The sequence below is a fragment of the Mesoplodon densirostris genome, chromosome 16 (assembly GCF_025265405.1).
Source record: "Mesoplodon densirostris isolate mMesDen1 chromosome 16, mMesDen1 primary haplotype, whole genome shotgun sequence".
Classification (NCBI taxonomy): domain Eukaryota; kingdom Metazoa; phylum Chordata; class Mammalia; order Artiodactyla; family Ziphiidae; genus Mesoplodon; species Mesoplodon densirostris.
The window spans coordinates 54,740,960-55,029,317 of NC_082676.1; the positions used below are offsets into that span (position 1 = coordinate 54,740,960).

Consider the following 288,358-nt stretch of genomic DNA (forward strand, 5'->3'; position numbering starts at 1 on the left):
CCTGCGCACCGCAAGGAAGAGTAGTCCCTGCTCGCTGCAACTAGAGAGAAAGCCTGCAGGCAACAAGGAAGACCCAACACAGACATAAATAAATAAAAAAACAAAATAAAAATTACTTTAAAACCCCCCACAAAACTCACAACATTGGGACTTCTCTGGTGGTGCGGTGGTTAAGACTCCGGGCTCCCAGTGCAAGGGGCATAGGTTCACTCCCTGGTCAGGGAACTAGATCCCACGTGCATGCCGCAACTAAGGGTGTGCATGCCACAACTGAGGAGACTGCATACTGCAGCTAAGACCCAAAGCAACCAAATAAATACTAATATTAAAAAGTCATGTTCAGTTATTACCATTCTATTTAAAAAGAAAACAACTTCACAACAGTATTTTTTAAGTATTTATACCAAAACCAGAGTTTATTACAATTTTACATTCCTGGTCTTAATGGAAGCAAACATCAATAATACTATTAAAATATACTTCTTAGTATATCTCATTTTCAGTGGAGATTGTCTTTTTTTACAATCTTTCATGAGCCAGTAATTGTCTTTAACCTTTTTTTTTTTTTTTTGGCTGCACCTCAGGGCTTGTGGGACCTTAGTTCCCCCACCAGGTATCAAACCGGCCCCAACAGTGAAAGCGCCAAGTCCTAACCACTGGACCACCAGGGAATTCCCAAACGACAGGATATTTCTGAGTAAATAATTTTTTAAAAGTTACTCTTTTTATGAAAGAAATGTTTGCTTTACTTACCTGATAGTAAAAAGTAGTTCTTATACAGGAACACAGATCAAAGGCTTTCAGCACAACCAGCAAGTGTGGCTGCTCTTTGATACGAGGTAGGGTCTTGATTGGGTCATTATAAGAATATAGTTTCTCAGAGGAAGATGTTTTCACACCTCAGATTAGTATTTTTTCTTAAGTCAATAACTTAATGAACTTAATTATTCATTTATTGGCTAAGAAGGAATTCATTAACCAGAGGAAACATGAGCAATTACTTGTTAACTGTCCAGTAGCCAACATGATACTAACTGGGTTTAAATTTCAGAAATAATAGATTCCTTTTACACTGATAACGCCTTTTAGCTGGGAGCTATTGGTCTGTCTTTGGTTTTACATACAGTTAATATACCGTGGCAAATGATGTGACATACTTTTTTTTTTTTTTTTTCTTTTTGCGGTATGCGGGCCTCTCACTGTCGTGGCCTCTCCCGTTGCGGAGCACAGGCTCCGGATGCGCAGGCCCAGCGGCCATGGCTCACGGGCCCAGCCGCTCCGCGGCATATGGGATCCTCCCAGATTGGGGCACGAACCCGTATCCCCTGCATCGGCAGGCGGACTCTCAACCACTGCGCCACCAGGGAGGCCCGATGTGACATACTTTAAGCTGCAATTTTTTTATTGCAGTATAGCTGATTTACAATGTTATGTTAATTTCTGCTGTACAGCAAAGTGATTCAGATATATATATATATATATATATATATATATATATATAGGGTTGGCCAAAAAGTTCGTTCAGGTTTTTCCATAGGAATATATATATTCTTTTTTACATTCTTTTCCATTATGGTTTATCACAGGATACTGGATATAGTTCCCTGTGCTATACAGTAGGATCTTCTTGTTTATCCATTCTATATATTAGTTTGCATCTGCTAATCCCAACTCCCAATCCATCCTTCCTCCACTCCCCCCTCCCTTGACAACCACAGTTGTTCTCTATGTCTGTGAGACTGTTTCTGTTTCATAGATAAGTTCATTTGTGTCATATTTTAGATTCCATGTGTAAGTGATATATGGTATTTGTCTTTCTCTTTCTGACCTACTTCATTTAGTACAATAATCTCTTGGTCCATCCATGTTGCTGCAAATGTAAGCTGGATGTCTTAACTCTGCCTACACATTAGAATCACTTGGAGAATTTTTAACAAATGCTTATGCCTGGGCCCCAGCCCCAGAGATTCTATTTAATTGCTCTCGGGTAGGGCCCTTGCATCAGCATATTTTTAAAAAATCTTCCTAGGTGAATCTAACGTGCAACCAAAATTGAAAACTCTTGCTTTAAACATTCCTCAGAGGTCAACTGATAGTTTAGAAGAGTGGAATGAATGACCATCGAGATTTAAAAGTTGAATCTATTTTACTTATTTGATTACTTGTCTTTCCCTGCATTCCAAGCTACATGCTTCATGAGGGCAGGAACTAAGTCTTATTCATCTTGGTATCCCCAAAGCCTAGCATAGAACTTGGCATATAATCTCTTAATGAAGTATTTTTGAATGAAGGAAGAAATAATAGGACTTGGTAGTTGATTGGACATGGGATGATGCAGATAGTGGAGTCAAATATGTATTTATTATTTTACTTGTTTATTGGGCATATAGAACCCTGGAGAGCACTTGGGAAGAAGGAGTGTGTCTTGTGGGCTAACAACCAGGCCTCTGAAAGCATTATCAAGGCCTTGGTGGCTTTCAGATTTGAGGTCCCTCACTCCCGAGTTCATCCTATCAAGTCCTCAAATCTGTAGCTAGTACCAGAAGCTGGGTGCATTTCCATTAGGATTAGAAGTTGGACTTTGGGGTAAAGTATTAAGTGATTAATCAGGAAACTTTTACATTATGAGTAAAAAGAAATCTTGTGAAGAAAAAAAAATCTTAAAGAATGTGCAAATGGTTGTTAGAGGTATCCACTACGGGAAATGGGATTGTTAGGGAGGAATTTAACTTTTTACTCTTATGTACCCATTTATCATTATATAGTGAACTTCTTTGTCTCTTGTTACTATTTTTGGCTTAAAGTCTATTTTGTCTGATTTAAGTGTAGCTATCCCTGCTTTCTTTTAGTTTCCACTTGCATGGAGTGTCTTTTTCCATCCCTTCAGTTTGATCTTTGTGTGTCCTCAAAGCTGAAGTGAACCTCTTGTAGGCAGCATGTAGTTGTGCTGTTTTTCAATCCATTCATCCACTCTGTGTCTTGTGATTGGAGAATTTAGTCCATTTATATTTAACATAATTAATGATAGCTCTGGATTTACTATTGCCATTTTGTTAATTGTTTTCTGGACATTTGGTAGTTCCCTTTTTCCTTTCTCCCTTTCTTGCTGCATTCCTTTTTGAATTGATTATTTTCTATAGTAGTATGCTTTGATTCCCTTCTCTTTATCTTTTGTGAATCTACTGTAGGTTTTTGCTTTGTGTTTACCATGAGGCTTACATATAACATCCTATAGGTATAACCATCTCTTTTACACTGATAACAATTTAACTTCAATCACAGACAAAAACTCTACCTCTCTACTTTCCCCTTTTATCTTTTTGATGTCACAATTTTCGTCTTTTTATTTTGTGTATTCATTAACAAATTATTGTAGTTCTCAGACATTATTTCTTCAAATAAGCTTTCTGCCTCCTTCTCCCTCACTTTTCCTCCTGGAACTCCAATAATTTGAAAAATGTTTCTCTCTCTCTTTTTTTTGATGTAGCCCATAGACCACATAGGCTTTCTTCATTCTTTTCTCTTTGATCTCCTCGAACTGGATAATCTCTAAACTCATCTCTTCTATCGCACAGATCCTTCTGTGTGATCCATCTGCTGTTGCTCTCTATTGCATTTTTCGAATAAATTTATTTATTTATTTTTTATTTTTGGCTGTGTTGGGTCTTTGTTGCTGCGCACGGGCTTTCTCTAGTTGTGGTGAACGGGAGCTACTCTTTGATGTGATGGCCAGGCTTCTCACTGCAGTAGCTTCTCTTGTTGTGGAGCATGGGCTCTAGGCGTGCAGACTTCAGTAGTTGGGGCACATGGGCTCAGTAGTTGTGGCTCGTGGGCTCTAGAGCACAGGCTCAGTAGTTGTGGCACATGGGCTTAGTTGCTCCAAGGCATGTGGGATCTTCCTGGACCAGGGATTGAACCCGTGTCCCCTGCATTGGCAGGTGGATTCTCTTTTTTTTTTTAAATTGGGGTATAGTTGTTTCACAATGTTGTGTTAGTTTCTATTATACAGCGAAGTGGAGCTCCCTGTGCTATACAGCAGTTCTTATTAGTTACCTACTTTATACATGTTAGTGTATATATGTCAAGCCCAATCTCCCAATTCATTCCCCCCTGCCCCCCCGCAGGCAGATTCTTAACAACTGCACCACCAAGGAAGTCCCTTTATTGCATTTTTCATTTCATTCATTGTGTGCTTCAGCTCCAGAGCTTCTGTTTGGTTCTTTTTTGTGATTTCTATCTCTTTGTTAAACCTCTCATTTTATTTGTATATTGTTTTCCAGATTTCATTGAATTGTCCTTCTGTGTTTCCTTGAAGCTCATTGAGTTTCCTTAAAACAGCTATGTGAATTCTTTATTGGGTGAATTGAAGATCTCTATGTCTTTGGGTCTTGATACTGGAAGATTATTTTGATCCTCTGGTGGTGTGATGTTACCTTGATCTTTTATGTTCCTTGGAGTTTTGCTTTGCTATCTTCACATTTGAAGTAGCAGTCTTCTTCTCCAGTCTTTACTAACTGCCTTCTGAAGAGAGATACCTTCTATTGGCCAGGCTAGAGATTCTGAGGCTTTCTCAGACCTTATATGAGTACACATGCTCCATGCTTCTTGCTCCCTCTTGTGGCAGAATTCTTAAGCTTCTGTGCCTTCTCTGGATGCTGCAAAGTTCTGACCGCTTCTCTTTCGTTTTCGCAAAGGTGGTGCTAAAGCTTTAGCACCACTAAGCTTGTGGTCTGTCCCCAGCCCACAGATTCAAGCTGGCTTTCTGTGTGTGTCCACTAGCTATGCATCAAAGTTTGTTCTCGCTGCTGCTGTCAGGAGCACACACAGGGACCTGGCCCCAGAGGGGTGGTGTGGTGTGGGTGAGGCACCTGGGACACTGAGGGTGATAGTGGGCCACTTCGCAAGTAAGACATTCCCAGCGACGTATGGGCGGGCTTCCCGATGGAGTCCCGTTGCAGCTAGTAGGATTTGCATCCCTTTAAAGCCCTCAGAATCCTGTCTCCACTCTCCCGGCCTCTTCCCGCCCTCCAGTCTTGTAGTTCAGGATTCAGTACTGTGGATAGGGCAAGAGAGTGAGCCCCTTGGGCTGCATCCTGCACAACTGGGAAGGCTGGGCACTCACTCATATGCTCTCCCTTTCCCCTTCAGGAGATTAATCGTGGGCCGAGGAGATCTCTCTTGGCACCAAGTTGGGCTGCTTTGGGGGAGGAATGATGTGGGTAAAGTCAAGTGGTTCCTCTTACCCTCTCCATTGGTCCAGACTTGTATTTGTTTGCTCCTTTCATGTCCTAGAACTTTCCCTCTGGAAAGCTGGACTTCAACAAAGGCTCTCTCACCCATGGTTGATTCTAGGGACTCCCAGACCACAGCAGAGAGAATCTGGAGCCAGTTCATGGGCCACTGCAGGGTCTATAGCTGGGACCAAGGTCTGTCTGCCTATTACTTGAGCACAGGTTGGCAAGACGACTCCTGCATCCCTTGGCCTATGGTGCTGGATCCCACAGCTCCCTCAATGGCACCTTTGTCCATGGATGGATGCCAAATTTTTGTTGTTGGTTAGGGTAAGGGACAAAAATGAGGAATGTCTATGCCACTCTGATGCCAACATCACCTTCCCCATTTTAACTACCTTTAAGTCTACAATTCAGTGGCATTAAGTATGTTCACACTGCTGTGCAACCATCACCATTATCCATCTCCAGAACTTTATCTTCCCAAACTGAAAGTCTATACCTATTCAATGGTAACTCTTCATCATCCCCTCCCCATCAGCACCTGGTAATCACTATTCTACTTTCTGTCTCTATGACTTTGGCTATTCTAGGTACCTTTCATTAAAGAGGAATCATACAATATTTGTCCTTTTGTGTCTGTTTTTTTTTTTTTTCAGTTAGCATCCATGTTGTTCAGGGTCCATTGATTTTCTAGCATGTGTCAGAATTTCTTTCTTTTTTAAAAGTTTATTTTTATCTTATTTATTTATTTAAAAAATTTTTTTGGCTGTGTTGGGTCTTCGTTGCTGCACGCAGGCTTTCTCTAGTTGTGGCGAGCAGGGGCTACTCTTCATTGAGGTGTGCAGGCTTCACATTGCAGTCGGTGGCTTCTCTTGTTGCGGAGTACGGGCTCTGGGTGCGCAAGCTTCAGTAGTTGCAGCGTGAGGGCCCTAGAGCACGTGGGCTTCAGTAGTTGCGGTGCATGGGCTCAGTAGTTGTGGCAGGTGGGCTCTAGGGTGCGTGGGCTTCAGTAGTTGTGGTGCACGGGCTTAGTTGCTCTGCAGCATGTGGGATCTTCCTGGACCAGGGCTCAAACCTGTGTCCCCTGCACTGGCAGGAGGACTCTTAACCACTGCACCACCAGGGAAGTCCCTTCATTCCTTTTTATTTTTATTTTTATTTTTTTTGCGGTATGCGGGCCTCTCACTGCTGTGGCCTCTCCCGTTGCGGAGCACAGGCTCCGGATGCACAGGCTCAACAGCCATGGCTCACGGGCCCAGCCGCTCCGCGGCACGTGGGATCCTCCCAGACCGGGGCACGAACCCGCGTCCCCTGCATCGGCAGGTGGACTCTCAACCACTGCGCCACCAGGGAAGCCCCCTTCATTCCTTTTTAAGGCTACAAATATTCCATTGTATAGATATACATTTTGTTTATTCATTCGTCCACTGATGAATATTTGGGCTGTTTCTCCCTTTTGGCTATCCTAGCTTTCTTCTTGGCACTGTTGACATTTGCTCCTTGTTATGGACTGAATTATGTCCTGCCAACATTCATATGTTCAAGCCCTAGTGTGACTTTCTTTGGGGAGAAGGCCCATAAGGATGTAATAAAGATTAAGTAAGGTAATAAGGATGAAGCCTTAAACCAATAGGGCTGATGTCCTTATAAGAAGGGGAAGGGACACCAAAGATTTCTCCCTCCACATGCACAGAGAGGAGTCCGTTTGAGGACACAACCAGAAGGTGGCCACCTACAAGCCAGGAAGAGAATCCTCACCAGAAACCAAGTCTGCCAGCATCTCAGTATGAGATTTCTAGCCTCCAAAACTGCAAAAGTTTCTGTTGTTTAAGCCACTCAGTCTATGGTGTTTTGTTATGGCAGTCCAAGCAGACTAATACAGACTATCCTGGGTAATTCTTTGTTATGGGAGGGCTGTCTTTTATACAGTAGGACATTTTGCAAGCACCTCTGTGCTCTACCTGTGGGTAGATGCCAGTAGGACCTTCCTCTCCGCCCCCAGGTTGTGACAACCAAAAATGACTCTAGACATAGCCAAGTGTTTCCTAGGAAGCAAAACTGTCCCAGTGGATTACCACTGATGTAGAGGAATCGAAACATGTCTATCCGGCCCTGAAAGTCCTGGCTCGGTTGCTTTCCTTTTCATAGTGGGTGGCTGTGAGAGAAGGAAAAATATCCTGTGGGAGAAAGAGGCAAAGAGCTTAGGCTTCAGCCCACATTTCTGTTATCAGGCAATATCAGAATCCTGAGAATGGACAAAAGACATATTCATCCTACCCACGTCGTTTCTGTTTAACGAACAGGGATTATGGTACTGATTTTGTTGATGTTTTCTTGGTCCCACCTAATATGTGCTCTGTAAGTAGCAGAAGCTATTAAAACTGGGTCATCTTTAACTTTTAGCTGATGACTTGGTTGATGTTAAATGGAATAGGAATTTTGCCCTGTTTATTCTAGAGAACACTGATTGTTGGACTTAGGAAAGGGTTAGTAAACTGGCTCTGAAGAATTTCTCCCTAAACCCACCTCTTCTGTTGGTTATTTATTGTATCATTAACATGTGCAGAGAACTTGGAATTATTAAGAAGAATTTTTCCCTCTGCCCCAAACACAATCTAAGAAAAGCTTTTCTGAAAATGGAAATGAACTGAATAGAAGCAAGGTCTTTGTTGCTATAGCTTAAAAACTAAATTTTTTTTCAGATTTAAGACGAATAAATAAAATGGATATATATATATATATATATATATATATATATATATATTTTTTTTGCAGTATGCGGGCCTCTCACTGCTGTGGCCTCTCCCGTTGTGGGGCACAGGCTCTGGACGCGCAGGCTCAGCGGCCATGGCTCACGGGCCCAGCCGCTCTGCGGCATGTGGGATCTTCCAGGACCAGGGCACGAACCTGTGTCCCCTGCATCGGCAGGCAGACTCTCAACAACTGCGCCACCAGGGAAGCCCAATTTCTACTTTTTAAAGTATTTTAAAATGACCATTAAATATTCTTCAAAAACACTCTATGTTAGAATGAATGCATATTCTACCATATGAAAATCTCATAATTTAACTACCTTTTAATTGTTGTATATTTAGGTTGTTTCTAGGGTTTTGCTCTTTGTTAAGGATCAACTTTGTGTATAAATCTTGTTTGGGGAGTTTATTTTCTTAGAGCTATTTCTAGAAATGGGTTGCTGGGTTAAAGGGTGTGCTGGTCTGTATCAGGATTCACTGCTCTATTATTTGTGGTCTCAAAAGCTGGAGCATGTGCATAGATTCACATGCTCCACTGTATGTATCGAGTTATTTTATCTTCTAATCATAGAAGAGCACCCACTTCAGTCAACTAGAAGAAATCATTTTACTCACCAAACATTGTAGCAGCCTTTTGTCACAGACCAACTGAAGGATGAAAACTGAAGATGTAGTTAGACTGAGACCAACAGTAGGACACAGTTAACTGATATGCTTAACTCACCGTTAGCAAGTGAGATGATTTGGCTTCATTCACGTTGTGTCATTTCCCCTCATCTCTCAGCACATTCAATGGAGGCACCTCTGGACCAGACTTATAATTTAGGTTATTTTAAATATGTTAATTAAGGAGAGAGTATGTCATTAGTATATTTGGTGATAGTCTCAATGCTCCAATTATTTAACATATTTAGGAACAAATTATTCTGCATAAATGAGCTTTGCAGATGATTGAGGATAACCAGTTAAAGCAGTAGTTTGGGGTACAAAAGTTCCAATATTGAGAACAGATTTCCTGACTTCTTAATTATAATGGACCCGTCAGTATAAATGAGTTTTCCTCCATGCATAGTGATTGGGCACTCCCTGAAAGCAAAAGTCTTTCTCCCTAAACCAGAAGAGGATCTCAGGCACAAAGCCTTGCAGAGGTGAGACAGACACAGCAGCATCTTAGCATTTGAAGGAGGGCAGTGCAAGGTATGGACTCTTCATCAACCGGATTAATACATTTTTTAAAAATTTATTTATTTTTGGCTGTTTTGGGTCTTCGTTGCTGCGCACGGGCTTTCTCTAGTTGTGGCGAGTGGGGTCTACTCTTCGTTGCGGTATGCGGGCTTCTCATTGCGGTGGCTTCTCTTGTTGCGGAGCACGGGCTCTAGGCGTGCAGGCTTCAGTAGTTGTGGCGCGCAGGCTCAGTAGTTGTGGCTCGTGGGCTCTAGAGCACAGGCTCAGTAGTTGTGGCACACAGGCTTAGTTGCTCCGTGGCATGTGGGATCTTCCCAGACCAGGGATCGAACCAGTGTCCGCTGCATTGGCAGGAGGATTCTTAACCACTGTGCCACCAGGGAAGTCCCTGGATTAATACATTATTGACACTAAATTGCTTTTCTGATTCATAAAAAAAAGTCTTTCTCGGGCTTCCCTGGTGGCGCAGTGGTTGAGAGTCTGCCTGCCAATGCAGGCGACACGGGTTCGTGCCCTAGTCCGGGAAGATCCCACATGCTGTGGAGCAGCTGGGCCCGTGAGCCATGGCCGCTGGGCCTGTGCGTCCGGAGCCTGTGCTCCGCAATGGGTGAGGCCACGGCAGTGAGAGGCCCGCGTACCGCAAAAAAAAAAAAAAAGTCTTTCTCCCTAGATTTATATGGGATATTTTATCCCCTGTTGCCCATGGAGACCTTCAGAAGAAAGAAAATGGTTTTTACCCCATGTTTTGGAGAGTCTGAAACCCATAAGCTGTTTGGACAAGCCTTAATTGGATACCTGTTTTGTGCCAGGCAAGCCGGTGCTGGGCGTTCAAGAGGAGAGACCTAGGTCTTGCCTTGAGGAGCTCACTCCCATGGGGAGAGAGTAACCAAAGAGTGTGGCACACGGATGCCCTGATGCCGCAGGTTTTCATAGGAGGCAGACAGGGGTTTGGCACCATGTAGAAATGAATTTGAGTCTGGCTTCCCCTGCTTCTTGGTTCTTAGCTTCTCTGAGCCTCAGTTTCTTCCTGTGAAAATGGGGACACCAGGGGTCTGAGGCTGTGATAAGATCATGCACCGGATGCCCTTAGCACACTGTAGCAGGTGAGATGTGACATCACCTTAGGTGCCAGTATCTTTAGGAGGGCTTGGCAGTGGGGATGGGGCGGGGTCTAGGGTTCCGCTCTCAGAAGTAGTTATGACTAATTGGGTAGGGCTAGCACCGGGGACAAAGGGGGACAGATGTGTGCCACGACTGTCGTCTCTTTTTGATACTGAGCACCTACTGTGTATACCTCTTCCTGGCCTCACAAGGTCCCTCAGAGGCCTTGTTGCCCTCGACCAGATGAAGAGCCTGAGAAGGGGAGGGAGTGGAGTGGGGGGCTTGCTCAGACACAGCTGCAGCTTCACTCCCCTTTCCCACCACTGGTGCTCTGTCTTTTACCAGAGCTCACTCTGTGACGTTGAGCAAGTCTTTGCCCCCCTCGGGAGAGCTGGTTTCAGGGGAATCAGGGACGCCAGGCTTCCCACATTTAAAGTTTTAAAGAGCGTTCCAGTCCCTCCCCCTCCCCCAAGTCTCCTCCCGTCGGACGCCCACTTGAGCTCTGGGAGCTGCCCGCAGGTAATGATAATACCAACAGAGTACCTCGCATTTGCTCCGCGACCCGACCTGTGCTAAACTCCTTTCCTCCGTAATTCTCCGCAATCCCCAATCCGAGACATCCGGGGCCGAATTCGCCCCGCGGGCGCGGCCCCCTTTCGGTGATCAAGATGCAGAGGTCCCGACGGCCTCCCAGCACCGCCCCACGTGCCGCCCCTGGCGACTCGGCCCGGGGCCGCGCGAGAGACCGGGGGCGGGGCCGCGCGGGGCCTCGGGGAGGGGGTTAGGCCGGACTCGGTGACTACACTGGCCCGCCAGACCGCCCCACTCCTGCCACCCTCCGATGGGTCCACTGCCTTTGTGCCCGCCAGTAGGGCTATCGCTGCTGCTGCTACTGGGACCCGGACTCGGGCTCAGCTCAGGTGAGTGAGGGATGGGCCCCCTCCAAGGACCCAGGAGTTCCTGGGGCTCCTCCAGTCCTCCCCAGGGTGCCAGGAGCCCTGCCTCCCCAGCCCTCCCAGGGGACCCAAGAGCCCTACAGCCCCCAGCCCTCCTTTCTGTGGTCCACCCACACGTTGCTTCCCAGCTTCCTGGGAGCCCTGTCCCCCCACCCCCACCCCGTCCTCCCCTAGAGCCCCTCATTCACCGCTTCCAGGGACCCAGAACTAGCCCAGTCCTCCCCCAGGGCCTCAGTGTCCTCCCCCCAAACCCTCTCCACTCACTGGCACCCTCTCCAGTGACCAGACCTCCTCATCCACCTGGCCTGGTGCCCTGTGAACTTAGCCTTCACTCCACCTGTCCCTGGGGTCTGCAGTAGGACCACCAGGGGGACACGAGAGGCTGAAACGAGCAGGGGAAGAAGGGGCCCAGCCCTACCTGGGCCGGGGAAGAACGCAATGTCCCCTTCTCAACCACCCCTGGACGTCACCCTTGGATAGGTCCCCTTGGCATATTACCCACAGGGACATGTGCGGACGCCACAAGCTCAGAGACACACAGGCACAGAACGCCCCCAGACTCATCTGGGCACTCAGGTGCTGGGCTCACGGACAGGCTCACACACAGACACAGGCAAAGACACCGCGAGGGAAACGCACACACCCACACACCCACACTCAGGGATACCGAGACAGCCCCATATGGACACACATACAGAGAGAAGCACACACACACCCTCAGGCCCACAGGAAGCCTGGACAGCCTTGGCACTCCCAGCAGACGCTGTCGTGGGCAGACACAGCAAACAGCCCCCAGAATGACCTGCCCCACCTAAGCTGGCACGGAGGGAGTGTTTGCCTTGGTTACAAATCCAGTGCTGGGTGTCCACCCATGCCTGGGTTCTCCCTAGGGCTGAGTCCAGGACCCTGAGATGCCAGAGTGTGGGTCAGATCAGGGTGGGGGGACCTCTGGGGACAGCTTTGGGGTGTGGGTTTGGAACTGGGGTCCTGTCAGATGTGCTTATTTCTTTTTCAAGTTTTTATTTTATTTTATTTATTTTTGGCTGTGCCACGTGGCACGCAGGATCTTAGTTCCCCGATCAGGGATGGAACCCACGCCCCTGCAGTGGCAGCTCAGAGTCTTAACCACTGGACCGCCAGGGAAGTCCCCAGATGTGCTTAGACTGGGAGTGTTCCATGGGGCTTGGTGGATCCAGGGGTCAAGGAAGCTTTTCTGAAAGCCCACTGCATGCCAGGGGATCCGGAGCTGCCTGCGGCAGAGATCTGTCCAAGCTGAAGGGTCATGCCCATGAGCAGACAGTGGCACAGCGTGACAGGGGCCCCTGTGGTCACATGGAGGTGAAGCAGATTCTAGAAGGAGGTGATGGGTGAGCTGGGTGAGGATGGGGTGAGGGCACTTGCAGCGCGGGGCGTATGTGACAGGCAGTTTAACTGGAGGAACAGGACATGATGAGTGGGGTCCATGTGGGGCACATGGAGAGAGGGTGCTGGAGCGGGGGGAGGGTCAGCTCCTGCAGGGCCTCTGATCAATGAGGACCCTGAGCTTTACCTGGAGGGGGACGGGAGCCTGGGGAGGTTTCAAGCAGAGGTGAGAGGAGGACAGGTCATCCAGAGAGGAAGGCAAAGCTTTTAACTCTAAACTTGTTTTTACATTTTGTTTCTATTTAACTTATCTCCAGTCCCCTACACGAATATGCTGCTTTTCCCACTGAGAAAAAAACAAAGTTGAGGGAATTCTCTGGTGGTCCAGTGGTTAGGACTCAGAGTTTCCATTACTGGGGGCACCACTTTTATCCCTGATCGGGGAACTAAGATCCTGCAAGCCACGCGGCACAGCCAAAAAAAAAAAAAACAAAAAATTGAATTGAATTTTGGTTTGGACTCTTCAAAAAAGTCAGCATGATAAATTCTTGTTCCAGATAAAAAGACATGAAACAGACATGATGATTAAAGGCAATGCAAAAATCTCCTCTGGATCCTCAGTCCTGGAGCAGTGGGCAGAGAGCAGGCTCCCAGGAATCAGGCCGGCCTGGGCACGAGTTTCTGCTCAGCAGCTCACCAGCTCTGAGACCTAGGATAGGTCCTTTTGCTTCTTGTAGCTTCAGTCTCTCCATCTGTAAATGGGAGAATAGCCACCCACGAGACAAGCAAGTTGACAACAGATGTCACCTATAAATTGCAGAGCACAGTGCCCGGTGCAGGGCGAGGTCCCAGTGATAGCATCTCCTTACTGTGGCTCTGATTGTGTTTTTTTTTTTTTTTTTTTTTGCGGTACGCGGGCCTCTCCCGTTGCGGAGCACAGGCTCCGGACGCGCAGGCTCAGCGGCCATGGCTCACGGGCCCAGCCGCTCCGCGGCATATGGGATCCTCCCAGACCGGGGCACAAACCTGTATCCCCTGCATTGGCAGGCGGACTCTCAACCACTGCGCCACCAGGGAGGCCCCTGATTGTGTTTTTTGACTAAACGCCAGAGTGGACTCATGGCCCTCACCAGAAGAAGGAGTGGCTCTGGGATTCTCTGATGCCCAGCTCACAGCAGGATTGGAGGCCCCTTACCCCAGGCAGTGGACCCCTTGATGCCCCTAAGCTCTGTTACCCTGGCAGGGCTCCCTTCCTCCTTGGGCAAGGAGGAAGGAGCACTGGATTGGGAGTCAGAAGCCCCCAGTCAGGTCAGGTTCTTGTGGGCTGTGTGACTTTAGGGTTGTCCTTCCCACCTGGGCCTCCTCTTTCTTCCATGTGAGATGCAGGGGTTCCAGTCACACCAACTATGTACTGCTATGTGTCACAGCCACATGGGGGATCCAGAAAAATGGCTGGGATGTGGCCACAGGGCCTCCCCATGTGGGAGGAAGCTGTGCCGGGCAGTGAAAATAAGAGATGCAAAGGGCCCTGAGCCAGAGTCTGGAGGGCAGTGGTGGGGGCAGTGGAGACCCAGGGAGAGGGAAGCCCCCGCAGAGGAGCCCACCTTGGTGGCAGGGACCCTGCTCAGCTGACTTCTGAGGTTCAGTGCCCAGCACAGGAAACTGGACAGACATTTGACGCACGACTTGCAATCTGACTCTGTCTGGAGTTGATAAGGGCCAAGGATTGGGGATCACGGCATTCCAGGAAGAGGGAACAGCCTGTGCAAAGGCCCAGAGGTGTGAGTTTTTTCAGATGATGTGGCTCTGTGACCTGTTTTCTCCTTCATGGCTGCCTTGAAGATATTGATAACAATAGTTAGAGCTCATTGTGTGCCGGGTGCTTTACATGCATGATCTCATTCCATTCCTGGGAGTGAGATCCCCTTATTCCCCTGTTTCACAGATGAGGAAACCAAGGCACAGAGAGGTTGAGCTGTCCAAGGTCACACAGCTAGGAATAAGAAGCAGGATTCAAACTGAGACAGTCATCCAGGACCTTTTCAGGCTGGTGCCCTTCCCCAGGGCCAGGGCAGCCCCCACCTGCAGCCTCTAACATTTGTCTCCCCCTACCCACCCCAGCTTCCCAGAGGTCACATGTGCACCGACGTGGGCTCATAGAACTGGCAGGGACTGTGCACTGTGCTGGCACCCGCACCGCCATGGCCTACATGAACTATGGCTGCTACTGTGGCCTGGGTGGCCATGGCCAGCCCAGGGATGCCATTGACTGGTGAGTGCATGCTGGGGCCAGAAGATCCCACCCCCTGGGGTCAGTAAGGAAATATCACCTATGAGGAAATACCCAAAAACGAGGTTGGAGTTTGGACTAGGAAGATCTCAGCACGCAGTACTACTTGCAGGCAGAGGGCCTCCTGGGCAGCACGGCCAGTGAGGCCAAACTGTGGTGCCAGCTGCCCCCCAACCCCGGTCTGGCCATGGAGTGATTGATTATGTTAGCTGAAAAAAATTGCACATCATCGATCAGACTTATTATGCATCAGAACTGTTCTGAGAACCCCTTTGAGTCCTCACAAAACCCCATTTCAGAGATGAGGAAAGTGAGGCACAGAGAGATCAGCTTGCCTGGGCCCACATAGACAGTGAGGGGTGGGGACTGGGATTTGAACCCAGACAGCCTGGCTAGATTCACGCCCCCATCACTGCTCTCTGCTGCTGTGTGAGAAGGGCCTGTTCTGTGCAAGGCTGTGGGCTTGGATCTTGCCATGACTTCCTTTCATTTGCCCTCAGGGCCACGGCCATCCGTGGAGGCGGGTATGATGATGATCCTTGTTTTACAGATGAGGTCCCTGAGGCTTAAAGAGACACAGCCACTCACCATTTCCACTTAGTGCTGGTGGGGGGCAGGGGCGTGGAATGTGACTGTCTTCCGAGCTCGGAGGATGTAGCTGTCACTGACAGGTCTTTATCCATGCCTTGGAGGCTCCTGCTGTGGGCCCTGCCCTCCCTGCCACACTCTGGTTGTCTAGTTCCTGCACATCTTTGCAGGTGCAGCCCAGGCCTCACCTCCTCTAGGAAGCCTTCCGTGCAGCCCAGCTGGGCCTGGCACTTCTCTGGCTACCAGAAGCCCCTCTCCTTACCCCACATCCCAGCACTTCTCGCCACACACGTGGCATCTGGTGGCTTGTCTGCCTCTCCCCGCCAGACTGGGAGCTCCTTGAGGGCAGAGTGGAATCTGGCTGACGTCTCCCTGCCAGACCCTACTGAGGGCTCAGCGCAGGGTGGGGCTGCTGGATGGATGGAAGCAAGAGCAGTGGATGATTGCACGATGGACAAGTTTACAGACATTGGTGGGTGTTTCTCAGGGAATTTGTATGTTATTATTATCATTACTATTGCTTTCGAGGTGCTCTTATGTGGCAGGCTGGACACTGGTGACACCGTGGGGAGCAGGACAGAAATGGCCCTGCCCTCACAGAGGTCTCGGTCAGGGAGGACAGCTGCTAATCAGTCTTCTCCCTAATTAGGGTCTCATCATAAACCTGCCCGGAGGGAAGGAACCTGGGCTTAGGAGAGGGTGTGGTCAGGAGACTGTCAGAGCCTGGCGAGATGTGGGATCTGGATGGCATCCTGGGGGTGGGGGCGGGTACTCGGGCTTAGACCTAGAACAGGAAAAGGGGACATGAAGTTCTCCCAGGCAGGGGGCAGAGTGTGGGCAAAGTCAGGAGGTGGGGAGGCTGTGGCTCGCTCCAGGAACAGAGAAGAGACCACTGTGGCTGGAGCTCGGAGACTCAGAGAGTGAGGCAGGCAGGGGCCAGGCTCGAGGGTGGCAGAGGGATGGCGGCAGCACAGGACACACTGGGGTCGGTGGAATTATCTCCCAGGGTGGGGCTTCTCAGGGAGAAAGCTTGGACCAGAAGATGCTGTCCCCCTGTGGGTCCTCACTCACCCGAAGTCCTGGCACAGGAGGATGGCCAAGAGAGCATCCCTGCCTTCACCCACCCGCCGGTCTGCCTGTCTGCCACCCACAGGTGCTGTCATTCCCACGACTGCTGCTACAAACGTGCCGAGGATGCTGGCTGCAGTCCCAAGATGGAGCGCTATTCCTGGCAGTGTGTCAATCAGCAAATCCTGTGTGGTGAGTTCCCAGCATCAGACCCAGTAGCAACCACTGGCTGGAGCATAGAGGGACTTCCAAGTATAGGCAGGGCCCATCTCTCCCCATCTGCCCCAGTCTCCACCATGCCCTATTGTCTGCCTGACGCTGAGGCCAAATGTCAGTTACTATAGTTCATTTCTCCTGTGCTGTTGATTTTGTTATGGAAAAGGAATATTTCTATCAGACCCAGGAAAACAGAAGGTAGGTCAAAAGGCTGAATGCTTCAAGAAAAATTGGAATGGTGAGCCCATTTATTTGTCAAAATGAAGAGTACACCTGGGTCTGATGTATCCCCTTTGCTTCGCTCGTTAGCACTGCCTGCCCCAGGGGACGTCTGAGTTTGCAAACCCTGGCCTCTGGCCAACAGCTTAGTCCATTATTCAGATTCTGTGACGTTGCCAAGCCCTGATCTCTCAGGGCCTCAGTTTCCTCATTGGTAAACCAGCGGCAGAAATCAAGCCAGCCTATTGTAAGGATGAAGTGACAGTGTCACTGTGCTTCATGCCTAGTAGATGTCATTAATGTCTGGTGAAGGAATGACCCAACACAGAACCTCCGGTGAAGATGACCATGCACTATTTCACTGAGCACAGGATTTGGGGAAGGACAAGAAGACAGTTCTGTGTAATCCTGAACCCCCCAAGAGAAAGTAATTTCTCTTTCAATTTTCTTTTAATCCTTCTAGTTTTGTGAAATTAGGAGAAAGTCTCAGTTCAGTGTTATGTTAGCTGAAACATCCCTGGGTCATTGCTGGTCCTTTTTAACCAAGAGAGTAGGTTTCTGGCTTATAACGTTATTCAAAAACCATTCTATTCCTAAATTTAATTCTGGCCTTAAAAAAATTCTTCATTATCTATCTATCTGTTTATCTATCTCTCTATCTATCTATCTATCATCTATCTTTAACCACAAGCAGCGTGTATTTAATGAGGATAATTATAACGTAATCTGATATCACTGTACATTTTACATGACAGGCCACTTCTTTTTTTAAAAACTATTGTTAACTTGCTCCATATCATTTAATTAATTTATTTGTTTGTTTGTTTGTTTATTTATTTATGGCTGTGTTGGGACTCCATTGCTGTGCTTAGTTGCTCCGCGGTATGTGGGATCTTCCTGGGCCAGGGCTTGAACCCGTGTCCCCTGCATTGGCAGGTGGATTCTTAACCACTGTGCCACCAGGGAAGCCCAGTCTTGGTACTCTTGTTGAAAATCACTTGGCTCTTAGATCAGTGATGTCTCTGAGCCTGTTTCCTTACCTGGAAGATGGGTGTTGCAAAGATGGAAGAAGGTTTATAACGTGATAACCAAATTGGATGGAAGTTGTCACTTTCTTCCCTACCCTCTTCTCCATCCCTCATCCTCATCTGAACCTCTCTCTGACCCCCACTACCTCCACCTGAGAGAACTGAGGATCTGGTGTGATTCTCCACTAAAACCCCAGCTTCTGCAGACTTGTTCTCCTCTAGAGGGAAGGAGGCTATCCTAAGGGTTACGTAGAAAGATGTTCTTAGATAGGCATGGATTCTCAGCTGTATCCTCTGAGTCTGAATTAGGAGTTGGCACAGAGCAAAACTGAATTAATATGGAGACATAACATCAAGGACTGAAAATGCCCCAGACATCATCTCATCCAACCCTCTCACTTAGAATTGGGGAAAATGAAGCCCAGGGAAAGAAGTGACTTGCTTAACATGGTGGTGATAAGCCCACTTCTGGGCATATTCCCTGTCCCCAGACTGCCCCCTTCCACTGTGGGTGGAGACGAGAAGTGGGCCTTGAATGGGAAATGTGTTAAAGACCTTTCTCTTCTTCCTTCAATCTGCATGTTCTGCTTGCCCCTAACCATGTAAAAATGATGTTTGTAAAATATTTCTTGGTGTGTCTGCTGGTGGAGTCTGTGACTGTTTACAGAACTGCCCTCCCTGAACCAAACGAAGAGAACCAAAATATCTATTATGCATTTTTTTTTGCTAAAAATATTCTTATTCTGTTTGGAAACATTCTGAACATAGTTGTTTGCTTAATTACAGGTGTGGCCCATTTTCCATTTATGGGCCTGACTTAAATATATATTTTTAAAATGTTAAGCATATAATAATATTTACTGGCAGGCCTTTATTTTAAACTTAACCCTTGGGAGCTAGGTTTCCTCCTCAGTTTTTATTATTCTTGAATAACATGAAGCTGTTGGGCTCCTGAGGCCATGGAGCAGTGAGACCCAGCCTTGCTTTTGAAAGGATCTTTCTTGCTCAGGGAAAAGGGTGGGAGCACAAAGGAGGCATAGGCATTGGGTCAGCTCTGTGGCCTTGGATAAGTTACTAAATCCCTCTGAGCCTCACTTTCCTCATCTGTAAAATGGGAATAATAAAACTCTGGTGCTGGGTTTGTATAAGAATCAGAAACAATGTATGGCTTTTCTGTATTCTCCCAGAAATTATCATTGAGAATCTACTCTGTGCCAGGCTCCCTGCTAGGTTTTGGGCAAAACAGAGAAGCAAGGCTCTGTGGTCTAAAAAGAGGAGAGCAGTAAATAGCGTCTGTGCCAATTGTTTTTACAAGTGCTGTGTCGGAAGAGAAAGCAGTGAAGTATTATACAAACTACAACATAGATGAACCTTGAAAACATGAAGCTCAGTAAAAAAAAGCCAGACACAAAAGGTCACCCATTGTATGATTCCATGTATATGAAATGTCCAGACTAGGCAAATCCACAGACAGAAGGTATATTTGTGGTTACCAGGGACTCCGGAGAGTGGAACTGGGGAGTGACTTAATAAATATGGGGTTTCTTTTGGGCTGATAAAAATGTTTTGGAACTAGATAGAGGGGATGGTGGCAGAACATTGTGAATGTACTAAATACCACTGACTTGTCACTTTAAAGTGGTAAATTTGTTATGGAAATTTTGCCTCAGTAAAAATGTATCCTCACCCCAGAATGCTCAGGGGTCAGAGAAGGTCTCAGTGACAAGATGCCATTGTAGCAGAGACTTGCGGAATGAAGGAGCCATGGGAAGAGGTGGTGGGAACAGCCAGTGCAAAGGCCCTGAGGTAGGGATGAATGTCTGGGTGGTTTGAGGAGGGTGAGGCTGGAGCAGAGTCACCCAGGGAGAGAGTAGTAGGTGATAATAGAATGATGAGGGCCAGATCCCCCAGGCCGTTGGAGGCTTTCCTTTGAGGGAGATGGAGAGCCAGGGAGGGTTTTGAGCAGAGGAGGGACATGATCCGATCCTCATTTTAACCGTCCTGCATTTTTGGCTGCTGCATGGAACATATGCTGGAGGGAGCAAGGGTGGAAGCCAGTCACCTGTATGAAGCTGTCCCGGGGATCTGGGTGAGAGGTGGCTCGGGCAGGTGGTGGCAGTGGAGATGGTGGAAGGGGGGCTTCTGGACATCTTTGGCTGGAAGGTGGAGCTGGGGGACTTGCTCACGGATGGGGGAGGGAAGGGGAACTGGCTGGAGTGTTCATGCGAGTCACCCTGTCCTCAGACAGCTGTCCTCCGGTTGCAACCCTGGAGCTTCAATGGCTCTTTCCTCCGAAGTCCCTACCCCACCAGGTCACGTTGCTCCGAGGGTGTGCGTGTCTCTGTTGTGCAGCGGCCCATGGAAATTTTACAGGCAGAAGGGCTGGCTCCTGCACCAGCTGGTTCATTTACCAATTTTTACATATTATTTTTATCTATCTGTCTGTCCATCCGTCCATCTATCTGTCCATCCATTCATCCACATGCTTTTTCTGATTCAAACCTAATCCACCTTTGTTGTGAAAAATTAAAACATTCCAGAAACACTGTAATGTAGAAAGTTACACTCCATCCACCAGAGTTAACTAGCTTCTGTTAAGTCTGGCATCTTTTCCTCCAGATTTGTGCATGTGTAAATAAACAAACAATAACAAAAATCAGATCACACTACGTATATTTTATTATTTTTTTCACTTAATGTAGTGTCTTGGACATCTTGGAACATCTAGGTCAGCCTCATTCTTTTAAAGCCAGACAATCACCTATGGCAGAGTGTCTCCATCTTGACACTTTGGACATCTGGGGCTGGACAATTCTCCAGTGAGGGGGCCATCCCGGGCATTGTAGAGTTTAGCGGCGTCCCTGGCCTCTACCAACCAGATGCCAGTAGCACCCCCAATCCCCCACGTGAAAACCAAAGATGTCTCCGCCCACTGCCAAATGCCCCCCGCGGGCCCCAACTGAGAACGGCCAGTGACACGAATGTACTTTATTTTGCAGAGACCATGGCTGTTCCTAAGTCTTTGTGCACTTGTGAGAGGGTTTTGTAGCATGGAGTCCTAGAACTATTGGGTCAAATGGTGTATCTGAGGTGCCCTTAGAATTTATATGTAGAAAGGACTGGAGAGCAGCCTGAAAGGGGGTTAGAGAACTTGTCCTGGAGGGGTATTGACTGGCAAGAGCATTTAAAAAATGTAAATGGTGTTTATTGTAGAGGCTGGGGAGGGGCTAAAGGGAGACCTGGTAGAGATTAGGGAGGAGGAAGGCCACCAAAGTCCCCACAAGCCACCTCCTTTCGGCACTGAGTGGTATAGATATTTTAAGTCTAACAAATACCGTAAACTAAACTTTGAAATAGCTGCCCTTCACATTTGGTTAATTGAGATCGCTTTTTCCACGATGAAAGCACCGTATGGCTCAAAGTAGAAGAGTTTCAAATTACAAAATGTAAAAGTTTGGTGGGAAATAAAACTCCCACTGACACTACCCAGACATCCATTTGATTAACCTTCTGGTGGTGGTGTTGTTGTTTTGTCTTTTTTGAGTGCATAATACATAAAAAACATAGCAGTGTGTTTTGTACCCCTTATTTTCCTCTTAAGTGTAAGCTCTTTTCCATGTCATTAAAACTCTATTAAAAGAATAGATATATGTATAACTGAGTCACTTGCTGTACACCTGAAACTAACAAAATCAACTAACTAAACTAACTAAATCAGCTATACTCCAATATAAAATAAAAATAAAAACTCTATTAAACAATCCTCTGTTACAAACTTGAATTTGTAAGGGTGGGCGAGTGCCCCGAGTTGACACCCTACTCCCTTCCTGCAGACAAGCCAGGAGGCCTGGGGTCGGGCAGAGCTGAGTTGGGGCCCAGTCCCCACACCCCTTCCTGGATTTTTCCTTTGTAAGGTTGGGGTGCCAATGGCACTGCCCTGAGAGGACTGGGTGAGATGGGGACCACAGAGCCAGCCCTTTGCCCGGTACCTGGCTCCGCATAACTGCACAGTTAACGCCAGCTCCCATCATCCTGACTTTTTCTGTTGTTATCCATTTACTGAATTATAACCAAGGCAGTTTTTCTTTTCTGGGCCGCGCCACACCGTGCCGCGTGGCTTGCGATCTTAGTTCCCTGACCAGGGATCAAACCTGGGCCCCGTGCATTGGGAGCGTAGTGTCTTACTCACTGGACCACCAGGGAAGTAAGTCCCTGGGAAGCTTAATAAATGAATTTAAGGGAGAAAGATTTTCCCTCTCAGTCCTTTGTTAATTTTTCCAATTAGGCAAGGAGGAAGTATCAATTGCACGATAGTCTGACTGCTAGAGAGGGTAAACCTCTCTTACACTTGCTTTTTTTTTTAAACCAAAACACTCCAATTTGGGGGCTCACAGCTTTCAGGTGGGCAACAGCATTTAACTAGACTTTGATATTAGGACTTTATCTTCATTGGTTTTTGTTGTTGTTTTTGCTTTCTTTGTTTTTTAGTCAGTTTCTTATATTTGTGGTATAAGATTTTGGTTTTCCATTTATGTCAGTGATAGAATTTATTTAATGCAATTTAATACCATTTAATATAATTAAATCATAATTTATTTAATAATTGACTTACTATTAGAAATAAAGGGGATTTAAAGCTAGCATCTTGAAGCTGCCACGGGTCTGAGTTTGGGAAACCCTGTGTGCAGTCATGCAGATAAACACCTTTAATCAACTCAGCTCATTACAGAGGGTCCCAGGCCCCCTGCCTCCTGCTTGACATCCCCCACCCCTCCCCCACTCATCGCTCCGTCCCTTCCTGGTGCTGCCAAGCTCTCCGAGTGTTGCCCTGAGAGAAGCTGATGAATTTTCTGAGTCTCATGCTTCACCTTGCTAGGATCTCCATGGAACTTGTGCATTTTAAGAGGGGATCTTTAAAGATTAGCTGACAGCTTAAGGAGGTCAGCTGCAGCTCATAAGCACCTGCTATATGCCCTGCATTTTACTGACTTGGTCTCTTTTCATTCTCCCAACAGCCCTTAGAAGTAGGTACTTTTAGTATCCTCATGTGGCCCCTGTGGAAACAGCCTGGGAAGGATGAAGTGATGTGCCCAAAGGAACTATATCCATGGCCGAGCTGGCTACCTCCAAAGTTCATGCTTCACTGTGCCTCTGGAAGAAATTTGGAAAGATTTAATACTGGGTGTTTTTTTCCCCCCCATTTTGTGGATAATTAAAAACCCACAGTCAAAGGCAGATGACATATCCATAGCTTAATAAGATACAACTTGAAGATCACAAAATCTTTCCAACCTAAACGAATGACTCTCTAGCAGTGGAATTCCCGAGGCAGAAGGAGATTTATCTTTGGGTGGCAACCTTTGCATCTCTGTATAAGGTAGGCCCAGGATGGAAGGAAGAGATGGAATATATGATTGTTACCTAAAACAAACTATTTTCTTATACAGTATCATGTCATGTGCATATAATGACATTTTACCTCTTCTTTTCCAATTTGGATACCTTTTATTTCTTTTTCTTGTCTGATTGCTGTGGTTAGGACTTCCAATACTATGTTGAATAGAAGTGGCAAGAGTGGGCATCCTTGTCATGTTCCAGATTTCAGAGGGAAGTTTTTAGCTTTTCACCATTGAGTATTATATTGGCTGAATATAAGCAAACAGCAAACTGTTTTCTTGAAGGAGCATCTGAAAGAGACCTGGAGAGAAAAGGCAGAGAAATGCAGGTAGAACCAACATTGATGGAGTACACACGTAGGGCCAAGCCCCTCCCAGGCACTTTACATAGGCTTTCTCACCCATGCTTCCCAATAAACCTGCAAAGCGGATGGTGCCCCCATCTACATGAAGACTTGGCTCAGAAAGTTTAGGTAAGACCACACAGCTAGGAACTAGCAGAGAAGGCATTCCAAAAAAAAAAAAAAAAAAAAAAGCCTGGATGGTTCCCAGGCACCTACTGCTTATCTAAATGGATTCTTAAATGCACTAGTGTAATACTGATGCAGAAGAGAAGCTAAAAGGGCATATGGACTTTGGACTTCCTCTCTGATAACACTCCCCTGGCAACCTCAATTTCCTTTTCTGTAGAATGGCTGAACATCACCTCCCTCGGGAGTTATGGAGAGAGAGAGAGAGAGAGAGAGAGAGAGATAACGTGGTGAAGTGTCAAAGTGTCACCCAGATGCAATTTATGCCCTTCCTTGTCCCCAGCTTTACTGGCTTCCCTTGCATTTATCTTCAAGTCTCTGCAAGTCCCTGCTCTAACCTCAGTTTTCCCACTTCTTCCAGGACCAGTGGAGGACAAATGCCAAGAACTCATGTGCAAGTGTGACCTGGAGATTGCTTACTGTTTAGCCAAAACTGAGTACAACTTAAAGTACCTCCTTTACCCCCGCTTCTTGTGTGGGAAGGACTCACCCAAGTGTGACTGACTAGCCTGACTTGAAATGTCTTTTTTGCACAAGGAAATAAAAACTTCTTTTTGCGGATCAACAGCCTTATTCAGTTCTTTGCAGGAGGAAGCTGGGGCCAGTTGTTAAAGCTGAAACCCTCGTGTTTGCTTTCACTCCTGTCCCGGAACTTGGGGCTGGAGCCAGTTTGGTTTCCAGCTTGATTAATGTCAAAAGTCCCATGCCTATTTTATAAAACCACAACTGTATTTATGACTGTATTAGGTTTGGTACCATTTGAGGTTCAACCTTTATGAAAAGAGCTGAGGCTTGCCTTCTAACCTGCTCCCGAGGGCAGGTAGTCAAAAGTGAGCAAACACCTACCATGCGCTTGGCCTTGCTTTCGATTCTGGGCTGAAGCAATAAACAAAATGGCCACATGATGGCCCAACCTTGTGAAGTTCAAGTCTAGTAGTTGTTAGCTCGAGTCTTCTGCCCTATCCCACTCCACCTTTAACAGTTAAAATTTATTTCCTGATTACGAAAGTAGTACCTATGCATTGCTTAAAAAAAAAAAAAGGAAAATTGAGAAATATAGAAAGGAGAGAACACCCCACTCCAGTTCACAGTCCACAATAACCACTTTTAGTATCTTAGTGTGCTGCCCATTGGTCTTGTCTATAATGTGTTAAAAATGTAATTGAGACTCTATACTATATGATTTCATACTGTATGATTTTTTCCATTTCTCCATGTCTTTAAAAAAAACCTTTGGAAACTTCATTTCCAAATGTATTAGATACATTTCCAGCTGTATTAGATACTATTTTATAGACTGCTACCTTTTGGACCTTGGTGATATTTCCTATTTTTATTACTGATGTGATGAGGATGCTTGTGAATAAATCTTTGCCCCCTCCCACCTTTTTATTATTCCTTAACTGAGATTTGCAGAAATGGAATTCTTGCATTAAAGGGTCTGAATATTTTAAGTAGACTCCCCATTTTGACACACCAAGCCAAGAGGGTCTGAGGGCGGAGAGGCAGCCGGTGGCCCTGGCTCTGATACGCCTGTCCCTACCGCAGGCCATAGGAGGGAGAGCCCAGCTCAGCCTGTTTGCTCTCCGCCAGGACTGCTTCGCGATCCCCCCAGACAGAGCACGTGTGGGTATTACTCATCTTTGAAGCATGATTTGGGGAGTGGGTGGGGACGGTGTGGGGGGAGGCCAAGGTGGGGGCGGGTGGGGAGTGCTGGACTGGGAGCCTGGCCTGGGCCCAGCTCCACCAGTGCCACCCAGCCTCCATCTCTCCATCTGAAAAGGAGAAGAGTAACCCCGCGAGGCATGAGGCCAGGGACATGAAGGTACTGCGGATCGGCTGGACTATCGGTGTCTCCGGCAGGTCACGAGGGTTAAACAGGTCAAGTCAGGCAGCCTCAGGGCCTGACGAGCAGACACGGGAGGAAAGAAAACATTCTCCCTCCTTTCACTTAAGAAACCTTCCGTGGTTCCTCCTCGGCTCAATGTCCACATCAGGCTGGGCGGACTTCACTGTGACCAGTAGGTCGTACTGAGCAATGCAGATTTTCTTCATGCTTCCTAAACAGTTTATTTTTCTCTACATAGAAGTTTTACCTGTATAAAAGAATCTTTATTTTTATTTCAAGTAACTTCTTCAAACTTTCAGAAGCAAAGTTTGAGTGACATCTTCAAAGATACAAAGGGTTAATGAATGGTTCATGGAGTCACAAAAAAACATTTCGGATGCAAGCTTATCTCTGCAGGGCCAGTCTTCAGGTTGACTGCCTTTCACACCTGCTCCTGTCACACTGGAAGGAAATCAAAGGCTACAGTTCATTTCATATTTACAATTACATCACTTGGTGTAATTATACTTGTTGTTTTATACATCAGAACAGAGTGTACAGTGGGAGGTCAATGTACAAAATGTTTCCTTAAACAAACGGACTAGCCTGGATTTTACAAATTAAATTCTTAAAAACAAAACAAAGTAAACCCCAAAACAACAATTTTAAGTAGCACTGAAGCAGCTCGGCCTGATGTGAATTACTCTCCATTAACTACCTGACATCCCACTCAACTCCCCCAGAAAAAGAGATCGAAACTTTCAATGATTACAAGTAGAAAACAGTGAGGGCAAGTCTAACCACCATCATTCTAATCTTGAACTGAATCCTTTCAGAGGTTTAACTCTGAAACCTTCTAGCAACTCTTAAATAAGACAGAGTCGTCAACCGGATTTTGGTTTTTCCTCTGTGGTTTTTATATGCAACTGCCATGCCTATGATGAAATCTCCTGTTCTCCTAAGCTTAACTTAGAGGACAGGCCTGGCCCTGGGCTCAGTCTCAGGGCTCCAACTTGCCCCGGGAACCTTGTGTCAGTCACTGAGGTTATCAGCGCCAGCGGGACTGAGACCCACTCCATGTCCTCTGAGAACCCTGGGTCCCTGCCAGATGTCGTGGACTGGGCCTCCCAAGACCCCACGAGGAAGGTGGCTGGGTGGGAGGCAGGGTGGCTTTGTCAGCCAAGCGCTGGGGTGCCAGTCCCTGCTGCCACAGGCAGAGGGGGAAGACCTGGCTGTAGCCTTTGACAGACAAAGCAGCACCTTGTTTACTAGGGGCAGAAAATAGGATGTCCGCTCCCCGTCCCCCTCGCTGCACTTAAGCATCAGAGCTTGGCTGGCAGGGAGGCTGGAAGAGTCCCTCAGAGCCTGGGCAGCGTCAGTCACAACACCTGGGTTTCCAGCCGTCGGACCTCCTTAACCACGAGATCAATGTTAATAATTGGGTTAAAGTACAGGGCCCAGTAAAACAGACAGTTGCAAACAAATTGAGGGATGAGGGGCCAGAACATGGCCACAAAAAGCCCCTGTGTTGATACTTTACAAAAGTGGCTCCACATCCTCTGAGGCACGGTCCTGAAAAAGGAAGAGAAGCGTTTGAGAGACAGAATAGTGATGGCATTTCTAACGACAGCGCCGAGGTGCTCAGACCCTGGGCCTCTGCCTGATGCAGTCTGGCTGCCAGTGCTGCAGAGACCTTGTTTCCTGTCCCCAGTGCCCCAGACATACCTTTCCTGACCACTCCACCTTCAACTCCCAGGACGCAGCCTAGAGGGTGCCTCCTCAGGGCACTGTCGCCCAGTCCCCACGCCTGGTCCCGCAGGCGAGGCCTCCCCAGCACAGTCCCAACTCCACCCGCTTCTTCGCTGGGTCACTCTTGTACGTATTTAACATAATCTTTTCTCTGCTAGGCTGCAGGCCTTCAGAGTATAAACTGTCTTCTTTACCAAAGATCTGTGGTGTCCAGCAGAGAACCAGGGGCAGAGTAGGGGCTCAATCAACTGTGCCTGAATAAGTGAGTTCACTGAATTGAAATAAATGAGGGAGATTCTTGTCAGGTTCTCAGAACTATTTATAAGGCTGCTCCTGATGGATGAGACCAAGAGCCCTTCACGTCGTGGGCTGTTTCAGGCTGAAAGGATGCTGGTGTGCTGATGCGTTACTTCTGCCTGCCCAGCAGCCATACCCTGTCTTCTGGAAGCACCTTTTGAGTTTCCCTTTAGGGTGTCTCCCTCCCCTAGTCTCTTCCATGTGATCTGGTTGGGGCATCAGCCAGCCCCTGGTTGGGGGAGAGGCTGTGAGTGCACACCTGCATCTGGACATGGGGAGCCCACAAACCCCTGCCCTTGTGATGGGTTCGGGGTGGCAGGGGGAGGCTGTGACCCAGGCTGGGCCAATCAGAGCCAAGGCATGTGAGCCTCAGACTTTCACAAGCCTCAGAAGTGCTCTCTTTCCTCCAGGGCTGCTAAGCTGCTCAGATCGACACCCAGAGTGATCAAGGGCCCCCAAACAAAGATGTTGTTGAAGCTGAACAGAGCAGAGCTGTAAGAGAGAGAGAGAGGGAGGGCGGGAGGGGAGGGGAGGGAGAGGGAGAGAGGGGGAGAGGGGGAGAGGGGGAGAGAGAGAGAGAGAGAGAGGGAGGTAGGGAGGCCCTGATGACAGCATTCGGGTCTCTGGGTCCAGCCATGCAGGAAGGCTTCACTGGGCATGTCCCTTGGTAGGAAAGCCAATTTAGGTTGGTTTCTCTCATAACCAAGAGTCACTTGACTCCGTGACTGTCTAGTCCAACTCTCTCATTTTATGCATTAATCCAGAGAAATGATCACTGTCCCAGCTGATGGCAGTGCAGGATTAGAACTCATGCCTACAGAATTCCTCATCAAATCCCTTTAAGCTCTGCCACACTGCTGCTTTCCGTAAAGTACCCTCTTCTTCTCACTTGTTTATTCCTCAATGACTGAAGCCCTTCACGCCCGAGCCGCAGGAATTGGCCGGCACATCGCATGGGGAGAAGGCGCACGGGACGCACTTGGACAGTGAGCGCCACCAGAGCCAGTCCAGCCCCAGCACAAAGGCATTTTCCTGTTTGCTGCTTAAGCAGTATTTCTAAACCAGAGCCCGGGGCGTCTTCTCGAGTCTGAACAACACTCCACAGAGGACTTCTCCTCCACTTGGTATTTCTTTCCCAGTCTCTGTTGCTCCAACCGTCTCCTACATAAAAAACACACTTACTTCAGCTCACTTCTTGACCAGGTCCTCCAAAAGGAGAATAATTCCAGAACTGAGAGTAACATGGCATTGACGATGAGAAACCGTGACGTCCAGTAATGGACCTCCAGCCAGTCCCAAGCAAATTCAGCAATCAGCTGGTATGGAAGGAAGGAGTACTTGACAAGGAATTCTCTCCACTGCTTCCATGTGGGCTCTCTAAGATCCTTTAAAAATAACACACAAGTAAATAAAACTACATAAAAATGGACACAAAAAATCATCAGGACTGAATTTTACACAAAATACTGTGGTTATCCCAGTGAGTTTTACATTTATTAAAACATACATACACATACACACATATGCAACAATCTAAAATGAGATTTCCATCCATAAACTCACCCTGTAATAATTAATCTTACACCGGATAAATGTTACCAAAGAGGCTGAACTGAGATGCTTGTTATATAATTGTGGAAGCTCAGAAGTAAAAAAAATCTGAGCATGAGTAATCTAAGCATTATTAATAATGAGGCTGAAATGAATAAAAAGTAACCAGCTTTACAATTTCTTCACCACTGCAAGGGTAGCTCAAACAATTTCAATTCAACAGCTCATCTGTGGTAGAATGATAACAGGTCATGGGAAAATTAAACATATGCCTTTAAAAAGTAATTTTGGGAAAATGAAAAACTTTCATTACAGAATTAGCAGATAATCTGTAACAAGAGTATTTAAACAACTCATAGGCATCCAGAGGCTAATGAAAGCCAAGCAAGACTGTGTACAATGGAGCAGACACTGAGCATCCCAAGAAGAAAGTCAGCCTGATGAGCGGGCAGGGGTTGATGGGGCTTTTTAAAATGGAAAGGTTAGGGGGTCTCTGTGCTCCCAGTCCAGCAAGGGCAGGGAACAGCTGAAAACTGGGTAATTAGAGAAACACTGTGCAAAGGGGCTAACCTGCAGGCTTAAAACTACACCCAAGGCTGAGGTCAGTTAGGTAGGCACTTGATTCAAGTGTTTAGAAAAGGGTCTTTGGAGATTTAGGAATTCTGTTTCAACATCATATACGATGATTCCTATATCCATGTGACTTTTGATATAAACAGATCAGAGGGACTGCCCCAAAAGTACACATTACCCTCCGATGACCAACTAGACACAATCACCCTGAGTCAATGGGATCCACTGACAATTCTGAAGGAATCCATCAGAGCCGTGGTGGGTAACTATCCCTGCCAAAGGCCCTGTGGTCAGCTGACGTGATGACTCCCATCAGTGAGCTGGATGATGGCTTACTATTCTGAGGCCAACAGGACGGATACTAACCTTGCCTTGTGGTAGGACAAATAATCATCCTTTGGGGATCCTGTTAAGAGACAGATTACCAAGCTGGAGGGCCCACAGATCTAACCCTTGGGCAATCTGGACCTATGCTATCTTCTTTTATAACAGAAGCAAAGCTGGGTTTTTTTCCCCTAAATATTTCAAGTCCAGAGAGTAACCCCTCTTGCTATGCAATGCAGGAAACAAAACAGGCTTCTGGGAGTGGGGAAGTTCCTGCTGTATTTTCTTTCGTAGGGGCTCTCCTTGCAAAATTCAAATGAAGGCTCATGTTGTTTCCTCTTCCCTGACAGGCGCCAGCCATGTCTCCAATTCCATCCCACGCTGAGGAATGGCAGCACGAAGCCACTCAAGGCCCTCTCCAGACCCACCAGAAGCTTGGTGATGATGTCCTCCCCGGAGCTGTCTTCTTGCAGAGGGCAGATGGTATGGATGAAGGGCAGGAAGGTGTCTGTGTAGTCAAACAGGTAGAGGTACAGCAGACAGAGTCTCGGGGAGCTCTTGAGGGCGTACAGCAGGAACAGGGACCTGCCTGGGTTCACGGCCTGCAGAAGATGAGGCGGGTGCAGGGACTCATTACAACAATAGCTGCCCGCTCCCCACCCATGCTCCTTCCATAGCCTCACGCCCTCCTCCACGTGGTTTGCACTGGTAATGAATGAATGAATGAATGGGAAGAAGAGGCCAAGTAATCCATCTGTTAGGCTACATTATAGAAAGATCCAGTCTCTCTCCATAGGGGGATGAGAAGCAAGCTCCTAGGCACATTTAGAAGAACACAACCTTTCGGGAAAGTAATCAGTGGGCACCACTTAATAAAAAAAATCAGAAGGCCTCATGCACAAAATATTTAGTGTTGCGTTGTGCATAATAGAGAAAAAGTGAAATTTGTGACCTCAGTCCTGAAGTTACAGTAGATATTTAGCCCAGAATTCATACAGCCATGGAGGAATGTATAGGAGGAGCGCTGGATAATGCTCATGTTACAATGTTAGGTGAAGAAAAGATCTAAGATGTGTAGCCATCCACCTCCACAGTGTCAGTGCCGTGAAAGCAGGGCCTGCCTGATTCAGGACTCAGATCCCTTTTCTAAAGGACCACCTGGCTCACAAGAGATGTCAGTACATGTTTGCGGAATGAATACAAAAATAAAACAGCTGTTTTAAGTACACTCAGAAAATTGTCTAGAAGAAAACAGAGCAAAATGCAACGTTACCCATGTCTGAATCTCAGGTGGGATTAGGGTCAATTTATTTTCATTTTTTTCACTTCTGTAAATTTTGCTATAATGAATGTACATTTATATTTTTCCTGATTATAAAACAAACTTAAAAATGATTCAACTTACTTGATGCTACTAAGCATCAAGTAAAATGGGCAAAAGATGTGAATGGACACTTCACCAAAGAAGACAGAAGGATGGCAAATAAGCACACGAAAGATGCTCATTATTACTAATCCTTAGAGAAGTGCAAATTAAGCCAGTGAGATACCACTGTCCACTAATTAAAAAGGGGAGGGATGGGAAGGAGGGCTTACAAAGGGGCGGGAAGAAGCTTTTGGGAGTGATGTATACGTTCACTATCTTGATTGTGGTGATGGTTTCACAGGTGTGTACATACGTAAAAACTTAGCAAATTGTACACTTTAAATATGTGTATGTCAATTATAGCTCAACAAAACTGTTAAGACATATTCAACTTATTTGATGCTATTAGTGGTTTACCAATAAAAATTTTAAAGTGTGATAACGGTTACATTTAAGAAGAGAGTCCTTCTCTTTAGAGCTTCACACTAAAGTATTTAGGGGTGAAATAATATGATGTGTGGATATGCTTTAATATAACTCCAGGACTGGGGGTGTGGGGAGAGGGTGGAGGGGTACAGATGAATTAGGAGTGACCATGAGTCGATGCTCGTTGAAGCTGGGTATGAGTACTCTCTTCCCTCTATTTTTGTATGTACCTAACATTTTCTATATTTAAAAAATTTTTTAAGAGGTCCAACTTGTGAAATGGCTGATTCCAGGTCTGGGGCAGGAAAGATACATGAGTAACTTGAACATCTTGTCGTGTGAGAACGGAAACTATCAGAGACTAATAAATCATGTTAAAAGGACTCATTAGCAAGTAGGCTGTACCTCAATTCAAAAGTTAAATTTAAAAAATGGACTCAGAATAATTTGAGGAGACTCCTACTCAAAAAAGATGGGACAGTTGGAGCATCAATTAGAATAACTATTGAAACGTATTCAAATACATCAAGAATGTCAAAATACTCAGTTATTAATAATCCTAAAGAAAGAAATCGGTCACTTTTAGAGGACAACAGGGAAGCAAATTCTGAAACTGGTAAGTAAACGGAGAAGATCAAGCATTTAACCTGCCCTTCTGGTATAAACTGTACTTAGGATAATCAAAATGGCTGTTGACAAAAGATTTCCTTTTTATTAAAGATGTATTTCAGTGAACAAGATGAAAAAGAAATGAGAGAGTTACAGTATCACCATTTGGCAACCCTTAATGAACTAATGGATCTAAACAATCAATGATCATGGGACATTATGAGCCTCTTGATAGAAGAAAATACCACACCTATAAAGCAGCCTTGACAAAACACCAAACCTAAACCAAAGTAAGCCTCTAGTCCTAACTCCTAGATTATAGGATATGCAGGGGAAGAAGGGACCTGTTAGGTGACACCACAGAGAGACAACTGGCAAAGTACAAAACGTCAGAAAACTACAGGAGAAAATGATCTGGTTTCTTCAACAAATAAATGCAGGGTAATGACAAGAGGAAGGGAGAATCTACAGATTGAAAGAGACTTAAGAGACATGACAACCAACAAACAACCCAATTAAAAAAAATTCAGAAGACCTGCAGAGACATTTTTCCAAAGAAGACAGTGAGATGGCCAATAGGCCCATGAAAAGATGCTCAACATCACTAATTATCAGAGAAATGCAAATCAAAACCACAATGACATATCACCTCACACCTGTCAGAAAAGCCATCACCAAAAGCACCACAGATAACAAATGCTGGAGAGGGTGTGGAGAAATGGGAACCCCTGTACACTGTTGATGGGAATGTAAATTGCTGCAGCCACTGTGGAAAACAGTATGGATGGTCCTCAAAAAACTAAAAATAGAACTACCATATGATCCATCAATCCCACTCCTTGGAATATATCCAAAGAAAACAAAAACACTAATTTGAAAAGATGCAGGCACCCCAATGTTCATAAGAGCGTTATTTGCAATTGCCAAGATATGGAAGCAACCTAAGTATCCATCAACAGATGAATGGGTAAAGATGATGTAGCATATAAATACACACACACACACACACACACAAATGGAATACTACCCTTCCATAAAAAGAATGAAACTTTGCCATTTTGCAACAACATGGATGGACCTGGGGGTATTATGCTTAGTGAAATAAGTCAGACATAGAAAAATAAGTAGGTATATTTGGACTTATATGTGGAATCTAAAAAATAAAACAAACAAACACCTATAACAAAACAGAAACCAACTCACAGATATAGAGAACCAACTAGTGGTTACCAGTGGGGAGAGTGAAGGTGGGAGGGGCAAGACAGGGGTAGGGGATTAAGAGGTACAAACTACTATATATAAAATAAGTAAGCTATAAGAATATACTGTTTAGCACAGGGAATATAGCAAATATTTTTATAATAACTTTAAGTGGGGTATGATCTATAAAAATATTGAATCACTATGTTGTACACCTGAAACTAATATAATATTGAAAACCAACTTTACCTCAGTTAAAGAAAAAAAAAAAGACATGACAACCAAATGTGGACCTTGTTGGGACCCTGTCTGGAACAAATCAACTGAAAAAACAAATGTAGGATATTTGAATACTGACAAATTATTTGATAATATCAGAGAATTATTCATCCTGGCGGGGTATATTGTGGTATTTTATTTTTGTTTTTCAAGAAGTCTTTACTTTTTAGGGCCTCTCCTGGTGGTCCAGTGGTTAAGAATCCGCCTTCCAATGCAGGGAACGCGGGTTCGATCCCTGGTTGGGGAACTAAGATCCCACATGCCGCAGGGCAACTAAGCCTGTGCGCTGCAACTACTGAACCTGCACCCTGTGGAGCCCGTGCGCTGCAACTAGAGAGAAGCCTGAGTGCCACAACAAATATCCCACATGCCGCAACTAAGACCTGACGCAGCCACATAAATTAAAAAAAAAAAAGTCTTTACTTTTTAGAGATTCAATAAAATATTTACTTATGAAATATATGCTATCTCAGATTCAAAATAATCAGGGGTAGCAGGAGTAGGTATTACTGAAATAAACATAGCCATGAGTTGCTGTCGTATGGGTTGATGGAAGTTTTGTACTATTATCCTGCTTTTGGGTATATTTGAAATTTTCCATAGTAAAAGTTTTTTGAAAAATCTAACTTCTAAAAATTATCTCTATATTGTAACTTAGGTGAGACATAGAAATATGGAAGTAGTTCTTCATTTTAAAGCAATGTTTCCCAACCTTTTTTTCATTATTACCCCTTAAGGAGCCTTTTAAAGACATTTTTTTCATAAGCCCTCCCCTGCCCCATGAAATGTTAATACCACAGATATACTGTGTATCTGTTTATGTCCTGTGGTCTTTGGAGGGCCGCAAGTCACTGCAATACTTAACACTTTTCACCCCTCAAGAACCAATGGCCTTGGGGGCGATGCTGCTCCTATTGGGTGTGCAGGCTCTAAAGGAACACAGGTCCCAGAAACAGAGCCCGAAGGCACCCAGCCACATCTTGGTTAGTACAAGAGAAAGGGAGATGACCGGCTTACATGTTTGTAGGTCTGGGATCAGCTGGACCAAAATATTCCAACTCTGGGGCTACCTTCTATCAGAGAAGGAGGATAAACCAACCTCCCAGTTAGGTGTTTACGATGACAGCACTGCTGTGGGGAGCTGTCCCTCTCAGGTCTGACGAGAACAGTGGCACTCAGGGGCAGCCGCACTGAGGGGTCTTACCACACAGCCTGCAGGCTGAACATCAAGCGACCATGCTTGGGGAGGGGCTGAAGCGCAGATCTGAAGGAGCAGACTGATGATAAGATTCTGCCTGCTCTTTACAGTGGGACCAGAATATCATCCCCATTCACTCAAAGTTTACTTTGACAGATTCTAAATAGAGGGTCATTGCTGGATACAGGACCTAGAAAGGTTCTGTCAGATATTAAAACCCACCATAGGACTAATATTGGCTACAAGAAGTCCAGAGTTTGACTGCATTAGCAAAACTAATAATTTATGATAAAAGAGAAGCAGGGATTTTTTTTTAACTGACAAACAACAACAACACAGAAAACAACAAATCTTCTATCTTAGGACCCTATCCCCATTCTTCAAAAATTCTGAAACTAGTGTTTTTTCAGTTTTAAAGCAATACATGCACAAAATAAACACATTTTTTTTCAAACGGCACAGAATTGTATTAAATGACAAATACAATTCACCCTTCCATCCAAGTCTCAACCCCTAGATGAAAACATTGTTAATGGTCTGTGTATCCTTCTAGAGATTTTCCGTGACACATACAAACGTGTAGGTTTTCTAACCTGTTTTTCTTTACTTTCAGTTAACAACTTGGGTATCATTTCTTGTTAGCGCACCCAGGGTCACCTCGTTCCTTTGTAATGGCTACATGTATGGGTGAGCTGTATTTATTTAACCTGTTCCTAACAATGGGTGCTGAGGTTGTTTCCCACGTGCTATTACCAATGACACTGTGGTCAACATCTTGTTTAATAATTTCTGTGACTCAAACATTCAATTCTCACTGTGACTCTCTGAGGTCATTGGCTGAGGAGGAAACGGGACCAGGAGGCCCAGGGACTTGCTGGCGTTCCCACAGTCAATGTGTCCTGGAGGAGCCTGGCGAGGAGCCCGGGAGTCAGGCTGCCGAGCGCTCTCTTGATCACAGCGCTATGCTGCCTGTGCTCTAAATGCAAAGAAGTGAAACTGTAGACCAAAGAGTAGGGGCGGTTTAAATTTTAGTAGTTATTGACAAACCGCTCTCCAAAGAGACTGCGCCAATTTAGGATCTGCACACATGAGTGCCTCTTTCCTCACGTTATGAAAGTTCTTATCCTTGACAACATCATAGGTGAGAATGACGCCAGCGGTATCTCATTTGTACCATAATTATCAGTGAGCATTTTTCCCCCAGAAACTTATTGGTTATTTGTATTTATTTTTCTCCATGATGTCTTTTTTAGGGTACAGGTCTGTGTACTCCAGACATTCTATGACTAATAAAAAATAGAGTATTCGTTTTACAGTACAGTATTTGCTAAATTCTCTCTGCGAAGAAGAACCAGGTACAGTCACACTGAAGAACAATTTATCAGCATCTGGTAAAGCTGAAGATGTGCGTTACTGGTGACCCAGTAATGCTATTCCTCGGTGTACAGCACAAAGAAAGTCTTACACGTGAGTACACGAACTTTCCAAGAATGTCCACAGCAGCCCTGTTTCTCATAGCAAAAATGGAAATAATCTCAGTGGCCATCAATGGGAGAATGTATAAATGGCCACGCACTTGTGCAGTGGAATATGGCACAAGAGAAAAAGAAACAGTGCCAGAGACAAAAGCTACTTGCAGAAGGATAATAAGCTCAGTTCATGCCTTTTATGTTAAGGTTAAAACCCTAGAACATTGTTCCTAGAGCTGTGGATATATACCCGTAACACAAGTAGGAAAACAGGCCCAGGAAGGATACGCGGGCATAGGGAAAGCGGGGACGCAGGGGGCTTCGGTTTTGTCTGATGTATTCATGAGCAGTGGGCAGGCAGATAACTGGTATCTGGTGCTCAATACTTATTTTCCATTGAAAAAATAGAGTTCACCTTGTATTCCCAGAGGTTTTGCGGGGGCTTCACACCCAGTGCTTTGACTCGCTCCAGTTCCATGAGGATGGCTCTTCGGTGGCTGCTGTTTTCTATGGTATATGGTGCCCTGGAAAATTCTTCCTCAGTCAAAGTTAAAAGCAACCTAGGGTGTGGGCGAGGAGATAGGAGGAGATGTCTTTTGAGATTACATTCTGGAAGCAAACTTTCCACAGTTGGAGTTCCACCTTATCAACACAGATAAACACTTTAGGCTTGAGGTAAGACACCTAACATATGAAATAAGATTAATAACAGCAAACAACTGAAAGCTTATTTAAAGTGTGTGTGTACAGAGAAAAAAAATTGGAAAGAAATCCAATAAAACATTATGACATTAAGAGTAGTTTGGGGACTTGCCTGGTGGTGCAGTGGTTAAGAATCCGCCTGTCAGTGCAGGGGACACGGGTGGGATGCCTGGTCCGGGGAGATCCCACATGCCACGGAGCAACTAAGCCCGTGCTCCACAACTACTGAAGCTCACGCACCTAGAGCCCATGCTCCGCAACAAGAGAAGCTACAGCAGTGAGAAGCCTGTGCACCACAATGAAGAGTAGCCCCCGCTCGCCGCAACTAGAGAAAGCCTGCGCGCAGCAACGAAGACCCAATGCAGCCAAAAAAAAAGAGTAGTTGTCTGGGGATAGTGATTAGATAAAGATAACTGTAGATCCCTTATCTGTTCCCTTTCATCAGAAGATGCGAATTCACCTCCACAGTGATTCCTTGTTAAAAGTGCCCCATAAAGCTTTATTCCCTTTCACTCAACAATTCCAGTTTTGGAATCCCTCCTCTGGAAGGAAGACACTTACGGAAAGACACATTGTATTAAGTGGGTAGAGAAGTTTTTTAAACTACAATTCAGGGCGAGGGTGGGGAGGTGGTACAACTTCTTACAAAAAACAGACGAAGTGGGAGCATTTTGCTTCCTCAATAGAGTCAAGTGTTGAAAGCTCAGTTCAGGGGGAAAAAATGGACCAGGGTGGGAGGTGAGGCAGTCAGGCAGCCTAGCAGTGAGTGGACTACACGTCTGACTCAAATGGGTCAGAAAGCGGCTGCCTGGTGGTCTAAGTAACACCCCACGTGGTCCCCCTTCAAGGAAGGGAGGAACCGCAGTAAAGATGGACAGGGCTCAGGGAGGGGCAGGGGGATTTGCTGATGGGCAGAAGCAGGCTGACGCATAGCTCAGCGATGAGTGAGCCCCTCAAACTAATGGGTTCCTCAGAGCATTTGCACAATGTAGTCTGGTACCGTCTGGAGCAGAAAAAAGGGAAACACCACATATGTGTGCTGGTAGAGGTCGATTAATAGACTCTAGCCTGTACACATACATATAAACACAGGTCTGCTTAGTACAATTGTATTTCCAGTTTAAATAAATAAATAACGTGTTATTTAACACATCTATGTGTATGCCTGTATAAACATTGAAAAAAATCTGGACAGGTGTCCAGCAAGATGATAATAGTGGTTTTCTCTGAAGAGCAGGATTATGAAGGTATTTCATTTCTAATGTGCTATAATTCTACTTTATTATTTTAAAATAAATAAATATATGTTACTTTTATAATCAGGAAGCAACAAACAATTAAAATGTCAGTCGATGACATAAAATGGTTCAGCTGCTTTAGAAAACAGTTCAATGGTTCCCCAAAAGGTAAACACAGAGTTACCTTATGACCCAGCATTTCCACTCCAAGAGAGTACTGAGTATTGAAAATATACGTCCACACGAAAACCTTTATATACAAATGGTCGCAGCAGCATTGTTCCTAACAGCCCCAAAATGGAATCAATCCAAATGTCCATCAACTGAAGAATGGAAATACTCTGAACAGGCAAATCCAGGAGACAGAAAGTAGAATGGTGGTTCCCGGGGGCTGCGGGAGAGGAAAATGAGGACTGAGTCCCTTTAGCAGGAGCTTTCTTTTTGGGGATGATGGAAATGTTCTAAAACCAGACTGTGGCAATGGCTGCACATATCTGTGAATATATTAAAAGCCACTGATTATACACTTTAAATGGGTGACTTCTGGGGTTATGTGGATGGTGTCTCAATTAAACTGTTTAAAAAATGTCCGTGACGTATCAGAAGATTTTGCTTCTCACCTTCCATTTACTCTTTCAGATAAAAACCTGCCTCTGTAGAGAGAGGCCCAAGGGCCCAGCTGCTCCAGCCAGAGGACAACTTCTTCTGCTGTCCATGTGGCCACAGCCTTGTGCACCAGGAGGTCGTGCTCAGATTCCCTGCTGCTCCAGTGATACACCAGCAGGACCACCTGGGGAAAAGTGACACGGCCCTTATTCCACAGCAGGATCAGAGACGCCAGCTTCTAAATATGTGAGCGTGGGGCCGGGAAGGAAAAAGCTGAGCTGGAAGGGGAGATGCCAAGTCCATAGATACGGAAGCCGGCAACACCACTGCCACCGAGATCTGGGGAGCGCGACCCTTGGTGGGCTCAGCTCTGCTGAGTCTCCGGTCGTCAGGGAACAGAGACAGGAATAGGACTCACTGCAGGGCACCAGGGAGCACTGCACCCTTTTCCCCATCAATCTGGCCAGTGTAACTGACTCGCATGCCTTTTCTATTGGAAAATTTGTAATAGTTAGATTTTTGTAGCATGGATAGATCTTAAAAAGAAAATAGTCTCTACACTGAAAGTTAGTGAAGGGCTGTGCTCAAGACATGGCCTGAGTTCCAGCTTTAACACCTTTCTGCACTGGTCTGCTCCTCTCTACAGCAGGAATACTAACAGTGCCTATCACATAGGTTGTCAAGAGGATGAAATGGGACAAAGCTAACATTTACTGGGCTCTGAATATTATGTTGTATATACTTGCATAGGTTTCAATGTACATAGTGAATTACCACATACGGTCACATCATTAATCATTTAGGGGTATTTCAACAGAACTGACTTCATGGGAAACTGTGGGAGGGAGGGGGACAGAGAGACATAAACTTACCGCCACACCAGTTAAAGCTGTGAGCACTCCGGAAAAGAATCCCCCTCCTCTCTGCTGATTCACTCGGCCCGTGTTGGGACCTGAAAGAATCTTATCATTCCCATACTTCTGAAAGGCTGCGAGACTCTGGACTACGTCATTATTCTGCTGAATGTCTTCAGATCGCATTCTAATTGCATCAGGAAATAATTTTTCAATGGCATCCCTATGGAGAACAGAAAAAAAAAATCACAAGACAGTTGTTTGACTAAATATACTTATAATATTTAGAGGCCAAAATAAAACTACTATCAACATTTAATAATATACAAGGATTCTAGAAGAATGGACAAGAAGATTGGTTATGGCCCTGTTGGTAGCAGCAACAAATCAGAAACACCTGTATGTCCACTGTTAGGGCAACAGCTAAATAAAACATAGCATATTCATACAGTGGAAACATACATAGTTTTAAAAATGAATTTACTGGATATCTCTGTGTATCAAGATGAATAAACTTATCCACATTGTTGAATGAAATAGTAAACTGCAGAAACACAGTACACCACTGATGTGAGGAAATATTTGCATTTCCTATTGGCACATAAATGTATAAAAGTATTTTTAAAAATCTGAAAGATGACAACTAAATCATAATTGAAATTACTCTGAGAAAAAGGAAGGAAGAATTGTAAGATGGGGGAGGAGGGGTTGAAGGGGTCTTTATCAGCAATGTTCTGATTTTTTTTAAAAGAATGTAAATGACTATATATGTACTGCCTATGTTATTAAAAATTAACTCAGAAAAAAGAAAAAAGGTGCAGTTCAGTAGTGAGAGTGAGACCAACCCTCAGGTCATACTATAGGCTCTTCACTTTCGATTATACACAATCAGAGAACCCTTCTTCAATTTAAGGTTAACCTGCAGGTAAACCAAGGCTGAAAGGTCAGAGCAAAGTGTGTAAATACATTTCCTGTGAAAAAGAGAATGCTGGGTTAATGTTTTCATGGAACTTCCTGGTACTCTGTTGATAACAAGAAGGCAAGAGAGGGCTTCCCTGGTGGCGCAGTGGTTGAGAGTCCACCTGCCGATGCAGGGGACACGGGTTCGTGCCCCGGTCTGGGAGGATACCACGTGCCGCGGAGCGGCTAGGCCCGTGAGCCATGGCCGCTGAGCCTGTGCATCCGGAGCCTGTGCTCCGCAACGGGAGAGGCCACAACAGTGAGAGGCCCGCATACTGCAAAAAAAAAAAAAAAGAAGGCGAGAGAAAAGGATTTTAGCCTCAAAGACCTCACAGGTACATGATGAACATTACGAATGGAAGCAGAAGAAAACCTGCTCTATGAAGGTCTTATCAACTGTTGTGTGATGCCATGCATGAGAAACTCTATTAATGTGATAAATGCAACAGAGTTTAGTCAAAGATTATGAAAACCAGCATCAAACCAGTTTTCGAGAATCATACAGTTAGACCATTTTCTCTATGAGACCTAGGGTGTTCTCAGTGAATACACATCAATAAGAAGTATTATGTACAAAGGGTTACAGACAATGGTCTGATAACCAGCGTTTCTTTCTTTCCCTCATTTATAATAAACAAACAAATCACGGTCACCTGTGAGGAAGGGAGTCGGGACTTCCAGGTCCCTGAGCTCCCTGACTCACATGCCAGCAGATCCAGAATGACCCCTGAGGCAGTGGGCTCCACCTCTCTGGCCTTTCCAGATGTGGCTGCTCCCAGTAAGAGAAACCACACTGTACAGGCCCAGTGAGCTACCCACACGGGCTGAGCGTTACCTGAGGTGAATATTGACTTTGGGGAAACCTTCCCATTTTTCTCTGCATTCTGGACACTCTGTTTTCTTCGAAGAGGCCCACCACAGAGCTAGGCAGTGCCGGCAGAAGCTGTGCCCACAGTTCAAGGTGGTTGGGTTAACCAGGATGTCGTAACAGCAGTGGCAGGAAAATTCCCTAACAGAAATCCGAGGGCTGCTGCTCTGGAGAGGGTCCTCTTCCTCAAGGCTTGTCGCGTTCAGATTATTCCGCGGAGACTCTTCCATCTCTTAGCAAATTCTGGGATCCACAGACATAGAAAATTCCAGACTCAGAAAACTGCTGCAAAGCATCGTGAAATCTAGAAAAAAAGAGACAACAACAGAAATAGGAAAAATAATATAGGTGTTTGAGATTACAGTCATTCTTTTGATATTAAAGCTCTGATTTTTAAATGTGACAAATTTGGTTTCTAAAAATTTACATTCCATAAACCACATAAACATCACTAAATTTTTCTGACCTATTGTCATACTTTCAAAAATTAGGTAAAGCAAAATAGTGTAGTGGAAAGTTCAACAGACTTGGATGGGGGAGGCTGGAGAATTCTAGATCCTTCCATTCTGCTAACTTCCTTTGAACATGTAATTTCTCTGGCCTCAGTTTTCTCAATGTAATTTCTAAAGTCCTTTCAACGTACATAATTTTAAATAAGCCAGCTTCTTGGCCCATGCAAATGTCTGGAGTTGGCAACAACAGATGTACTTCATATAAATAACAGAGTTTATCCAAACAAATCTGCCTTCCCCTTAGGTAATTATTTCTTTTGACACCTGATTTCAGAGGCTTCCACAGGAACAGTACCTGGAAGACAGTGAGGCCTGGTTCTCTGAGGTGCCCTGTGCCAGGTCCACTTGCCTGGGGCTTAATATCCACCCCCACCCCCACCCCAAATCAACCCAAACATGCACATCCTGCCTTCTGGATCCCACCAGTTTGGTGCCACAGAAACACACTAATGTCACTAATGTGCAAATGGCTAAGGACCATTCTCTTCTCATCCTTATCTGGGTCTTAAGTGAGGTGTTTTTTTTTTTTTTTTTTTTTGCCATATGTGGGCCTCTCACTGCTGTGTGGACTCTCCCGTTGCAGAGCACAGGCTCCGGACATGCAGGCTCAGCAGCCATGGCTCATGGGCCCAGCCGCTCCACGGCATGCGGGATCCTCCTGGACCGGGGCACGAACCCGTGTCCCCTGCATTGGCAGGCGGACTCTCAACCACTGCACTACCAGGGAAGCCCTTAAGGGAGTTTTTTATTGAGAAGAAGTATGACGGTGCCATGGAGCTAGAAGCTCAACTCTCTATCTCCGGGACGGTGCCTAAGTTACCTGGGCTCTCTGAGCCTTATTTCCTCAGCTGTGGAATGGTGCTTATAGTACACAAACCTTCAAAGCTTCTTGTGAGGGTTAGAGATAGTGAACTAGGGTGGTGGATGGTGCAAACAGGGGCTAGAGAAATGAATATTCAGATTGTTATTGGAATTAGCATGGTGTAGGCACTGGTGGGGAAGAGTTTCTCAAACTCACTGTTGTTACAGGAAAGAAGGTAAATTGCTCTGATCACCCACACTGGTCACGCAGAGAAGGGCTCTTTGCAGGCAGTGGTTAAGGACACAGGTCCCAGGGCTGGGCTGCCTGCATTCTTACCCCAGCTCTGCCATTTACTAGCTTTGTGCTCTAGATTTCTTTGAGTCTCAGGTTTCTCATATATAAATAGGGATGGTAATAGTATTTACTCCATTGGGAGGTTTTGAGAGTTAAGTAAGAGAATGCAAGTAAAGTGCCTGGCATACGGTAAGTAGACCATAAATGGTAGTAATTTCCCTGATTTTCAGGTAATTTTATCACCTTTTACAGGGGGCACAAATTTTACATAGAGCATGATAACACTATATTTTAAACAAGCAAATCTATAAACAAAGACTAGAAGAAAATATAATGAAGTATTAGTAGTTGGTTGGGTGGGGGAGGATCGCGATTTTCTTGGTTTTGGTTTTGTGTATTCACCAAGGTGTTCTTAATGAAAATGATGTTAGGATAACTGCAAAAATATAGAGAAAATTATAAAAAGCAATCATATTTGCTCATTATTTGTATGTTTAGGAACATTTAAACATTTTCTAACTGCTTTCCTTTGGGCAGCCTCTTCAAATTACTAAGGAAGTAGGAGATCTCATATGCATAGGTTTTTAGAAAAAGGAATCATCATTTTGATAAAGTGGTTCCTATATTTGGCTACTATGGATTAAACAACTACCATGTGGACAGCATTATCCCAGGAAATAATAATTGGACCATTGCTAGCTATTGACCATCTCTGGGGAGCTGGGCACTGGCGGGCACTTTAAGTACATTCATGAGCACATCTTGATTCAGTGTTGGAAGAAGGATTTTTTTTTTTTTTTTTTTTTTTTTTTTTAAGAAAGGGCCTCCTGCTCAGAGTCTCAGGCGACCAGAAATTGGTCACCCCAAAGCAGTGCCCCTCAAGCAGACCATTTCACAGGGAAACCATTAGGGAGTAAGCTGGGCTGGACCACAGGCTGCAGGGCAGACAAGAGGCCAAGAGCACTGTCTCCAGGCCCAACCACCAGTGTGGGGCAGTTCTCCTCTGCCCCCTTGATGTTGCCTACCAGGTGACCCCCAAGGACACACCCTCCAGCTGACCCTGCAGGATCTTGCCCCCAGGCCACAGGCAAGGCCTAGATGGAGGCCAGATGTTCCTTGGGCTAGTGCCAGGCCTCCCAGAGGGCTGACACTGTGGCCGCAGCTCGCTTGCCCACCAGCCTGCCTGGCCCTGACAGTGTCCTCGGGTGAGGAGTGGGCCTGCCCTCGGCAAAGGCGTGGCCACCACTGCCCACCCACAGACGGGCTGACACAGGGACAGGAGGCTGCAACAGGATCCGATTTATTCTGCCTTGGAAGGGTGGTCCTGAGAGTGGCAGGTGCCACCCTGTCCGGGGCAGAGGGAGGGCCCAAGGGCTGGTTAAGGCCAGTGGTGGGAGACGCAGGGGGATAGGCAGCCCCTGTAATGAAGTGAGGCCAGGCTGAGGCCCGGAGGCAGCTGTGGTAGGCTGGGGCGATGCCCCTGAGCCCAGGGTGGAAGGCACCGGGCTGGGACCAGGCCATGGCTACGGGGCCGTGACCCAGGCCACACGGGCACCCCGGGAAGTGGGGCACAGGACACGAAACATGAAACACAGGCACACGAGTAAGCACGTGGACAAGTGGGCACAGATTCACAGGCCAGAGGAACACCCGGTCTCAGCTGGATACATGGACACCATGGTGGTGTCATACAGACCACAGGGGACACATGGACTCGATGGCCACAGGGGACAGCCCTGGGCCATGGACTGCGAGGGCCAGGGGAAGGGGGCCTTTTGGCATGACTGCACTGGAATCGTGAGAAGGAGGCGCTGGGGCCAGCCCACGTCTCTTCCACTTTGTTGAGCAGCTTCACCACCTCGTCGTAGATGACGAACATGATGGCCACGTCCAGGCACACCTGGCCCAGGCAGGGGATGGTGCCCTTGTAGAACGCCTTGGGGCCCTCGTTCCTCAGGATCTGCAGGCTGCGGTCCCACGTTCTGTGGTACTTGTGCGCCTCCAGGCCCTGCCTCCGGGTCTTGATCACGTCCAGAGGAGTTGTTCCCACGGACACGGGCTGTGCCTGTGATGGCGCCAAACACACTAGTGATCAGAAGGTTCACGCGCTTGTTGGGGTTGTCCCCTCGGTACCAGTTGCGCAAGGAGGTCACGACGAAGAAGAGAATGGCCTGGTTGGATCCCTGCTTCAGCACGGTGGCCACGAGGCCCTGGTAAGTCCCTTTCAGCCCTTGTTTCCAAACGATCTCCCTGACCCCATGGAAGAATCCTCTGTATTTGGGGCTGGGGGAGGTCTGGTCATGGATGAACTTCATCTTGATGGTCTCCATGGGGCACACGACCACCACGGCATCTGCCACACCGGCGCCCAGGCTGCACCGCAGCCCGCGCGTGCTGCCTAGCCGTCCCTGGGCGTCCCGCATGTAGTTGCTGAGAAACTCGAACATCCCGAACTGGATGGCCGCCTTCGGGATGGAGCCGTAGAGCAGGAAGATGACGCCGCGGAACAGGCCCAGGACGCCATGGTTGTGGACCGTCCGCCACACGCAGTCCCCGATGCCCTGGTAGCGCGGCGGGTGCAAGCGTTCGTCCAGCTGCAGCTGCGTCTTCACGTACTCGGTGGGGAAGGTGATGCAGATTTCGATGTCGCCTGCCAGGATCGCCTTCCCCGGGTGTGTGAGGGCGGCCTTCCTGGGCGCAGGCGCCCCTGCCGCCAGAGTGCGGGGCGCAGCTATGGAGGGCGGGGTGGGGGGCCCGGCGGCGGCCTCTCTTCTAACAGGGGTTAGAAGAGATGGGCTTGAAGTGGGCACTGTTCTTGGTGTTTCCTGGGGAGCAGTGAGTGATATACCTGGAGATACAGGTCTGATACAGGGTCTTGCGTGCCTGGTTAATGAGAGGTGGGCAGATGGGAGCACATAAAGGTTTCGGAGGCATTGAGATCAGCAAAGCTGTCCTTGAGGATGATAAATCTCATCAGGAAGGCGGGCTGGGCTGGGACAAGGTAGAAGTGAAGTGCTGTCACTTTGAGACTAAGGTGGCAAACATGAAAATGCAAAGAAAGGGATCAATCTATCCAAGAGATGTTACAAAAATCCTTTATGGGCTTTGGTGATTAGAGGGCAGAATGATCAAAGATGTTGTCTAGGTTCTAGAACTGGGGAAGAAGAACAGTTCTGCTGATAGAAATGAGTCACTGTAAACAAACGGAGCCCAGCTTTAAGAGAAGTAAGTTGAATTTCGGAAAAGTTGAGTTTGTGGTAATGACCAGATCTCCAGGTAGAACTGTCTAGCGAGCAGGTGGAGATCTGAAACTGGAGCTGGGAGTTAAGGGGGAGGCCAAGTGTATGGATCTCAGAGTCATTTGAAATGACAACATATATGGAAATTAATTTCTCACAAATTAACCTTTTAAAACTAGAATGCACTAATAATTCTTAGTTTACCAGATCTGAAAGTTTATTTCTCATGAGAGAAAACAAATCACACGCAGACATCAGAAGTGTATTTTATAAGTCATGTTTTGGGACTTCCCTGGTGGTCCAGTGGTTAAGAATCGCCTTCCAATGCAGGGGACACAGGTTCAATCCCTCGTTGGGAAACTAAGATTCCACATGCCGTGGGGCAACTAAGCCCACGAGTCGCAACTACTGAGCCCGTGCACTCTAGGGCCCGCGTGCCACAACTAGAGAGAAGCCTGCGTGCTGGAACGAAAGACCCTGCATGCCACACAAATAAATAAATAAATAAATAAATAAATACTAAAAAAAAAAAATGCAGAGGGAACAAAACATTAAGGATCTATTAAAAAAAAGTCATGTTTTGAAAAGCTGAGGTGGCACTAACTCTGTTTTTTAATTGTCTTTGACAAACTAGAAACTGCATGGACTTTGATTACTTCTTAGGAATCTTGCTCGTTTCATTTTACCCTAAATTCAAAAACTGGAAGTTAACAAAGAAAGAATGCACAGCTTAACTGAATTCAGCTGATCTCTTCTGTTACTTCTGTAAGTATTTGGGCTCTTTCCATGAAAGAAAGCACTACTTTTAGAGGAGGAAAGTGCCTCTTAGGTGATAAAAAACTAGCTCAGATACTAGAGTTCCAAGTTGTGGCCTTCTGACTTGGATAAACACACCCTCCTGCACTGGCAATGGTTAAAGGTTTCTTTGAGGAGAAGGCCCAATGTTCCTTTGAGGATGTTTATAACTGTTCTCTACAAACTTGGCACACACACCAGCAGGTTGGAGCTGGTTCGCTGGCTGAGTTCCTTCACAAGGAAGCACGTGTTAGAACACGCCCGCAGCCTACTGCTCTTTCCACCTTGTCGCAAAGCCTCAGAGAAGACTTGGGGGACGTGTAGGACAGGGGCGAGGAGAATCATTCCATTCTCACTCCCAGTGCCCTGTTCACATGGAGACACTTTGGTTTGTGCTTAAACATCACATGAGGGCTTCCCTGGTGGCACAGTAGTTAAGAATCTGCCTGCCAATGCAGGGGACACAGGTTCAATCCCTGGTCCAGAAAGATCCCACATGCCGCGGAACAACTAAGCTCGTGCGCCACAATTACTGAGCCTGTACTCTAGAGCCCGCAAGCTACAACTACTGAGGCCGCGTGCCTAGAGCTTGTGCTCCGCAACAAGAGAAGCCACCACAATGAGAAGCCCGTGCACCGCAACGATGAGTAGCCCCCGTTCACTGCAACTAGAGAAAGCCCGCGCACAGAAACAAAGACCCAATGCAGCCCAAATATAAATAAATAAATTTAAAAATAAAATAAAATGATGGCTGGAACACCACATAACTGAAGAGCACAGCGAGACCACTGGACTGCGTCACTCTGAAGAGCTGCAGTTTCTGAAAGTTGAAGTTGTGTCTTCAACTGATGTCTGGACTGGCACTTCAGTGTGTCAGGGCACACTCTGAAATCACTTGCCAAGGTTGTGTTTGTGCACACGAGTGTTTTCCTGAGGGAAATCCATAGTTTTTATTTGATCTCAAAGGGGACCAAGACCCAAATTAGGTTAAGAATCATTGTTTATCCAGTGGGATAAGGGCTTTCTTAAAGTACCCACCGCCCTGGCTTCCTAGAGTGCCTGTAATGAGCCCAGGTGAGACTTTTCACAGCATGGCTGCACTACTGTCAAGAGCAGCCATCCTCCGCGACCTGTCAGTCTCAACAGTGGTAGCCACTGCTCGGTGGCGACATCTAGTCTTTTTCTTCACGTGGTGCTTCTCTTTCTCCCCCTCCCCCCTGCTCTCTCTTTCTTTCCTCCTCTTCCTTCTTCTCTTCTTTTCTATTCAATTTGGTGCCAGCATTTAAAAAAATCTCATTTCACATAAAAACCCAGATTCCTGGCTGCTTCTGAAAATCAGAAGATCTGGCAATACTGGGCTCTCCTTTTGTGTGACAAGAATCAGCTGAAGCCGAGTATCTGAGCAGCTGCCCCCTTCACACAGGGCCAGCTGGCTCCAGTTTGCTGCAGTCCTCACCCAGCTGGTTTCCTCATTTCCATTAGCTGCCTGACCCCTGTGGATATCTGTGTTTTCACAACCTATTCCATAAGGTGATGCCTTCAGGGTCTACCGATGAGTGTATGACATTTCTAGGTTAACTGGCCTTAGGTTAGAAAGCTTCTGGAGTTCTATCAGCTTATTTATTGCTGAGAAAGTGATTGCTTATGAGGTTTCCCACACATTTTTCTACATGACCGCTTCTATTCTGCTTTAGCGTCAGAGGCTCAGTAGATTGTGTGTGTGAAAGGCTGTGGATGAACCTGAGGGCAGGGGCCAAGTCTAAAAATTCTAAGTCAGCTTTATTCTCATCATATTCTCACAGACCTAGCTCAAAATGAGTGAGAGTCCGGGGCTTTCCTATTTATCAAATATTTCAGTAGAGGCCTTTAAAACACTTATTTTAATTTTTTGGATGTATTACTTACTTCCTGGTTCTGAGAGACAGTGGAATGCATCTCAGTTTTAAAATCAGAAGACAGGTTCTGATTCCCAGCTTCACTACGAGCTGTGAGATCACAGGCAAATTATTCATTCTCTCCAAGGCTCACGTCAGCATATACAAGCAATGGGATTACTGCTCCTGATCTCACAGGACTGTCCTGAGCATTAAGAGCACAGCACACAGGAAGTGCTCAATAAACGTGGTCCCTTCCTCCACAGCATGTTCCAGTGGGTGACATTTCCCGATCCATACAAGTAAGGAATCCCTAAGCTGGTGGTTCTCATGCCCATGCCAGATAACCAACCACTTCCTCTACCATGTAACCTTTATTTATTTATTTATTTACTGAAATGACCATTTGCTTTTATTGCAAGAGACATGGACACTTTTATTTTTTTGGCTGCGCCACACAGCATGTGGGATCTTAGTTCCCCAACCAGGGATTGAACCTGTGCCCCCTGCAGTGGAAGCGTGGAGTCCTCACCACAGGACCGCCAGGGAATTCCCGACTATGTAACTTTTAAAACACCTGGAGAGATACTACTTCCAGAGGAGCACACCATCTCTAAAGTGGCAATGTCAAGAAATGGCATAAAATCTTAGAAAGCATTAACATGTGAAATATGACATGAATATGCACATATGAACAAACTGTACAGCTGACTTTTTCTAGAATGTTCATGGGTTAGGTCTGTTGGCACAACTGATAGGAAACAATTATCACAAGATATCTATCACCATGATCCTACGTATGTTCTCCCAAAGAAATACCTAACTGACATGGTATAGTTATCTGAAAATCCATGGGGAAAAAAAAGGGGGCTGGGACACATATACTGTCCCAATAATTCTATGTAACTGAAGACCCTAGAATGAATTTGGCTATTTTGTCCCTGGAAGGAAAGTTGTTGGTCAAGTGCTTCTCTGTGGATTTATCCAGAGGGTTATTCTCCAGGAGGAGGCAGGGGCACTGCTGTAACCTATTTCATTGTTTAATCACTCAACTCACATTTAAGAAAATTAATCTAATCATTTTTATTGAGTTTATCAAAGAAGACTGCATTAAGTCTGAGTTTAAGAATTTTTATACCTTAGCTTCTGAAGACTTCATTATGTGATGACTGTTAACTCTTTAGAAAGCGTAATTATCAAGCTGTTTGGTTCAGTGTTATATAATTATGGTTCTACCTCTTCACTCAATAAAACACTGTTTGTGACTATAATACATACCTAACGTTTTAGGAATAATCCTTTGAAGAGCTAATTTATTGGGATTCCGGCCTGAAAAATATGATCTCAATCACTTCTTACCAGAGATGTTCACTGCAAGAATAAAAAGATTTGGGCTTCCCTGGTGGCGCAGTGGTTGAGAGTCCGCCTGCCGACGCAGGGGATATGGGTTCGTGCCCCGGTCCGGGAAGATCCCACATGCCGTGGAGCGGCTGGGCCCGTGAGCCATGGCCGCTGAGCCTGCACGTCCGGAGCCTGTGCTCCGCAACGGGAGAGGCCACAGCAGTGAGAAGCCCACGCACCACAAAAAAAAAAAAAAAAAAAAAAAAAGAATAAAAAGATTTTGGCTTTAGATGGGTCTCTAGTTAGGTTATTTCTTCTCATTACATATTACCCGACAACAGAGAATAATTACAATTGCTGATATTTACTGAGCCCTTATATAATGTGAGAGGCACAACAATCTTATGGGATAATTATTACTATCATCTCCATTTTACTGATGAGAAAATGGAGACCTAATTAGTATAGGACAGAGCCAGGTTTTGTTTGTTTGTTTTTTTAAACAACAACAACACAATTTTTAATTTTTATTTTTTTTGGCCATACTGTGCAGCATGCGGGATTCCCAACCAGGGATCGGACCCATGACCCCTGCAGTGGAAGCGTGGGGTCTTAACCCCTGGACCACCAGGAATTCAGAGCCACGTTTTAAATGATGGTCTGACATAAAGCCTGTCCTCGTAACACTACGTTGGTCTAGGCCACATCATAGAGGGGCCGCTGCGAAGCTGAGAAATCCAAACTAGAATCTGACATCACTGCATTTTGGAACATGTGAACTCCAGCTTGTGGCTGTCAGGGTGAGCATGCTGTTCCTCATATGAGATAAATAACCAGAAATATTCATAAGAGAAATAGGGGTGAGGGTGCTTGGGTGAATCCCAATTTCTGGCACCCTCCCCAGTCCACCCCTGGGGACACCACTATAAACACTAGCAGAACACTACAGACATTATCAAATGTCCAAGGAGGGACCACCCATTTCTAGTGATTATGAGATAAAAAGAAATGTGTCCAAATGTAAGCAAGGCAAAGGTCAGAAACAGCAAATAAAACAGAACATGGTATGTACTTCTTGCAGGTGGCGGAAACTGGCTTTCATTAACATAAGAGAAGCATTTCCAGGCTCTTCCTGTATAAAACTTTGTGTTTTTCCAACTCCAAATAGACAGATTTTCTTTCTAGACAGGGTCAGAAATCACTAGGGCAAAGGCAGCTAGCTAGCTCACTGGACACTGACTAGCTGCCTGCAATTTGAGACCCTGTGATTTACCGCCTGTGAGTGGTGGTGGGCAAGATAAGTGCACACAGGGAAGTGTGTCCTGGTCTCTCCTCTTTCGTGTCTGCTCTGTGGCATATATTCAACGACCTATCTTGTATGGCATATACTCTGTGGCATATATTCAACGACCTATCTTGTATGAAACACTGGAGATGCCTAATGACTCAGAAAGTGATCAAAAACTACTGGTGGTTACCAGTAACCCACACCTTAGCTATCTGTTTTTAAACTATTCCGTTATGATTCACACATTCTAAGCTAACGAATCCTTTTCAGGTTTTGCACACTGATGGTTGAGTAGTCTTTGCCTCTCTGACCAAATTCTAAGCTCCTGAAGGTCAGGAACCAAGCCAGAGAATTCTATCATTGTACCTGTGAGCTACTGGCACAAAGCTGAGTTCTAGATATTTGTAGCTGAAAATCACATCCACAAATCTTTGACTTCTTTCACAGAAGTTTCTTAGAACTTCCATCAGAATCACCTGGGAAGTTTGGTGAACTCAAAGATATTTGGCAGAGAGGCCCAAGAATGTTCATTTTAAACAAGCCCCTTAGAATATTCTTATGCATATGGATGTTTGGGAACTAGAGAGCTGTTACATACAAATAAACACTTACATGCCTAAGCATATGTGCCACACAAGGTATAGGTGAGATATTAACAAAATCAAGTTTAAATAACACTTCCAATCTCATTTCCTCTTCTCTCTAGTCCCTCTTCTCACCACTGTCTGAATCATCCTCCTGGAGCAAAATTCTGATCAAGTCCTTCCTTTGCTCAAAAACTTCCCAACTGTGAGACTATAAAACCCATGGTCATAAGCTTGTCATTTAAGAATATTTATGGCCCCCCTGCAATCAACGTAACTTTTAAACTAAGAGCACAAACTCTGAGGCCAGAATGACTGAATTCAAATCCCAAAGCCTGCAATTATTAGTTGTGTGACCTCAGGCAAGTCACTTAACCTCTCTGTGCCTAGATTCTTCATCTGTAAAATGGGGATATGAATAGGACCTGCCTGATAGGGTTGTTGGCAGGATTAAATGAATTAATGCATGAACAGCACTAAGAATAGTGCTTGGCACATAGTAAGTGCAAAATAAGTGTTAGCTATTACTATTATCCTGATTACCTCCTACTCTTCACCTACTCACACATTATACTCTAGTCCCACCTATTAATTCCTGCTCCTTGGGCACTTTTTCATATCACCCTGTTCCCTCCATCTGTAACACAGCGCCACACCATCTCTGGGTCAAAAGTGTCCAACTGACGAGACCCAATTCAACTGTCACTGGAAAATCTTTAATAACTAACTCCCCTCATAACCCAAATTAATCCTTCCTGTCTCTGTGCATTAGTGTAACTTTTATTTGTACATGTTTTCTTATCTCCTAGACTATGGTTTCCCTGGAGAGGCTGGTATAGTTGAAACAGTATGGTCTTAAAGGTTAGACAGACCTGGGTTCCAAACCAGATCACATTTATCTGCTCTGAGCCTCCTATTTCCCATTTATAAGTTCAGGATAATAACACCTCCTTTGAAGGAGGCTTAAATGACAAATTCTATCTATAGATATTCAAAAAATCTGCTGTATGAGTGATTGGTGTTATTAATGGAATTATTAATAGTGGTATTTATTTAGTGCCAGCTATGTAGGTAGTACCAGTGCCAAATACTGGAGCTTAAAAAAGAAAAAAGACAGAACTGCCCTGGAGAAGCACAACTTTTCCATCAAGTTTATGGAGATATGGGTTTGTATATCCCTAGGCTGGCTTGTTTACAAAATAGCTGTGACAAGAACAAACAAAACAACCCAACGCACACGTGCACTCTGCGTCAGCGCTGGGGTGCGTCCGGGGAAGACAGCAAAACTCCTTTCTATTGACGTTTCAGAGAGTGACATCAAGACCACCTACAAAGGACCGACCGATGGGCTTCGGCGGGGAGGACCCAACGGGGACTGTTGAGAGCATGACAGCACCTGGCTGTTCCTCCTCCCCACCAAAGTTGGGGGGCCGCCTTCTGCCCGCCAAAGATCCCCAGCTTGACATGCCCTCTCTTTTGCCTTTTTTTTTTTTTTAAAAAAAGAAAACTCCCTTTTGCGTAAGTCCAGATTTCTGAGCCGTGAGCCTAGAATCACAAGAGCTGGGACAGCGACTCCGGGATTTCACTTTCCCCTTTCTGTGCGTCCGTTACCCTCTTTTAAAACTAGAGCAATCGTTCAGCCTTGGGGCCGGAACGTGCCCGGCCAGTCAGACCTGAAGCCCAGCCTGGCGTCTATCAGAAGCCTGGTCAATTCTGTACGCGCTGTCGTAGGCTGCGACCCGCGCTCCCGAGGGCGGGCGCCCCGTCGTCTCCCTCCAAGGTGTGTGGAAGCGACGTCCCCTCCCTCTAGCCCTAGGGAGATCCTGGAACTACAGGCTCGGACTCTGACCCTGGAGGGGACACAGGTGAGGCCAACAGATCGGCCGTGCCGAGGTGGGCTCTCGGGAAGGGATGGAGAAGCTGGCCAAGCGGGGGCCCACTCCCCGAGGCCAGGACCGGGGCTTGGGAGGAGAAAGTCCGTGCACCCCTCGGAGCCCGTCCTCCACATCCGCGGTCCACACCCCGCCCCCAGATCGAGCCCGGGCCGCCCCCTGGCCATCCTCCGCCAAACCGCTGCTTACCGCCGCGCTCATCCCGGGGCCGAATTGGCCATCGACGCCCGCCTGTACCCCAGCGTAAGCAAAGGAAGAGATAACGGCTGCACTTCCGGAAGCAACCTAGGACTGGCTGCGGAGGAGAGGGCCCCCGGCCCACGACCATAGAGGAGAGGTTGCACTCGTTCCCTAACCCCTCGACCTCGCGCCCTCCCCGCTGCCTAGAGCGGCCACTCTTGGGCCGGGGAGGTCCGCGCAGGCGTACTATCGCCGGTCCCGCCCCTTACTCTTGGATGCACAGACCTTGAGCCAGGGCTTTACACCGAGAAGGTGAGGCTGTTGTGTGTATTTGATCCTCCAGAGTGGCTGTTATTGTATCTGCAGGAAACAGCTTTGCCCGGAAATTAAAATTATATTACAAGACCGTACTGTACTCGCTACAATTTTTTTTTGCCCTTACATTTTATGCAGAAAATCAGAGAACCATGGCTAGATTTCCATTTGCAGTATTAAGAAGAATCGGAATTAGAATGACTTTCTTATCACCACGTTTTTTTTTCCCCCAGGTCTTGGTTCGTTAAGAATTCATGAGGATTACCTGTTTTAAATCACTGGCCTGGAGATTGTTAAATCGATAATTAGGGATGATTATTTTTTTCTAGCAATCAAATGGGCAAAGAGTAAAAAGATTGGTAATGTTCTGTGCTAGTGCCAGGAGTGTATGACTCATTTTCTGGAGGATAGTCTGGCAATAGGTATCAGCATATTTTAAAAAAATTGCCGTGAAAGGTACATAACAAAATTTATCATTTTAACCATTTTCAAGTGTGCAGTTCAGTGGCACTAACTGTATCCACATTGTTGTGCAGTCATCACCACCACCATCCAGGACTTTATCATCTTCCCAAACTGAAAAGTCCATACCCATTCAACAGTTACCAGTAGTTCCTGCCCCAGCCTCTGGTAACCACCATTCTACTTTCTATTCAAGAATTTGACTCCTCGGGGCTTCCCTGGTGGCGCAGTGGTTGAGAGTCCACCTGCCGATGCAGGGGGCACGGGTTCGTGCCCAGGTCCGGGAAGATCCCACTTGCCGTGGAACGGCTGGGCCCGTGAGCCATGGCCGCTGAGTCTGCGCGTCCAGAGCCTGTGCTCCGCAATGGGAGAGGCCACAACAGTGAGAGGCCCATGTACCGCAGGGAAAAAAAAAAAAAAAAAAGAATTTCACTACTCTAGGTACCACATATAAGTGGAATCATACAGTGTTCGTGTCTTGTTGTGACTGGCTTATTTCACTTAGCAAATGTCCTCCAGGTTCAACTACTTTGTAGCATGTGTCAGAATTTCCCTCCATTTAAAGGCAGAATAAAATTCCATTGTAGGTATACGTGACATTTTGTTTATCCATTCATCTGATGATAGATGCTTGGGTTGTTTCCACTTTTTGGCTATTGTGAATTATGCTGCTATGAACATGGGTGTACAAATACCTATTCAAACCTCTACTTTCAGTTATTTTGGGTGTATGCCCATAAGTGGAATTGCTGCATTATATGATAATACTATTTTTAATTTTTTAAAGAAGGACCATACCATTTTCCATAGTGACTGTTCCATTTTACATTCCCACTAGCAGTGCACAAAGTTCCAATTTCTTACCTAATCGGTGTGAAATGATATCTCATTGTGGTTTTGATTTGCATTTGTGATGTTGAGTGTCTTTTCATGAGCTTGTTGGCCATTTATATCTTCTTTGGAGAAATGTTTAAGTCCTTTGTCCATTTTTAAATTGGATTGTTTGTTTTTGTGTTTTTGAGTTGTAGGAGTTCTTTATATATTATGGATATTTACGCTTTATCAGATATATGATTTGCAAGTTTTTTCTCCCATTCTGTGGGTTGCCTCTTCACCTTGCTGATAGTGTCCTTTGATGCACAGGAGTTTTTAATTTTGATGTAATTCAATTCATCGATTTTTTCTTTTGTTGCCTATGCTTTTGGTGTCATAGCAAAAAATCATTGCCTAATCCAACATCATGAAGCTTTTGCCCTATGTTTTCTTCTAAAACCCTTATAGTTTTGGCTCTTACATTTAGATGTTTGATTTATTTTGAATTAATTTTTATACCGTGTTAGGTAAGGTTCTAACTTCATCCTTTTGCATGTGGATATTCAGTTTTCTTAACACCATTTGTTGAAAAGAGTATCCTTCCCTCACTGAATGGTCTTGGCATCCTTGTTGCAAATCATTTGACCATATATTTAAGGAATTATTTGGGGGCTCTCTATTTCATTAGTCTCTATGTCTTTATGTCAGTACCACACTATTTTGATTACTGTAGCTTTGCAGTAAGTTGATATTTATTGAACTTAAATTACTTAAAATTTAAACTTAAGTGGCCATATGTGACCAGTACTTTCCATGTAGGACTTTTAAAGCTGATACTAGAAGGCAGGGAGACATTTCAAGTTTGAAGTTTGACTACTTGTCATATTGGTTTTCACATTTACTCTCTGCTGCTCACACTAGGAATAGTGGGCCTAATTAACTATATATAAATTTCCTTTGAATGAGTAGAGGAAAATGGACTTGTGGCACCTGGTGGGGAAAATATGGTCACACTCTTGTTCTTTAGGTTTCTTAATATTTTCTTTTGGGGGAAAATGGTTATCTTCTTTTCAAAAAGCACAAGTGGTTCATACTCAGTATTTCCCTCACACCTAAGGTGTGAATGCAGGGAAATGTGACAGCGGGTCAGAACGCTGATCATATCTTACATTTATTTTTACAGTGCTTTACAATTCACATACATTATCACCACTGATCCTCAACCCTATTGAGTGGATGAGAAAATCGAGGTTTAGGAAGATTGAATAATTCCAGACCTAATAAATGGCAGAGCTAGCCTTTGAAAGCAGATCTTCTAACCAACTTTCATAGTAGGCTTTTGTGAAAGACCAAGGTGAATTCATTCACTCAACCCCCGTTTATCGAGCATCTCGACGTGTCAGCAGTGTCGTAGGCTCTGGGAATCAACTGCAAACCACAAACCAACATAAAACTCCATCAGGCAAGACCTAATCTGTTTTGCCCACCGTAGTATTCCCAGTAGCTAGTGCAGTAGATAAAGGTCTCAGGTTTGCGTTCCCTGTCACCTCTGTAAGTAACACTCTTTTCCATTATTCTTATTGCAGCACCCTGCTCTTTCTCTTCACAGCGAACTTTGGGTTTCCAAGTGGCAAGTTCGATTCCTGCCTGACTTTCCCCTCTTCCCTCAAGTTAAGCTCCAGAGGGAGCTTGTCTTTTCTATTCCTCACTGTATCCCCACTCCTTTCAGGGTGCCTGGCACATAACTGGAACTCAAGAAATATATATTCATCAACTGGATGGATGTCATGTCACACAACCTTCTGAAGTAAATGGCCCGGGCTTCCCTGGTGGTGTAGTGGTTAAGAATCCGCCTGCCAATGCAGGGGACACGGGTTCGAGCCCTGATCTGGGAAGATCCCACACGCCACGGAGCAACTAAGCCTGTGCGTCACAACTACTGAGCCTGTGCTCTAGAGCGCGCGTGCCACAACTACTGAGCCCATGCGCCACAACGACTGAAGCCCACGTGCCTAGAGCCCGTGCTCCGCAACAAGAGGAGCCACCGCAATGAGAAGCTCGCGCACCGCAACGAAGAGTAGCCCCCACTCCCGCAACTAGAAGAAGCCGGCATGCAGCAACGAAAACCTAATGCAGCCAAAAATAAATAAAGTAAATTGTCCAAGTCTGCTCCTCACCAGTTAGACCACGCCTTGAAGGGCTTCGATAGCCACGCCCCTCCCGTGTCCCGGGAAAGGAACCCAGCCTTGGCCCCGCCCCTGCCATGACGCAGACACACGTGACGGCGCGCCGGCGCGCGCTGTTTCCGGAAGTCACCCCCGCGGTCTCTGCCGCTGCTGCCTGCGCTGCTGGCAGTGGAACTTCGCGAGTGGAACGGCAGAGGCGGGCCGGACGGGGCCGGCGGCCTGGCCACTCTGCAAAATGGAGATAATCAGGAGCAGTGCGTGTCCGCCGTGCACCTCCCCGCGTACCCGCGGCCCCCTTCACCCGGCCTGCTAGGCCCGGAACACGGCCCGTCTGCTTGGCGGGGCCTGGGACAGAGGCAGCCCCTCAGGGGTTTGCTCCCCTTTTGCGCCTCTTGGGGGGCCTTATTCCTCTCTGGCCCATACACCCTTCGGGACCTTGTCGTCTTTCTTACCCGGGCACCCCCAGGGCCTTATCCCTCTCAGGCTCGTGCCCCCGCGGGGCTTATTTCCCCCCCCCCACCGTCTGTGCACCCCTCAGGGACCTGTCCTTCCGCCCTAGGAGACGTAGGAGTTCTCCGGGCCCTCCTTCCTTCCCAACCTAGTAGCCCGTGGGCAAGCAGCTAGGCCACCGGTTCTGAGCCTCTTCTCGGTTTCTCCGCAGATTTTAAGAGTAATCTCCACAAAGTGTACCAGGCCATAGAGGAGGCGGACTTCTTCGCCATCGATGGGGAGTTTTCAGGTATCCCTCGCTTGCAGGCTTGAGGCTGGCACCTTGCAGTGCATAGCCAAAACTCCTGCACCCCTACCCCCTGCTCCCTTGTCCCGGACTTCTGCCTGCTGGCCGCTCCTCCCTGTTTGTAGCCTTGGGCAAGTTGCATGGGTCTCCACGTTTCCTCAAACGTTTCGAAAGCACGGAAGAGGTGCGGTGGGTTTTGTGATTGGGTTTGTGGTTGTTGGACATCTCAGGGTTGCAGATAGAGATTAAGGTTTTGGTGCTGCTTAAAAATTGTTGGATGTGTGTGAGACAGCTTGGGAGTTCGGGTCAGGCTTTTTTGTGTGTGTGGTGAAATACACATAACATAAAATTTATCGTTTTAAAGTTCAGTGGCATTAAATACATTCACATTGCTGTGTATCCATCTCCAACCATCCATCTCCAGAACTTTTTCATCTTCAGAACTGAAACACTCTACCCATTGAACAATAATTCCCAACTCCTCTCTCCCCTCTGCCTCTGGCAACCACTGTTTCTGTCTCTATGAATTTGACTAGTTTAGACATTTCCTATAAGTGGAATCATACAATATTTGTCCTTTGTGACCGACTTTAGGGTCGGACTTTTACAGATAAATGAGGGTATTCCTTTAGGCATTAGTGGAAGTGTTCATTGCCTGCCTTGGCATGGGTGTGCATGTGTGTGTGATACTTTACTAACAGTTATAATTGCAGGGTTTTTTCTTTTTCTCTTTTTGGATCAAAGATATCCACTTTTGGTATAGATAACACTTCTGCTACAAGCTGAACATGTTTCTAAGACTTCAGCTCTTTCTAAAGGACTCCATGCTGTGGGTAATCTTTGGCTTTAATTAAGCGTGCAGTTTCTAGTTGGAGTCAGTTCCCTGGAAAGCTAAGAGTTTTCACCGCAAATAATTGTCTCTTGACCTTGAGTATACCTTTGTTGTGTAGATGTTACTCCAAACTGTTGATCAAGACTGTACTCTAACAGTAATGCACATCAGTATTTGTTGATGTCTGAGTATGCATTAATCTTTGAAAGCAGCAAAACTTAGTCATAGAGATTGTTTCCTTAAATCATGACTGTTTTGAACCCTAATTTTTTTTACTGACTTATAATTGACCAATTATATCAGTTTCAGGTGTACAACATAGTGTTTTGATATTTTTATACACTGTGAAATCACCATGCTAAGTCTAGTTACCATCTGTTAGCTACAAAGTTATTGTTGGCTCTATTATTGGCTATATTCCCTATGCTGTGACATTTATTTTATAAATGAAACTTTGTATCTCTTAAACCTCTTCACCTATTTGGCCTTTCCACCCACCCCCTCCCCTCTGGCAACCATTAGTTTACTCCCTGTATCAATGTCTTTGTTTTGTTTTGTTTGTTTGCTTTGTTTTTTAGATTTCACCAATAAGTGAAATCATATGGTATTTGTCTTTCTCTTTCTGATTTATTTCACTTAGCATAATACCTTCTAGGTCCATCCATGTTGCAGATGGCAAGGTTTTATTCTTTTTTTATGGCTGAGTAATATTTCTTTATATATATGTGTATATATATGTTTGTGTGTGTGTGTGTGTGTGTATATATATATGTGTGTGTATATGGCATCTTCATTATCCATTCATTTATCTTTGGACAATCAGGTTGCTTCTATGGCTTTGCTATTGTAAATAATGATGTAAATAATGATGTAGTGACATAGGGATGCATATATCTTTTCGAATTAGAATTATTGAAGAAAAAATTTTTGTTTTCTTATAAATATCCAGAAGTGGAATTGTTGGCTCATATGTTAGTTCTATTTTTAATATTTTGAGGAAGCTTTATACTGTTTTCTATAGTGGCTGCAGCAGTTGACCTTCCCACCAACAGTACACGATGGTTCCCTTTTCTCCACATCCTTGCCAACACTTGTTATTTCTTGTGTTTTTGAGAATAACCATTCTGACAGGTGTGAGGTGGCATCTCAAGATTGCTTTGGCTATTCGGGGTATTTTGTGGTTCCATACAAATTTTAGGATTATTTGTTCTAGTTCTGTGACAAATGCCATGGGTATTTTGATAGAGATTGCTTTGACTCTGTAGATTGCTTTGGGTAATATGGACATTTTTACAGTATTAATTCTTCTGATTCGTGAGCACAGTCTTTCCATTTATTCCCATTGTCTTCAATTTCTTGCACCAATGTCTTATAGTTCTCAGAGGTTCTACAGGTCTTTCACCTTCTTGGTTAAATTTATTCCTAGGTATTTTATTCTTTTTGATGCAATTGTAAATGGGATTGCTTTCTTAATTTCTGTTTTTCATAGTTTGTTATTAGTGTATAGAAATTTACAACAGATTTCTGTATATTAATTTTGTATCCTGCAACTTTACTGACTTCCTTTATTAGTTCTAATAGTTTTTTGGTGAGGTCTCTATAGTGTTTTCTATATTTGAAATCTATTTTAGACACTGAAACTGCCCATTATCAGATTGAAAGATTCACATCTCTAAATTCATTACTATAGGGTTTAGCTTGGTAGCCAGTGAAATTAATGCTAATTTTGAAAAAATGAAGAAAGGAGCACTTCGAATTAATTTTAATTCATAAAAATATGAAATTATAGCGCCATTGAATAGTCGACTGACATTTTTCCATTAGCATTTATTAACAAGTTAAAAACTTCTATTTCTTAAAATCTAGGAATCAGCGATGGACCCTCAGTCACCGCATTAACAAATGGTTTTGACACTCCGGAAGAAAGGTATCAGAAGCTTAAAAAGGTACGTGGATGTGCTAGAAAAAATTTTTTTTTCCCATGTTGGTCCTGCATATGTTGAATTATAGAGGAATATAATCATTAAACTTGTTCATTAATGTCTCAACCCCAGCTATAAAATGATATTTTAGTGGTATTTAAAACAACAGCAAAAATAATTGTTTGCTGGAAAACATTTTGGGGAAGGTTTAGTATTTTCAGTGTTAATTTGATTTACAGGAAATGTGATGTGGTTATTTTAATCATTTGGAAATAGGTTTACCATGATACTCCAGATGGTGGATAGGTGCCTAAGTTGGGAAAAACATTAAGAAATGTATGTAAATTAATAATGCGTCTGATACCTACTAGAGAATGGACTTGAGGATATGGGAGGGGGAAGGGTAATCTGTGACAAAGTGAGAGAGTGACATGGACGTATATACACTACCAAACATAAAATAGATAGCTAGTGGGAAGCAGCCGCATAGCACCAGGAGATCAGCTAGGTGCTTTGTGACCACCTAGAGGGGTGGGATAGGGAGGGTGGGGGGGAGGGAGACGCAAGAGGGAAGAGATATGGGAACATATGTATATGTATAACTGATTCACTTTGTTATAAAGCAGAAACTAACACACCATTGTAAAGCAATTATACTCCAATAAAGATGTAAAAAAAATAATGCGTCTGATAGATAATCTGTAATCTGTTCTAATTGGAAGTATTCTGCCAAAGTAATCAGAAAACCCACCTGATTGAGAATACTGTTGCTGACGTCGACTGTAGAGCACTGTTTTGACAGATATTTTATTTCCCTTTTCCAGCATTCCATGGACTTTTTGCTGTTTCAATTTGGCCTTTGCACTTTTAAGTATGACTACACAGACTCAAAGTAGGTTGTTTTAATAAGTGGTGGGAATTCTTTTGTCATGGCGTACTGTAACACTCTAAGTCTCCTTTTATCTTATTTTCCCCAGGTATATAACAAAGTCTTTTAACTTCTATGTTTTCCCGAAACCCTTCAATAGATCTTCACCAGATGTCAAATTTGTTTGTCAGGTTAGTAGTATAATTGAGTTTTTTTTCTGTTATGAATTGCTGATGAGGCAGTGTGGATATGTGGAATCAGAATTCTCTCTAAAATTTGGTTCTACCACTAACTTTGCACTTCGGGCAAATCATTTCACCTCTCTGACTTTCAGTTTTAGGGTTGTAAATTAATGACACTCCCATCTTCCCTTTTACCTGAGAATGAGTTAAGGAATGAGATGTAAGAGACAGGTAGATGGAAATGAGAACGTGAGCTTTATCATTAGTAAAGCTGAATCTGAGACCATGGCTTCGTAGTCTGACTCTTCTGGGGATTTTTTTTTTTTTTCGGTATGCGGGCCTCTCACTGTTGTGGCCTCTCCCATTGCGGAGCATAGGCTCCAGACGCACAGGCTCAGCGGCCATGGCTCACGGGCCCAGCCACTCCACGGCATGTGGGATCTTCCCAGACCGGGGCACGAACTCGTGTCCCCTGCATCGGCAGGCGGACTCTCAACCACTGCGCCACCAGGGAAGCCCCTCTTTTGGGGATTTTTAACGTCTTACCCCTGAATTGAACCTACAGATCAGGACCTTCAGGCTTCTTCCCACCCCATTCTCATTGCACCCATCTCCAAGGGTAGAGCTTTATTTTCTGGAAGAGGAGGGTATGTGTGTATCCTCTTTGAAAAGAGAAAGCCCAAAAGGGGCTAAGCTATATATGTTCAGTTTCTTTTCCCAAGCTCACCAATTAGGAAAGAGAGGGTAGATAAAGACCACTGTTTCCTCCTAAGGAGGAGAGGGCTGACTTTATGAGCCAAGGTAAGGACACAAGGAGGTTCCCCTTTAGAACACCCTGTTCGCAGTTGTAGCTGATCTAGTAGACACTCAGTGAATATCAGTTTCCCCTTTCTGCTCTTAATAATCTGATACAATGGATAAGGTGAATGTGAATAAGTGTATAGCGAATGGATATGTGATGAAAGCTGAATGTTGGCCTTTTCTCCCTTATGATCTTATGCTTGAGCTTCTCTCCCCATAGCAACATTAGTTCCTTTGAGTCTTCCCATCTTTCCCTTTTCCTGCATGTAAGTAGTAATGCAGTTAAGAAAGCCTGGAGGGTAGGCTTCTGAGTGACTGAGTCATGTCAGGTTCTTTCTGTAATAAGGCAGGATATAAACAAATGAAACTGAGCATTAATTGTGTATCTAGGGCTGAAGAGAAGGTAATTTTGGTCTTGTAAACCTGAATTTTTCTTAAATTAGCAAATAAACCATAGTTGATATTTCTTTACCCTGCAACCAGTTAACAGCTATTTACCAGTCACCTTAGTATAGGATACTTAATTAAACAGTATTTGTAGATTTTCACTGAGAGAAAAATAGGCTCAGTTGGGAAATTTGTGTGGATATAGTTTTCCAGCAGTACCAGGAAAAGACAGTTATTTAAAGTGGATTCCATGGCTTTAGCCAGGGGTTAATCAAACAATGCAGACAGTGGCAGTGAGACACCTTGGGGATGATGCTTTGTTCTAAAAGACCAACACAAACACAGTTATTCTAGGAAATGAATTGGAAACAGATCAAAAGAACCCTACCCATTGTACAAAGCCATTCTGGGGCTACACCTGGAACACTTTATGTAGTTATAGTAGCCAGCCACTCCTTAAAACAAAGAAAGACATCACAGACTTGAAGACAGGCCAGAGACTAATGTCTAAAATGGACAATGGGATAAAAATGGTGCAATTCTCTATTCTGGAAACGCAAAGGCAGAGAAGAGGTTTAGACTCAGTAAGTAAACTTGTGAATTGTATGGATATGGTAAATGGTAGTATCTTTGAATTTTTTTCTTTTGTCCTCCATCTAAGGTGGATTTTCCTTTAAAATTCTATGGTGACAGCAGAGTTGCATCTTACAAGGAACTTATTAGCTTCTGGAGTCAGTGAGTAGGGTGAAGATTGTGTCTGGTCAAAAATCAGTCTTGAAAAGCTCTTATTACCCTTAAAGCAGGGAGAATTTGGGGGCAAAATAACTTAATATGCTCTTTGAAAAATAAGCATCTGTATAATAGTGAGCTGCTCACACTGGGCGGGATATGGGGGAGTGAGCTGCCTGAGAGCCAGGCACACTCCTGGAGCACGTGCCTGTCCAGTGGGGCGACAGCAGAACTGCATGGCATTGGCATTGTCTTCACCTCCTCTTTTTCTTCTCTTCTCCTTCCTTTTTCTGACTGAACATCTATAGTTGAATTCATGGAAGAAAATACATACATGGTCGTGAAAAATCGAGACCCTGCTGCTGTCTATAGAGTAAAGAACGAGTTTCTTTTTTTTTTTTAATTATTTATTTATTTATTTATTTTTGCTGTGTTGGGTCTTCGTTTCTTGTGCGAGGGCTTTCTCTAGTTGTGGCAAGTGGGGGCCACTCCTCATCGCGGTGCGTGGGCCTCTCACTATCGCAGCCTCCCTTGTTGCGGAGCACAGGCTCCAGACGCACAGGCTCAGTAATTGTGGCTCACAGGGCCAGCTGCTCCTTGGCATGTGGGATCTTCCCAGACCAGGGCTCGAACCCGTGTGTCCTGCATTGGCAGGCGGATTCTCAACCACTGCGCCACCAGGGAAGCCCCCGAGTTTCTTTTTTTATCCCATCTTCCCCATGCCACTTCCTTCCCCATTTCACTCCTTTTATGTCCATATGTACATATACTCTTATGTCTACATATATATACATAATTTTAGCTTTTTTCTTTAATATACACAGGATCATAATATTCATATTTTATATAACTTGCATTTTCTGCTTAACACACTGTCTTCATATTTCATAGTATGGATATGTTATAATTTATTTAATTGGAGTTCAGAAGTTTTCCAGTGGTTACCTATTTTAAACAATGCTATAGTCAGTGTCTGTGTGCAGCATGTCTTGGTTATATGTAGGAATGTTTTTATAGGATAGATTTCCTAGAAGGGGAATTGCTGACTCATAGAGCTTATATATTTAACATTTTGACAGATGCATCAAATTGTCCTCCCAAGTAGCCGTGCTCATCTTTTGAATCCTGAAAATGGTACATTTAGGACAAACCAAAGATAGTGGTTAGTAAACCACAAATAGATTTTGTTGGTTCAAAGTGTTTTTTCTTTATTTTCTTTTATTTTTTTTTATACAGCAGGTTCTTATTAGTTATCTATTTTATACAAATTAGTGTATATATGTTAATCCCAATCTCCCAATTCATCCCACACCCTCCCCCCACCAACCCCTGGCCGCTTTCCCCCTTGGTGTCCATATGTTTGTTCTTTACGTCTGTCTCTATTTCTGCCTTGGAAACCGGTTCATCTGTACCATTTTTCTAGATGGGTTTTTTTCTTTACTGTGGTAAAAAATGCATAACCTAAAATTTACCAGTTTAAGAGGCTTTCAGTTCAGTGGCATAAAGTACATTTTTTTGGTGCAACTTAGAGGGTGTTATTTGAGTGGAAAGTAAATAGCTTCAAAAAGGGGATAGGTGAGTCTCTGACTCTGGATTTTTTTTTTTTTTTTTGCGGTATGCGGGCCTCTCACTGTTGTGGCCTCCCCCGTTGCGGAGCACAGGCTCCGGACGCGCAGGCTCCGGACACGCAGGCTCAGCGGCCACGGCTCACGGGCCCAGCTCACGGGCCCAGCCGCTCCGCGGCATATGGGATCCTCCCAGACCGGGGCACGAACCCGTATCCCCTGCATCGGCAGGCGGACTCCCAACCACTTGCGCCACCAGGGAGGCCCTGACTCTGGATTTTTAAACAAGGAAGTTAAGATGTTTTGGAGTCTAGTGACAGCAGGGACAAAAATGCCTTTCCATAATCCATCTTTTGGTGCCTCTGTCAGTGATGGAATATTAGGTGGGCAGAGTTACAAGAATACTCAGGCATGGTAGATAAAAAGGCTTGTGGCCCAAGTCAGAAGTCACTGGGTCTTGTTCAGAACAAGATAAAAAGGGAACATGTGGGCGGGGACTGGTTGCTTATTTGAAACCACAGGAAACCTGGACATGATAGAAAATGATGTGCCTATACCCACACGTGTGTGTGTGTGTGTGTGTGTGTGTGTGTGTGTGTGTGTGTGTGTGTATTTGGTAAGGTTGCCTTTTTATATCTCATCATATTTTCATCACTGGTAACCACTCATCATATTTGGGTAAAAAGTATATATATATATATATATAAGTATATACAGTATATGAAACCTTTTAACATAAGATTAAAAAGATAAGTAAGTGAAAAGTTGGAAGAAAAGAAAAATGAGGAAACGATTACTGTGTTACGATTAGAACACAGAATTTGTGTCAAAGAAATTCTCACCTTTTTGTCTCTGAGCTTCCTACCAGCCAAGAATAGGGGGAACACACAATCAATTCTGTGGCCCATAGGATTGAAATAGGCCAGAGCTCAGGAGAAGTTCAGCTTCCCTCAGACTAGAGACCTCAGAACATTTCCCCTTCTGTTATCATAAAGAAATCACTAATGTAGAAGACCTGTCTTCAGTGGCATCTCTAAAGAGAATATGGTAATGAGTTTACTGGAACTGGTACAGCGTCCCTCAGCCTAGACTGATGGTATAATGTCAGGTACAGGTCAGGAAGGTAGTTCTATGAGGGGTCAGATTAAAATGACTCAAGTGTGCTGCCCTCTAATGTTCTGACTTAAAACAAGAATAAAATTAGAGAAGCTACAATGATGTTTCCCACTCTTCAGTCAGTTGAGTAAGAACTTTGTGAAAATTTTCCCATTCTTGTGTAGTATTATTTAATTAATATTTTTACTAACATTTACTTATATATTTTGACTTACCCTAGGCTTGAGATATGTATTTAATAAGTCTTGTTACTGAGAATTTTTCTCTATTTTGATCTTGAATGTAAAGAACATCCAATTAAGAGCTTGGGACTTCCCTGGCAGTCCAATGGTTAAGACTCTGCACTTCCAAAGCAGGGGGCGTGGGTTCGATCCCTGGTCGGGGAAGTAAGATCCCACATGCCATACGGCGTGGCCAAAAAAAGAAAAAACAGATTTGGGGATTTCAGAATCTAAGTTGAAGTGAATATTGATACCTTATAACTTGCACATGTTTGCTACCTTAAACCTGAACCTGGGGTGAGATAATAGAAATACATTTAATTTTTATTTATAGTCTCCTGGTCAGTACAGCCACCAGGAGCTTCCTGCCGATTGGGAGAATATATGTTCACTAAGTAAAATTTTCTTAAATGTTGTGAAACAAAGGATATTTGTTTTATAAGCTATAAAGGAGAAGAGCCCAGATAGTTTAAGTGAATTAATGGATGATTTGGCAGCCGCGGAGTAGAAATGCCTCGTCCTCTAACCTTTGGCATGCTGCTTTCTTGCCTGGTTGCCTTTGTTTACTTGCCTGAGTTCTTTCTCTGCTTCTATTCATACACCTGCCATGAACATCACCGAAATGCATGTTCTGTTTACTCTTGTTTCAGAGCTCAAGCATTGACTTTCTAGCAAGCCAAGGATTTGATTTTAATAAAGTTTTTCGCAACGGTAAGACTACGTGTGACCTCTCTTTAGAGCTTGTAAATCTGGATTTGGTTGAGAATTATCTTTTTGTGCCTGTTGTCTGAGACAGGATCTCGGATTCCCAGTCCATCGTATGCAGCTGTAGAGTTTTTATTGTGCCCCTTTTTTAAGGCCTGGACTGAACAGGAGAGGAGCTGCTACTTCATTTAGCTCTAATGAGGCCTCTCAAGCTCCTGGTTTCACTGAGTGGAGCTTTTCTGTCGCTGGTGTGACTTGGTTTCCTGGCAGACCACCTGGGGGGGAATGCATCCCTGTTTTCTTTCAGTGGCACAAGTGCTACGATGTAGCATTTTAAAAAGCAGCCATATTCCAGTAATACAGAGATGGTCTTTGGAGGAAAAAAGTCTACATAGTCTGTACAATCCTGATGGCTAACTTGCTGGCATGATAGGCTGGCAAGCAGCCTGGAGGGAGGGACTACGTCCCTTCCTTATGCCTGGAGCAGAGCACGATTCCTCTTCCATATACCAGGGAGGTGACCGTTAAATACTTGATGAATGAACACCGGACGTTAGACCACACCAGAGTGGTTTTCCTTCCTCCATTCATTTATTTCCCGAAAATTACTAGGGAAAGCCTCTGGTTTTCTCAGCAGTATTAAGCACCTGCTGCTCTAAGGTCAATAGGTACTTTTCACTTAATTATTCTTGTAAATTGTATTCATTCCCATGGGGAATGTATTATTGAGTGAGGTAAGGAGATTTTTCTCAGGAAAGGTTCTAGAACATAGACGTCAGCTAAAGTCTCTTCCTTTAGCACCCATGTCATGGGGTTTTTTAAACTGCTTTAGTGGTGCTGCGGCTTCATGTCTAGTGATGATTTTGATTTTTGGAAATACTAAAAAAAATTTGGAATCCAAACTGCTTAACCTGGTGGGTGAACCAGCTGGGTAACACAATTTGGGTATAATAAAACAATTTATTTGCTTTGGCTCATACTTGACTGAAAACCATTATAAAACACAAGTTCCAAATGTAGTTAGAGCCCTATCATGGAACAGTTGCAGAAATCTTTTGAAGGAACTACTTTACCCAGACTCATATGAGTGTGTAATTTCCAGCCTGATGGTTTTATTTTCATAAAAGGAGAGAAATAGCTAAATTGGAGGATGCCTCACTCTCTAGTTTTGTAGTCAGACCTTGTCATATTTTAGTCACAGCTGCATCAGGGCTCCCAGGCCATCTGTTATTACCGAGACTCTAACCCCGTGCTGTTGCAGATGCTCTGTAATTCTGACCTAGACCTTCACTTCTCTTTCTTATCAAATCTTCCCACGCAGGGTTCGCAAATGCCAGGCCCTTTTCTCCTGGCAGTCTTCTTGGAAGTGCCTTTGACTTCCTTGTCTGAAATGGAACCAGGTGACTCCTCTTACCGTTCCCCCTGCAGCCCTCCCAAGCACAGGTGGTTTCAGCTCTGTCTCTGTGTCTGCAGCCGGGCAGTGGTAGGCATGCCACCTTCAATCCACTTGAGTTCCCTCTTCTCAGGAGCCACACTTCTTCCCAGGGCTGCGTCACCAGCTCTGCCATCCCTCTTTCTGCTGACTTCCTGGGCGTGTCCTTCACCAGCTGCCTTGACGTCGGCTCATCGTCTTTCTCTCCACTCCTACCTCTCTCCTTCTCCTGGGTGACTCCAGCATCCACAAGGACATCCAGCAAATGCTCTGTCTTGAGTGTTCCTTGGCCAGGCGGTCAGCAGTCCTCGCTTCTGCCTCCCCTTAGCCCTGCACTCCCTTGGTAGCATCATGGGTTTTATTAGCAATAACTGTGCCCATCTCCATCATTTCTCTTGTCTTTCTCTTCCACTTACTTGGGTACCTCATTTCAGCCATCAGTTGACCTCCATTGCTTTTTCACTGTCGGTTACCTTCCACTCTCCCGTCTTGACTTCTCTCCTTGTCCACCTGGTCCATCATTATCCTTTCTTCCTGCCCTTGGCTCCTCTTTCCCTCCATTGCCCTGGTCTAGCTAAGTCCCAGCCCTGGTTGGATCTTATCATCCACCTCCTCTATTTCTGAGCATCTGAATATTGCAGGAAAATGTGACACACCTGAGCTAATTTGTCACTTTAAATTCATGACCACAAGCTTCAAGAAAGGACTCAGTCGTGCTCAAAAATCCTACTTTTCTGACTTAGAAATTCCCTTTCCAACTTTGTACGATGTCAGTCCCACTCAGCTGATGACCATGCCTCTCAATGAAAATAGAAGCCATCAGGGAAGAGCCACTTCGTGTTCTCACCACCAGACCCACAGGTCTCCCCCGAGCCCGGGCTCAGCCTTTTCGTTTCTCTCCTTACAGAGAAGAGGAGTCCCTGCACCGGTCAGAGGCTAGTACCTGCCTCCTAGTCAGGCACTGGCTCTTCCAGTTTGCCCTTCTCTCTCCTGGATATTTTCCCGTCTCTGCTGATCAATTCCATCAACCTTTGTAAACATGCTTTGTGAAAGTGCAGAGCTTCTTAATCTAGGCCATGGGCCGCCTTCCTGCCATAGATAGAATTCAGAAGTCTATGAACTTGGGGAGGGCATTGTGGAATTCAAATCTATATTTTCTCTAACCTTGAACTGAATTTGTTTGTTCCTTCTGTTAGGAATGTAGGCAACAACCCAGCAGTGTTAGCAGTAGCTGGGAGATTGTCCTCAGTGAAATCCCAGGTATCTTCAAATGGCATTTCAGTTGTGACAGATATCTTGAATATTGTTTACCTTCATCAGTACTTTGAAATTATCATGGTTATGTCACCTGCCATTAGGTCTTGTTATTTAATGTGTTGACCAGGAAGCTGATTTCCTGTATTATTATATTATTATCCCATATTATTATATCACAGATTAAAAAAAGAATTTTGGTAACTTTCAATATAATTACCTTTCTTTACAATCTTCCATATTTTATTTTATGCATTTGAAAACATTATTCTGAGGAAGGGTCTGTAGATTTCACCCAACCACCAAAGGAGTTGGTGACCTGTGAAGATGAAGCAGGCCTGCAGGAACATCTCCGTCTTGAAATAACTCCAACCAAAGCAAAACCATCCCCCCCTCACTTGCTTCCACATCCCCTTTCCACTTCTGGCCTGTGATCGTCCCACTCAGAGCAAAGCATCTTGAATGAGATGTGTGTTCTCACTGTTCCTTCCTCTTCCCCTCTAGTTTTTTCTTCACCCACCCCCAGCTGGCCTGCCATCTGTACCCCTCCAAGGACACTGCTGGTCCCCCATGCCTGCCATGATCTCAGACCCCATAGATCCTTCTTTGTCCTCATCTCGCTCCACCTTTGGAGGAATTTGACCCAGTCGATTGCTCCCTCCTTCCCTAGACGCTGTCCTCTGGCTTTCAGACACTCGTTCTCCTGGTTTTCGTTGCACCTCCCTCTGGACTCCTCCGCGTCCTGATTGGCTCATTCTCGTCTCGCCAGCTTCTAAATATTACTTTCCCTAGTTGGTCTCATATATTCCATGGTTTTATTTATTTTTTATTATTAAATTCTTATTTCGAAATAATTTCAGACTTATATAAATGTTGCCAGAATACCGCAAAGAATTCCTGATACTTTCCCTCTGATTTCCCAGGTGTTAGCATTATAATGTTTGCTTTGTTGTCCTTTCTCTCATTATATATGTGTATATATAATTTTTTTCCTGAACCATGTTAGAGTAAGTTGCACCCATGATGCTCCTTTATTCCTAACTACTTCAGTGTGAATTTTCCTAAAAACAAGAGCATTCTCTTATATAGTACAGTAATCCAAATTCGGAAATTGACATTGCTACAGTACTGTTACCTCATTTGCAAACCTAATATAAGTTTTGCTACTTACAGCAAAAGAGGAAAAATAATTTCCCCTTGTCCAGATTCAATCCAGGATCACACGTTGCCTTTAAACTGTCATATCTCTTTGCTCTTTTAAAATCCAGAACAGTTTCTCAGTCTGTGATTTTAGTACCTTGACATTTTTGCCTAGTGGAGGCTAGTTATTTTGTAGCATGCCCCTCAATTTGGATTTTTTTGATGTTTCCTCAGACAAGTCCAAATGCATCTGTCCATCTCGGGCAGGGATACCGCAGATGTGAATGTCTGTGCTGCTCAGTGCATCATATCAGGAGGCATATGACATCAATTAGCCGCATTACTGACGATGATAACTTTTTTTTTGGTAGTATGTAAAGTATGAAGTACACTAATATTGTTGTGCAGCTGTTGATGTTTTTAATGTGGATCACTTTTTCACCAATTAATTTTAGCATCCATTGATAATTCTTGCTTGAAACAATTATTATTGCTGACGAGTGGTGATTTTCTAATTCCATCATTCTTTCTACAAAGTTTTTTAAGTGTCACATGGCTTTTAATGCCCCCCACATCCTGATGACACCTACATTTATATCTCAACACCTTTCTCTGGAGCTTTAGGCTTATATCTGCACCTCCTCATTTATATATACATCCCTAGATGATTTATTATATCCAGGAGGTAGCTTTTGATTTTCACCCCTTGGGCCCCAAGTCTATTCTTTGCCTAGTTTTCCCCACTTCAGTAAGTGGCCCTACTGTTGTCCCAACTGCTTAAACCTAATAGTTAGATGTCGTTTTTTATTTTGCCCTTCCCTTTCTCCCTCACCCACAGTATGTCAGCAAGTTCTAGCTCTCCTATCTCTAGAATCATTCTCTCCATCTCTGTAGATTAGGCCAAAGTCATAAACTATGACTTTCTGCCTATTTTATAAATAAAGCTTTACTGGGACACAGCCATACCCATTCATTTACCCATTGTGTGGCTGTTTTCATGTTACAAAGGTCAGAGTTAAGTAGTTGCAACAGAGATCTCCGTATGGCCCTCAAGCCTCAAACATCTACTGTTTGTCCCTTTAAGGAAAAGTCTGACCTCTGATCTAAGTGGTTGTCTCTGTCCTGGACATCCGCAGTGGACAGTTCCTTCCAGCTGAACTCCCTACTTCAACTCTCACAGGAGTCTAGATGATCTTTTAAAAACATGGAGCAGATAACGTGATTATCTTGCTTAAAACCTGATGATATCCCATTGCTCGTAGAATAAAGTAAATTCTTACCATGGCCTGTAAGGGCCTATGTAATCTTGCCCCATTCTCTCCAACCTGACATTACGCCATTCTCCTGCTTACACTTCCCTGCTGTTTCTGGAACAGTCCAAGCCTTTTCCATCCTCTGGGCATTTATGCTTGTTCCCTGCCTGAAATACTCTTCCCCCAGCTCCTTCATGTCTGATTCATTCTTACCCTGAGGTCCTCCCTCCTGGTCGCCTTCTCTGGTCATCCTAAGGTCATTCGCTTCACTACAGAGCAGGACAAGTCTACCTTGTTCACTGTTAGCTCACTAGTGCCTGATACAGTGCCTGGCACAGCGTAAGAACCAAATCACAGTTTGTTGAAAGGAGAATGAATGAACAAGCGAATGGAGTGAATGAATAGACAAACACATTTCAAAATCATTTGTTTTTTCCATTGATTTTTTTGAGCTGTAGTTAAATATGGTCTTTCCTGAGTCTTTTAGACTCCTTGGTTTGTTACAAAATTTTTATGATAAACGGTTACTTCTGCTAATGCATTGTTTAAAAATTCTGTTCAGGAATTCCATACTTAAACCAGGAAGAAGAGAGACAGTTAAGAGAGCAGTATGATGAAAAACGTTTACAGTCCAATGGTGCAGGCGCTTTGTCGTACACGTCTCCTAACACTTCAAAATGTCCCGTGATGATTCCTGAGGATCAGAAGAAGTTTATTGACCAAGTGGTGTAAGTTCCTAAACTGAAACCAAATGTGCGTTGAGTCGCGTGTCTTGGGGCAGGGCTGACGTCTGTATCTCAGGCTCGTGCTTCACATGCACAGTGCACACAGAGGTGTGGCGTTTGAGGGGCAGGATTTAACTGTGGTGTGTCTGAGTTTGTGTCCCAGCTGTCAACTTTAAATCGAGTTCTGTGTACTGTACTTAGACTTCCCAAGTGTCACCAGGCAAGAGACTATCTTGGCCAAGTGGTCAGACCTCCTGCGTGGACCACGGGCCTGACAGCCACCGTCCAGTCCCCGTGAAAGCAGAGGCCCATCCAGATATTTGCAACACAGCCATGTTTTTTTCTCTTGCAGTGAAGTTTCTGACAAGCAAACGTGCCCTCGGAGGAGCGTCTGGTTTTGCTCTGTTTAGCTGTCAGTATAACTGCTTTACTAGGAAAGTAAAAATGCAAATCACTTGTATTGCTGAATCCTGGAGAAGTTGTTGCGAACTCATTACTAACAGCAACAAATGCCAAAATAAAGTATTTTTCTTTAAACCTTACTGAACGAAAAAGTTATAACGTGATTTGGTAAAATTACAGTGTCGTATGTTCTTGTATTTGGATTGCTTTTGAGTATGATGATTCTCCTGGTTGACAACTTCATTCCTTAATGATGCTGATGGTCATGTTTTTATTCTAATTCCTCAGAGAGAAAATAGAAGATTTATTACAAAGTGAAGAAAACAAGAACTTGGATTTAGAGCCATGTACTGGGTCAGTTGCCCTGAATATTTTCACGTGTACTTTTTTTGGAAAGGTAGATGATTTCTGGCATGTGCTCCATTTGGTCACTTAAAAACACTTTCATAGGGCTTCCCTGGTGGCGCAGTGGTTGAGAGTCCGCCTGCCAATGCAGGGGATACGGGTTCGTGCCCCGGTCTGGGAGGATCCCACATGCCGTGGAGCGGCCAGGCCCGTGAGCCATGGCTGCTGAGCCTGCGCGTCCGGGGCCTGTGCTCCACTACGGGAGAGGCCACAACAGTGAGAGGCCCGCGTACCACAAAAAAAAAAAAAAAAAAAAAAACACTTTCATAAATAGTCTTTTTATTATAGGTATGTTCCCAATATTTTAGCACTAACTTTAGCATTAACAGAATTGGGACCATGGTATATAGAGACACTGAATGAATGCTTTGTTCTGTCCTGGAGGGGAGAAAACTGTTGTGCACCTTTGCTTTAAGCCATGCTCAAGAGTGGCATAATTATTGTAGCCTCGACTTGTGCTTCATACATAAAGGCTTCAGAAGAGCAGAATTTACTGTCAGGCTACTCCTGTCCTTTTAATGTCTCTCTGCAGTAAAAAACATCAGTGTTTCATAGAGTCAGTGACTGAAACAGCCTGCTTTCCTTCCTTTTACTTTGTGACTAGCTTCACAGAAGTGTTTTAATGCATCTGTCTACTTAAAACTCTTCATGCAGCCACAGGAAGTAATACTTTGGTTAGACAAGACCTTCTGCCTCTTCTATAAGGCAGTATAATAATAATAATAATAAAGAGCATTTCGATGAAGAAAAGTGGTGAGGAATCCTCCCACCTCAAACATCCTGTCTGCTCTTGTTTGCACATTACCTGTCGCTTCTAATGAAGTCTCCTTTAAAAATTACATATTTTTCCCAATTCGAAAAAGAATAAATACATGTATATGAATAACTCAATCACTTTACTGTACACCTGAAACCAACTCAGCATTGTTAATCAACTATACTCCAGTATGAAATAAAAAGTTAAAAAAAATTCAATCCATCTTTATTTTATCCATTATTATTATCATTATTATTTTTAATTTTATGTATTTTTGGCTGCATTGGGTCTTTGTTTCTGCACGTGGGCTTTCTCTAGTTGCGGTAAGCGGGGGCTACTCTTTGTTGCGGTGCGTGGGCTTCTCGTTGCGGAGCACGGGCTCTAGGAGCACGGGCTTCAGTAGTTGTGGTGTGCAGGCTCAGTAGTTGTGGCGCACGGCCTAGTTGCTCTGTGGCATGTGAGATCTTCCTGGATCAGGGATCGAACCCATGTCCCCTACACTGGCAAGCAGTTTCCCATCCACTGCGCCACCAGGGAAGTCCCCAATCCATCTTTAAAAAAAAAAAAAAAAATTAAATATCTTTCCCAACCAGTGCTTGGTCAGTTTGAATTTTCCTTTACTGAGCCAAAATTAATACCTTTTCATTTGTTTTTATAGGTTCCAAAGAAAACTAATTTATCAGACTTTGAGCTGGAAGTAAGTGTTTATATTATACACGAGAGCTCTGTGAGGGACCCAGGATTTAAAAACTAAATGTAATTTTTTAGCTCTTATGTCATTTTTGATATTCTACAGTTCTTGGTGATTTGACCATACCGTGTTCTTGGGCAGTGCTTTATTTTGTTATTATTTTCCCCTAATTTGTTAAGTTGAATACCCACTTAATTTATTTCCTTGTTATTCCTTCTTAGTAGATGTTGTAAAGCCTTTACAGTTTTCTTTTAACTATCACTTTGGCATGTCCATTAACTTCTGGATGTGTAGTGTTTTTGTTCTTTGAAGGTATCAATATATGGTAAAGATTTGGTTTTAAGACCTGGGAAATACTCAGGTGAATGCTTTTTCTAAAACAGGGGTTAGGCCATGGGTAGGTTTCAGGAGGCTTATGAATCCCCTGAAACAATATCCAAAATTGTGTGTGTGTATTTTTCTGGAGGTGTTTCTATTGGTTTAATTATATTTTCAAGTGGATCTCTAACTCAAAAATTGAGTATCAGGATTAGACAGATGAATGTTTGCACTTGACTTTGTTCAGAGTTCTTGTTCTTTCATTAGAGTCTGCCAGTGGCATGTATACTGGGAATTTACTTTGACCAAAACAGGAAAAGGGCCATTGTTGTTTGACCAGGCTCCTTTCTTCTCACGTTATCCTTGCCACGTACTCCACCCGAGTTCCAGATTCCTCTCCTGGGCAGATGAAACTACTGTGCCAGATTACAGCAGTTACTCATCTCAGATCTCCCCTGTGCATGCCCCAGATCATCCAAAGAGACCTTCAGAATTTTACCTAGGAAGTAAACATTGTGATATTTAGAAGCAAGATTTGACAGTGTAGTAATGAGATGACTGTATTACGGGATGCCTGACATTTCAGAAGATGCCTAAGTCCTAAAAATATTAATTTGAAATCAGTTACATTCCTGTTTTAAGAGGAGAGAGAGGGAAACATTTCGCAGCTGAAATTACTCTAAAGTCTTCCTAGTAGTGGTATTTATTTCATACTTAATAAAACTTAAGTAATGAAATTATAGCTATGTCCTTGTTTTTAAAATACTTAGGGTTTTAGCTGTTGTCTCATCTACTGATGTCATGTTTTCTTTCTTTTCTGTAGGTATCCCAAAGGCATTCATGTTGAGACTTTAGAAACTGAAAAGGTAACCTCAAGAATTATCCAGGGCCAACAGCAAATGCATGAAACCCATGCAACAATATGCAAATGCAAAATGCAATCAAATCGAGCAGTTGAAAGTCAGAGTTTACTCCTTGGCTCTGCTACATATGAACTGGGTGACACTGGGCAAGTCATTTCCCCTCTGCCAGCCTCGTTTTCCTCATTTGTGCATTGGGCATGAGCATGGTAATAAGCTGTACCTATCTCACAGCTTTTTAAAAAATAGTGATCAAGTGGGTAGATGGAAGTGAACATGCTTTGTAAACTTGAAAGTATGCAAATGTTAGTACATGTTTTTAATCATCACGGAAAGCTGATTTACATGGTATCCATGTAATAATTGCTTCCTGTTATGTGGGCCAGTAAAATTAAATTTTAGAATCTGGGGCATAAACATAACTATCATCATGTACTCCCAGGGTGCAGTGATACAACCGTGATGGGTAAAGGTGGGCTGATGGTGAGCTAATGGTGGGTTCCTTCTACAGAATTTTAGAATTTAGTTCTTGTTGTTAAGTCAGATGTCTAATTAAATAAGAGATTAAGTAAATTAAGTCTTGCTAGAAGAAAAATCTCAAACTTTGACGCAGGACGTTTTGTAGTATATTTGATTGATACAAAATGCAGTATGTGAGAAAGAAGGTGCTAGTTATCTGACAAGTTACCAGAAAATCCAGGATTTTTTTTCTTTTTTTTCCTTTTTTTTGGCCATACCACACGGCTTGTGGGATTTTAGTTCCCTGACCAGGGATTGAATCCAGGCCCTTGGCAGTGAGAGCCTGGAAGCCTAACCACTGGACCACCAGGGAATTCCCCAGGATTTTTTTCTTATGTTAATGAAATGTAGAAATTTTTTTATTGAGGTGCGGTTAACTTACAGTATTACAGTTTCAGGTGTACAACATAGTGATTCAACATTTTTATAGATAATATAGAAATTATTTTAAAACCAACTATTTAGAAATTCATGTTCAAATGCAGCATCTTAGTGTTTATTATGGAGTGTCTTATTCTCACAGTCTGTTGATATTTATAATTGTCTTTTGGGGTGGTTAATAAACCATGGGAAAATGTCATGGAAACACGGAGGTGGAATTTTGGTTTGTAAAGCATCAACTCAACTTTCGGTGGCATTTCAAAATACTTTCAGTGTGTTTAGCTCATGAAGGACTGTGCAGTGAGAAAAATTGTAACTTCTACTGGTAGCAGAATCTGAATTTTGGGGGGTAGGGGTCAGGTAGCTTCCAGAAAATTGTATATCTGCTTTATGTCTTTTAGAAAGAGCGCTATATTGTTATCAGCAAAGTAGATGAAGAAGAACGTAAAAGAAGAGAGCAGCAGAAACACGCTAAGGAACAGGTGATTGGATTATGTTCATTTCCTCTGGGTGAGAAATGGCTTCAGAGTTGTAGATCCTGTGATAGATTAAATTTAATGAATATTTTTCTACTAGAGAAGAATCGAATTGGTAGCAAAACCTGGAAGAGAATGAGGGGAACCTAAGGTTAAGTAATTAGATGCAGCCAACAAAGTGAGGCTGGCATCATGGTTGACCAGTCTTCACTTCCATGAAGCAGTCTTGGAGAAGGAATTAGTGGTTATCATTCAGATTGTGTGTCACTGAGCTTCACAGCCCATTAACTAATCTTGCTGTGTCTAACTTCAGGCACAGTTACTAGTTTTCCTAAAACAAGGTTTAGATGATACGATTCGACAGATTAGGATGCACGGTCATATTTGCATCGTTGGAACCTTGCCCTGGTTGTCCTCAGGAGAATGGATTCGAGTAAGTCTGGAGGCAGGGAGACCGGTTCAGCTGCGGAGTAACCAGCTAAGAGATGTCAGTGCCCTGGAACAGGAAAGTTAGTAGCAATTTAGGTGGAATCTGGCCATCTTTAGAAGGTAGCGTCAGTGGAATTTGTGATTGGATGTGGGTAGTGAAAGAGGAAGGCAGAAGAAAGAAGATGCTCAAGCCAGAAAGTTGAGCAGCTGGGTAGGCTGACATCTGTCCACTTAGACGGGGTGGTGGAGTGGTGTTGGTGGGGGGGCGCAGGTGGAGGAGGCCAGGAGTGGGTTTGGGTGAGGGTGGACGTCCAGCTCACCCATGCATGAAGCAGGACCACGTCAGACTAATGCAACTAGGAAAGACACAGCAAGCCTCTGTTAGATTTAGACAGTTTATGACTTAGAGAAGGTGACAGCTGCACGTGGTGCTTGTCCCACAAACCAGAAAGGCAACACTGAAACAAAAGGGGCCAGGTGACTGCAGAGTGAGCTGTGGATGCCCCATTGCCGAGCAGCCAACTCTAGACTGCGTCTAAGTGCTTTCGTACTCTGTAGCTCTATTCTGAAAAGGCGGTGGGGCAGGAAGACCCAGGCCTCATCAGAACCTGGGCAGCAGTGAGAAACTGTCTCATGACAGCCTCCCAGGCGAGAGGGAGGTGGCCTCCCATCCTCTCCTGCGGTGTTCCACCCAGATGCACATTAGTTATATCTCAAGCCTTTGCCTGCGTGGACTATTTGGATATGTGCAAGGTCACCAGGACACCGTGGCAGGGCTGTCCCCCTACAGTGGAAAAGGTGTTACATTCTGCTTTGGAGCAGATGAGGTTTTCGATGTTTTGGGGGCATCTGAGCATCGGTGTCCTGTCGGCAGATTGTCGTGCTGGAGTGCAGGAGAGGGGTGAGGGCTGGGGTTGGTTGTCGTTGGCAGAGACTGGGACAGGATGAGAGCACCTATTGCATGCATGAGGAAGAAGCAGAGGGCCCAGGGTCGGATCCTGAGGTCCCCCAGCATCTGAGTGATGGGCAGACGTGCAGACATGTGCCTGAGGTTATTGTGACATAGCAGCCAAGGGCAAGAGTGTTTGAAGAAGGGGATGTTGACAGGGTCTGATGCTCTCGAGAGGTAGAATGAGGACTGAGACATGGCCACTGGGTTTAGCCTTGGGAGTAGGTTTTTTTCTTCCATTTTAAAGAATATTCTTTAAAAGTTAAAAAAATTTTAATTCTGGTAAAATGTATAACATAAACTTTACCATCTTAACCATTTTAAACTGTACAGTTTTGTACTGTAAAATATATTCACACTGTTGTGCATCCGTCACCGCCATCCATCTCCAGAACTCCTTTCATCCTGCAAAACTGAAACTCTGTACCCATTAAACAATAACTTCCCATTCCCCCATCCCCCAGCCTCTGGTAACCACCATTCTACTTTCTGTCTCTGTCAGTTTGTCTGCTCTAGGTGCCTCATGTAAGTGGAATCGTACAGTATTTGTCTTTCTGTTACTGGCTTAGTTCACTTAGCATAATGTCATTTAGGTTCATCTGTATTGTAGTATGTGACAGAATTTCCATTCTTTTTAAAGGCTGAATAATATCGTATGTACCACATTTTGTTTATCTGTTTATCTGCTGATGGACACTTGTATTGCTTCTACCTTTTGGTTCTTGTGAATAACGCTGCTCTGCACATGGGTGTACAAGTATCTCTTTGAGTCCTCGCAGTTCTTTGGGGCACACACCCAGGAGTGGGATTGCTGGCTTGTATGGTAGCTCTGTTTCTAATTTTTTGAGGACCAGCCACACTTTTCCACAGTGGCTGCACCACTTTACATTCCCACCAACAGGGCACAAGGGTTCCAATTCCTCCACATCCCTGCCAACGCTTGTTAGACTTGAGAGTAGTTTAAAGAGGTGAGCAACTTCAGCGAGGGTGAAGCGGGGGAGCAGGGGGCTTGCGGGTCTCTGGGAGTTGAACTGGACCTAGTGAGTGGAGAGGAGTCTTTAAGGACTTTAGCTGTGAAGAGACAAGAAGGAGAGTGGTTGCGTGGAGCTCAGATTAAAGGAAGGGGTTTCAAGATAGGAGAGAAATTGAGCCCATTTAAGTGCATTGGGAATAAAACGGGAGAGGAGAAACTGAATGGGGATGAGTCTCAGTGCTGTGCTATAAAAATGCATTTGACCAGGAAAAAGAGTCTGAGCATTCTTGATTTGACAGTCAGCTGCTGGGTGGGTCACCTCAGAATTGAATTCAGTATTGAGTTTGGCCAGCAGGTGGCAGCTTTTAAAAGTTTGTATTTCTAAGGCAACTTGAGAGACTAGGAAATTTCAACAGTTGATGGGAAGTGATGGGTAAACCCTAGCACTGTTATTTTAGTAACTAATGAATAATTTGCCACTTTGCTCATTTTAAAACAGAAGAAAGGTATGTACATAGGTCATTTCAGATGCAGTTGTTTGGGGTGATAGACTCAAAGCGTGTGAAACTAAAGCTATCTAACTCCATATAAAACTTCAGTCTTTTTTTTTTTTTTTGCCTAGATTTTAACCCGTTCAAATAAGCAATATGTATACGTCAATAGTGTTTTTTTTATTTTGTTTTTAAATTAGGAAGAACTGAATGATGCTGTGGGGTTTTCTAGAGTCATTCATGCCATTGCTAATTCGGTAAGTGAACCAGACTTTTTAACTAATTTCATGAACATAACATTTAAGGTGAAATGCCCAGTTATCATTGCAAATTAATCATCTGGTCACGTTTAGAATGTTTACCTGGTCTGGAGGGAGAAGTTAGAACTTCATAAAGACAGATTGTTGTTATAAGGCGCTTAGTGTGACATCGTAATTGCGGAATTATATCCAAACCATTTTTTTAGAAAGCATTTCTTGTAAAACGCAGGGGAGGATTATACAATGACGGCCTTATGTGGCTCCATGGAACTAATATTTATTATTCTCAAAACCAATAAGAAGCAGAATAACATAACTAAAGAATATGGTGAGAAACAATCTAGTGTTTGAAGCGTTTTATTCCTTAATTAGAAGAATCTAGAGGGTAAAAATAATTGTATTGCGTTCTCTGTATAACTGTGATTGAATCTTATATCTCATAGCCTTAATAACATTTGATACATTTTAAAAAATGTGTTGACCATTTGTGTAAATATGCTGGAGCGTTCTGCAATAGATAGGATAGACATTTTCCCTTGTTTTGTAAATCCTTTCAGGAAAGAGGCACCCACATCTTGAATAGATAAAACTGGGTCTTGCTGCTGGTTGTTTTGTGAGTTATGCATCCGAGTCAGACTGCTTGCCTGGATGCTAAGTTGCCTGGAATCCAAGACTTTTCTTTACTCGAGTAGCTGGCCTAGGGAGAAGAAATTGTCCCCCTAGAGGAGGAGTCATCTTGTCCCTTAGACGCTGAACTCTGCATCAGGGAAGCTTTACTGCCGGACTCCAGGAGTCCATGAATGTCTCACCACCAGGTGCAGGCTTGTCAAACAGGAGCATCTGAGGAGAGGCAGCCACTGTCCCCAGCGGGGGCAGGGGGCTGTGGCCAGTAAACAGAAGTTAGAGAGCCTTGTGAAGGAGGAGGGCTGGCTCACCCGGAGCTCTTTCCCTCAAGTAAGTGACATCATCAGAACGGAATAGAAAGTTGGATGAGCCTGGAGAAAAACCAAGGTGTGAGTCTCTTGAGAAGTGGCTAAGATTACGGGTATCCAGAAAAGCAGAGAGCACATTTGCTTACATTATACACTCTTAGCAACGTTTAGAGCAGTGGTTGATTTGACTGAGGCTGTCCCTGAAACAGAGATGTGGGGCGGCAGTTGGCTTTGAGCCCTCTTATAGCCACTGTGAGGGTTTAGGTAGCTTTTCCAAGATTGGGATGTTTGTTTGCCTTGTACAAACAGTTTGGATACCTTAGCCTGCTGTGCCTCTGTTTATTTTTTCTCTCTGGTGTCTCTCTCCCGCAGAGTGATTCATAGTATGTTGCTGACCATTGGTAGTTCACGTCACAAAGCATACTGCGAAAAAAGCCCTATTTCTTAGTGATCCAGACACTTAAAATTTAAGTCATGTACCTTAAAAATACTAACATAGTTAAGCTCTGTAGAGCCAGTGAACAGTAGACTCTCTTTATGTCAGATCAAATTCTTTTCCCATCACTCTTGGTAGTGAATCTGTTTTTAAAAATTTTGTATTAATTTTTCACCCACAGAAAAGTTGCAAAACTGGTGCAGAGTTTCCATATATCCCTCACCTAGCTACCCCAATGTTATTATCTTACATAATATATGGTTATCAGAACCAGGAAATTAACATTGGTACAATATTATGAACTAATTTGAATTTCACCCTTTTCCACTAAGTCCTTTTTCTATTCACAATTCTATCTAGGATCCCACATTGCATTTACTTGTTATTTCTCCTTAGTTTTCTGCAGTCTGTAATTTTCTTTGTCTTTTATAACCTTGATATATTTTTAAAAATATATATTTATTTATTTGGCTACGTTAGGTGTTAGTTGCGGCATGTGGGCTCTTCCTTGCGGCACTTGGGCTGCTCTGTAGATGTGGTGCGTGGGCTCCAGAGTGCGCGGGCTTAGTAGTTGTGGCACGTGGGCTCTCTAGGTGTGGTGCGCGGGCTCTAGAGCGCACAGGCTTAGTTGTCCCAGGCATGTGGGATCTTAGTTCCCCGACCAGGGATCGAACCCATGTCTCCTTCATTGGAAGGCAGATTCTTAACCACTGGACCACCAGGGAAGTCTCAACCTTGATTTTTTTTTTTGCGGTACACGGGCCTCTCACTGCTATGGCTTCCCCTGTTGCGGAGCACAGGCTCCGGACGCGCAGGCCCAGCGGCCACGGCTCACGGGCCCAGCCGCTTCATGGCATGTGGGATCCTCCCGGACCGGGGCACGAACCCACATCCCCTGTATTGGCAGGCGGACTCCCAACCACTGCGCCACCAGGGAAGCCCCCAACCTTGATATTTTTAAAGAGTGTTGACTGTAATTTTGTCAGATGTCTCTCAGTTTGGATTTGTCTGATCTTTTCTCATGTTGGATTGAGGACATACATTGATTGAGGCAGGAATACCACAGAAATGATGGTTCATGATATTGACCTGGATCACTTGGTTTAGGTGATGTCTGCTGGATTTGTGCACTGTAGAGTTACTGTTACCTCCTTTGTGACTGATAAATATTTGGGGGGAGATACTTTGGTTGAGACAATGAGAATCCTGTGTTTTTTTGTTTGTTTGTTTGGGGTTTTTTTGGCCGCACCATGTGACATGCGGGATCCTAGTTTCCGACCAGGGATCGAACCCTTGCCCCCTGCGGTGGAAGCGCAGAGTTGTAACGACTGGACCACCAGGGAAGTCACGAAAATCCTGTTTTTCCTCAAGCTTTTGCCTGTAACGTAGCATCTGTCGGGGGATCTTGCCTGCAGCCATTATTGCTGTGGTTTTCTAGTGGAGAGTCTGTGTTTCCCTCTTTCTTTCTCCATTCGTTCTTGGAATTAGTTCTAGAAGGAAGAGCTGTCCCTGCTCCCCTGTTTTATTTGTTAATTCTTAAAAAAAAATTTTTGGACTCAGGGAAATTTATTTCATTCTACAGATTTTAATCTACTTTTTTTATTGTTTATTTTGGGGCTCAGATGGTACCACCTTGGCCATTGGAGTTTTTTCAGGTTGACTCCCCCTGGAACAAGCCCCCACCCTTTTCTGAGCACCTCCTTACTTTCTGACATCACAAGATGTTCCAGACTCATCTTCTATTTTCCCTGCCTCAGCTGTAGAATCAATGACTTCTCCAAGGAGCCCTGGTTCCTTTTATTGGAAAATGGTGTTTAGAAACCAAGATCTGGTCCTGGGCTACTACTGTGGTGTTAGTGCTTCTAGTTCCCCTCACTGGACAGAGCTAAGAATGATACATGTGTGTAACCATGCATGTATACACACATTGATATTTCTGTGCCTGACATATCTGTATATATATTAAAAAATGCCTTTATACTGATAGACCTCAGATTGTAGTCCAACACCACAGGGTTTCTTTTCTTTTTTTAAAAAAATTAATTTATTAATTAATTTATTTTTGGCTGCGTTGGGTCTTTGTTGCTACACGTGGGCTTTCTCTAGTTGCGACTGCGGTGAGCGGGGACTACTCTTCATTGCGGTGCTCGGGCTTCTCATTGTGGTGGCTTCTCTTGTTGTGGAGCACGGGCTCTAGGTACACAGTAGCTGTGGCGTGCGGGCTTCAGTAGTTGTGGCTTGCAGGTGCACAGGCTCAGTAGTTGTGGTGCACAGGCTTAGTTGCTCCGTGGCATGTGGGATCTTCCCCGACCAGGGTTCGAACCTGTGTCCCCTGCATTGGCAGGCGGATTCTTAACCACTGCACCACCAGGGAAGCCCCGGGTTTATTTTCAACCGACTCTCTTTTCTTATTTGTACATTTTTTTCTCCAGCATTGGGAAATGCAGTCCTTATTATATACTGTTTTCATAGTTTTGTTCTTATCAGCCTCCTTCCGTGTTGTTGAGGGATTCATTTATAATACAGTTAGGTTCGTCTTTCAGGTTTGTATTCCATTTTGGGCTCCTTCCATGTCTTCTCTGTGGTTTTAATCAGTATTTGGTATTTTAGCATTGTATAGGTGTTCAGAATGTGCCCACACACTGAGCCAAAAGGATGGCTTGTCTGTTGGATTTGGGAGATTTTGTGTAAAATTATTTATTTCAAATAATTATGTTTAGCTCTGTGAGTCAAGGAGTGTTACTCTGAAGGGCCACTGGGACATAGTGAAAAGCTCCACTGTAGTGACCAGATGCTTTATGTTAAAAATGCTGTCACCTGGCTAGCTAAATCCAAGTTGATATTCCGTTTTCGTAGTTTAATTTTTATCAAAATGGACCGATTTATTGCACATATATTATACCTTACTGGTTGAAAAGCAGTGAATTTCATTGGAAATATTTCAGAACGAGCCTCATGAATTTTGACATAGATAATGAAGGAAACGAAAACTCATTCTACTTAATAAAATTAGAAATTAGTTATTTTTACCTTTTAGCATTGTTATGAATGTATCTTTTGAAAATAAGGAGTTGTTTTAAAGAATACACTCCTAAAATAGATATTTGGAGTTTGTTCACAAATTATTCGACAGTTCAAGGTACCTAGCATTTTCAGTTACTTTCTTGAGCTCTTCAATAAAAATTTTACTACTGATTCTTGTGGGTGGCAAGATGAATAAAAACCAGAGAAAAAAATCAATGAAATCAAAGTCATTTGGGTTTTACTTTGCATTCTGGATTGGACACCAGAAGAGGAATGAAGCCAACCCAAATTTCTTTATTTGCATATCTTTATACATTTTTTTCCCTTAGTGTCAAAAAGTAAGTTTAGTACAAAATCCTTATGGAACTGAACCATACATTTCACTCTCAAGTCCTGATATAATTTTGTACCAAGAAGTCTTTTCCTAATCTTGACTTTTTTTAGGGGAAACTTGTCATTGGACACAATATGCTCTTGGATGTCATGCACACAGTTCATCAGTTCTACTGCCCTCTGCCCTCGGTAAGTGACTTGTCAGCCTGTTTTAAAAATTCATGAGTCTTTATTACTGAGAAAGTGTTCTCTGCTGGGTGCCACTTCCTTGTCTGCAGCATGCTCCCAGAGGGACAGTCTCCTGCGCTTGGTTGTACATTTTTGAAGAGATGTACCTACAAGCCATTTTAAGGGATCTTTGGTCATCTGCCTTTGCTGGAGCACGGTTAAACATGTGTTCTGTCATGGCGCCAGTGGTTTGCTCAGTTAGTGCTGGGTGGGGGTTTCCTGGGCCGCAGGTGTGGTCTTCTAGTTTGGTATTGCTAATATGAGACATAGCAGGGCCTTTGAAGGTGGGGTGGTGCTAGAGGTCATCTAGACTGGATCAGGTTGTGCAAAAGTCTTGGTTACCTCTTTGGAGGCTGCTTCCCTTAGGTTCTCTGTTGACCTTGGTGCTTTTTTTTTTTTTTTTTTTTACTCTTGGCGCCAAGCCATCTCAGTGCACCAAAGCATGAGCTTTGGGAAAAGAGCTTCTCTTCTGTCTCCTCCTCTTCTGCTCCTTGACTGCCCATGGCCTCGTCTCGTTTGCCCCTCGTCACTCTGTCGTCTCCTCTCCTGTATTTTCTCTCCATATTTTCTGTCTTTTAGTCATCTCACCCACTTCCAGGACTTCAGCTGAAGACACCCACATCTTCTCCTCCAGCTGGGATCTCGCCTCAGATCTAGGTCGTAGTTCATGCTGGACCCCACATGTGTCTACCTGGATAGCCTTCAGAATGAGAGGTGTTTAAAATTCACATGTCGCAAGCAAGATGTGTAGCTTAACACAACCTTTCTTTCCTTTAGACTCCAATCCAGTTCTTTCTCCTGATTCCTTTACTATAAGTGATGCCCAGTCACCAATACTGTTTTTAACATCGGTTTTGACTCTTCTTCTGTGCCCCAGATTTGGCCAGTTACAAAATACCGGCAATTTTGTCTCCAGGCTCTCTCTCACATCTGGATTATTTTCATTTCAAGTAGCAAGTAGCCTTATTTCTCATCTGGAGTTAGCAAACTCCAGGCAGGATTCTTTGTCTCGCTTTAACCTTCATCCCATCCTTTAAACCAGAGGTTGGCAAACTTTTTCTATAAAGGGTCAAATAGTAAAATATTTGGGGCTTTCCAGGCTGGATAGTCTTTGTCAGGACTCTCAACAGTGCCATTGTAGCCTGAAAACTGCCATAGAATGCATTGCATAAACAAATGGGTGTGGCTTTGTCCCAGTAAAATTTTATTTAAAAAGTAGGTGATGGGCCAGATTTGGCCTGCAGGCCATGGTTTTCCAACCTCTGCTTTAAACTACCACCAGATTAATCTTTTATGACTTCTGGATTGGTTGATACCTACTTTAGAGTTCAGTGCCTTTTATACATCTGCAAAGCCTCAGTTACTTCACATTTCTTACGAGACATCATTCCATCAGCATCTTGATTACTTTTCTTTGGAAAAGTCCAGCACAGCACAGCTCTGAATACAGCAGGTCTGTTGCTTCCCTTGTCCTATTTCTGCAACCTTCAGATTGTCCCTGCTTTTCATAACAACTGTATCGCCCTCTGGGACTCAAAGGCATCATAGTTGTGAGTCTCAAAACAAACATGATGGGTGTGAATTTGCATTGTGTACATTTTACTAAAGAGCTAATGTTAATTTCAGATCATTCACTCCTTATTGGCTGAATGGTAGCAGTCTCTCTCACGACTTTTTGACCTTTAAAGTAGTGAAGGTATCTGTAAGGAAAGAGGAAAGTATTTAATACTGCGTTTATAGGTGTTTTGAACACCAAACAGAGCTTGGCGTGTAAGAGGCATTAAATATTGATTTAACAAATGCATATCTTCCGACTGTGTCAGTTTTATAATCTCCTGATGTATGGCTCTGTTCACATCACTAACCCTGCTCAAAATTCTGAATTAATTCCACATTCTTTGTTTTTCTATACAGTTGATTCTTTTTAGCCTGGCATATCAAGCTTTCTGTGATCTGGCCCAGCCTTCTTGTATAATCTAGTCACTCGTTACCATCCTTATTCTCAGCAAGATTGGCTCATTTTTTCCCCTGGAAAGTGTCTTTGTATGTCTTTGGTTTGGGTATATAATTTCCTCCAACTTGAATTTTCTCTAGCTTTTCTCAGTGTTTGCTATATACGGCTTTACCTGTCTTACCAAGGTCCAGCTTACGCCTCTTCCGTGAAGTTTTCACTGCCTGCTGCCTTGCCCAAGAAGTGATCTTTCCTTTCTCTGAACTCCCACAGAAGTTCAGAGAAACTTCTTTTTGTTTGTGTACCTCTTTTGTTGCATAAATTTTGTCTTTACAACGTACGCCCCTTTTCCTTCTAGGTGATTCGCTCCTTGGACAAGGAATATAACCTTTTTTTTTTTTTAAATTTTATTTTTCTTACTTGGCTGCGTTGGGTCTTTGTTGCTGCGCATGGGCTTTCTCTAGTTGCGGCGAGCAGGGGCTACTCTTCATTGCGGTGCACGGGGTTCTCATTGCGGTGGCTTCTCTTGTTGCACAGCATGTGTTCTAGGCGTGTGGGCTTCAGTAGTTGTGGCACTCGGGCTCAGTAGTTATGGATCGCGGGCTCTAGAGCGCAGGCTCAGTAGTTGTGGCACACGGACTTAGTTGCTCTGTGGCATGTGGGATCTTCCCGGACCAGCGATTGAACCCATGTCCCCTGCATTGGCAGGCGGATTCTTAACCACTGCACCACCAGGGAAGTCCTGGACAAGGAATATAATTTTTTAATTATCTGTGTCTAAATGCCTAGCATAGCACTTAGTATGTAAGCACTTAATAAATGTTATCTTGAATATAACTAGTTTTGAATCAAATTCTACAAGAAAGAGCATATGATTTGTTGCAAAGTAGGAGGTGGGTTAGGATAAGCAGTTTCATCCCTTGCTTTATTATTCAGGTGACCTGAGTATGTTATTTAACTTCTTTGTGTTCTGTCATTGTTGGAAGGAGAAAATGGTTTTCTTCCATCTACCTTTAGAAGAAGTGATGACAATAAAGAGCAAGACCTATTTAAAATGGTAGAACTTTTACATATGCTGTTGTCAAATGTTGCATTTAAAAGTATACTAAAGAATCCATATTTTGGAACAGCCTTTTAGGGGAGAATCTCCTTTTAAAATTCTTCTTGGTATTTCATTCAGCATGACCTTTTAGAAGGCACTGGTTTAGAACTCTGCTATATGCTGGCCCTGGAAGTTGCTATAATTCTAATTTTTTTTTGCTTGTGAGGCTTTGTAATGGTATTGAGAGGTTACAGTCTTTATTGCATTTTTGTTTGACTTAGCATTGAAACCACTTATTCATGTATTGTTCATTAATTTAATGATAGCCATTAAAAAGCTGGTAAATATTTCAAGCTAGCTAAATACAGTCTGTATTTACAGGCTTGAAAAGCTAATGGGAAATGGCAGTTGCCTATGAAGCATGAATAACACTGAAGAGAAGTATAGTTACAAAGGGTCAGGAGTATGACTACGCAGTACAGTGTGGCAGTTATGTACGTAAATGAGTTAATTCAAAATGAGAGCAATCTCATTCCAGCTCTAGACTTCCTGAGCAAATAAACTTGGGAAATGAATTGTCTAATTTAGGCACTTGCTATTGGTGCCACTTAAGCAGTTTTCTGAGCAGTTAAACAAGAATCTTGTGTATTGGAAGTCTGTGTTTTAGTGGCCATTTTAACCAGTATTTCAATGGTGTTTCCATTAAAAGTGTAACCTAATTTACAGTATGTCTATTTCCTGCATGAACCACGTTATTTTATTTTAAAAAACTTTTTAGTGAAGTATAGTTGATTTACAATGTGTGTTAATTTCTGCTGTATAGCAAAGTGACTTGGTTATACATATATATATTCCTTTTCATATTCTTTTCCATTATGGGTTATCACAGGATATTGTGAACCCTTTTATTTAAATAACTCTACTAGTCTCACTATTATGATGAGTTGTGTAATAGAGCTATTACTGACAGTTTTCTACATATAATAGAAACCTTTTTTCCCCTCCTATTTCAGCCATAAAATGTTCATATTTGTCTGTTTTGGTTATGCAGAAGTTTAATATCAGGTCATATGATTCCCAGTCAGTGAGGAAACTGACAAGAATTTTAGAAAGTAATTATTAATGAGTTATGGGCCTGACAGTTTAGCCTAAAGGGCCTGTTTGAGGTATCACGGTTTGAGAAGAGAGCTATGGGACTTTAAATATTTATGTTTTAAGTATTGTGAGTGTATGAGTAAAATCATAACAGGTCATCCTCTTGTTTTTTAGGACTTAAATGAGTTTAAGGAGATGACAACATGTGTCTTCCCCAGGTAAGCTTTCTTTGAGGATTTGTCTTTCATTTATTTTATTATTATTATTATTTTTAATTATTTATTTTATTTATTTATTTATTTTTGGCTGCGTTGGGTCTTCATTGCTGCACGCAGACTTTCTCTAGTTGTGGCGAGCGGGGGCTACTCTTCCTTGCGGTGCGCAGGCTTCTCATTGTTGTGGCTTCTCTTGTTGGGGAGCACGGGCTCTAGGCACGCAGGCTTCAGTAGTTGTGGCACATGGGCTTCAGTAGTTGTGGCTCGTGGGCTCTAGAGCGCAGGCTCAGTAGTTGTGGTGCACTGGCTTAGTTGCTCCGCGGCATGTGGGATCTTCCCGGACCAGGGCTCGAACTGTGTCCCCTGTGTTGGCAGGCGGATTCTTAACCACTGCGCCACCAGGGAAGCCCCTGTCTTTCATTTAAAACAGTCATCGGGGCATCCATAATACAAACAGATATTCAATAATTTATTAAAACCATTAGGTCATGATGACAGTCCCATTCACATAAGCTGGGAAATGGCTTAACAGCTCTACCTTTGTGATGGCTTGCTTTTACAATTGATGATTGGTTTTGTTGTTAAAAATTAAAAATCGGAAACGACCTGAGGGTGAAAATGGACAGCAGCTGCTTTTTTCTCATCCCACCTCCCGCTATCTGAGGAACTGGTGAGGGCTTCTTGAGTTGGCTCTTGTCTTTCTTATATGTCTGGTGAACCTTGTCACGGTGAAGTGTCCAGTCGAGGGTATTCAGTTGACTATTGGAGACAGTTAATATATAGTTGGACAAAGTTGAATACACCCAGTGGAGAGTATTCTGTAGTCAGTCAAGAACTGTCTACCTAGAGAGTTTCTTTTTCTCAACTTTAAGTCAATGCCTTAATCTGATCATGCCCACGGTTAGTACTGTGTGTTCTGATAGGTCCACGTCAGCCACATGGAGTCCACAGAGCAAGGGTCTGCGTCTGAGGACCTGTCTGAAGAGGGCTGCTGGACAGTTGCTCTTTCAGCCAGGCTATTTCTGTCCTGTTATCTGCAGTGCTCACATTTATGTGAGAAGAAACAGTTGTCATACCAGTGTCTCTTTTTTTTTTTTTTTTTTTTAGTATTCCAGTGTCTGAAGCAGAATAGTAAGAAATAACAACAATAGTATGAAACTGCCAAATGCAAATTTTGACCCTCCAAGAAATTATATCGCACAAATCTGGGTAGTGGTAGGAGATGGTAACAGCTTGAGAGTGTTAGACCTGCAACAGTATTTGATCCATATAAAAACATATGAGGATATTTAACTTACCCTTGAGGTCAATGTAGCCCATGCCCTCTCAGCAAATCGAGAACTTGTACTCCGGGTGTGGGCTTTCCCACAGTCTCTTGATGAAGTCCCTGGATGAGGGGACTGAGTCCTCATCTAATGTAGCAGAGATGCCAGCACTAGGTTGGAATGGCTGATGTGCTTAATTCCTCTGTCCACTTTTAAGACTTTCATTTGAGTAAAATACATTTTGAACATTGCTATACATTTTGTTTACCTTATTAAAAATTCTTTTGCTTTTAGACTCTTGGATACAAAATTGATGGCCAGCACACAACCTTTTAAGGTATTTTTAAAATCTGAACTATCAAGCTATAGTTTGAAATTTTCTGAATTACTACTAACAGCTTTGGAGTTCTGGTCTATTGAAATGTCATTTTCAAACCACCCCCCCCCCAGAAAAAAAGGAAAGAAAGGAACAAAAAAGGAAAAAAGAAATTGGAAAAGACTAGAAATAAATATATCAAAATGTGAATAGCAGTTAGTTGTCTTTGGGTGGTAGAATTTTGGTTTTTTTTCCTCCTTTATTCTTTCTGAATGTAAATTTTTAATATTATATAATGTATTTTTGAATAGGTTACACATGCACACACTCCTTCATTTCTTTTCCTTATTTTACATATTTTGGATATATATTCTAATCAAGAGAATTCAGGTAAAAGTATAATCAGTTGCTACTTTCTGAAGTGACTTTATATGGCTGAGTGAAATGAATGCCAGAACAGTATAGCTTTCTGCCCAAAGGTCTGTAGATATCTAACACATCTGTAAAAACCTTTCATACGGCTGTACTTTCCATATGGTGGAAATTAAACTCGCCGTTTCTCTTTCACATTGAAAAAAACAATGTGTTAAGAACTCCTGTGTTTCTTTAAAGAACACAAGGGGGCAGTACTAGATGTTTTTGTTTTTGTTTTTTCCTGACACTCAGTGAATCTGTTTAATGTATGTTGCACTGAGATGATGAAGGCTCATCATTCTCTGCTTACTGGTTTGCAGGATATCATTAACAACACATCCCTTGCGGAATTGGAAAAGCGGTTAAAAGAGACACCTTTCAACCCTCCTAAAGTTGGTAAGAATATAAAATGATCCTGAAAAGCCCCAAACTCTTGGTGATAATTACAGATGTCTATTGTAGAAGAAAGGTGGAACTGTTCTAGAAACTATGTATATTGTACATTTATAGTTTTGGCTAAATTAACTTGCTCATGCCCTGGGTTGAATTACTGTTTTCTGAGTAAAGGTGGTCCTCTAATTCTACATCTGTTTTATGTGAGTAGGATTGGGTAGCCTGTTCATTGAGAAGTTTAGCAATGGAAGCTTCAGGGCCTTTTTATTTCCTAATGCTTGGAATTCTCCCTAAACTTGATGTGTCTTTCTTTTTCATGGTGCTTTGTTTCAGAGGAGACAAGTTGGTGATTAATTGCAAGGGCTAGAGTGAAAATATACTTTCTGTCTCAGGAAAGCCCAAGAACTGGGTTTACAGATGAGGAAGGAGGGGCCCCAGCCCTTCCTCCTTCAGAGGTGGCTTAGGCACCCAACAGCAGCAGTGAGGAGAACCAAAAAGGGAGGAATGTTTCTTGGGGGCGGAGATGTTTTGCCACGTCTGGCCATGGCCCCTACCCAGGTATTTGGTGAACCTTCCAGGTGTTACTTCCTTGGTTCCTCTTAGCCTAGTTGTGCTGCTTCATACCGTAACTCACATTCCCTTAGCTGCAGCCTGCAAACTTCCCAAGACCTTGATAATAGGACTGATGGTTCAGAAATGGACAATGGAAGGTACTAAAGCAGCCAAGTCTACAGTTATTTGCTTCCCTTTCTGGAATAGTCCAAAAAAGGAATTAAGAAAAGGGTGGGGGGGTTGGTGGAGGGGAGAAAGCCTAGACCTTTTCTCTAACTATATAATGGAAATAATTGATTTTGGAAATATGTGTTTCAGCTGGTGGCAGGGTAGAGGCTAGGACTTAATTGGCTCTCATGTTAAAAGACTTTTTTTAAGCTTAAAGTCTAATATTTGATACTTACTGAGGTTAAAGAATTCTTGCTTAAAGAGCACTGTATTGACGTAAAAACAGTTGTAGCCTTTTCATTATTAATTTCCACTCATGCTTTTGATTCTGTTGTAACCTTTTCGATATTCATTTCCAGAATGGTTCTAGGAAATAATTATCTATGAGTTATAGTTTTATCCTATTATTTCCGTATAATATTCTGGTAGAGAGTTTACTCTAAAGCAGCTTTCTCTTCTTAGACCCCATTCTCTCAACATCTGTATATATCAGTGTGACCAAAGAGTCATGTTATAAAATGGTCTCTCCTATGAAGTGGCCCCATGTTCCAAGGGCAGCATTACAGCAAGTTCTGATCTATTTTTGGACTTAGTTGTGCTTTCATCTTTAGATCTGTAAGCTTGGAGACATAGTAAAGGATAGTATTGAATTGAGCTGCCAATCTTGATTGGAGTCTTGCTTTTGGGGAGGGTTACCTGGGGTATTGACAGATAACAGTTACAGAGCGTTTACCGTGTACCAAGCACGGTGTAAGAGCTTTACTTATATTAGCTCATTTGATCCTCACAAAAGCCTAACGAGGGAGCTTTGATGGAGGCCCAGAGGGGGAGTGATCTGTCCAAGATCACATAGCAAATAAGTGGTGGAGCAAAGATTCAAACTCAGACAGTGGGACGCCAGAGGCCGTGCTGGTAGTCATTACTCTGAAATACCTGTTGCGTCCCAATCAGAAGAGGAATCATTGTCACAGAGCGAGTTATGCATGATTGTAAATAGCACCCACCTGCGTGCAGTTGAGAGGCCTGTGGCTGAGTCTTTGATAATGTAACCGAGGCATTTCTCTAGTCTAGACCAAAGCCCTTGTTTTCAGTGACTGTTATCTCAAGGTCTTGTGTGGAGAGAATTAAGAAATAGATAGCTTTCTTTCTGCCTATTTAGGATGTTTCTGCAGCACAGACTAATGCCATTTGGATTTGGCAGGGCAGTGCACTTAGCAGTCGTCATGATTTGTGATGATCTTGGGAAAACTGTTTTTTTTTTTTTTTCTTTTTTCCTCTTTAGAAAGTGCAGAAGGTTTTCCAAGTTATGACACAGCTTCTGAACAGCTCCACGAGGCAGGCTATGATGCTTATATCACAGGTCTATGCTTCATCTCCATGGCAAACTACCTAGGTACTCACTATACATGTTTCTGTTAGACACACCATGGTCCAGAGTGGATCTTCCCTGTGTGCCCTTTCCCTGGGATCCACTCACCCAGTGAGAAGTGGGAGGGTTTTGAGGTTGGAGTGGGAGGAGGGGGAGGATGTTAGGGCGGGGGATGGAGAGTACACGGGGAGAACCATCACTGCTTACCTGTGGTGTACTTGGCCTGGATAAGTACCTTTTACCCTTGCTGAACCATACCATTGATTTAAAGATATTTTTCAGGCTTTGTCTACGTGACTGTATGTAATATTCTGCTTTTTTTCATTAGGTTCTTTCCTTAGTCCTCCAAAGATTCATGTGTCTGCCAGATCAAAACTCATCGAACCTTTTTTTAACAAGTAAGTAATCAGGGCCGCAGTCCCCCAGCATTCTCTCACTGTGGAAGAGCCTAGTATCTGGGATGTCTATTAGGGGTGATTGGGAGGTCTAGGGCATTTTTAGATAAGATATTTTTCATCTCTGGTGACTCAGATGTTTTTTGAAAAATAGAAATTGACCTTTTCAAAAATAATTTATTAAATACATTGGCTAAATAAAAGAAAGAAAACATTATCGAAGGTAGCACATCTCTTCTAAGACAAAGAACTGGTGGTTTTGGAATTTAAGTGACTCACAAGGGAGACTGTGTGTATGTGTCTGTGTACACAGTCAGACCTAACTTACCCCTAACAAGCTTTCTGTGTGAGATTATTATTTATGCTTGCATTATTATCTGATTAAATAATGTTCTTTCTAAGATGATGTTGGTTACACAGATGGCTTTTAAGATAATCTATGGAGAAGTTTTGATTATCATTGCATCCCGAGCCCTCATCTGAATGGATCCAATGAAGTAAAAGCTTGCTCGGATACCTTCATTGTTGGAGGAAGGCATGTGATTCAGGGAAACGTCTAAGTTCAGAGCATTTCCAAAGAATCTCAGATAGGTACTTCAAAGTGTGGTTTGTGCTTTCTTGGCACAGTTGAGGCTAAAGTTATGGATGTGATCCTCAAGCCGGCCACAGTTTGGCTCCGTGCCAGAGCCCTAAACCTTCATCTTTACCCCAGCTCTCTTCAAGGGGTTGGTTCTAGGAGATTCAGGGCAAGCCAGACAAAACAGGGCAGCCCACATGGATCACTACTACCACTGAGAGAAAGAACTGTTTCAGCGTTGGGTTGGTTACATCATTTCCTTACATTATAATGCAGCACTTTACATTTCCATCAGTGCTGCACCGAGTAAGAATGCTGTCTCCTTCAGAGTCTGTATAAATACCAGTATCACAGTGCTTGTTTGTAGGTGACATGCTGCAGAGACAGATGTTAATTCCAACCATCTGGATTCCTATAGGCTTGGAATTTGTGTAGTCTGAGTTAGTGAATTTTATCATACTGTGGCTTCTTACTTTTTTAATCTTCGTTTTTCTTTTCTGTGGAAGTTCAGAGGTAAATGTGTTTGACTTTTCAAAACATCTTTCAAAGAGGACTGGGTAACAGTGTAGTGTATATTGAAAATTAAGTTGAATTTTTCTGCATGGGAAATTAGTTCTGCTAACAGTTGAGTTCTAGCTGTCTATCCAGCTCAAAATAGGTTTTTCTTAGCTCTTAATTCTAATTTTGGGGGTAGTGTTTATCTTTGTATATCTTAGGAAAGACAGTTATGTCATTGACTATGGAATCTGCAGGTGACACTAAATATTGTTTGGATCGTGGCCTTTCCTTGCATTTTTATGTTTGTTTTTTTAATATTTATTTATTTTATTTTTGGCTGCATCGGATCTTCGTTGTGGCATGCGGGATCTTTCGCTGTGGCGCGTGGGCTCTTCGTTGCGGTGCACGGGCTCCTCTCTAGTTGTGGCATGGGCTCCAGAGCGCATGGGCTCTGTAGCTGTGGCACGTGGGCTCTCTAGTTGTGGCTCACATGCTCAGTAGTTGCAGCACGTGGGCTTAGTTGCCCCGTGGCATGTGGGATCTTAGTTCCCTGACTGGGGATCGAACCGTGTCCCCTGCATTGGAAGGCGGATTCTTAACCACTGGACCAACCAGGGAAGTCCTGCATTTTTGTGTTTTTGATGTTAAGTTCGTTGTTTAACAATATTTTCCAACTGGGAGATGTTTACTCGTGTTTAAATATTTAAAACAACAATCCTGCTTCTCCACTAAAATCAGCTTCTAATAAAATCAAGTGATGGATACAAACGGGGTTAGATAGAGGCTGTCTCTAGTTTTATCAGTCATCTGTGTGACCAAAATGAAGAGTAGTCAAAATAGGCTTTGATTTAAAAGTTTAAATAAGACTTTATATATTTCTAGATCAATTTATTATTGTTCATTATGTGCAAAGATATCACTCAGAAGAACTGGGCAGTAAACACATAACTTCACTTTAAATTGGGACTTGTGTCTATTCAGACTATTTTTTGCTGAAACCTAGATGCATATCAAAAATAGTTGAGGGGCTTCCCTGGTGGCGCAGTGGTTGAGAGTCCGCCTGCTGATGCAGGGGACACGGGTTCGTGCCCCGGTCTGGGAAGATCCCACATGCCGCGGAGCGGCTAGGCCTGTGAGCCATGGTCGCTGAGCCTGTGTGTCCAGAGCCTGTGCTCCGCAACGGGAGAGGCCACAACAGTGAGAGCCCCGCGTACCGCAAAAAAAAAAAAAAAAAATAGTTGAGGATTGAGGAATCCTCCTGTGATATTGCCCTGAAAATTCTTGGCCACTTCGATTTTTTTGCTCTATTTTTCCCCATCTGTAAAGGAAGAATCTTCATCTTCGAAGGGGAAAAAAATTCCAGCAGGATTTGAAGTGCAAAATAAGGACTGTTTTTATTCTATGTTGGAATAGCTTGGTCAAATACAGCTATCCATTCTTTTTTTTTTTTAACATCTTTATTGGAGTATAATTGCTTTACAGTGTGTGTTAGTTTCTGCTGTATAACAAAGTGAATCAGCTATATGCATACATATATCCCTATATTCCCTCCCTGTTGCATCTCCCTCCCATCCTCCCTATCCCACCCTTCTAGGTGGTCACAAAGCACCGAGCTGAACTCCCTGTGCTATGCAGCTGCTTCCCACTAGCTATCTGTTTTACATTTGGTAGTGTATATATGTCATTGCTACTCTCTCACTTCGTCCCAGCTTATTACCCTTCCCCCTCTCAGTGTCCTCAAGTCCATTCTCTACATCTGCATCTTTATTCCTGTCCTGCCCCTAGGTTCTTCAGAACCATTTTTTTTTTTTAGATTCCATATATATGGGTTAGCATACAGTATTTGTTTTTCTCTTTCTGACTTACTTCACTCTGTATGACAGACTCTAGGTCCATCCACCCCACTACAAATAACTCAGTTTCGTTTCTTTTTATGGCTGAGTAATATTCCATTGTATATATGTGCCACATCTTTATCCATTCATCTGTAGATGGACACTTAGATTGCTTCCATGTCCTGGCTGTTGTAAATAATGCTGCAGTGAACATTGTGGTACATGACTCTTTTTGAATTATGGTTTTCTCTGGGTATATGCCCATTAGTGGGATTGCTGGGTCATATTGTAGTTCTATTTTTAGGTTTTTTTTTTTTTTTTTTTTTTTTTTGCGGTACGTGGGCCTCTCACTGTTGTGGCCTCTCCCGTTGCGGAGTGCAGGCTCCAGATGCGCATGCTCAGCGGCCACGGCTCACGGGCCCAGCCACTCCGCGGCATGTGGGATCTTCCCAGACCGGGGCACGAACCCGTGTCCCCTGCATCGGCAGGCGGACTCTCAACCACTGCGCCACCAGGGAAGCCCTATTTTTAGTTTTTTAAGGAACCTCCATACTGTTCTCCATAGTCAGCCATCCATTCTTAACCCATTTAGAAAGTGGGAAAAGCAGTTGCTTCTTTTGACATCTCTTTTTGTGTTAATATTGACCTCATTCTTACTTAAATGCAGGTTTCATTTATGACATTAAACCTTGATTTTGTTACTTTTCTTCAAGATTGCCCTTGTAGAAAAACATCCAGCAATTGCCATCAACATTATCTCAAGTGGTTGGTTTTAGAAAAATCTGTAAATTTTTCTGAGGGTTTATTTGTTTTGGCACCAGCCTTTCCTCAATGTAAGCTTAACCAAACATGCATAGCCCTAATATAAATTTGGATGGACATGAGACAATTACACATGCAAATAATATTTTGTTCTGCTCTCACCAGATTTAAGTTTAAAAAGTAGACCTTGAGGGGAGATAAACTCCACCTATTTCTGCATTATTCTTAATTAGCATCTGGCTGTGTTAGGTGTGCTTTTTGGGGAAGCTTTACTGAGTCAACTATTGAGAAGATCCCGAGACAGTTGGTGCTTGAGCAGAATGCAGACTGAGTGCAGTACAGGGTGCTTTCTGAGCCCTGTTTGTCCAAGAGAACCTCCCAGCAGGACTTCACATGGTACCATTTGTCTCTTTCATGGCCTTGGCACCTCCCGTATTTCTCCCTTCCTTTTTGGACTCAGAATGAAAGTCCTAAGATTGCTGAGCGACGGAAATCAGGGTGAGACCACTGCTAATGACGGGCTGTGTGCACTGTGTTCTTCCTTTATGTCATGGGCTCTCTGCTCAGGAAGTGGTTTACCTTCTTTTATGACTTTGGTCAGTTTTCATCAATGCATGGAAAACCAGACTTAGAAAAGAGCCTTTGGTGAAATCTTTTTAGTCTGGAAGGAGCTAAAAATACTCTCTGCTTTTACTTTTTATTGCACCACAGAAAGCACAAAATCAGACTTTTGCCTTAACATTTTATTAACAGCCATCTGTTTCTGCAAGACACCTTGAACTCTTTTGTAGATAACCTTTTCTGAAGGGTTTTGGGGGAAGGTTGTTTTCTATTTACCTCAGTTCTTAGACGGAGGAAGGAAATGAGCACGTATCTTATTTTGGCTAATTTCTACGTAGTGGAGTTAAAAAGGAAGAACTGCCTGCACTTTACTGTACAGGATGGCTGCCTGGTGCTTGACACAAGTGTTTTGAATTTGAACAGGAGTCCTGTAGAAATCTGGGTCTTCCTGGGATGACATGGCTATATGTTCTATCTAAGCTGTAGGTGAGGAGACAAGCCGTAAGACAATTTGTTTCCTCCTCTGTAAAAACAGGGGTGGAACTATTCCCTTCCCATGGAAGTTATAAAGATCACATGAGATGCAAAAGGATTTTGATAGTTCCTAGAACTTAGTAGGTGGCTAGCATATATTATTTTCCTTTCTTGAAATGCAAGAGAATTTAACACACTGGGAGATTCAAAACAATAGATGTGGTAGCAGAATGTATTTTATGGTTTTAGTTTCATGATAGAGAAGAAAATTTGTTACCATGCAGATATAAAACTGGAGCAAATGTGAAGTGTCCGCTTTTCCTGTACTCACCTTTTAGTGTTTGCTTATGAAAAATCAGATGATGATGAAGTATGTCAGATTGGTACATAATGGGAGCAAGATTGCTTTGATATGGAGCATTTTAAAGAGTTTTGTTATTCAAATGAAAACAGCAATTTATGGAGGGTTGTATAGGTATCTAAAACAGTGGTAGGTGTAGAGTGGGAGGAATCATTGCGGCACCTGAAATAAAGCACACCGATACTTTCTCCCTTTTCCTCCGTGGAAAACAATCATGTTCCAGCAGCAGGTTTTCTCTTACAATACGCATGTGCTTCGTATTTAACATCAGAGAGATTTTAACCTGAAGGACTGTAGGAAAACGAAATACTTAAGATCTGCGCTGAACCTCCTTTCTTTCACTGATACTGGACAGGCCTGTGCTTATTTGCCTCACTTACCAGCAGCTCCCCTTCGCCAGGTGACCCGTGTGTCCCGAAGTGTAGACCCTGCTTGTCTCCCACGAGAGTGGTGCCCGACCCCCTGCAGGGAGGCCCTCACCTCACCTTCTCCTGTCCTGCCTGCCCCTCCTCATACAGAGGAGCAGAAGGTACTCGAGCAACAAGAGGGCAAGGCTAATCTGTCCTGGTTCCCAGCAGTTGCCGTCGGGTTTTAGCATCCTGGGTGATGGAGCAAATGTGTCTTTACTGAGATCCTGTTCAGCCTGGTTATCAATAAAGTCTATTGTTTTAAGTGTTACAGTAATTCGCCCCATGAGACTTCCAGTTTCCCAACATAAGCAAGAGTTACAACACAGTTTGTGTTGTTGGGAAGCCTAGCTGTGAGTGTCACAGTGCACCACATAATTGGTTTCTATTTGCATTTCACATGTTAAAATCATTTGATTAATTTCTACAGTAGAACTGCTTCACTTCAGTGTATCATGTAGTAGAGAGCAGTTGTGGTCTCTGGGGTTAGGTACCTGGATTTGAATCCCAGCCCCACTCCTTACACCTGGGCCCCCTTGGGCAAGTTACCCTCCCCGTGCCTCAACTTCCTCATCTGGAGTTGAGAGCATTGGTACCCATTTGATAGGTGTGCCGTCAGGGTGCCATGGGAAAATGTATGTAAAATGCACGGTGCCTGGCATGTCACGGGCCTCAGTCAGCTTGTCACTGCTGTGGGGACGTTCATACTTTGAAGACCTGCTTGTTTGACCAAGTGCTTGGAGCTTTTTGTTTTTATAGAAAATACCATATAATCGTACCTTTAGTACTGTACACCCCCTATAAGAAGAGCTTTGTATTCAATTATGAGCCTTTATCAGAAAAGGGAGGAGGGGAGGAAAAAGCATGCTTGTAACTGAATGGTGCTCAGGGAGAAGATGTGCATGCGCATCTTTTTTGCTTGTTATTTCCCCCCGAGGCATATGGTCATATCTCAGTCTTTGGGCTGGGTAGCATTTTCAGTTGTAGATTTTTACTGGGAGAGGAAAGTAAAGAAATAACATTTATAAGTGACCCTTTGAAAGCTCTTTCTTTTTTATTTTTCTAAACAGCTTTATTGGGATATAAATTCACATACCATACAATTCACCCATTTAAAGTGTACAATTCAGTGGTTTTGGGTACATGACATTATGCATTTTCTAAAATTATGGTAAAATATATGTAACATACAATTTGCCATTTTAACCATTTTTAAGTGTACAATTCAGTGGCATTAATTACATGCACAGTGCTGTGCAACCATCACCACTATCTATTTCCAGAACTTTTTCCTCACCCCAAACAAACTCCATAACCATCAGGCAATAACTCCCCATTCCCCGTTCCCCTAAGCCCTAGGTAAACCTCTCATCTACTTTTCTGTCTCTATAAATTTGTCCTTTTGTGAGCTGTTTCTTTTTGAGCAACTCATTGCTTCAGTGAGATCCTAATCTATTAAAACGATTGCTATTTTGCAAACACCTGGAGGAGTTTTCTTTTCTATTTGCGTTGCTGTTTTGGGGGGTGGTGCCACACCCTCCGTAAGGTTTGCTCTCAGGCAAGGCAGCAGGGGCCTCAGCGGGGGCCGCCTGGGTTCTCATTACGCCGCCTTCTGAAGCCGGGTCTGCTTCTGTGAAGTGGGGGTAGTAAACATCCACCTTGGGGGGCCGCCCTGAGGCTGCAGAGTCCCTTCGGTCAGGCTGCTGGCATAGCACATAGCATGGAGGGGTCGTGCTGAGTGCGGCTGTGACTGTCACCACAGTGAACTTCCAAGAAGATAAGGTGAATCTCGTTTTTCCCGGTACTGGGGACAGTGGTAGATAAACAAAACAGGCTGTATGGACTTACCTCAGATCCTTGGGTGACAGTCTCTCTGTGTTGACAGGAGGAAAGAGGCAGAAGTGTGTGGTGTCAATAAAATCTTTTTTTATAGAGAACAGCAACCTAGAAGTCCTCTTAAGAAAGCACTTCATAACTGTTTTCATATCTTACTTAAAAAGGTCTTGCAGCGAGGTTGGATTGTGAATGAGAAGAGAATACGTCTCTGTGTGTTGGTCGCACTCATGTGCACTGAGCCTCAGGATGCTGGTGAGGCTGTGTGACTGGTGAGCAGCAGAGTGAAGCAGACACCTTCTCCATTCCTCTGCCACCAGGAGCATTTGTGTTGAGCACATCCTTTTCCCCAGGAACCCCCGGTCATGCCAGAGCGAGGAGGTCAGGGGAGGCAGAATGGAGGCGAATAATAGCAGTGCCGATTATGGGACCCTTCCTTTCCGATGGGCTGGCTTTCCCAAGAACTCGGTATTAGCTGTCCTTTAATTTTATGTTAATGGTGCTTGAGTACAGGAGCAATGTCCTCTGTCCCCTCGGTTCTACCAAAAATGGGTCTTGAACCAGGGATAGGGAACGTAGCTCATCACTCATCCTAAACCAGTTAGAACTGTTGTGGACGCTGCTTCTTTTTTTTAAAAAAAAATATTATCCCATTGCTTCTATCTGACTACCTATCTATCTATCTATCTATTTACTATTTTTGGCCGTGTTGGGTCTTCATTGCTGCACACGGGCTTTCTCAAGTTGCGGCGAGTGGGGCCTGCTCTTCGTTTCAGTGTGCCGGCTTCTCATTGCGGTGGCTTCTCTTGTTGTGGAACACGGGCTCTAGGAATGTGGGCTTCAGTAGTTGCGGCACGTGGGCTCAGTAGTTGTGGCTCACGGGCTCTAGAATGCATGCTCAGTAGTGGCTCATGGGCTTAGTTGCTCCGCAGCATGAGGGATCTTCCCGGACCAGGGATCGAACCCGTGTCCTCTGCATTGGCAGGAGGATTCTTTTTTTTTTTTTTTGCATTACGCGGGCCTCTCACTGCTGTGGCCTCTCCCATTGCGGAGCACAGGCTCTGGATGCGCAGGCCCAGTGGCCATGGCTCACGGGCCTAGCCGCTCCGCGGCATGTGGGATCCTCCTGGACTGGGGCATGAACCCGTGTCCCCTGCATCGGCAGGTGGACTCTCAACCACTGCGCCACCAGGGAAGCCCCTGCAGGAGGATTCTTAACTACTGAGCCACCAGGGAAGTCCCTGGATGCTGCTTCTTAATTATTAAGAGTCTAGGGAGTAAGCCTTTTAATAGAAGCGGAGTCCATTCTCAACCTCTTCCAAATTTTGCAAATTTTGGAGTCAGGTGCCATGAAGAGTAAAAATCACACTGTTAACGAACGCTTAGAGCAGCCTCCCAGATTCTGGAAGACTTGAAACCAGTTGCACCCTAGTTTACCGAATGTATTTTTCCCTGGTACACAGGGTGTATTTTATCCTCATATCCCTTAACCAAAGTCCTTTATTTTGCCCCAACTCATGTTCATTTTACTTTGGGTTTCCCAAATTACTAGGATGGAAAGAATCTCCAAGGATTGGCTTGGTTTGATTGCCCTGAAAGTTAGTACACTGATTTTCATAAAGGTGAAAGACAAGGCAAGTCTAGGGGCACATTATAATATCCTGAAGCCTTTAGTGTGGGGCTTTTCAAGACTGGGAACTTAGTGCGTGTTTCCAAACTAGTTGTTGACTTCTTCAGGGAAGGGGGTGCTTGCCTCAAGCTGATTTTGCCTTATCTAATTTCTGCCTTGCAGTCTTGTTTGCCAAAAGATTTATTAGGCAAGCTGCTACCGTGGCTTTGTCAAAAGGCTACTTTTTAGAGAAACCTTAAAGGGCACCCACTCCACACCTCTACTTGGCATGCCAGCCCTGTGGGCCCCCAGGAGCTGTCCACATGTGGGCCCATTCTAGCCTTGTATTTGCTCTGGTTGCTTTAAAGTACACATCCCTCTGGCTTAATAACTTGTTTATCGTAACGATAAACAAATAATTTGTTGAAGTTAAAAAAATCAATCCCTGGATATTTGTTTAAACAGCTTGCCTCCTCCATGGCAGGATATCATATTAGTTTCCTATGATTCCTGTAAAAAATCACTGCAAGCTTGGTAGGTGCCTTAAAACAACAGAATTTATTCTTTCACAGTTCTGGAGGCCAGAAGTTTGAAATCAAGGTATAGGTACGGCTGTGCTCCTTCCAGAGGCTCTGTCTCCCTAGCATCTGGTGACTGCTGGCCCTCCTTGGCTTGCAGCCGCATCACTCCAATCTCTGCCTCCATTGTCCCATTGCCTCCCCCTCTTTGTGTGTCCTGTCTCCCTCTACCTTTCTCTTATAAGGACAGTTGTGATGGCGTTTAGGGTCCACTTGGATAGTTCAGGATATGTCCTCATCTTAAGGTCCTTAACCTAATTTCTAGTTATATCTGCTAAGATCCTTTGTCCAAATGAGGCAGTGTTCACAGGTTCTGGGAATTAGAATGTGGATATAACTTTTTGGAGGCCCACTGAATAGACATTAGTGAAGTCAGCATTCTTAGGTATTCCTTGCCTTGCTTTGGCCCTGGCTATGAACAAGTAGATAATAGTTATTTCCAAGACTATTTAACAGTTAATTTATACAATTCAAGGGTTAGCAGTGAGGGACTTCCTGCTGGTGCAGTGGATAAGACTCCACGCTCCCAATGCTGGGGGCCTGGGTTCAATCTCTGGTCAGGGAACTAGATCCCACATGCATGCCACAACTAAGAGTTCACATGCCGCAACTAAGGAGCCAGGGAGCTGCAACAAAGGAGCCTGACTGCCGCAACCAAGACCTGGTGCAACCAAATAAATGAATAAATAAATATTTTTTTAAAAAAGGTTAGCTGTACTCTAAGAAATTTAGACTAGCTAACAAATATCTTCTCCAATGAACATCTTCCACAGTTCAGAGGATTTCACCCACATTGACTGTAATTTCTGACAGCAGCCCTGAGGGGGTAGGTAATAGTGTCCCCATTTGAGAGCTGAGGCCATCTGCTGAGGGCCCCAGAAACCGCAGTCAGGGATAACCCAGGTCTGTCCGCAGCTGGGAATGGATTCTTCCTCCACAGCAACAGTCTCTAAAAGACATAGTTCTACGGTTAGTGGCACATTTTCTTAAGAGATAATGCTAGTATCTTTGAAAGATTTCTTTCTGTGTTTGGCTTGAGCAGTGATTCTAAAAGACATTGACTTTGACCCTTGGATTGTGGGGGACTGGTTTCCTCTGACATTTTACAATCTGCTGTTTTACAGGCCCTGCGGACGTTGCCTTTGTACAAGGTTTAGTTTAACACTTTTATTTGATGTACTTTGATATGGTTCATTTGATGGAGACTGTTTACATGAGCTGCTGGTTTTCTTTCTTTCTTTCTTCTTTCCTTTCTTTCCCCCCTCCTTGTTGCTTGCGTTATTTCTCTGCTTGAGAAGGGACATAAGTTGGCTTCGGGACAAATGTCGGGTAATGTTGTATTTGTCAAAACATCAAGTGGCTAGATGGAAATTGCATGCGCCCCACCCCCCGCGTGAAATGGAAATAGCTGGTGCCCCAGTAACGCTCCTGTAGACAGCGGTTGCCCTCTTATTTTACACGAGAGCTTTAGTGAGCAAAACAAATGAGCTTATTTTGTGAGAGATGTCTGCATGCTTCCTACCCTGTATGATAAAATCAGTTTTTTATAGCGCATAAATATGTATAATGATGAGCCCTTGCATACAAGGTTCTTATGAAGTGCTTTTACTGCTGTGCCCTGAAGGAAATACCAAGACCATTTGCAAGTACAGTAGAGCTGGCAGTCGTTAAAGGTTTCAATTTTCTTTTGGAAGGCTTGGGACTTGGGGTGAGGTACAAATTAATTCACCGCTTAAATTGTGTTGAGATTAGATTTTACTCGACATTTCTGTATTCCAGTCTTCAATGGTATAAAAGGAGTGCAGTTTTACTTGGAAATCTCTTTTTTTTTTTTGAGGTAAAGCTTTTTAGGAAGAGAAGTGTAGTCTTGATGAAAGCAGATGAGCAAATGCAAATTTTTACTCATTTATTGAAATACTGAGTTTCTAGATGGAAGAATGAGAAGCTTGGAGGCTGGAGGATTTTCCTTTTGCTCAGGCAAGACACCAGAATAAACACTGTTCTCCTTTATGAAGACATGCCGTAACATCAGACATCCTTCTAGATCATTCAGGCCTGTGTGTATGTGTACAAATCTGACCTACGTAAAATAAGCATTCAGATACCTCAGTGTCTCGCTCAACCCTGAGATGTGCTGATGCACTGGCTTTCCTGATGGTGATCATGGTGTGTGGGGGCAGGTGTGACTGGAAGGCCCGATGCCCAGGTAGCCCAGATAGCAGCTCTTTCTGCACTGCAAACATGGGAAGGTTGTCCTTTTGACCTGTGCCTATATGGCTCTCTTCTCTGCTCGGTCATCCTAGTTGCCTTCCTCAGTGTACCCAGAGCTCTTCTCAGACAGCAACATCATTTCTTGTATCTGGACTCTGCCCCATCACACAAAGCTATAATTTAATCAGATCTTAAAGGATTACCAAAAAACCCCATGGACAGCAGGCTCACTGTTTCACATGGAGGCTTTGGAAGTAGCTCAGGTTAAAGCCCGATGGGAGTAGGTACCCAGCAGAGAGAAGGCAAGAGCCTTTAGTGTAGGGCTTGTAGTGGGAGGCTTTGGGTCTGAGTCTGTCTCTGCTCCCATGATGGCCAAGGGTGAGCCACTGGACTTGGGAAAACCTGCTTCCTCATTCCTTGTATGACAGGACTGATGCCTACCTGTCCTCCAGACACCAGAGCATCAAATGAGGCTGAATGTGCCATAAAAAATACTGTTATTTTAGTCAGGGACTTTATCCTTTAAAAAAGTAATATATATTTTTCCTGACTGAAACACAAATTACCCACTCGTAATTCCACCAGCCAAAAAGAAAAAAAAAAAAAAAGTTGTCATTTTAGTGTTATTTCCTACTAGTGTGTTTTCTATCTCTATTTCATTTATTGAGTTGTACTATTTATATAATTTTGTAACTTAAAAAAATACAGTAAAGGATTTTACAGAAGACAGTAAAACTAGTGGTTAGCAGCATCATGTCACTGGCCTTCGGTGGTTTGTCAGGTGGATATATCATTGTCCACTTATAACCTAACCTTTGTGTTGGGCCTTTTGTCAGATGCACGTCCACTGCACTGCCCTGGGCATTACTGGTTTTTCTGCCAGTTGCTTCTTAAAGTGGCCCTCAGTGCACCTCACTGATTCACTGTCTTTCTCTGCCATCAGTTGACAGCATTGGAAAGCATGCTGCTGCAGGAGCAAAATTAAATATTTTATTTCATTTCTGAATAGAATTATTGGCTTTACACATAGACTCGGTCATGCAGAATTTTAACAAGCTGTAATGATCTTTTTGATTCCCCGAGGATTGAGCCTACGTGCAAAGTATTCCTGATTGACCTTCAGGACTTCCTGTGTGCATTTTTTTTCCAAAGGATGTATACAGCCATTTCTTTTCCATAGCACTTTATTTATTTATTTATTTATTTATTTATGCCCCACGGCATGCAAGATCTTAGTTCCCGGGATCAAATCTGCACCCCCTGCAGTGGAAGCATGGAGTCTTAACCACTGGACCGCCAGGGAAGTACCTCTGTGTGCATTTTTGAATATCACCTTTGCCCTTTTTGCTTTCTTGAGCACAGCTGCATAAAATGGGTTAATACTGGCACTGTTTTGCAATCCTTTTTTATTCATTGGACAACTAGGGAATGGTTCAGATAAGCCATAGTCCAAGGCAAGCTATTGTGTCATCAAAGAATAACTTTTGATCTTAGTGTACTTCTTTTGAGCTGCTCAGTGTGTTTTGTGGTTGCCAGAATCTGGCTCTGAAACTTGTTGGTAAGGTCGGAGAATTTTGATAAGCTTGGAGACATCTGATTCTTTGTATGTATGTGAGTGTTCCTCCTTCCAATGTTGGCCAGCCTTAGGTGCTGCTTTAGTGGTTAAAGTTTGTGATGCTGGAGGTGCTGATTTGTGGCCAAGTCACAGAAAGGGTTGGACTTTTGCCAGTGAGTTGCCAAGAAGGTAGTTTAAGTAATCTTTTTTTTTACTTTCTTCTTAAAAATGAGAAAAACAGCTGTCAGCAATAATTTTCCCCAATTTATCTCTTGCAGAGAACCTAGTTGCATGCCACAGTTCAGCTCCTGGTTTCTGGGAGTGGTGGAAGCCTTATGTTATTGCTTCCTGGATTTTGAGGTAGTCCTTGGTGTTTGTTGTAATCGTTTTGTGTTTTTCTAATCCAAAATGATTTACTGTAAACAAATCATTAAGACTAATACTTTTTTGGACAAGTTGACACAAGTCATTATTATCCAGCTGACCAATGAATCATCATGAATGGCAATTGACACAGCCTTGAACGTACTCTTTTTCTGTGAACCCAGTGATTTCAGTTCCCAGATTCTGAGTCAGTAGGGCGTAGGTGGGGCCTAGGAATTTACATATCTGTCCAGATGCCGATCTGGGGACTAGGGAAGCACATTTTGATAAGTGCTCAAGGTTCTAGGCTCCTAAGGAGCTTTATGTCTGAAATGAAATTCTTCTGTGACTACGGGCCTTCTTACACAGTCTAGGTCACAGTGTCATATCGCCCTGGTCAGAAAAGAATGTTAGCAGATGGCTTTTCATGAGTGCCATGCAGCATATGGGCAGCAGAGGTGGGTAGCTGTTTGGGACATAAAGCCATTGTACACAGCCTATTCTGTGTAGCCTATTAAGGAGGCTGAGCTGAATTCACCCAGCCTGCTGAGTGAATGACCCTGAGTATGCTGTGTTCTACCCTTGGATCTTTCTAGACATGTTTGAAAGCCGAGATAAACAGCATTACCAGTGTTAACATAGAACACTAAAAAACTGACAAATGCCAAAAAGAGTAAAATTTGTGTCATAGCATCTAGAATATGAACTTGAGTCATGTAGTTTACCAGGATAGAATCCTGGTGTAAAATTGGCCCTTGTATCAAATGGGGATTTTAATTTTAGTCTTTGACAGAGTTCATGTCAGTCCTTTGGAGAATAAGTGCTAAAATAATGTTTCACAAGGAAACTTGCAGGAACGTGGCAAGGGCCCCACACAGCCTTGAGTGTCTTTACCAAATTACAGCCGTCTTGAATCATCACTGAAACAGAAATAACGTTTCATGCAAGCCTTGGTCCGAATGTGTTTTTGATATCTGCAGATGAAAGGCCTCTTGAAAGAGACTGTTCTTCAATACAATCACAGGGAAGGAACATCCTTTCATGTGTTTATCAGCATTTCTGCTTGCCTAGTGCATTTCTTTATATGTTAAAATGAAAACTGTCCAGTCAGATGATCTACATGTGAGGTATTTTATCAAATCACTCTAGGGGGTCAGTGTAGGCCTTTTGACAGCCAGTTTGTATGAGGCATGCATGCAATGAAATGTTTTAATTTTCCCTCAAGAGGGCAGGGGTGCTACCAGAGCAGTGGCTTGCAAACCGTCTGACCTAAGGGGGCAGGGAGGCCCTGGCGCATTTACTTTGGTTCTGTTCCACAGACGCTCAGCTACAGTTTTAGAATTGGTTTCCCAATTGTATGGGGTGCAGTCTGCCAAGTCACACACAGAATTGGTTTTCATGTTCTTCCAGGGTTTGGGGTGATTCACTTCTCTCTAAAGCCCAGGCATGAAGGTGGAGGCGTAGGGAATGAGTGAGAAGGGCTATTAATATAATTCATCTGAAATTTGAAAGGGGTTTCTATTTAGTTAAAGTATTGAGTAAGCAAACAAGATAGTGTAGGATTAACTAACTTAAAAAAATCTTCTTGAGTGTTTTCACTGAGAATAAATTTTTACTTAGTTTAAGCAGAAATGATACTTAAAATCCAGATGAAATATTAGAGAACAAAGAGCCAGTGTAATGCTTGACAAAAGATATCTTTAAAAAATTCTTTTTAAAATATTTGCATGGTGAGAGAATTGGGAAAGTCTGCTTTTTAACTGTCATCCTTGTTTGTATTTATGGGACAGTAGGTTTTCTAAACTTGTTGAGGCCACATGATCTTAGGAGGAAAACAATATTTTAAAAAGAAATAAAGCAATTGCAGACTCAGCCTTGTGATTTCACTTTGTATTTGTCTCCCCCACAGCAGGTGAAGTAGTGCATAGGGTACACAAGATTGATTCTACTAACATTTTCAATTGGACTTTCTCTAAGAACATCTCTGGTTATTTCCCCTGGACCTCTTGGTTCTGGTAGCCTCTATTTTTTCTTTCTTTTTTTTTTTAAATTTATTTTTCATTGAAGTATAGTTGAATTACAATGTGTTAATTACTGCTGTACAGCAGAGTGACTCGGTTATACATACATACATTCTTTTTCATTTTCTTTTCCATTACGGTTTATCACAGGATATTGAGTATAGTTCCCTGTGCTATACAGTAGAACCTTGTTGCTTATTCTATTTTCTTTTCTTTTTTTTGGCTGCGCTGGCTCTTCGTTGCTGCGTGCGGGCTTTTCTCTAGCTGTGGCGAGCGGGGGCTATTCTTCGTTGCGGTGCGTGGGCTTCTCCTCGCGGTGGCTTCTTTTGTTGCGGAGCACAGGTTCTAGGCACGCGGGCTCAGTAGTTGTGGCTTGCGGGCTCTAGAGCACAGGCTCAGTAGTTGAGGTGCATGGGCTTAGTTGCTCTGCGGCGTGTGGGATCTTCCCGGGCCAGGGATCGAACCCATGTCCCCTGCATTGGCAGGCAGACTCTTAACCACTGTGCCACCAGGGAAGTCCCTCTATTTTCTTTTTTAAGTTTAAAAAATAGTACTAAAAGGAATTTTTAAAAACAAAGTTTCCCAAAACGATTGGCTTTTTTGGGGGGTGGGGTGGTGGGGAGTAGTTTTTATTTTTGGTTTAATGATATCAGTGTTTTACAAAGCTGTCAAAATAGTATAAAATTTCATGCTTTTTTAAAAATTAAAATTGTACCACAAGTTATTGATGTTTTGAAGTTTTTGAAAATTATCTTGAAGTTAATTTTGATCGTTTAATATTCTGTTGAAATGATGAACTGTAATTTACCAACCCCCACATAAATTGAACCTGGAGGTTGATTTTGATTATTGGTGCATTTGACGGTATAGCAGTGAACATCTTGTTGATTCAGCTTTTATTCTTCTGTTGAAATTTGGGTACACATTTTAAATTGTTTTTATGGTGCTTGACTTTTATATGTTCCTTTAACTTTTACTGAAAGTTTTCTTGATGTGGTTTTTAAAGCTGGGAGCCATCTCTAAATTTACTAGATGGAGAATTGAAAATTATGTGAAGCATAAAAATATTGATCCTTATAACCCAGGACTAACTTTTCAGGTTCTGGTTGTCAGTAGTAATAACAGTTACTTTCGAGGGGAACCTACTGTGTGCTGGGTGCTTTATATGTCTCATTGTCTTCTGGCATTGCAGGCAGTATTCATTAAATTTGGTAAACCAGCTACCAGAACCAGAATAGTATACTTGAGACTAAATTAGTGAACTAAAAATAAATTTGGTTTCTTAGCCATAGGATTTGGTTTATTAAATTGTAGGCTAGGCAACAAGTTCTCAAACCACAGAGTACCAGGACTTCGTTTTTTCTGGCATTAACCGAACAGTGGTATTCATGCTGATGGTTCCATTTGTAAACTAGATCATGCCCTGCCTGGCTTTTGAATGCCTGGTAATAATGTGACTTAATTGCGGGTCAGTGAAGCCAAACTAATTGCTTGTTGGGCACTTGGATTGCCTTTTTAATTTGCTGTATAATGCGGTCACTACCAGAAATGCACAATATGTTATCTGAATAAAGCTCATTAAAATCATCTTACAAACAGCAGAATGCCTGATATCTTGTCCATAATCATGCAAATAAAAGCAAATCGAATGGCATTACAGAGAGCTGTAACTTAGAAGTACTCTTTTAAAAGTGCCTTTGTATCCATTTTGGAAGTATACATAAATGATTGCTATGGTTTATATCCGTGTGATAGGTTTTTTTTTTTTAAGCAAGGATTATTTTGCTTTGCGCTCTTAATATGTTTTAAATGGCAGTAATGACATGAGCTTTTGAGACGGTCACTTATTTAAGACGGTGCAGTTCACCCAGTAAGATTAGTATTCATCCAATGACTGCATTCAGTTAAAAAAAAAAAAAAAGACATCAGTGACACATTCTTAGCTCACAAAACACCAGTCCATAAGGGTTACCTTTACAGTTGTGGGGACAGTTGTTCATAGGAGGTTAAGGTGGTTAGCAGTCTGTAGTACTTGTTTTCTCTCTGTTTCTCTGGACCAACAAGGCAGCTCTTTGACTCTTCGATTACGAATTTTTTTCATTTAACTAATACTTATTGAGTAGCTCCTGAGAGCCAGGAGCTGTTGTAGGTGTTGGGGGTACCAGTTTTTTTCTTCTATTTGTGATAAATATTTAGCCCTAGAGAAAGATGTGAAGTGAATCTTAAGACCCTTTAAAATGATTTTAGAAATAGGGTAATATAACTAAGAAGCTTCTACAAAAGAATTTAATAGATGCCTATATCTTTTTTTTTTTTAGCTAAATAAACATGCCTATATCAGTCTTTTTTTAATAGAAGTTAGTCCATTATCCATTTTTCTTTTCTTTTGGTAGGCTATTTCTCATGAGAGTCATGGATATCCCCTATCTGAACTTGGAAGGACCAGACTGTAAGTGAATTTTTATTTTCTCGTTGCATCTGCATATTTAAGTGTGTGGTCTGGAAGGGATAACAGGAAAAGTATTACTGAAGAAAGAGCTTTATTCACTTAAAAATAGCCAGTGATTTTGTGGTTGATATGAATAGTATGCTTAAGTTAATGTTACCCTTGGGCCTTGATTAACTCATCTCTTTACTTACATTTTCCAGTTTATACATGAGTTGAATTTAAAAAAAATATGTCTTCTCATCATTACTTCGTTTTCACTCAGAACTCTAAATTCATAATTTTTATAAGTATATATGTGATAGATTTTAAGATGTGCTAGCCATGTCAATAACAGTACATTTTCTATTTTTCAATTATTTGAGTATGTATATATTTAAGTTTAGTGGGTGGATTTTTTTTTTTTTTTTTTCACTGAAAACCTCAGAAAGCCAGTCTATTTGGGAGGTGGTTGCTTCTTCTTCTGATTTTTCTTTTCCATTGCTGTTTTCCTAGCCTGGTTTATTTGCCTTAATATATGCCAATAGGCATAGAGAAATGGGTGAACTACACTTTGTACTTGATGATAATCATCATTGTAATAATAGTTTGAGGACATACTGTGTTGCACTCTATATTAGACTTACGTTTAAATCTGTCATTCTCACAGCAATTCTACGAGCTGAATATCATCATCCCCAGTTTATAACCATGAGTGGCTGGAGTGGTTAGGTCTCTTGCTTAGAGTTGCACAGTTAAGTGGTGGGTCTGGGATTAGAAAACAAGATTGTGACTCAAGACTGCCTCTGCTCAAACACAGTCCATTTAACTTGGACACTGCATTATTATTATTATTATTATTATTATTTTAACTAAATAAACATATGGACAACTAGATTAAAAGGAGAAAGTTAATTGTTTAGTGAAACTTCTTGAACAGAGCAGTCTTTTTCTTTTTTTCTTTAAATAATTTTCCCAGGAACTTTATGAGCAAAGATGTTTCTGCATAGAATTGCTAGGGTTCAAATTGTTGTGGGTTCTGTAAAGTATCAGAGCATAAGGCCTAAGCTCAGATGGCAGTGTCCTTCCAGTCAATCCCAAGAATGCTTTCAGGGGTCATTTGGTAGTCATGAGGCATTCATAACGATTCCCCAAGTTAGCCAGGGCTTAGTTTCCTCAAAGAACCACTGGTCTGTTGTCCACTTTTCAGCTATCAACCTTTCATCAAAAATTTGTCTTGTAGTGCAGCCTAAACGTGATCATGTCCTCCATGTGACATTCCCCAAAGAATGGAAAACCAGTGACCTTTACCAGCTTTTCAGTGCCTTTGGTAAGTAAAGCATAAGTACAGCTGTACTTCTAGGATCCTGCTCCTCTTTTGGTCTAGATGGTCAAAGGTATACAGATGGCTTTAGCTTGGGCATAAACAAGGATTAATATGCAAGGTTTTAATCTCACTCATGGCATTTCTGGAGTTTGATATGCTGCTGTCTTTGTGCTAATGTGATCTGAGGAACTTTGCTAGCATCCCACAATAGAGTGCTATTGTTAATCCATGGAAAGCAAGATACAGTTACTATGACTGCCCCTTACTGCCAACCATGGGAAATAAGTCTGGGCTAAGGATAAATTGTTTTTAAGATTAAATTCAGAGAGAATGTCTGTTTCATAAGGGCAGGCAGTTGCTGCTTGACATCGAATAGTCCAGGCAGACAAGCACAGATGTTTGAGAGGACCAAGATATGTGATATGTATGAGGTAGGGCGGTTCTTCTGTTACCTTTTTATCAGGTCAGGCAATTAGGTTAAATTGAACAGTCTTCTGATTAGGGTTTATAAAGGCCATTCTGATTGTAAGTCTTCAGCAATGTCTCTTTATTTTAACAAATAAAGTATTTAAGCTATTGTCTTTGGAAATTTGTGAATAAAGTGGAGGCAGCAGAAACCTAAATGTCCAATAATAAGAATGTTCAGTGAATGTTTATGTGTCTCCCCAACAGACTAGTATGTAGCCATTTTAAAAAGAGTTGAAGAGTTTGTTAAAAGATGGTAAAGTGTTTATATTTTAACATTTATAGTAAAAAGCAGATACAAAGTAGGATTCCTGTATAACTAACATTTTTTTTAAACTTTGTGTAGAAATCAAACTGAAAGGAAGCATCATGCTCTTATCACTGAATGTTTCAGATAGGATTGTTTTCTTCCTGTTTATGCTTTTCTGTATTTCCTAAAATAAGCATATATTAGCTTTTATAAGTACAAAACGTTATGCACTTAATTTTCAGGAAAGTAAGTGAACGTAGGTATGTTTCTGGAAAGTTATCCTAATCTTTGCAGATAGTCTAAATGACTTCTGAAATTCTAGTCCTGCTTTTTTTTTCTTTCTTTTTTTTTTTTGGCTGAGTTGGGTCTTCGTTGCGGTGCACAGGCTTCTCATTGTGGTGGCTTCTCTTGTTGCAGAGCATGGGCTCTAGGTATGCGGGCTTCAGTAGTCATGGCACACGGGCTTAGTTGCCCCGCGGCATGTGGGATCTTCCCAGACCAGGGCTCGAACCCATGTCCCCTGCATTGACAGGTGGATTGTTAGCCACTGTGCCACCAGGGAAGCCCCTAGTCCTGCTTTTTAATTTAAATGCAGGTACAGAAATGCAGTTGAATTTCACAGCTCATTTCTTTGTAAAGCTTTTTATGTTGTTTACCATTCTGTATTGCTTTTACCCCGATTTAGTCAAACTTTAATTAGCTAAATTAAGCAGAATGCTCTGAGTAGAATTTTTTTCATTTTAATTTTAAAAAGATTAGCTGTGTGATATTGAACAGGTAACCTCTCTGTATCTGTGTTTCCTTCTCGGAGATGATGTTGTTGATGATGATACCGCCTATTTCATAGGCATGTCATGAAGATTAAATGAGTTGATCCATGGAAGGCATTCAGAATAGTATGTGGCATACAGTAACTACTTATGACATGTTAAATATTATTATTTATCTAAAAAACATACAGGGTAGAGAGATAAGGAAATAATAGTAAGTAAATTTTATAATTGAAAGTCCGGCACCCCACTGTGCAGCAGGAAGTGAGAGTTTTTTCCTGTGGTGGAGAAACAAAGCAGTTTTCAAGTATTCCTAGCCTTTGAAAACTTTAGTAGATATTAAAAGATTTTTTTCATTGCTAAGTTCTGGTGATGTTTACCCATTTTTTAAAATTCCAGTTTTCTGTATTTTTTTAGGAAGAGTGGTAACAGATAGATCTCTGCTTTCCCTTCCTTTTCTCCAGCTCCCTGCCCCACTGTTCCTCTCCTGCCTCTCTTCAGGTCTCCTGCATTCCATTCTGATGCGTTTCGCTTTTTTTTTTTTTTTGGTAATTAATGGCACACATTATTTTTTTTCAAATTTATTTTTTTTAATTTTTGGCTATATCGGGTCTTAGTTGTGGCATGTGGGATCTTCCATGCAGGCTCTTCGTTGCAGTGTGGGCTTCTCTCTAGTGTGGCGCGCAGGCTTCAGAGTGCATGGGCTCTGTAGTTGCGGCTTGCGGGCTCAGTAGTTGCTGTGTGCAGGCTCAGTTGCCCTGCGGCATGTGGGATCTTAGTTCCCTGACCAGGGATTGAACCCGTGTCTCCTGCATTGGAAGGCAGATTCTTAACCACTGGACCACCAGGGAAGTCCCGCGTTTCACCTTTATTGAGGACTTGTCTCTATATGTGAAAATCATTTTGTTTACTATACTGCTTTCTGTTCCTCTGTGTTTTTCTTTTCTCTATTAGTCTGTCTTGGTTTCCTCTCTCCGATGCCTTCTTTACCTCGTCCTCCATCCCCTACCTGTTTTCTTTACCTGGTTTCTTTACCTGACCTTGAGATCATCATTGAATTTTTCTTATTTCTTGCTACATTGATTCATTTCATGTTCCCCATTCATAATTTTCAGAGTTTGAATCTCCAAAAAGAAATAGTTGGGCTTTTTTTTTTTTTTTTTTTTTTAGCATACGTGGTCTCTGATTTTTATTAGTGATCTTTTTTTTTTAATATACCAGGTTCATGGATTTTGAGTCTTTTAGTACATGAAACTGGTATATTCCTTCATTTATTTAGGTCTTCATTAGTTTTTGTTTGTTTTTTTATTTTGGCCTGACTGCACAGCTTGCGGGATCTCAGTTCTCTGACCGGGGATTGAACCCAGGCCACGGCAGTGAAAGTGCCAAATCCTAACCACTAGACCACCAGGGAACTCCCTGTTAGTGATCTTGATTGGAAAAATGTCTCCAGCCCTGGCATGAGATTGGGTTGAATGATAAACTGCCTCAGGATTTAATCCAGAAGGATCTATCTTTTGTTTTTAAAACAAATTTTTAAAGCTGCTTCTTTTTTCCTGGTTTGTCTGTTTTCTTGAAGTTTTTTTTAAATTTATTTTTGGCTGCGTTGGGTCTTCGTTGCTGTGTGCAGGCTTTCTCCAGTTGTGGTGAGCAGGGGCTACTCTTCATTGTGGTGTGCGGGCTTCTCATTGTGGTGGCTTCTCTTTGTTGTGGAGCACGGGCTCTGGGTGCGTGGGCTTCAGTAGTTGTGGCACATGGGCTCAGTAGTTGTAGCACATGGGCTTAGTTGCTCTGTGGCATGTGGGATCTTCCCGGACCAGGGCTCAAACCCGTGTCCCCTGCACTGGCGGGCAGATTCTTAATCACTGAGCCACCAGGGAAAGCCCCTTTCTTGAAGTTTTAACTGAAATAGCTTCAGTGGTAGATTTAAGTTTTAGTTCTCTGTAGTGCTGAGATTTTGATCAAATTTTAAACTAGCACCTCATCTCTCTTTAAATTGATGGATATTCTGAAATATATCAGATGTACAAATGGAATCTGATAGCTATCTAAATAGTTAAATGCTTACTCTTAATTCACTGTTACAGGTAACATTCAGATATCCTGGATCAATGACACATCAGCATTTGTTTCTCTCAGCCAACCTGAACAAGTACCAATTGGTAAGTCTTTTGGACCTTTGTTTTGTGTATTAATGAAAAGTGGGAGCTTGCCCACTTCCCAGTCTAAACGCTGTGGGTTCAGTCAGCTGATTCACAAGCGTTGCTGCCCGGTTTGTTTTGAGCTTGTCTCTAAAATAAAGGAAATAATTAGTAAGTATCATGTGTAGATGAGAAAATAAGACAAATGTATTGATTCCTTATATACACTATATCATATACTTTTTACTTTTCTATTCCTTTCCCATTGCCCTTTTTCTGAAATGATTTGTATGTTTACTATTTGAGGGTTAGAAATAGCAAATTGAGAGGAATAGGGGACAGACACCAAAAGGTGATCCCTGTATTGACCTGTTTGCCTCTGTACTTTTCTCATTTATTTATAATTTTTTGTGGTTTATTTATTCCATTAAACTTGTGTCAAATACTTGTTTTACGAACAAATAAACTGAAAGATATTTTATCTGCTTCTAAATTAGGATTGTAAAAAGGTGGAATGCTACCTCTCTTATTGTTGGACCCTAAATGATTTTGATATTAACCATCACAAAACAGTCTATTTTCTTAGGATGAAAAGCTATTGAGTTAAATATTGAAGAAAATATATATTGTTAAGCTGCTTCTTCAGACAGATTTCAAGTTCCCTGGTGCTTAATAATGTAATTTTTCTTTTTATTAAATGAAGTGCCACAGACTAAAACTATATAACTCTGATAATGTAGCTATATGAGCAATTATATGAAAATTTCTACAAATACACAAATTCAGGTCAGAGTATTTTTGGTATTTAAGAAAATTATATAACCATTGCAGGAATATATGCTATGTTATAGAAATGAAAAGTTTAGGCTCTGGAGTCATATTACTACACTACCTTTGGCTGTGTGACCTTGGACACGGTATTTAATCCTGACAAGCTTCTGCTTATCTCTATAAACTGAGGATGATGTTATGGATTTTTTAGGGTTATTATGAGGACTGCATGAGATGATTATGTTTATAAAGCTTGACATCACTATGAACTTTTATTATGGTTACTTAGCAGTAGATTTCAATGTGAAATGTACTTCAGGAGCTCATGACACCAGGAACAAGGTTGGATCCAGGGTGTGAATGATACTGCTAGTTAAATGTTTTTTAATATTTGCTTATTTCTGTGACCCATTTCCCCCACAATCCTTAGAAAGACAGTTTACCTGGAATCCAAAGGGACTGAATTCTTAGAGAATTGTTAGTGGGGGGCAGGGACCCTGAGATTAAGACTGTAGTGAGACTTCGGTGTAGATGAGAGAACACTGAATGTTAACTCCCCACCCGAAATCTCGTCACGCCTCCCCTGCTCACTCAGTGTCACACGTCAGCTTCCTTGCTGGTCAGCCTCAGGAGCCATGCAGTGGGAGAGAAGGGGATGCATAGACTTTGAAGCCACGCTGACACGGGGAGTAGTAACCTGCCTCCACCACCTGGCAGCCATGCATTTTTGGGCATGTTACATAAACTCTCTAAGCCTCAGGTTCTTCGTTTGAGTGACACAGATGATGATAGTTAGTTCCTTTGTGAAATGAGATCAGGGATGTTAAGTTCCCAGCAAAGAGCCTGGCACTCCCCCAGCAGTGCTTGACAATTGGTAGTAATTATTGAAATACTTGCTTGGCCTCCCTTGCTATGAACAGTAAAGATGAGTGTGTGCAAATCTGAAATTTGTAAGACACTAGTGAGTAGTGCTTAGTTGAAAATACAAGCATAATTCCTTGTTTATGTGTGTGAGGTGTCAGAGCTTCTTTTATTGTTCCTGTTACACCATATTTGACGTGCAATAATGATTACTCCCTTACTTATTATTGAAAGTGTCTTTCAATAGTACAGTAGCTTTTAAGCTCAGTATTTTATTCAATGATACCTGAAATCAGGGAGCTACATTTCAGAATCATGTAGGTACAGAAGTCCTCTGATTTGCTTGTTTGCCCATCTTATTCTCTGTTGGATCCTCCTTTCGTGCCTGGCACGTGCCGTGGCGTGAGTAGATAGATGTGTGTGTGAACGGGTGATGTGGGGAGTAGGCCAAGATGAAACTGTGACCTTCTTACCTTTTTTCCTCCTAGGTTAAGAAGTTAGATGACTGTTGTCTTTTGATACATGCGGCTGTACTAGTAAAGTCTAATTTTCCATGATAGTCTCTTTTCTGGCACAAATGACAGCCCTTGACATAAATCCCTGGTGGTGCACGTGCTGTGCCTACGACCGCAGTTTCTTTGCCAGCAGCCATCTTTTTTTTTTTTTTTTTTTAGTTTCTGCTTTATAACAAAGTGAATCAGTTATACATATACATCTGTTCCCATATCCCTTCCCTCTTGCGTCTCCCTCCCTCCCGCCCTCCCTATCCCACCCCTCCAGGTGGTCACAAAGCACCGAGCTGATCTCCCTGTGCTCTGCGGCTGCTTCCCACTAGCTATCTACCTTACGTTTGGTAGTGTATTTATGTCCCTGCCTCTCTATCGCTTTGTCACAGCTTACCCTTCCCCCTCCCCATATCCTCAAGTCCATTCTCAAGTAGGTCTGTGTCTTTATTCCTGTCTTACCCCTAGGTTCTTCATGACATTTTTTTCTTAAATTCCATATATATGTGTTAGCATACGGTATTTGTCTTTCTCTTTCTGACTTACTTCACTCTGTATGACAGACTCTAGGTCTATCCACCTCATTACAAATAGCTCAATTTCGTTTCTTTTTATGGCTGAGTAGTATTCCATTGTATATATGTGCCACATCTTCTTTATCCATTCATCGGATGATAGACACTTAGGTTGCTTCCATGTCCTGGCTATTGTAAATAGAGCTGCAATGAACATTGTGGTACATGACTCTTTTTGAATTATGGTTTTCTCAGGGTATATGCCCAGTAGTTGGATTGCTGGGTCATATGGTAGTTCTATTTGTAGTTTTTTAAGGAACCTCCATACTGTTCTCCATAGTGGCTGTACCAATTCACATTCCTGCCAGCAGTGCAGGAGTGTTCCCTTTTCTCCACACCCTCTCCAGCATTTATTGTTTCTAGATTTTTTGATGATGGCCATTCTGACTGGTGTGAGATGATATCTCATTGTAGTTTTGATTTGCATTTCTCTAATGATTAATGCTGTTGAGCATTCTTTCATGTGTTTGTTGGCCAGCAGCCATCTTTTACTCAACCATCCCCCACCCCCAGGGCTTGGCTTCATCTTACTTGCCTCCTCGTCTCAGCCTAAACATCCGTGTCTTCAGATGTTTTCTCTGGCTCCCTTTGCAGGGGATCAGACCCCATTCTCTGTGCTAGCCTGGTATCCTTTCTTAGTATGCCTTGCTTGGTTGTCTTCCCAGATAGACTGAGAGCAGGGACCATATCTCTTGTTTGCCATTGTGTTTTCAGTGCTTAGAGTCGTAATGTCTGATGTTAGTAAGTGTATGTTAAATAGTAGTTGAGCTGAATAAATGACATTCAAGGTGTTATGACTTAGAAACGCCATTTTGTGCCTGATGGTTGTATCTCATGTCTCTCACCTTTTGCTGTGATTTCTGAAATTATGCAGATGTTTTCTTGAAAGACAATATAAAATTTGTTTTTTATAGTGGTAGTTTTACCAATGAGAGAGACCCAGGGTATCTAATGTGCCGCAAATCCTATTAATGTTATCTTAAACAAATTACTTATTCATTTCAGCGGAAACAGAGGGCTTGTTAGATCAATAACGTAATGTTGGAAAAATCATTAAATGCCTATTTATATAGCAGCTTGTAATGGCTTCTTTGGCTCGGTTACAAACTATTTTTGATTTACACTTACGGAGTTGCTTTTTAACTGACACCTGCCTTTTTCTTTTGGTAGTGCTAAGTCTAATCAAGATTTCTTTAAAGCCATTTTCATTAATATGAAAACTCTTTTTCAGGTCTATTGAAATTATTAAAACTCTTCTACTGAGTGCCATTTAGTTCGATTCCTGTTGCATTTTGTTTGCTGCTGCTGTGAAGATAAAAGAGTCCCTGGTTGCTTTGAGGTTCAGATAGTGAAAACCCATCCAAGCTATGTTTTCATATTCTTCCCCTCTGGCTTTTCAGGGAAGACAGCACGTGGCCAGTGTGGGACTTGATGCCATGGAGGAGATCACTTAGCCTCACTGTTTGAGAATTTTTCTCAGAGTAATCGAATAAGAAATCACCTGTAATGGTCACATCTGAATACCTCAGACACATTTAGGATTTTTATATATCTAATATAGTTTTGTTAAATGGGGAAAAGAGCTCAACAATATTTCAAATGTATTAGCTCTTCCTAGTCATACTCTCAATAGTTAGACATTGTCTTGAGTGTCCTTAGATATATTATAAGGCATTATCTCTCTGCCTGTAAGTTTTATAGAAATAGCTTGAGGAAAATAACCTTTTCATTTGTTTTGAAAGGCCGGAGATTAGAGTACGCCATGAATACTACAGGAAAATTTTAAAAAGCAAAAATTGATGAAGGCACTTTAGTAGAGGTAAAAACCTATTGGTTATTTTGTAAAACCAGCCCCAATTCAGGGAGTTATAGAAATTCCCGATATACTGCCTTAGGAGCTTGTTCAGGATGATTTGTTGGGATGGGGGGAGGTACTAGGCTTCACAGCTTCACTTCAGTCCACAGTATGAGTGTGCTTATATAAAATCATCCTTTTAAAAGCGTAGCTTTTGATTGTGCTGAACAGATAAATATTAGAGTTGTTATACGACTTTTGAGGCGATTATTCGGTACTGGATTTGCTAAAAGGCTGCTTATAACTTTAAACTTTACCTGTGCTTTTTGTTAGCCTTTTAATGTTTACCAAATCTGTAGTGATAACTGTTTTTCATTCATGGGATTGATTTGTGTTCTCGTTTTTCCTCAGTCACTCTAGCTAGGGGTTCCTGATTTTGTTGCTCTTTTCAAAGAACCAGCTTTTGGCTTACTTCATTTTTCTCTGTTTGCTGGTGTCTGTTTTGTTGGTTTCTGCTTTTTTGTTTTCTTCTTCTTCTTCTTCTTTTTTTTTTTTTTTACTTGCTTTGGGTTTACTTTGCTCTTCTTTTCCAGTTTCTTGAGGTAGAACGTTATGTGATTTTTTTTTTTTAAGTCTTAAAAATTTTTTGAGCCTGGCTTCCTATAGTTTAGCAGTCAGCCCGTGATTGGTCAGGTGTTGTGCTTGAACACCTGGAGCCAGTAAGGCTCTCACCCTTTGCCAATGAGGTTGGGGAACATTCAGCATCCAACCTTCAAGCAGTTCACAGTTTGCCCCAGTTTCCACTTTCGGCTGGATCTCCATTCTCCTATGTGAGGGCACAAGGCCTCAAGCCCAGCTAACAGTGTGTGTGTAGCTAAGACTCTCTCCCAGTCATTGATTTTGACCTCTTTTTGTTTCTAATACAAGCATTTAAAGCTATAAATTATCCTGTAAGCACTGTTGCAGGTGCATCCCATCAATTATATGTTGCTTTCATTATCATTAATTTAGATACGTTTTTCTAATTGCTCCTTTGACCCTGGATTATTTAGAAGTGTGTTGTTTAATTTCCAAGTACTTAGAATTTTCCTAATTTCTTATAGTTGCTAATTTGTAATTTAATTCTGTTGTGACTAGAAATTTTAATATGATTTTAGTCCTTTTTTTTTTTTTTTTGGTACGCGGGCCTCTCACTGTAGTGGCCTCTCCCTTTGCGGAGCACGGGCTCCAGGCGCGCAGGCTCAGCGGCCATGGCTCACGGGGCCCAGCCGCTCCGCGGTATGTGGGATCTTCCCAGACCAGGGCACGAACCCGTGTCCCCTGCATCGGCAGGTGGACTCTCAACCACTGCACCACCAGGGAAGCCCAGTTCTGCCAGTTTTTGAGAGAGGGTGTTAAAATCTCCTATGATTGTGGAATTGTCTGTTTCCCCCTTTAATTTTGTCATTTTTGCTGTCATATATTTTGAGGCTGTGTTATTGGGTGTGTGCACATTTATGATTGTTTTGTCTTTCTGATAAATTGACTATCATTATGAAATGTCCTTCTTTATCTTTTGTATTACTATTATTTTTAAGTCTAACCTGATATTAATATAGTCAGTCTGTCCTTCTTGTGTTTTTAATGTTTGGCTGGTATATCCTTTTTCTGCCATTTACTATCAACCTATCTGTGTATATATAAAATAGTCTCTTGTAGACAGCATATAGTTGGGTATTCCTTTTTATTAATCCATTCTGATAACTGGCTTTTTATTGGAGTATTTAGTCCACTGACATTTAATGTAATTATTTATATGGTTAGGCTTGTCATTTTAAAGTTTGTTTTTTGTTTAGTCCCTCTGTTTTTTGTTCCTTTGTTTCCCCCTTTCCTGTCTTCTTTTGGATTATTCGAAAATTTTAAAAAGAATTCCATTTTAATTTCTGTATTAGCTTTTTAGTGCTATACCTATATGCATTATTTTTTAGTGGTTGCTTTAGAAATTTCAATATATATCCATAACTTTTCACAGTCCATTTAGAGTTCATATTCTCACATAGAAGGGAGAAAGCTTACATCCATATAGGTCCATTTACTCCAATTCCTATTGTCTTCCAGCCTGTAATTGGCATATGTATTACACGTGCTTTGATTATAAATCCCACAAAGTGGTGTTATAATTTTGCTTTAAGCAGTCATATGTATTTTAAGAAATTAAAAGGGGGACTTCCCTGGTGGTCCAGTGGCTAAGACTCTGTACTCCCAGTGCAGGGGGCCTTGGTTCAATCCCTGGTCAGGGAACTAGATCCCTCATGCTGCAACTAAAGATCCCGCGTGCCACAGCTAAGACCCGGCACAGCTAAATAAATAAATAAATATTTTAAAAAATTAAAAGGATAATTTAAAAAATTTACCCAGATATTTACCATTTCAGATATCTTCATTCATTCCTAAAGATCCAAGTTTCTTCAGGCTATCGCCTGAAGAACTTCCTTCAGTATTTCTTACAGTGCTGGTGTGGTGGCAACAGATTCTCTTAGTTTTTCTTTATCTGAAAATGTCTTCATTTTCCCTTCATTCATGTAGAATATTTTAGCTGGATATAGAATTCTGGGCTTTTCTTTCAGCATTTTAAAGATGTTCCATTGTCTTCTGGCCTCCATGGTTTCTGATGATAAGACTACAGTCATTTGAATCATTGCTGCCCTCTATGTAATGGGTTGTTTTTCTCTGGGTACTTTAAAGATGTTCTCTTTACTGTTGATTTTTTAGCAGTTTGAATATGATATACTTTGGCATGGCTTTCTTTGTAATTATCCTGTTGGGGTTGACTGAACTTCTTGAATGTATAGATACATGTCTTTTACTAGATTTGGGAAGTTTTTAGACATTATTCAAATATTTTTTCCCTGTGCTGTATTCTCTTGCCTCTCTGTTTGGGATTTCAACTACCTATATGTGGGAGACCTTTTGCTATTGTTCCTGTGTTTCCTGATGCTCTTTTCATTTTTTCCTACCTTCTTTTTTTTTCTCTTCTTCAGATTGGATAATTTCTGTTTATCTACAAGGGCACTGACTCTTCCCTCAATCATCATTATTCTGCTATTAAGCCCATCCAGTGAATTTTTAATTTCATATATTGTATTTTTCAGTTCTGTATTTCCATCCAGTTTATTTTAACCTTTTCTGTTTCTTGTTGAGATTTCCTATCTTTCTTTTATTTTGAGCCTATATTCCTTTACCTCAATGAACATATTCAGAATAGCTCTTTTAAAGTCTTTGTCTAATAATTCCAACATCTGTGTCACCTAGGTGTTGGTACCTATTGATTACCTTTCTTTTGAGAATGGACCACATTTTCCTGGCTCTTCATATGTTCAGTAATTTGGGATTGTTTTCTGGACATTTTGAATGTTCTTTTGTGGACTCTGGATTCACTTATATTCCTCAGAAGAGTGTTGATGTTTTCGTTTTAGTTTTAGCGGGCAATTAGCTAAAACTACAAACCCCTTCATGCTTGTGGGAAGTGGCTCAGATCTTAGCTCAGACTGCTTTCAGTCTGCCACACGCATGGTTAAGGGTCAGCCGGGGACGTGGGCTATCTTTACACCACATTTGGAGTTCCCATTCTCTGGTTTCCTCTCTGAGGATTCCTTCCTCATTCGGTGTTGCCACTGGTTTCCCCTTGTGTCTTCCCCTGACTCCTCCTACCAGAAAGACATGGGATTTTTCTATCAGAGTTTTAGTTGCTCTTTGCCCTTTTTACTACATATTCCCTTTAAGGCAGAGTCACAACCAAAAAAAAAAAACCCCAGGAAATTCACTCTGTAGCAGTTTGCTTCCTCCCAGTTTTGACTCCCCTCTAAAATCTCCCTGTTTCTGCTTCTGTTCCAGAGCCCTTCGATACTTGTTTTTAGCATTTTTTTCCAGAGCTTATGTTGTCATCAGTGGAAAGGTCAGTTTGTTAGGAGGTGGAATGCATTACCTTTGCTTTTTTTTTTGCGGTACATGGGCCTCTCACTGTTGCGGCCTCCCCCACTGTGGAGCACAGGCTCCGGATGCGCAGGCCCAGCGACCATGGCTCATGGGCCCAGCCGCTCTGTGGCATGTGGGATCCTCCCAGACTGGGGCACGAACCTGCGTCCTCTGCATTGGCAGGCGGACTCTCAACCACTGCGCCACCAGGGAAGCCCCTACCTTTGCTTTTTAATTGTTACCCTAATAGCGTCTACATTTGACACAAAACTTCCTGCCGTATTATACCATGCTGTACTACCTTTTTCTCTGTTTAATAACATTTTAAGAAAATCTAATGTTAATGCATTAAGAACCTGCTACTTACCTCCTTTAACCAATTAAAAGTAACTTAAGTTCAGTTCCTTTCAAATACACATATATACTGAGGGACAATATCCTGACAAAGAACTTGGTGTTTTGCTTCCATCTGTGCTACTTTTCATAGTTGGCTAGTATGTTACTGTATATTTATTCTTGTCGAAGAGGAAATGCACAAAACAGTCAAGAAAGAACCAAAAAACAAATGATGTTTTTTCTTGCATGTTAATTTTCCTAATCTTAAACTGTATGTAGAGTTGGCTTACAACAATTATATTGAATTATAAATTTATAGCAATAAATAAATGAGTTCAACTATGACATGACTTTTTAAAATAAAAAGCTTGTTTTGGAGAGAGGCGATGGGTGACTTAACTTGTGGGTTAAAATGCTACATGATTTTTATTCTGTAAGTACTGAAACCTGGAAACAATATATTTGTTTTTATATAGAGAAGATTTTTTTTATAGTATTGGCTTATGGAGTACTTTAGTTTGATAAAGGAAAATCGTTATTAGTAAGAAGCATTCATGTCTATGTGTTTTATGTAGATATCTTCTCATTTGAAAACTTGTAAGAGCAACTGACTCTTTTCTTTCCCTCTCTAAATTGCTTAATCCACGAAAGGCACTGTGGAAATTTTTAATAATATTTATTAAGAACCTTCTTGTTTTACTAATTCCCTTATGTGTTTAATCATGAGAATTAGCAGCTTTATGCATCTCTTCTATGAAATCTGTATCAGGCAGATTTATTTAAGAGCATGGCAGTAACTTGGACTCTTCCTAATTAAGGCATCAGCTGGTGTGAGAATAGGGCAGAAAGCTTCCTGACTGCCAGATAAGGCTTCCCGGGTTCTTAATATAATTGCCAGCATTAAAGGATCAATGAGGAAGAGTCCTGTGGCAGTTAGAATGTAACCAGGAAAAATGCAGTGTTTGTACTTCAGAGGCTGAATCTTCATATTCTGTTAAATTGCTTGTTGTCCAAAGGATTGGGTTTGATTTTTTGTGTTTTAAGGGCCATGTTATCTGGATCTAAGAATGTTTGCTTTGTCAGAGTATTCAGGAAACCTATCAAATTTAGTTATAATGTCATTTGTTAAAAAATTGCTTTTGTGATGGTCTCCCGCCTCCAGTTTTAGAAGTAAATCAAACTCACTGTTGAAAATGTGAGAAATATTTGAAATTACAAAGAAGAAAACAATTCAACCATGGTCTCTCCATGTAGATATGAATACTAACAATATTTTGGTTAGTGTTTCCTGTCAGTTGTTTTACTCTGTCTAGATGAGTGTTTTCGTAACATTTTTAATACTACTTGAGATCTGACTTTAAATGCATTTTTGGATCTGCTTTTTTAGTTAACATTATGTCACAAGCATTTTCCATGCCATTACACATTTTTCTAGAAGAATTTCCTTTTTTTTTTTTTTTTTTTGCGGTACGCGGGCCTCTCACTGTTGTGGCCTCTCCCGTTGCTGAGCACAGGCTCCGGACGCGCAGGCTCAGCGACCATGGCTCACGGGCCTAGCCTCTCCGCGGCATGTGGGATCTTCCTGGACCGGGGCATGAACCCGTGTCCCCTGCATTGGCAGGTGGACTCTCAACCACTGCGCCACCAGGGAAGCCTGAAGAGTTTCCTTTTAATGGATGCATTATATTTCATTGTATAGGTACATGTAACTTATTTAACTATATCCCTCTTGGATGTTTAAGTTATATCCAAATTTTTACTATTTTAAATTAATTCTTTTTTTAAATTTTATTTATTTATTTATTTATTTATGGCTGCATTGGGTCTTCATTGCTGTGTGCAGGCTTTCTCTAGTTGGGGCGAGCAGGGGCTACTCTTCATTGCGATGCATTGGCTTCTCGTTGTGGTGGCTTCTCTTGTTGCGGAGCACATGCTCTAGGCATGTGGGCTTCAGTAGTTGTGGCGAACTGGCTCCACAGTACAGGCTCAGTAGTTATGGCACGTGGGCTTAGTTGCTCCGCGGCATGTGGGATCTTCCCGGGCCAGGGCTCGAACCCCTGTCCCCTGCATTGGCAGGTGGATTCTTAACCATTGCACCACCAGGGAAATCCTTAAGTTAATTCTTTAATGAGCATCTTTGTCTTTCTTTATATCTCTGATTATTTTATTAAAATAAATTCTGAAGGCATGAAATCATTGGGTCCATAATGATAATCCTAAAAAAAAACCTGAAACAACTCATTTATACCTCTTTTTTATTAAACAGTGATAATTTTTGTTAATGGAAAAATTTTAAAGTACCAAAAAATTAAAAATTTGTGTAGTGCCCCTCTCTTTATTAACAAAGATAATTGCAGTAGTATTTGAGATTTACTTTTCAACTGTGTATATTAAAGTATATATTTTACCTTATAATATTTTATTCTTTGCATATTGTTTTACTGTGTGTTCTTTTAACTTACCAGTGCTTCGTGTCTATGTAATAAGCTCTTTTTTTGTGTTTAGTTGAATAACATTTCATCATATGAAGGTATCATCGTTTATTTAACCAGTTCTTTGCTGGACACTTAATTTAAACCGTTTTAGGGCTCTTGACTCCTATTTCAAAATAAGCTTTTATTTATTCTTTGTATTGAGTGATAGAATCATTCTGTCAGGGTCACTCAAAAAGCCCACTGGGATTTTTCACTGCTATTTTAACAGACTAATTCCATTGACATCTTTATTTAGAAATATTCAGTCTTAAAAAAGAAAATTCAGTCTTTATGACCAGGAATATGTATCTTTTCATTTACTCAGACAATTCTGTGCATCTCTGAATGTAGTTGTATGTTTCATTGTTCTTGTTGTTTTTATCATACATACTTTTCAAGATTATGCAGAATAAGTTAGAAAGCAGGTTCCACTGTGCCTGATTTAGTACCACAGCCATAGTCAGCTCTTGGGAAGTATTTTAGGATGCTGGTGGTTTTAGGAAATTTGAAGCAGTGAGATTAATCAGCCTGCTTGCTCTTAGGCCACTGAGAGACTAAGTTTGAGAATTCAACACAGACCCTGCGTCTCTGATTCTTATTCTTGAGGCTTCAGATGCTGTTTGTTGTTGTTTTGTCACCAGAAATAATGAACTGGTTGATTAAATAGGCTAGCTGTGTTAGTCTTTACATGTTAGCATTGTTTTCTCAGACATGATTCCTATTGTCTACAACCTTACTATTTTAAAGAAATGAAATAAATTTGGTATTCGCAAATTTGAAAAACTATAAGTGAAATGATTTTGGACCACTTCAGTGGCTGTTTCAGAATATTATTTTGTTACAAAAAATGTTACCAGCGAATCTCTTGGGGTGGTGAGATTACAGGAAAATTTTTACTTTCGTGTTTTTTTTTTTCTATCTTCTGTTTTTCTTTAGGACAGATATTACCTATGTACTAAAATATTTAAGTTTAAGAATAAAGTCGTAGTACTTTCTTTTTTATATGTGCGGGGGCACAGCAAAAGGAAACGTCCTGCTTCTGAAATGCTTAGACGTCTAGCATATTGTTGACTGTAGTTATTTTATGGTTATCTTTTTTCTAATCATGAAATTTATGGAATTAGTTTCTCTGGATTTTCCTTCTTCAACTTTTTGGTTTAAATCTGCTATTCTGGGAAGGTGGATATGAAACATTTTTGATTTGTGATGTTTGTTGATAATATTTCCACTGTTGAGTATTTTTGTAACCCGTCTTTTCTTGTTTATCCTGGAAAGAAGCCCAAACATCACTTTAGTAGCAGGGTAAATGTCACTTCATCATGTTGAGCAAAAATGCCAGAAAATGCTAGACCACTGAAGTGTTAAGGTGGTGGTTACTCTAGCACTTCAGACCAGGGTTTTACCTTAACTTCTACACCTCATGTCACCTCATGTCAACATATCTAGATATTTAAGAGTGTTTTTCAGGTTTCATGATTATAAAAAGCAAGCATGGATTAAAATAACTGTTTAGTAATAAGGCTTTATATTACACTGTCCAACTAGTAGGAATGTCTTTTGTTCTTCCTTAATGTGAATTGGAGTATCGTGGGGAACATCATAGAGATTTGTTTTCTAATTGCTTCAAAGGCAGAGGAGCAAACTGCTACGGTATTGGGAAAAGGAATATAGAAAAGACACCTACACATGAAAATAAAACTTTGAAACCGAGACTTTTTTTCTCACAAATCCTTTATTGGTATTATATAGATAATTTAAAGGAAAAGGAAATAAATTTTTACAGCGTATTATTTAGCAAAAAAGTATGAGCTACTTATAGGACATCTCCTGGTTTTAGTAATTGTTGTTTCCCCAAATATGAATTGCGTTATAGTGTGAGCAGGGTCACATTTAGGTGTGCATTTTTGTAATTATAGGTTCAGATGGATGTAAGCCTTATTTATTTATCAATGTATATTGCTAGATACCTTGTATTTTTATGTTCAGTGTTCTTTACAGTACAACAGAGAATAGAATAATTATGAGGTATTCTGCAAGTTTTTTTTAAAGAAGATGTGTTTCTGGGAATTCCCTGGTGGTCCAGTGGTTAGGACTCCACGCTTCCACTGCAGGGGACATGAGTTCGATCCCTGGTTGGGGAACTAAGATGCTGTAAGCTGAGTGGTGCAACCAAAAAAAAAGGGGGGGAGTTTCATTTGAAAGCTGCAGTGTTAATCTTTGCATAAATATTTGCCTGTCTACTGTTGAAGAACCAAGGGACTGAATTTAGATGGAGAATAGAGATGAAATAATAAGCATTTCTGCAGTCAAGGAATTCATGGTCTAGTGAGGCAGACGGGTATCTAGATAACTAGTGCATCAGTACATGCTGGGAGCTGTGATAAGGTACACTGCTCAGAGAGGGAGAACCAGTTCAGACTGACATGGAGACGCAGAAGAGGGTTAACAAGGATGGCTTCCTGGAGGAGGTGGTGCTGATCCTAATAATGAGTTGGAGTTAGCCTAGTAGAAAAGAAGCCTGAGAAAGCTCTGGTAAAGAGTGGGACCAGCACATCCTTTGGTTTGATTGGAACAGGGGGTACATGTGGTGGAGTGGCTGGAGAGGAAGTTAGAAGGTGGAAACATGAAATGTATGTGTTAAAATTAGGAGTTTGCATCTTACCCCTTGCACAAGCCTTCTGTAATGTTGATTTGGGGTAGTCTTTTAATTCAAGTTTCAAAATAATATATTGCATCTCACTGGTTTTCTTTTAAGTCTGAGGCTTTCAAAAGAATTTCCAGGTATGGAGTGCTTAGTTTGTCAACTTGAGCTGTTCTTGTAAAGCCTGATTGCTGTCAGAGGTGGCATCCCTGATGGCACTCTTCCACGTCTGTTGGTGGCATTGTAGCACAGGGTCAAAAATTGATGGATATATTTGAGCAGGTTCTATTTATTTTTAAATGTCTAGGAGGTTGGTGTTTGCATTTACTCTAGTTCAGAGCCTTCTCTTAGAGACTGAGGCCAAATTGAATTTATCTGGGAACCTGCCACATTTATAAATGCTATGCAGAATAATAAATGGGCCATTGGCTTCCAAGAATCAGTGACAGTGCACTTCAGTTCCTAATTTAGAGTTCACGAAAATTATCCCTTGACAAATAAGATTGCAAGAAAAGAAATCCTACTTGACGGATTCATCTTTGGACAAACATGTAAATGTTGTTTACACAAATGATACTGGAGCAAGTCAAGTTGGGAGAGAATAATTGAATGAATGAATGAATGAATCAGTGCATACAGATGGCAAGTGTTTTGTGTTCAGAGGAAGGGAAGATGGCTTACCTAGGGCTTATCATATAGTGTTCAATTGCCCCATCCAGGAGACTTGGCTTCTTGAAGTGGGGACTGCCTCTTAGTCAGTATTTTACATCCTTGGTATTTGGGACAGTGCTGGGAAGAGTTGGGGAAGGCTTTGAGAAGAGGCCTTGATAGGGTCCTTGAGAGAAGGCTGATTCTGAGTTAGCAGAGAAGATGATCGTGCAGGCAGAGCTGATGTGGGCAGGAAAGTGGATGTTTATGACACAATTTGTCAGGCTGGCTCACCCTCTTACTGGGCTGTGAAATCATTTTAGTGAGTGTGACCAGCTTTTTTATAAAAGGAAAAAGTTAGAAAATGTCAGAGTGAGTCCCATCTAATAAAGATAGGTTTGCTGGGTTTTTTTGTCTTTTTTTTTTACAAACCCTTGTGTTGAGAGCTTAGGTTTGCTTTTTTTAATGTTAAGTTTTTTCCAGGTATAAATCTGTACATGCAGGAATACATGTATGTGTACTGGGTTGTAATAAAGATGTATCATTGTAGCTCATGGTCAAAAAAGTTTGAATTCAGATGGTTTAGGAGACAGGTAAAGTTGTTATGTAATGGAGAGTCTTCTCTTCCATTTGTGCAGAGCCCTGTGGCAGGTGTTAGCAGTAGGGAGGAAGTAAAGGTAACTCTGACAAAGATCTCCATCCTCAGGTGCTTCCTGTCTCTAGACCAGTGTGGGGCTGGGGATTCGTGTGGACAGCCTCTGGCAGGAGTGCTCATTCCTTCATTCTTATATCTCCGTGGACCGGGAGGAGACATCCACACTTCTCACCCAGAGAGGAACATTGTGGCTAAAGTGTCTGACCCCCCCTCCATCCCCCTTACTTGCTCTTCCTCATGGAAGGAGGCCAGTGGCGTATCTGATGGGTGAAATTAGGAAGAGGCTGACACCCAAGGGCTTTTTTGACCAGTGGAGGAGTCACTGCATTGAAGAAGGCAGGCCTAGAAAACCAGTGTCTGGGGTCTCTTCCTAACCTTGAGATTACGAAATAGTTTAGATTTTAGAGGCTTCTTGCAACTGTCAGGTCTTTTCACTGATGGGGGTCTCCTGGTCTGGATTTCTGTAGGGGTGGTATTGGCTATGGTAGGAAGCCCTGTTTGGACCTCAGGCCCCCCAAATCCATCTCCAACACAATCTACTAAGGGGTCTTATGCTTTGGGGGAACATAAGGATGATGCTATGTTGTCATCAGTTCCTCCGTCTTTCCAACGACTTGTCAGAACGCATAAGAGAGGATGATGCTCCCTAACTGCAGACTGGTACTAGTGGGAGATATGGTTGGAAAGGATGAGATTCTGAGGGCCTTGATCGCTGCCTCATCAAATTTCAACTTTGTGTGTGAGCAGCAGAGAGCCTTTTGGTGCACCCAGAGGTGTGTGGGTGTGAGTGTGAGTGATGACATGATAAGGAATTTCTTTCATAAGGATGATGGGTTCTGCAGTGTGGGAGAACTGAGAGGCTGGCCGTGGCTGCACTGTTTCCAGAAGTAGAATGGCAACAAGTAATGACCTACAGTTAAAGTTTGTTCTGTTCTGTGATTGGTTCGAAGTTTTTTTCTGTTCTGTGATTGGTTCGTGAGGCTGTTTGTTTACTACCGACATTATTTGGATTTTGCAGACACTAAATTTTCTAGCTTGCCTCTCTTCTGTGTTACTAAACTGTTGAAGTGCTTTTTTAAGTCCAGGTGTGACTTTCTCTGTCTTCATTCCATTTCACTGACCAGAAGATGGTGCTGTCATGCTGGCAACGAATCCACCTTTCCCTCTTCTAGTAAAACTTGTCATCTAAAATGCTTATTCATGCTAAGTAATGTGGACACTTAGAGCATGCCCTTTCCACAGTGTAAACCTCATGCAGTACGGCAGCAGTTAGGCAACATTTGCGGGATCGAAAATCTTCAGAGTCTGGAGCCTAGAGAAACCTACCACGAGGTCTCTCCGTTAGGTGCTTGCTCAGGGCCACCTTTGCACTCAGGGTAAAGTGACACTCTTGTAGGAGTCAGGATGAAGACCTCTGTTATTTGCTATTTGATCTGTGTGTAGTCTTCCATGATTTGGTTTGAAGATTTATAAATAGAGAGAAAATATTTTTTCCTCTTTTCTTTTTGGAAAAGATCTGAGTACCTAGAGGAAAACTCATGAATTAAAGTTTACCAGAAATACTGTGCTCAATTCAATGTTTCACTGGATACTCAATTAATTGAATTACCCAAGCAACGTCTCAACTTATTTTAGCCGTTTGGAAGAAACCCGGATGGTATGATGGACTTGGAGTAAAATTGGGTGTGTGATCTTGGGTGCTTGACTTAACTTCTCTGAGCCTTCAGCTGTAAAATCAAGATGAGAAAATGCACTTTTCAGGGCTGGGAAGAATTGATGGAGGTAATAACGGTAATGTTCTCACACAGTGCCTGGCACTAGCTGCTTATTTAACGTGCACTTCTTGCCCTATCCCATCCCCATTCAGAACTCCAGACATTAAAATAGCATTACCGAATTGAGTTTATAAAAAGCGTGCATTGCCGCATCGTGGAAACTGGTGTAAACCTTGTAGAATGATGTGTCCCTCAGATAGAAGCGCCCTCCAGTTAAAGTCTTCTCCCACCTGCACCTTTTCAACACAAGACCAAAACTGCTGCCAAAATGATTTTTAGTTGTCTGTCCTTTGCTTTCCCGTGGCTTCCTGCGTTGCTGTTCTAATTCATCGTTTATCAGTTGCAGTTAGGGGTCTCCCTCGGAGCCTACTCGGGGTCCCCACTTCACTAGTTCCTGGAGCCTCTTTCTGTTACAGAGGTCAGCTTTAGAGTAGGTTTGCGTGTAATACCAGGACTCCACAGACACAGAAGTTTGTAAGATTTGCTGTAAGGTCGGGCTCCGGATTTATTCCGAGTCAGTTTGGGAGGCTGGTTTGGACATGGTCTTAAAAGTACAGTCAGTCCTCATTACACACAGATTCTGTGTTTGTGAATTCACCTACTCGTTAAAATTTTTTCGTAACCTCAAAATCAGCACTCACAGAGCTTTTGTGGTCATTCCTGGACATGCGCAGAGCGGTGGAAATGTGAGTCTCCCAACGCACGGGGTCCCCAGTTGAGGTTGAACAAGGCGATGCTTCTCATTGCAGCTCGTACTGTAAACAAGGGTCCTTTTCACAGTCTATTTATTGCCACTTTTTTTCACATTTTTGTGCTTTCTGTTGGCGATTTTTGCCATTTGAAATGCCCCCTCCCCCCAATCACGGGGCCAAAGTGCTGTCTCTGTTCCCCAGCACGAGAAGACTGATGTGCCTTACGGAGAAAACGCGTTAGAGAAGCCGCTTTCAGGCATGAGTTACAGTCCGTTGTTGCTGAGTTCAGTAGTATGAGTCAGCAATGTATGTTAAATAAGGTATCTTTAAACAGAAGTACTCGTAAAACAAGAGTGTGTGTTGATTGGTTTAAGAAAGTGCTGTGGCCGAAGGCTCGCAGGAACCTAGCTGTAGTCTCCCCTGGGGAGCAGTGGTTCAGTGTTGGAGGATACTTGATAAAGCATCGTAAGGAGCGCGAATACTGAGACCCTGTTCCTTTCTGCCTTCATGTCTCCTCCGCAGTGTTCCACCCAGTGCTCTTAGGCAAAAGGATTCTGGGCTGCCTCCTTGTTATTTGTTTTTCAGGGAGAGCTGCGAGAGAGTCCTGGCTCCTGCCCGATAGAAACACTGCTGCAGAAACGGGCTGCTGCAGGGCACCCGGCCTTGCCTGGCCCAGCGGGCAGCCCGGGCAGTAACTGGCACAGGGGCGGTGGGCTTCTCCAAGTGCTGGATAATTAGGTGGATGGACACCGAGGAGCTTCATTTGGTGAGATGAGAACCAGGAGCCGTCTCCTCAGTTTATCGTGACTTTGGGCATTTGTTCTTATTACAGTTATATGGCTAAAGGATCGAGGGTGGTTAAATTTGGTTGTATGTTGAACATCTGTGCCTATAATTCCTACAGCTGTTGAATTTGACTTTCGTTGAAGGTGATTTGTCTTTATTTCTTCTTTTTCTTGATACCATATTTCCGCAGATGAATCCTCTCGTTGTAGATTTCCATCTTACCTTTTCTGTTGTGTGGTGAGGTTTGAGAAAACCCAGGATGTGTGGTTCACCTTGGCAGCCTCTTCATTTCAGCAGAATTTAACTTGCATATTGGTGCCTTTAGCAGAGAAGGGGCCTGGGATGGGAGAAGAGTAAAAAGCTAGGGAAGATTCACTTCATGCCTTTGGCAGGTACTTGGAGAAAGCAACGTGCAGCAGATTTGGTTGAAGGGCACTTGCTGTCCCATTACGCAGTCTTTCTTTTCACCTCTGTACACGTAACACATAGTCCAGTCTTTCCCAAGTGGAGCCACAGTTAAGGAAAGTGTCACTTTTAGATCTGTTAGGCTAATCAGATCCCTGGATTCACTGAGCAGCTCTAACCAGTCATTTGGCATGGGGACACCTTCATGGCTGGGTGACAGTGAAGACAGGCAGCAGTGGATGTGGTGGACAGGCTGTGCCCTAGCAGATCGCATGGCTGGCACATCGCTACCTTCACGAACCTGCCTGGGAGCTTGTTGCACAGACACGGCCACTCTGACTTTCATATGGGTGGGTGTGTGCCCTACGTCAGGCTGAGAGCGATGGATGCCCTGCCTTGCTGGCCCAGAGGGCTTATCCCCTTCTGTGACCGCTGTGTTGACGGGACTATATCAGTATTAAGTACTGAAACTGACAGGTCTTGGACAACTTCAGACATGGCTTCCTGCACTTTCCAGACACATCCTTATCTTTCAGATGGGCGGGAGTCATCTGTTTCAGTTCTTGGCAGAGAACAGCCTTTATCCATTGGTGCCTTTACTTCCTCATCTGTAGAGGGTCACATTTAGTAAGAGTGGCAGAGGAACTTCATCTGCATGTTTTTCTGAGAAATCTTTCAACTGAAATTCCGTAGTGAGATTCTCTCTAAGTATTCTGGATAACTTCAGTCAAGCAGAAACAAGGAAATACTTCATTTGAGACCACCATGTGTACGCATATATATTTTTTTTAAGGAGTAGTAGTAGTATTTGTTCTGGAAAATATCTGTCATAGACTGTTTTTAAAAATCTGTTGTTGTTTAAATTATCCTCTTCTTTCTCATGAAATTACTGAGAATTAATGTAGGAAGGATCTTCCTTCCTCCCCGATACCTGTACTTGTACTGTGTTGGGTTATATTTAAAGGAGAGATTCGTTTTGATGTACAAATAAAGTAAGAGTTTCAGTTTTTATATATATGTATAAAATTCTACTAAGATATCTGGTGGTACAAAGATTTAATGCATCTGAATGAGGAAAGATACACATAAAAACCACGGGGCAGGATCTGAATGGCACCGATGGCTATATTTTGTTGATGTTAACTCCTTAGAGAACTCGTATTGCTACAGAAACACTTTAATGGAATACTGTTTGGAAAATTATATTTTTAAGTGGAGATAAAATGTTTTCAGTAAAGTATTTTAGGTACATTTAAAGACTTTCCTCTAAATTTTCGTTGGATTTCTAATTCGAGTAAAGGGAGCTTTATCCCTCCTAGACTAGTCCTTCCCTTCCCCCCCCTTTTTTTTAATGACTTTTTAAAAATTAGTTAATTTATTTATTTAGTTAGTTTTGGCTGCGTTGGCTCTTCGTTGCTGCATGGGGGCTTTCCCCCAGGGGGCGGGGGCTACTCTTTGTTGTGGTGTGTGGGCTTCTCATTGCGGTGGCTTCTCTTGTTGCGGAGTACGGGCTTCAGTAGTTGTGGCATGTGGGCTTCAGTAGTTGTGGCTCGCAGGCTCATTAGTTGTGGCACATGGGCTTAGTTTCTCTGCCACATGTGGTATCTTCCCAGACCAGGGCTCGAACCCATGTCCCCCGCATTGGCAGGCGGATTCTTAACCACTGCGCCACCAGGGAAGTCCCCTTCCCTTCCCTTTTAAATGCTTGCAAGTATTTTGAAAAGTGATTACGTTAGAGCTTGATCTTTGTCTTCTTACCTTGATAAATCGAATACTCCTAATGCCGCAGTTTAGTAGCAGCAGCAAACAGCTGCCCCTAGGAGTCAAGATCTTTCTTCATAATTCATGTTTGGACAGGAAAGTGTACCTGGTAATGAATCTTGATTATCAAAACTGCTAGGGGTGGACCAAGGGTATGATAATATACTGGTTTGCCCTCAGGCCCCAGCTCTTCTTTGAGAGCTTACTTACTGATGAGGAAAAACAAACCCAAACAGAATTCATAACTAGGTAGTTGCCTTGGGAAAACAACAGCTCATGAAATGTTTTCAATTTCTTAGGCTAAAAAACAGAGAAGTTAACTAAAACTCACAGGTTAGAATCAACTACCGTGTTGTATCTGGGCTCCCCTGAATGACTTAGTCCTTTTATCTCCTTAATCCTTGCATCACTCCCAGGAGGCACCCAGTGTCAAGCAGGTTCTGTTTGGCCAGGCACTTAGCTACTGCTCTGTCTTTGATATTAAGTGGCATAATCATTCCATGTTCTCCAGAACCTCCTAAGCCAGCTCACTCCCTACACACGTACAGTATTAAGTTTGGGTTAGTGGGCGGGTAGATTCTCTGTGCTCAGAGGAAAGGGGCAGAAAGTGGAGATTACTTTTCTTTGCACCCCAGTCGCCACCATAGAGTTTCTGGTTTTATGACTTCACGTTAGAGAATGTGGTTAAGATAGTCCATGATATTTGTTGAGTCTTGCTCTGTGACCTGGTCAGTTTTTATAAATATTCCAAGTGTGTTTGAAAGGAGAGTACAGTTTTCCAATCTTGAAGTATAGGGTTCCATACGTCCAGATCAAGCTTGTTAAATATGTGATGCTAATCTTTTATTTATTTACTCATTCCTTTGCTTGATCTATAAGTTTATAATCGGGATTTTTTTTTAGCTCCTACTGTGGTTTTGAAGTTGTTGGCTTATAATTCTGTCGGTTTTTGGTTTGGGGCATTTATTGTTCTAATTAGTGGTTTGTTGTTGTTGTTGCCCTGAACTCAATTTTGTCTGATACAACTTAATTAGACCCAAATTTTCCCCTTTTGGTTAGTATTTGCTTCATATCTTTTCTAGCCTCTTACTTTCAACCTTTCTGCGTCGCTTTAGATGTGTCTTTTGTGAATAACAAATAGGTGCACACTTGCGGAGCACGGGCTCTAGGTGTGCGGGCTTCAGTAGTTTGTTCTTATTACAGTTGTATGGCTAAAGGATCAAGGGTGGTTAAATTTGGTTGTATGTTGAACATCTGTGCCTATAATTCCTACAGCTGTTGAATTTGACTTTCGTTGAAGGTGATTTGTCTTTATTTCTTCTTTCTTCAGACAGAGAATCTCTGTCTTTTAGATGGTGAATTTGGTCAAGTTATCTTTGCTATTCACCATGCTTGCTTCTTTGTTCTTAACACCCCCTTGTGGAGCAGGCTTGAGGTGTGATTTCTCTTACAGACTTTTCTCTTCCCACCCACAGCCTTAGGCAGGGACAGACTTGGCTGCCACATCTCCAGGCCAGTTGGTGAGTCTTTTTTATGTGCCCAGCTCTGTGCAGGGCCCTCAGTCCTGTTCTTGCCCCACATGGGCCTGAAACCGTGTCTGAGTCTCTGGCTTCTTGCTGTTGGGGCCTGTGTCCAGGTCTCATGCTCCCTGGGGCTGCTCCAGCCTGCTCTTGCTCTTAACCCCTGGCTTCAAGTTCTCACTCATTCTCGCTCATTTCTGACACCTGAGGATTTCTTTTCCTTCCCTTTAAGCTCAACTGTACATTAAAAAAAAAAAGAAGAAAAGTCTTGGTTTCCTTTCTTGAGTGCTCTCTGCAGTTCTAGTGGGAGGAGGCTCTGCGTTTCTGCACCAACTTGGCACCCTCCCCCACCCGTCTGTGGCTGAAGATCTTTCTGTAATGTTGGTGTTAGGCCTTTCTTGTCTTTACCTGGGGGACTACTTTTACCTCAGACTTAGCTCTTTTGTATTATTTAACACATATTCCAAGTGGAAAGCAGCCACATTTCTCTGTTGGTGTGAACTGATTGGTGTGGTTCCTTGTGTTCATTTACTGATGCGTGACTCTGTCCAGATTATACCACGTGTCAGATGTTTGCCAGGCTGGAGGATTGGGGGCAGGGGGATGGGACTTGTGGGTCATTGAATTTTTTGGCAACCCTGGTTTGCTTTCAGAGAACAGCCACAAAATCTTGAGTTTGGGGATATCTTTGCTCTGTTTATTGTCTGAACTCCTTCTCTCCATGAGAGTGAAAGTTCCAAAGGGGCCAAATTCTGGTCGAGTTGTCTTAGCTTATGCTTAGACCTCATCTTAATTATCCCAGCAAAAAAAAATTAGAGGAATTTGACATATAAGTGATATCAATATGGTATCACTTACATGTGGAATCTAACAAAAATTATATAAATGAACTTATTTACAAAACAGAAGTAGACTTACAGACATAGAAAGATTCATGGTTACCAAAGGGGATAGTGGGGGTGGGGGGGACAGGAAGAAGGGGAGGAGATAAATTAGGAGTTTGGGGGAAAAAATAGAGGAATTTGGTCTATGGCATGTCAAATGTTCTATTTTACTTTGTTTTCCATATGAAAAAGAAAAGGGGATATTTAGGTTTGTCAAAGTGTGTTGTTATAGCAGCTTGAGAGAGCTGGAAAAGCAACGGAAGTGGAAATGAATTTATGTTAAATCTTTTACCTTCATTAAGCCATTTGGGGAGCCAGGCTAGGAAACCAGGGGGTAACCCATTGTGGCATAGTCACCAGACAGGGGAATACAGTGGTGAGTCTTGGGCCATGGTAAACTCACGTTGGCTCTATGAGGGGTGTGGGGAGGGGAGAGGCTCCTGCGGTCCAGTTGTTGGTTTGGTTGAATTTTTTATTGAGGAAAACTGTTAAAGATACACAGGAAAGATGGAAGAATATAATGAATCCTTCTGTGTACTCACCCCCTCCCCTTTCAGCCACTATTATAGCCAGTCCTATTTCATGTCCACCAATACCTACTCTCTCCCTTTTTGTTTTATTTTGAAGCATATTCTAGACACCATATCATATTCACTGGTTCTTATTTCAGTGTATCTCTCAAAGACAGATTCTTTTTTAAAAAAAACATAGCCACAATGCTATTATTGCTTTAAAAAAAATAAATCTTTAACATCATCAAATATTCACTTACTGTTAAAATTTCTAATTATCTCACAAGTGTCGTGAGTTTTTCTTTTTCCATTTGAGTCAAGATCCACATAAGGGCCACACACTGTGATTGTTGAAATGTCTATTATGTCTCTTATTCTGTAGCTCTCTTTCTCTCATTTGTTGAAGAAACAGGGTCATTTGTCCTGCAGAGTTTCTTGCAGCTCTGATTTTACTGATTGTATCCCCTGTGTTGTCTTATATATTCTTCTGTCCTCCTGTTTCCTGTAAACTACTTATTAAATCTAGAGGCTTGATCCAAATAAGATTTGATTTGGTCAGGATGCAAGACTGCTTCATAGGTGTCATTGTATTCATCCATCGGGAAGCCCATGTGTCGGGTATCTCTCATTTTGTGATGTGACAGCTGTTAATGATTAACCTAGATCCATTATTTCATTAGAGGTTGCAATAGGGTGATACTGTAATTCTGGCATTCCTGTTTCCTTTATTTGTTGGAATACATTCATAAAGAGGAACTCTCACTTATCTGCTATATGTGGTTTACAATTGGTATAGGAAAAGCAGAATATGTGTTTGATTCTTTCCTTTCATTTATTGCTCTTTTAAAAAGTGAGTTGATTTACTAGAATTGTCCAATTGTGACCAGTCGGTTAGCTCTTTTGGTTTGCTATCACTGTGAACTCATGGATGTAATGGCACATAAACACCTACAATGCAATTCACCCAGGTGCAGTTTTTTTTTTTATTTAACAAATTTAATCAGTTATACATATACATATGTTCCCATATCCCCTCCCTTTTGCATCTCCCTCCCGCCCTCCCTATCCCACCCCTCCAGGTGGTCACAAAGCACTGAGCTGATCTCCCTGTGCTATGCGGCTGCTTCCCACTAGCTATCTACCTTACGTTTGGTAGTGTATATATGTCCATGCCGCTCTTTCACTTTGTCACAGCTTACCCTTCCCCCTCCCCATATCCTCAAGTCCATTCTCTAGTAGGTCTGTGTCTTTATTCCTGTCCTACCCCTATGTTCTTCATGACATTTTTTTTCTTAAATTCCATATATATGTGTCAACATACAGTATTTGTCTTTCTCTTTCTGACTTACTTCACTCTGTATGACAGACTCTAGGTCCATCCACCTCATTACAAATAGCTCAATTTCGTTTCTTTTTATGGCTGAGTAATATTCCATTGTATATATGTGCCACATCTTCTTTACCCATTCATCCGATGATGGACACTTAGGTTGTTTCCATCTCCGGGCTATTGTAAATAGGGCTGCTATGAACATTTTGGTACATGACTCTTTTTGAATTATGGTTTTCTCAGGGTATATGCCCAGTAGTGGGATTGCTGGGTCATATGGTAGTTCTATTTGTAGTTTTTTAAGGAACCTCCATACCGTTCTCCATAGTGGCTGTACCAATTCACATTCCCACCAACAGTGCAAGAGGGTTCCCTTTTTTCCACACCCTCTCCAGCATTTATTGTTTCTAGATTTTTTGATGATGGCCATTCTGACTGGTGTGAGATGATATCTCATTGTAGTTTTGATTTGCATTTCTCTAATGAGTAAAGATGTTGAGCATCCTTTCATATGTTTGTTGGCAATCTGTATATCTTCTGTGGAGAAATGTCTATTTAGGTCTTCTGCCCATTTTTGGATTGGGTTGTTTGTTTTTTTGTTATTGAGCTGCATGAGCTGCTTATAAATTTTGGAGATTAATCCTTTGTCAGTTACTTCATTTGCAAATATTTTCTCCCATTCTGAGGGTTGTCTTTTGGTCTTGTTTATGGTTTCCTTTGCTGTGCAAAAGCTTTTAAGTTTCATTAGGTCCCATGTGTTTATTTTTGTCTTTATTTCCATTTCTCTAGGAGGTGGGTCAAAAAGGATCTTGCTGTGATTTATGTCATAGAGTGTTCTGCCTATGTTTTCCTCTAAGAGTTTGATAGTGTCTGGCCTTACATTTAGCTCTTTAATCCATTTTGAGCTTATTTTTGTGTATGGTGTTAGGGAGTGATCTAATCTCATACTTTTACATGTCCCTGTCCAGTTTTCCCAGCACCAGGTGCAGTTTTAACCCTTACTAATGATCCAGTTCTCCCAGCTGTGCAAGTGAGAGCCTCTTGAGGTTGGCCAAGTCCTTTTGACCTGCCCTGTGACAGACGAGATGTTCCAGGTTCATCTGGTACATGCTCTGCCCCAGGCCTTGAGTCAACACTCCTCTAAGGAGCTCTGGATACTTTTCATGGAAAATGGTATTTCAAGACCACAGTCAGGGTGCCAGAGTGCTCACTGTGCTGAGCTGGTCATTGTTTTTGAGCCTTTACAATAGACAGAGCTAAGAAAAACATCTTCCTTTCTTTCAGATAAAAATACATCGTGAGTTCAAACTGGCATTTCTGACTCAACATCAGGACTAAAGTTTTTTTTACTTAACCTCTTTGGTCTTACATATATCTCCTTTCTCCCATACCAAGAATCCTGGTTCTCAGTGATACTGGGAAGGGTGGCAATAGAGTATCATATAATTATTCATCTGTTTTATCTCATGGTATATACCCAGCAGTCTCGGAATAACCAACCAGTGCAATCACCACCAGTGTGATAGAGAACAGTTCAGACTTTTGCAGTTCTGTTTGACTTGGGCTGTTGCCCTTGAGGGATGTACAGTTTGATAGCTATTTTAAAGCCTTTTGGATTAGTTCCCTCTCTTTGAGTTTGTGCCCCAAGCTGGATGCATTTAGGCTCATTTGTTTTCTTTTTAGTTCTTAGGGATCTCTTTTAATACAATTACAAAATACAATTATTTTGTAATTATTTAAAATATTGTCATGGTTCCAAAGTCAGATTTAAAAAACAAGTTATACTGTATTCAGAAAAGTCTAGTTTTTATCCCAGTCTCCTCCACCCTGTTCTCTCCCTCCCCTTATAAGTAACTATTTTTAAAAGTGTGTGTTTTATCCTTCCATTGTTTGTTTTTCTTAATATAAACAGGTAATTAGACATATTTATATTCTTCTATTTCTTAGATAAATTGTAATCTATATTTACTTTTTTTTTCAACTTTGCTTTTTTAATTTCCCAAGATATCTGGGAGATAACATCACAGTAGTACCACAATAATACAACAGAGTTGGATTTTGCTTTGCTAACCAATCAATTTTTTTCTTTTAATAGGTGAGTTTAAGCCCATTTAAATTTATTCATATAACCAATAATGCTTGGCCTTGGTTCTGTCATTGTTTTATAGTATATATGTAGGTATAAAAGTCTTTTATATGGATAGTTTTTCTCTGTATGTCTGTTTTATTTATTATCTCTCCCCTTTAGTATGTTTTTTCAAGTTTTACATAGTGTTTTTTTTTTTTAAGAGCAACTTAACATTTTTGTCCTGAGGGCTACCATATTCTAATGCCATTACGTAATACCTTAGCCATGCCCCTTTTCACTGTCCATAAGTTCCCTCTGTTTGCATTGTGCTTGTTAAAACACCTTTGGCCGAAGCAGGTCCCATGTCAATCCGAGATTCAAGGGGAGCAGTAAACTCACTGCACTTCTTGATGGGAAGAGCAGAAAAGTCACACTGCAAAGGGTGTACATAAAAAGAAGGAAGAATTTTTGGCCCTTTTGCAGTCTGCCACAACTAACATATAATATTTTAATCTTGTCTATTTTTAGTCATTATTTATTGGTTCCCTACCAATATGAGCAATATTGAAATTAGCTAATAATCTCTTATTTTCCCTGCCTTCCCCCTCTGCATCTGATTTGAGGAAATACCCTTTTACTCGCCATTACTAACTATAAAGAAGGCAGCACATTCTACTCTTCTTGTATGCCTCCCTTCTTCTTGTGTTTCCTCTTTTAATATCTGCATTGTCAGAGCCATCAGCCATATGCACTATACCCTATCCTTTATAACCATCATTTAGTGTTAGTCTTACAGGTAAATATATATTTAATGCTCACTGTCAGTACTTATAATGATGTTTCTTCAGCCAGTTTGGTTGTCTGAAGCTTTTTCTCTAGTACATGTTTTAGGAAGTCATGGGAAGAATGCTTCTGGAATTCTTTTTTTCTTTTTTTTAAATAAATAAATAAATAAATAAATAAATAAATGTATTTATTTTTGCGGGGAGCTGCATTGGGTCTTCTTTGCTGCATGCGGGCTTTCTCTAGTTGTGGTGAGCGGGGGCTACTCTTTGTTGCGGTGCATGGGCTTCTCATTGCTGTGGCTTCTCTTGTTGAGGAGCATGGGCTCTAGGCGCATGGGCTCGGTAGCTGTGGCTAACGGGCTCCGTAGTTGTGGCTCACGTGCTCTAGAGTGCAGGCTCAGTAGTTGTGGCGCACGGGCTTAGTTGCTCCACGGCATGTGGGATCTTCCCAGACCAGGGCTCGAACCCACGTCCCCTGCATTGGCAGGTGGATTCTTAACCACTGCCAGCAGGGAAGCCCTGTCATGAATTTTAAATTTCAGTATTGTTCTATTCATTGCTTTTGTTTTTGTCCATGAGAACTGCTATTGTATCTGTTTGAATCTTCTTTGCTTGTCTTCTGTCACTTAGTTTCTAATAATTTTTAACCTCTTTGTTTCTTCTTGGTTTAAAATTTTTCCTCTTTTTCATCGTCTCTGTCTCTTAAGGCATGTTGCATCTATTCATTCTTGTATTCTTTCTAATTTAGTCCGCATTTAGAAAATGATTTCTTTCATGTCGAATTCTTTCTTGAGTTCTAATGTTTTCTTGAGTACCGTCCCCTCATTTCTGAGTATTTCTAGTTCTGATTTTGTTCTCACATATATTATATCATTCTCTTAAATTTTTACAGTTCATTTCAAATATTAGGCACAGCTTTCATCCCCTTTGTAGGCATGTCTTTCTGGCATGCTTTCGTTGGCCATAGAGATAATTTTTTTGCTTCTTTTTTAATAACTTCCTATGGGATTTGAACACAATCCTTTTCTGTTACTCATTTTGACTGTTGTTTCTTTTTTTAACTATTAAAACCTCTGGAGAAACATTATGTTAGCAATAAAATATTTTCATGTATATGTATTTGAGTTTACTTGTCAGTCCTAGTGATTTAATGGCAATGAAACATACCATAGAATTTGCTACCTGAGATGGGTTAAAGCCAGTTCATGTTTGTATTGGGGACATTGGTTTAAAAGGAAGTTAACATCTCCAAGTACTTAGGTTCAAGTTTTGTATGAGTTGCTTATGGCTGAGCTGTGAGAGACAGGAGCTAGTATATATTTTAGAATTTGACCAACACAATAACAAAGGCAAGTTTGGTTTGAAGAGACAGTAAGGAACAGGTAAGTGTTGATTTGGGGAGTTTGTAAAGATGCTTTTCTGCGTTTGTTCTGCGGACCACATGGTGTTTTATTACCAACAGAGAAGTTATATGATGAAAACTTAGCTTCCCCTTGGCATCTGTGATAATTAACAGCTTGATCTTATGTAGCTTTTCTGTGCCGTCTCATTTATACAAAACATCATTATCAAGTGCCCACTCTATGCCTGCTCATTCCAGGCATAGTCCTGCTGCAGGCCTTTTCACAAGCTGCTTCCCCCACTTGGAATGATCTTTCCCCAGATATTTAGTGATTCACACTCCCTCACCTCACTTCTGTCACATCATTGCCCCACATTTCTTTGCCTTACCACTCCATTTGAAAGTAACTCTTCCACACCTCCCCCTACTTCTTGCCTTACTGTTCTCCAAAGCACTGTGGTTGTTTGATGTTTCATTTAGTTTGTACACTTCCTCATGTCTGTTTCCCGTTATTAGAATCAGAGGTCCATGATAGATCCCCAGTGCACACACAAGGCTCTCAACAGTTTATCAAATTAGTGCATATATGCTGGGTGCTGAGGATGCAGGGGGTGAGCAACACGTACCCCACCCCATGGAGTTTGGAGTCTAGTGGGAGAGGCAGAAATTAGTTTAATAAAGTGTGGAAAGTGCTAGATGAGAGGACAGAACAGGAGAAACAGAGCTAGTCTAGGGGAGGCTTCCCTGAGAAAGAGAGTTTTGAGCTAACAAGTGAAGGAGTAGTGAGTATGAGCTTTGTGGTGGGGAGCAGTCTAGGCAGACGCAGCACCTTTTTCAAAGGCTTATCAGCAAGAGGGAGCAAGGCCAGCGCTGTGAGGGAGTGGGGAAGAGGTGACCGGGCAGCTGGGCAGCTGGGCAGGGCCGCATCAAGCAGGGCCTTAGGCCAAGTTACAGATTTTGTTCTTAGTGAGCTGTCTAAACAGTAGTACCAGTCACAGCCGCATAGATTGGGTCATAACTCAAGACAGTGTGGTGTATCACAGTATATATGGTATATACAGGATTTTACAGGATATCCAGCAGGGAACTAGAATGATTAATGATGGGACCCATTTGTCATGGCCTACGAATGGCTCCCTCATAGCGATTTTGAGAGACCTCAGATAAAATGAATATATATAATAAATAGTCCATATTTGTATTATTTATTAGCAAGGTTACAGTTCTGTAATATTTTTATTTTTAACAGTATATTTGCTGAAGTTCTGAAAGTATGTTTTAGGTGGTCCTGGAAGAGAAGCATTTATTTTAGTTATAAGAAAAAAAAAAAAAAGGAAAGGAAAAAAACTCTTTAAAATGAACAAGATGACTGCTTTTCTTGTTAGTCTCACTTGGAAAGGTCAAGTTTTGTAGAAGCGTATGGATAAAAAGATACCAGAGACCGTAAGGCAGAGTGCAAGGAGCAGGGCTGTTTGGTGTACCATGGCCTCACTTTGATTTCTGGGGCCTGGTTCTTAACGCGCTTAACCGGTGTTAGCCAGTTACTTATCCCGACTTTCCTGAGCCTAGGTTTCCTCCTGTGGAAAACAAAGCTGAAATAGTCCTTTGCTCATCCATCTGTAACGAGTCAGCAAGCCTCCTCCTCACGGAGACCCCATTTGCCGGCCTCCCAGGATGGATGAGGCTGAGTGAGAGGAGTGTTGGTCCCACACTTGGTGCAGGCCTGGCGCTTAGGAAGTGCGCCGCTCCATGGCAGCGGTACCTCCAGCGTGGAGGATAATGTTATTTGTCTTACTGTGTTTTATACACAATTAGTGGCTTTTTAACTTATGCCTTCCAGGAGGAGAAAAAAAAATCACTTATTTTTAGCTCTTAAAGGCTTTTCAGAATTACTTTTTAGATGCATTTAACCCTCTAAGTACATGGATCTCAACTTGAATCTGTTAAGCCTAATAATTCAGGAGGCAGAAGAGAGCCAAAGATATGTCGTCTCATAGTTTTGTCATGATTTCAGTGTGATGATTCAAACTTACGTTATGTGTGATGTATTATTAGCTTCCCTCTCTGACTAGTGTTGGAATTCGTCTGCTGCTTGAGCACTGCCCAAGTAATTTTTTCCTTTTTTAATGAGCCATCAAATAGGATGTGGCTTGAGGTTTTCTCAGCAGTTGGAGTGGATTTCTGTTAATGTGTCTGAACTCTCTTTCCCTCTCCTTTGTGAACAACGGCATTCACTTCTGATCAGGGCATTAGGGGTGTGGGGTATAGGCTGTGTCCCTAGAACAGGCCAAGCTGTTTCATCCTTGACCTTTAACAGATAACGGAACCTTGGACTTATCATCCTGTGTCAACTCATGGAGATAAGCAAGCTGTGTGCTTTTAGGGTTTGAGCTAGCAGTGAATTTTTAATTTTGTTTTATTTTTTTAAATAAGGGAAGACTAATGTACAATTGACAGGCAATACTTGTATAGATTGGAGATAATAGAAGATTTAAGAACTTGTCATCTGATTTTTGTGTGTTCTTGGGACTCATAAGAAGGGAAAATGATCCAAAAACTGCCTCCCCCACCCCCTTGGCCACACCGAGCGGCTTGTGGGATCTCAGCTCCCCAACCAGGGGTTGAACCCTTGAACCTGGCCCCCCTGCAGTGGAAGTGCAGAGTCCTAACCACTGGGCTGCCAGGGAATTCCCTTCAGAAACTACCTTTATTGAGCAACCCCATGATTGGGTGGCATTCAGAACTTTTGACATCAGTGAATTTTTGTTTCCCCCCTCTGTGGTTCAGTTCTTTTCTACATTTTCTGCTCTCTGTATAGATTTCTTCTGTCTCTCCTTCCTGGAGCACAGCAGAAGACCAAGCTTGGCTAGAAGATAAGCATTGTCTGCATAGCAAGTCAAAACACCATGTGCCAGGATGGTGGTAGCTAGTAGTCTGCTGCTGTGTGCTTCTGTGGTTGTTAGTGAAGACCTGGGTTTAAAGCGCAGTGACCTGGTATGGTCTTTGGAAAAGCAGAATGACAAATTAAGAAACTAAGTCCAGCTCAAGGTTTGGGTTTCCTTATTTGTCATTTTGATTAAGCAGCTATTTCCTTTCTCTTTAAGGCCTTGATCATCTTCATATCATACAGATTAATCTTTCTTTTTGTGCTTTAAAAAAGTGAATTTTTATAAAACCTACATAATTTGTGGTTCTGTACAGGCACTTAATTATCTCTAAGTAGATCATTTTCCCAGCCTTCATTTTATTCAAGAATTTGTGGAAATCTTAGAAAAATACAGTACTGGTTAAGTTGGCTATTGCATATGTATTGATTTAAAAAGCTACCCTGGATGGCAGTTTACAGCTTTAGGAGTATATGTTGTTTCACTTGGTTTTCCTGCAGCCTTTGTTGAAATTTGTTTGGTGAAACTCATTACCCCATACTTTGGAAATGGCCCTGACCTTTTCCTTTTCCTTACAAATGAACACATTCTTTCAACCCTCTGCAGTGTGTTCTCCCCTGTGGGTAGAGTCTTCAGCTGCAGAGATGCTTGAAAAGCCTGCAGCAACGCTGAGCAGGTTAAATTTAATTGCTGGGTATCTGGGAATCTTTTCTGAAGAGGAATGTTTCCACCATTTGTTTTTGTCATTGTTTTGTTGGGGTGTTTTTGTTTGTCTGTTGGCTCTGGGTGAGGATTTAAACTCTTCTCTGAAAGAAAACTGTTAGGAATATGTTAGCATGATAAGCTGTATATCTCAACTCTGGTGAGCTGTGAAACCCATTTCTTAGGGACTAGAAGTAACAAGGACATTTAACCATATTCTCCCTTCTTTACTAAAGAAATACAATGCCAAAATGTTTATTCCTTCAAGAATAGAAAAATATTTACACCCTCCCCCAAGGGTTGGGAAATGCACTTATTCTTGTGCAGCAGGATTCTACCTGAAACAGTTGCTTCTGTAGGCTTTTTAAATTTTCCTCCAGCTATAAAAATCTCTGTGATTTAATACATTTTGCCCTAACACTTGTGTTAATATTACATATAAAAATGCTTTTCACATACTCTTAGATGTTGGTGATATTTGACCAAGTATTTGAGCTTCATATTTGTGGATTTTAAACAATAATGATGATGATATAAGTTTATCTTTATTATTTGTTATACATTTGATAGCTCTCTTAAGTGATGGATGGGGTATAGTGTTTAAAATTTTGATCCCCCAAATATCTCTTCATAAGGAAACATATTGGAATGGAAAACAGTATGGAAGTTCCTCAAAAAACTAAAAATAGAGTTGCCATATGGTCCAGCAATCCCACTCCTGGGCATATACCCAAACAAAACTATAATCTGAAAAGATACATGCAACCCCGTGTTCATAGCAGCACTATTTACAGTGATCAAGACATGGAAACAACCTAAATGGCCATCAATAGGTGAATAGATAAAGATGTGGTACATATAAACAGTGGAATATTAGCCATAAAAAGGAATGAAATAATGCCATTTACAGTAACATGGATGGATCTAGAGATTATTATGCTAAGCGAAGTAAGTCAGAAAGAGAAAGTCAAATATCATGATATTACTTATATATGGAATCTAAAATGTGACACAGACGAACATATCTACGAAACAGAAACAGACTCATAGACATAGAGAACAGACTCGGTTGCCCAAGGCCAGGGTGGGGGTGGGGGTGGTGGGAAGGAAGGACTGGGAGTTTGGGATTAGCAGTTGCAAGCTGTTATATATTGGATGAATAAGCAACAAGGTCCTACTGTATAGCACAGGGAACTATATTCAGTATCCTGTGATAAACCATAATGGAAAAGAATGTGAAAGAGAATGTATATCTGTGTATAACTGAAACACTTTGCTGTACAGCAGAAATTAACAAAGCATTGTAAATCAACTATACTAAAATAAAATTTTTAAAAATGTATTGGTAATTGCACTGTTTTGTCATTTGTGACAACATTTTAAAATAATCTGTTTACTTATAGCCAAAGAAAAAATTACTAAACAATCATGCAGAAAGTCATACTTACTGAATTAAGCTCGCTCTTCCCCTTCTCTCCACGCTCAATTCAGTAACTCTTAAGTGCACTGTTTGTGCTTTCTGTGAGGGAGCAGGGCCAGCTGAATGAGTATGCTAAGATGCAGGCTAGAAGTTGGAGTGCCCATCCATGCAGTAGGGACCTTGTCTGGAAGCCACATCAGGGGCTGGTCAGTAAGGTCGAATAAGCAGATCGATACGTTGTTTACATCTCTTTGGCAGATTGTAGCCTTGTAGGAGAGGTTCCTTTCTCAATGGAGATGGCTGTCTTGAGGGGTCATTCCAGGTAGGTGAAGTCTTCTAAGTGGATTATTTTATTTCTCAGAATAATTTTAATTAATTATTTCAGAATAATTTTATTTATTTATAATTTAGCTTATTCTTTGGAAATTTTGCCTTTTAAAAATTTTACCTTCTGGATTCTCGGAATAATTTTATTATTCTCAGAACACTTTACTTTCAAGAATAATTTTTAAATTCTATCGAATGTTGAAAGTTGTCAGCTTAAGATGTTGACTTGCCTACATTCAGAAATGGTATGGAGATTTTCGCTTAGTGTGTGATAACTCTGTTCTCTTAAGCCTATGGTTAAAAATGAAATGAATTGTGGAATTTTGGTTCAGCCTAGATTAGGATTTTTGAGGTTGAGCTATAGCCAAACACCAAATTAATTAAATCAAATATTGAGACTGCTCTGTCTCAAAGAAAGTTTATTTGGTCTTTGCTGGCATCGAATCAAGCCTTTTGAGTATAACATTTTCAGCATATTAATAATAGTATGCGTTAGCACAAGGAGATCAGCTCGGTGCTTTGTGACCACCTAGAGGGGTGGGGTAGGGAGGGTGGGAGGGAGACGCAAGAGGGAGGACATATGGGGATATATGTATATGTATAGCTGATTCACTTTGTTATAAAGGAGAAAGAAACTAACACACCATTGTAAAGCAATTATACTTCAATAAAGATGTTAAAAAAATAATAGTATGTGTAAACATATTCATAGCTCATAACCTTCCTCTGTAATTATCAAAAACTTAGCTATCCCACGGTCAGTTAAAAAGTTTTCTTTTTGAATAGGGCTCTCTTTTAGTTATTACAGAGGACACAGCACTGTGGGACTGTGAGCCTGTGTTCCCTGCATTCAGCTTTCAGATGTCTAATTGGGTAACTACAGTAACAAAAATATTCCACTCTGTTGCAAGTCTAAGAATGCCAAATTTTTTGTCTTTTATTTTTAAAAAGTATTTTAAAAAATGAAATGAATACATGTTCATTACAGAAAATTGGAGGGAAACATACACACAAATGAAATAAAATCACCTAGAAATAATCATCATAACATTCTGTTGGTTTATTTTATTTTATTTTATTTTTTAGTATTTTGCCTCTTTATTTTATGTGGATATAATTGTGCATGCTTTAATTTTTTCTATTTTTAATAATAGTTGTTGAGAAGTTTTCTCAAGTTATTTAAGCTTGTTGGGGAAGGAAACAGTTTCCCTCTACCCTTTCTAGGTTCTTCTGGCTGGTCTAAGAATTAAATTGACATGAGACAGATTAGCAGGAGAAAAACAAACTTAATTGCGTACATACTAGAGGCTCGGTAAGAAACCTGAGACCCTAGGATAAGTTAGGCAGTTGAGGCTTATATGCCTTCTGAGAGGAGGAGAAGCGGGTAGGGGTTTGAGACTTCAAAGGGGGAGGAAGGCAGTTCACATGGAGATGGGAAAATAAATGTTTGATAAGGAAACGTTTGCTGGGCCCTGCAGAGACAATGGGACACAGACAGGACTGTGGTCTCCAGGCCCTGCTGAGTTCCCCCAACCTCACTTTGCCCATATCTTTGCAGACATCTCTGATGGTAGTGCTCTTCCTAGATCAGGCCCTTTATCCAAATTCTTTTAGGCAATTAAAGGAAGAGAGGGGTTAAAAACAAAGACTTCCTAAGGGTTCTGTTTCTTAAAAATAATCAGCTTAAAATAATCCTCATGCTAAATAGACACATTTTGGGGTGGCAAATTTTGCTCCCCTACAGACTCTATGAAAAAATTTTAATGGGTTGCATTAGTTAAATAAACCATCAAATTGATATACCATAATTTACTCAGTAATATTCTTATTATAGAATTTTTAGGTGAGTTTTCATTTTTAATGCATTGTTTAATTTTAACAACACTCTTAAACCTCTTTGGGCAGAAGAATTTTGTGTGAAAGGAGGAACTGCAAATACAAAATTATAAAATCTCTGGAATTTCACTTGGCCTCTGTCTATAACATGATAGAGCCAGAGAATTGGTTTAAAAAAAGAAGTTTAAAAATAAGAATTTCTCATATATTGTCAGGTTGCCCTGTATAAAGGCTATATCAGTTTATAATCCGTATAGTGTTAGGTATTTATCTTTTTAAAACTGTTCTTATCAGCAGTTCTTTTCATTTTATTTTTGGTATTTTCTCTTTTTACTTTGAAAACTTTTAAACCTATAACCCTATAGGTAAGACGGCAGCATTTGTTACATTTGCTTTATCTCCCCCTCACTCTGTACATATACACACACACATGCATCCATAATATATACATATACAAGTATGTATATATGTATTATTATTTTTTTATTAAAGTAAATTTATAATATTGATATGATCTAATGTTTAGGCCATAATAAAATTTCTCCAAATGTCTCAACACTGTCTCTTACAGTTTTTTATTTTATTTTTTGATCCAAGATCAAGTCAAAATCATGTATTTAGTCATCATAATTCTCTTTTTTTAAACGTGTCAAAGATTTTATTCAACTCATTAATTAATGAAAAAACTAATAAGATGTTAAAAGCAATTCAAATGAGAATTTAACACACTAGACAATGTATTTTTACAGTCCTGTGAACAGAAATCATTTGCATAACTAGGGGCAGAAAGCGTTTGTATTTCTCTCAATTTTCTACAATTTAACTTCTACAGGTTGTAAAAAAACAAAAACAAACACTGGTATTAGTTTTCCACTGCTGCTGTGACAAATTACCAAAAACTTGGTAGCTTAAAACAGCACAAACTGATTATCTTACAGGTTAGTTGGAGTATCTTACAGTTGGAGGACAAAAGTCCAAAATTGGTTTCACTTGGCTAAGATCAAGGTGTCAGCAAAGCTGTGTTCCTTCTGGAGGCTTGAGGGGGGAATCCGTTTTTTTGCTTTTTCTCCACCTTCTTGAGGCCACCCCCATTCTTTGGCTCCTGGTCCCCTTCCTTCATCTTCGAAGTTAGTAGAGTCATCATAGCTCTTTAATCTCCTTTAATCTAGAACAGTTCCCCAGCCTGTTTTTGTTTTTTATAACATTAACACTTTCTGAAGAGTTCAGACCAGGTGTTGTTTTGTGGTGTCCTTCGATTCGGGTTTGTCTGTCTCCTGGGATTACACGTGTCTGACAGGAGGGCTACATAGGTGATGTCCTCTTAGCATGTCACACTGAGGGACACACACTGTCTATTTGTTCCATTATTACTGATGTTTTGTTTGGTAATTTTGTTAAGTGGTGGCCTCAGAAATCTCCATTGTAGCTCTCCCCCTTTGTATTAACAAGTATTCTATGGGTAATACTTGTGCAAGGATGCCATTCAGATTTTAGTTTATGTTCTGCAAAGTGCACACTAGAATTATTTGGAGAAGTTTAATTGGTTCTTCTCATTTTGTGTGTTGTGTGCTTTTCTTATTGATTTGTGAGTACACTTTTATTATGATGATTATTCATTTCTAACATTTAGTAAGCCATTAGTTACTAGCTACTAGACACTGCTCTGAAATCTTCATAACGATTTTATGAAATGCAGGTACCATCTTCCCCCTTCATTTTACAGAAGAAATTGAAGCTTAGAGAGACTAATGCTGGGTTATGTATTTTGCAAATATTTGTCCCAGTTTGTTGTATACGTCTTAATACAGTCTATTTTGCTACCCCAAAGCTTTACATATTATCACAGTAACAACTATCAATTTATTATTTTTTAGTTTTTGCCTTTGGTGTCCTACTTAGAAGCCTTAAGTATTAAATCCATTATGAATGAGGTTTGTTCAAATGCCATCTTATCAGTAAGTAGGGTTGCCAGATTTTGCCTAAACTAAGCATGGCCCAAATATTGTATGGAATGTACTTACACTAAAAAATGATTTGTTGCTTATCTGAAATTCAACTTTAACTTGGTGTCCTCTATTTTTATTTGGCAATCCTATCAGTAAGGCTTTCCCTGACCACTTCATTTAAAATTGCAACTCCCATCTCAGCACTCCCCGCTTTTCTCTTTCTCCATAGCACTATATATACACAATGTATTTTACTTTTTTGTTTAGTGTCTGCACTCTACCACTGGAATATAAACTCCATGATACCAGGCTTTTTAAAACTTTTAAATGTAGGTTTAACATACATATAGAAAAGTGCACGCATCGTTAGTATACCACTCAATGAATTATCTCAAAGTGAGCACACCCATATAACCACCCTCCAGGAGGGCGAAGATTTTTATTCTCAATGTATTTTCAATGCCTAAAGTAGTACCTGACACATAGTAGGTAATCAGCAAATATTTTTGAATGAATCAATGATGTAGCCTGTGAGGTAGGCATTCAGGTTACTTTTGTCCAAATAACTAGTGAGAGAATTTATTGATTATTTATTGCTTGGTTCTTATCCCCCTGAAAAGCATAATTTTTTTTTGAAAAGCGTAATTTTTGATGAATTTGAATAGTGCAATTATTTAGCTATTCCCCTACTGTTGAACATTTTGGAGGTTTATACTTGTGGTTTTATATATATATGTTTTTTATCCTTAAGCATCTTTGTGCATTAAAAATTAGTCCTCATTTCAGATTGTTTTCATAGATTGGTTTCCTAAAAGAGGAATACTAGGTCAAAGGGTGCGCCCCTCTCATTCAGACAGAACACCCACTGACCGTCAGTGGACCTGTCTGCTGAAGATGGCACATGGAAGGGACCAACACTATCGCCTGTGTTCCCTGCTTCGGAGAACAGCTAGCAGACCAGGTGGCGAGTGCGTGGTCGCTTCCTTGACATCATTCTTCCTGGTTGGTAGGGTGACCAAGATGCCTCGGGTCTGAATGCCAGCTCCTCTCCTTACACTACTTGCAGGACTTTGGGCAAGTCGTTCAACGGATTGCCGTTTTCTCTAGACAGTGATGATAGCAGAGCCTACGGGGGTACCACATGGGATGTAGTCTCAGGAGGTGGTAACTGCAGCTCTAGGGGCAGGTGGCCTCTGCTGCTCGAAGCTCACCCAGTCCCTGGTCCAAATCATTTGGTAGATGAGCTGACGGATGCAAGGTGACCACTTCACTTTGGCCAAGAAATACTTGTCAGGTGAACGAGGGTCAGGCCGTGAGCTTACAGGACAGGATTCCCACCTTCCCATTAGGACCACAGGTACGCAGAGAAAGAGGGGTATTATCAGACAGATTGATTTGAACTGTGAGAGCACACCCTGTCAGCTGAGGCTGCCCTCGTCTTTCCTTGCTCATACGTGATACATCCACTTCTGTCACCTTCGCAGGAGAAAATAGATAACTGCATTACCCTTTTCTCACACCGGTCAGCTCTTTCCAGGATTGCTCCTATTCACGAAGAACTAACAGGTCCGTGAGTGTTGTGTGCACATTGAGAGTATGAGTTGTCTTGTGTAAACCACTCGTGAACATGACATTGACCACCTGGCTGCCAAGAAGAGGAGTCAGGGGTTTCTTTCCCCTTTTGGTGCTCTCACTACACCAGAAAGAATGCGTCGTTCCTTCAGTTAATATTTATTACAAAGGGCCTCTGTGGGAGGAGGCTATTCTTAAACTCCACAGAGTAACCCTAACACCAAAGGGGAGCGGACAGGATGCTCAAGGGCACCTGGGGGGGCAGTGCAGCGGGGAGACAGGAGGGGAGCGCAGGGGGGGAGCGCGAGTTGGCATTTCTCTGCAGTCTCGTGTTTTATTTAAACCATCCTCGCAAATTTGAAAAATTCTACTCTATAATACATCCATTTTATTTTAATATTAAAATGTTTTAAATGACCAGATTAATTATTTAACTTTTCCTCCCTGCTCTCCAGTAAAATCCATGCTCTGGGACGTCAAGCCACGGTTATTCAGTGGCTTGTAATCATCGCAAGCCCCAGGCTGCTGGGAAGCAGAGAGAAATAGCTGTGTTAGATACTCTCTCTGGGAGAAATATCAGCGGTGACATAAAGTGACTGGAACATGTTCCTATCTAGAAGGACTAGCTAGGGTCTGTGCGCTCAGAGGATGGGCACAAAGACCTGGATTATGTATTCACTCAGTTGCATCATAAAATTTTTAAACTTGCATGAATTCAAATGTACTCATTGGGGAAATTATTTTCTCGGTAGTGAGACTGGTTTTGCTTGTCAGTCCACTCAGTGAAAGTGAGTGAGTCGGTGATGAAATGGGAGCTAGGAATCTGCTTTTCCCACGAGAATATCCATTCTCAAGTTCCACCTATCGGGTGACCCCTGCCGATTAGAAATTGTGCTCACCCACGTGTGTCTTCAGTAACCTGGTCCTCACATGCAAGCCTGGTGTGCAAGAGGAGAAGCAGCGGAGTGCTCTGACACTGGAGGGAAAAACAGCCACATTGGATGCTGGCATGACACCTCCAAAGGGAATTTTCAGGGGTAACTTTGACTAAATGTGGTTTTCACCTTTAGCCTCCCTCCCTGTCTTCTCCACACAGACACACTGTTGCACACATGCTGTTGCAACTCCACCGTGCTAGGTGCTTTCCCTGAAATGACCTGTGGACAGCACCTCAGCTCAAGGACAAGGCAACAGTTGCCCAGAGAGGTGAAGTGGGAGCCCAGTGGTCGGACTTTCCACCCCCAGAGCGTACACTCATTCCATCGGGCCTTTCTGCTCCTACAGTTGTATTAAAATCTTCTAAATCACGAATTGCTCAAAAAGAAAAAAAATTTTTTTAATTTAAATAATCCCAACAGGGAGTTCCCTGGCAGTCCAGTGGATAGGACTCGGCACTTTTACTGCCGTGGCCTGGGTTCAATCCCTGGTCAGGGAACTAAGATCCTGCAAGCCACACAGTGTAGCCAAAAAGAAAACCCAACGGCATTTAGTCCAGACTTGCAGAGAACCAAGTTATGGGGTCTGCCTGTGCTTTTTTTGGCGACAACAGTGAATCCCGGCCGCGCTCTGGCCTGAGCTGGAGAAGAACGGGCCGAGATTGGAGTGAGTTTTGCACCACGTCTGTGACTTTCAGGCTGCACTCAGATAGCTGTTCCCCATGTGTGCGTCCGCCCCAGGGTGGGCTTGTGGGGCAAGTGTGCGCCTGGATCTTGGGAGAAGGCATTACGCAGCATTCCAGCTGCCCTCTGGGGATTCTCACTGCTCCTGCTTTAGTAAAATGTGGCAGGTTGCCTGGCAACCCCCAGCTGGTGGGGATTTTTTTCTACCTACTTTAGGAAAAAGCCCTCTATCAGCTCTTGGCTGACTACTCAGGGCGGAGTAGGAGATAAACTTGGCTCTGCAAGCCGACTTTCTCCTTTATTTTTCACACCTCTGCCTGTATCTTAACATTCGCTCTCCTCTGTTCTCATTTGTCTATCATTTAAAGGTAGAAGCTGGACAGTTTGCCTCCCAAATCAAGTCCTGAGGGGGATTCGTTACTGAAAACATGTTCTTTTTTTACATTAGTCAAAATTGTTTCATTTGTGAGTCAGACCCGTGGACTGTTTCACTGTGTTGTATATAGCCATGCACCTCCGTGCTGCTGATTTGGTTTTGACAGAAGGATCCAGTTGTAGCCTTAGAAGGAAGCGTGGCTAGTGCATTTCCTGTTGGTGAAGGCCTCTAACTGCTGCCCTAACCTGGTGTGGGAACAGTCTGTCTGTGAGTGCCCTGCAGAAACGTGGTTTGTGGAGCTTTGCAGCTCTGTCCCATGCAAGTTGCTGTCAGATACTCATATTTTTTCTTCATTGAAATCATAGCATAATGCTATGCAAAGGCAGGCTAAGTAAATTCATTCATTAATCTTAAGTTTACATGCTTTAAAATGAGACTTTACTTATGTTAGAGGCATTAGATGTGGGACTGCAGAGTTATCATTTAAAGGGTGATAATATTTTTCTAGGGAAAAATAAAAGTAGAGAGTACTTTAAAATCCCTGAATGCTCCGTTCTCAATCAGAAAGCATTCTGTGTTCTGCTCTACCAATACATGACTTTCAAAAGTTGTTTTTCAATTTCCTAATTTGTGTTAAGCATTTTGATGTTGTCGGAAGCTCTTGAGCCATTGGGAATTTTAAGATGTAATGTTATAAAATACTCCAAAATACTTTAAAGCAGGGGTCCCCAGGTCCCCGGTCCTTGGCCTGTTAGGAACTGGGCGGTGCAGCAGGAGGTGAGCGGTGGGCAAGTGAGCCAAGCTTCATCTGCCGCTCCCCGTGGCTCCCCATGGCTCCCCATCGCTCGCATCACTGCCTGAACCATACCCACCACCCCACCCCCATCCGTGGAAAAATTGTCTTCCACGAAACCAGCCCCGTGCCAGAAATGTTGGGGGCCGCTGCTTTAAAGTGTAGCAGTATAACAACACTTGCCACTGTATTCATTTTGTTTTTTCATATAAGTGTTTTAAAATGTATCACTTGACTCTTTTTCTAACCAGTCGATTTTCCACTGGATGTCCAAACACACAAAAAGATCTACATTTACTTCTCCTTAGGATGTAGAAAACAAAATGACTGTTCAGAACAATGTAGAGATCTTAACAACTTCAGACAGGAAAGCTGACCAATGCCAGTATCAATTAAAAAAGAAAATCTGCCTTATTCTCCTGCTGGCACAATATTTCACAGGTTCTTTAAATGTTCAGGAGTGGTGAAAAACTTGTTACTTCTCTGAATTTGGGGAGTTGCCATCTTCTAAAAGCACTTCCTCACCGAATGGGAGAAGCTCACTCTCTGGCCGCCTCTCAGGCAGGCATGCTCTCCCCTCCTGCTTCCTCTCCCCGTCCCTCTCTTCGTCCCTCTCTCTCCTATCTTTCCATCCCCCACTCTCCTGTGTATGTATGTGCTTGACACTGAGCTGCTTCAGCTGCTTTTGGCAGCTTAACATGCTTGTGTCAGACCCGAATGCTGCCTGTGGGTCTGACCACTGATGATGGCAGCGACCACCTCCCATAACAGGGAGACAGACTTAAGGGTGAAGAAAATAAAGAGGTGGATTAGTCTTCCTAAACTCCTGAAGCCTATAGGGAAATGGTTTGGTGACTTAAAAGGAGAAAAATAATACAAGTGTAGAATGAATGTGTTAAAAGCCAAGATGGGACGGGACTTTAAAAAACAAAGTAATTCTTACTCAGTTTTGTGCTGCCCCTTTGGCCTGTTTGGTGATCTGTGGGGTTTTACTGTGTGGTCTACAGACAGAACCCACCAGTGAAATAAATTAGTCGTTGGGCACATAGTGTCAGCAAAGGCAAAGAGTAAAACTGATGTGGAAAATAAGGCTAACTTCGTCATTCTTTCTTTATTGCCTCATTGGAGAAGCGTGTGATTCTTTCTGTATACTTTGCTGAAGTCAGACATTGCCAGGTATAACGAATACCTTTCATTGTCCCAAGGCAACCTGTGGTCTGAAGAGCAGATTTCATTGCTTTTGTTATGAATCAATTCTCTCTCCATAGAGGCTGGACACAGTGCCAGTGAGGCTCCATGCAGGCACCAAGGAGGCTGGCCTGAGTATTAAAGGAGGTTTTGCTGGCATTTTTTTCCTCACCTTTTTGGTGGTAACAGATCACATGCGGGGTGTCCTGGAGACACTGAAGAGGCGAGTCACGTTTGATGTAGATTTCAGGGGGTTCCGCATCTCTAGATGGATTGCAGCGGTGGGGAGTGGGGAAGAGAACAAGGCAGGACTAGGAAGAGGGCTCTTTTCATAGGTAGCATCGTGGTGCCATCATGAGAACCCTGAGAGGTTCCAGGTTGGTAGCGTGGCAAAGAAGGGTTAACGAGAACCATAGACGGAGTTGTCTATATGGACAGTTTATATGGAATTTCTGTGCCTCCTTCTTACTAGGTTGGGAGAGGCCACTTTGCTTTTGGGGACTGATACCCTCCTTCCCAGGGGTAATGACTCACCCTGCAGGTAAGATAGCTCAGCCCTGCCTCGCTGATAAAGGCCTGTCATTCTCATTCTCTCCCCAGGTCCCCTCCTTCCCTCCTGGGTTTCACTTGGTTAATGAATAAGCCTAGTCATGAGCTGTAAGTAAATTCTTTTATCAAATGAAAACCACATCAAAACATCCACAGAGAGACATTTAATGAAAGTGTAAATATTGCAGTACAGCATCTCCTGTATCTGGTTGGCGTATACACAAACAGACTTTAAGCTTTTCACCTATTGAAACCTTTAAGTCTGAAAATATGCTGCTCTGTGAGGCTTTTTGTAAACATGGTCTTGGGACGTGGAGAAAAGTTGGTGCATTTATGTGTTATCACAATAGCACTAATATTGTGGCAGATTTAATGCTTCATAAACAGCTCAAACTGCCAAGGTTAACAGTCCAAAAGTGTTGTCTTGGTGTATGTGGGGACATTTATATTTGGTGTATGTTTGTGTCTGGCATCTGAAACATCGCTAACGAGAACCGGTGAACCCTTCTAAACTCTGACTGCAGACCCGGCCACTACCTCGAGCCAGCAGTTCAGTTTACACACTGGCTCTGGTTGGTGAATAGGTTGTGTCCTAAAAGTTCTTTTGTTGATTAACCTTTTAGAACACAAAGCGCATTGTCGCACAGAAATGCCACTTTGAATGGTGGGTGTCAATGAGCTGTGGCTTGTTTCAAACTTCGAGTCATGGCCCATCAGTGGGTCAGAAAATCAGTGCTAGTTGACGCCAGAATAAAAAAGAAGAGAGAAAAGAAACAGAATAGGAAACATCAGAGTGGGTTGCCTAGAAAAGATAGGTCTTGTTTGGTGACACTGTTGCAACTTAAAACCTACTGGACACTGTATGCCTTTAGAACGTGAAAGGTACCCGTGTAGGGGGAGGTTGTATCAACAGTGGGTTAAATCTGGCCATTTTCCACTGTCCAGCACTGTGATGTCAGGCAAGGGGCTTAACCTATCTGGGTCTCTGTTTTGTCATACTCAAAATAGGGCTGTTTTGTAGAGGTACGATTAGAGATGAAAGAGTGTATGTTAGGATTAATATACTAGGATATTATAGAACATAATGGTAATATATTAGGATTAGAGCTAATACAGCATCTGGTGCATGGTAACCTGTCTGTAAACCATGATTATTATTTATTTGTACTCCTCTGTGATATATGTAGACCTTAAAGGTACTGTTATAAAATAGTATAACTAAAACATGTACTGTTTCGTCTTCCCTAGAGTACAATTTATTCAGTGTTCCTGACATTTAGGATCTGCCATTTCACACATTCTAGGAGGAGATCTTTGATTTTACTTTAAATTATTCCTGTGTAGTTGAGACATCAGTCTTAATTTTTTCCCATGAAGTGTGAAGAATGTTGCGAATTGCCTTAGGTCTTTCAGCTGTCTGTCAAGTTTGTCAAGACCGTTAAGTATGGAATTGCTTCCCAGCTCCCTTTGTAAGTTGTGTGTTTTCGTCTTTATTTAAAAAACAAAAAAAGGTATTCTCTGTCTTTTTTTTTAAGTGACTCTCAATTCTAAACCTTTTGGAACTCCATCTTTTCCTGTTTGACTCCATCATAAAATCATTCTTACCTCCTGCACATCACTACCCCATCTTTTAAGGAGCTGTGTCAGCATTTGTGAAAACCTTTTTTTGTCTGGCTTCGGTTTAGAGCAGCTGCTGCGTTGACTGCTTTGAGGGGCAGGTTAAAAGTGTTGTCGGAAGCCTGGCATCAAAGTCAGGGAGGTGAGGATTCAAATCCAGCTCTGCCAGGTCATTACCTTGGCCCTCTGCAGGTTACTCAACCTCTCTCAGCATCTGTTTCCATGTCCGTAAAAACAAGAGTTCCTGCCCACCTTGTGGGGCTGCTTTGAGGAGAAAAAGAGCACGGGTGGATTGGTAACTTTGCCTAGAAGGCTGCTGTCTCCAGCTGGGTCCTCGTAAGTCACAGCTCCACAGCCTTTTCTGCCCTTCCTGGCCTCCCGGTCTCAGCTCTGGGGCTCTCAGGAAGACCCACTCCCTTTACCCAGGAAACAGCCAGCTTCCGGGTGGGGCTTCCTACCCCAGATTCATCAAGCTCTGCACCTGCTCCTCCCTTCTCTCAGAAGTGGGGTCCCCACGTGTGCTCTGGGCCCCGTTTCCTCTCCAGGCCTTTCGCTGTCCCTTATCCCCAGGCCCACCTGCTGCTTCTTCCAACAGTGAGAAAACCTGCCGAATCTAATCCATCTTTTCAAAAGGACTTCTAGATCCCAGTTCCCTTTGCTCCCCATGACTTCTTTCCTTTTACAAATTCCAGTGGTCTGGATTCATCACCCTAGCCGTCGTGCCCTCTCATTTAGCCGAGGTCCCTGGTGACCTCCGTGCCATAAAGCCCCTGAGCCCTTGTCTCCTGTTGCCTGGTTGCTCAGTACGTTGACCCACCCTTCCTTCCTGGGCTTCACAGCCCCAGACTTTCTAAGTTAGTCCCCTCCTCTTGGGCCCACAGTGTCCCAGGCTCCCCTGCCTGCTCCTTCCCATCTATAAGGTGATTCAATGTTTGCTCTTCCTCAGAGTTTCACTAGGACTTCTCTTCTTACTCCATGCCTTCTCCATTCCCATTCCTGTTTTCCCCTTCAGTCACAGTGATCTTGTAGGAACACACATCAGATCACACTCGCACCCTCCTGGTGACTAAAACCCCATGGTGGCTCACTCTGCACTTAGCCGGAGCCCTCAGGGGCGTGTCCATCATTCCGGCTTCACCTCAGGTCCTCCCTGCTCCCTCTTTAGTCTCCACTGTTAAGGTCGTGTTTCAGTTCCTCAGTCAAGACTGTGTCTCCTCACTCAGATAGGTCACTTGGTGTTCCTTCTGCCTGGAACACGCTTCCCTACCCCCAGTGTCTTTGACACTGTCTGCTCTCCCAGCCTTCAGTCTCAGGAAAGGCTGAATGTCTTTTCCTTAGGGAAACGGTCCCTGTGTCCTGGGCCTGACCAGCTAGCTCCGGCTGGAAACTCCAGAGCGCTTTTCTAACCCTCAGCACACGTGTGGGGCTCTGTGCCCTGTCCTTCCCTCCCGGCGAATACAAGGACCAGGTCTCTGATTCAGCCCCAGTTGCCCATGCATAGAAGATGGTGTGTTTGTTCATGAATGAATGGAGAGATGAATAAATGAACAAGTGAGAATTTCATACATTAGCGTCTGTGTTCACAAACAGGTGGAAGGGTGAATAAATAAACAAGCGAGAACTAAATACGTTTGTTTGTAAAGCAGTCAGCACAGCTCTTATATATAGTAAGTACTCAATAAATGGTAGCTTTATTTCTTCTTAATCGACTTTTCAGCTGGGAACCATGAAAAGAAAAAAAAAAAAAAAAAACCCACCCAGGCTGGTTAATGGGAGCAGTGCTCCTTGGTGACACCCTTCAGTAAAAGTGGAGGCAGGTGGCAGAGGCCGTGGGAGCGAGAGCTTAAGCAGCAGCTTCTTTCCCACAGTCAGCTTCGTGTCCTCCTCATGCTGAAATCATCATTTCTCACCTCGATTCCTGCCTCCCTGGTGCTCCCCTGCCAATCCTTTCTGTTCCTTTCCTCCTCCTCTAGATTGTAAGCTTCTTCCGGGCAGGGACCGTCTCTTCCCTTGCTCCACGCACCGGTGCCCAGCACGGTACCTGGAGCCAGTGTTTGTGGAATGAATGAATGAATGAGATGCACGTTTCAGAAGCAGACTGTGGTGTTGCCAGGAGAGTTAGTGAAAATTAATTGACTAATTTTGGTCTCAGTTCAATTTTAAAAAATTATAGTTCAGACTTTTTGATTTTATACTGGTCCAGTATGGTTGACGTATCAGTTCCTGTATTTTCCGCGTTCTTGCGTGGGAAAGACCCCAATTCTAAACGATAACAGTATCGCATGAGCTTTGCAGACTCGTCTGTGAGGCCCCCCTCACTTCTCGCCCCTGCAGTGTGTGATGAGCTATACAGCTCGCTGAATCTGTCTCACTGTAGAATATCTTATGTGGCTTAGACACTGTTCTTTTAGTCTGAACTATATGCTTTGTGATCTGACAGCCATAGCCTCATTACTTGGGCACCTACCGTGTGCCAAGCCCTGTGCTGAGAGCTCTGCATACGTACTCTCTGCCCTTCCTAATAGCTTTCTGAGGTAGGTAGATATGCCCGTTTTATGGATAAAGAAAGGGAAGCCCAGGGAGGCAGGTGACCTGCCTCAGGCAAGTTAAGATCGGGGCAGGACTTGAACCTAGGCCACCGTGGCCTCGGAACCTGTGGTTTTCCCACTTGACTTCGTTGCCTCCCTTTGCGTAGATTTTAAGTAAATGTCACCATGTCTACATGTCAGCCTTTGTCCAGTTTGTGGAGAGTGTTTTCTTCTCCACGTCTTTAGCTTTTTTTTTTTTTTCTGCTGCACCTCATGGCTTGTGGGATTTTAGTTCCCCAACCAGGGATTGAAGCTGGGTCCTCGGCAGTGAGAGCATGGAGCCCTAACCACTGGACCGCCAGGGAATTCCCATCCACTTCCTTGGCCTTGATTAGAGACTGTGAGGTGAAATGAGGTGTGGGAGCCGTGAGCAGAATGAGGGGGTGACGTGGAGGGGGCACGGAGTTGTAGGCGTGACTTGTATGTGTCGGAACCAGGACGGGACCCACTTCCTCTCTGGGCGCCTATTGAGTTTGCTCTGGTCCTTATCCGTCGCAGGGCTCACAGCACCTGCCCGCACGGTACCAACCACCCAGTGCCAGGGGGTACGAGCCCAGTTCTGTAAACGCTCAGCTGTTCTTGCTCTCATACTCTGCCCTTCACATCTTTTTAAGCATCGTGGCCTGAGCTTGCTCCCTTGGCCTTAGTGCATTTCCTTTCCTGAGTGTCTCCTATATGTCAGGTGCTGTGATAGAAGCTTGGGGAAAGCTGAAATGAGCCCAGTTCCCTTCTGCCTCTTACTCCATTATTTCCGCTGTGCTCTTTACAGTGCTTGGATCTCTTTCATGTGCCTTAGTTTTCACTCTTTAGCCTTAGTACTTAATTTTTTTATTTCTATTTATTTTTTTGGCTATGGTGCAAGGCTTGTGGGATCTTAGTTCCCCGACCAGGGATCAAACCCAGGCCCTCAGCAGTGAAAGTGTGGAGTTCTAACCACTGGACCGCCAGGGAATTCCCTAGCCTTAGTACTGTACAAACAAACAAACAAGCAACGCTTTATTGGATAAGTATGCAATGTATGAAGAACAAGGGACAAGGAATCACAAGCCCTGGGTCCTGACCATGTGCCCGGGGCAGGTGCATTGGCCTCGCCGAGTCTGCTGTCAAGGGCCGTTGCCATTTCTTTCCCAGCGTTGCTGTGAGGCTCAGGTGGGGCAATGTGCACAGACTGCTCCTGCCCAAGGGAGCCTGCCCTTCAGAGTCAGAGCCAGATCTTCTTGTTTCCAGCCCAGGGCTCTTCATCTGCTGAACCAACCTTCCTCATGGAATTTTTCACTGAAGATGTTGTGACTATGTATCCTGGTTCTGGTTTTCTTCTCTTGAGTAGAAACAAGCTGACAGCAGGTACAAAAGCTGTGTTTCTTCCCTCTTTCCACAATGTCAGATGAAATTCCTGCCAAAGTACCATGGTAGAGCCCAGGCGCTACACAGATGAATAAGCTAAGGTCCCTTCCCTCCAAGAGCGCCTGGGTAAACGTGGGGAAAGAGTCAGCGTTGAAGTGAGGGCTGGACCAAGCTAAAGGCCCTGACGCCCTCTAGCAGGTTTGCACTTTATCTTGAAGACTCTGCAGGGTTTTATAGAAGAGGATGGACTGGCAAGGGTAAAATAGGGCTGTCATCTCCTGGCGGGCTCTCCCGCTCTCACCTCTTGGGCACCCTGGAAATAGCTGTACTGCACGTGCTTCTGACAGACCACCGATTCCTGTGTGCACCTTAGTATCCACCTAGTTCTTTGGGTGGGTTGAGGAGAGGTACACCCAAGATCAGTTTTTTTGAACACAGGCAAATGTTCCTAGTGACCATCATTAGGGTTGAGTGTTTTTGTAAAGTTAGTTCTCCCCTAGAATCCGAGATAAAACCCTCCATCCTCTCTCTGGTAAAAGTCAAAAAATGGTCATGCTGTTGAAAACCCAGAGTTGATCAAATTATATGGAACATGAGAAAACTTCTGAGTCTGGTATGTTCACATGTAAATAAACAAGCAAACACAAAGCAATGTTTGGTGCCCTCCTGGTGTGGGGTGAAAACCCAGAATGAGGGCACAGTGGTGCAGGGCCCCAGGCTGGCGGCTATGGGAGGGGTCAGGAGAGGTCATGAAGGGTGTCAGAAGTGGGCACCATAGAGCATTAAAGTACACGTTGGTGGGTAGGGTGTAGGGTTTGGGTCTGCAAAGCTGGCAGAGGCCACTGTCAGCACATGTCACTTCGGGTGGGCGGTTAACATACCAGGTTATCACGGAGAGATTCCTTCTGCTTTTTACATAACTGTTGTATGGAGAGATGGACAGACTCTGAGTCTCTTGCAGACAGAGGCATTTGCCTGTGTTAACTCTAAATGACACGGTCTGGGACCCTTCCAGCGCACATGGTGTCGTGAAAAGAATGTAGCTTTGGTTTGGATCCCAACACTTGTCATCTTTGAGACCTTGAACTAGTCACTTCTTCTGAGCTTCAGTGTCCTTATCTACAGAGTCAGGATAATCCTTGCAGGATTTTTCCATACCTGGCAGAGTAAGTAACCAATAAATATTTCTCTTTCTTGTAACCATTGGACTGATAAGCATTATAGGTAATTCCCTTAGAAACTGACTGAGAACCTGATGTTGGCTGAGGGTAGCCACTGCAGAAAATGCAGGACTAACGGTGTGTGACTGCTTCTGAAGTTTCCTGATGCTCCCCCCACCCCACCCCCTCCAGCAGTTGCTGCAGTAAAGTGATTGCAGCCGCTTAATAACCAGGCTGCACAAATGTCCTCAGCCTCCCTCGGAAGGTCTGAGAAGCCTGGCGTTTCAGCAGCCGTGATTGTTTGCAGCACACGGACCATTCAGGGACACCTCCTTATCACTGAAGACATTGAAACTGGAGTAACTCTTACCTAGTCTTACAGAGCCCTTCTAACTTAGTCTCAGAAATGGCCCTTAGGAGTTGGACAGTGTAAAACAACAGCAAAACTGAACAATTTGTTTAAAATGTAATGAACATGTGTGAAACCACCACTCAACCAAAGAGCTAAAATATTGTTAATAAATTACATTTACCTGTTGTTCCTCCCCATCCCATCCCCCTGATCCCCTGTGGGCGGCAGTCACTCTTCTGAAAGTCACGCTGATCATTTTCTTGCTTTTTTGGTTCTCTCTCTCTCTCCCTCTCTCTCCCCCCCCACCCCCGCCCCGGCTCTCTCTCCCCCGCTCTCTCCTTCCCCTCACCTTCCCCCCATCCCCCTTACCCCTCCCTCTCCCTTTCCCTCTACAGATCTACAAAATGATATCATATTGTGCTCCTAATTTGCCTTTGCCTGAGGTTGAGCAACTCTTTATGTAATTATTGGCGTTATATGCTCCCTTTTCTGTGAAACGACTATGAATGCTTTTCGTGTCTTTTGCCCATTTTTCTGTTAGGTGTTCTCTTACTGATTTGTAGGCATTTTTATGTATTCTGGTACTAATCCTCCATCAGTTGTATGTGTCACAAATATCTTCTCCCAGTGTGTAGATTGTCTTCCCTCTCTTTAATGTGTCTTCGGGTGGCCAAAAGTTTTCGTAGTAATGTAGCCGAACTTATTGATCTTTTTTTTAATGCTTAACATTTTTTGTATCTTCATAAATTCTTTCCTACTTCAAGCTCCGGAAGATATTCACTTCTATTTTCTTTTCAAGTTTTCAAAGTTTGCTTTTGACATTTAAGTGCTTCATCCATCTGGAGTTGATTTTTTGGCCTGGTGTGAGTAAGAATCCAATTTCTTTTTTTCTTCCTGTGGATAAACAATTTTTCCAACTTTTCCTTTTGCACAGTGTCATGCTGCCTCTGTCAAAAATCAAAGTTTCACAGATGCATAGGTCTGTTTCTAGGCTCTTCTGTACCACTGGTCAGTTTGTTTATCTCTGTCCCATTACTACACTGTCTTAAGTACTACAGGTTTACAATAAGCTTTTTTAGCTATCAAGGCAAGTCCCCCTTCCTTATTCTTCTTCAGAAATGTTTGGGCTATCATTGGCCATTTGTCTTCCCTTTAAAATTTGGAATCAACCTTTCAAATTCCACAGAATAATTGAGGTGTAATTTATATACAGTGAAATATACACTGTTCTGTTGCCCAGGTCTTCATCTTAACAAATGCACATCATCATGTAACCTCCACCACAATCAAGATACAGGACAGTTCCATCACTCCCAGAATTCCCTCATCCCTTTGGCGGTTGACCTCCTCCCCAGTCCCTTGCTACCACTGCTCTGTGTTCTGTTGAGATTTTTTTTTTAATCTCATTTAAAATTTTTTCACTGTTTTATTAAAACGTTGGAATTTTTTAAACTAAACTGCATTAAATCTAGAGATAAATTTAGGAAGGACTCTATGTCTTATGTTAAGTGTTCTTGTCCATGAACATTATGTATCTCTCAACTTAGTTGGAGAGATTTTTTGCTTGACAGTAATGGAAGGGTCTACATTTTTAGAAACAAATCTCAACATTTTAAGTAGTTCTTAAAAACTCCTCTAAAGGAAACATTTTATAAGATAATCGTCCATCTAAATGGACACATAAATATACACAAATATATATCAGACTTGTGGCAGTGTTATGTTTTAGAAAAAAGTCACATCTTGGTTCCATACCAGCCTTGTTGCTCACCCTATGAGACCATAACCAAGCTGCTTGGCTCCCCTGATGCTCAGTCTCTTCATCTGTGTGATGACTAGAACATCTCTTCCTCATGGGGTGGTTGTGAAGATTAAATGCACAAAGTGTCGAGACAGCGGACCCGACACAGTGAAGCCATGGGTGGGTGAGACTGTGGGGAGAGGAGCTGCTCTCACTCACCCACAAGGAACCAGGAAGGGCCTTCACCGGGTTTGGTTTCGCAGTGGCTTTCACAAAGTGGCACGGCCAAAAGATGGCCTTGAATCATTTTCCTGACAAATTTGGAAAAGGTTAGTGTGACCAAGCTGCCTGCGCCACGCTGCTTCTGACAGGCGAGCTGGAATCACTGGAGGACACAGCTGACAGCCAATTCATTTTGCTGATTCATCCATTAGAAGGGTGGCTCTGGGCCAGAGCTTGGCTTCCAGATTAAAGGCCGAGAGTTGCAAAGCTGCTGGGACTCGAAGGAATGCTGGTAAATTATTGCCATGTGAAGGCCAGCCGTGGAAAGTGGATTGTTATTTGTTTCCCCCTTTAAGGGATCCTAATTCCAAATGTGCTCAGATAAATTCCCCGCCATGGTTAGGGAATTTTTGAAACATTTGTCCATGGGGCTGAGAGCTAAATTACTGGAAACAATAGAATGCTGTTAAGTAGATCATCTTGGCTCCTTTACTATCATCACCTCTGCTTTCAGGAGGAACGTTGACTCAAGCCTCCTCTTTTACTTGGTAATCCAGATTAAACTCGAGAGAGGCATTATTGCACGTGTCATCCCTGTGGGGCACACTTCAAAATCAACCTGCCTGAGTAAGGAATGAAACTTAAAGAGGAAAATCCAGGAGATGCTCATTTGCCAACGATCGGGACAGAATAATCATGTAGAATCTGTGGGTTCTCATGTATTGCATTGATAGATGAACCTGTTTTAGCAGGTAGTCTCAAGCTTACAGGAAACTGCATAAAACTTGCATGTGACAGGGTGAGCTCAAGAGGGTGGAAATTGTGTCTTGTTTTACCAAATATCTGGCATCGTCCCTGGGACAGACACCCAGTGAGCAGCTGCTAGACAGAGGCACGGATGGATGATGTTTGTTGGGTATACAGGTTGTGGGGCGGTTAGATAGATGAGCCGAGAAAGTCAGAAGTGTAGTCCGTTGAAAGCAAGAAGAGTAACTGTCCTGAGGAATAAGATTTTAAAGAAAGGGTCCTGTTTCTGTGGTTCTCTGATCTGAGTGACTTTGGTCGATAGTGTATCTGCAGAGCTGGGTACTTTCTGTTTCCCTCCTTGTAGTGAGTCAGAGCATATGCTGTTTTGAGCTCACATTTCACTAACTCAATCTGCTTCCTTGGGATAATATGAAAGTTCTTTAATACCCTTAGGGTTGTTTTCTTTTCTTTTCTTTTTTTCCTGTTAAACTCTAGAGTGAATATTTGAAAAGTACAGCAAACTTCTTAGTAAAAAAAATTTTTTTTGAATTTTATTTTATTTATTATTTTATACAGCAGGTTTTTATTAGTTATCCATTTTTTTTTTTTTTTTTTTAATTGCTGTACGTGGGCCTCTCACTGCTGTGGCCTCTCCCGTTGCGGAGCACAGGCTCCGGACACACAGGCTCCGTGGCCATGGCTCGCGGGCCCAGCCGCTCCGCGGCATGTGGGATCTTCCGGGATCGGGGCACGAACCCGTGTCCCCTGCATCGGCAGGCGGACTCTCAACCACTGCGCCACCAGGGAAGCCCCTAGTTATCCATTTTATATATATTAGTGTATATATGTCAATCCCAATCTCCCAATTCATCCCACCCCCCCACCCTCCCGCCACTTTCCCCCCTTGGTGTCCATATGTTTGTCCTCTACATCTGTGTCTCTATTTCTGCCCTGCACACCGGTTCATCTGTACCATTTTTCTAGGTTCCACATATATGCGTTAATATATGATATTTGTTTTTCTCTTTCTGACTTACTTCACTCTATGACAGTTTCTAGGTCCATTCACGCCTTTACAAAGGACCCAGTTTTGTTCCTTTTTATGGCTGAGTAATATTCCATTGTATATATATGTGCCACATCTTCTTTATCCATTCATCTGTCGATGGGCATTTAGGTTGCTTCCATGACCTGGCTATTGTAAATAGTGCTGCAGTGAACATTGGGGTGCATAATAAGAGTAGGTGTCTTTTCTTATTTTTCTTTTTGTTGTTTTATTTTGCTTTGCTCTTTAGATGACTAAACATTTAGGGCATGACATTCTATAAACTCCTATTGTGCTGAGACGTTTGAGGCAGATCTGGTCCACTTGGAGTGAAGATGAAAGTGTGAGGGGCTGGGTATGTGGGGAGTATCTGCCTCTTACCCAGTTGTCTTTCCCTGTGGTTTAAGGTCTCTGAAGTACTGGAGTCCCTTGTCCAGTTCTGGTGTATCTGTCACCTCTTGCTGCATTCTACCATGCTTCATTTACATAATATTTACTGGGAACTACTCTGATCCAAGAACTTTGCTAGAAGTGGGTATACAGAAGTGGGTATACTCTATTTCAGACGTCACGGTGCTTTTGCAGCTGCCCGGGTCCCAAGTCTGGCAGCCCCTGCCAGCATGGCCCAGCCCTTACAGTCTTGCTGCTAGTGTAGGTAATAACCAGTGGCAGTGATAGTGGGCCGGGGAGTGTGTGCTCACACTGCAGAAGCTGGAGCCAGCACATGGGGGCCCATCCTCCCGGTTTCCGTGGGTCCTCACTCCCAGGCCACCTGCACGTTCCATCCCCACCCTCCGAGAAGGAGGCAGCAAGATGGACCGGGCCTTAGTCAGGCATTAACACCAAAGAGGGAACAAGCTCTAGTTTTCAGGGACTCCTGCCAGAGGCACATTACAGAGAATTAGCAGGCTTTCAGAGCAGAAGGAGAAGAGGCAGGCCTCAAGTACTGTGGGAATATCTTGACTCTGCAGAGTCCAAAGTGAAGTGCGGAACGGCAGGCAGGGCCCTGGCCTTAGGGTCGAAGCAGCCTGGTTTTGCCGCCTAGCACTGCCGCTGGCCCACGGTGTGGCCTGCAGCAATGCCCCCGACCTCTGTGCACCTGCTTTCTCATATTCAATAAAGACAATTCTCCCTTACAAGTGCATTGTGAAGATTAGACATCATGTACGCAAAGCACCGGACACAGACGTATGGTAGACCTTTGGTATTTAACACAGTGATCAGCACTGCTGTCAATATTGCTTTTCTTGTCATCTTTATTTTTAACAAAATAAGTGAGGGTTTACAGTTTTCCCTTAGTGGTTTTGTTTTGTTTTTCATTTTCTTACTCTGAAAAGGAGTAATTTTCAGGCCATAATGTTACCTGCAAATCTTCCGAAAATTAACGTTTTGCTTACATCATCCTGGTTATTGAATAGTTTACAGAGCATTTTCACACTGTAAGGGAGATTGAGGAGCAGTGACTGGCTCTTCTCCAGGTGAGAAAACTCAGATATGGAGAGCCTATGAGACATTCCCAAGGCCACCTGGCTTCTAAATGGCAGAGCGGGGTTGGGAGTGCACACCTCACCCCAGGGCTCCTTTGACTACCTCAGGCCATCTTTCCGAAGTGACATCCCTGGGGCTAGGCCAGACTCTTTGATAAGGATTTTTTCTTTTCCTTGTAGCTGTCAATACCAGCAAATATGCAGAGAGCTATCGGATCCAGACCTATGCTGAATATGTGGGGACAAAGCATGAGGAGAAGCAGATCAAGAGAAAGTGGACAGAAGATAGTTGGAAGGAGGTTGAGAGAAAGCGGTTAAACACGCAGTGCATCTCCTATGCTTTGCAGAATCACTGTTACCCCGCCAATAGGTAAGAGTTCTTGGCTGTCGATTTGAAAGGGCAGCGTCGTTCTAGCAAAGCTCTTCTCGCTGCTTCTTATAGGACTGTAAGTAGTAAATCTGACTTTTGAGAAAGACTTTTTTCTAAGTTTTCACATAATATCAGAAGTTACTACTCCGTTAATTCCTTCTGTGCTATACAGACCATTTCAGTTAACATTCACAAAACCCAGATGAGGCAGACAAGGGGATACATCTTATTCCCATTTTAGGGGTGAAGAACCAGGGGCTCTGTGACTTGCCACCATTCAGTAAGAAAGCCAGGGTCAGAGGTGAACTCTTCCGTCTGATCTCTTCCTCTTCCCAGGCTGCCACGTTGCTTCTGGCTGAGCTTCTGAACCCCTTTTCATATCCCACGTAGACACTGCACCACATGCCTGCTGTAGAGAGAGAACTTGATACACACTTCCTTTACTTACATGTATTCCTACTTTCAGAAGATAAATGCTGGTGATATTTTAGAATCTTTGTGAAACTATAAAACATAGGTATAGAAATGGGGGGGGGGTTCCTTATAGAAAATTGTAAAGAAGAGAAAAGTGTGAATTAACAAAGAAAAAATTAGCCATGATCCCACCACCCAGAAGCAACCACTGTTAATATTTGGATTCCCCTCCCTACTTTTTAAATGGTTTTTTAGAGATTTTAAAAATTGAGGTATAATTAACATACCTCATATTATAACATAATAAAATGTACAGATCTAAAATGTTTAGTTCAGAGAGTTTTAAGTTACATATACACAGGTGACCACCACTGAAAGCAAGATGTAGGACATTTCTATCTCCCCGCCTCAAAATTTTGCTGTGCCCCTTTTCAAGCAACTCCAAGCCCCCACTGTCCTAAGCAACTATTTCAAATTTCTATCACTGTGGATTAATTTTGATTATTCTTGGAATTTATAAAAAATGGAATCATTTGGTATTATGTTTGGCTTCTTTCACTTAACCTGTTTTTGAAATTCATCCTTAATGTTGTGTGTATCAGGAGTATGTTAATTTTTTTTTTTAAATAAATTTATTTATTTTTGGCTGCGTTGGGTCTTCCTTGCTGTGCGCGGGCTTTCTCTAGTTGCGGTGAGCGGGGGCTGCTCTTCGTTGTGGTGCACAGGCTTCTCATTGCAGTGGCTTCTCTTGTTGTGGAGCATGGGCTCTAGGCACGTGGGCTTCAGTAGTTGTGGTGCTCGGGCTCTAGAGTGTAGGCTCAGTAGTTGCTCCCCGGCATGTGGGATCTTCCTGGACCAGGGCTCGAACCCGTGTCCGTTGCATTGGCAGGTGGATTCTTAACCATTGCCCCACCAGGGAAGCCCAAGTACATTAATTTTTATTACTCAGTATTACTTCATTGTATGAATATACAGCCTTAACCTGTTCTCCTGTTGATGGACATTTGGGTTGTTTCCAGGTGGGACTATTATAAATCAGGCTGCTATGAACATTTCTATAAAAAAAATTTTTGTGGGCATATGTTTTCATTTCTGTTGAGTAAATATCTAAGATTAGAATTGTTGGTTCTTAGGATAGATGTATGTTAAACTTTATAAGAACAACTGAACAGTTCTCCAAAGTGGATGTACCATTTTATACTCCCCCAGTATTATATGAAAGTTCCAATTGCTCCACATCCTTGACAACACTTAGTGCTGTCAGCCTTTTTTAGCCATTCTAGAAGATATAAGATGGTATTGCATTGTGATTTTAATTTGCATTTCTCTTGTTGACCACCTTTTTGTGTGCTTCTTGACCATTCAAATATCTTCTGCTTGAGGTGGATATTTAAGTCACTTGCCCATTTTCTAATTAGGTTGTTTGTCTTTTTACTGTAGATTTGTAGGTGTTCTTTTATATATTCTGGATACACATCCTTTGTGCTGCAAATACATTTTTTGAGTCTGGGGTAGTATATTCATTTTATTAGTGATGTATTTTGATGAGCAAATATTTTTAATGTTGATGAAGTCCTATTAATTTTTTTTTGTTAATGGTTAGTGGGTTTTTTCCCCATTCCAAAACTTTGCCTACGTAAGGTTACAATGATTTTCTAGAAACCTTTCTTCTAGAAGGTTTATAGTTTTAGCTTTTACATTTAAGTCTGACCCATTTCAAATTAATTTTGTATGAGATAGGAGTCAAGGTTTAGTTTTTTCCATATGGATGTCTAGTTGTTCTGGCAACATTTGTTAAAAAGACTTTTCTTTCCTTGTTAAATTAACTTGGCACTTTTGTCAAAAATAAATTGACCATGTATGTTTAGATCTATATCTGGACCCTTCTGTTCCACTCATTTTTATACTATTCTTATGCCAATACCACACTTTCTTTTTTCTGACTTTATAGTAAGTCTTAAAATCAGGTAGCATAAACCCTCCAACATTGTTCTTTTTCGTATTGTTTTGACTATTCTAGATCCTTTGTATTCCACATAAATTTTAGAACGATCTTGTCTTTCTTCACTAGACCTGTTTTATAGTTTTTACTGTAGAAGTCTTATATGTCTTATGTTAATTTTTCCCTAAATATTTATCTTATTTATGCTATCAGAAATGGAATTGTTTCTTAAGTTTCATTTTCAAATTGTTTGCTGCTTCTCTATAGACAATATAATTAATTGTTGTATATTGACCTTGTATCCTGCAACATTTTAAAATTCACTTATTCTGATAGGTTGGGTTTTTTCTTAATATTCTGAAGAGTTTTTAATTTACACAGTTTTATTTCTTTTCCAGTCTTTATGTCTTTTATTTCTTTTTCTTGCTTTATTGTACCAACTAGCACCTTTGGTATATTGTTAAAGTGGGAAGAGTAGATATCCTTGCCTTCCAGTATTAGAGAGGGGAAGTTAGTTCAGTGTTTCCCCTTGAACTATAATTCTTAGGTTGTCCATACAAGTCTTTTTTCAGGATGAAAAAGTTCCCCGCCATTTCCAGTTTGCTAAGACTTTGTATCATGAATAGATGTTGGATATTTTCAGATGCTTTTTCTGTATCTTTTAAAATTGTCACGTGTTTTTTGCCCTTTGTAAGTATTTTGCATGACATTGATTGGTTTTTGAATGCTTAATTGGATTTGCATTCCTGGGAGAAATTCCACTGGGTCATGATGTATTATCCTTTTTACATGTTGGGTTTGAATATATTGTTAAATATTTTTTTATCTTTGTTCATGAGGATGAGGAATATTAGATTGTAATTTTCTCTTTTTTTACATCTTTGTCAAGTTTTGGTTCAGGATTATGCTGACCTCATAAAACTAGTATAGTTAAGAAGTTCCTCTTCTATTATTTTGTGACAGTGTGTATAGGACTTTTTTTTTTTTTCCTAAATTATTGGTTGGGTTTACTAGTGAAGACATCTGGGCATAAGAGTTTTTTATGGAAAGGTTTTTGATTATGAACTCAATTTCTTTAATAGATATGGGAAGATTTAGCTTTTCTATTTCTTCTTGTATCACTTTTAGGAATTTGGTTTTCCAAGGGATATTCAATTTTATTTAAGTTGTCAAATTTGTTAGCATAAAATTATTAGCTCAAAATACTCCCTTATAATTTCAGTATCTGTAGGATCTATAGTTATGTCCCTTTAAAAATTGCTAATACTAGTAATTTGTGTTTTCTCTTTTCCTTGCTAGGTGTTTATCAATTAATTCTTTCTAAGAACCAACTTTTAACTTTATTGGTTTTTCTCTATTATATTTGTGTCTTGCTTTTTCATTTATTTATACTCTTCTTATTATTTCTTCTGCTTATTTGAATTTAATAGTTTTGGATTTAATATGTTATTCTCCCATTGTAAGGTGGGAACTTAACTCCTCGACTTTATGTTTCTTCTTTTCTAGTGAATTTTTCTTTAGTTTTTGCTTAACTGCTTTCCACATATTTTGATGTGTTGTCTTTTCACTGTCATCTATTACAAAATATTTTCTAATTTCTCTTGTGCTTTCTTCTTTAACACATGAGTTATTTAGAACTTCTTTGATAATTATTGAGACTTATTTTATGGACTGACATGTGGTCTGTCTTGGTGCATGTTCTATGTGGACTTGAGTGAGTGTGATATTCCATTAACATCATTTTAAGTTATGTTGGTTCATGGTTTTGCTCAGCTCTTCTATATCTTTACTGAGTTGGTTAGGGGTTTTTTGTTGTTGTTGGGGTTTTTTTGGGGGGTGGTTGTCTGCTTTTTCTTTCAGCTACTAAGAGTGGTATTGAAATCTCCAACTATGGTTGTGGATTTAATTCTCCATTAATTATATCAATTCTTGCTTCATGAAACTGTTTTGATAGGTATATGCCCATTTTGGATTGTTATGTCTTCTTAATGAATTGCCCCTTTTATCACTGTGGAATATTTCTCTTCAGTTCTAGAAATAACCTTTTTTTGATGTTTATTGTGTCCTATATTAACATAGCCACTCTTGTTTCTTTTTTTTTTTTTTTTTTTTTTTTTTTGCGGTACATGGGCTTCTCACTGTTGTGGCCTCTCCCATTGTGGAGCACAGGCACCGGACGCACAGGCTCAGCAGCCATGGCTCACAGGCCCAGCCGCTCCGCGGCATGTGGGATCCTCCCGGACCGGGGCACAAACCCGTGTCCCCTGCATCGGCAGGCGGACTCTCAACCACTGCGCCACCAAGGAAGCCCCACTCTTGTTTCTTGTAGGTGTTTGCCTTTTACTGGCAACTTATTTGTCTTTATAATTAAAGTAGGTTTCTTATAAACAGCTTATGGTTGAGTATTGCTTTTTTATCCACTCTGACAATCCCCGCTTTTTATACTTAATCTAATTAATGATACAGGTGAGCCTGTATTCCATCTTGATATTTGTTTCCTACTTGTCCTGCTTGTTCTGTGTCCTTTTGTTTTCTGTCGCTTTTTGGATGAATTGTGTGTTATTTAGTACTTACTGATATTATATATAGCCTCCCATTTTATCTTCCCTGTCAACTTTTTGCTTATACGTTTTTGTGTTATTTTTTGTCATTGCTCCAGAGTAATGGTTGGCAAACTGTAGTCCATAGGCCAAATCAGGCCCACATGTTTTTATAAAGTTTTATTGGAACACAGCAGTGCCTATTAATTTACATACTGCCTCTGACTGCTTTGCATTACGATGGCAGATTTGGGTAGTTGTGACAGAGACTGTGTGGCCCACAAAACTCAAAATGTTCACTATCTGTTCCTTTACAGAAAAGTTTGCTGATCCCTGCTCTAGAGCTACTCTGCCCAGTGGTAGCCACTGACCACATGTGCCTAACAAGTACTTCAGATGTGGCTAATCCAAACTGAGATGTGTTGTAAATTTAAAACACACACCTGATTTTGAAGAATTGATTACATGTAGAAATGATAATATTTTTGATATACTGGGTGAAATAAACATATTATTAAAATTAATTTCACTTGTATTTATTTGTTTGTTTGTTTGTTTGTTTGTTTTTGCCATATGTGGGCCTCTCACTGTTGTGGCCTCTCCCATTGTGGAGCACAGGCACCGGACGCGCAGGCTCAGCAGCCATGGCTCACAGGCCCAGCTGCTCCGCGGCATGTGGGATCCTTCTGGACCGGGGCATAAACCCGCGTCCCCTGCATCGGCAGGCGGACTCCCAACCACTGCGCCACCAGGGAAGCCCTATTTATTTTTTAATGGTGGCTCCTAGAAAATTTAAAATTGCATATCTGGCTCACAAAATATTTCTGTTGGCCAAGCACTGCTCTAGAGATTATAATACGCCTCTTTAATGTATCACAGTTTATCTTCAAGTGAAAATTACATTGCCTCATGAACAATGTAAGATTCTTACAAGAGTATATTTCCATCAACCCCCTCCCATCCTTTGTGATCTTCTGCCTCATATTTTGCTTCTACATTTTGTAAGCTTGATATGTTGTTGCTTTTGTTCCTTTTCTCTCTCTCTCTCTCTCTTTAAAAGTTAATAATCTTAAGAAAATAAGGGACTAAACTATGGGGGAGATGACATAAGTATAAACATAAAAATTCAGGCATAATTAGAAGGATCCAGTTAAGATCGTGCAGGGCCCTTATGGTTGGCTCTTTGACTCACTTCTTTGGCTCTAGAGAATTGATCTGAGACCTTGGAAGACACGTCACAACAGCCGAGCTTCTAGGGTTGGCTGTTACTGTTGCCCATAGAGGTGAATGTCCATTTCTTCTGCTGTTTGCATTGGTATTGTGGCAGCAGGCTTCTTTTCTATAATAGATTCAGAATATTCAAGGAGTTTATAGTTGATTAATTGGACAAAAGATAGGGCTTTGGGAAACTGGACTGGACATAAATTTGCTTGAGAAGGGAAAAAGATTTGGTTTGGTGGCAAGAGCTCTGAATAAGTACAGGTTGGCATGGTGTTTGAAGAATCCTCCTTTACAGTGGAAGCAAAAACATTTAAGATCTCACTAATAGATATTTAGTCCCCATAAATAAACACTGATGTTTGAAACAGTCCTGAAAAACAGATGCTATTATTACCATTCTCATATTATTAACGATGTTCTATAATTAAAGAAAATGGTTTTCCAAAGCCACTTTGCCCTTACAGAGATTTGTTCAATCATGTCTAGGGGTTATGTGCCCTTTGGCTTATTTCAACTGTTGGGAAAAACCCTTTGGTCAGTCTCTTCCTTCTAGCCTTCCCTTTCTGTGAAACTAAATCTCAGCCTTCCTTGAAAATGTAGTAGCTCCTGGGAATTCCTGCTTATGTAGGAAATGCTAAGCATATATCAAACCTATGGTTTTCAGATTTCATATAATTTTCATCTAAAATTAGCAGTTAGTAATTGAATGTGCATATTACATTAGGAAATAGGGGCTGGGCGGGGGAGCCCTTTAGAGACAAAGAAGAATTCTGATGAAGGAGACTGTGTTCCGGGACCCACTGCTTTGTCAGACTGCTTACACGTTTATTCGTAAATGGGCCTGTGGAGCAAGTGTTTTCTCTCCTCCGACTGAAAAATGCCTTAGAGACAACCAAGGCCACAGAGTGGAAAGGGAACTGACTTCTAGGCAGCTGGACAAACAAGGGTTCTAGCTTGGGTTCTTTCCCAACCTTGGGAAAGACCTCATTCATTCTTCCCTTCAGTGAATACCAGCAAGAGCCCAGGATTTGTCTCTGTTTTCTCGTCTTAAGTGAGGCATTTTGTCAGAAAGAATGTTAAAAGTTCCTTCTAGCTCTTAAATTCCAAGTGTTTTTACACTGGGAAACTGATACAAACTCTTGAGGCCCTTTGAGTTAGATTTTTGAAAATCCCTGTAGCAGGAGAACTTTTGCTTAAGAGGTATATAATAAAAATAAGATTGGGTGAACCTATGAAAGCCCTTTACTACACTGAAATAATAAGGAAAACACACCAAATAGAGAAAAGATCATTGACCCTTTCACTGGGTACTGTCTTTCAAACTCCCATCTACCATCTGTATACTAGAATTTCTTTGAAGCTCCTTTTCCCCATGATTTCTAGATGGTTAGATACCACTCAGTCTGTAGCAGAAGAAACTTGTACTCAGCCCTTTTTGTCCTCTATGTCTTGGTCCTCTGTTTGCACATTCATTGCTTTCGTGCTTCTGTGACTCTGAGTGGTGGCCTCTCACCTTCAGACCCCACCCCTGCCGCCCCACCCCCCATCTCAGAATGTTTCCCTACAGCCTGAGCCCCACCCCTCTTACCATGGGGGCCCCTCACTCCCTCTCAGTGTTGACGTTCCCTTGTTTCTTTTTTCTTGCCCCTGGTTCTACTGCAGGAATCTCCATTTAGCTTTGACTGCTGCCCTGTTCCTGGTTCTCAGCTGCCTTTTCCTGGGGAAATTTCCTTTTTTTTAGTTCTTGCTCTCTTCTTGGTTCTATAGCTTAGGAACCGACTTTACATCTGTGTCTTTATATTAACCAAATGACATCTCCACAATTTGCATATCCCTTAGCTTCTGGAAAGGACTATAAAAACTATCTAGTCTAGCTACCTTAGTATCTTTCTTGTATTTGGGCAGAGTAAATGTTGGCAGATTCACTGTAGATCTTGTGAGTTACATATATTTTAGAAGAAAAAGTGTTTTCCCGTGACACTTTTTAAACCATTGGAGTGATAAATGCACATAATTTTTAAAAATTCACATAGTACAGGAGAATATGAAATGAAGGGGGGAAAATCCTGGCTCCACACTCCCAGTTCTTTTTCCCAGTGGCAGCTACTGTTATCATTTTCTTCATTATCTATTATCACTATACTTTTAAATTATACCTCTATTTCTCATCTTCTTTGACTAATGTATCTTGTTCACTTCTAAAAAAGATTAAAAATTTAACACATATATATTCTGTCTCTCTCCCTTCTCTCTTTGGTTAGTGCTGTTAATTTATTTATTTTTACTACTTTTTTGTATCTGTACATTTGTGCTTTCTTGAGAACCTGATTCCAAGAGATGGTAACAGGTATACAGCATCTATAATATGACTGTGTAAATGCAGTATTCTGAAGAGAAAAAGTTGCATAATGGGGCCCACAGAGAAGAAAATGTATTCCTATGCCATTAAAGCTTTGCTACCCAAAGGAGAATCTTCCAAATATCCCAGCCTTTTGTGTGTAGATTTTTTTTGAGGGAAGTAATCTTTTCCTTGAGTGATTTTTTTTCTTTTTTGCATATATAGTGTATGGTTAATAAACTCTGTAACAGTTTCTCTATTTTACCTTCATAATTGATAGTGTTGCTTGAATATAGAATTCTAGATCCAAACTTTTATCCTCTCAGAACTTAAAATATGTTGCTTTCACCACTATAATCATTGATTTACTTTCCTGTTTTCCTTCAAGGCAGGTGCAGTGTTTTCTGTCTTTATATCTCTAGCACATAACCTAGAGTCTGACCCAGAGGATGTACTCAGATGTTTGGTGACTAAATGAATGAATAAATTCCTGAATGCCAGTCTCTGAGCTAGGTCTTTCATGTTTTATCTCATGTGATGCTCATAGCAGCACTGTGAGGGAGGTGAGGTTATCCCCGTTTCACAGGACTCTTCCTGTCTTGATCACTGCTGAACTCCAAACAGGGCCAGGCATCTAGCAGCTGCTCCAAAAATTTTGGTTGACTGGATGAACAATCCAGAGTTTAAACTCAGGGAGATTAAACAATTCTCGACAAAGAACTGGGGCTTGAAACCAGGGTATCTGCAGAGCCCCGTTCTTTCCACTATCCATCATGCCCCCTATACATTTTCCCAGGTCTGGTATGCAGCTTTATCCTCAAGGGAAGAAAGTACTCAAACAGATTGCATCTAGGTACGTGCCAAATAGGGGACTATTGTCTTAACTGTAATCACCACACATCTAAGAAAACATCTAAGAGCTTGTGTCTTTTCATTTAAAAGTGATATCCTAGGAAGCAGAAGAGAGGCCCTTTTGAATTTCTGCTTTAAAGAATACCAAAACTTTTCATTACAGAAAAATTTCAAATATAAACAGAAGTAGAGAAAACAACACAACGAAGGCCTATCTAGCTATCACAAAGTGTCAACAGTCAGTGTGTGACCAGTCCTACTTAATCAGTACTTCTTCTCTCCCTCTCCCCTTCGGATAATTTTGAAGTAAATCATAGAGAGCAAATCATTTCAGTCATGAGTCTGAAGATCATGATAAAAAAGATGAGCAATCTGGGGCTTCCCTGGTGGCGCAGTGGTTGAGAGTCCGCCTGCCGATGCAGGGGACACGGGTTTGTGCCCCTGTCCGGGAGGATCCCACATGCCGCGGAGCAGCTGTAAGATGTAAAGCTCACTGACACACAGCATGCTTTTTGGAATATCTGCAGAACGATGAAAAACAAGAGAGAAAACTCATTTATGAAGCAGATTCTTCATTCCAGGCAGTGAAACCCTTGGTTTATTCCTAATTTATCTTTGAGAAAGTTGAGTCTCAGAGAAGCTAAACAATTTCGCTGAAGTTACACAGGATTCTTTAGCTTATACGCCTTTTGGATCCATAGCCCGGTGCATTAAGTTGCCTCTTAGAAACGTGGCACATCATCTACACCTAAGAGTGTGCATGTTTGAAAAAGATGCTGTCTCATTTTAATAAATCAGGTTTTCTTTAAAAAACCAAAACCCAAACCAAAAAAATCCTAGGTTGAAGAAGCCCTAAGGTTAAAACAGCCGAATTTCAAACTTATGTCTTTGGGGAGAGGCTTAGATATCTAGTTCCATAGATCATCAGTGTAATACTGTTAGATATCTAGTCCCATAGATCATCAATGTAAGACTGTCGGTTTTTTAATTGTTTCTTAAAATAATTTTATTTATTTTTGGCTGCGTTCGGTCTTCATTGCTGCGCGCAGGCTTTTTCTAGTTGCGGCGAGTTGGGGCTACTCTTTGTTGCGGTGCACGGGCTTCTCATTGCAGTGGCTTATCTTGTTGTGGAGCACGGGCTCTAGGCGTGCAGGCTTAACTAGTTGCAGCATGCGGGCTCAGTAGTTGCGGTGCGTGGGCTCAGTAGTTGTGGCATGCAGGCTCAGTAGTTGTGGCTCACGGGCTCTAGAGCGCAGGCTCAGTAGTTGTGGCACACAGGCTTAGTTGCTCCTCTGCATGTGGGATCTTCCAGGACCAGGGATTGAACCCATGTCCCCTGCATTGGCAGGCGGATTCTTAACCACTGCACCACCAGGGAAGTCCCTAAATTTTTTTAAAGAAATAGAAGTGACCCTGGGATGTACAAGCCAATATCAGAAGTACTGAGGTGTCATCCTTCTAGGATGCTCAGCTCTGGTCATCCCCGTAGTAGTGGCCTTTGGTGGATTGTTTGGTTGATTTTAAGTAGAGGGACTGCAGCACATCCAGAGGAAAGTGACTTAGTGATGAAAGGAAGGGGAGGTGTTGAGTCTGCTCAGCCTGGAACAGTAGCTGGAGGGAAAGGGCAGTAGAAACCACCATCAGGATTATGAAATGCCGTAATCAGAAAAGCAGTGGCCCTTTATCCTCGCAGAGGACCGAGGAAGAACCCTGAAGGGGATTATGTCGCATTATTAGTCTTCTTTCTCTGATAAGAAAACTCAGAGAGGAGAAGTGTCTTGCTCCAGATCACAGAGCTGGTGCTGTCGTAGATGCTTTCGTGTTTTATAATAGCAGTAATATTTGAAAATCAGTGTTTTCTTTCCATAGCTTCATGTTATTTATTTAATTAACCATAATTAAAAGTAATTATCTATGTTTCTAATAATGTGTTATATTATTCGTTCTTTCTTCGTATGAATATAATTTTTTTTAATGATGCTAACAATTGAAATTGCCCTCAACACACTTAGATGATAGGGAAATGAAATGCTATTTTTCACATGTCTAAATACAAAACAGATTTCCTATTTGAGGTACTCAGGTCATGTGCAGTTAGGATTATTCCTATTTGTAGTATAGTTTTAGCTAAAATGAAGTATGAAATATGTAAGTCCTGTATTTAATTTCCAGGTGTAGAAATCTGGCAGTTCATTTTTCTGGCAGTTCTTTTTTGACACTTTATGCTTTTAAAAAATTCTGCTAGTACACTGTAAGCCAGCAGAAGCCAAAGTGCGCTTGTGTTTTTGGGGTTGGTGTGAGGATGCAGAGTGACTGCTGTGACCCAGCACCAAGTTTGTCATTGCACTGAAAGGAGTTCCATGTTTAAATACTGTCTACAGGTTTGACATTCATCCTTTTGTCCGCTCAAGGATCACTGAAGAAAAGATTTCATTTCATTCTGCTGCATCACTGGTAGTTCAGAAGCCAGATGCTTGCCAGATAGGAGCCTTCAGATCCTGCCTTTTGTGCCCCTTTTCCCAAATGCAGAACAACAAAAATCTGCTGTATATTTTAAAATCTCAACTTCCAATGTAGAACTAATGATAGAATATAAATAATGGCTAAATGGATGTTTACTATACAATTCTTCAAACTTTTCTATGTATTTAACATTTTCCTAATGTTGGGGGAAAATGGAACTGTGCCTTCTGAAACCTTGTATGTTTCCAACAGAGCAGGGCAGTTTGGGTGGTTCTTGATGATCTGCAGGTTCCAGGCACCTGTGAGCTAACAAATGGATGTCTAGGTGATGGCTTACCAGCCCCCCTCCCACCCACCGGGGGGCTGCGGGAACACTCCCCTCTTACCCTTCCAGCCATCACAGCCATGCTATTCAACCTACTCATGCTGCTCACACCTTCCTCTACTCTTCCTTCTCTTCCTCACCTCCTTTCCTGATGCTTTGCAAAGACTGGGACAACTACCTCTGAAGACTGGGATCAACATCATCTCTAAAAACGTGAACCTTTTGCCCACCGCAGGACAGGGAGGGAGCGGAGGAGGCACTGGCATTTAAGTGTCTGCCATGTGCCAGGCACTGTAACATGTGCTATTTTGTTTTGTTTTCTTATTTAATCCTCACAATAACCTATTTTATAATTGAGGAGACTGAGACTCACAGAAGCTAAAGGAACTTGCCCTGAGTCTCAAAACCAGTAAATGACAGAACCCAGATTCAAGCCCTCATCTCTCTTTCATCCTAGATCCCATTCATGCTCTTTCCAGAATGCCTGCTGTCTTCTCACATATCCATTTGTGATCCTTCCCCACCACCAGAAATGCCTTCTGACATGCCTTCCATGCCACGTGGAATCCTTGGGATTTCTTTGCCTTGGGGACTCTTATAGGAAGTAAAAAGATAAAGTTGGGAGTTGTTATTTACTCATATTAACGTTCCAGCACCTAACAAATGATGCTTTATGGTCACTCAGAAAAAGGTTTAAATAAACGAGTGAACAAGAGAACCCATAATACACTAGGAACACGTCTTCCTGCCCAGCTTCTGATTGGAGAAGGCCGTGCTTGGAATACTTTTGCTTGGAAAAAGCAAAAGGCTTTTTCCCTTTTGAACAATGTAAGGCCGTGCTTGGAATACTTGCACTTGCTTTGCTAAAGGTCAGGCAGGATAGAATGACATTCTTTTCATAATCACACCAGCATCCAGCTTATTTTATTGTCTTACCTGATACTTAGAGTGAAAGAGCCATATGAAGGTGGGAGTACACTGACTGTGGATGCCTTGGAAAATCTCAAGTCAGAAGTCCATTCATGCTTGCCTAATCACGTATTTTAAGGGAAAGTAATTTAAAAGGAAGTCAGACTCATGTGATGCTACAGAAATCAGTATTCAGACCACCCTTTTTTGAGTGTTAATCAGTTGTCAAATAGTTGATGTAAAGAATTGGGGAAAAAAAAAAAGAATCAGGGAATTCTTGGGAATGAGCATGAGGTACATTAGTTCATCATCTTAAATGAATGATTCTAAATTCTTGGAAGGGATTAGTTTCTAGTTTGCTGTAGTCACAAATTACTCCCAGAAGGGTCTTCAAAAACCAAACCAGGATGCAAGAAGTATGTGGTTTCTTGGTGTCAGAACATCTGATAGGTGGTCCTCTGTTCTCAGGGAGCTGAAATGATGTTCTCCATGTCAAGAGCAGCCCATCAGGAAGTACCTTGTTCTCTTCTCCTGGTAAAGCCATGCTAATTGATTCATCAGATCAAATTGTTAGTGCTAAAGCACTAAATGGAGATGATTTTGAAACTCGTACTCATTTGTATTAAAACAGTAGCCTTCTGTGTCTTTAAAAAACTGTTGCTAATGAATATTATAAAACTGTCCACAGGTTCCAATTCAGCCATAAATTTAATTTTGAATAACCATTAACAATATTTGAGTCTGCAACCCTCAGAGTAGCATCTTTCAGGATAAACATCTGTAATTGATTTCAGTGGCAATACTTCACCAAGTAATGAGTACTATATTTTACCTTGTTTCAGTATAGTCCGTTAATACTCATAAGAATAATATTTACTTTATTGATGCTACTTTAGAATCATAGCTATATTCTTTGATTCTTTCCAGTTGAAAAGCATAAATTCAGAGGTTTTGATTTGGGTCTTGTCTTTAATTTGTCATCTCATCATTAATTTGACTAAATATGTAATGTGAATGTCCATTTAGGATAGCTAAATTAGTGAATATAGTGATGCTCTTAGAATTTAGAGTAGCATTGTCCACATGGTCATAGGTTTCTTTCTGTTCTCTTCTTTCATCCCTAGTGTCTCTCTCTCCGTTAGCGCAGATCATTTGGCTACAGTGGGCATCAGATAAAGTTTGGGTGCCCAAGCAGAGAGCGAGAGTTGGATCCTTTCATGAGTAAGAAAACCCCACCTACCCCTTTCCTCTGTCATCATTTGTGAAACAGTAGTGTACTTCCAAATTTGAGCCTGTTCAGTTGACATTATGGGGTTTATTCCTTCTCAGGTTGGGTTTACTGGGTTTATGAGAAAACTAGAAACAACCAAGGATGACAATTTCCAAAGAGATGAAATGTCTTCCAAAACATGTGGGATTAAGATACTCATGCTATAAATTTTGTTGTTCTTTAGGTAACTGTCTTTGAATTTTTTCTTATGTGTCATAAGAAAGCTTGCCAGCCTACTTACAAGTGCTAGTAACTATGGAATACAGTAATACTGCACTAATTCATGTGAATGGAAGCGGGGGCTGAAGATTAGTCTAGATTGTAGGAGATTCTTTTTTTTTTTTAATTGAGATGTAGTTGCTGTACAATAGCAGATACATTCTTTTAAAGAATGAGCGGCACCTATAACTGTGTGAACAACAGTGTTACTTGATAAAGCCACATACTTGTGGAGCTGGAAGGGACCTGGAGGTGATCTAGTCCACCCTCCACGATGTTACAAAGGAGAACTGGGGAGGGGGCGGTCAGAGAAGCTGTGTTTACTCAAGGTCACAAAGCCCATTAAGTAACAGAGCTGTGTATACCCATTTAACATAACCAGACAAGTAGTGATTTACTGTTGGCATAGTGGTTTGTCACACGTTAAGTGGATCTTTGTGAAGTCCTTGGCATTTTTTTTCTTTTAAAATATTTTCAATGAAATACTTGAGCATTGTTTTTTAAAGCCAAATAATATTTTTTTAAATTATAATAAAAAGCAGTAGTCCCCTGCCACCCATATTCTGTCCCTCAGAGGCAACCACTTTCAACTCTTTTTTTTGATAATTTACCTTGTTTCCAAGTAATGTACTTATTGCCACTTCTTCATTTTTCTGTTTATCCATTGGCTTGCAAATACAGTAGTCTAGTCCATTTTTATGGTCCTGTACTGTGTGCAAAGCAAGAACTGCCTGTTGTTTTTAAAGTTTTCCTCAGCTCTCTATGTTGTCTCTGTTTCCTCAGAGTTTTTCCTCTCTGAATATTGGTCTGTTTTGGTTTTTGTCTCTCAAAGCCTTTCTTCAAAAATGTGACTATTTGGGGGCATCCACTATTGTTTAAGAAATAACTAAAAAGGGATGAGAAGTTCTTGGAGGCAGAACTTACTGATAGTTTTGCTCTGTAGAGTGATGAGGTGAGAAGTTGACTTTGTAATTATGTATCTTTTCTCTGAGGCGTATGCTTTTCTTTAGGGCTTGTGCTTTTTGTGATCTACTTAAGAAATCTTTGCCTAAACTAGGGTCATAAAGATTTTTTTTTCTATAAGTTTTACAGTGTTTTTTGGTTTTATGTTTAGGTATACGATCTATTTCGAGTTAATTTTTATGTACAGTGTGAGGCATGAGTACAAGTTCATTTTTTTGCTTATAGATGTCCATTTGTTCTGGCACCATTTTTTGAGAATACTGTCCTTTCTCTATTCAATTACTGTACCTTGACTCCTTTGTCAAAAACTAGTTGGCCATATTTGTATGTGGTCTATTTCTAGATTCTGTTGTATTCCATTGATCTATATGTCTTTCCTTAGACCAGTTCCACATTGTCTTGATTTATACTAAAGCTTTATAGTGAGTCTTGAAATCATATAGTAGATCCTTCAACCATTTTCTTCTTTTTAAAAAATGCTTATTTATTTTTTTAATTTATTTATTTTTGGCTGCGTTGGGTCTTGGTTGCTGCGCGCGGGCTTTCTCTAGTTGTGACCAGCGGGGGCTACTCTTTGTTGCGGTGTGCAGGCTTCTCGTTGCAGTGGCTTCTCTTGTTGCAAAGCACAGGCTCTAGGCGCATGGGCTTCAGCAGTTGTGGCACACGGGCTCAGTAGTTGTGGCTCGTGGGGTCAGTAGTTGTGGTGCATGGGCTTAGTTGCTCCATGGCATGTGGGATCTTCCCGGACCAGGACTCGAACCCATGTCCCCTGCATTGGCAGGTGGATTCTTAACCACTGCGCCACCAGGGAAGCCAAATAATGCTTATTCTAATTCCTTCACTTTTCCACAGAAAGTTTAGAGTCAGTTTGTTGATTTGTACAAAAAGCTTGCTGGGACTTTGATGGGGATTGTGTTGAATCTATAATATCATTTTGGGGAGAATTAACTCTATTGAGTCTTCCCACCTATGAACATGGTGTATCTTTTCACTTATTTAGGTTTTCTTTGATTTCTCATATCAGAGTATTATATTTTCCATTATGCAAATTTTACATATGCTTTATTGAAGTTGCCCCTAAGTATTTTACTTTTGATGCTATTATAAGTCATATATTTTTAAAGTTCAATTTCCAGTCGTTCATTGCTAATAGAAAGAAATGCAGTTGATTTATCTATTTTGACCTTGTATCCTTGGATCTTACTAAATTCACTTATTAGTTCTAATAACTTTTTGTAGACTGTTTGGTATTTTCTGTTAGACAATCATATCTGTAAAAAAAGGCAATCGTATTTATCTCTGTCCGGTGGACCTTATGAATTTCATTTCTTTCTCTTGTCTTATTGCACTGGCAAGGGCCTCTAGTACAGTGTTGAATAAAAGTGGCAAGAGCCAACATCTGTGTCTTGTTCCTGATCTTAGGGCAAAAGCATTCAGCATTAAGTATGATACTAGCTGTAACAACTCAGTTCTTTTAGAAATTGATTTTCTGATTTGCAGCTTGGGGGAGATAAGCCTGACTGCTGGTGCTCTGGGTACTGATTGGTGGAAGGAAGCTGGAGACCTCACTTCTCAGTATGTGGAGGATGCTACTTCCCCAGTTAGAAAGTTCTTATTGCCCTGCTTGATCCCACTCTCCACTGCTGGACTTGGTGCCTCTCTGAGGGGATCAGTTTCTCCAGAGATAAAACCTCCTGTCCAGCTCCTATTGGCCTCGGGGGAATGCTGGTCCCCTGGCTTCACAGGGATGGGGGTGAGGATCCTTGGACAGCCTTTCCCCCTGTTGGGGTAGCACAGTCCTTATCATCTGCTTCTTCCAGGGATCTGGTGCCTGTTACTTGCTGAGACTTTGCAGGGCTCTATCGGGTGCACCAACTTTTTATACAGCACTTAGATTTCTGTTCCCCCTGTATTGCAACACTCTTTGGCCCTCTTCTCCTTACTTGTCCTCTCCAGAGAGAGTGTCTCCACGGTAAGCTGACATCCCATCCTCTCCTGCTGCCTCTCCTGTTCTCTGTGCCTTTGTAAGGATATTTCTGTCTCTCTACAGATAAATACCTGCGTTCAATTGGTCATGTTTAACTTCCCGGAAATTTTTTAAAAGCAGTTTATTTTCTAAATTAGTTGGGCTTTTGGTATGGGGAGGAGTCGTTTTGGTTTGATTATATTACTGGCATGATTAGTAAATCCTTTCATCGGAGCCAAAAGTAAATTTTAGTTGCAAAATTAAATTTCATCCTAGCCTCTGAAAATTTCAGATGTTCTGAATTCAGCTCCAATTAGTTGTATGTTGAGTGTAGGTTCTTAAATTTAGGAATTTGTATTAATGTCTTTCATGTTTGTCATTGATTAATCTTTTCTATGTTGAATTAAAGTGAGTTAGCAATAGGGATTGTTTAACCAGGTTCAAACCACATTCTTGTAAAAAGTTTTTCTAATTGAATGCCATGGTTTCTTTGTAACCCAGAACCAAGTTTTCTCTCCTTTAGGCTAATTTATAAATAAACTGAGTAGTCACATATACAACACATTCGTATATTCTCTCCACCCCCCCACCACCATTCATTCCACAAGAGATGTCCTTTATTCCTGGGTAGTATCGTACAGACATGCCGTACTTAATGTTGATTTTGCTTTTCAAACTCAACTTCTTTTTTAGAAATAAGAATCACAGTTGATCAGCCATCTCTGGGGAATTGCCTTCTGAATTGGGCCTAGGCTATCTGACATCCTCCCCTCATCCATCCAGACCGTGCCCAAAAACACAGGAACAGTCATGCTCGTGGAATTTGAATTCAGCATGAGAGTTTGTGAAAACAATAAAAATGCATTTTCTAGCTCCCACTTCCCCAGATTTTTCCAGTTCATTTTGCCCTGGGAAGATGGGGTGGGGAGCAAGGCTGTGAAGCGTTTCAAAGAGCACTCGGCTTGGAGGACACCCTCTGATCTACCAGACCAGCCACACAACCTGGGGGAAGTCACTCATTCTGAGGATGAGGTTTCTTGCCTGTAAAATGGGAGTGAAAACACATGTTCAGCTTCAAATGATTGTAGACAAGTATCAAATGAGAGAATTTTTTAAACTGGGCAGCCCTTTAAAATGAAAGGTGGTTATTATTTTATCCAGCAGCATGAACTTCCCAGCCAACTAAAGGACTTATTCTGTCTTTAAGACTTACTTTAAAGCTATGGGACTAAAAACCGTGTGGTGCTGGCATAAGGGAAGACAAATAGATGATGACACAGAATAGAGAGTCCAGTTTGTGATCAGCTGATTTCCAATAGGGTTGCCATTCACCAGTTCCTCCCTGGCATCTCTGGGGACATTTATGTGTTATTCCAAATCATGAGGAATATCAGTTGAGAAACTAAGATAAAGGGGCAAAATCTGTGGGAATTAAACTTTAACCATCAGCATAGGCATTACTAGTTCAAAGGAATTCTCTGACATAAAGTTGAAAGCAAGCATGGAATCAGTGTCAAAGGCTACGGTCAACATTTCTGAAATCAGGACAGGAGCAGGTAGGAGAGAAAGGGCCACAATCGAATCAGTCATTCTTGCTTGTCACTGTTGCCATGTTGTTAAGTGTGTGTTCGTGGCCTTGTCTGCTACTAACAGTGAATCATTCTTGTAAATAAGAATATATTAACAAGATTACATACAGCAGTACACTTTACAAAAATCCTGCGAATCTTGTTCCAAGAAGTAAGTTTTGGAAGCAGTCCTTAAATTGGCAGTTTTGAAACATGTACTGTTAACCTTGCTAGGATATCCGAATGTTACGTTGTCTTAATAGAATCCAATAGTGTTTCAGTGTTTGAATATTTGCTGTAGGCTACAGTTCTTGGTAAATACTTTTATAGATGAAATTCAGAGACAAAATGCAAATGTCATTGTGGAATACTCCAGTGTAAAATCATTCGATCTAAAAATCTTAATTAGGACAAGCAGTATCAATTTTAACAGCAAAACGAAAATCAAGGCAAGCAGACAAAATATTTTCATCTCTAAAAGAAATGAGGGACTTCCTTCGTGGTCCAGTGGCTGGGACTCCACACTCCCAATGCAGGGGGCCTGGGTTCAATCCCTGGTCGGGGAGGTGGATCCCACATGCTGCAACTAAGGATCCCGCATGCCACAACTAAAAAAAATTTTTTTAATAAAAAAGGAAATGAGCTAATATAAAGCAATATGTAGTTTAACACCCAACTTGTATTTGCTTTGGAAACACTCGGAACAGTTTGATCAACATCAGCATAACATGAGAGAATCTTTTCTCCATCTGGAATATTGTCTTGTGACAAATATTAATGCTTGTGTGTTTTAAAATCTCATTTAAGAATAACTTTTAAATAATAAATAACTGTAACATCTTTCAATTTTTAACTGATATTTATTGGCCATCCATTTAGTATTAATGTTTTATTCTTTTAATGTTTTCTGTTATCAAATGTCTGTATCAGGTAGACATTATTTTTACATGTTTTTGAAATATAATTTTGTCATAGTATATTGGTTCATAATAATAGTAACCCAGGGACTTCTCTGGTGGCGCAGTGGTTAAGAATCCGCCTGCCAATACAGGGAACAGGGGTTTGAGCCCTGGTCCTGGAAGATCCCACATGCCACGTAGCAACTAAACCCTTGTGCCACAACTACTGAACCTGCGCTCTAGAGCCCACAGGCCACAACTACTAAAGCCCGCATGCCTAGAGCCCGTGCTCCACAATAGGAGAAGACACCATAATGAGAAGCCTGCACACTGCAACGAAGAGTAGCCCCCGCTCGCCACAACTACAGAAAGCCCATGCCCAGCAAAAAAAAAAAAAGTAACCCATACATTTATTATTATATCTTACTTTACCGAGCTAACCCCTAAAATTTTTTTAATTAATTAATTTATTTATTTATTTTTGGCTGCGTTGGGTCTTTGTTGCTAAAAGCGCGGGCTTTCTTTAGTTGCGGTGAGCGGGGGCTACTCTTCAGTGCGGTGTACGGGTTTCTCACTGCGGTGGCTTCTCTTGTTGTGGAGCACGGGCAGCAACGTCCAATAGGAAATATAGGGTGTATGGGGGCTGATAAGCCCACCGCTGGGACAGTGGACCAGGTAGAAGAGTGCATGTCATGGAATTCATTAAGGTGAACAGATACCGTCTTTGCAACTCGACTGCCTTGTGGAAGATAAGGCTAGAAAAGCCGACGGGGACCCAGATGACAGAGGGTCCTGGTTGCTGTGCCAAGCAGTTAAAATTCAGGTTGACGGTAGAGAGCTGTGGAAGTCTTGCAGCTGGGAGTATCTGATCAAATCTCTGCTTTGGAAGAAGTTTGCTAACACTGGGAGGAATGGGTTTGAAGGGCAAGGGAGGCTGGGAAGAGTGGGACAGAGGGGACTAGCCAATTAGGATCCTGTTTTAAGAGTCAAGGGGCAAGATAGGAAGAGAGCCCGGCAGCAGCGTGAGGAAAGAGCCGGAATGGTGGCTGAGAATAAAACGAGCAGGACTGGAGGGCGTTTGGAGGTGTGGCCCATGGGAGGTGCTCATCATGTTGATAGAATATTGGTTAAATGAGGGGATGAGCTGATGGGCTCAGGCACTGAAGAATGAAGAGGTACAGATGCCAACTCCGAGGGATCCTTTCCAGCCTGGCTGGCTGGAAAGGGACTCTGTTGTATCAGATGAGACATTCTGTTAATGGGTCAAGGCAGCTTCTTCCACGTATCACTAGACTGGCAATATACTTATTAGTCATGTGTAAACACACACAGACTTCAGTCCTAGATTGTGCCACAGCAAGCAGGCATCAGAAGATATTCCTTGAGGGAATTCCCTGGCGGCCCAGTGGTTAGCACTCCGCGCTTCCACTGCAGGGAGCATGGGTTCAATCCCTGGTCGGGGAACTAAGATCCCGCGTGCTGCGCAGTGCGGCCAAAAAAATTAAATTAGAAAAAAAAGAAGATAATCCTCAATGAAATTTACTTTTCCTTATTTGTTTAAACATCATGCTTCCTCCAGTTTGTTTTGTTTTATTTTGTTTTGCTTTTAACTTGGAAATAATTTCAAACTCTATAAAAGTCACAGATATTACAAAGAACACCCATATATTCTTTATCCAGCTACCTTGATTGTTAACATTTTGCTGTTCTTTACTTTGTGTGCACATGCTCTCTCTTCCACCCTTCCCCTTCCTCTCTCTGTATATACACACTCTGTGTTGCCTTCTCTCCCTTTTTCTCTCCGTACTGCAACTCCCAACACACTTGTTTTTTTCTGAACCATCTGAGAGGAAGTTAGATACATCATGATCCTTAATAGTTTCTTGTATAACTAGTATAGTTATCAACCTCGGTAATTTAACATTGATATAATACTGTAATCTACTGTTTATATCCCAGTTTTATTATTTGATCCAATATTCTCTTTATGGCTTTTCCCTCTAGTATAAGATCCAGTCTGTCATAATGTGTTGCAGCTAGTTTTCAATGTGTCTTTGGTCTTTTTTATGACAATAACATTTTTGAAGGACACCAGCCCCTCACCCCACTTTTTTTCAGTAAGTTGTTTTTCCTTTGGGTTTGTCTGATGTTTCTTCATGATTATGTTCAGGTTATACAATCCTGACTAGAATGTGCAAAAGTGATGCTATGTCCTTCTCAGGATATCAGTCTCAGGAGAGACACTTTAAGACCATGCAAATAGCCTACTCTTCATCAAAATATCTCCCCTGATTTAGCACCTCTTGATGATTTTTGCATCAGTCATTCTTCACGTGATGGTTGCCAAAGGATGATTTGCCAACTCCATCTCTCTCTCCACCTTTACAATTTCCTAGTCAGCATTCAACCAGAACTAAGAGCTCTCCCTCCTCTCTCTGTCTCTCTGTATTATGTATCGATATAGATCCATGGATTCCTGTTTTTTTTCAATGGTTTAGAATTTATTATTGCCCCTTAATTATTTTGGTGCTCAAATATTTGGCCAGTGGAAGCCCTTTCCACCTGGTTCCTACATCCCTGTGACATGCCCTGTCATTTCTTGAGCAGTTTCCTACTTTCTGGTATTGCAAGATGTTCCGGGCTCATTTTGTGCTTCTTTTACCCCAGCCGAGCTCATTTTGTGCAACTTTTACCCCAGCCCTGGAATCAAGCGCTTCTTCGAGGAGCCCTGTGTTTTTTCAGTGGGGTATGGTTTAGACAGTAAAATCTGGACACTAGATGTGCTTATGGCCATTGGGTTTTTTGTTTTTTGTTTTTGATTTTTAGGTCCTTTCAGTGGGCAGAGCTGGGAAATAGGGGCATGGATATACATAGATACTTCCCATACATATATGCGTACACATAAACGTGCACACATACACACATACTTATTTTAGAAATCCCAAGCCCGGGGGCTTCCCTGGTGGCGCAGTGGTTGAGAGTCTGCCTGCCAGTGCAGGGGACACGGGTTCGAGCCCTGGTCTGGGAGGATCCCACATGCCACGGAGCGGCTGGGCCCGTGAGCCACAGTTGCTGAGCCTGCGCGTCTGGAGCCTGTGCTCCGCGACAAGAGAGGCCGCAATAGTGAGAGGCCCGGGCACCGCGATGAAGAGTGGCCCCCGCTTGCCACAGCTGGAGATGGCCCTTGCACGGAAACGAAGACCCAACACAGCCATAAATAAATAAATAAAATAAAATTAAAAAAAAAAAAAAAAAAGAAATCCCAAGCCCGGACCTGTATCTCCAGTTCCATTACGTCCCCACAGCGTTCTCCCTTGCCTTCCCCCATATCTGTCTTCCAACTACATGAATACATTTACTAATTTGCTGAGCATTATCATGTATCCAAATATTTTCAGAATTGCTTCACTCGTTCAACTACAGAAGCAAACCTACTAAATAGTTCAGGATATTTTTTTTGGTATTCCCCCCGACATTTCACCCAAGACTGGAATAAGTTGCTCTTTTGCACTTTGCTTTTTTCACTGGAAATAATTTCATATCTGTTGTTTGAGATCTTCATTCTTTCTTGTAACTGCTTAGTTACATTGACTGTACATAGCATAGTTTATTCAACCAATTTCCTATGCTTAGACATTTAGGAACTTGGCAATAATATATCATAACAACAAATAAAGCTGCAATGAGTAATCTTGTACATAAGTATTTTTGCATTGTTGGGGGTGCATCTTCTGAATTCCTAGAAGTGGGATTGCTGGCTCAAAGAGTAAATGGATATAAAGTTTTGTTAAATAGTGCCACATTCCCTTCTGTAAGAGTGAGTTGTACCATTTTTCTTGGTCACCAGCAATGTATGAGTGCCTGTTTCCCCACTCTCAACAACAGAATATTTCATCAATCTTTTGGATATTTTTGCCAATCTAGTGGGTGAGAAATGATATTTCAGTGGCATTTTATTTTGCATCATGAATGGAGTTGAACATATTTTCATGTGTTTAAGGTGTGTGTGTGTGTGGTGAGCTATTTATTCATAGCTTTGCCCATTTTCCTGTAGGATTTGGGGGTTTTTTTCTTCAATTTTGAGTGTTACTTGTGTATTAGGGACATTAGCCCTTTATCTGTGATATATGTTACAAATATTTTCTCCTGGTTTGTCATTTGTCTTTTGACTTTGCTCATGTTATTGATAGCCATGCAAAGGATTTTTATATGATCAAATTTATAAATCTTCTTATAAATTTGGGTTGTGAGTTATAGTAAAGCCTTTTTCGACACTCAGGTTTTAGAGGAATTCATCTGTGTTTTCTTTCAGTATTTGTATAGTTTCGTTTTTCACATTTAGATATCTAATCCATTTTGGCGTTTTTTTCTTTTTTATGGGTGAAGAATGGGCCTAACTTATCTTTTTCCTGTTGTCCCACCACCATTTTTTTGGAAGTTCATCTCTGCCCCAGTAATTTGAGATACCACCTTTATCATCCGCTAGATTCCTATGTGCAGTTGGGGCTATTTCAGGACTTTGTATTTCTTGAAGTACTTTGAATGCTGATGGTTCCAGCTGAGTTTTCATTAAACATTTACATCTCAGAGGCTGCTAAGTTCCAGGGTTTACAGCACAGAGGAATATTTAGGCCTCTTACCCTTTCACAATGGAAAGGTATGTCCTTACTATTTTCTTACTTAATACTTTCTGAATTTTCCAAATTTTCTGAAACCAGCCGAAAATTGTTTTAGTCTTTAAGAAAAATTTAAAGGTATTATCAGTTTTTAAACAGTAAACTTCAGCATGAATTTCTAATAACTCTCCCCCCAAAATACTACCTTTGGTATTCTCCTTTTCTTCATATACCCTCAATAAAAGATGTTTCCAAAAGCTGCATATAACACAGGTGAAGAGATGACAGCGAGAGGCTGGCCAGCCAGGCTTAACAGGCCATCTGCTCTGAGCTCTCTCTGTTCTGCTTCCTATGGCTTCTGAGCACCACCACCTTCTTCACATGAGTGAGGAAGTGTAAGGAACAGGGAAGAGTAACATTGCAGAACTTGAATCATCGGGTAGCCCGAGTTTTTGTTCTTGTTTTTTAATTTGGCTGCGCCAGGTCTTAGTTGCAGCAGGCAGGCTCCTTAGCTGTGGCATGCGAACCCTTAGTTGTGGCATGTGTATGGGATCTAGTTCCCTGACCAGGGATCGAACCCAGCCACCAGCATAGGGAGCGTGGAGTCTTAACTACTGGACCACCAGGGAAGTCCCCCAGGGTTTTGATATGTAACATTTTAAAGCATTCACTTCGGGACTTCGCTGGTGGCACAGTGGTTAAGAATCCGCCTGCCATTGCAGGGGACATGTGTTTGAGCCCTGGTTCAGGAAGATCCCACATGCCATGGAGCATCTAAGCCCGTGCACCACAGCTACTGAGCCTGCACTCTAGAGCCCGCAATCCACAACTACTGAGCCCACGTGCCACAACTACTGAAGCCCGCATGCCTAGAGCCCGTGCTCCACACAAAGCCACCGCAATGAGAAGCCTGCGCACTGCAACAAAGAGTAGCCCCCGCTCGCCGCAACTAGAGAAAAGCCCACTCAGAGCAACCAAGACCCAACGCAGCCAAAAATAAAGTAAATAAATAAATAAATTTTAAAATAAAATAAAGCGTTCACTTCCTAGGGAAGGTTGACACAGGGGCTTGCTCATGTTCTCTCTCTCCCTCTCCGCACCCTGCTCTGTGCCTGAATGGCCTCCCTTAGGGGGAATGACTAGATTCTTTATGCTTTTCATAACGTGGGGGCTATAAAAAAAAAAAAACCTGTTTATAAGACTCATTTAGAGGAGACAGGACTCACACTGGCCCTGTGGTTTCTGTTATTATCAAGTTCTGATTCAGGGAACATATTTTCTTAAGGAAAATCAAGACATGTAATCTGATCTAATTCAACCTGTCAAATCCTATAAAGCTTTTAAAATGAAGCCAGGTTTAATTATAATCTTGACAAGTCACCTTTTTGGAATGGAAGAGAATTATATGAAGGTGGGGTATACCTTTTAAGTGTATTCAAATGCACGAGTGGTGTGACAGCCCGGCAGACTCAAGAATTCTCCTGCTCTACTGTGTATCCATCAGGCAGCATGCAAGTAACAATGCTATCTTGTGATTTAATGTAATCCAGACTGTTATTTTGTTATGGTCGCACTACTATTCTACTCTTCTGTTAGGGTAACTCTATCAAAATAAAGACCAGGAAGTTTCTTTAAAATTTTTTTCTTTTAAACACTATGAACAGCTTAGATTTGTGTATATCCATGCACAAGCCTGGTGTAGAAGTTTCTTCTGAATAAGCTTGTTGTGGGTGAACTTTCAGACTTCAGTTCACAGTAAGGTCTTTAACTTGCACTTCCAGGCAGCAGCTACCCATGTTGTTTGATTGCTAGTTAAGTGTTAATAGAATTAAGAGTGTTAAAATATTTTTATAGGTTTAGTCTTCCAGTTACTCTCAACACCTTTCATGTTGTTCCACTTGCATTTCAGTCTCACAGCCACCAGCACAGTAGGAAAGAGAAATCTGAGTCCCAGTCAAGCAGAAGGTGTCCTGGAGGCCAGAGTATCGGGGGAGATTTCTGACACTGAGCTTGAGCAGACAGATCCCTGTGCAGAATCCCTCTCAGAGGGAAGGAAAAAGGCCAAGAAATTAAAAAGGATGAAGAAGGACCTTTCTCCGACAGGTGTGTATTGAATCTCACTAAGGTTCTAGAGCTGTGTCTTCTTTAATGCTCTAGAAACTCTTATTTTGGGGGAGAGATTATAGCAGGGCTTCAGTCGATAACAAAGCCCATGTAGCCTAAAACGGGACCAGATGTTTTTCAGATCATTTTAATTTAATTTGAGGAATCTCCGAAAAGCCCTGGCTCTTGAGAGTGAGGCTTGGTGGGGGCCTCCTTGTTAAAGATGGTTAGTCTGTTTTGGTAACCTTCTCTCTGTCCTCCATGGTTTAGAGGTTTTGCTGATGTATGTAAAGTCACCTCAATATTTTAAATGTATATGTGAATTTGCACGGAGGCCTACTCCTACATGTGTTATTTTCAGTAGTAGAGTTTTCACTGTTCTCAGCAAAACCCCAGGCCGCCTGAATTTCTCTCGTAAGCAGAATTATATAAGGAGTAAAAGAAACAGGAAATGAACACATGTTGTATGCCTACTGTGTGCTAGACACTGGAGCCTTCTCTTTCCTGATTGAATTTCATTCTCACAACAGCCCTGACATAGGGACTCATCCTTGTTTTAGTGATGCAGAAGTCTGGACTCAGAGGCAAAGAAACATGCAGGTCCAGGTAGCTAGTAAGAGCAGAATGAGAAGGTGAGCCAAGTCCCCCAATGTAAAATGCCATTGGTAATTTGATAGGGATTGCATTGAATCTGTAGATTGCTTTGGGTAGTATAGTCATGTTCACAATATTGATTTTTCCAGTCCAAGAACATGGTATATCTCTCTGTCCCCCAGACATGCTGTGGAGGCCCCATGAGCTAACCCAGCCCTTGGTGCACAGACCCTCTGCAGGACCCGAGTGCCAGGCAAGGAAGGGGCTTGCTGGGAAGCCACCATCTGTGAAAGGCCCTGCTCAGGAGATCGGGCCAGAACCTGGTCAGCTAGCAGTCATAGTGACAGAAATTACAGCCACTGCTGACCAAGTGCTTGCTGATGACCCTGCACTGCACTTCATGCTTTTATTTTTTTTTAATCTTTATTTTTTCTGTTTTTTTTAAATGAATTTATTTATTTTTTATACAGCAGGTTCTTATTAGTTATCTATTTTATACATATTAGTATATATATTTCAATCCCAATCTCCCAATTCATCACACCCTGCTTTCCTTCCTTGGTGTCCATACATTTGTTCTCTACATCTGTGTCTCTATTTATGCCTTGCAAACCGGTTCGTCTGTACCATTTTTCTAGATTACACAAATGTGCATTAATATATGATATTTGTTTTCCTCTTTCTGACTTACTTCACTCTGTATGACAGTCTCTGGGTCCATCCATGTCTCTACAAATGACCCAATTTTGTTCCTTTTATGGCTGAGTAATATTCCATTGTATATATGTACCACGTCTTTTTTATCCATTCATCTGTCAATGGGCATTTAGGTTGCTTCCATGACTTGGCTACTGTAAATAGTGCTGCAGTGAACACTGGGGCGCATGTGTCTTTTTGAATTATGGTTTTCTCAGAGTATATGTCCGGTAGTGGGATTGCTGTGTCATATGGTAATTCTATTTTTAGTTTTTTAAGGAACCTCCATACTATTCTCCTTAGTGGCTGTATCTATTTACATTCCCACCAACAGTGCAAGAGGGTTCCCTTTTCTCCACACCCTCTCCGCTTTTGTTGTTTGTAGATTTTCTGATGATGCCCATTCTAACCGGCGTGAGGTGATACCTCATTTTAGTTTTGATTTGCATTTCGCTAGTAATTAGTGATTTTGAGCAGATATTCATGTGCCTCTTGGCCATCTGTATGTCTTCTTTAGAGAAATGTCTGTTTAGGTCTTCTGCCCACTTTTTGACTGGGCTGTTTGTTTTTTTAATATTGAGCTGCATGAGCTATTTATATACTTTGGAGATTAATCCTTTGTCCGTTGATTCGTTTGCAGATATTTTCTCCCATTCTGAGGGTTGTCTTTTCGTCTTGTTTGTAGTTTCCTTTGCTGTGCAGAAGCTTTTAAGTTCCATTAGGACCCATTTGTTTATTTTTGTTTATTTCTATTACTCTAGGAGGTGGGTTAAAAAAGATCTTGCTGTGATTTATGTCAAAGTATGTTCTTCCCATGTTTTCCTCTAAGAGTTTTATATTGTCCAGTCTTACATTTAGGTTTTTAATCCATTTTGAGTTTATTTTTGTGTATGGTGTTAGGGAGTGTCCTAATTTCATTCTTTTAAATGTTGTTCAGTTTTCCCAGCACCACTTATTGAAGAGACTGTCTTTTCTCCATTGTATATCCTTGCCTGCTTTGTCATAGATTAGTTGACCACAGGTGCATGGGTTTATCTCTGGACTTTCTATCCTGTTCCATTGATCTATATTTCTGTTTTTGTGCCAGTACCATATTATCTTGATTACTGTAGCTTTGTAGTATAGTCTGAAGTCAGAGAGTCTGATTCCTCCAGCTCCGTTTTTTTCCCTCAAGACTGCTTTGGCTATTCGGGGTCTTTTGTGTCTCCATTAAAATTTTAAGACTTTTTTGTTCTAGTTCTGTAAAAAATGCCATTGGTAATTTGATAGGGATTGCATTGAATCTGTAGATTGCTTTGGGTAGTATAGTCATGTTCACAATATTGATTTTTCCAGTCCAAGAACATGGTATATCTCTCCATCTGTTTGTGTCATCTTTGATTTCTTTCATCAGTGTCTTATAGTTTTCTGAGTACAGGTCTTTTACCTCCTTAGGTAGGTTTATTCCTAGGTATTTTATTCTTTTTGTTGCAATGGTAAGTGGGAGTGTTTCCTTAATTTCTCTTTCTGATCTTTTGTTGTTAGTGTATAGTGTATAGATTTCTGTGCATTAATTTTGTATCCTGCAACTTTACCAGATTCATTGATTAGCTCTAGTAGTTTTCTGGTAGTATTTTTAGGATTATCTATGTATAGTATCATGTCATCTGCAAACAGTGGCAGTTTTATTTCATCTTTTTCCAATTTGTATTCCTTTTATTTCTTTTTCTACTCTGGTTGCCGTGGCTAGGACTTCCAAAACTATGTTGAATAGTAGTGGCGAGAGTGGACATCCTTGTCTTGTTTCTGATCTTAGAGGAAATGCTTTCAGTTTTTCACCATTGAGAATGATGTTTGCTGTGGGTTTGTCATATATGGCCTTTATTGTGTTCAGGTAGGTTCCCTCTATCCCCACTTTCTGAAGAGTTTTTTTTTTTATAAATGGGTGTTGAATTTTGTCAGAAGCTTTTTCTGCCTCTATTGAGATGATCGTATGGTTTTTATTCTTCAGTTTGTTAATCTGGTGTATCACATTGATTGATTTGCATATATTGAAGAATCCTTGCATACCTAGGAAAAATCCCACTTGATCATGGTGTATGATCCTTTTAATGTATTGTTGGATTCTGTTTGCTAGTATTTTGTTGAGGATTTTTGCATCTATATTCATCAGTGATATTGGTCTGTAATTTTCTTTTTTTGTAGTATCTTTGTCTGGTTTTGGTATCAGGGTGATGGTGGCCTCATAGAATGAATTTGGGAGTGTTCCTTCCTCTGCAATTTTTGGGAGAGTTTGAGAAGGATGGGTGTTAGCTCATCTCTAAATGTTTGATAGAATTCACCTGTGAAGCCACCTGGTCCTGGACTTTTGTTTGTTGGATTTTTTTTTTTTTTTTTTTTCGGTACACAGGCCTCTCACTGTTGTGGCCTCTCCCGTTGTGGAGCACAGGCTCCGGACACGCAGACTCAGCGGCCATGGCTCACAGGCCCAGCCACTCCGCAGCATGTGGGATCTTCCCAAAACGGGGCACGAACCCGTGTCCCCTGCATCGGCAGGCGGGCTCTCAACCACTGCGCCACCAGGGAAGCCCCTGTTGGAAGATTTTTAATCACAGTTTCAATTTCAGTACTTGTGATTGGTCTGTTCATATTTTCTATTTCTTCCTTGTTCACTCTTGGAAGGTTATACCTTCCTAAGAATTTGTCCATTTCTTCCAGGTTGTCCATTTTGTTAACATAGGGCCGCTTGTAGTAGTCTCTTACAATGCTTTGTATTTCTGTGGTGTCTGTTGTAACTTCCCCTTTTTCATTTCTAATTTTATTGATTTGAGTCCTCTATCTCTTTTTCTTGATGAGTCTGGCTAAAGGTTTATCAATTTTGTTTATCTTCTCAAAGAACTAGGTTTTAGTTTCGATCTCTGCAATTGTTTTCTTTATTTGTTTCATTTATTTCTGCTCTGATCTTTAGGATTTCTTTCCTTCTCCTAACTTTGGGTTTTGTTTGTTCTTCTTTCTCTAGTTCCTTTAGGTGTAAGGTTAGATTGTTTATTTCAGATCTTTCTTGTTTCTTGAGGTAGGATTGTATTGCTGTAAACTTCCCTCTTAAAACTGCTTTTGCTGCATTCCATAGGTTTTGGATCATCATGTTTTCATTGCCATTTGTCTCTAGGTATTTTTTGATTTCCCCTTTGATTTCTTCAGTGATATCTTGGTTATTTAGTAATGTATTGTTTAGCTTCCATGTGTTTATGTTTTTTACATTTTTTCCCTGTAATTTATTTCTAATCTCATAGCGTTTTGGTCAGAAAAGATGCTTGATGTGATTTCAGTTTTCTTAAATTTACGAAGGCTTGATTTGTGACCCAGGGTAACATCTATCCTGGAGAATGTTCCGTGTGCACTTGAGAAGAAAGTGTAATCGCTGTTTTCGGATGGCATGTCCTATAAATATCAATTATATCTATCTTGTCTGTTGTGTCATTTAAAGCTTGTGTTTCCTTATTAATTTTCTGTGTGGATGGTCTATCCATTGGTGTAAGTGAGGTGTTAAAGTCCCCCACTATTACTGTGTTGCTGTCGATTTCCTCTTTTATAGCTGTTAGCAGTTGTCTTATGTATTGAAGTGCTCCTATGTTGGGTGCATATACATTTATAATTCTTCTTGGATTGATCCCTTGATCATTATGTAGTGTCCTTCCTTGTCTCTCATAACATTCTTTATTTTAAAGTCTGTTTTATCTGATGTGAGTATTGCAACTCCAGCTTTCTTTTGTTTTCCATTTGCATGGAATATCTTTTTCTATTCCCTCACTTTCAGGCTGTATGTGTCCCTAGGTCTGAAGTGGGTCTCTTGTAGACAACATATATATGAGTCTTGTTTTTGTATCCATTCAGTGAGCCTGTGTCTTTTCGCTGGAGCATTTAATCCATTCCCATTTAAGGTAATTATCGATATGTATGTTCCTATTACCATTTTCTTAATTGTTTTGGGTTTGTTTTTGTAGATCCTTTTCTTCTCTTGTGTTTCTCACTTAGAGAAGTTCCTTTAGCATCTGTTGTAAAGCTGGTTTGGTGGTGCTGAATTCTCTTAGCTTTCGCTTGTCTGTAAAGCAGTTGATTTCTCCGTTGAATCTGAATGAGATCCTTGCCAGGTAAAGTAATCTTGGTTGTAGGTTCTTCCCTTTCATCACTTTAAATATATCATGCCACTCCCTTCTGGCTTGTAGAGTTTCTTCTGAGAAATCAGCTGTTAACCTTATGGGAGTTCCCTTGCATGTTATTTGTCGTTTTTTCCTTGTTGCTTTTAATAATTTTTCTTTGTCTTTAATTTTTGTCAGTTTGATTACTGTGTGTCTCGGCATGTTTCTCCTTAGGTTTATCCTGCCTGGGACTCTCTGTGCTTCCTGGACTTGGGCAGCTCTTTCCTTTCCCATGTTAGGGAAGTTTTCCACTATAATCTCTTCAAATATTTTTTTCGAGTCCTTTCTCTCTCTCTTCTCTTTCTGAGACCCCTATAATGCGAATGTTGGTGTGTTTAATGTTGTCCCAGAAGTCTCTTAGGCTGTCTTCATTTCTTTTCATCCTTTTTTCTTTACTGTGTTCCATGGCATTGAATTCCACCATTCTGTCTTCCAGGTCACTTATCCGTTCTTCTGCCTGTTATTCTGCTGTTGATTCCTTCTAGTGTATTTTTCATTTCAGTTATTGTATCGTTCATCTCTGTTTGTTGTTCTTTAATTCTTCTAGGTCTTTGTTAAACATTTCTTGCATCCTCTCCATCTTTGCCTCCATTCTTTTTCTGAGGTCCTGGATCATCTTCACTATCATTATTCTGAATTCTTTTTCTGGAAGGTTGCCTATCTCTACTTCATTTGGTTGTTTTTCTGGGGTTTTATCTTGTTCCTTCATCTGGTACATAGTCCTCTGCCTCTTCATTTTGTCTGTCTTTCTGTGAATGTGGTTTTCTTTCCACAGGCTGCAGGATTGTGGTTCTTCTTGCTTCTGCTCTCTTCCCTAAAAACATGGACTCTTAGAGCCTTCCCCTCTTCTCTGACATAGGAGCCAACATCACATGTGAAGGCAGCCACTCCACCGTCCTGAGTTCCTTAGATGTGGCATGTTCAGGTCCTATCTTTATTTTTTTTATTTAATTTTTATTAGAGTATAGTTGCTTTACCATGTTATGTTAGTTTCCGCTGTACAGCAAAGTGATTCAGTTACACGTATACATATATCCCCTCTTTTTTAGATTTCCTTCCCATTTAGGTCACCACAGAGCACTGAGTAGAGTACCCTGTACTATACAGTAGGTTCTCATTAGTTATGTATTTTATACATAGTAGTGTATATATGTCAATCCCAATCTCCCAATTCATCCACCCCCCCTTCCCCTGCACTTTGTGCTTGATGGAAATGCTTTCGTTTAAATCTCTGAAGTAGGCATGATGGTCCATTTTACAATTAAGAAAACTGACGCCTGAGAAAAGACAGTGTCTTCTGCAAGTGGTGTTGAGAAGGCTGGACAGCTGCATGTAAATCAGTGAAGTTAGAAGACTCCCTCACGTCATACACAAAAATAAATTCAAAATAGCTTAAAGACTTAAATATAAGACATGACACCATAAAATTCCTAGAAGAGAACATAGGCAAAACATTCTCTGACATAAATCATAGCAATGTTTTCTTAGGTCAGTCTCCCAAGGCAGTAGAAATAAAAAGAAAAATAAACAAATGGGATCTAATTAAACTTACAAGCTTTTGTACAGCAAAGGAAACTATAAAGAAAGTGAAAAGACAACCTCCAGAATGGGAGAAAATATTTGCAAATGATGCGTCCAACAAGGGCTTAATTTCCCAAATATACAAACAACTCATGCAACTCGACAACAACAACAGAAAACAATATAATCAACAAATGGGCAGAAGTCCTAAGTAGACGTTTCTCCAAAGAAGACATGCAGATGGCCAACAGGCACATGAAAAGATGCTCAGTATCACTAATAATTAGAGAAATGCAAATCAAAACTACAATGAGGTATCACCTCACACTGGTCAGAATGGCCATCATTAAAAATCTACAAATAACAAATGCTGGAGAGGGTGTGGAGAAAAGGGAACCCTCCTACACTGTTGGTGGGAATGTAAATTGGTACAGCCACTATGTAAAACCATATGGAGGTTCCTTAAAAAACTAAAAATAGAGTTGCCATATAATCCAGCAATCCCTCTCCTGGGCATATATCCAGAGAAAAACTCTAATTCGAAAAGATATATGCACCCCAGTGTTCATAGCAGCACTGTTTACAATAGCCAAGACATGGAAGCAACCTTAATGTCCATCAACAGATGAGTGGAAAGAAGATGTGGTACATGTATACAATGGAATACTACTAAGTCATAAAAAAAGAATGAAATAATGCCATTTGCAGCAACATGGATGGACCTAGAGATTATCATACGAAGTGAAGTAAGTCAGAAAGAGAAAGACAAATACCATGTGATATCACTTACATGTGGAATCTAAAATATGATACAAATGAACTTATTTGCAAAACAGAAACAGACTCACAGACATAGAAAAAAATTTATGGTTACCAAAGGGGAAAGAGGGTGGAGGAGGGATAAATTAGGAGTTTGGAATTATCAAATCCAAACTACTATATGTAAAATAGGTAAACAAGGTCATATTGTATATCACAGGGAACTATATTCAATATCTTATAATAAACCATAATGGAAAAGAATATGAAAAAGAATATATATATAAATGAATCACTTTGCTGCACACCAGAAATTAACACAACACTGTGAATCAACTATACTTTGATTAAAAAAAATTAATGAAAGAAAAGAAAAGAAAAGAAAAGGAGTGAGGAAACAGCAGAGGCCTGAAGGTTATGTGACTTGCCCAAGATCACAGAGCCCTTAAGTCAGGCCTGCAATAAAGTGGGTACCTTTAAGCACAGTCACGTGACGAGGGGGATGCCTGCAAGCCAAAATTACTCCTCTCCTGTATCTCGCTTCCTGATAGTCACCCCTGTTAGTGGAACCAACAGTCAAATCAAAGGATGGGAGTGGAAGCCTGGAACTTGATTCACACCCAAGCCAAGAATCCATTGTGTTTCAGTTAATTCCTCTTTTTACATGTGGCTCGATCTGCCTACAGGGCGTTTTCTGAATCTCATTGATACGAATGAAATCAAAGAAGCAGCAAAAATGTCACAGATGCCTTTTATACATTATGCTAAAGCTTAACTTTAACTGAAAACTTAAACTCTTGTTTGAAGTCTGGGGCTTGTATTTTAGCTGTCTCTTGAATCTGTGAGTCTCCCTTCCTTTCCCTCATTTAAGTATTAGAGAAGTTTTTTAAATCTGTAACATACTTAGCCTTCATCTTTGATAACTTGTTACCACTGCCACATTGTACCTGCTTCACAAATCTTAAATATTAAATGTTAGCATGACTTTCAGAGCTCACCCCAAGCATGTTGGGTGGTGGGGCACTTTTCCCCTCTTGTATAGCTTTCCTTCATATCATTCTCTTTAATTTTTTCACTTATCTATTACTTCTCAGGGACAGGATTTTAGATTTTTTCCCTTCTATCTCAGCACAATCTCAAAGGTATTAAAATACCTAATAATAGATTGCATCAGTAGATTAGCTCCTTTTATAACTTTCATCATTTTAAATGAAAACTTTCTATGAGTTATTTGGGATTTTGAATTTATAATACCATCATTAAAATAGTTTTTTTCCCCTCCCATTGACAGTAAAGCTGTCACTGCCACAAGATTTGAGCTAAAAAAAAAAAAAAAAAAGATTTTTGTACTTCTTTGTCAGTCCAGCTAAAAAAGAAAGAGAAGCATCTTGACAACTTTTAAATGAATCAGAGCACTTGAGATCATTGAGTTTTCTTGTGGAGCACCATTCACTAAGACCTTCTGACGCAAGGCTGGAAGTTTCCTGGATCCTCTTGGTTTGTTTTAAGCATGTAGTCCTAATAGTATCAGCAGGATGTAGGTCGAGATATCGGGTGCTGGACTTGGTAAGTCATCTGATTTTGATTGCTCATTTACTTTAAGGAGGTCCTAAAATGAGTGACAGTGCAAAGTTCAGACTCTAAAGGGTCTGTATGAACCTCCCAAAGGTTCAGAGTGCCCCAGGAGCAGAGAGGGCCTGGATTGATCTCGGCTGGAACTGGATTAGAGTGTCTGGTACAGTGTGGCTCCGTCTGTCCTGCACAGATGGGTTCTAAGGCATCTAGCCTGAGCGTTCCTACTGGGGACATTATCTTGACAGGTGCTCAGATGATCACTAGGGTACGTTGGGTGCCCAGTGCACTGCTAGTGAAGGCATGAGAAACATAAAAGACAGCATTCCACCTGTAGGAAATGTTCTGTTTTCCGAGGGGAAAGTAGCAAGAAGTACGGCCATAGAATATCATGTACCATAGCAATCCCGGGACACTGATGCTTGCTAAGTCCCACACAAAACAGTGTCATTTTTCTTAGTTACACAATTTAATATCAAAGATACACTAAGAGTTAAGTACTGGACACCTTCCCATATAACAAAGTGACTTAAGTTATAGAAGAAATGACCATTTATTGAGTTGATATTATATACCGGACATTGTGCTAGGAACGTCCTTTATGGCCTAGTCATTATAAAAACCAAGTAAGGTGTAGATATCATTATATCTAATTTATAGAGAGGAAACCAAGGCTCACAGAATCACAAATATGCAAAGTCAAATACAGCTGTTATTGGGGGTGGCAGGGAGGGCTATCTGATCCAGAGCAAAGGCCTTGTACCACTCTGCAAAATGTGAAGTTTATCCAAACTTTAGAGGAAACAAAGGATTCTTGGCAAAGGTGAATATTTCTGGCATCTGTTCTAGATCAGAAACAACTACCAACCTGGATTTTCTTGTGATGAAATCATGCAGTAAAAGTCCGAGACATTATTTTCTTTTGGAGCTTTATGTACCTGTTATGTACTTAGTAAATATTTCTCGTAACTGTAGTTGTTTCTATCCTATTTTCAGGAAGCAAATGTATAATATAAATCCCCTCCCTTTATATTTATTGTAGTTAGTGTAGATTGGTAATGCTGTCTGCTTTCCACTGGGGCATTCAAGGTATATTCTTCATTGGTACATAAAGGAAACAGCTCTGTGTGCCATTTATGCTGGAGTAAACTGTCTAAGAAATGTTCCGCAGACAGCAATGGATGGGTGTCCACAGCGCACTTGCTCTTGCTGAGTAAGTGAATTGTGTTCCAGTGGCCTGATGCTGACCAGACTGGCCAGTCTCAAAATAAAGATGGACTGTCCACTAGCCAGAGGTTCCGGCAGCACCTGTTAGACAGTGTTCACAGAACAGGGCCGAGCTGTGGACTGTTCCTGGTGACTTTTTGTCACGTGAGAGAGTTGTTCCAAGTTTCCTTTCCACTTTACATTTAAAATCCAACACAGGGCTTTCCTGGTGGCACAGTGGTTAAGAATCCACCTGCGAATGCAGGGGACACACGTTCGAGCCCTGGTCTGGGAAGATCCCACATGCTGTGGAGTAACTAAGCCCGTGTGCCACAACTGCTGAGCCCACGCTCTACAGCCTGCAAGCCACAACTACTGAGCCCCTGTGCCACAGTAAAAAACTGTGGCAAAAAGAAAAACCCAATACATTAGAGCTTTACATGGTTGCCAAGAGCCGCAGGTTTTATTGTAGTCTTGACTAATCTGCTGAACCTTTCCAGCTTAAATCCCTAGGGTTACCGTATAAAAGTAGGGAGTCTACCTAGAACAGCGGTCTCCTTATGCTGTTGGAGGTCTCCTGAAGTCAGGAACACGATCTGCAGTTGGTGCTATCAGTCACCTGAGCGGCCAGGCTAGGGGATGTCCAGCGACCTCCCAAAGAACTTTTTAATTCCTCAATTAAAATGCAGATTTCAGCCTAACCAAGGAGTGCACTGCCCTGTGGGGCGGCACACTCCCTGCGACTCCCTCTTCCTCCAGGCAGACCTCGGGGGCTCCCCACACACCATCCAGGGGAGCCCTGCTTTCCTGGTGTGGATACCACCCCACGACCAGGCCCTTTGGAGCATTTCCTACTTAAAAACTCCTGTATGGCACCCCAAAGGATCTTGCCCTATACAGAATTCCACTCTGTAGGAAGCGATATGACGGCAGATTTCCAGTGTGCTGTGTAGTTTTTCAGATTCACGTGAGGGAAGAGCTGTCTTAGCTCTCAGAGTTTCTCCCTTTCAACTCTAGTTAGGTGAAAGGTAAATCAGCAGAAACAAGTATCTTTTAGTTTCTTTTGTTGTTTCTGTTAATAAAAATAATGTGCTCACTATGAAAATCAGTAAAACGAAGGAAGCTAGAACATTAAACCCTACAGTTACTTGATACTCTGTTAACAAGTATTTTACTCTGCCTATCATTTTTATACATAGTTGGCATCATACTCTATATGTCATTTAGTATCTTGTTTTCCCCCCATTAAAAAAAAAAACTCTTGGTCAAATAATTTTAATTATCAACATAATATTTCATATTAAAATTTGTTGGATTTGTTTAAAACAACATTCCTCATACCTTTTGCAGGGTCAGCTTTACTAAGATACAATTTACATACAATATGTCATAACTTTTAAGTGTAAAAGTTGATGAATTTTGACAAATGTGTACAGTCATATAAGCATCACTGTGTTCAAGAAATAGAACAGTTATTCCAGAAGATTCCCTCGTGCCCCTTTGCAATCAGCCCCTTCCCATCCATAGATCCCGGCAGCCACTGATCTGCTTTCTAGCACTGTAATTTTGCCTTTTTCAGAAGGTCATTTAAGTGGAATCATTCAATAAGTAACCCCTTGAGTCTTGCACTTAGCTTAACGCATTTGACGTTTGTCTGTGTTCTTGCCCATGTCACTGGCTCATTCCTTCTTTCTGCTGAGTAGCAGTCCATTTTATGGACATATCACTGTTTATTTATCCATTTTGCCTGTTGGCATTTAGGTTGTTAGCAACTAAGAATCTAGCAGATATAAACATTTGTGTATAAGTTTTTGTGCGAACTAAGTGTTCATTTCTTTGGGAAAATACCTAAGGCTGGAATTACTGGGTCGTATGGTAAGTGTATGTTTAATTTTATAAGAACCTGGCACACTGTTTTCCAAAGTGGCTGCAGCATTTTGCATTCCCACCAGCCGGGCCTGAGGGCTCAGTGGCTCTGTACCGTCACCAGTGTTGGTATTGTCCTTTTTGCCATTCTAGTGGTGTGTACTGGTATCTCATTATGGCTTTGGTTTGAATTTCTCTAATGACTAATGATGTTAAGTATCTTTCTATTTGATTATTTGTCCATTTAAATCTCTTTAATGAAATGTTTGTTCAAATCTTTTGCTCATTTTTTCATTGGGTTGTTTGTTTTCTCCTTATTCAATTTTAAGAGTTCTTACGTATTCTTACGTATTCGGGATACAAGTCCTTTTGGGTGTTTTACAAATTCTTCCAGACTGTGCTTTTCTTTTCATTCTCTTAACAGTATCTTTCAATAGTAGAAGTTTTAAATTTTAACGAAATCCAATTAATCAATTTTTTCCCTTGGATTATGCCTTTGTTGTCATATCTAAGAAATCTTTGCCTTACTCGATTGCAGAGATCTTCTCTTGTGTTTTCTTCTGGAAGTTTTCCAGTTTTAGGTTTTACATTTAGACATACAATCCATTTAGAGTTAATCTTTGTATGTGATGCAAGGTATGGTCCATCATAGCAGGAGGCAGATGTCCTGAAGTATCTGTTTAAAAAGAAAAATTGTTCCTGAATAATTCTTTGCACTCTAGTAACAAAGCAGGGCTGTGAAGGTGAGTTCCCCGGAAAACCAACCGTAGCTCTTTATCCGTTAGCTTTGAGACGGACCCTTTGACGGTCTACAGCTCTCTCTTTCTGGAAGGTGCTAGAACAAACACCAGCAGTGACCTCCAGCTCCCCTCTGGTCTGGGTCTCCTTTAGATGGTTCGTAAAGTTCTGTTTCCTCTGTACACATCATTCTTGCTCAGCAGCTGCGCATTTTAGGCAGCTCTCTGACTGCAGGCTGTTGGCTTCCTGGGCAGCCACCACGTTCAGTGTTGGGCCACTTTATCCCTAAGGGAAGGAGCCTAATGTGCATTAAAAACTTGCTCTGTGCCAGGAACCTGGCTGAATCTCAGAAGTCCTGGGTGGCATAAAGTAGCATCAAGTCCATCTTATAGATGAGGCAGTGAGAGTTGCTTGGAGTCTTACAGCTAGTGAGACGGTCAGGCCAGACTTGCCTCACTTCACAGCTTTTGCTTATTCTGTTATTTCTCACTAGCTCTTCACAGAGTCGCTCCTGTGCGTTTGATGGCGTACCACCAGACTCACATACACTCCCATCCAGCTAACCGCGGGTGCGATGATAAATATGACAACGCAGTTGCTTTTAGCCATTTATCTTTTTTCCTCTCAGCTAGTTTTAATTTATTTCAGCTCCCCACATTTGGCGTTGTGGATTTTACCTTTAGAATGGCAGATTGGCTGCTGTAATATTTCTTTGATATGTGAATTGTGAAAATGCCCTTATTGATGTTTATTTTCCTCCCTACAGTTAGGTGTTGTGTGACTGTGTGGTGGAGGAGGGGTCAGGCTGGTTCAGTCTTATCATGGGCCGTCTGTAGTATTTAGTTGCTCTGGGGAGGGGAGTGTTTGTGTTTGTGTTTTGTTTCATTTTTCAATAACCTTTATTCCTTTTCTAACTGGATCATGGGAGTCTTTGTCACATGGACCATCTCCTGCCCATCTTCACTTCTCAGGAGCAGTCCCAAGAGATGCATGTGCAACACAGCCACGAGACTTGGGGCAGAAGACTTCAAATGACCCCTCGCCTGCTCTTCTTATCCTGTCTGTCTGGACTTTATCTCAATAAATGAGCAGAAGTGGGAATTCTCACTCTAGTGGAATTCCCTGTGTTATTTCATGTGTTTGGACCTAGTTACCTTCAGGCATTCCTGTCACTGGCAGTAGCCACTGCCAGCTGAGTGAGTTCCCCTCTGTTTTTAGAAGTTACTCTCTACTTCAGGCATCATCACAGACCTCTCCCCTTTTGAACCCTTGGAGTGTTAGCAGCTGGGGCTGGCTTTGCCCGTTTCCCTGCCAGCCCTGCTCTAGAGCTTAAATAATGCATGATACCACGGGTACCAGAATGCCCGGTCGTGCATTTTCCATCGTGAACACGCTGTTTCCTAACTTAATTCCCATTCACTCAGATCTGGACGTTTGTGGTCCAGGCCCTGACCCAGTGCTGCTGCTGCTGTTGCAGAAAGTAGCTGAATAGAGACGGGCTTCTAACTTCGGGGTGAAACTGTTTGTAATGGAAGAGACCCTTCAGTCCAAGAAGACTGTAGCCAGTGTTGCTGAAATTGGAAAAAGCTACAAGCTGCTTTTGCCCCTTTTGGGATCTTTGAACTCCCACTGGTCAGCTTCCCGCCACTGTCTAGCTGCCAGCCCTTGAGATTTCTCATCTGGGCACCGGTCACCACGGCACAGAGGAACCCAGCCACCTCGGTGCTGCGGAAGAATCCAGACCCCATCTCAGACACTTGCTAGATGTCTTGTGTCTGTAAAATGGGGATATTGGTACCCCTGAACTGGACTTTTATGAAGATAAATGAACTAAGTGCCCAGCATGCTGGCTAGCAAAGAATACAGAGTGCGTTCTCACTGAGAGATACTGTCACTCCTGTAAAATCAAGAGAGGCACCCAAGCAGGGAGGCACTTCCTTGGCCCTGCCATGATGTTTCTGCAGTGTGGCCTCTGTTTGCCGGGCACTGCTCTCCATAGGCAAGGCCCACCCGTAGACTCTTTCCACTTGTGGCCGTGCCACCACCCGGCCCTGGCCCTGGTTGAAGCTGTCTTTGCAGCTGGTCTTTTTGTTCTCCCCCTGGGGTGGTCCTCTCCTTGTTCACCTTGTTTTGTCCTCTCCCACCAGGAAGCATCTCGGACAGCTCAGCCAAGCTCTTTGAGGTCCCTGACACGTGGTAACCAAGACCTGAGTGGAACAAACCGCTGGTGCTGTTGCTGAGAAGGAAAGAAGCAGCCGGCATTTTTGGAAGCCATACTATGTTTAACTGAATCCAATGTGGTGCAGGAGGGGTTTGAAAGCAAGTGTGTGTCTCCTGAAAAATCCCAGTTTTTATCGTCAAGGCTGTGTTCCTTCCTCTTTAGCATCACCTGTCTGCTGGCACTCAGCGTGTCGTCGGCTGTCATGTGTACTTGATTAACCAGGTCATTACTTGTTGCTCATGTGAAACCCTTCCTGTCAAGAATCTGTGTTTAAGAATCCACCTGATGGGGAAGGTTGGCCGTGAGATTTCACAGAAAGAGCCGACACTCTTGGGTGCTGTCATTCTGAATTTGGGGTTGAAATCTTTCCTGCTTTGAGAGGTTCTCATCCACCATCTCATGCTCAGGCCTGGGGGCATGGGTATGTCAGGCCATGGGCATGGGTATACCCAGCCCAGCGCGTGGATATGTCTCCCAGTAGAGAATTTGGTTGTGTCTGCCTGCTTTCCACCATCGCTGCCTGAAAATATGAGGCTCTCAAGCTTGTTTTCCCAGTAGGAAAATGTCTACCACTGTCAACACCTGCCTTGACCTTTGGGGCATATTTATTTAGAGTTTTTCCCCTAAGATGTGAGTTTCTCATGGTGGAGTGTATGAGTGAAAAATTAATTTCTGTTTTCCCATGTAGCGCTGCTTTCAGTTTTCATTATCCTAGCCTGGTGTCTTCTCTGTTTGGTGGCGTCTGGGGGTGAGGTGGCGTGTGTGCATGTGTGTGAAATCATGACAAATCAACACCATGTACCAGCCCTTTCTCTGTTGAAACAGATCACAACAGGGACAGAATCTCGTGGATCTACTGCAGTAGATCTGCTTCATATAGATCATTGTTAGATATTAAACATTTTTGTATCGTGGAAATAAAAATGAAAAATGTATTTCCAAAAGATGAAAATTAAAGAAATTTTCATAGGATTCTTGTTTTTTCCTTTCTCTTCTTTTATAAGTGAATGACATACTTAATCTCTACATAGACATATTTCTCTCTAAAGATCACCCTTGAAAAGGCCCTGGTAAGTCACTAAGCCTGGTGCTTATGGTTTTTTCTTTTTTTTTTTTTTTTTTTAACCTCTAACCCCTTTCACCTGCCTTCATGAGTCAGATGCCTGGTGCTGGAGTGGAGCCCGTGGTAAATGGTGTAGGAGGGGCTGCATCTTTTTCTGGTGGGAAGGATCTGAGTTCTTACAGCTCTGATCAGAATCCCAGGTGTCGTGGAAATTCATATTTGTAAGACATTTTCCCCAATTAAGGGCCTCTTAACATCTTCCCTTCCCCCTCCCCCATCCCCAAAGTTACAAACCCAGACTTGGCACGAGGAGCTCCCACCCCTGCTCAACGCGGTCACCAGGCACAGCCCAGTGGGAAAGTGTGACAGGAGGGTAAAGACAAAGGAGGGGGTTAGAGGGCGCTGCTGGACTCTCCTGAGTCATTAAAGCCTACAGATAGAAACAGGTAGTACCTGACACTTCTTTTTTTTTTTTTTTAATTTTTTTTAACATCTTTATTGGAGTATAATTGCTTTACAATGGTGTGTTAGTTTCTGCTGTATAACAAAGTGAATCAGTTATACATATACATATGTTCCCATATCTCTTACCTCTTGTTTCTCCCTCCCACCCTCCCTATCCCATCCCTCTAGGTGGTCACAAACCACTGAGCTGATCTCCCTGTGCTATGCAGCTGCTTCCCACTAGCTATCTATTTTACGTTTGGTAGTGTATATGTGTCCATGCCACTCTCTCACTTTGTCACAGCTTACCCTTCCCCCTCCCCATATCCTCAAGTCCATTCTCTAGTAGATCTGTGTCTTTATTCCCGTCTTACCCCTAGGTTCTTCATGACCTTTTTTTTTTTTTAGATTCCATATATATGTGTTAGCATACGGTATTTGTTTTTCTCTTTCTGACTTGACTCTGTATGACAGACTCTAGGTCCATCCACCTCACTACAAGTAACTCAATTTCGTTTCTTTTTATGGCTGAGTAATATTCCATTGTATATATGTGCCACATCTTCTTTATCCATTCATCTGTTGATGGACACTTTGGTCGCTTCCATGTCCTGGCTATTGTAAATAGAGCTGCAATGAACATTGTGGTACATGACTCTTTTTTTTTTTTTTTGCTGTACGCGGGCCTCTCACTGTTGTGGCCTCTCCCGTTGTGGAGTACAGGCTCCGGACGCACAGGCTCAGCGGCCATGGCTCATGGACCCAGCCGCTCCGCGGCATGTGAGATCCTCCCGGTCCGGGGCACGAACCCGCGTCCCCTGCATCGGCAGTTGGACCCTCAACCACTGCGCCACCAGGGAAGCCCCACATGACTCTTTTTGAATTATGTTTTTCTCAGGGTATATGCACAGATGCCCAATAGTGGGATTGCTGAGTTGTATGGTAATTCTATTTTTAGTTTTTTAAGGATCCTCCATACTGTTCTCCATAGTGGCTGTATCAATTTACATTCCCACCAACAGTGCAAGAGTGTTCCCTTTTCTCCATACCCTTTCCAGCATTTATTGTTTCTAGATTTTTTGATGATGGCCATTCTGACCGGTGTGAGATGATATCTCATTGTAGTTTTGATTTGCATTTCTCTAATGATTAATGATGTTGAGCATTCTTTCATGTGTTTGTTGGCAGTCTGTATATCTTCTTTGGAGAAATGTCTATTTAGGTCTTCTGCCTATTTTTGGATTGGGTTGTTTGTTTTTTTGTTATTGAGCTGCATGAGCTGCTTGTAAATTTTGGAGATTAGTCCTCTGTCAGTTGCTTCATTTACAAATATTTTCTCCCATTCTGAGGGTTGTCTTTTGGTCTTGTTTATGGTTTCCTTTGCTGTGCAAAAGCTTTTAAGTTTCATTAGGTGCCATTTGTTTATTTCTGTTTTTATTTCCATTTCTCTAGGAGGTGGGTCAAAAAGGATCTTGCTGTGATTTATGTCATAGAGTATTCTGCCTATGGAGCTTGAGGAATCAGGCTCCCTGACATCAGACTATACTACAAAGCTACAGTAATCAAGACAGTATGGTACTGGCACAAAAACAGAAATATAGATCAATGGAACATGATAGAAAGCCCAGAGATAAACCCACGCACATATGGTCACCTTATCTTTGATACAGGAGGCAAGAATATACAGTGGAGAAAAGACAGCCTCTTCAATAAGTGGTGCTGGGAAAACTGGACAGGTACATGTAAAAGTATGAAATTAGAACACTCCCTAACACCATACACAAAAATGAACTCAAAATGGATTAAAGACTGAAATGTAAGGCCAAACACTATCAAACTCTTAGAGGAAAACATAGGCCTGACACTTCTTTTAACGGAATGAACAAGAGGGAAAACCAGTGCGAGGCTATGATTGGTGTACATGTGAAACATACATCTAGCCTAATGAGCACGCCTGGCATAGAAACGCAGAGTGTGGGGTGGCCTAGAGGATCTCCATGCGTGCAGGGCCTCAGAGGGAGAGAGATCGGACCCGTTGCTCTCAGGTGACGAGATTTTTCATTGTCCCCTGAAGCCCAGTTCTCCCTGCTCAAAAAGCTATACAGACACACAGGTTGCACCCCTGTCAGTACTGGTTCATAGGGGCTTGTGGGGGTGAGGGGAGTGCTTTCTAGAAAGGCCCTCTGCCCTAGAGCCTCACTGAATGTACCTGCATCCCAGCTCCGGCTGTGTGTTCCTGGGCATTATTTACCCTCTCTGAGGCTGTTTCCTCAACCATAAAAGCAAGATAATAAACCTACCTCATAGGGTGGTTGTGAGGATTAAATGAAGTCATGTCAAACGCCCAGCACACCCAAGTGCACAATGAGTCACATTGATATTGGAAGATGATGCTTTTGATCTGAAACCCTGGTTGGAGCTGACATAGGCATGGTTGCAGGGTGGGTGTCTGCCTTAGCATTAAATACCCAGCTGAGCCCTGGTATGTGCCCAGACCCCTATTTTCCCAACTGTATCAAATGACGTAAAGGAGGTGAACTGGGTTGGCCATCTTCTTGGTACACACACACACATGCATACACGCAGGCTGATGTCTCTTCTGGGCCTGAAACCGTAGGATGCTGCTTTGGATTTTTGATACGGAGGCTCAGGGGCATATTATGATGATGGGGCTGTGGTTCTGGGGTTACTTAAATACTGTAACCAAACCTGGAGGTGGGCATAGAAGTGGGGACCTCGGTGTTTCCTTTCAAGTCATTTTGTAGTTCTTTGATTTTAGAGCTGGGATGGAGATTGAGTGCTGCGTCTCTGTCCTTTTTTTAAAAAACTTTATATTCATCCTGTTCCCCCCCTTCCAACATTTTATTATGAAAAATTTCAAACATACAAAGAAGTTGAAAGAATTGTTCAGCAAACACCCGTTTCCTCCCCACCTAGATTGTACAGCTACCATTTTGCTGTATTTGCTTTATTACATAACCATTCAGCCATCCTTCCATCCACCCATCAATTCATCTTAGTTTTGGATGCATTTCTAAGTAATTTGCAAACATCAGAGCACTCTGCCTCCCAAATCCTTGAGCATGCTTGTCATGAACCAGAGTTTAATATGTGTTTATATTTGGGGATCACTGGGGATAAAATTTATAGTGAAATGCTCAGATCTTAAGTGTACCATCTGATAGATTCTAACTAATGCAACACGATCTCTCAAGATACAGAACATTGGGCTTCCCTGGTGGCGCAGTGGTTGAGAGTCCGCCTTCCGATGCAGGGGACACGGGTTTGTGCCCCAGTCCGGGAAGATCCCACATGCCGCGGAGCAGCTAGGCCCGTGAGCCATGGCCGCTGAGCCTGCGCGTCCAGAGCCTGTGCTCCGCAACGGGAGAGGCCACAACAGTGAGAGGCCCACATACCGCAAAAAAAAAAAAAAAAAAAAAGATCATCACATCACCATCACCAGAGAATATTCCCTTCTGCTTCTTTCAGTCCACCCCTACCCACTCCCACCCCCAGAGGTTACCACTGGGCTGAATTTTTTTCATCACAGATCAGTCTAACCTTTTCTAGAACTTCATGAGAATAGAATCATGAAGTCATGCTCTTTGGTGTGAGGCCTCTTTCACTCAGCATGATGTTTTTGAGATTCATCCATGTAGCCGTGTGTATCATTTTTTACCACTGAGTATGCACATGTCTGTGTATCCATTCATGATGGACAGATGCTTGGGCTGTTTCCAGTTGGGGGCTATGATGAATAAAGCTTCTGTGAACATTCTAGTACAATCTTCTATTTTATTTATTTATTTATTTATTTTTAATATTTATTTATTTATTTTGCCTGTGCCAGATCTTCATTGCGGCATGTGGGATCCTCGTTGTGGCGTGCGGGATCTTTTTTTTTTTTTTTAGTTGGGGCATGTGGACTCTTAGTTGCAGCACGGGAACTCTCAGTTGCAGCATGCATGCAGGATCCAGTTTCCCAGCCAGGGATCAAACCCGGGTCCCTTGCATTGGGATCATGGAGTCTTACCCCCTGGACCACCAGGGAAGTCCCCATTCTAGTACAAGTCTTCTTGAGAACAAAAGCTTTCACTATGGAGGGTAAACACCAAGCAGTGGAATTGCTAGACAGGTATATGTTTAGTTTTATAAGAAACTTGCAGATCTTTTCCCAAAGTGAACATATCATTTAAACTCACCAGTAGCTCTCTCACTTGGCAACATTGGGCGTTGTTGGTCTTTAGCTCTATAGTATATCTCCCTGCAGTTTTCATTTGCATCTCCCTGATGACTAACGATGAGGTACTTATTAGCCATTTGTGTATACTCCTCTGTGAAGTATCTGTTCAATTCTCTTGCCTAGTTGTTTGTCAAGTTGTTAAGTCTCTCTACTATTAAGTTGTAGATGTTTATTATGTATTCTGGACATTAGTTCTTTGTCAGATAGTTGTTTTGTAGATGTTTAGTCCCAGTCTATGGCTTGCTTGTTTCTTTCTTTTTTCTTTTTTTTCCAGTTTTACTGAGTTACAATTGATGAATAACATTGTGTAAACTTATGGTCTCCAACGTGTTGACTTGATACACTCACACGTTGCAAAATTATCACCACCACTGCCATCACATCACATGATCACCATGTCCTTTTTTTGTGGTGAGAACATTCAGTATCCACTCTACCAGAAACTTCTCTTTTTTAATTGAATAAATTGAATGATAATTGACTTACAGTGTTAAATTAGTTTCAGGTGTATAACATAGTGATTCAATATTTTTATACACTACAGAATGATCACCATGCTAAGTCTAGTTACCATCTGTCACCATACAAATTGATTACAATAGTATTAACTATATTCCCCAGGCTATACATTACATCTCTGTGACTTTATTTTATAACTGGAAGTTCCTCCTTGTTAATCTCCCTCACCTATTTCACTCATCTTCCCAAACAACTTGTTTGCTTAACAGTATCTTTACTGGGCAGAAGTTTTTAAATTTTTTTTTTTTTTTTTTTTTTTTTTTGCGGTACGCGGGCCTCTCACTGTTGTGGCCTCTCCCTTTGCGGCACAGGCTCCGGACGCGCAGGCTCAGTGGCCATGGCTCACGGGCCCAGCCGCACCGCGACATGTGGGATCTTCCCGGACTGGGGCACGAAGCCATGTCCCCTGCATTGGCAGGCGGACTCTCAACCACTGCGCCACCAGGGAAGCCCAGAAGTTTTTAATATTGATGAAGTCTGTTTTATCACATTTTAAAGAAATCTCTAAGTTGTGAAGATATTATTTTGCTTTTCTTCTAGAAGTTTTGTAGTTCTAATGTTTATGTTTAATTCTACTTTCCATCTTGAATGAATTTTTTGGTATATGGTGTAAGATGGGAGTTGAGGTTCCCTAATTCCATGTGGGCATCCAGTTATTCCAGCACCATTTGTGGAGAAGACCTTTCCAGTTGAATTGCTTTGGTGCCTTGCTCAAAAATCTGTCGGTCTAATAACAAGTGTGGGTCTTGAGTGTGTGTTTTAAAAGTGTGCTGTTATTATTGCCGATAAGAACAGCAGCACAGAGAGGATCTCACCATTCCTGCGTGTGCAGTTCCCACTTAGACAGTTTTGCAGCCCTTCTCTTGATGTGGAGAGGAAAATGCTATGACCCTGAGGCCAGGCCACTCTCTCCTGACCTGGGAAGCTAGTGCTCATTGAAAATAGTGCCATCTTTTTTAATGCTTTTTTCTTTTTTTAATCTCATGACTTAAGTTTCATGACTTCAATTGAAATCTTTTTTTCCCCCAAATGATTCATGGAGTAAATCTCTGCATCTAATTTTGTCGAGGAGGGGAAATAGAATACCTGAAGGCCAGTTCGTGTTTCTCCTGCTGAGCCATGCTCTCTTCCAAGTTGTCTGGTCCTGCGGAAAGCAGTTTAGTTTGTCCTCAGCCACTTGCCCATTTCTGCCTCAGCCTCCTGCTTTTTCCGGTCATGTCGTGAACCTGAACTTGATAAAGCTCTTGGTGTGGCTGGGCCTGGTGACAACATCCAGCGGCTGGGAGGTGCTTTTAAAATTGAAATGTTTTAGATAAGATAATCCCATTGAAAAAGAAAGGGCCCCAAAAAAGAGCCCCCTTTTTTTCTTTTTTTGGGACTGGGGGGATGGACCTTAATCTGTGTTTCATAAGAAAAAAGATTGAATCCCCATGTCTATTTTTCTTAAGTGAGAACATAGGGAGATATTGGGCCAGATAGCTTGAAGGCAGAGTACCTTGCCTGGTATGCAAATTGTGGATTTGTGCAGAACCCTGGTTGGTGGGAAGCCTTATGCACTCACACCTGACTTGTGAGACTTGGGTGGAAAGTCTTACATATTTCTGAGACCAGCTGGAGAACTAGCTACCTGCCTTCTGACGCTTACCTCCTCCCCCAGGAGGATGGGTGGGGGCCAGTAGTCCTCCGCCCGGTTGCCTTGCAGGTGCTTCAAGCCCGGATGGTGGAATCTTCCTTACTGGCAATGGCCAGACCACTGGAAACACTTGGCTGAAAATGGTTCCCTACCACGTTCCAGCTGGTGATGAGGAGAGTAAAATCTCTTTGCACATCTCCACTCTGTGCACTGCAGTCCAGTTGCCCCGGTCTGATTACCAATACCCAGAATCTGGGAATTCAGAGTCGTTCATTTTACTCAGGAAGGACTAATCCTACCCAAGAGGTGGCCCACCATTTGTTGAATGGGGTAAAAATTAAATAGCATCTTGGAGCGCTGTGCCTACAAGTTACCTTGACAAATGATCGTGACTCGGAAGGTTAGTCTTCTGCCCACTTTTGGAGACTGGGTCTAAGTGGGGAAAAAATGGAGTGTCCTTTGGGTGTTTGGGTTGTTTTCACAGCCCCGGAATTCTCCATCGTCCAGGTGACTTCATCTTCCTCCGGGTGTGTGTGAATCACCAGGCACTTGGTGTCCTGATGGATGCCTGATAGGAGCACCCCACCTTACGGAGCCTCAGAGCCCTCATTGCCTCCCTTTTCCATCCTCTCATGCCCAGTCAGGCTCTAGAAGAGTTTCCATTAATAACAGGTGTTGAGGAAACCACACATTAGAGACAGCCTGCTCGGGTGCGTGGTGTCTGCTGTCTGTGATCACACTGCCGCTCACCAGCTGTGTGAGCCGAGGATGCTGGCTGAGTTCCTGGTGAGTCAGACCAGACCCCCGCCTGCTCCTCACTGGGTCACTGCGAGCTGCTGAGAGATGACAGGGAGTGACCGCTCACCATAGTCTCCCCCCACTCCACCCCATTCACTGCCATTGTTCAATTTCACTAGGAAAAAACAAGAGTCTCCTCTCGAAGACACCCCCCTGCTCTCTAGAACTTTCCACTTTAAACTCCCCCTGCAGTATTCAACCCTTGCTTTTTGAAAGTAAACCTTCTTCTCTACTGCACTGTGTGTTTTTTCTGTAATTGATCATGGGAAATGTATATTGGGTGTACTCTATTCTACACACTTCACAACTTTTTGATGGGTAGGTAGTCTCATCCCCACTTGAAGATAAAACTGAGACTCAGGTGGGTTCAGTCACTTGCCCTGGAGGTCACAGTCAGTGGCAGAGCTGGAATTCAAACCCCAGGAGGTCTGACTACAATGCCGACATGCCTAACCACGACCTGATACCGCCATATGTCCACATGAAGGCCGTGGCCTGGAGAGGAGACACAGAGATGGCAGCGGTGGGGTCAGAATGGCCATCATTAGAAAGTCTACAAATAACAAATGCTGGAGAGGGTGTGGAGAAAAGGGAACCCTCCTACACTGTTGGTGGGAATGTAAATTGATACAGCCACTATGGAAAACAATGTGGAGGTTCCTCAGGAAACTAAAAATAGAATTACCATATGATCAAGCAATCCCACTCCTGGGCATATACCCAGACAAAACTATAATTCAAAAAGATACATGCACGCTTATGTTCATAGCAGCACTATTTACAACAGCCAAGACATGGAAGCAACCAAAATGTCCATCGACAGATGAGTGGATAAAGAAGATGTGGTACATGTATACAATGGAACACCACTCAACCATAAAAAGAAAAAAGTGAAATAATGCCATTTGCAGCAACATGGATGGACCTAGAGATTATCATACTACGTGAAGTAAACCAGAAAGAGACAGACAAATACCATATGATATCGCTTATATGTGGAATCTAAAATACAACTCAAGTGAACTTATCTACAAAGCAGAAACAGAATCACAGACATAGAGAACAGACTGGTGGTTACCCAGGGGGAGGAGAGTTGGGGAGGGAAGGACTGGCAGTGTGGGATTAGCAGATGTAAAGTATTATATATAGGATGGGTAAACAAGAAGACCCTACTGTGGAGCACAGGGAACTCTATTCAATATCCTGTGATAAACCATCATGGAAAAGAATATTTTTTAAAAAAAGAGAGAGACAGCAGTTGTGGAAGTGCTGCGGGACCCGGACGGCCAGAATCCCTTTGCACACCCGAGTCTCATCTGGGCACAAAGGCTCTTGATATGTATGGCCGAAGTGCTTTCCAATTTATACTCCTGCCAAAGGACTACGAATCCCGAGTAGCAGCAGCGTCCAGAACGCCCTCGCCCTCCTCGTGAGCCAGGGAATCATTTCACTCACAGAGGCGTCCACAGAGCCGTGAAGAGACACGCCCGGGTCTTTGAAGCTCCCTGTTCCCAGCAGCATCAGCATCCCCTGGGAACTTGCTAGAAATGCAAATGTTGAGGCCTCGCCCCAGTCCTACTGAGTCAGAAACTCCAGGGGTGGGGACCAGCAGTCTGGAAACAAGCCCTTCAGGTGTTTCTGGTGCCTGCCCAGGTCTGGGAGCCACTGATCTTGGGGAAGCTGCCTCAGCTGCAGGGGAAAGGAACATAATTGTTGATAAACCAAACCTGTGCCGGCTGGAGCACAGCCCAGGGCGAGGTCACGCCCATCTCTAGTTCACCTGAAGTGTCGATACCTCTTAGCTCCTTTGTATCTTTACTTTGGATAATTGGGACCATGTGGAAAATGTCACTCTTTAATGTGAAGGGTCTAGCTCTCGTAGACACTTCTTATTCAGACTTAGAGGTTTATTATGTGCCAGGCACGGTATTATTATCCCCTTTGTTCCCTCAGGAGGGGAAAGGGAAGCTTAGAGCAGTTTAGAAACTTCCTAAGGTCACACAGCTAATAAGTGACAGCCCTGAAATTGGAACCCCGTCCGTCTGCCAGAGACTGGGCTCTGAGCGGCCAGTGGGGATACTTACATAACGTGGGAGCCTTTCAAATGATTGGGTTTGTTGCTGTTGTTCTGGAATGTTCTGAAGCTTGGTCTCCAGTACCTCGAGAAGTAGCTTTCCCCTGCATCTTCTAACCTCAGACCCTGACAAGCCAAAGCAGGTCTTGGGCACACATAGCTCCTGCCTAGTTGACAGTCCCTAGCACGTTAATGAGGTGACCTCTTACTTTGTGTGTTTTGTGTGTGTGTGTGTGTGTGTGTGTGAATATCTAGCATTCCAATTTCGTTTAAATATTTAATAATTTTCAGAATTTATTACATTATATACATAAAACAATAAATTGACATGGGCATTTTTTGTGCATAAGGTATTGTTTTCTTTATGTTTCCCACCACCACTGTATAATGTTGCTTTAATTGTCTTTCATCTACTTATACCTATTTCCTTCCCACATGTCAGTAAGTTACACCTCCACTTGTTATAATTTGACTCGTAGGAATTGCTTCTGGAGTGTTCAGACTCCAGGCATCCCCTGCCAGGTAAGTGTCTCAGTGTGTGTCACTTGCCCATGACACTTATTGTGGTGAGTTCTCAAATCCTGTCTCAAAGGACAGATGGGGGCCGGAGGCACTTGGCAGGGCGGGGGCTCTGAGGGGACAGGAACACTGAGGCTGGGCCTGGGTGGCTCCTTTGCTCCCACAGTCTCACTCAGGGGTGAGCCTACAGTTTGGAATTCATGCTGGCACCTGGCTACCCCTGGGGCTCCTTGGCTCAGTGTGTGGGCCATGGCGGCGGGTGTGCCAGCAGCCAGATTGGATGAGGTGGGTCTGGCTCTTGCCACCCCAGAGGGTCCCCTGCAGAGCCTCGGGGGGGCCTGCGATCACGAGAGGCTCCAGATATTCCCTTTTGGGGCTGCGGAAGGGAGGCCAAGCGAAATGTGAAGAGGTGTCTGAAAGCCCCGAGGAAACCGGTAGGCCTTTCCAGAAGTTCTATTTGTGGTAAGAAACCTTGGCATGGGGCAGCCGGCTCGACTGTAAAAATAGACCGAGGTGCCGAGAAACGGCTCAATTCTGGAAGCCAGTGCCCCTCTGCAGAGGAAGAGAGCTTGAGCAAGAGTAGGGGAGGCTCTGCCCCTCTTTGCTGCTTCCCTCTGAACCCCAGCACCAAAAAGAGAGAGAGAGACAAAAGCTAAACAGTTTGAAATGAACTCTTGAGTATCGCCATGTCTTTCCTGTCATAAATGGGGCCCCTGGAAACACAGGGCGAAAGGAGGGTTTCATACAAGTGCCTGGAAACCAAATGGGGCCACAGTCCATGTCTACCAGGACTGGGCTCCCCATCACTATGTTCTTTCTCTCCTTTGCCTCTAAATGAGTGAGACGACTGAAAAAACAGGGTCGGGGGACTTCCCTGGCAGTCCGGTGGTTAAGACTCTGCACTTCCACTACAGGGGGTCATGGGTTCGATCTCTGGTCGGGGAACTAAGGTCCCACATGCCCCACGGAGTGGCAAAAAATGAAAAAGAAAAGGGAGAGAGGGAGGGAGGGAGGACGGAAGGAAGGAAGGAAGAAAATAGGGTCCAACGTGCAGCAGCAGGAGGGAGTGTGGCTAGACAGAAAATGTAGACCCTGAAGGGAGCAAAGACAGGACCCCTGAGAATGGCTGGCCGGGAGACCCTCCTTTACTACACCAGGCTGACAGCCTAATGAGGGGTTAAGATGCAACCATGAAAGGAGAAAAAGAGACAAAGACTCCTGAGGTCCTCCCCTGACTCTGGAGGTCTGCCATTGCCCTCTGTCTGTTCGGGGCTCATGTCGCTCCTCTCTTGGGCACAAACTTCCACTCTCTTAGGAGGGCTGCCCTTGCCTCTCCGCAGCAGTGAGAGGACAGTAACCACCAGCTGCAGACGTCCATCCGATTCCTGACATCACGGTGGAAACAAGCCTGAAGGCGCTCTGGGTGGTCCTGAGTAACCCCACCACATTTTCCAGTACTCCTGGCCATGTTAAGGTTGCTATGAACAGACTTAAATGTACAGTCACCGACAGAGTTATGCTTCTTGGAAAGTGTTGCTTTATCTTATGGCCCGAGAAAAGGAGCTTATACCCCATGTCTCCTCGACTGGAACTGGGATACGTCAATCAAATCCGCTTGCCCCTCCTCCCCCAGGAGATGGGTGGGGTCTGCACCTCCCTCCCTTTTCTCTTTTCAGCCAAGAACTGTCAATGTCCAGCTGCGGCTTTGCACTCAGCTGCCACTCAGCCTGTTGGAGTTGAAAGGTCAAATGTCATCTGGAATTAGCAGCCCGGCTTACCAGCAGCTCTTCTGTCTTCGGAGAACACGAGGGCAGCTCTCAGAGGGCTTAGGCAGGGACTAGAGAGGGAATTCCCTCTCCGCCAACGGAGGAAGCTCACCCATCCTGGAGGGAAAATGGCAGGATCTGCCCCAGGACCTTTATAGCTGGTTGAGATCCCCATTCAAACAAAGCAGGTGGGAGAATGAGGGAGGTTGTCAGGAAGATAGAAAGAAAGCAGGACAGAGAGTACTAAGGGGGAAGGAGCCCCCAGCCAGGTTCAGGAGGGCCAGTGCACTTGAGAGATCCATCTGCAAGCTGGATTCGGTAGGGCACTTGGTTTTGCACGCATGCACAGAAAAACCTTCATCCACATACTTACAACGTTGGACTGAGTAAAAACGGGTTCCTTTTTTTCCGGAAGCATCCCGTTTCTTTGAGTCGAGCTTGTCCAATCATGTAATTCTGGTAGGGCCCTACCATTCACAGCACCTCGCCCTCCTCTGCAGGAGGTGGTCACATGACCCAGGCCCAGCCAATCAGAGTGCTCCCTCGCCCTGGGATGGGCCAATCACTTCCTAGGCAGATGGAGTCGCAGATGTCTCGTGCGTATTCTGGGCGCGGCACTGGAAGCAGGTGGTCTGGGGTTGCAGGCAGCAGACCTTCTCCCAACCACATTGAGAACCCACTTACGAGAGACGGATGAACCAGTTTGAGCGAGCACATGGACGGCAGCCCTGGAGTCCAGGATCCATTTGTGCCCAGTGCCAGATCCACCCCATCCTTTCCCGGTAAGTAAATCAATAAACCATCTCTATCTTGGTCTGTTACATTTTTGGCGCTTGCCACCACGAAAGCCCTGACTACTACAAGGAATATTGGGGTACAGGAAGGACCCTACAGTCTGTGAAAGAGCTTGCTTGTATGTAGTTACTGTAGCCTTGGACCAAGAGTAAAACAAATGTTTAGCTTAACTTGAGAAAGTCGAGTGTCTCCAGCCCCTTGAGGAGCACTTTTTGACCTTAGTGTTCTGTCTGCAGCTACTGCTATAGGTCAGGGTGAGGGAATGAAAGCAGAAAGAAGTACCACACCCTTGAAAGGGCCACACAGACGCTGAACTGAGGAGCATCACTTAACCACCAGCGTAAGGCTGCTTTCTCTGGCAGGTCCTGGGGTTTCAAATGGAGTTCCCTGGTTAGGGGATGGCCCGTCTTTGCCAGAGCTTTCCCTCATACTCTAGTGGGGGTCTGATTAGGCTCTTCTCCACAGGGAGGTGGCTTTGTGCCTGAAGGCATCTGTCTGTCTGACCCTGCTCTGAGAGGGCGTTAACCAAACTCTGCCCGTAGTCTGGGGCAGCCGGCCTTCCCTATCACTTCTTCTGAAATTGGGCACGTTTCCCAAACTGACAATTGCCCGGTCCACAATGTTCCTTGCTGAGTGTCCCTACAGGAGAGACAGGGAACACACTGGATAAAAACAGCAATCTTTACTCCCTGCCCTAGTAAAAGGACTGTTTTGCCAGGCTGCTATGCATGCCATTCATGTCTTCCATTTGATTTCACATGATGAAAATTGTCTAGAAGATGGGCAGGAACTCAAGATGATCTCTTTCTAGAAGCATTGGAAGAAGGATGTTTTGTAATGAAACAAATTGGAAGTCAAGCCCAGGCTTAACCACTTACTTGCTTTTGACCTTGGATAAGTTCTATGGACCTATGAACCTCAGTTTTCTCCTCCATACTGTGGGAATAATAATACTGCAGTGTTTAAGACTGGGTTGAGTTGTGAGTGACAGAGTTCTGAACTCGGTAGCTTAAAACACTCATGTAAAAGACTCCTGTGGATGGTGGTTGCCTGGGACTGAGGGAAGGGGAGAATGGGGGGTTATTGTTTAATAGGTATAGTTTCAGATTTACAAGAGGAAATGAGTTATGGTTGCACAACAGTGTAAATGTATTTAATACTACTGAACTGTACCCATAAAATAGTTAAGATGGTAAATTTTATGTTATGTGTATTTTAACTCAAAAAGTAAAATAAAATAATTTTTTAAATGTTTAAATAAAACTTAAACATTTTACTTACAATAAAATGTTGAAATAAAATTTTAAAAAAAGATGGATTCACTTTGTTATACAGCAGAAACTAACACACCATTGTAAAGCAATTATACTCCAATAAAAATGTTAAAAAAAGAAAAAAAGATGGATTAACCACCTGCTCCCCACCCCAAATTACAAGACTCCCAAGGCAGGCAGTCGGGGCTACTTGGATGAGTCTATGAAGTCATCACAGACAGGCTCCTTCAGTTTTCCCACACTAGCTTCCATTTCAAAGGTCACCTCATAGTCCAAAATAGCTGCTAGAGCTCCAGCCATTATGTTCCAGATTACAAGAAAGAAGAGCTACATTCTGACTCCCTTTTTAGGAGCCTTCCCTAAAATCCACAACAAAACTGCTTATATTTCATTGGCTAGAATTTAGTCACATGGCCATGTCTGGCTTCAAAGGAGTCTGGGAAAGGTAGTTGTGGTAGGAATCCTCTACTCCCTGCTTCCTGGTGTTAACTCCTTTGTGTAATTCCCTCCTCTTGAGTGTGGGCCAGACCTAGTAACTTTCTTTTAATCAATAGGATATGGAAAAAGTGATAGGATGTCACTTCTGAGATTAGGTTACAAAGAGATGGTGACTACTGTCTTGGTGCCCTCTCTTGCTCTTTTGCTCTGAGGAAAGTCAGTGCCATGTTGTGAGCTGCCTTGTGCAGAGACCCCCGAGATAAGTAACTGATGTCTCTGGTCAAAAGCTAGTGAAGACTTGTGGCCCTCAGTTCAGCAGCCTCATGAGTGAGCTAGGAAGAACATTCTCCCCCAGTTGAGCCTTCAGATGCTTGCAGCCCCAGCAGATATCTTGACTGCAATCTCTTGAGAGACCTGATCCAGAAAACCCACAAAACTGACCCACAGAAACTGTGAGATAATAAACATTTGTTGTTTTCAGCTAAGTTTTGGGCTTATTTGTTACACAGCACTAACTAACTAATATAGTTTTCCAGGTGGACACATTCCCAGGGTTCTGTTAGTAAGAAGGAAGGGGAAGATGGAATTGGGAGGCAAACAACAGTCACTGTCACCTGTACCTACCTCACAGGACTGTTGTGAGGATGAAGTGAGTTAAGTCTACAAAGTGCCCACCTACAATCTGCCAGCACCCAGGAAGTGCCTAAGGAGAGGTGGTTGGTGAAGGGCCACCATCCAGGGTCTATTTTCCAGGCTTCTCACCAAGCTCTTCTAGGAGACACGGCTGTGCTGTGTCTAATATGTGATTTTCCTGGGCTCCCTCTCCCCTTTCAGACAGTTCAGACCCCCTCCGCAAATCCAACCAGTAGAATGACTACTCCTGCAAAACCAAAGATCCCCAAGCCAGCTGGTGGGCTCACAGAACAGTGAGATTTTAGAGGGAAAGGGGCTGAGAGCCCCTGGAATCCAGTTCCCCCCACAGTTACAGTTTGAACCAGATGCTTGAGATCATTCAGCCTCAAGGCAGAGGTAGAAGCTGGACGCCCCCGCCCCAGCAAGGAGAGATACCCCTGGTCTCTGCTCCACCTTCTTTTGCACCACTGTTGGTGAGGCAGAACCCAGGATTTGGAACATTTAGAGAGTTTCCTGTAAAAAGATTGTACTAGTTCAACCAAATTTTCTCTCCCCAAGAGGAGTTGAGGTCAGGTGTATGAGGTAGTTTTGAGTGAATGAGTGTCGTATTTCTTTCCAGTTTTCCTTTAGGCAATTGGAAGTGATTCCTCTTGTCTGTCTAGAGAGAACTGAAGTCCTTGCATTCCCCCAAGAGCCTGTCCTTTGTGGGTGTAACTGGGAGAAAAATCTAGAGACAGATCCCCTGGGTCCCACAGTAATGTGTGCACCTAACTGAGACAAGAATTGTCTCCCCCTTGTGTGATCACCCTTCTCCCAGGAGGTAGGGACTTTGTCACCCTGGAAGAATGTGTACTCACGAATCATTTCACATATAATAAACTCCCACTTTTTCAGAACAGGTTGAGACCAAGGGCTTTCAGTGAAAACAACTGTTCTGGGGAGGAAAAAAAAACTAATAATAAGTCCCAAGACTTTTTTTTCTTAATCTCCTTCTATCATCATGGGAAGTAAAATGTACCAGTATTCTTGCTCCTGATTTTTTTTTTTGGGGGGGGTACACGGGCCTCTCAATGTTGTGGCCTCTCCCGTTACGGAGCACAGGCTCCGGATGCGCAGGCTCAGCGGCCATGGCTCACGGGCCCAGCCACTCCACGGCATGTGGGATCCTCCCGGACCGGGACACGAACCCGTATCCCCTGCATCGGCAGGCGGACTCTCAACCACTGCACCACCAGGGAAGCCCGCCTTGCTCCTGATTTTTATTAGTGAGCTAGGATATACGAGAACTTAATAAAATATTCACAGATGGCTTAACTGCATTATTAAAAGCCTTCTTTCCCAGGCCTTTGAATTTTGTAAAAGCAGCAATTTCTTTAAAATCAGTGAGTGTGAGCGGAAACGGATGCACATGTGGGGTATTACTCTTCTTTAATGCTGGGTTAACATGCTTTTAATAAATTTTAAAAATTGACTCATAAGTTTCTAGCATGAAGTTGCAGGTGCTTATCAAGGTCCTGCTTGTAAAATGCAAAGGAACCCAACCAATGTCAAAGCTGTATGAGCAGAGACTGGTCTCTAACGTCCCTAGGAGCCCCTAACTTGAAAAGTCCAACATGACCTGGAGGGATAAAGCACAGAGAGGACGAGAACTCTCATTTAGAAAGTTGTTGCAACAAAATGATGCACAGAGAGTTTGAATGCCCTCCCTTGAAAGGGAAAGCCAACCGAGCTGTGCGAGCGTTTGTGTGTGTGTGTGTGTGCACGTGCGCACATGTGTGAAAAGGTGGGGCTTTGGGTGGGAGAAGGGTGTTAAGGAGGAAATTCATACTTTTATTCTGATAAGGAGTAGTTACTACACAGTCGGGAGCTGGTATGTGTCCTGCTTAAGACTTTATGATGAGTAGTTGATAGCTGTTGAGCTTAGCGACAGTTAGGACTGGTACCTGGGTGACTGTTTTTCTTTACACCCCGCTCTGCCATTATATTCTCTATTAGTAATTTGATATGCTCAAAAGATAGAGTGAGTTGACTGTTTGCTAACAATGGGCCTCTTTCAGGTAGTGTCATCCAGAGGAAACATTACCATTGGGTTTTTGTGACCCTGGCATCAGTATTTAGCTGGTGGCAACTCCCTGACATTCACCTTTTCAGACTTTAGGGGGTAAACCCAGAGCTAAAACTGCACGTACAAAGGTCCCTGGTCAAAGTGTGTCTGTGTAGGGACCCAGCGCACACCAGGATTCATTGGGTTTGGCTTCCCTGTCTGGGCACATGGCTCTCAGTCTCACTGGCGATCATGTGTTTGCAGTGAACCATGAATATTCTCCTCTCTTATGTCTTCAGAATACGAGAGTCAGCCTCAGCTGGAGAATAACCGGAGTCTGGATGGATGGCGGTCTCGGGCTGGACGGGGCAATCCAGGTCAGGGAGAACACGGTGGGCTCACTCTGGTTCATGGGGTGGGTCACAGGATTTGCTGTGTGAAGCTGGAGGAAAAACCTGGACCCTGAAGAGGCTTCTATGGGAAGGCACCAGTTGGGGTCTGCAGGAGGAAAGGGGTAGCCACGGCATGTGGTTACTAAAAGCAATGACACACAGGAAGTGAGTGATTATAAGAGTAGGCTGTTTGGTCATCAAGTCAGTGGCTCAAGGAGAGAGGTTAGCGATGGGCCATGTCTGGGACTCACCAGTGCATCTTTACATTTTTCTCCTTACACATTTGGAGGAAAACTTGTTGATTTTTTTTTTTTTCTGTCATATGCTCAGCACTCTCAGAGATTTTTCATCCCAGGAGGCTGTGCTGGTGTTTTAGCAAACTAGGACTTCTCACCTGAAGCTTATAAAGCGCTAGATGGAATCCTAACAGCAATAAGGGCGGGCACTAATGCAGCCGTGCTGAGCCAGGGATTGTTCTGAGTGCTTTGCGTGTGTTTTAAGAGCTGACTCCTGGCTGAGAACAGGCAGAGGGGAGGGTCCAGAGGCTGGGCAGGAGGTAGCCAGGAAGCCTTCCCGGTGGGATTCCCTAGTATTAGTTAGACGAATGAGTTTTACTCCACAAACATGGGTTTTTAAAATGTCAGAATCCTTAAAAATTTTTTTAATTAAAAAAAATTTTTTTAATTTAGAAATTTTTCCAGTTTTATTGACATGTAATTGACACATAACATTGTGTAAGCTTAAAGTGTACAACGTTGATTTGATACACTTATATTGCAGAATGATTATACCATCATAGTATTAGCTAACCCCTGCATCACATCGCATAATTACCATCTCTTTTTTGTGGTGAGAATATTTAAGATTTTCTCTCTTAGCAACTTACAAGTATATAACACAGTATTATTAACTATAATCACCATGCTGTACATTAGATCCCCAGAACTTACTCATCTTATAACTGGAAGCATAACTTTTGACCATCTCCCCATTTCCCCCACCTCCCAGCCCCCGGTAATCACAATTCTTACCCTCTGTTTCAATGAGTTCAGCTTTTTTAGATTCCACATGTAAGTGATATCGTGAAGTATCTGTCTTCCTCTGTCTGACTTATTTCCCTGAGCATAATGCCCTCAAGTTTCATCCATGTTGTGACAAATGGCAGGATTTCCTTATTTCTCATGGTTGAATCATGTTCCATTTTATATAAATATATATAAACCAAATCATCTTTTTCCATTCATCTGTTGATGGATGCTTCCATTTTTTCCACTTCTTGGCAATTATGACTAATGCTGTGATGAACATGGGAGGGCAGATGTTTTCATTTCTTTTGAAGTGAGATTGCTGGATCGTGTGGTAGTTCTATTCTTAATTTTTTGAGGAGGCTCCATACTGTTTTCCATGGTGGCTGCACCAATTTACATTCCCACCAACAGCACACGAGGGTTCCCTGTTCTCCACGTCCTCCCCAACTCTTATTATCTCTTACATTTTTGATGACATCCATCCTAACAGGTGTGAAGTGATATCTCATTGTGGTTTTGATTTGCATTTCCCTGATGATGAGTGATGTTGAGCACCTTTTCATGTACCTGTGACCTTTTGAATGTCTTCTTTGGAAAAATGTCTATTCAGTTCCTCCACCCGTTTCTTTAAAAATATTTATTTATTTGGCTGCAGTGGGTCTTAGTTGTGGCATGTGGGATCTTTAGTTGTGGGATGTGGGATCTAGTTCCCTGACCAGGGATCGAACCTGGGCCTCCTGCATTGGGAACACAAAGTCTTAACCACTGGACCACCAGGGAAGTCCCCTTCACCCATTTTAAAATCAAATTGTTTTTCACTTGTTTTACTATTGAGTTGTATGAGTTTGTATATGTTTTGGATATTAACCACTTATCAGATCTATCATTTGCAACTATTTTCTCCCATTTCATAGGTTGTCTTTTCCTTTTGTTCATCTTTCTTTTGCTGTGCAGAAGCTTTTTAGTGTGATGTAGTCCTATTTAACTAATTTTTGTTTTTCTTGCTTGTGCTTTTAGTATCATTTCCAAAAAAATCATTGCCAAAAACAATGATCATTGCCAAGAACAAACTCCTTTTCAAGGAGATTTTCCCCTATGTTTTCCTGTAAGAATTTTATGGTTTCAGTTCTTATGTTTGTTTTTAATCCATTTAGAGTTAAGTTTTGTAAGATAAGGATCCAATTTCATTCTTTTACATATGGTTATCCAGTTTTCCCAACACCATTTGTTGAAGAGATTATCCTTTCCCCATTGAGTAGTCTTGTCAAATATATGAGAGGGTTTTTTATTTCTGGGCTCTTGATTCTGTTGCATTGGTCTATGTGTCTCTTTTTTGCCAGCACCATACTGTTTTGATACTATAGCTTTGTAATATAGTTTGAAATCAGGAAGTGTTATTCTTCCAGCTTTGTTCTTCTTTCTCAGGATTGCTTTGGCTATTTGGGGTCTTTTGTGGTTCCATACAAATTTTAGGACCTTTTTTTTCTATGTCTGTGGAAAATGCCACTGGAATCGTGATAGCAAGATTACATTGAATCTATCTATAGATGGCTTTGGGTAACATGAACAAAATGTCACAATTCTTTATTCCTCTCAATCAAATAGAACGTGTTGTGAGCCACCATCTGTTCAGTACTGGGGCTTCCCACCTTCGCTCCTCAGATTTAGGAGAAAGTCTCAGGAGCAAATGCAGTCAGACATGTACAGAAATGCCCTCCCATCCTGAATCCACACTGAGACTGCTCTGTGCTCCGACCCAAGCATCAGGAGCCCTCAAAGATGGCAGCTCCACTGCTTGTGAGGCAAGCTTGGGGACCAGGGTCTCTCCCAGGCACCAGAAAGAGCTGTGTTCCTAGTATTGAGGGCCCTCACCCCCCATCTCCTCTCAGGGAGCTCTGTAAGGCCCCAGGCCCTTCCGAAACTTCCCTCCACCATGCCCACTTCTGTCTCCCCTCACCCCAAAACTCTTCCCTCCAGCATCCTAGAGGGAAGTGTTCCCTTCTTGGGGCTCACCTTCCTGCGTGTGCTTGCTTGCAGATGGAGCTATGGCTTCAGGAAAGGCTTGATCTAGGTACTCAAACGTGGCATCAGGAATCCCTTCCAGTGTCTCGTGAATCTAGTTTTCTCTGTGGTGGTTTCATTCAAGTGCACATTCTCTCCTTATAGTGGCAAGATGGCTGCCCAAGTTTTCAGTTTCCCAGGGGTAAGCTGCAACAGAAGTCCAGGTTGAGTCTTGTTGGTGCTGCTGATTGGGTCGCCTGTCCAGTCCTGAGCCAATCACTGTGTTGAGTGGAATGCACTACTTTCATTGGCCAGGCCTGGGACCCATAGCCATCCTCTGAACTAGGAATGGCTTCATCTCTACCCAAACCTTGTGAATTGAGAGTGGGGGAGGGACAAATCTTCAAAGGAAAATGCAGGCCCTGTTGCCAGGAAGAGGAGGACAGGAGGCCAGGCAGACTACAACGTCAAGTGCCACTGCAGCATCCTTCACCATCAGCTCCTGGCTGGGCCACTGGGGTCCTTAATCAATTGCTCCACCTCTTCCTGCCCAGGTTCACCTACCTTCACCCCAGCATAGGCTGAGGAAGTGGAGTGGGTGAGGGTGTTTCAGCACTCGGGGCCCAGGCCCGGCCCCACCTTCCAGGCATGGTACAGGTGTGTCCCCTGCCTCGGGGGGAGGTCTCTACTGGGTTGAATAGTATGCCCCCCAAATTCGTGTCCACTCAGAACCTATGAACATGACCTTATTTGGAAATAGGGTCTTTGCAGATGTAATCAGGTTACGGTGAGGTCATACTGGATTAATACGGGCCCTAAATCCAATGTCCAGTGTCTTTATGTGAAAAGGGAAATTTTGACACAGATGCACACAGGGAGAAGGCCGTGTGCTGAAGGAGGTAGAGACTGGAGCGAGGCTGCCACAAGCCAAGGACACCAAGCATTGCCAGCAGCACCAGAAGCTGGGAAGAGGCAAGGAAGGCTTCTCTCCTAGAGCTTTCAGAGGGAGCATGGCCCTGCCGACCCCTTGATTTTGGACTTCTAGCCTCCAGAGTTGTGATAGAGTAAGTTTCCGTTATTATAAGCTGCCCAGTTCGTGATACTTTGTTACAGTAGCGGGAATCTAACACAGGGCCCTCCTGAGCTTACAGCATTCTTGTCCCACCCCAAGGACTTCAAATGGGAAACTGGCCCCCTTCCAGGAGGAGAAGGAATTCTCAGCTGATAAAAGACTTTAGCAGAAAAGGCCACATTGTGTTTGCAGCTGGGACCACTTCAAAGGGAAGGCCCTTCCCCAGCCCCAAAGCCCAGCCTCTCATCTCCCACAGGACGTCAGTGGTCAGCATGGTCCTCACTCCCCTCTTCTCCAGCTGCTCCAAGATCGAAAGCCCAGAGAGGGCTCTACTGAGCCAGTGACCTTGGGCAGCTAGAGCTACGGTGACCAACGGTAGCTGTGTGACCCTGTGTGCCCAGGACTGTCTGGTTTTAGCACTGAAAACTCTGCATCCCGGGAACCCCTCGGTTCTTGGCAAGCCAAGAAGGGTGGTGCCTCTCGATAGGGCTGAGGTTGGTTTTAGCTCCTTGGGAGCAGGGGGGACTCTATCCTTTATGCCCATAGGCCTTTTTTTTTAAAAAAAAGATCTTTTTGATGTGGACCATTTTTAAAGTCTTTATTGAACTTGTTACAATATTGCTTCTGTTTTATGTTTTTGTTTTTTGGCCCCGAGGCATGTGGGATCTTATCTCCCTGATCAGGGATCAAACCCCCCGCCCCCTGCACTGGAAGGCAAAGTCTTAACCACTGGATCACCAGGGAAGTCCCAACCCATAGGCATGTTTTTAAGCCTTAATCGTGTGCCGATTTTTGCCTGGTGCTTTATGAATTATCTGATCCTCATAACACACCCGTGGCGGGGGGCGCATGCTACAGTTATCCGCGCTTTATAAGCTGAGGCTCCCAGAGAGGGTATGTCCCAGGCGTGTAGATGGCAGGTCCTATGCCAGCTGCACCAGTGTGGCCGGCAGCTTCCCTGTTCTGTGCCCTCTCCGCGGCAGTGGACTCACCTTGGAGGGGGTGCCAGTGGGAAAGGCTGACCCCTGCACACCCCCTCACCTGCCGGATCAGGGTCCCCTGCAGATGGGAGCAGCATCTCCCTTTAACATCGCCCTTGCCCGGCCCCTGCTCAGGATCCCACCTGAGGCTCCCGAGCGGCCTTGCCAAGCAGTTAGCAGCAAGGACTCGGGGAGCTTACTGCTTGGGTTTAAATTCAGATCGGCCGCCTGCTGTCTATGTGACCTTGGGCAAGGCACTGCTCTGTGCCTCAGATTCCTTGTCTAAAAGACGGGGTGTGGGGGGGGTAACGATAGTATCCTCCTTGCAAGGCTGCGTGGGGTCATAGCACAGGTGTCAGGGTTCTTGTTAAGAGGTTATGAGCTGAGAGGTCCTTGGGTCCTGGAGTCAGAGGGAGCCAGGTGCAAACAGCAGTGACCTCGGGCAGCACTTTACCCTGAATTTGAGCCTCCCATTTGTAAGATGGGGGTCAGGCAGCACTTCCCCCATAGGACAGATGTGAAGACGAAAGGGGACAGGCTGTTGCAGGTGACCCCAGCCAGCTCCAGGGTGAGCATCCATCAAATGTTCATCGTATTGACACAAAGGCTTGGGCCAAGCCTGTGATTAATTTAAATTGTGGGCAAATTCCCCACAACCTTTTTTCTTCTGGTCCTTCAGTGGCCCCACTGCACATGTTCTGAAGTGTCCCCAAACTTGTGAGGGGGCCAGCACTGAGTGGCACTGAGTGGGTTGAGCGTGGGACACTCCCACTAAAGAGTCATCGGAAAGGCCAGGTGGGAGGAAGGGGCCGGGGGTCAGGAGACCCATGTCCTGGCTCGGCTTCATCTGATCTCACGCAGCCTTAACTTCTCAGGCCTCAGTTCCCCATCTGCAAAATGGACAAAACTTGCGGTTTGGCGCCTGGGGCTTGGCCGGGAGATGGTTTCACCAGCCATTCCCCAGGGTGACTGGCAGGGTAAGTAATCTTTAATACTTCTCATTCCGTCGACCACGGTAGGGCCCCCCGCTGAGAAGGACCCCAGGCTGGATTGAATGCTCTGCTGTCACCAATCTTGGAATTCATAATTTTTGAACAAGGAGCCCTGCATTTTCATTTTTCGCTGGTCTCCACAAATTACAGAGCCAGTCCTGCCTTTGACAAATCTTTTCTGAGCATTGAAGGTGTATGAGGCCACACGGCAAGTACCAGGGATAAACTGGTGGAAAAAGTTGACATAGTCTCTGTCCTCATGGAGTTCACAGTCTAGAAAGATTGCCGTGGGTTGGACAGTGGCCTCCCAAAAAGACATGCCCAAGTCCCAGGCAGCTGCGAATGTGACCTTATAGGGAAATAGGTCTTTGCAGATGTAATGAAGTTAAAGATATTGGGATGGAATCATTCTGGATTTAAGGTGGGCCCTAAATTCAGTGATGTGTACTTATAAGAAAAAGGAGGGAATTCCCTGGTGGTCCAGTGGTTAGGACTTGGCGCTTTCACTGCCATGGGCCTGGGTTCCTGGTCGGGAAACTAAGATCCTGCAAGCTGCCCTGTGTGGCAAAAAAGAAAGGGAGGGAGGGAGGAAGGAGGGAAGGAGGAAGGAAGGAAGGAAGGGGAGGGGGATATTTGAGACACTCAGACACAGAAGAGAAGCTCAGAGGGAAAGGCCATGTGAAGACAGAAAGATCAGAGGGATGGGTCTACAAACTGAGGAATGCCAAGGAGAGGCATAGGATGGATTCTCCCCTAGAGCCTCCAGGAGGGGCCAGTCCTGCTGACGCCTTGATCTTGGGCTTCTGGCCTCCAGAACTGTCAGAGAATACATTTCTGTTGTTTTAGGTCACCAAGATTGTGGTGATTTGTTACAGCAGCCCTAGGGGAATGGATACAAGAGTAGATAGACAGCAATCAACTCATCACACAAACAAACGTGTAATTGCTGGTGTGACAAGGGACGTGCCACGTGCCTGTGTTGGGGAAGGGTTGTCTGGGACTTGAAGTTCCAGAAGGAGTTAACCAATGAAATGGGAAGAGCATTTCAGGCTGTGGGAACAGCATGGGCAAAGGTCCTGGGGTAAGAGGTACTCGCTGTAAAATTGAGGGGAGACACCCCTGGAAGCTTCAAGCCGTATGGGTCTCTGATGAGTTGTCTTGGCCACAGAAGGCTTTAAAAAGCCCCAGAACTGGCCAGGTGTCACTGCTCATGGCAGTAGCAGCGATTTGGCGCCTATGGTTTCAGCCCTACCCGTTCCCATTTCACATGTTTTTTGTGTTACTAGTATGGGCCCCTGAAGGAAATCTGTTTGCCAGGCTCTGACCTGCCCGGAGCCGCGGCCAGCATCTTCTGACCTGGTGGAGCTTGTGCCTGGTGGCTCAGGCTGGAAGTGCCGGGTGTTCGCCGTTCCCAACCAGCAAAGGCGAGACTTTCACTCTGCCTCTCATGGCTCTGTGAGAGCTCGGCAAGACCTGGCTGAAGATGTGTGGAGGGCGCCAGACCTGCGGTTTGGGGAGCAGAACTTTCCCTGCAGCAGCTGGAGAGGCAGGCAGTTCTGTGGCCCTGGCTGTGGGGAAGGACACAGGCGGAGCCAGAGGGGTTTTGGCTTCTCCAGGAGGCCAGCTGCGTGGCCCAGTACATGCCACCTCCGTGCCTTTTCTTCTATCAATAGATCCAGAGAAATTACTTTCATCTGCTCCACCTCTGTAAACAGAGTTCCGAATTATACCTCCTTGGTAAAGTAGCTGTGAGAATTGAATGAGATGATTTACTCTTTCATTCAATACATTAATTTTATTATTATTATTATTTTTACTTTTTGGAGTTAGGATTTTTATAACATTTTTATAGATAGGTTTGTCTATAAAATATTTTCTATTTTGGTTCTCATTGAGCTAACATTGGTTTATTACATAATATGTTTCATATTTCTACTTCTAGGTACCTACAGCATGCTCACCACCAACAGTTTAGTTTCCATAGGTCACTGCACTGTCACGGATCCCCTTTACCCACTTCGCACCTCCCCTACCTCCCTGCCTTCCCTTCTGGTAACCCTACTGTTTTGTTCTCTGTGTCTACATGTCTGTTTTTCCACAAATATTTTATGAGCAGCTACTAGGTGCCAGGCACTCTTCCAGATGCAAGGGATACCACGGCAAATAAAAGAAGGCAGAAATACATGCTCTCCTGGAACTGATATTCCAGATCAGGGTTTTACAGACTACAGCCCAAGGGTCAGATCTGGCCAGGCATCTGTTTTTGCACAGACTCTAAACCAAGAATGGTCCTTGCATTTTTAAATGGTTGAAAATTAAAAAAAAAAAAATTATGACATGGGAAAGCTATATTTTCAGTGTCCATAAGTAAAGTTTTATTGGCACACAGCCATGCCCATTTGCTCTTGTATTATCTGTGGCTGCTTTGGGACTGTAGCCATCACAGCAGAGACCACAGGGCCTGCAAAGCTGAGCACGGTTACTCTCAGGTCCTTTATGGAAAAGGTTTGTCGGCTCCTCTTCTAGAATCTTGCTGTTCACAATGTGATTTCTGGACTACGGCATCAGCACCACCTGGATGCCTGTTGGAAATCCAGAGCTCCTGAACCAGAATCTGCATTTCAACAACATTCCCTGGAGACGCCTGCCCCTGTTAAAGTGTGAGGCGTGCTGCCCTAAAATGATGCACGTAAAATGCTAAGCACAGGGCCGCTTAGTAAGAGTTCAATAGATCTCATCTGCTGCGGGTAGGCTGATTACTTCGTCCTAATTCTCAGAACCTGTGACTTTGTCAGTTACATGGTTAAAGGGGCGATGCAGATGAGGTGAAGGATCTCGAGAAAAGGATATACACCTGGGTTACGCCGGTGGGCCCAATGATGTCATCACAAGCGTCCTTCTAAGAAGAGGTAGGGGGAGCAAAGGAGAAAAAAGCTGTGATGGGGGAAGCAGAGGTTGAAGAGGGAGGAAGGGCCGTGCAGTGGCTAGAAGCTGGAAAAGGCAGGGAAATGGATTCTCCCTTGGGGCTCCCAGGAGGCGTGCAGCTCTGCCGACATCTTGATTTTAGCCTTCCGACCTCCAGAACTGTAAGTGAAACGTTTGTCTTATTTTAAGTCAGTAATTTGTGGTAATTGTTGCAGCAGCGGTAGGAGAACGCTAGAGCTGCTGTTACTCTTATTATGAGTGTCGTTGTTGTTGTTATTTGTTGAGTGCTGGTTCGGCCATCCACCCACTGACTTGTTTCAGGCAAAGTATTGAATCTCTCCGACCTTCCGTTTCCTGCTGCATAGAATGGAGAGAATGTTTTTTCTTCCTCAAGGCGTGGTGGGGCTTCAATGAGAAGATGTGTGTGACGCGGCTTACACTGTGGGTGGTCATCATTACTGACCTTGGTGGCTGGGGGCTGGCTCTGGGTGACCCTTCTACCCAGTGGGGAATCATGATGGGGCCTCCCTCCTGAGGCTCTGAACCGAGACCCCAAGCATAACTCCGGGTCCGGGACTCACTAAGGAGAACGCAGTTGTGTGGGCAGCCAAATGGGGGAGGGCAGAATCGGATCGCTAAACTGGGGGGGCCACTCGGAGGTGTTCTGATTCAGGGCACTGGATCTCGGCCCAGCCCAGCTCCTGGGGGAGGAGATCACTTGTGTTCCCTTTCTTGCCCTTGCTCTTCCCTTGAGGGAATATCTGCATCTCTTTCCCCTTCACTGTAGCAGCTGAAGACCCACTGAGGGGCTTCTGCCCTCATAGGGCTGGGGGTTCATGCTGGCTCCCTGAGGAGGGAGAAAGGGCTGCTGACTCCAGGGCTGCCCTGTGCTGAGGCCCCAGCTCCTCTGGGCCCAGTGGGGAGCCAGCACCCCGAGGCCTGGCCATGGAGCCAGCTTGCTAAGCAGCCTGGCTTTCTCAGGCTTTGCTGCTCCGGGCTCTAGGCTCAGTTAACTTGGAGCATTTATTCCACTGGATTGGAACTGGAGGGGGTTCCTTAATTAAGCAAAGACCTGCTAGATTCAATGCGTGGGCTCCTGGCACCCAGCACAGGGCCTGGCACAGAGAGGAGAGTTGCTGGACCAGTGAAGGAATGACCAAAGGGGCTGAGAGGCCCCAGCACCAACAAGCAGGCAGGAGCCTCTGCCAGCCCCCAGGAGAAGCTGGGTGACCAGGTGTTCCCCCAGAATCTGGGAGTCCCTGAAGTGGCCCTAAACCTCCGAGGACTAGAGGCAGCATTTCTTTTTTTTTTTTTTTTAACATCTTTATTGGAGTATAATTGCTTTACAATGGTGTGTTAGTTTCTGCTGTATAACAAAGTGAATCAGCTATACGTATACATATATCCTCATATCCCCTCCCTCTTGCGTCTCCCTCCCACCCTCCCTATCCCATCCCTCTAGGTGGTCACAAAGCACCGAGCTGATCTCCCTGTGCTACGCGGCTGCTTCCCACTAGCTATCTGTTTTACATTTGGTAGTGTATATATGTCCATGCCACTCCCTCACTTCATCCCAGCTTACCCTTCCCCCTCCCCGTGTCCTCAAGTCCATCCTCTATGTCTGCGGTAGACACCATACCCTTTAACTTGTAGATATTTCATGCAAAGTTTTGATGGAGAGTCCTCTTTGGTTATCTCTTGGGTAATGGGCTCCAAGAGCCCACCGGTCTGGTAGGCGGGGCTGAACTGATTGGCCCAGACGGAGTGTGGAATGAGGAGAGATGGAGGAAGCCAGGCCCCAGCAGGTCAGGCAGTAACAGCCCCACCCTGAGGGGCTCCTCTGCACCTGCCCTGCAAGCCTAGGCCTTGGACACTTGCACATGGAGACCAGGCCACAGCGCAGGTTAAGCTGGAGGTCTTCCCACTTCCCTTCCCCACCTCCCTCTCTCAGCCTCTGTACCAGAGACCCAAGATGCCCCCTGAGTGACAATCAGGTGGCTTCTGGGTCTCAGTATTATTAACAGGACACTTCTTTGGAAATTCACATAAGAAAATTAACTGTTTGAAAGTGAACAGTTCAGCCACCTCTATCTAGTTCACAAATGTTTTTTTTTATCACCCCCCCAAAAAACCTGTATCCATTAAGCGCCCCCAGGCCCTGGCAACCACTAACCTGCTTTCTGTCTCTATGGATTGACCTATTCTGACCTATTTCATATAAATGGAATCATGCCATGTGGCCTAGGCATTGGGTTGCTTTCACTTTGCATCATGTTTTCAAGGTTCATCTGTGTCAAGCCTGTGTCAGGAGCTCATTCCCAGTGAGCATTCTTTCCCATGGCTCCTTGGGCAAATGTTCTTCTAGGGAAACCCCCAGAAGCAGGGTTGCTGGGCTGTAGCAGTGAATACCTCACCTGCCCTCCTGAAGGTCTGTATTGTTTATCACTGAAAGGGTCATTTCCCAACTTGGTATTAGTGAACGATTTCATTTGGGCCAATCTTAGGAGAAAAAAAAATCGTATCTCATTATTTCAGTTTGCCTTTTCTGATTACCAGTGCAGTTGAACAACTTTAGGAAATCTTCCTCTGTAACAGTGGAATTCTAGGTGCCTCTGGTAGAGGAATACAGGAGGTGGGATAATCTGGGAATCAGGAATCTTCTGGATACCCTCCAATCTCACTGAGTGGGCAATTGCTAGGGTAACCAAAGGTCCTGGGTTGTCCAGGACTGTCCTGGTTTTAGCACCAAAATTCCCATGTCCCAGGAAATCCCTGAGTCCCAAACTGGGGATGGTTGGTTATCACCATGACTTCCTGTTGCCCCTGAACTTGGACCATGGGGCTGAGGGAGGGACAGTGACACAGAGCGGGAGCCCAGGAGCTCCTGTTTTGCTGGGGGGCAGGGGAGAGGAGGAGAAGGAGGACATGGCCCAGGTGTGCACTGCCCATGCTGGCATCCTCTAGCAGAGATGCTTTGCACCCAGGCCAGCTCATCCCACACCTGTGCTGACCTACCTGGTCGGGGCCTGGCAGCTGAGACAGATGTCTTGGAACAGGGGCTCCAATCCACCCACCCAGCCTGCCGCTGCCCAGCTCACAGGGCCTTTGAGAGACAGGCAGCCTGGCTCCTTGCCACCTACCCAGCGTCCATTCTGGTGCCTCTCCACTCGTGCCTTAAATGCCCCTCCCTTTGGGACCTCCTTCCAAGGGCAAGTTGACATCACCCCTGGGGCAGGTCAGGGGACAGCTGCTTAGCTGTTCAAGATTCAGGAGAATCTATGCACTGTGTCTAGAGAGCTGGGAGTGGACCAGGCTCCCACTGGGGGGGATCCTGGGTGATACCCCCAGTAGAGAAGTGGCGTGAGGTGGGGTGAATGGTGAGAGGCTTGCTTTTTTAAAAAAAAAATTAATTTTATCGAAGTATAGTTGATTTACAATGTTGTGTTAGTTTCTGGTCTACAGCAAAGTGATTCAGTTTCATATATATATTCTTATTCTTTATTCTTATTTTTTTCCATTATGGCTTATTACAGGATATTGAATATAGCTCCCTATGCTATATAGTAGGACCTTGTTTATCTATTTTATATATAGTAGTTTGTATTTGCTAATCCCAACTCCTAATTTATCCCTCCCCCACCCCCTTTCCCCTCTGGTAACCATAAATTTTTCTATGTCTGTGAGTCTGGTTCTGTTTTGCAAATAAGTTCACTTGTATCATATTTTAGATTCCACACATAAGTGATATCATGGTATTTGTCTTTCTCTGTCTGACTTGCTTCACTTAGTATGATAATCTCTAGGTCCATCCATGTTGCTGCAAATGGCATTATTTCATTCTTTTTTATGGCTGAGTACTATTCCATTGTATATATATACCACCTCTTCTTTATCCATTCGTCTGTCAATGGACATTCGGGTTGCTTCCATGTCTTGGCTATTGCGAATAGTACTTCTATGAACATTGGGGTGCTTGTATCTTTCTGAATTAGAGTTATCTCTGGATATACGCCCAGGAGTGGGATTGCTGGATCATATGGCAACTAATGTATTTTAAGGAACCTCCATACTGTTCTCCATAGTGACTGCACCAATTTACATTCCCACCGACAGTGTAGGAGGGTTCCCTTTTCTCCACACCCTCTCCAGCATTTATTATTCGTGGACTTTTTAAAAAATAAATTTGTTTATTTATTTATTTATTTATGGCTGCCTTGGGTCTTCATTGCAGTGCATGGGCTTCTCATTGAGATGGCTTCTCTTTGTTGTGGAGCACAAGCTCTAGGTGCTCAGGCTTCAGTAGCTGTGGCTCGCGGGCTCTAGAGCGCAGGCTCAGTAGTTGTGGTGCACGGGCTTAGTTGCTCCACGGCATGTGGGATCTTCCCAGACCAGGGATCGAGCCCGTGTCCCCTGCATTGGCAGGTGAATTCTTAACCACTGTGCCACCAGGGAAGTCCCTATTTGTAGACTTTTTTTTTTTTTTTTCTTTTTGCGGTATGCGGGCCTCTCACTGTTGTGGCCTCTGCCGTTGCGGAGCACAGGCTCCGGATGCGCAGGCCCAGCAGCCATGGCTCACGGGCCCAGCCGCTCCGCGGCATATGGGATCCTCCCAGACCGGGGCACGAACCCGTATCCCCTGCATCGGCAGGCGGACTCTCAACCACTGCGCCACCAGGGAGGCCCTGTAGACTTTTTAATGAGAGGCTCACTTTTTTTATCTGTCTTTCCATTTGTCCTTCTGTCCAGGAGGCATTATTTCCCTGACTCTACTGCCTAGCCCGAGACAGGATCCTGAAGATAAGGCAGGAGGACCAGGCAGTGTCCGGGAGTATATCTGGGGAGAAGGAAGATGTGAACTGTTTGCCCCTGAACAAAATCCCCAAATCAGCAGGCCCGGGGGAGGGGCAGGTGGTAAAACCAGGACTGAACTGGGAGGTGGAGGATTTGGGGAGCAGGCAGCTCTGGGCTTGGCTGCAGGTGTCAGTTTAAATGTCCTTGTCTCGGGAGTGTGGGAAACCTTAGGACAATGACCATGTCTTACTATATACCCCCCATATTCCTCGAGCTTATCACAGGGCATGGCACATCGTAGGTGTTCAGCAAATCATTTCTACATGGATGGATATAAGAATGGGACTAACACATCATGTGACCCTGGGCAAGTCACTTTTTCCCTCTGTGTCTGTTTCATCCTCTGTAGGATGGAGGGGGAATCCCTAAGTTTCCTCCAGTCTACTATCTTGAGCTGACCCCTCCCACCCCAGTCCATTCTTGGTCTTTGGCCACCGGAGGCCCCGAAGTGGTTTGTGGGCATCACCCTGCCCTTTAGGGGAGGCTTGGCAGTTCCTACATCTGGCCTCAGGATGTGCTGCCTGTGTGTGGGCACCGGGACCAGCCCTGCGCTCCAGAGAGAGAGGCTGCCCCGAGAGGGAGTGCTTATGATGCTGTCGGGCCCCAGCTCCACTCCCAGGACTGTTGGAATAAAATCCCAAATCCTGACTATGGCCCAACCCTGGTGAATCTCTAATGCCCCACCCCCATCCCCTCAGTTCTCTCCTGCCTCGGAGCCTCTGCAATGCTGTTCCTGCTGCCTGGAATTCCCCCTCCTCCAATCCTCCTTTCACTGCATCCACTTCACACTTCAGATCTCTGCTCAGATGCCAATTTTTCAGTCTTCCCCTGACCCCAGCCCCGCCATTACTCTCCATCCAAGCACCCTGTTCTTTTCCTTCACAGGATTATTACAGTTACATATTCATTATTTGTTCATTTTCTTTTGGGGACAGGGCTGGGTCTATCTTGTTCCCTTCTGTAGCTGTGTCTGGCACAGAACAGATGCTCGATAAATGTTTGTTGAATGAATACATGAACGAGGACATTACCAGTCTTTGCTCCCATACCCCACCACCACCATGTCCTGTTTCCACACTTCTGACTTACTGAGGGCTTCATTGCTGCTGGGCACGGTGCTAAACCTTCTATGTTGCAACCCTATGAGGAAGGTATCCCTAGTTCCCATACTTCACAGATGTAGCAGCTGAGGCTCAGAGAGGTGAGGCCACAAGCTCCAGGTCACACAGCATGGAGTGAGGAAGCAGGATCCGATTGAAGTTGCTCCAACCTCCAAGGCCCATGCTCTGAATCTCTACCCAGCCATCCTGAGGTGGGTCCCCGTCCTGGCCCCAGCCCTCTGCAGAAAGAAGTAGGAGCTGGAGAATTCCACTGGGCCCCAGATGCTCCACCTGGACGGTGGCCTGGCTTGGGGTAGATCAGCCTTCAGGCTCCGGGTTATGTTCCACTGTTCCTCACTGCCTCCCAAATTAGTTCCACGTTCAGCCCAGGGCCTGTGGTTTCCACTTGTTTTCTGTAACCGGAGCTTCCCCAGCGCTTGGCACTGAGATGCAGAACTCAGCATCGTCTCAGCTTCCCAGTTTCCTTGGATGTTGAGTTGATGTCAAATGATTTCACTGGCAGAGAAAAGCCCAGCTGGGGGTCAGTGGGCAGATCCCGCCCCACCCCGCCCCTTACTCAGGTAGGGAAGAAGCAGAGTGCATCAGCAGAGCCTCCTTTTCTTGTTTCATCCTGGCAACAGATGACGAAAATGAGAGCTCAGAGTGGTTGGGTGATTTGCCCAGTGTCACACGGTAAATGAGAAGCAGGGCGCAATTTATACAAAACACCCAAGCTCTTCCTCCCAGATGCCTTTTCGGGTGGTGGACAGAAGAGGAACCTGGGGACCCAGAGTGGTGAAAACCCAGACGTTGTCCGCGCAGGGCTCTAAGTTGAGCAGAAAAAGACCAGATTGAGTGCAAGCAGTGATCAAAGCAACGCCCGCCAACATGAGACAATATATATTTTTAGACAGTACGTGAGTCAGCCCTTGATGATTCACAGGCCTGGCTGGGCTTGCAGGGCAGCCCCAGGCCGCCAAGGGCAGGGCAGGAGATCAGCCACAGCAGGGACAGGAAGGCTAGAAGAGGTTGAGGGCCACCTCAGGCAGCCCCTCTTTGTCATCTGTTTTGTCACGGGTTGGATACTTTGAATAAGTGCTTGAAAAGGGCTCATGGTAACAGAACTAGAAGGTGGTGTTATCAGCAGCTTCACATCACTTTATAACCACCCACACTGGGCTAGACACTATGCTCGGTGCTGGGGGGACAGCAGCAAAGAACAGGACTGACAGAGCCCTGGCCTCCAGCAACTTCTTTGTGGGCCTGCCCGTCTGTGTCGCAGTTCAGCTCTGCTGTTATCTTTTAAGGGAAAAGACGTTTTATTGAAATTTTGCTACATAAATAGCTACAAAAAAGCTGGGAGGGACAAAGGGAGCAACGGCTGTTTCCCGGTCACTAAGGAACCCATGGGTAGGGGGATTGGGAGGGAGACTGGTCATGGCCAGAGGGAGAAAGGATGCCCTGGATGCTGTCTGGCACGAAGAGTCTGATATTAGAGAGAGAAAGAGGGAGGAGTAGCAGAAAAGCAGCTGTAGGCAATATGTAAATGAATGGGCATGGTGTGTGCCAATAAAACTTTATTTATAAAAACAGGAAGTGAGCCAGTGTTGGCCTGGGGGGCCCATAGTTTGCTGAACCCTGTTCTCTAAGATGCCTCCCTCCACCCAGTGGCTCCCCTTATTTGCCCCCCGCTGTGTGACTAATAGAACCCCCTCCCCACCGTGAACCACCTGAAACCTGGTCTCCTCCCAGGTAGCTTGCTAGTTCTGCAGGTAAAAACTGCTACAATGCTCTGCTTTCAATTTAAAAATGTTCTTGTTTGGCTTCACAACCTCCTACACACAGGGATTTATGGACGTATTGGACTGTGGCCTCCTAGGGTAGCAACATCCACATGTCTCTCTGTCTAGCCTAGTGCTTGAGATGTGGTAGAGGGTAGAGAAGCCTTTGCAGAATAGACACCCCTAAGGCCGTGCCCAGCCCCATCTATCTTCTTCACGTTAGGTAGAAACTGGCAAGAAACAAACAAAAAAGAGGTGTGTGACAGGCCAGGGCCCCTTCTGGTCTTCTTCTCTGTCCCCCAGGGAGTCTGGGCAGCCCCAGTGTCCCTCCCCCACCCCAGGTTCACACGACAGGTCCAGCAGGAGAGAGAAGAGGGGCAGTGGGAAGCTCCCTGACCAGGACCCCAGCCCTGTGTGTAGTGGGCACACAGCACTGACCCTCAGCTTCTTCATCTGCAAAATGGACGGAGACAAGGCCCACCTCCCCGAGCTTGCTCAGAGGTGCACGGCTTGGCCTCTAAAGTTCAAGGTGCAATGTCCCACATATTAATTGCATGTATGTATATATTGGTATATATTCGCGGACAGACAGTCCCCAACTTACAATGGTTCTACTTACGATGGTTCAACTTAAATTTTTTACTTTAAGTGGTGTGAAAGCACTACAGATTCAGTAGAAGCTATACTTCGAATTTTAATTTTGATCTTTTCCTGGGTGAGCGATACATGATACGCTCCTGTCTTGTGACGCTGGGCAGCGGCAGCCACGCGATCACGAGGGTAAACAACTGACACCCTTACAACCGTTCTGTACTTCACTTTCAGTACTGTATTCAATAAATTACATGAGTTACTCAATTTTATTATAAGATAGGCTCTGTTAGATGCTTTTGCCCAACTGTGGGCTAATGTAAGTGTTCTGAGCACGTTTAAGGTAGGTAAGGCTCAGCTATGATGTTTGGTAGATTAGGTATATTAAGTGGATTTTCCATTTACGATATTTTCAATGTATGATGGGTATATCGGGTTGTAACCCTATAGTAAGTCGAGGAAGATCTGTGTATATATATGTACATAAATATAGAATATATATAAAATCTCCCTCTCAGGAAGAGGCCTGTCTTAGCAGTGCCACTGTGCTCAGTCATTGGCCCAAAGCAGCCTACAGAAAGATTAACTGCTTCTTCTGCAGCTAAAAATCTATAACATTATTGAGAACTTGCTTTGTGCCAGTCTGAGCTAAGCCCTTCAGAGTCTTAATTTAGTCCTCAAACGGTCCTGTGAGTTTGGTACCATTCTTTCCCCCATGTTACAGATAAGGTGCAGAGAGGTTAAGTAAATTGTCCAAGGTCACACAGCCAGCAAGAAGGATGCAGAACTGGACAGCTGGATTCCATGTACACAGCCCCCCTCACACAGGGCCTGGCAGAAAGTGGTAGTAATAATAGCTGGTGTGTTTTTCCCAAAAGTTGGACCCAGGCCTGTGTGGACACAAAGTGCACCATTCTATGGGGGATGACTACATTATTAGCTCCAAGAAAATTAACAGAATTTCAATATCATCCAGTATCCAGTGTACAGTCAGATGTTCCCAGTTGTCCCAATCTATAAAAATCCTATCACACCCAGTTCACACCTTGCATTTGTTTTTTTTTTAATTTTATTGAATTTATACTTTTTTTTTTTAATTTAAAAAAATTTATTTATTTATTTATTTATTTCTGGGTGTGTTGGGTCTTCGTTTCTGTGCGAGGGCTTTCTCCAGTTGGGGCGAGCGGGGGCCACTCTTCATCGTGGTGCACGGGCCTCTCACTGTTACGGCCTCTCTCGTTGCAGAGCACGGGCTCCGGACGCGCAGGCTCAGTAGTTGTGGCTCACAGGCCTAGTTGCTCCGCGGCACGTGGGATCCTCCCAGACCAGGACTCGAACCCATGTCCGCTGCATTGGCAGGCGGATTCTCAACCACTGCGCCACCAGGAAAGCCCTGCATTTGGTTTTGTCTTTGTAGTATTTGAGTGTATTTTCATCCTGCCATCTTTCTTTTCTCCCATGACATTGACTTCTAGAAGAATCTAGGTCCTTCACCTTATAGATGATCTCAAATTCATATTGTCTAATTATCTGCTCCTGAGGTTGTTTAATGTTCCTCTGTCCCCGTATGTCCTATAACCTGGAAGGCTTAAGCCTAGAGGCTTAACTGGATTCTGATGCAACTTTTTAAGCAAGCATACCCCATGGGTGACGTTTTGTTGCATCATATCAGGGAACTCACACTAGCAGTTTATATCATTATATCAGTGATGCTGAGTTTATTAGTTTTGGTGTTGCCTCCCAGTTTCTCCATATACACTCTATTGTCCCCTGTGCAACAGACAACCCATAGGGTGATGTCTTGGCTCCAGGTGAGTATCCTGTACTCGAGTGGCCTTTCACCACAGGCTTCCACAGCCAGTAGAGATCCTTACCCAAATCACTGATTGCAAAACTGATTTTTCTGTCATTCCTTCTATGTTTTTAGCTGGTATTCTTCTATAGAAAGAGCTTTTCCCCCCACTTTTTGTTTTTAAGTACCGTCAGTTCTCATTATTCATGGTAGGTAGGTTCTGTAAGGTCACCTTAAACACTGAACCATGGCTCTTAGAGGAAATACAGGGTTAGGTTCCTGTGAGCCTTGGGTCACAATCTTTTGGTCAACCAATCACTATATAACCTTGTTTTATGTGTGCTTCTGTTTAAAAGATTTTTTATTTAATATGTGTTATTGATCCATTAACATTGAATTCATGGCCAACAACACAAAATCTCATGCCTGAGTGAAACTTATCTAACACATGTTTTCTCTTCAACACACATCACAGCCTCTTCTTGGGCTTCGGAACACTAGACAGCACTTCACTATACTTGAGGCCATCTTAAGTAGCAAAATCACCAACAAAAACCACAAAAATGTGGGGAAAAAAAACCCCCACGAAAAACCTGGCACTCAGTAGACCACAAAAAAGGACTTTTGTTTATGGTCTGAGAGCTGAAACAAGAAGGCAGGGTGTCACCTTGTTTAACTTCACCTGGGAACATGCACGTCAGGTGAATTTTTTTTTTTTTTTTTACCACTTATTGCATGTCCAGGAATGACTGTGACAGTTGCTGAGAGTTTTGATTTGGGGATTACAAATAAAGTTTAGCAAGTAGACAAACTTGCAAATACTGCATCTGTGAATGATGAGGATACATTATCAGTATGGACACAGGAATATTTATTGACTGAATACCTTGCAGTTCGTTATAGTCACTATTTTTTTTTAAGATGTTCAGAACTCTCAGTTTAGCCAAGGTGAGTCCCTTTAATCTGGCTTTTGTGACCTTTGACATGATTCTTTTTGTCTTTGATAGCTTTCTTGCTTTTTGGTACAAGATATCCTAAGCCCACCTGGAATAAGCCATTTGTCCAGAGAGCCTCAGTTCTCAGTTAAGAAGAAATGATGTTTAGAAACCATGACCTGAGTACTAGGTGTGTTTATTTCTACTGGGGTGTCATTGCTCCTAGACCATTTCAGTGGACAGAGATAGAAAATGTGTTTGTAAATATTTGTAAAAATTATGTACACATATTGATACATATTGATAATCGCAATTCAAATTTCACGTATCAAGAGTATTTTTTTTAACGAATTTATTTATTTATTTATTTATTTTTGGCTGCATTGGATCCTTGTTGCCGTGTGTGGGTTTTCTTTAATTGCAGCGAGCGGGGGCTACTCTTCGTTGCGGTGCACAATCTTCTCATTGCGGTGGCTTCTCTTGTTGCAGAGCAGAGGCTCTAGGCATGTGGGCTTCAGTAGTTGTGGCACATGGGCTCTCGAGCACAGGCTCAGTAGTTGTGGCACATGGGCTTAGTTGCTTCATGGCATGTGGGATCTTCCTGGACCAGGGCTCCAACCCATGTCCCTTGCGTTGGCAGGCGGATTCTCAACCACTGCACCACCAGGGAAGCCCAAGAGTATTTTCTTAATTGTTTTTTATTGTGATAAAATAGTTATAACATAAAATTTACCATCTTAACCATTTTTAAGCAAACAATTCAGTGGCATTAAGTACACTCACATTGTTTTGCAACTATCACCCACCATCTCTCATCACAGAACTTTTCGTCATCCCAAACTGAAATTCTATACCTGTTAAACAATAGCTCCCCATTCCTTCTTTTTCAAGGCAGAATAATATTCCATTGTATGTTTATACCACATTTTGTTTATCCATTCATCTGTTTATGGAGATTTAGTTTGTTTCTACGTTTTGGCTATTGTGAGTTATTCTGCTATGGACATGGGTGTACAAATACCTATTCATCTTAACTACTTTTACATTATATTTGTATTTCTCATCTGTTACACTGAAAAATCTAGGCTCCTAATAACATTAGTTTTTACTCTTTGCTTAATCTTACAGTATGTATAGAATAGTTGCAAAATTTTAGTAGTGGTGACTTCTAAAAATAAACCTACAGGGGACAAAAAGCAGGTCAGTGGGGGAAGGGGAATGAGGAGTGCCTGCTTAATGGTTTGGGGGTGATGAAAATGTTTTAGTGGGTGTGTATTTCTGCCTTCCTTCTGTCTTAAATAAACAAACTTTCTTTGTGTGCTGTCCCACACATTATGCTGTGCCTCTGATAATAAATTTTGTACCTGTTTTTACAAAACAAAAACAAAAACAAAAGAAAAAAAATGTTTTAGAAGTAGATAATAGCGATGGTTGCACAGCATTGTGAATGTACTAAATGCCACACTGAATTTTAGTCTTTAAAATGGTTAGTTTTGGGCTTCCCTGGTGGCACAGTGGTTGAGAGTTCGCCTGCCGATGCAGGGGACATGGGTTCGTGCCCCGGTCCGGGAAGATCCCACATGCTGTGGAGCGGCTAGACCTGTGCGTCCGGAGCCTGTGCTCTGCAACAGGAGAGGCTACAGCGATGAGAGGCCCGCGTACCGCAAAAAAAAAAAAAAAAAAAAAAAGGTTAGTTTTATGTTTTCTGAATTTCACTTCAATTTTTAAAAAAACCCTAGTGGGTGCCATTTAAGATTCCTTTGCATTTCTTTTTGTCCTTAGAATGTATCACTGAGGAAATGCAGTCAGATCACAATGTTCAAAAGTTCTGAGATACACTTTTCTCAGTGTGGTTATCAATCTGGTACACAATTAGGTTCACTTGTTTCTGTTTTGTATTCACATTTGGGGGTTGCTTTTTTTTCTTTTTTCTTTAATTTCTGGACTATAAAGCAGTACACGAATAAAACAAATTTAAAAAGCCCACCCCCATCCCGATCCCCTCTATTCCAATCCCAACCAGCTGCCTTTGAGTGACTGTTTTCATTGGTTTCTGTTCATTTTCCTTTCTTTTTGCAAAAATAAACATAATAGGTAGATACAGATATTCCTATTTCTTCTTGTCTAACACAAAAAGTAGGATACTGTGTTCACCATTATATGATTTGTTTTTTCCACTTAAAATTAGAAGAAATAATAATTTATCAAATGTTGTAAATAGTTTTTTTCAGAGTTTGTGGTTTTCCTTTCATTTCTGTATAGAAACAAAGATCACGGAGGCAAGTTCCCCAAGGCTGTCAGGGATAACGGCTAAGGGGGTTGGAGTGGAGTTTTGAAAATGAAATAGAATTTTCTGGGTGAAGAAGGGGAAAGGCAGTTGGGAACAGCATGCAGCAAACCAAAGAGGCATCAGAGGATGGGGTCCAGGTCCAAGTCCCTGAGGCAGGGGTGGGGATGAAGTGGTGTCCCTGGTGCCGGGTGCTAGGGAGCCACTGAAGGCTCTAGAGCTGCAGAGTGGCCTGGTGGATCTGGTTTAGTGATGGGTCCAGGGCTGGGAAGAGGCAGCTTATAGGGGCAGCAAAGGCATGTCTGAGAGGTGCCTGTATTTCCCGGAACTCCCTCTGGGCTCTTAGATCCAGAGCCGAGGGCAACTCTGGTGTGTCCTGAGGCTTCTCTCTCCCCTCCTGCCCCTGGGATGGGCTAGGCAGTGTCTTCACCCTGTGGCCTGAGGTCCTCCTCTGCCCATCCTCCACCCCAGGGCCTCCCTGTACCTCCAGAAAGATCTAGGCCCATGAAAATGATGTGCCCACTTGTGGGGACTTGACCTTCAAGCTCACACCTCCTTCTTGCCCTTTGGCTGCAGCCTTGATGTGTGTTCATGGGATCATCCCAGTGGGCTGGGGGGCATGTAACCTTGGGCCCTTGAGGAGCTTGGGGAGCACCTGGGAGCAGCCATCCAACCCAGAGCCCCCCTTTCAAAGCCCAGGAAGGGATCTGAGCCTGGGGACTCACCGAGGACTGTGGTGACAGTGAGGGCAGAGAGATGCCTCTGAGGGGAGCAGACAGGAGCAAGGTGGCTCCGAGGCCCCAACCCCACCAGTTATCACAGAGACCACAGAGGGCCCAGGACAGGGCGGAGAGGGCTGCCGGGGCTCTGCCTGGGTGCAGGGGCTCCGCCTGGGTGCAGGGACTCCTGTGACTCACTGTCCCGACACTGGCTCCTTGATGTGCCAGCTCAGTGGAGAAATCGCCCTGTCCCTGCCCATCCCAGCCTGGGAGCAGGGTGCCCCTTCCATCTGTGGGGTCTGGGATCACACAAACCCGGTTCCGTTCCAGGCTGTGTCCTGCCAGGTGAGCCCCATCACCCCTCTGAGTCTCTTTCACCCCCTCCCCCATAAAATAAGGGGATTATTTGACACGTCTGGGACATAGCCTACCTTCTGTACACAGTCACAGGGATGTCCACACAATTCCCTCCTGCCCCTTTATCTTGGCAGAGATGAAGGACCCTGGACTGCTCAAAGGATCAGAGTAGGGGCTAGGAGGTCTGCATAGAGCTTGCCAGATATTCAACCAACAGACGCCCGCCATTCCTGTCCCCCTGGCATCCCCCTGCCCAGGTTAAGCATGTCTCACACACACACACACACCCTTCCTTCTGGCCCCAGGCAACAGGAAGCCCCAAGTGACCCTGGGCAAGTCTCTCCCCTTCCCAGCCTCACTTTGCTCATCTCTGGGGACAGAGTTGGATCCAGTGGTCTTGAAGGTCCTTCAGTGTCCAAACTCAAGGATTCTTTTTTTTTCCTTTTTTTAAATTAGTTAATTTATTTTTGGCTGTGTTAGGTCTTCATTGCTGCCCACGGGCTTTCTCTAGTTGCAGCGAGCGGGGGCTACTCTTCCTTGTGGTGCATGGGCTTCTCCTTGTGGTGGCTTCTCTTGTTGCGGAGCATGGTCTCTAGGCGCAAGGACTTCAGTAGTTGTGGCACGCGGGCTCAGTATTTGTGGCTCACAGGCTCTAGAGCACAGGCTCAGTAGTTGTGGTGCACGGGCTTAGTTGCTCTGCAGCATGTGGGATCTTCCCAGACCAGGGCTCGAACCCGTGTCCCCTGCATTGGCAGGCAGATTCTTAACACTGCACCACCAGGGAAGTCCTCCCATTTTTTTAAACAGTTGTGTTCAAATATAATTCATATACCATACATTTCAGCCATTTAAAAGTACAATTTAGTGGTTTTTAGTATACTTACAGATATGTGCAAACATCACTACTATCAATTTTATTTTTTATTTTTTTTTATTTTTTATTTATTTATTTTATTTTTTTTTTTGCTGTACGCGGGCCTCTCACTGTTGTGGCCTCTCCCGTTGCGGAGCACAGGCTCCGGACGCGCAGGCTCAGCGGCCATGGCTCACGGGCCCAGCCGCTCCGCGGCATATGGGATCCTCCCAGACCGGGGCACGAACCCGTATCCCCTGCATCGGCAGGCGGACTCTCAACCACTGCGCCACCAGGGAGGCCCTATCAATTTTAGAACATCTTCAACATCCCAAAAAGAAACCTGGTACCCATTAGCTATCAGCCCTCCTACCCGCCTCTCCACAGCTCCAGACACTACAGTCTGCTTTCTGTCTCCTAGATTTCCCTATTTGGACTTTCACATGAATGCAATCATAGAAGTTGCTAAATAGCCACTTTCACTTAACATCACGTTTTCAAGGTTCATCCATGTCCTGGCCCGTGTCAGTACTTTTTATGGCTGAATGATATTCCGTTGTATGGATATACTGCATTTTGTTTGTCTGTTTGTCTGTTGATGGACATTTGGGTGGTTTCTGCTTTTTGGCTCCTATGAATAAGGCTACAGTGAACATTCATGTACAAGTTTTTGTGTGGATGTAGTTCTCTTGGGTACATACCTAGGAGTGGAATTGCTGGATCATAGGTTAACTCTGTGCTTAACTGTTTGAGGAACCACCTGACTGTTCCACCGAGGGTTCCATTCAAGTTTTCCTAACTCCTCTGTTAGAGTTCCTGGGGTTAAGAAGAAAAGCGGCCCCCTGTCCAGCTCTACAGCCTGATGGACCGTTCAGGCCTGTTTGTCCACATCCAGCCCCACCTTCTGGACCCTGCAATGCGCCAGCTCTGATGTCAGGAGGAGATCAGAGTGAAGAGAGGATGAGGATCCCAGAAAGTTCCATGTCCATTGCTTTAATCCTTGCCAGAGTCTACCACGCAGGCACTGTAATATTATGGCCATTTTTTGGATAAGAACATTGAGGCTGGACTTCCCTGGTGGTGCAGTGTTTAAGAATCCACCTGCAGGGAACACAAGTTCAAGCCCTAGTCCGGGAAAGTCCCACATGCCGCGGAGCAGCTAAGCCTGTGGGCCACAACTACTGAGCCTGCGCTCTAGAGCCCGCGAGCCACAACTACTGAAGCCTACTCGCCTAGAGCCCGTGCTCCGCAACAGAAGCCACTGTAATGAGAAGCCCGCACACTGCAACGAAGAGTAGCTTCCGCTCGCTGCAACTAGAGAAAGCCCGTGTGCAGCAACGAAGACCCAACACAACCAAAAATAAATAAATAAATAAATAAATAAATTTATTTAAAAAAAAAAAGAACATTGAGGCTCTGAGAAATGATAAGACTCACTGGATATCAAACAGCTACATGGTGGCCAAGCTGGGATTTGAACCCAGACTGTCTGAGCCCAAGGTCTGTGCTCGTAACCACCAGTCTACACTGCTAACACCCGTTGTCCCTGCGCTGGTAGGGACTGAGGTGCCCCTCTGCCCTCTGGCATCTCATAGGTACAGGGCTCCTGTTCTGCTCTGAGAACTTGGTGGGTGGAGTTCCGATGCTGATGTCTGTGACCCCAGGGGACAGTAGGGGTGGGGAGGGGCCTGCCCAAGCCCCCTCGTCTCAGTTGGCTCCCATGTCAGTTCGTGTTGCTTAAGCCATCTGGCTGATTAGCTATGGCTGTGTTTCCGGGAACATGAAAATGAGCTGATTCCCCAAACAGCTGTGCCCCTTGCTCCCTTGGCTCCCCTGCCTGCCTCCCCCTGGGGTCTGTCCTCAGCTAGAGGGCCTGGGAGGTGGGAGGGGACAGCTGGGCAGGGCCACACTCACGGTCGCCCCAAAAGGGAGTCCCCTTCATCCTACTTTACAGACAAGGAAAAGTAGGAAGGCCACTGGGGTTGTCACACAGGCTGGGTCTGTCCAGGGCATCTCCAGATACCTCTCTGGGTCCCAGGAGGCCTTCTTTTTAACAGCTTTATTGAGATTTACTTACTTTACTTTACTTTATTGATTTTACTTAGATCCCCCAAAACTCATTTGTTTAAAGTACACAATTCTACCAATTTTAGTCAATTCAAGAGTTGTGCTATCATCACCACAGTCTAATTTTTCAACACTTTCATCACCCCAAAAAGAAACCCCTTGCCCATTTGCAGTCATTCCCCAGCTCCAGACACCCACTAATGTATGTTTCTATAGATTTACCTTTTCTGGACATTTTATATACATGGAATCATACAATACGTGGTCTTTTGTGACTGGCTTTTTTCACTTAGCGTGTCTTTGAGGTTCATCCATGTTGTAGCAGGTATAAGAATTCACTCCTTTTTGTGGCTGAATAATATTCCTTTGTGTGGATAGACCATATTTTGTTTCTCCATTCATGAGGTGATGGACATTTGAGTGGTTTCCACTTTTTGGCTATTGTGAATAGTGGTGCTATGAACATGCTCCTACAAGTCTACGTGGATGTATGTTTTTGTTACTCTTTCATTTCGTAGATAGTCAGGTGTGGAATTGCTGGGTCATGTGGTAATTCTTTGTTTAACTTTTTTTTTTTACTTGAAGTCTAGTTGATTTACAATGTTGTGCCCATCTCTGCTGTACAGCAAAGTGACTCAGTTATACACATAGAGACATTCTTTTTTTATATATATTCTTTGACATTGTGATTTATCACAGGATATTGAATATAGTTCCCTGTCCTGTACAATAGGACCTTGCTGTTTATCTGTTTAACTTTGTGAAGAATGGCCAACCTGTTTTGCAGAGTGGCTGCTCTATTTTACATGAAGTTTCCAGTTCCTTCTATATCCTCGCCAACATCTTTATTATCTTTTTTTTTTTTTTTTTTTTTTTTGCAGTACATGGGCCTCTCACCGTTGTGGCCTGTCCCGTTGCGGAGCACAGGCTCCGGATGCGCAGGCTCAGTGGCCATGGCGCGCAGGCTCAGTGGCCATGGCTCACAGGCCCAGCCGCTCCGCGGCATGTGGGATCTTCCCGGATCAGGGCACGAACCCACGTCCCCTGCATCGGCAGGCGGACTCTCAACCACTGTGCCACCAGGGAAGCCCTGTTATCTGTCTTTCTGATTCTAGACATCTGAGTGAGTGTGAAGGGGCATCTTATGCTAATTCTGATTTGCATCTTCTCTGATGACTAATGATGCTGAACATCTTTTCCTGGTCTTGTTGGCCTGTTGTAAAGCTTTTTCGGAGAAATGTCCATTCACATATTTTGCTCACTTTTGATTAGGTTATTTGTTTTCTTCCTGTTGAGTTGTAAGAATTCTTTATATATTCTGGATATAAATCCCAGGAGGGCATTGAATGTCTGTTTCCAATGCAGGTCCTGGGGGTGGTGAGAACCCACAGTGAGTCTCTGCCTGGACCACTGAGTCAGCTCTTTCTGGAGCCAGAGTCCCAACTGGCTCAGCTGGGGAGGGCTCAGAGAAAAACCTCAGGGCTCCCGGGGTCTGTGGGCCCCAGCTGGCTTGGGATTGTGGTCAGAGTTGGGAGTAAGTGGGGGTCTGTTCTTCTGACAGATGGGGAGATCCTCACCTCTGACCCCTCACTCCTCACCTTCTCCCTTCTAGTGAGGGGGTCTCTGTAACCCTGGCCTTGTCTACCTCAGAGCCTCCAAGCCTGACCTTGACCCCAGCTCCCACTAGAAGGCCTCAAAGTGGCCTTTGGGGCTCATGCCCAGCTACCGAACCCCAGTCTGGGAGCTGTCAGCTCTCCAGGGCACCCTTTCCTCCATCCTTCCCCCACCTGGCCCCCCAGGCATTAGGAGCTGCTGCTTTGAAGATGCCCACGTGAGCCCAGAGGCAACCAGACCCCGTTTTGTTCACCCATCACAGACAAGGGGAGGAGGGGGTGTGCCTGTCCCCCAAGGTCTCTGGTCCACCCTTCCTGCTTTGGGCCTGGGTCCTGTGAACGTGTGGCCCTTTGCTGGAGAAAATCCCCCAGCAAAAGGGGCTTTCCAGGGCCTGGGCAGAAGGCCTGGCTTTTGCTCTGGCACCTGATGCGGGTTGGCTGAGAGCAGCAGTGAGAGGCAACCTGAACAGTTGACACGGTCCTGTCCCAGAGTGACGGCGTTAGAAGCCCTGGGTTCAGATTCCCTTCCTGCCCCTTGGCGGATGACGCCGTTTACTCTGCACCTCAGTTTCTTCTCCTGCACGATGGGATGTGATCCATCCTGTAGTGCCGGCTGTGGCCAAGGAACCAGGGAGTCTGGCTGGCTAAGAGATAACTGAGACGGTGGTTCCGGGGTGACCCCATTCATCACCTGACTCCTCCTCCCTGAGCCCCACCTGGGCGTCACCTCCAACACCTCCTCCAGGCAGGGTGATGGAGTTGCCTTTGGGTTTCTGCAGCCCCACGTATGGCCTGGGTCGCAACACTGGTCACGCTGTCTACCCTTGTCTGTCTGTCTCCGTGGCTGATCTGGAGCTCCTGAGGGCAGGGGTGTGCCACGTTCACCTCTGAGTCCTTAGCTTCTCATCTGACCTGTCCCAGAGTGGGCGACCAGGACCGAATGGCTGAACCAACAACCCCTCCTCCCCTGGTGATCCTGGGTTCAGGGACTCCGTTGGCCGGGCACGGGGTCTCAGGATGGGTGGGCTTCATCCTTGTCTTAGGCAGCCGGGTATGGTGCCGGGCTGGGCTCAGGGCCAGCAGGGGAAGCCTGCGGGGTTGGCCTCTTGTTCTGCTGTCCCTGCCGGTGTGTGGGCAGGGATTTTCTTAGAGCAAGGCCAGCCTGGGCTGGGTGCATCTGCACGCTGATGCTCTGGGGCCTGGGGCTTCTCCCCGTCCTGGCTTGGTACTGATGAGGATTCCCCACTCAGCCCAGCCCTGAGTGGCTGGCGGCTCCTTCTTGCCAGACTAGATGCCCAGTGGAGTTGCCCCCACCCCCAGGCCTGGGGTTTGCTGTCATGACTCTTCCATTTCCTAAAAGGAATGAAATCTGGTAGGCAGGGGACCAGGACAGGGTGTGTACAGTTGGGACCTGGGTGGGTGGCCCAACCTCCCTATTCCCGTCCCAAACTCAGTGGGTGTCACAGCACCGTCGTGCTCTGTGTGTTTCTTCATCTGTAACATTGAGATCAAATGCGTATTAATCACTAGCAGTCAACACCCCCATCCCCCCATCCTGTACCCCCTGTACCGAGATAAGGGATGTGCATACATTTTAAAAGGGTAGTGTGGTGGCCTATCCCACAGGAGCTGAATTGCCTGGGTTCGAATCCAGCCTCGGACCGTCACCAAGCAACTCTCTGAGCTTCAGTTCCTCGCCTGTTCTGGCTTTCTCTTGAGGATACAGAGTCATAATGTACATAAGGCACGCTCAGTGTGGTGCCTGGTCCACGAGTGCTCAGTGAATGACGGTGCCAGGCAGCGGCGGAGGAGCCCCTGCAAAGCCCTGGCTCTCCGAGCCTTCCTCCAGTCCCCGGTGTGCTGGCTGTCCTGTGGCTGCCTTCCCTTACGGGTGTGAGGTGACAGCCAGCGGCCAGGGGGCCATCTGCTTCTTGCTCGCTGTCCTGGGTTGGGGAAGTGTTTCTTCCCACAATTGGCTAATGAGAGCCCTAAGTAGGGTTGCCAGATAGACTACAAAACACCTGGTTTTTCAGATCCACAATGAGTAAATGTTTAGTGTAAGTATATCCCAAATGTTACATGGATATACTTATACTAAAAAAAATGTATTTGTTGTTGGGCTGAATTCAAATTGAGCTCGTGTCCTGTATTTTTATTTGCTAATTCTTGTGCTCCACTCCCACCCGGGGCCTGGGGCCAGCCCTGGGGCCAGCCCTGGGCTAACTGATTTAGGGTGTGCAGGGTTGGGATTGATTTAAGCTAATTAAGGTTCAGGCTGGGGTTGGGAATGGGTCTGGGGTCCATCTCTCACAGCCACTGACCTGAAGGGGCTGCCGGCAAGATCACGCTGGTTCTCCACAGCTGGGAAAGTGCCAGTTACCGTCTCTGCCCACCTAGAGAGAGACTTCACCTAGAATGAAAAGTCTAGAAATTCAGGCGATGTCTGAATCTCAGTCCTTCCTTGTCCCTCTTTAAACGGGAGTCTCACCCATTTCACAGATGGAGAGACTGAGGCAGGGAGCCTGGGAAGGGAGGTGACCAGCCAGATGGCTGTGGCTTTTCTGACATTGGGGCCACTGAACAGCACCTGTTGGCATCTCTTCATCTGTTAGCATCTGGAATTTTTCCAGGGCTGGATGGTGTTATTCGTGCCTATAAACCATGAGAGTATGAACACCCACCACTTTCGTCCAGGAATGAGGAGGGCATTGCTAGTCATTGTTGTGCCTTCCTGGGGGCCCAAAATGCACTGGCAGCCATCCTGGGAGCTTTCAGGAAGTGAAATCCCTTGTGAGAGGGTTATTCCTACTTGCAGTGGAAGCTCAGACTCGGAAAACTACCAGCCCAGGTCACATGGTGACTTGGCCACAAGGCTGGGGCTCAAATCCAGGGTTCCTGGCTTCTAATCTAAGTGGGGTTCTTTCTAGTCAACAGCCCACTGCCCACTGGACTTGGGTTTCAAGATTTCTTCCCAAGGGAGATATGGGGGCACTCAACACTGTAACCCCACATTGAGTGCTGGGTTGAAGGAATGTGCTGGGGCTCCCCCCACCTTTGGAAAGCCTGGAAAGGGAACCTCCAGGGTCTGGGGTTGAGAGAGCAACTGAGACCCTCTTCTCGGAAGCTGGACAGAATGGGGCACTTGTATTCCTGGTGAGGTATATGATGGTTTTAGATGTACACGGGTGAGCCGTGTTTTATGTTTATAGTTATCAATTTACCATAAAGCTGTAGGCAGGGGAAAAGTATAAGTAGCCCCTCAGAGTGATTTTACCAGATAGTGACAGAATATTTCCATTTCCAATAAATAAAGAATGTTTTTTTTTTTTAAAGCGGTCCTATTATGAAGGGTATTAGGTAAGTGATGATGGAATGATATGTGTGGATACAACAGATGTTAAAGGCTAGGGAGCCAGTGATGACGCTGGGCAAAGTGGCCTTGGTGGAAGCAGCTAGAAGCCAAAGCCTCCGCCCTGGACTTCCTGGCTGTGGCCGCAGCCAAGCTCTACTGATGGGGTTGGAGAGAGTGACTCCCGGCTAGCCTGCCTCGGAGGTCAGGGTGACCGTGAGCGGGACCCTGTGCCTGCCATGCGGCCATGCCCACCTGTCCTGGCCAGCAGCTCCTGCGGCCCCTGGGGCTTGATCCCCGTGGCCCTTATGTGGGTCAGGGGCCTGGGGTTCCCCATCCCTAGGCTGGGGCCCCACGGAACAGACTCCTGCTGCTGACATCTGGGGGAACCCCTCAGAGCTGCATCAACTTCCCTCTGGGTCCCCCCACTGCTTGCATCTGGCCCACGTGTGCTCTTTCATCCTCTTGGCAGGACTCTAGGGGGCAAGGTGGTGCGAGCTGTGACCCATTTTACAGATGTCTCCTGGCCAACTGGTGTGTCTAAAGTAGCGTGAAGTTCAGACTGCAGGGGACTGGGTTCCAGCTCTGCTACCTCCTTGCCGAGTCTCTTTTTTGAGGCCCTGTACAAATTAAATAAGATAAAATAGAAGGGCACGTCTAGCAGGGCCTGGCATACAGCAAGCGCCAGATAAGTGCATATTTTTGGTGTTGCTGTTGTTCAGACTCTGGTCTTCCTTTGTCCTTCATTCACACGCATTTTGGGAGTGTCCCTAGACATCAGGCTTTGGAGGAGCAGAGAGCCAGTTGCCCAGCCAAGTGACCTCAGGGAGGAAGGCAGGTGACAGGGTGGTGTTTCCACCCACCCTCCGCTTCTTCTTTGCTCGGGCCTGGGCCAAGCTCAGGTGATGGAATATGATGTCTGGGAGACCAAGAAATGGGACAGAGACCCTTGGGGTCAAGCACTGTCTTAACAAACGGTCAGCTCTGGCTGGGGCGGGGGGATCACCCTTGTCCGTGCTTCACTCTGTGGGTCTGAGGTGCTTCTTCTAGGGGACGGGTCCCCAGCTAAAGGCCAGGAGGAAGGAGGGGGATCCTTGAGACACGTGGAGACCTGGCGTGCGATCCCTGGACGCTGCACAGTGTGCCATCCTGGGAATGATTTGATAGCAGACATGCCCTTGACCCCTTCCAGGTGTCAGGAGCATGGCTAAAGGTACAGACTTATATATCACTGAATGGGATCCACTTTTAGAGGCACCATGATAGAATTGACACTGGGTCCACAGGAGCTAATTCTACTGGGGGAAGAGGATATGGAAAGGGGGCAGGGAGAGTTTCAGGGGTGAGCTGTCTGCAGAGGACTTGGGACAAAGCAGTAAAATCAGTCTAAAGGGCTACTTATTCTACCCACCGGCAAGGTGGAGGGAGCAGCCTGTGCAAGGGCCCTGGGGTTTGAAAGCACTGTGATGTCAGCCCAGTTGGGTGGCATGAAATTCATCAAACTGTTGTTGCTTTATGGATGGAGTAAGGTTGGGGTCAGCTGAGAGATGGGTGGGCTGCCCATCTGGGACGCTGGGCACTGTGTGTCTCCCTGCTCCCAGCGCAGGTTGAAAGATCATGGTTTTTGCAGAAAATGTCTCAGTGGCTTTCTCTCCCTGAGGAACGTTGTCATCTGGGGTCTAAAGAAGACGATTGAGTCTCTTAGTGCTCCCCATGTTTGCAGACCAGCCAGAAGGGTAGCCCCTCCCCAGGTCTGGGGGCAAAGGTTGTGTCCCCTGTAGGCTGGCCCCTGTGAGCAGAGCTGTCTGTGTGCCAGGCCCTGCTGACCCACGGCCTGTACGTGTGGATCAAGACACCCCCCAGGCCGCTTCTGGGGCTACCCCAGCAGGGCCGTGGGCAGCTGCTCCCTGGCCTGCAGCTGGGGCTGCAGTGGGAAGGCTCCTGGCTTCCTGCTGGTGCTTTCCTCATATCCTTCCCCTCCCCTGGGGCATATAGGGGAAGGTAAATTGGGGGAGTGGGTCTTGTGCCTTTTCTGCTGTGTAATTTTGATGGGAGATCCTTGGCCTCTCTGAGACTCAGTTTCCTCATCTGAAAAGTCGGGACACCACAGCCTGCCCCCCGCCCCGAGTCTGTTACAAGTGTGAAACGAGGCAGGGTTTGCCTGGAGCCCACAGAGCTGGACTTGGGACTCAGGCAGCTGGCTGTGGGGCAGTGCTTCAACCTCTGCAGAGGGAATCAACACGGGCATGTCCCATGGGGTGCAAGGGCACCTAGGAGGCACTATTTCAGACACAGCACTGCCTTGCCACTAAGACATTTTTTTTTCTCAGATGTGAATAATTTCTGAAATCTGAGTGTCTTCCGAATAGCACCTCTGTTTAATGGGCACTGGCATTACATGTGTTTATTGGTGCCCAGGTGCTTGTGGGGCACCTGGGAATGCAGCAGAGAAGGAGACAGATGAAGCCCCTGGCTTTGTGGAGCTCACATCCATGGTGCGGGGAGGTGGAGAGAAAGGAATACATTAGCAAGATTATGTCAGGGAGCCATGAGTTCCAGAAGGAAATAAAATAAGGCAAAGGGAGAGAGAGCAACCAGGGAGGGACCTTGGGGAGACCAGCCCTGGAGAATTTTGGAGGTGAGGATTCTCTAAGGAGGTGACTTTTGAACTGAGCCCTGAAAGGGGAGAATTAATACAGGGTCCAAAGATAGGCATCCTGGGCTGAAGTTGCCTGGGCAAAGGCCCTGAGGTACAAAATAGCCTGCAAGGTTGGCCCGATTGGGTGGCTTGAAGCCAATGAAGGTGTCACTTTACTAAGGAGCAAAGTTGAGGTCTGCTGAGAGATGTGTGCTCCCCACCACCCACACCCCCAGCTCAAGCTGTGGCAAGATCTGCTGAGAAAGCATTCCAGGCAGAGGGAATGGCGTGTGCAAAGGTCCTGAGGCAGGAGGGAGCTTGGCACATTCAGGAGATGAAAGAGGGTCAGTGAGGCTGTTGCAGAGTGAAATGAGGGAGGGGGTAACACTCAGAGAGGTTGCCAGGGGTCACGTCATTACTGGACCTGTAGGCCTTGGGGATGAGTTGGGATTTGAACCTTTACATATATATATATATATATATATATATATATATATATATATATATATATATATATATATATTTTATCTCTCTAGATGCAGTTATCAGATAAGTAGCGGCTTAGAATGGAGGAAGGGGGTTACTTCAGCCCCATGTGCCGTGTGCTTTCAGTAGAAGCTCTTGGGGGCCCCGGGGAACCAAGTCCCCTCACCCTGGGGAGCTCAGGGATGCTGTTCTATGAGGCGAGGCTCCCAGGGTGAGGGGTGTGGAGGCAGCTGGAAACCACTGGCTGTGTCAGGGGAGCTGCTGCTACTTCAGGAGGACAAGAGAAAAGGGAGAGGGGGACCTGGGGAGGTGGCCAGAGGCCGGCCACGAGGGCTCCACTTCATCTGAGGCTGAAGGGCAGAGCCAGCCTCAGACAAGCTTTGTGTGGCTTGTACGGCACCTAGATTTCTCTGTCTCTGTCTCTCTGTCTCCGTCTCTCTCTCTATATATATGAATTGCAATGTTTAAAAACAAGGATTTAAAATAATCCAGAATTCTGACTCGCTTGAGCAATGGGAAACTCTGGCCGCCCTGGACCCACATTCCTGCCTGACAGGCCCCGGTTGGAATTGAGTGACAGCTGCCCAGTGTCGGGGGCCTGTGGGGTCCCATCGTCCACAGTCTCCACCACTCCCTGTTGTCTCCCGCCAGCCTCCTCTCACTCCTTGGTCCCTGGCCTGGTCCCTGAGGGCAGGTGAGTTTATGGTTCTTGCTGGGGGCAGTGGGGAGCCACATTAGGGGTGAACCATTGAGGCCAGAGTGGCGACTTGGAGGAGCTGAGAGGCGCCCGGAGCCTGAGGCGTGGTGATCACCACCCCCCACCTCAGGTGCCAACAAGTCTTGGGTATGGGATGGAAGGACGGCGCGTGCCAGCCTCCAGCCCAGAGCGGTTTCATGACGACACTCTGTGAGTTTGTCTCCTTTTCCCAGGCTGTCTCCATCCCCTGCCCCATCATGCCCTTCTAGCTGACCTTTCATCCCACAAGGGACCTCTTCACGTCTGGATCAGACTGTCTGTAAACTGTACCGTAAAGATGGCTGGAAGGCTGTCATCAGCAGTAATTGAAGGCTTTCAACCACCTCCGTCGGGGCACCCCTTGCGCAGGAGCCTCCTTCCTGGACGCGTGGGTGGCAGGGAGGCCTCCGTACGGCCCCCAGGGCATCGCAACCCCTGCGTTCGCCCCATGCCTGCATGCTCCTTCTTCCTTAGTCATGAACCACCGACCAGGGTTCCCGGTGACTCAGCACTTGCCGACTGTGGAAACCAAAGTTCCCCAGAGCTTTGCAGAAGGAGCCGGTAGGGCCCAAGATGTCATTTCTAGTCTGGGGTCTGCCCTGGCTGCACTGTGGAGGGGGCATGGAGGGAGCAGAGTGGCATGGGGCTCTGTGGGCCTCAGTGCTGTAGTCACCTCTACATGCTTCTAGCTACTTCTCTCTGCTCGCACACCTGTCCTTGTGTTCTTGCTGGGTGTGGCCTTCTTTGTGAGGAAGGAGTGCTTCAGGGAGAAAGGAGAGATGGATGGCTGCAGAATGAGGTAGGCACTGGACGCATCTCAAGGCCTCCCAGGCAGTAGGCCTGGCTAGCCCCATTATACAGAGGGGGAAGTTGAGGCTCAGTCCCGCAGTGATGCACGAGAAGGTGTTTCTGAGCTTGACAGGCAGGAGTCCTCGCCTCCACTTCAAAGTCCCCACTGTCATCCCCTTGCTCCTCTGTGACATGTCATGTTGAGAAGGCCAGGCACTGAGGTGGGCTGGCCGCGGGCTCCCTTCCTCCCCCACCCCGACTGGCCATGTCTGACTGGTCCTTTCTGGTGGAGTGCTGGTCTTTGGCCTGGGCTCATTGGGCCCTCTAGTCATCTTTCCAGCCCAGCTGGTGGCAGGTCTTCAAGGGGGAACAGAAAGGCGTTTTCTACCCTGTATTTCCCTCCCAACTCATGCTTCAGCTATGAACACGCTTTAAAACTTAAAATCATCCCCGTAAAAAACATTTAAGTACCGAGGGCCTAGAACTCAATGCTTGACCTACAGGTTCCTGAACGTAACAGCTGTGTGACCTTGGGCAAGTTTCTCAACCTCTCTGTGCCTTGCTTTCTCATCTGGCAAGTGGGGGTGGTAACAGTGCCATATATTGAAGGATTTAATATGCACAGAGTCCTTAGTGCAGGGCCTGGCACTAAGTCAGCTTTGTGTAAGGCTGTGGCCACCATACTTGACCTTCACAGAAACCCTGTGAGATTTGTGATGTCATTGGACCCATTTTCTAGCTGAGGAAACTGAGGTTCAGAGCAAGTAGTGACTGCCCCCAACAACAAGCTATCACTTAAAAATCTCAGGAAGGGCTTCCCTGGTGGCGCAGTGGTTGAGAGTCCGCCTGCCGATGCAGGAGACACGGGTTCGTGTCCCAGTCCGGGAAGATCCCACATACCGCGGAGTGGCTAGGCCCGTGAGCCATGGCCGCTGAGCCTGCGCGTCTGGAGCCTGTGCTCCGCAACGGCAGAGGCCACAACAGTGAGAGGCCCGCGTACTGCAAAAAAAAAAAAAAAAAAAAAAAACCTCAGGAAATAATAATGCCACTTAAGGGATCAGGCAGGGTGGACTGGCACAGCCGCCCGCCCAGGCACACTGAGGGACCACGCCCCCATCCCCTGCAGTGACAAGCCCCCTCCCCAGGCCTCCCTTTGCCTAGGAGCCAGCTCCTCCCCAGCCCCCAGACTCTGGGGCCGCCTGGGGAAACTGTTGTGGATCTAAGCCCTTCTTGGGAGTCTTCCCCTCCCAACACCCTCTCCCATAAGGAGCCATCTTAGTCATACCACCCCTCGCACCGCCCCCAGTTTCCAGAAGATTCTCTATGGGAGTTCAAAACAGCTCTTGGACCACTTTGAGCCCTGCCCTGCAGATGGCCTGACGGTCATGAGACCCGGTGTGGCTGGATTCCACAACAGTGGTTAAGCATTATTTATTTCCTTAATGCACATGTATACACATACAGCTGTCTGGAAGGATTCCTGGGCTCGGAGGGGGTGTGAGTCAGGGCTCTCGGAGCACGCCTGCACGCCGGTGTCTGGGCCTACATGAGCCCATCCGTGCATATCAGCATTTAAAATTTAACAGCTTTATTATGGAAAATTTCAAAAATGTACAGAAATCAAGAGGACCAGACAGTGATTCCCTCATCCCCACCCCTTGGCGTCATCATCAGCAATGTTTTGCAATCTTGTTTTATCACCTCCTTGCGGGCTCCCTCTCTTGCTTTTTTCCCTTTATGGCTGGAGTATTTGAAAGCCAATTGTAGACATCATACCATGCATGCCATTAAAAACCAAAAACCCCCCACACTTTTACTTCTGAGATAATTCTAGAGTCGCAGGAAATGGCTAAGACAGTACAGGGTGGTCCTACGTACCCTTCACCCAGTTCTAATGCTTACACCTCACATAATTATGCTACAATATCAAAATTGACATTGGTAGAGAACACGCGCGCGTGTGTGCATGCGTGCGTGTGTGTGCACCTGTGTGCATGCATAGTTCTGTGCCATTTTGTCCCGTGTGTGGATTCACTTCACCACCATCACAATGAAGACTAGAACTACTCCATCATCACAAAGATCTCCTCATACAGTCACACCCCCTGCCCTGCCCCTGACCACCTCTGACCCCCTGGCAACCACAAATATGGTCTCCATCTCAATAATTTTGTCATTTGAGAATGTTATATAGATGGAATCATCTAGCATGTGCCCTCGGAGGTTGGCTTTTTTTTTCCACGCAGCACAATGCTCCTGAGATCCATCTGAGTTGTTTTGTGTGTCAGTGGTTCATTCCTTTTTATGGCTGGGGAGTAACCCACGATGTGGCCATGCCACAGACTGCTTAACCGTTCACCTCTTGAGAGGCGTCTGGGCTGTTTCCAGTTTGGGGCTATTCTGAATAAAGCTGCTGTAGGTTTTTGTATGGATATAAGTTTTCATTTCTCTGGGCTAAATGCCCAGCCAGGAGTGGGATTGTATAAATGTCTGAGTTTATGTTTAGTTTGAGAAATGGACAAGCACTTTTCCCAAGTAGCTGTACAGGTTTATTGTCTGGAAGAGAGGCATCTATGAGGAGGAGCCCAGTGAGGCTGCCCCAGGATCCTGAGCAGCCTGTGTGCTGTGCTAAGTTCCTTTCCCACAGGGAGCGTTTAGTGCCCTCTTTCCAGAAGAGACAGCCGAAGCCCAGAGCTAGCAAATGGGAACATCAGAATTTGATTCCAGCCCTGTCTGGCTCCAAAGCTGCGGGGTTGGTACACTCCCTTGCTGGGTGGCAGGAATCGGTGCAGAATGCCTTGGGGAGCAAGCAGTGAGCAGACCAAGGGAGTTGGGGAGGAAGAGCCTGGCCGGGGGAGCACAGACCCTGGTGAGAGGAGGGGAGACAGAACCTGCCCACTCTCTCGTTGCCAGGCTGAACCAGCTCCCGCCTCCTGGCCTTCACACTGGCCCTTCCTCTCTCCATCACAGATGGGGCTGTTGATCTGTTGCTAGCTGGGTCTCCTTGGCCCCAGTGGGTGGCACTGCCTTCCCTGCCATGTAGGTTCCTGCAGGAGGGGACTCCCCCCCAGCCCCATCTGCACCCTGGGACCTCCAGCCTTCGCCTATCAGCCTGAGAAGAGGGTAAAGCAGAGAAGACCCGTTCTTTGCAATCCATCCTCCCCTGCAGCAAACTCTGAGCCTCTTTGCTGTGCTTTGGTGTCATGAAGATGCTATTGGTGGCGAGGATGGCAACACCTAGGGTTTCCCAGGCACTGTGGCTGGTGCTTGAATACACGATTTCATGTGATGGGCATGACCACCCTGTCGGCAGGCTTTATCACCACCGCTTTAGAGACACGCATGCAAAAGCTCCCACAGTCCACAAGTGGCAGAACTGGGAGTCAGAACCATGCCCTCTGACCAAAACTTGGGCATCTCCTGGCTGAGCCAGTTAGGACAGCCTGTCACCAATTCTGCTGAAGGAGTCTTATCTTTTGAGCCCAGGATGGGCGGGGCTGGGGCTCTGAGAGATCTAGACTCGCATGGGGGGTGGGGGGGCCCGTCTGCCCAGCTGTGGGTCCATGGTGGTCCAGGTGGCAGTGGAGGGGCCCTAGGGATGAAGTCTCTGCCCGGCCCAGGGTTCCAGGCCTGCCCTCTCCTCAGCTGGCCACTTCGTACCTTCCTAGCTGTGTAAGCCCAGGTAGGTGACTTAGACTCTCTGAGCCTCCTTATCGCCTCCATGTGGGGAAGTCAGCCTTTCCCCTCCTGGGCTGGCCTAGCCCCCAACAGGTTCCTAACCTGGAAAGTAGCCAGTTGTTAGAAGGAGGATGAGTGGATTGGCAGGTGACCCCCCTGCCTGGGGTCCCAGCCCTGGCCCTGGTCCCAACACTCACTGTGACCCTGGACAAGTCACTTTAGCTCGGGGCCTCTGTTTCCACTTAGCAAACATGGCTACCACGACAGGATTGAGCTCGTGACAGCTCTTTGTGGACCATGATACACAACATAAATATGGAGCTTTTCTGTTCTATCAAACCACAAGTCTAGGGCTCTGTTTTTATTTCTGAGCCTGCTTTGCTTTTGTGACTCCAATTTCATTTTTTAAAGTTGAGTTGGGCAAGTATCTTTCTGATCAGATCACATTTTCTGTACGCTGGGGGAGTGGTGAACAGAATCCCCCCTCTGTGTGCTGGCTTTGAGTTCCCTGGCATTTCCTGAGTACTTTGAGTGCCAGGCTCAGCGCTGGGGATGGAGACGGGAGCTGGGCATGGTCTCTGCCCGCCAGGGGCCCACAGCCCACTGGGGGGTCAGGAGTGAACAGACCATCATGACACAGAGTGGTCTGTGGGGGGAACCTGGGAGGCCAGGTTAGGGAGAGGAGGACCTCTCAGGTGACTTCCTTGGGACACAGAAGTCCAAGATGAGTCCTAAAAGATTGAGTGGGAGATGGGCAGGCAAAGAAGTGGAGAAGGGTGCTGTAGGCAGAAGGAACATCACAGGCCAAGGCCTGGAGGTATGTAAGTGCAGTCACACACCCGCCCGCTTCTCCATGAGTCCCAGCTGTGTGAATTGCCCACATCACCGTTCACAGTGCTTTCCCTGCTGGAGGCTGAGGTTTACCGTAAGACTGGGCTGCTTCTATCACGCCCAGTTGGCACCTTGGGCCTGCGAAGTGTCTTTCTCTATCCTTAAAGATTTATGACTCCATCTGTCTGTTCATCCATCACCCATCCATTCATCCATCCATGCATCCATCTCTCTGTTCATCCATTAGTCATCTATTCATCCATCTATCCGTCTTGTCTGTTTATCCATCTATCCATCTTGTCTGTTTCTCCATCTATGCATCTGTTCATCCATGCATGCATGCATCTGTCTGTTCGTCCATCCATCCATTCATCTATTTATCCATGCATGCATCCATCTATCCATGCATCTGTGCATCTGTCTGTTCATCCATCCATGCATCCGTCTGTCTATCTGTCCAACCATCTATTCATCCAGCCAGCCAGCCAGCCATACATACATTCAACAAGTATTTTTTGAGTGCTGATGACCTGCCAGGCCCTGCTGGGCAGAGCCTTCTCTGGGGCGGCGCAGGGCAGGTGATGAGCAGACACGAGCTGAGGTTTGCTTCACTCCCTGCCGGGGCCCTGCCCAAGACGGGTGCAGACTTGCCCCTGGAGTCCCTCCCTCCCCGTCCTGGGCTGCCTGGTCTTGTTAGGAGGGAGGTGGCCCTCGGCTGCCAGCTTGGGAAACTGTCCCTGACAATTTGCTCTTGAGAGCGTCACCTCCTCAGACGAGGGTGAGGAAATCACCCCAGATCACAGACAGCTGCACACCCCCCAAGGATGTGGGCTTCCTGCCACCCTGCTGAGAACCCCACCCTGGCTGCCTTTCTAGGGATGTTAACCCGGGGCTCGCTGAGTCACTGCTGATAATGCTTTCAGCTTTGTCTCCCCGCCCCAGGCCTTTGTGTTTCCAGACAAAACCCTAAATGCTCACACTGCCCATCCAGCATCTCGATAGCCCACCCCAGCTGGTCTCTGAGCCTCACAGCAGCCTTTTTAGTTATGTGACTTAAAGCAAGTCCCCAGCAGTGGTGCTTGGGAAAGCCAGAGTCATCACTAACCTCCCTGTGGATCCCTGCTGGCGTCCTGAGCCCAGAGGTCCATGACCTGGGCTCCTATCTGGCCACTCAGAGACTTGGAAAATTTGAGTCCTGTTTTAAAATAGGGCCATTTCACACAGAAATGTGAACATTTGGCTTGTCCTGTAAACAGGAGGATTGGCCAACACTGCGCCCAAGTGCCAGCCTGCTGGGGGACAGGGGCTGGGGCTCAGCAGGACTGCCCGTTTAGGGGAATGTGGACTCCCTGGTATCCTGTTTCATGATGGAGAAAAGCGTGGAGAGAGGCAGGACTGAGTTGGTCAAGGTCAAGAGAGAAGGGACAGCGCTGCCTCCTGCAGGTGCTCTTGGTGACCCCTGGTGTAATGACATTGCAGGGTTGGGGCCCACTGGGGTGGCTTTATTTCAGCTGGAGGGCCCGACCATTCCTTCTGGGAGGGGTGAGCTTCCTGTAAGGGAGTGAGTTCCCTGTCCCCTAACCTGGCGCTAAATCCATCCTGGGCCGAGAACACAGCATGGGGAAGGTAAGCCTCAGAAGCAGGGTCAGAAGTGACCTCCTGAGGCTTTGGGGTGTTGTGGGCCTGGATCTCAGGGGGCAGAACTGTGCCTCCCCCTTTGAGATGGGAGGTGGGTTCAGAGTAAGACAGGTGGGCTTCAGAGGTGCTCTGAAGACGGGCCTGGGGGCTCTGAACAGAGCACCGTCTGTGGCTGGTAAGGGCCAGAGTGGTACCTCCAAGCCCCGATCCCTGGGTACATGGGGTGAAGCCTAACTTGGGCAGCGTGGATGAAGTTTTGATCCTGGGGGGATCCTGGTAAAGTCACTATAATTTGGATGCGTCATGGAAACCTGACTGTTATCGCAGGCTTTGTCTTTGGGACATAATTTCTCTGATAAATGCTCGTTGTGTACCCACTTTGGGGGTCCTCAGTTCAATCAAAACACCATTTTTGCCTCAGGGAAGACCCAGTCGGGGGCATAGGGAAGGCTTCCTGGAGGAGGTGGTACCTTGGTGGGAGTTGAGAAGGATGCAGTGAGCATTTAGCCAGGTGAAGCCCAAAGGAGAAGGGGCCCAGGCAAAGGGAACAGAAGGGACAAAGGGAGAAGGCACTGAGGCATGATGGCTCCCAGCCTGTTGGGGACAGGAGGACTGAGGTGAATTGGCACCGGGGGCTGAGGCTGGTGCAGTAAGTGCTCATTGGAGGCTGGATCAAAATGGCCTTGTCAAGAGGCTCACGAAGTAGGAGCTAGAAATTTACTCTGACACCAGTGGGGAGCAATGAAAGGGTTTTCAGGAAGGGAGTTGGGTGCATTTTATAGAGCCCTCAGCTGGGTATGGAGAGTAGAGGGTGGGGAGCACCACTGCAATGCCAAGAGGAGGCCATGGGTGGTGAGGAGAGGCGAGATGTGGAAGAGCTTTAGAAGGAGCCCTGGGGACCACTGACCGGTGGGGATGTCTCTTCTCTGGGAGGTAGGGACACAGAGCCAAGACCTTGGGAGTGACAGACCCAGGGGCAGTTCCCTGGAAGCCTCTCCCCCAAACACCATGTGAAGAGGTCCCGAGATCACTAGTGTTACAAGGTACATGATGTAGGGAGGCAGGGAATAGTTTAATCTGAAGGATGATGACGAGAGCATGTTGAGGGGAGATTAGAGGCATCTTTGGCAGAGGGCACAGCATGTACTAAGGCCCTGTAGCCACAGAGACAGAGAGGAGAAGGGCTAAAATGTGGCCTGAGTGGCCAAACAGGGAGTGAGGTATGAGATGGGGTGGGAGGGTACAGGAGCCAGACCACAGGGACATGGGGGAGCCACTGAAGTGCTTTAGGTGGTGATGTCATCTGATGTGTCTGCCATGGTCACCAGGCTGCAGGAGGTGACATTCTTAGATCCGTCCAGGAGCTGGAGGTGAAAGGTGAACTCATATGACTCCCATAACCATAAAAAATACTAAACTGCATACATCATATGTATTCATTTCCTTGGGCTGCCATGACATACTGTCACAAACAGGGTGGCTTAAAACAACAGAAATTGGAAGAAATACTGTTCAATGTTAAAAAAAAGATTAAAAATAAAAACAAAAATACCCAGAAATTGTTTTGCTCAGAGCTCTGGAGGCTAGAAGTCTGAATTAAGATGCTGGCAGGACCACACTCTCTCTGAAGGGCTCTAGGAAAGGACCCTTCCTTGCGTCTTCTAGCTTCTGGTGTTCGCTGGCAATCCGTGGTGTTCCTAGGTTTGTGGCTGCATCCCTCCTTCATCACATCATGGGTCTTCTCCCCTCTGTCTGTGTCTCTTCTTATACAGATCCCAGTGACTGGATCAGGGCCTACCCTAATCCACAGGGACCTCATCTTGACCTGATTATATCAGCAAAGACCGTATTTCCAAATATGGCCACATTCACAGGTACCCGGGCTTAGGACGCAGACATACCTTTCTGGGAGGACACAATCATCCCACAATGTCAGAGGATCCTGATTTTGTTTCGAAAACACTCACATTCTGTTTCTTGATGTGGATGCTTGTTTCACAGGAGTTTTCACTCTGAAAATTGAGCTATACATTTATGATCCATGCATTTTTCTGCACATGTGTTCTATTTCAGTTAACACATTAACATCTACACACATGCCGAGAACAGAGGGTGGCAGCCACTGTACCATGATGTTAATAGAGGCTTCCCCTGGGTGATGGGTTTATGGATTAATTTCATTTTCTCCCCGGATGTTCCAAATTTTCTGCCATAAGCATGTGTTAACTTTATTGCATAATAAATCCATGTGTATCATAAAAGAAGAGCCGGGATGGAACCCTTACTCACCAGTCCTTCCCTGAACCCAAAGCTATTGTAACAGGAGGTGGGGTTTGAACAGGAATTTGGCCTGCCCTTAGAATCTGTTCCAAATAAATATTTTTAGCCTCATTACCCACTCCCTTCAAATGTCCTGCTTATGCTTGTGGCTCTGATGATCCAAACAGACGTTCTTTGGAGCTTGTGGCTTGGCGTTACCTCACCTGTGTCCCCTTCCGGAGGGACGATGAAGGTAATAATAGAACTGACCTCATGGGTGGCTCGGAGGCTTCATTGGAATAATGCACGTGAAAACTTCTGCACAGGGCGGGGCTGCCACGAATACCCTCCTGATTAGGAAATGCCCAGGGTACGGTGACAGGCATCTCGGTGTCCTAGTTTAATGGTTCAGCTGGTCAGGGAAAGTCCAATAAATGAGACCTCGCCCCACTGCACGTGGTCATCCCTGGGGAATGGTCGGGGGTGATGGGGGCCTCTCTTCCCGGCATGCTTTCCCGTTTTGACCCCCCCCTTTTTTTTTTTTTTTTTTTTTGTGATACGCGGGCCTCTCACTGTTGTGGCCTCTCCCGTTGCGGAGCACAGGCTCCGGACGCACAGGCTCAGCGGCCATAGCTCACGGGCCCAGCCGCTCCACGGCATGCGGGATCTTCCTGGACCGGGGCACGAACCCGTGTCCCCTGCATCGGCAGGCGGACTCTCAACCACTGCGCCACCAGGGAAGCCCCGTTTTGCCTTCTTTTAATACAGCTTTGTGCTCTTCCCCTGCTGGCCTCCTTACCTGTTGCAGCTGTGTGCTATTTCATCGCGTTTAAGGCCGTGCGCTGCCATGACGGTTAAGTCATCACGGGAAGATTTAGAGGGGGCAGGTGGGGGTGAGGTGAGAAGGTGGCTGGACTAGAAGAGCCAGTGTTGGTGGGGCGAGGGGGAGGGGCTCTTCTTTCTGCCCTCCAGACCCCGCCCAATGCCATGGGCCCCACCCACTGCCATGGACCATGCCCCTGGAGATGGTGCCTCGCTAGGTCTTTGCTCCACCCGACCCGCAGCCCGAGGGCTTTGGAGTTTGAGCTGTGCCTTACTTGGAACCTGGTCTTTCCTTTGGTAATATCTGTCCGTATGACAAATGCAGAAACCCTCTGTCCCAGCTGGGCTGCTGCCCAGCAATAATCCTACAAATAAACTGGAACTCCTGGGACATTATTTATGTACCAGTTATCCTTTGCAACATTGTTTGTAAAAACCAGATACTGAAAACAACCTAACCCCTCCATCAGTAGGGGGCTGATTAAAGACACTGGCCCAGGGCTTCCCTGGTGGCGCAGTGGTTGAGAGTCCGCCTGCCGATGCAGGGGACACGGGTTCATGCCCCGGTCCGGGAGGATCCCACATGCCACGGAGTGGCTGGGCCCGTGAGCCATGGCCGCTGAGCCTGCGCGTCCGGAGCCTGTGCTCCGCAATGGGAGAAGCCACAGCAGTGAGAGGCCCGTGTACCACAAAAAAAAAAAAAAAAAAAAAAAAAAGGGAGGGCTGAGTATATATTTGTATCAGCTAATATTTGCATGAAGAAACTGTGGCTAACCACCGAATGACTAAACGTTACCTGTGGAGGTGGGGGTGAAACTTAGTGGTTGGGGCACACGGGAAGGGGAAGGGACACAGATTTGTTCATAGCCTGTTTTCTTTTTTGGGGACCCATGTGAACTTTCTAGTTTTCAAAATTGCTAATTAAAAAAAGAAGTAGCATCTTTGAAACAAAGCACATTTTAAAGCAGCAGCTGGGGCTCAGGTGTCCCACTGCATCTCACTTCAGCCTCTGATAGCAGTGTGACCTTGGGCAGTTACTCAACCTCTCTGTTTCAGTTCCTTCATCCATGAAATGGGGGTAATAGCAGTTCCAACTTTGGGCTGTTGGGAGGATTAAATGAGATCAATGTGCCCAGTGCCTGGCATGCAGTAAGCAAATAACAAGAGTGAGTTGATGGTGGCAGAGGGTTGGCTTTCTGAAAGCAGCACAGTTTGGAACAGGGCCCAGGAAGCAGGATGTGAACTCTAGCGCTGCTGTGAGCCCTCTTTCTCTGGTGTCTGTGTCTTCCCTCTGCCGCAGGGGCCCTGGCCTGATGGGAGCCACTTGTTAAATGACAGTGCAGTCTCCTGCTTCCCGTCCCCTTGCTCAGTGCAGGCAGCATGGGGACATCTCACAGCCCTGGGTCCTGAGTGTGCATCTTCAGGGAAGCAGGGAAAAGGGGTTGAGTTCAAGCATGTGAGGACCGGTTGGGCTGCTGTGAATAGGGACTCAGAGTGGAGAGTGCCCTGGCTCTGGCCTCCTGCCCTGTCTGACCCATTGGCTCTGCTTCCTGGGAACCATAAGTGTGAGGAGCCCAGGGTGTAGTTCTTGCATTGAACCCCACTACTGCCCACAGCCCTCATGCTGCATGGAGGACGCCAGCAGAGAGGGCACCGCCTGCCCAAAGTTGAGCCGTGAACACAGAGTGAGCCAGACTCCAGCCCTCGGGTCAGAGGCCTTCTCACCTCCTGCCCAGGGAGGGTTTTTTCCAGAAGGTTCTACCCACCATGGCTTTGGGGGATGGTTTCATTGACTAAACAGCCCCTGTGCCTCACTTTGTTCACCTGTGAAATGGGAGTGATTGCCCTCCTGCCTCCTCCTCTTGAGGATGATGTGAGGCTAGCTGTCACTTTGGAGGGACCAGGGGACCTGTGCCCTCATTTGTGTGTCTGCCTTTTAAAAAAAAAAAAAATTTATTTATTTATTTATTTAGGCTGTGCCAGGTCTTAGTTGCAGCATGTGGGATCTTCGTTGTGGCACGTGGGATCTTTAGTTGTGGCATGCGGGCTCATAGTTGCGGCATGCAGCCTTCTTTGTTGCAGCATGTGGACTCTTAGCTGCAGCATGCGAACTCTTAGTTGCGGCCTGCATGCGGGATCTAGTTCCCTGACCAGGGGTCAAACCTGGGCCCCCTGCATTGGGAGTGTGGAGTCTTACCCACTGGATGACCAGGGAAGTCCCTACCTTTACTCAGTGGAGACAGTCCTGAAGTCCAAGTCAATGTGGCTTCTGTCACGTGACTGCTCTTTAAAATAAAGTGGACTTGTCTACTACATGTAGACATGTAAAAAGACACAGCTCCAGACTCAGGTGTCTTGGAATTTGAGTTTTGTATAAATTCGTTCCATTTCTGTTGATGCCTCCATCCTGCCAGGCTGGCGGGAAAGTTTAGCCTTGGTTTGTCAGGGCTAACCCACCTGTGGGAGTGCACACTGTGATGCACGGGACGGTCAGTGGCCCCTTGAGATCTGGAGGTTTGGAGCTGCTTGGAACAGGACCTTGTGGTCAGGGTCATCTGTTTTCTCTCTTGTGGTCTCTCTGACACTCAGGAATCAGAATGGGTGTCCCTTCTTCTTCTTCCTCTACTCAGCATAATCTTTATCCTGTTGCTCCCAACATGTTCCTGGTCCAAACATGGTGGCCTGGCCTCAATTCCCTGGAGGCCCAGAGGGCTAGAACAGGGGTTGGCAAACTTCCTTTAAAGCACCAGATAGTAAATATTTCAAGCTTTACAGGCCGTAGTAGAATCTCTGTAGCAACAACTCAACTCCACCCCTGTGGGTCAAGAGCAGCCCCAGACAATACATAAGCAAACGGGCATGGCTATGTTCCAATAAAACTTTATTTACAAAAATAGCATAGCAAAAGAAGCAATCAACTTGGGAAACAGTTCAAAAAATGAAAAACAGGGAGATTGGGATTGACCTATCACACTACTGCGTATAAAATAGATGACTAATAAGCACCTACTGTATAGCACACGGAACTCTACTTAATACTCTGTAATGGCCTATGTGGGAAAAAAATCTAAAAAAGAGTGGATATATGTATAACTGATTCACTTTGCTATACACCTGAAACTAACACAACATTGTAAATCAACTATACTCCAATGAAAACTAAAAAACAAAACAAAACTGGAAGTGCCACATGACCCAGCAATTCCACTTCTGTGTATATATCCAAAGGGATTGAAATCAGGATCTCGAAGAGCTATCTGCAGCCCCATGTTTGTTGCAGCATTATTCCCAACAGTCAATATATGGAAACAACGTAAGCATTCACTGACAGATGGCTAGATTAAGAAAATGTGGAATATACGTACAGTGGAATATTATTCAGCCTTAGAAAAGAAGGGAATCCTGCTGTATGTGACACCGTGGATGAACCTGGAAGACATGTTGAATGAAATAAGCCAGTTACAGAGAGATAGATACTGCATGACCCACATATATGAGGAATCTAAAATAGTCAAACTCACAGAAGCAGAGGGATGGTTGCCAGGGGCTAGGGTGATGGGGAAAGTGGGAGTTGCTGTCCAGTGCGTATAAAGTTTCAGCCATGCGAGATGAATAAATTGGAGAGATCTGCTATATAACATAGTGCCTGTAGTTAATAATAATGTATTGTGCACTTAAACATTTGTTAAGAGGTAGATCTCATGTTAAGTGCTCTTACCACATTAAAAAACAAAAACACACACAAAAAAACCCAAATCAGGCTGTAGCTGGCCTGTTTGCAAGCCAAAGCCTTTATGTAAAAACCCAGAAAGTGTTCCGGAAGCACCATTGTACTTCTCCTGGAGGCCATGAGCAAGGGCAGGCTCTTTGCTTAGAAAAAAAGGAAAAGGAGAAAATGCCCAGAGGATTGAGACTTTTGTAAGTCAAATACTCCCTAATTTACCTTTCAGTGGGGGCATGATGGGGGGAATACATTTTCCTACAGTGATTTGCCTGAAGCTACCTGTGCTTGATCTGGGGTCATTAGATTCTCAGAAGCTCTTTTGTGACCATCCTCAGTTCTGGTAAGTCCCAAGCACTCCCAGATGTGTGACTAAGGCCTCTCAACTAAAGCCAGTCTGGGGTGGAGTCCTGGTCACATCACTTTCTGCCTTCGTGACATTAGGCAAGATACTCTGCTTCTCTTTGTCTTGGTTGCCTAATCTGTAAACTGAGGAAAGCCACACCACCTCTGCTCAGGGATTTCCCAAGGCTCACATGACACAGTGTCTGTCAGATGCACAGGTGGGTGTTTAACGAATGGGAATTGACAACCCAGCCTCATGTTCTAATTATCTTGGGGAGAGACTTTAAGGCAGCCGATAAGAGAGATGCTTAGAAGTAGAAATGGCAGGATTCGGCAAGTGAAATCATTCAAGTCCCGCTTCCTTCTGTGTGTCTGTGGGCTTGCTATGTAACTTCCCTGAGCCTCAATTTCTGCATCTGTGAAATGGGGATAATGAAGAGGACCAACTTTTGGAGGACTTCAGTGAAACAGTGCACAGCACCTGGCATGCAGTCGGTGCTTAATAACTGTTAACACTGTTTAGTGTTAACCTCTGCTGGGTCCCTTCCTCACTGCCTTGTGCTTATGTTGACTCACCTGGGTTTCCCTAGCAGCCAGTAACCCCTGTAGACAGGCTCCAGGTCTTGACTGGAACAGTGAGGGTGCTCCATCCTTCACATCACTCAGGGAGAGGGTCTTGTGCTGAGGCTTCACTCGCCCAGAGCCTGGACACCAGCATCTGCTGGAATTTATAAATCATTTCATCTTCATCATCTCTATTTGCACAGCTACCTGCTACCTATGGCCAATAGCCCAGGCTTTCCATTGTGATAGATGTGTTCTGAGTCCTTTAAGAATTTTTTTTTTTTTGGTTTAAAAAAAATGAGTTGGTTTCAAGAAAAATATTCAGCAAAGAAAGAGTACCGGAGGAAAAATCTTATGTGATTCAAGTTTGGGAAGGCCTGGAATAGCGTAGAGAGCAGGCCTGGGTAAACATGGTTGGGGGGATCGGGGATGGTGAAATAGGACCCAGATTTTGCAGGGGGACAGGGTGATACTTCAAGGACTTCTACTTACTTAACATTTCCAGGCCTCAGTTTCCTCATCTGCAAAATGTGGGAGGTGATGATGGTGAGAATTCATTAAGGTCAAGCACATGAAAGGCTTGGCATGTCTAACGTTCAGGTGTTAATTTTTAGGGTGGGGAGGGGACCTGAATGTGACATGGTGTCCTGGATTGGGTCCTGGAACAGAAAAAAGGGCATTCGTGGAAAAACGAGGGAAATCCGAATAAAGTCTGGAGTGTATGTAGTTATAATAATGTACTGATATTAACGGCTTAGTTTTGACAAAAGCTAAGTCACGTGAGATGTTAGCATTAGGGGAAGCCGGGTGAAGCGTGTGCGGGACCCTCTGTACTATCTTTGCGACTCTTCTGTCAATCCAAAATGTCTCCAAAATAAAGTTTATGTACAAACATCCAAATGAATGGGGGCCAAATGCTATAATCAGAGAAGGGAGGTGCTGAGTCCAGCTTAGGAAATTAGGGAAAGGCCTCCCGGAGAACAGGAAGGCTGAGTCTCGGAGAAGGAAAGGAGGAGGGAACAGCTATCTCTGGGGGAGGAAGCAGGAAAGCAAGCCCTTCCCAGCCTCCTGGCCTTTGCATCTGTTTTCCCCAACCTGGAGCTGCTCTTACTCACCTCCTTCCCTTAATCTGGTTCAAAGCAAGTATTAGCCCCTCAAGAGCTCTCCTGACTCCCTGCCTGGGTCCCCTTCACTGCCACAGGCCCTCAGGGGCCCCTGTGCTTTCACTTCTCGGCCCATCTCACTGTTGTGATGAATAAGTTCTGCGTGGGATTCAGGGCATGTGGGTGGGCATCCTTTGTATTCACTGGTTCACAGCCCCTTGCTCTCAAGGGCCCCACTCTTGGTTGAATGCCCTGATGTCATCATTTTGAAATTCTTAATAACTTTTACCACCAGGCCGAGGGCTTATAACAGCACAGCTTTTATTATCTTACGGTTCTGGAGTTTGAAATCTAACATGGGGCTGCAGGGCC

The 288,358-nt window shown here is 43.8% G+C and overlaps 4 protein-coding genes and 1 non-coding gene across 8 annotated transcripts; 3 read left to right on the forward strand and 2 right to left on the reverse strand.

The window, feature by feature from the left end:
• The first annotated feature begins 11,114 nt into the window (after positions 1-11,114).
• LOC132476967 (group 10 secretory phospholipase A2-like) lies at positions 11,115-24,430 on the forward strand. The gene is made up of 4 exons (XM_060079222.1): positions 11,115-11,193; positions 14,713-14,863; positions 16,623-16,729; positions 24,288-24,430. The coding sequence occupies exons 1-4, from the start codon at positions 11,115-11,117 to the stop codon at positions 24,428-24,430; spliced, it is 480 nt and encodes a 159-aa protein (XP_059935205.1).
• A 1,596-nt stretch (positions 24,431-26,026) lies between these two features.
• Positions 26,027-55,051, reverse strand: BFAR (bifunctional apoptosis regulator). Its single transcript, XM_060078393.1, has 8 exons — positions 54,834-55,051; positions 41,991-42,327; positions 40,214-40,418; positions 39,356-39,525; positions 37,211-37,355; positions 30,677-30,850; positions 28,983-29,185; positions 26,027-27,326 (listed from the first exon to the last, which is right to left on the reverse strand). Exons 2-8 carry the CDS (start codon positions 42,251-42,253, stop codon positions 27,134-27,136), a joined length of 1,353 nt encoding a protein of 450 aa, XP_059934376.1. The 5' UTR covers positions 42,254-42,327; positions 54,834-55,051; the 3' UTR covers positions 26,027-27,133.
• LOC132476968 (tricarboxylate transport protein, mitochondrial-like) lies at positions 44,753-48,010 on the reverse strand. The gene is given in 4 exon segments (XM_060079223.1): positions 44,753-44,976; positions 45,324-45,672; positions 45,674-46,456; positions 47,864-48,010. Coding segments are annotated over 4 exon segments (1,503 nt in total).
• A 3,668-nt stretch (positions 55,052-58,719) lies between the features above and the next one.
• PARN (poly(A)-specific ribonuclease) lies at positions 58,720-219,418 on the forward strand. Of its 4 annotated transcripts, XM_060078713.1 has the most exons (24): positions 58,720-58,854; positions 59,262-59,339; positions 62,035-62,114; positions 62,915-62,982; positions 63,068-63,149; positions 68,610-68,670; positions 74,306-74,471; positions 75,159-75,224; positions 76,691-76,729; positions 77,865-77,907; positions 79,203-79,283; positions 82,320-82,376; positions 87,216-87,293; positions 91,595-91,638; positions 93,195-93,237; positions 93,951-94,026; positions 96,026-96,136; positions 96,441-96,510; positions 114,546-114,601; positions 115,821-115,907; positions 119,477-119,551; positions 176,300-176,489; positions 202,904-203,097; positions 218,375-219,418. In XM_060078713.1, exons 1-24 carry the CDS (start codon positions 58,836-58,838, stop codon positions 218,425-218,427), a joined length of 1,917 nt encoding a protein of 638 aa, XP_059934696.1. In that variant the 5' UTR covers positions 58,720-58,835; the 3' UTR covers positions 218,428-219,418. The 4 variants fall into 4 exon arrangements, with proteins under 4 accessions (XP_059934696.1, XP_059934697.1, XP_059934699.1 ...); XM_060078714.1 differs by lacking the exon at positions 202,904-203,097; XM_060078716.1 differs by lacking the exons at positions 202,904-203,097; positions 218,375-219,418 and adding an exon at positions 181,703-181,786.
• On the forward strand, positions 160,655-160,726 carry TRNAK-UUU (transfer RNA lysine (anticodon UUU)). The gene has a single exon. It is a non-coding gene; the product is annotated as a tRNA-Lys (tRNA).
• Positions 219,419-288,358: the final 68,940 nt, after the last annotated feature.

What these genes read in the sequence shown, in the direction of transcription:
- LOC132476967 (XM_060079222.1), top strand. Translation starts at nt 11,115, where the DNA reads ATGGGTCCACTGCCTTTGTGCCCGCCAGTAGGGCTATCGCTGCTGCTG. An exon ending in CCCAGGGATGCCATTGACTG is followed by an intron (nt 14,864 to 16,622) that starts GTGAGTGCATGC and finishes TGCCACCCACAG; the next exon opens with GTGCTGTCATTCCCACGACT. An exon ending in CAATCAGCAAATCCTGTGTG is followed by an intron (nt 16,730 to 24,287) that starts GTGAGTTCCCAG and finishes CACTTCTTCCAG; the next exon opens with GACCAGTGGAGGACAAATGC.
- BFAR (XM_060078393.1), bottom strand. Translation starts at nt 42,253, where the DNA reads ATGGAAGAGTCTCCGCGGAATAATCTGAACGCGACAAGCCTTGAGGAA. An exon ending in TCTGAAAGAGTAAATGGAAG is followed by an intron (nt 37,356 to 39,355) that starts GTGAGAAGCAAA and finishes CCCACACCCTAG; the next exon opens with GTTGCTTTTAACTTTGACTG. An exon ending in AAAACCTCTGGGAATACAAG is followed by an intron (nt 30,851 to 37,210) that starts GTGAACTCTATT and finishes CATCTTCTGCAG; the next exon opens with GCCGTGAACCCAGGCAGGTC.
- PARN (XM_060078713.1), top strand. An exon ending in AGACTTTAGAAACTGAAAAG is followed by an intron (nt 77,908 to 79,202) that starts GTAACCTCAAGA and finishes TATGTCTTTTAG; the next exon opens with AAAGAGCGCTATATTGTTAT. An exon ending in TCTACTGCCCTCTGCCCTCG is followed by an intron (nt 87,294 to 91,594) that starts GTAAGTGACTTG and finishes CTTGTTTTTTAG; the next exon opens with GACTTAAATGAGTTTAAGGA.